Genomic DNA, 255,766 nt, shown 5'->3' with positions numbered 1-255,766 from the left:
GAATTGAATGAAGGTAATTGTTTTCAAATCTATCATATTTTATCAAAACCTTTAAAAATAGTTTTTCTAGGTCTCGCCAAATTTAATGGCGTTTCGCAGCTAACTTCCACGAATAAAGCGCATATGGTTATGCTCCTCCCATACCTTTTTTTTTAGACGTCAAGAAATCATCAAATGACCCCTCCCGCTGTGGGTTAGCAGCGGTGAGGGAGTGTCAGACTCTTACAGACTAAAAACCGTCGTGTTCCGTCGTAGGCCTTTTATGTACCAGGGCCGCGGTAACTCCCGCGAACAATCCCGCAGCCCTGGCAAGCCTTGGCCCCACTGGGCCCCGCTGGGGTTGCTGAATTGTGCTCCTCCCATACCTACCACCTACTGATTCCTATAAATCGTTATTGCGCAATGACTCGAGCAATGCTACGAGCCGCCATTAAGTTTGGCGAGTACTATTCTTATTATTGTAACAAAACGTTTTTATACCTTTGTTGATAAATACTATATTATGTATTTCTTTATTGGCGCGACACTTCATGAGTTTTATTTTATACGCTGTTTAGCTGCGCAGTAAGACACGAACAATGATGTCCTCCTAGCCGATTATCGGCCACGGCGACTGTTCTCATGTAGGAGATTAGCCAACTGCGCAGAACATATTATAGTGCACAAGCATTTGCGCAGACACAAGTGCACTCACTATTCCTTCATTCTCATAGCGCGATGGGACGTCAATCCGACACCACCGGAGAGAGATCAGGCGCAGGACCGACATTTACGTGCTCTCACGGGTGTATCAACCACCAACTTCCAGGCTCCGGGCTGATTTGTGAAAGTCTTCTAAAATACGAACAATATAGTCTACTGCGTAGCTATCTGGCAAATTTTTTTTTTTAGCTCGCAAATCAATTAATATCCCCATATTCTTGCGTCAGAATATTTTCTTTAATCCACTTATACAGGGTTATTGGTAAAACACTAACGACCTTGCAGGACTGTGTTACTAACATCATAAACTACAACTTTTGTTCTATGACTTTTTATAAAACATGATACATTTGCCAAAAACAAACCTACAAGATTTCATTGTTCTATCTAACACATTTCAACTCTATTTTGCTGTAGACATAAAATTTGCTCGCCCCTACCATTTCTTTACCAACTAAAGGCCCGATCGAGACCAGTCGAGCGATTAGTCGACCTTAGAGGAGGCGGACGAGTCGAGATTATCACACATTACAAAAAATTCGTTTGGTGGAGGGTTTGCATTTTTAGAATGAATGCAAATCTACCCACGCCTCCCGCGCACTGTGTGGCGGCTAGCATTGTAACGGCTAGGTGTAGGGATGTTTGGGAATCGTATGGCGCATTGTCATCACATCTAGCAAGCATTCGCACCATTTCCGTGTACTCGACATTTGAATATCGATATGCCATTCTGTAAAGATAATTACGTTCGCACTACCGTATTTCGCTACAAGGACACGTATGACGCGACGCGGGCGCATAAAATCGACTGACGGCAGCTCGTTAATAGGTCAAGTTCAAACGCTCCCCCGCCGCCGCCCGAGCCCCGCTCCCCTCCGCTGTCTTTTGTACTACTGATTACCTAACTAGCGCTTTCTTTTGCTTCGCATAGACTTCGTAAATTTTAGAGCATACAATTGAAATATTTTAATTTTTGTGTGAAAATTTGATGACTCTAAAATCTGAGAATTATTAAAAGTCCTAGAACAAAGTTTTAGTTTATGATATTAGTAATTTGGTGCTGAGAGGTTGTTAGTGTTTTACCAATAACCCTGTATATATGTTTTTTTATCAAAGCATGCAATTTAGTAATAACTTTTAAAAAATGCAAGCAATCATATCCATATCACTCAGGCTATCCGTTTTCCACTAAATATATTACCGCTAAATATTTGGTGACAGATATTTACCGATTTACCGAGATTTTATCTGGGTTGAGGAGGTCAGATAGGCAGTCGCTTCTTGTAAAGCACTGGTACTCAGCTGAATCCGGTTAGACTGGAAGCCGACCCCAACATAGTTGGGAAAAAGGCTCGGAAGATGGAAATGGAGATATTTACCGGTAATATATTTAGTGGAAAATGGTGATAGCTTGCAAAGTTTCATTAATTTAAGTAACAGTTTTAAAATTGAAAATAAGTTTTAAGTAATTAGTTTGTAAGCTTCGCATTTATTTTTGAATTTAGCAGCTTTTGAATTTAGTCAAAAATATTGTTGGTATTTTCTTATTTATTTGATTAGTTGTTATATATTAAATACCAATATAACGTTGTTACCCTTTTAAATAATTGTTATCCAATTTTCAAATGTTTTAACTACACTGTTTTTTTTTTATTTGACGAATAGTCGATTTTTTAACTAAATACATAGGTATTTAATTTCTGAACTAAATAGCTATTTTTACTCTACTGCCTTAGACGAGTATTTTTCGGTATTTCAACCTAAATATTTACAACTGTCATTATCGTTATAATATTAATTTTTAACTGAAAAGTAAAACTGGAAAGAACATTGATTTATTCGACTAATATAGTACAGATGACAGCATTTTAAACCTGTCTCAATCTGTCAAATTTCTTCAATAGAGTTTCAACCTTATCACAATAGTGGAAGGTTGATGTTCGATTGGTAGAAATCATCAGCTCGAATCTTGAGCGCTGGCCTTCACCTGCGCAGAAGTGATTTATTAGCAAATAACCAATCCCGAGTGACGGCTATGACGCGATGCACTGCGGGCCAATCACCGCTTTAGCCCGCCCCCGCGCCTCACTTCATACCACAAAAGGGACCCAATAAATTACTTCTGCGCAGGTGAAGGTCAGCGCTCAAGATTCGTGCCGATGATTATAAAATTTGATTGATTCGGGTAGGTTGACCTACTGACGTTTGTACCAATCGGTACATCAGTATAGAAAATTGCTATTACTGTCTAATTATTAAGAGTAGTCATTTTAGTATTTTGCGTTAATTTTAACCGCTCAGTTTAATACTTAAGATAACATTTTAGAAAATATAAGTTTTAAAGTAGGTATCGATTTTTAATCAGTGTAAATCGTTATGAAAGCTGTGAATTGTGTATCCACGGAGGAAGGAAACATAGCGGAGATGCCATAAGGAAGGTAGGTCAGGCGACTTCTTGTAGCTCAAGCAACGTGCGGTAGACGTGATCAGTTACTAGAACTAACGAGACGTTCGGGTTCCTTGTCAAATCAAAACCAATCTGTCAAAGATTGGTCTTAATTTATTGGTGATTTTATTTTGAAAATAATGAGACGTAAAAGGGCGGAGCTAGTAACGTTCCTCGTCTCTCAAACACCCGCATGTTGTCGCGCTACTTTCTTAAGAGATTTTGCGTTATGATATCTCCGCTAGTCATTTAGTTCTCCATGGGTATATGTCAGAAAAATGACAATTCGATTAAACATCTCGAGAAAAAATCGATGTTTGCATTGCAAACTATATCGTAGATCTTACAACCTAGGTAAAATGTCTTATGAATCCTAGAACATAGTTACATAAATATGTACTAAAATTATTGGATTTGACTGATTTCTCAAGTGAGCTAACAGTTTTAGTACGTAGCTGTTTTTTTCTTAGACTTTTAATTATTTTTTGTGACTTTTTCGATGGGAATAAAAAAGCTAGTTTTATTTATTAAAAAAAGTATGAATTAATGGAATTGCACGAGGAATTTTACAAAAAAATAATAATAAGAAAAAATAATTTTATGTTACTAAGGCTAGGTTACACATTTGTTCCACTAAATATCAAAACTCTCTGTTTGATAAAAATGAGTACTTAAAAAAAATGATGACTCTGATAGAAAAACAGTTGAAGGTATAGTTAGTTCTCGCCAAACTTTATGACGATTCGCTCCTAACTTCAGAGTATTGACAGTTTTCAGAAAATTTTGTGAAAACATCAACAAATATTTTCAACGGAAAAGTCACAAAATAAATACCTATAGTTCGGCCATTCAGAGAATGCGTTCCTGACACGTCGCGATTGAACTGACGACGTAACTTTGCAATGGCGTTGCAGTTACGATAAAAATATTTTTGCTGGTTGTTTACCGTTTTAACAATTGAGGAGCATTAAAACAACATTATTATATCAATAATCAATGAATGTTATAATTTTGTGCCAAACTGAGTGTCAAATAACTTGGTAAACAATATTTTTCTAAATCTATACTGCGCTATTACAAGGTTATGTCAGCGGTTTATATTTTGTAGTGCTGTGCTAAAAATAACAGGCAAGTATCGTAATCTGTTCTTATACAGTTATAATATAAAATAATACGTTTTGATTTTCTTTTTAAGAATTGGAAAATAATGGACTATAAGACTTAATTATAACTTTTATGAAAAATAAAAATAAAACTATGACCAAACCGCATTTTTATACTTAGATTAAAAATGGTAACCCCAAATGGCGTTATGGGCCGCCATTTTGTGACGCTAAAACAGTCGTCCGTTGTCGTTTCGTGCGCATAGACCACGTTTTTCAAGTGTTTTCGATCTGTTTTTATTTGATTACCCGGCTTTTGTTAGACCGAGATATCAGGATTGATTCTGTTATTGATAATAATATAATTATACATGTAGGCGAAGATGATGATGAAGACACCACCTCCTCAAGCAAATCGGAGTCTGATTAATATTCTGTTCGCACATTCAATTCAATGTACTTGTAACAAAGAATAAATAAAACAATTTTATTATATGAATATTACCTTTTTTTGGTTTCCACTTAAATAACTAAAATATAAAACAAATGATTCCGCCAATTTAAAACGAAAATAATCTTAAAATAATGCGGCGGTTCATTTTGAAGGAACGGTAACGAACTCAGTGTTATGTTGTGCCCATCACTAGTCGTGACTAACTGATAGGTGTCAGGAACGCATTCTCTGAACGGCCGAAGTATAATACATTTTTAGCGTAATAATATAGTTTTTAAACTAGGAAGTACTATAGAAAAATGTCACTGTCTTACTATACCTGTGGATATTATTAAAAAATTTAATGTGTCATGTTTTAATTTTAAAGACTATTTTTGACTTGTACAGTCAACTTCAGGTCAGTGGTAACAGTTTTATAGGAAAATCGTACTTATTACTATTGAGTTAAGATGAATGACAGTTACCACTGATGTGCGGTCTACAGTCGCGAACTTCAATGGTGAGCCATTTGTAATGAAATCGGAAAAGTATATTAATACTTTTTTTAAAAGCAATAAACATTAGCAGAAAACATTTTTTTTTTTGCACCCTAAAAGCTGCCATACTACATACATAATTCGAAAAATGATATTTTATATAATTTGTAATTTTTCGAATTTTCCTGCATATAAAACAATGTCCGTGACAGTATAGAATTTGACTTCAATGACATACAATTTTGAATTTTATTTTCGAAGATAGGGGAGATGTTCCTAAAACGGGTAGGCTTTGCCATTCGTATATTATAGGTCTTAGTGTGAACCTGTGAGTGTAGAGCGGTGCACTACCACCCCGCCGATCACGGTCAGTTGGCTCGGGCGCCTAGAACGAGCGTTTTCGAGATTAGATGTAAAAAAAGTTTTTTGCAGAGTTTATTAAAAAAAATCGGATTATGCTAGTGCTGACTACTCAAATATGGTGCAAGATACGGTTTTCGTAGTTTTGTATTATTATTTTGCATGTTATATGCTTATTAATTGTGAATACTTAGTGGTCTCCTTGTTTACTATTTTAAGGTTAAAGTAGTTGAAATTTAAAACGTGCTTTTGGGCAAAACGGGTAGGGGCATAACGGGTGACTACCCGATTTGAAATAAGGGACGACTTCCTCAATTGATCCCACAGAAAGCTAATCGAAGACAAAAGAAGCCACAGAGAGCTGAACAAGTACAGGAACAGCGTGAAAAAGAAATTAAAATATGTTTTCTCTGATTTTTTACAAAATTATCTGCTGGTAGGATTATAATTTCAAATGTAACATTTAATAAAGTAAAAAAGTGATCTAGACTGATCAAAATAAGAAAACTGTTTAACATAATTAAGGAGACTAATTAACGATAAATATTTCCTGGATAACAGGAGGCTAAGATACGTTTTCTAATTCATTTATCACATATATTCATTCATTACCTGCTTTGCCCAAAGGCGCTACCCGTTTTAGGACCCCCCCGAGGGCAAAGCGGGTATTTCGAAGGGGTTTATTTTTTTTGATTTTTTTCTGAATTTTGAAGAAGATTACTAAGACTATCTTATGTTTTCCAAAGTTTATTATATAAATAACCCTATGAGTACAAATACAAGTCGCATGTAATGTTCTTGGTTATTTTATTTAACATCTTCCCTTAGCTTACCCGTTTTGGGAACATCTCCCCTACAAAAGTAAATTTAGCTTACCAAGTTTATACAATGACACGACGTTCCATTACACGGAGTTACGATATCCATAGGTTAGTAAATCAATGATAAAAAATAATTTTATTGATTAATAAAATAAAAATATCTATCTGTGTTGACGGTTGTTCAAGTGTCGGTTCTTAATGGTCGTTTTATAAAAATATTTATTGTGAAATTATCAATTTTTGTTTATTTTCAAAAAAAAATGGCGAATTGAAAGATACTCCAAATATCTCTGTTGCTCTGAAGTTAGATAATGGTGACTACATAACAGTCATAATGTATGCATAAAACATTATTACGCGTGCGCAAGCTTTGCATTAAATGACTGACTTCAGAGTGGCAAAGATATCTTGTGAGAACTGTAGGTACCTACTTCACAGATTTATTGAGAAAAAAATTCTACTGTCGAATTGAGATACTCCTTCTTTTTTGAAGTAGGATAAAAAATAAACAAAAATTGATAATTTTCTTCTTCTTGTAACCTATAGTCAAACATAAAAATGTGTGTTCAAAAAACAATGTTTTTAACAAACGCGTAAGGAATTCTTACAGCCATTTCATATACTAAAACTATTTTACTATGTCCAAATACATACATCTTTAATATTGAATCATATTTCCAATATCTACTATTTATTTCTCCCGCTCAAAATGAGGTTAAATTCAAAATGGCGGTTATGTCAAATTGACAGTGAGAATGGCTTAAGCAATGATTCCGAAATGGTATTCTATGCGATTATAAGTGTCCCATGAAGTATGTATCTATTAAACTATTTAACTTAACAAGGTCGTTTACCATTTTCAAAAAAAAATACAATAACGGGTCAAGTATTAAACTGGCCTATTTGTTTGATTATATGTATACTTGTACTGTCGCCAAACTAAATGGCGAATCGCGACTTCCGAGCATACTTCTACGGCTCGCTCTTGCCAAGGTCATAACATAAACGTCAGTTCTTTTAAAGCAACTGTTCACTATAAATTTTCAAAATAAACAGTTGCTTTGAAAAAAACTCGGGCGGAACAAAAAAAAAACGACGTCAAAAATCAACAAATGACCCCTCCCGCTGTGGGTTAGCAGCGGTGAGGGAGTGTCAGACTCTTACTGACTAAACACCGTCGTGTTCCGTCATAGGCCTTTTATGTACAAGGGCCGCGGTATCTCTTTCGAACAACCCGCAGCCCCGACAGGCAACGCCATTAGGCTTAGCGCGAACTACATATTTTTTGTTGTATTGCTTAGTCAATTCTCACTGTGTATTTTATACTTTTATCCATTGTTATCTCGTTACTGTTCTCTATAGATATCTATTTTGGTTATTGACACCTAAAATATTTATTACCTAACATACCTATGCCTAAGTATATACTGTTAATTGTTTGTCAGTTTTTACTTGTATAGATTTTCTTTTTTTTCTAAACTTGTGTGTGTGTAATGTACATGCAAACCATTGATATACAAAAACCCAAGATGTACAGTCTCGAATAAAAGTAACGCTCGAAAGTGTCCCCGAACACCAATTCTGTCTCTTTCTATAAGGTACAAGCATACGTTATTGCAAGTTCAACTTTACGCAAATTGCTTAAAGTCATTATTACAACGCGCTGTAGTTAAAGCAAAATTTTACGACCGAAGTGGTCGGCTAGGACAAAGAAAATGAGCGCACAATTTTGAGTGTTGCGCTCATTTGGTGAGGACGTTTTGAGACGTTGAGTATGCATCATATATCAATGATGCACACTGTCTATGTGTGCGGGCGCTCGCTCGCGCTCAGTGGTGGTTGGTGGCCGCCGAGTCATACAAACAGAATGTTTACACACGCAAGCATGACTTATCCGCATTCGTCAGATAACACATCTACAATAAGGTGAATACGGTTATCGTTACAAATTGTTACTTGATTTTTTTTCTTCGTATCTATGTCAGTCTCTTTTCTTGAACTATTATATTATTTATTATACTTAATAACTTTTCAGAAACAATTAAATTCCTATTAAGTTGTTATTTGTATTTAATTTATTTTATACTTTTACAATTCAATGACAAATTACCTTTTGGTTACCTAACCGGATTCATCTTCAAACAATTTTTTTGTTAAAAATTAAATCATCTCTGTCCCTCGCGAAATACACTATTTTGTCCAAATATTGTTCTAAAATATACCTATCTATATTATTTATTATATAAATGTTACTTCATAATTGACTGAATAATCTTGTCTGTTTTATAATAATTATGTATAATTGTAAAAAAATACGTAAATAATTTTCACTATAAAAAATGGACGCGGGTCGAAGCGCAGACCATTTTTGTTACCAAAAAGTATTTATTTATGAATTCAATCATGTGTTTAGTGTTGCCATGTGCTGTTATATAAAAATGGGTAAAAAAATATCTTTTATAATATATTTTTCGCAATTTAAACAGCGTTTTTAATATCAGCCGAACTTTTTCGAATAAAACAGCAAAATTCATTTTTATTTGAATTTTCCGCTACCAGTAAGTATTCACCATTGTATAAAGTTTTTTTTTACATCTTGCTTATAGTCGTAGAAAGCTACTGGCGACACTAGATACATAATAAGAGTCTTAACTTCAATAAAAGTTAGACCCGCGTTTCAACCTACCTATGTATGTATGAAAGCCAAATTAAGGCGTCCTTTTATAAAATCGTTACTTAAATCTGTGAATTTTAAAGTTAAAGCTGTCATTTCCACAAAAAAAAAATTTTGACAGTTAAGTCATTCATCTCTCTCTAATCCCTCAAGTTAGAGAGAGATAACAATATTCAAATGACAGCTGAACTTTAGAGTTGCAAGATTTAAAAAATGATTAATAAATTAAAAAAAACTATGACTGTATTATTTTTTAAATTAAATTAATGTTTAAGGTGAGTTGTGCCGCATGGCGATTCAGGATGGAATGTAAATCATTATGTAAATAAATAACTTTGTCGCTACGTCAATACGTCCACGTAATTGATAGTAAAGGTTCTTCATGTTTAATTTTGATGTTTTATTTATTACCAACATCATCTCCCGAGCCATTTCCCAACTATGTTGGGGTCGGCTTCCAGTCTAACCGGATGCAGCTGAGTAGCAGTGTGCTACATGGAGCGACTGCCTATCTGACCTTCTCAACCCAGTTACTCGGGCAATTCAATACCTCTTGATAAGACCAGTGTCAGACTTACTGGCTTCTGACTACCCGTAACGACTGCCAAGGATGTTCAATGACAACCGGGACCTACAGTTTAACGTGCCATCCGAAACACAGTCATTGGTGTCTAAGATATACTTAGAAAGTACAAACTTAGAAAAGTTGCATTGGTACTTGCCTGACCTGGTATCGAACCCGCGCCCTCATACTTGAGAGGTTGGTTCTTTGCCCACTAGGCCACCACGACTTTATTTCTCTCTAGTTATCTACCCAGTTAAAAATAACAACTTTTGAAACTACAAATAGTTGCCAACGACAGCAACTTTAAATCACACAGTTTATGAAAAGCCTAATAATAAAAACTACATGTATTTCATTTAACAATACATGTTCGAATATTAAACGGCTTGTAATACAAAACGGTTGTAGGTAAATCCGTCATTTTGTAGTGCAAAATGAATCGAACATACACCGTTGTTTTGTTATTATTTGTTTATTTTTCTTTTGTTTTAACTAAATATGCTGAAGGTATGTATCTTAATTCTATTTTATAAGTCTTTTGAAATATTTAGGAATAACACGCATTTAAAAATGCTCATAAAAATCATTACAAGACTTTTCTAACAAGTCCAAACACAGCTATGATAAGATATTCTATCATGAAGTTCTAGTTCATATCTTCCAGCTCCATCATCAGATCTGTTCGACAGTACCTCATTATATTGTCAACTGCCTGATTGGTCTAGATGTCGTAAGTGCGGTTGCTGAGCACGAGGTCTCGGGTTCAATTCCCGAGTCGGGCCGAAATCGCTTTGTGGGTTTTAGAAGACTTTCAGAAAGCAGGCCGGAGCCTGGAAGTTGGTGATTGATACACCCGTGCATCGGAGAGCACGTAAATGTCGGTCCTGCGCCTGATCTCTCTCCGGTGGTGTCGGATTGCCGTCCCATCGGGCTATGAGAGTGAAGGAATAGTGAGTGCACCTGTGTCCAAGCAAATGCTCGTGCACTTAATGTCCTGCGCAGTTGGCTGATCTCCTTACATGAGAACTATCATCGGTTTCACCCACTCCCCGAGGGAAATACTATTCGCATCTGAATAAGGAATAAACACTCATATCCACACAATTTCACGTTCATAATATTCGAATTCGAAGCGAATCAATGATCATAACGTTTTCAATAACTTTGAAAACATAAACCTATTACTACGTTATGTTAGAATTGTATTAGGTAGGTAATTTAGGTACCTACAGTTCTAAAACAAAGGAATATTGGAGTTCCGTATCTAAACAAATATTATATAACTGACTGAAGAGTTTGAATATTTCTTAGCTTTTACGCCTGTATCTCAAGAACTACCAGACTGGACTGGTTTGAAAAAATATTTCAGTGTTAGAGTAGGTAATCAAAGAAAATATAGCTTTTTATCAAATTTTGGCAATGGCATGTAGCTTTCACCCAATAGTTATATGATGATTATTTTCAGATACTCCTTGTGAATTACCTGACGGGAGTGAAGGAATCTGCTTCAACTTGGAGCACTGTGTTGAAGGGCCCGCAGGCAAAACTATGAGAAATATTGTATATCCAAAGGTATTCTATTCTAATGTCAATTCAGCTGAGTATCAGTGTGCCACATGGAGCAACTGCCTATCTCACCTCAACGAGTTACCCGGTTATGCACACCACGTTTTTTAAACGCGCCGTCGACGCGCGTTTGTAGTGATACAGACGCGATACGCACGCAAGACAGACGCAGCCTGTAGACCTTTGCACACCTGTATACATACAGAAGCGCGTTTGCATCGATACAAAGGACAACAAACTGCTCTGCAGGATAAAAACACGCCGTCGACGCGCGTTTGTAGCGATGCAGACGCGATGCAAACGCGCGTTTGTATCGATACAGACGCGCCGGTGCCGCACGTTTGTATCGATACAAAGGACAACAAACTGCTCTGCAAACGCGCCGTCGACGCGTTTAAAAAACGTGGTGTGCATAGGCCCTATAAGATGAAATCATTCTCTCCAACCAACTGTGAAAGATCTTCAGATGACAGCCTCGAGGAAACAGCAAGATCATCGTGTGGTCATCTGGTCATTGACCCACGCATTGCATCAAGCGTTGCTTTAGCCATAAGATTGATCGACCCGTGCAGCTATTTGTTAGCTTTTTCAAATATACTCTACTAAACTGATTCAAACGACACAATATAGATTCGATATACTGAAAAAGGACACCTTTATCTGGGTGCGTACGTGTAGTAAACTAATGTTTGTTTTCAAAATTACAGTTTTGCTCAATGGATGTCTTCGTGCCCACATTATGTTGTAAACAATGTAAATCTGTGGATAACTCCAGGTGATATAAATAATAGTAAAATCCAATAGTAATTGGGCTTGTTCTATCGCACTTGACCGTTTTGTTTAACAATTTCCAAACCAAACATAAACATTTTATCTACTATGTATTTATATATGTATGTAACAAGCTTGAAATGATACGACAAGAGTACTAACTTAGAGTCGGCCGACAGTTGACCCGGTTAGCAATGGTTAGCAAATATTTTTTTAAGAAAGTCTTGATTCCAACCAAAGTCTTCACTCTGTCTGATGCCGGCTAAATACCTGATCTTTGTAATGTGCGTAGTACCATTTATCCTCATGCTGATTTATGAACTCAAACAAGCTATCTTGGCTGACTAAAAGTAGGTATGTGTGTATTTTTTTTTATCTTGAAACTTTCTTTTCATTAATTAACAAGTCAGGTGAAGTTTCCAAAATTGATGGGTACTTATTTTATTCTGCAGCGAACCAGAAGCTATTATGCGGGGGGCAGGTTTAGCTGGTGGTAAGACTTCAATTTTGACATCTTCAATAGTTCAGAACTCGTCAACATAGGCACGCGGTCACTCCTGTTTATGATCTCTCCGGTGGTGTCGGATTGTCGTCCCATCGCGCTATGAGAGTGAAGGAATAGTGAGTGCACCTGTGTCCAAGCAAATGTGCGTGCACTATATATGTAGCGAGTTACCCGAGCAACCTTACACCACCTTACACCACTTGGCAAGTCTGGTTGTCAGAATTTCTGCCAAAGATGTTCAAACGACAAAATTAACGTGCCTTCCGAAACACGGAGGAACTCGCCATGACAAGATGGTCATCCAAGGACCGACCTCACCAAACGTTGCTTAATTTTAAGATAGAAGACATGTACGGCTGATACTTAAATTGTTAGAAGGCTGTTAATGTGTTAAAAATAAACCTATTGTTTTAAATAATTTGTGTACGTTTCACAGTAGTCGGCGGTTTCGACTCCGAAGGATATAAATACCGTCACATGGTAAGTTAAAATTTTCAATAAAAATAAATCTGTTTTTTTTTTAACACCCTTATATTAGCTTCACTTGTAATTAACTATGCATGTAAGAAAATCTTGGAATCTCAATGTGACCCACTTCGCGAAATGCACACGCTCTGATTTCTGATGACATGACTAGCGTGTTTTAATTTAGGATAAAGATAGTGCCACTTAACCACGTAGTTGTATATGCTGCCATTTCTTTTCAGCTGTTTCGTCTTTCTTTAGGAAGTTTACTACATTTTGAGGGACCCTACCTACGATAATTTTGCTATTAGCCCCACACTTTGACTTTGCACTTAAAAGCATGGATATGGATCGTCTTGATATTTGTCACTCTTTCGTACAAAAACTACAGATCGGATTTTTATGAAACTTGACAGAAATATAGCTTATACGTCAGAAAGTATTCAGACAAAATTTTATCCACGTGCGGGAAGTAATTTCCTTGAAAATGCGGTAAACAGCCATTGCGCTATCTATATGTATACAGTTGTCACCAATGCCATCTAATTCCTATGTTAATTCCGCCAGGCTCTGCTAGGCTACGGAGATGACCCCAAGAATGTGATGTGGCTATGTGCTGGCTCCATCATCAGTGACTACTATATCCTCACTGCAGCTCACTGCACTTCAAGTCCTATCTCGTAAGTCTTCATCATCTGTCTAACCTTTCCCAACTATATTGGGGTCGGCTTCCAGTCTAACTGGATGCAGCTGAGTACCAGTGTGCCACATGGAGAGACTGCCTGTCTGACCTACTCAACCCAGTTACCTAGGCTACTCTTCAGTTGGGTAAGACAGATTATCAGTTTTTGGCTTCTGGGCTTCTGGCTTCTTCCATAACGACTGCCAAAGAATTTGCGCCTTAGCCGGCTTGAATAAATAGGAAAAACTATGAAGAGACTAATAATCCAATAGTAGGTATTAATCTACCTAGCCTCTTCTAGTTTAACCAGATGCTATCTGATCTCCTCAGTCCAGTTATCCTTTATGTTTTGTCTTTAGGTCACATTATATCGTTTACTGCATTCCATAATGTACATTAGGTAATAAATATAAATGACTAGCTTTCCGCCCGCGGCTTCGCCCGCGTGGAATTCGGTTATATTGCGGTATAAATCACAACTATAAGAAAACTTCTCATTCCCACGGAAAAATCTAAGAAGCGCGATGTGATGTAACGCTGGATACGATTAGTTGTTAAACCAAAACTGAATGGTACACTATATTATACGTTTTCCCTTGTGGAGCAAAACCATGCAGATTTTAGGCACTGGAAACCCCGGAACACGCTACATAGAGCTGACCATGCGAAAAACAATGCAATACAGCCCCGGCTGGCCCTGGCCCTACTGGGCCCCACTGATTTCAAAACACCTTAAGACTAATTCGCGGCGAACCTTAACACCGCGATACAGAAAAGCACAACGCCATCTATCGAGCTATTGGGGAGGGAAGCTCGCGATTGAACAATGAGCTACAGGTTAAAGCGCGAGATATCATTGCACTTCTTACGTATCTTAAAAAAAACAACGTCACCACGTTTTAAAAAGCTATCATTCCACTTCTTACGTATTTTAAAAACAAATCGTTACCACGTTTTAAAAACACCCAGCGCCATCTATCGCATACCTCAAGAACTAAATAACTTAACACTTATACCAATTAGTAATTCGTTGAATTATAGTTATTTCAGGATAAGTTGATGTAAAAAAAACAGTTAAGACGATAAAACAAATTGTACGTCATCCCTCGGGAATTCCTCATTTTCGAGGATTCATTATCGTATCATTTTTTAAACGACACATAGCGCCATCTACAATCCATCCATCAAGCAAACAATATTTTTGTTTTCCCTCGGGAATATCTATTTTTTTCGGGATAAAAAGTACCCTATTATTTAATCCGGACTTCTAACTTTACGTCTGCAAAATTTCAAAGCAATCGGTTCAGTAGTTACGGCGTGAAAGCGGAACAAACAAACAAACAAACAAACTCACTTTCCGATTTATAATATTAGTAAGGATTATCACAATTATGGACCCTGATGGTCACAGCAAGATAGTTAGAAAAGAAGAAGGCGTTTAATGTAAGATAGGATCTATATTATTTACTTGTAGGAGGCGAACATCAGGATAGCACTATTGTCCGACACCAGCTAGGGTAATCGCACAAAGAGATAACTCTAAACTCAAAAACGTTAATTCAAATTACTTAGTCAGAACAAAAGACAGCTCCAAAACGCCCGCCCTTCACCACTTCCTATGTGTTATGGCTGGGGAGAAGAAGTGGTGGAACAAACTCCCTAGCAACACATGTCTGTCTGTTAGGTTAGAAGAACCACAGACGTTACAATAACCTCTACACTTGTAACGTTGTACGTTAATGTCAACGTTTTAAAATACTTGCCTTTTGTTTTTAATCAAAATATTAATATAAGGTGGGTAGAAAAATAAATAAATAAATGTAATGTCTACCTACGGTTGCGTTTAGAAACGCGTACAATTATTTGTTTCGTTAATTAAGTATTATTTATTTCTTTTACTAAACTGATTAACGTATTTTCAAATTCATATTTATTATAACAACTTGGGTCTAGAAATAAAAAATTGTAACTTAGTTAAAACTTAAAAAACAAACAGTACGTAGTCATTATCTGTATCGGTGCAACGGCAAGTTAAACCAAATTGGACTTCACGTCATTGTGATATGGTTTCGATTCTTTTACCTGGACTGCTGTACCAATGCAAATCGGATTCGTTCGCTACTCATTCACGGGCGTGTACCGTGAGGTTGGTTAGCTGCTTTAGCGACTCGACCATTTTTAAAATATCATCACGGAAGACACACGTTCACGCGCTCCTTACAAGCACTCACTTTTGCCAGTCCTTAGTGCGTGACGTTAATCGTGGTCTTAACGGTTTTATTTTATAATTTTTAAAACATATTTTTCAAATTTCGTTTAACTTATTCTCTATATTGTAGAATCAGTGCATCTCCCCGTATTGGGTAAGTGTTGAACAATTCGTGTAATTGCTACCACCCACCTATTGGGTGACCGTTGGCAAATGACTTGCAGATTTCATCTTTTCTTGCTTTGCACATTGTCGCATCATTTTTAGCCTTTTTCATCATCATAAGCAGTCAGGGTTATTCTTTTCATTTGCTTATCCCTGCATCTTATTTTTTATATGTTTTATACATTTTATATAAAAATTACATTTCAGCTGTTCTCTGTAAACTCCGATTCTGACTGTGAATTTGCACACATTCGCCTTAAGCGCACTGAGCTTCTGCTTCCTGCTTCCGCGGCAAACACAGTCAGAGGAGGACAATCAGAAATGGACATTTATTTGAATGGATGTAAATTCCAGGGTCCAAAGTTCGGGTTCAAAGTTCGGCTTAAACTCCGGGCCACGGCTGATCCGTTGGCCGAACGTCGACAGGCACCGAGAGGCACCGTGCACCGATTACCCTCTACCATACTGCATCACCATCTGCGGGTCGTCCACCCTGAAGCGCCTCCTCGGCTGAGCGTCATCACCGGACATCTCTCCACGTGAAGCCAGGACAGTGCTAGCGCGCTTTACCTCCATATAACAAAATTAATTTTGCTGACGGGCATTCGAATCGCGACCTTGGAAATAAATTTTTATGTTCACAATGTGGGGTTTAATTTAAAATCTAAACCGTCCACACGCTAAACGTGACATTGGCGCCCTTTTCGTGGTTTATATTTATATGGTCAGTAATTTTTTTTTTTGTTCTATGGAGGTAGTAGTGCTTTTTGGTGTTTTGTGTGCGTTCTTTATGTTTTTTAGTTTTGTGAAACGTTTTTTTTCTTTTGGTTGCATAGTAACTAAGGTGTACGTCACATTTGTTTTGTAATATTTAACATTTTAAATATTAATCAGTGATTGATATTATCAAAGTGCAGTCACAGTCCTAAACTTGACACACACTAGTATAATTTGCCGTTAATTTTGTTTTTTCAAATTTTTTTTTAACCGTCATTATAGTTATTGTAAATTACCCACTGTTTCTTAAATAAAATTTTGCTTCGAATTTCTTGCATAAAGTACTATCAACGGCATAATTTGGTGGACACTTAATTTTTAATTTTTTTTTTTGGTACTACAGTTAATTTTATTACATCTGCAGTACAGTCGACAGTGTAAATTAATACTTCGTTATTGTTTTTTTTTATATAGTTTTTTTTACACATTTTTTTTTAAATATAAACGGTACAATCATAAATGTATGTATTGCAAATTACAATTACAGTCGGCAACATTATTTGTCGTTTTTATTAAAAATAAATTTGTTTGTGTATTTAATGTGCGTACACATTAGTTACGAAATTTGCTTTGTTTTTTTATTTTTTTGTTGCAATTTTTTTTTTTTGGTTGCAATTTTTTTTTTTTGTTTTGTCACACGCTTATTTTAGTTAACATTCTTCTCCGTGGAAAAACAACCAAGACGTTACTTAGTTAAATTTAAAAATTGTAACAGACGGAGTATTTTTTTTTTTAATTTCTAATTGTTTTTTCACGTTATTGAGTTGTTCAACATTCACCCAATCACTTTTCGCATAATTTTTTTTTTTTTTATTCAATCTTTCTTCGCTATGGCTTATCCAGTTAAGTTTATGTCGCTTCAAAAGGCTGAGCTTGAGTACGAAGTCTCTATTAGGGGTGAATCTCCAGCTACTACAGTGCAGGAGTTGCGCAAACAAATTGCTAAGTGTGGGCCATTGTTTCCTTCGGAAGACATCCTCACTAGTCCGTTCGATTCAGCAGTCGACCTTAAAGGAGTTTTGGATGTTCTTGAAAGGGTTAACAATAAGGACAATGGGCACAAATATATGGGACCTGGTATACCCCACCAATAGGAATGTCATATATACCATTGGATAGGTCTTTTTATGTAGAACAATATTTACTATGACAGCTTTGTTGAAATGTTTGTCCGTTCTGAGATATAGATCAAAAACTGTGCAAAAGTTAGAACTAAATAATCTATTGATAACTCAAGTTTTTAAAGGAAAATCTAAGTACTACCAAGTGTAAGTCTTGTAAGTGCTACCTGCTGTGCCCGTTAGGGTCCATAATTGTTACTATTAGGTATGTAGCATTTCAACCTTTTATAACGGACAAACAATAGAACAAAGCTGTCATTGTAAATATTGTTCCAATTAAAAAGACCTATCCAACGATATATATGACTTTGCTATTGGTGCGGTTTCTCATTACGCCCAAAATCCAGTTGATACAATAAAAGGTTGAAATGCTACATAATAGTAACAATTATGGACCCTAACGGGCACAGCAGGTAGCACTTACAAGACTTACACTTGGTAGTACTTAGATTTTCCTTTAAAAACTTGAGTTATCAATAGATTACTTAGTTCTAACTTTTGCACAGTTTTTGATCTATATCTCAGAACGGACAAACATTTCAGCAAAGCTGTCATAGTAAATGTTGTTCTACATAAAAAGGCCTATCCAATGATATATATGACATTGCTATTGGTGGGGTATACCAATCTGCCCATTGTCCTTTAGAATCTACTTCAATAGATAAAAACACATTGTTACGGAGTCAAAATTTACTTAACCATGTTTATCACCGTCTTAATCGTATTGCATTTGATGACAAATTAGAGGAGACTTACGACCAATGTGTTGGCCTTTTCAAGAGCACTTCTGCAAAGCTTACTTCGCTTAATGATTCTGCTGTGGACCCTCTAGCTACCACTAGTACGGACTGCTCATCCGTTCTTACTGCGACACCTGTTAATGTTTCCGTCACTTGTGAAGGCAACATTAACAAATTTTCGAAGATAAGATATGATGGCAAGTCTTGCGTACGTGCATTTATTCAACGTTGTGAAGAATTGTGTCAGGCTAAAAATATTTCTTATAATAAAATATTATCTAACGCTACAGAGATATTTATCGGCGAAGCATTGCATTGGTACAGAAGTGTCAGGGATACGATTTCGAGTTGGAACGATCTTACACTGGCGTTGAGACGTGATTTCGATGAGTCTGATTATGACTACAGACTGCTTACAGAGATACGGACTCGTACACAGGGTGAGACTGAAAATATCGTCATTTACTTATCTATTATGTCTGGACTCTTTTCGCGACTTTCAAAGAAGGTGTCAGAGGAAGATAAATTGGAGATAATCCTTCACAATATTCGTCCAATCTACGCGAATATCCTTGCATCTGTTTCGGAAATAAATTCCATTGACGTATTGCGAACCCTGTGTCGGAATTATGAAAATATCCAGTCACGATTTTCTCAATTTAAGGAACCCCCTAAACCGTCCTCGAATACCTTAGCTCCTGAATTAGCATATTCAGGACAATCTAATAGTAAGCATTATTCTAAATTTAATAATAACAACACATATGGTAAAAATTTTCACAATAACAATAGGCAAAATAATAATCAAAATATTTATAATAATAACAAAGGTAATAATAATTCTACAGCTAAATATGTTCATGCAGTCGGTACTCCTAATCCTAATTCTAACCCTAATCCTAAACATAATACTAGTTCTAAAATGCGCTACTGCCCACGTTGTCGCAATAACACACATAATCTAAGGCAGTGTACAAGCAAGGATGTGGTAGTATGTTTTTCTTGTGGTCGTGAGGGCGTGAAAGCTCCTGATTGTCCAAACTGCAGCAAGGATGTTAATAAGGAAAAAAACTAATTACAGAGAACCGTGCAAATAATAAATTTGATAACCAAGAGTGGCAGGATTGGTTACAAACAATTAGGTTATTTTTTAAATCGTATAACATCTACACGGTTCTCGAGGATAAAGGAGACTGTGATGATAGGCCTTATGTATCTGTTCTGATTAACGATCTTACCGTCTCGGGTCTTCTAGATTCCGGTTCCGCGGTAACCATTATAGGCAACAGTGCTCATAACATACTTAAAGATTATGGCTTGCCACTTATTGAAAACGATTGCATTACAGTAACGGCAGCAGGAGGTCAAAATTTAAATAGTTTAGGTTATATTAATTTACCAATAAAATTCGAGAATCAATTTCACATTTTGAAGGCACATGTCATTCCCGATATTAAAAGGAACCTGATTTTAGGCATAGATTTTTGGCGTAAATTTAAGATATGTCCAAAATATACTGGTAGCGTTACAATGTTTAATGACATTAATTGCTCATTAGATACTCCTCAACATTCCTTCATACAAGGCTATACTAATCTTGATGAGGCACAAAAGAAACTGGCGGATAGTGTCATCAAACAGTTCGAAGACATTTCTTTTCATCGCAAAGGTTTGGGCGTAACGAGTCTTATCCAGCACCGCATTGAGACGGGTAACGCAGCACCGATTCGTCAACGGTACTACCGACTGTCACCGGAGAAGCAGCGTATTTTGATTGAACAGGTGGATGAAATGCTTTCACTCGACGTAATCGAGCCTTGCGAGAGCGCATGGTCATCTCCTGTTCTGATCGTAAATAAAAAGAACGGCCAGCCTCGGTTTTGCCTTGATAGTCGCAAACTTAATTCAGTGACTAAGCGCGATGCCTATAATCTCCCTTACATATCGGAGATTTTAGACAACTTACGAGACGCGCGCTATTTATCAAGTTTAGACCTATCCAAGGCTTTCTGGCAAATACCTATCGCTGCTGAAGACCGTGAGAAGACAGCGTTTTACGTTCCTGGCAGGGGCACCTTTTGTTTCAAGCGTACTGCTTTTGGCTTGACAAATGCACCGGCTACTCAGCAGAGACTCGTTGACCTTTTGTTTTCCGAGTTTGGCCTAAAAGTCTTCGCTTATTTGGATGACGTCATCATCATTTCTGAAGACTTCAATAGTCACATGACACTACTTTTGCGCGTTTTAGACAAGTTGAAACAGGCTAACTTAACTGTTAACCTCGAAAAGTGCAATTTCTTCAGGTCACAGCTCAAATACCTCGGTTACGTGGTCGATAGCACTGGGCTACGTACAGATCCAGCCAAGGTTGAGGCTATACTCAATTATCCGACGCCTAAAAGTCGGAAGGACCTCAAACGTTTTCTTGGTACTGCCACATGGTACAGACGTTTCGTTCCGAACTTCAGCACTATAGCGGGGCCCTTAAATAAGTTGACTTCCTCCAAAAAGGGCACTCCTCCCTTCAAATGGACTCCAGAAGCTGACTCTGCATTCCAAAAACTTAAGGAGTGTTTAGTTTCTGCCCCCGTACTTTCATGTCCAGATTACTCTAAGCCGTTTGAAGTACATACGGATGCTAGTAGTTACGGTGTCGGCGCAATGCTTACTCAGTCAATAGATGGCAAGGAACATCCAATTGCCTACATGAGTAAGTCATTGACTGCTGCCGAGAAGAACTACAGCATAACCGAGCGCGAAACGTTAGCTGTCATTACCGCTCTTGAGCATTGGCGTTGCTATATTGAAAACGGACAACAGTTTACTGTCTATACCGACCACAGTGCGCTCAAATGGTTCTTGTCATTAAGTAACCCTACTGGTCGACTGGCACGATGGGGCGTACGTTTATCAGCCTTTAACTTTGTTATTAAGCACCGACGTGGTGTAGACAACGTCATTCCCGACGCTTTGTCTAGGAGCGTACCAGTTAGTGCCATTGGTTCTTCCACTTATGTGGACACTAAAGACCCTTGGTACAAAAGTATTTACCACGGTTGCCTAAATGACCCTTCAAAATTTGCAAACTTTATTATTAAAAATAATAAACTGTTCCGGCTTTCTAAAAATAAGCATGAAATGACTTCTGAATTCTCGTGGAAGCAGGTCGTTCCTACTGAATTTCGCGAGCCCATAATTCACGAAAATCATTCCGAGCCTAAAGCAGGACATATGGGCATTTTTAAAACTTACCGCCGTCTTGCGTTACGTTATTACTGGCCAGGGATGTATAAGGACGTTGTTAAATTTGTTAGTACTTGTGATAAGTGCTTAGCCTACAAAGCCCAGAATCATCAGCATTTAGGAGAAATGGGTCGTCCTAAACAATGTTCACGACCATTTCAAATGATCTCTATAGATCTAATGGGACCTCTTCCTACTACAAGAAAGCAGAATAGCTACATATTAGTTATAACTTGTTGTTTTTCAAAATTTTGTTCGATTTTCCCAATTAAAAGAGCAACTGCCGAAATAGTTACAAAAATTTTAGAAGAGTCAGTATTTTTAGTGCACGGCATACCTCAAACTGTATTAATGGATAATGGTACACAGTTTACTGGGAAGGTGACAGATGCCTTATTTAAAAAATATAGAATACCGAACATTTACTTTACACCTAAATACACCCCTCAGGTAAATTTAGTAGAAAGGTATAATAGAACTATTATAACTTGTTTATCCACATACGTAAATGATGACCACAGATCATGGGACTTATTTATTCCCGAAGTACAGTTTGCCATCAACAACTCTGTAAACGAAGCCACAGGTTTTACGCCATCATTTTTAGTTTTCGGCCGTGAACTTGTTTCTTGCGGGTCTCACTATATTGATAATGACCTCGGCAATGAAATACTCTTTTTGCCACGTGATATACATATATGCAGAAAACCTTGGTTGTTTGGCAAGTACCTTTGATACTGTGCAGTCTAGATTATGGCAAGCCCATGTAAAGAATACTTCACATTATAATTTGAGACGCAAGTTTGCCGAATTTAACGTTGGAGACGTAGTCATGAAGCGCGCTTACTTTTTAAGTGATAAAGCAAATCGGTTTTCGAAAAAGTTAGCACCGAAATTTATTAAAGCTAAAATAATTGAAAAGAAGTCTCCCTTAGTTTATGTGCTGCAGGACATGTCAGGTAAAAACTTAGGATCTTGGCACATAAAAGACTTAAAATTATTTGTCGGCAATAGATAATATTTTTTGTTCATCAATTTTAACTATTCAGTATTTTTTTCTTCAAGTTATCTTTTATCTTAATTTATTTATTATTTTAGTTCCCTCTCGCTTACTTTTCCACCTTCACTTGGAACTTCTATTTGTAAAGTGTCAAGTAAATAAGAATACTGGCACTTATAACAGTATGCAATTGTGCGTCAGTTATTTTAATAGATACTAAGAGTAACTGCTGCTGGAGTGTGTTTGAGAGATGTATGAATGAGTGTATTTTGGAAGAATAAACAAATAGTTTAGCAACATAGTTCGAGAACATGCGGATTTTGTCATTTTTTTTAGAGAAATAACAAAATCCTTAACTGTGCGCGGGGGTATTGTAACGTTGTACGTTAATGTCAACGTTTTAAAATACTTGCCTTTTGTTTTTAATCAAAATATTAATATAAGGTGGGTAGAAAAATAAATAAATAAATGTAATGTCTACCTACGGTTGCGTTTAGAAACGCGTACAATTATTTGTTTCGTTAATTAAGTATTATTTATTTCTTTTACTAAACTGATTAACGTATTTTCAAATTCATATTTATTATAACAACTTGGGTCTAGAAATAAAAAATTGTAACTTAGTTAAAACTTAAAAAACAAACAGTACGTAGTCATTATCTGTATCGGTGCAACGGCAAGTTAAACCAAATTGGACTTCACGTCATTGTGATATGGTTTCGATTCTTTTACCTGGACTGCTGTACCAATGCAAATCGGATTCGTTCGCTACTCATTCACGGGCGTGTACCGTGAGGTTGGTTAGCTGCTTTAGCGACTCGACCATTTTTAAAATATCATCACGGAAGACACACGTTCACGCGCTCCTTACAAGCACTCACTTTTGCCAGTCCTTAGTGCGTGACGTTAATCGTGGTCTTAACGGTTTTATTTTATAATTTTGAAAACATATTTTTCAAATTTCGTTTAACTTATTCTCTATATTGTAGAATCAGTGCATCTCCCCGTATTGGGTAAGTGTTGAACAATTCGTGTAATTGCTACCACCCACCTATTGGGTGACCGTTGGCAAATGACTTGCAGATTTCATCTTTTCTTGCTTTGCACATTGTCGCATCATTTTTAGCCTTTTTCATCATCATAAGCAGTCAGGGTTATTCTTTTCATTTGCTTATCCCTGCATCTTATTTTTTATATGTTTTATACATTTTATATAAAAATTACATTTCAGCTGTTCTCTGTAAACTCCGATTCTGACTGTGAATTTGCACACATTCGCCTTAAGCGCACTGAGCTTCTGCTTCCTGCTTCCGCGGCAAACACAGTCAGAGGAGGACAATCAGAAATGGACATTTATTTGAATGGATGTAAATTCCAGGGTCCAAAGTTCGGGTTCAAAGTTCGGCTTAAACTCCGGGCCACGGCTGATCCGTTGGCCGAACGTCGACAGGCACCGAGAGGCACCGTGCACCGATTACCCTCTACCATACTGCATCACCATCTGCGGGTCGTCCACCCTGAAGCGCCTCCTCGGCTGAGCGTCATCACCGGACATCTCTCCACGTGAAGCCAGGACAGTGCTAGCGCGCTTTACCTCCATATAACAAAATTAATTTTGCTGACGGGCATTCGAATCGCGACCTTGGAAATAAATTTTTATGTTCACAATGTGGGGTTTAATTTAAAATCTAAACCGTCCACACGCTAAACGTGACACACTTTACAATATGAATCTACAACGGTACTACAACGCTAGGCAATAACACTAGGTACACTAGACGTGACGTAGGGAAGTTCGAGATGTGTGCAACACGACGACTCAACGAAGACTGAGCTCCGCGGACGCCACGCTGACCACCACGACTCTGCCAAAATGTTGTTTCACCGGAAACGCCATCAGATGGCGCGCTTGCGTCTCGTTTAGTGTCCGTACTAATGACCGTCTCCGACATACTAATAGCTTTCTTTCATAGGTATCTAAAGTAAATAGTGCTTATTTTCAGAGATGTAAAATTCGCAGCGTTGGGCGTACTGAGACGAACGGATGACTTCCACATGTGGCAGATATATGATATCGCGAAAGTTATACCATATCCTGATTATGAACCACCTTCTAAGTATGATGATATCGCGTTACTGGAGACCACGTCTAGGTAAGGTGATAATAGAGCCTGAATTCTTTTTTTAACATATTAGCTTCCCTTATAACTATGTATGTGAGAAAATCTTGGAATCTTAATTTGACCCACTTCCCGATCCTCGATTAGGATGAAATTTTGCACACACTCTGAGTTCTGATGACAATACATCAAATACATGACTAGCGTGTTTTTAGTTTTTAAAACTATTAATTTTTAATAATAACCAACCTACTTACCTGCTCATGCTCTTCGTCAACACCATTTTAATGGTCCTAGTGGCAAGCTGCAGCCTCTTCATATAGCCACGTTAGATAAAAAAAATGATTTTCCCTAGTATTTTTGACCCTTTTCATTCTTCTCTTGGCTATTGTTCACTACATGATCACTATGTACTTAGGTGCTTTGCCTGTGTTCGGTATCATATAAACATTTCAAGCTCCCTGAAAAAGATACCCGCTCCTGTTTCTGCTGTTCTAATTCAGCATAACGGGTTTTTCTCAAAGTCCAGGATGGTGTAAACGGCCCTAGCTCTGGCAAAATTCGCTTCGGATCGCTTCGCATTTGCGTTGGACCCACCCTAACCACAAGCTTCTCTCAGGAGAAAAAATAATATCGGTCATAACATATTAATATAAGACGTAAGACATAGGAACGTACATGTTTCAGAATAAGATACAACGCGGAAGTAGCCCCAGCATGCCTGCATAAGAGTCATGACATACCTGACATCGCCGCGGCCGCCGGCTGGGTAGACCTCGCCAATAAGCAACCCGTGCCTGAACACTTGCAAATCGTGAGTAAAGGACTGGTAGAAAGTTTTCAAAATTACTTTTCTTCCTCCTTCGGCCCTGTTCCTAAGTTATTTGGTGGCACAATGTTTTCCATTTCTCCTCTGCATTCCTTCCCTTTAGGTATTTAGTACCCCTTTATGTACTTTGAATATACTCGTACACTCCCCCATGCAGTCCCATCCAGTTATATATGTACAGACAGCCCATAAACCCACCTCAATCAATCTGTCAAATGTCTTCAATATATTTTCAACCCTATCACAATAGTGGAAGGTTAATGTTCAATTGGTAAGTATTTTACAGATTCGGCTTAGTTGACCTGCTGGCGTAGTTTCAAGCTGTTGATTTGCAAGTGTGCAAAATTCAAGGAGGTTGACATAAAATCCATTAAGCTTGTGAGAGCGCAGCGCGGTTGTAAAGCTAGTAACAGACGCGCCGAGTTTCAATAAGGCTGGATGAAACTGACGGTTTTTCGTAAGTAATAAAAAAAATACGTACCAGTGCAATTGTTGATTTGGGTCGAGAATCAATAGCATAATTGCATCCTTAAATATTGCACGAATGCAAATCAACAGCTTTTATATGAGTATTTATTAAATACTCCCTTTGCTCTCGCTATACAGTCCGTTATTTACTCTTGTACCTATAATGCAAATTTTACTATCACTTCCTTCTTTATCCGTAAGGATCTTTTTATGTATATCTTGTCGATGAACATGCAGCCTCATTAAACCCTTGGATTTCAGGTGTATATGACAAAGTTCTCCGACGAGGAATGCAGAAGACAGTTCCCACGACATGAATATCATCTTCAGAAGGGCTATGACAACGTCACTCAAGCTTGCTACGCGGATATTTATAATTTTGGAGATACTTGTGAGGTAAGACAGAACCGGGGTTTGTCCTTGGGTACGTTTCTATAGTGTATACTCGTAGGGATAATCGTCGGTTTTGTGTCACCATTTCATTAAAGTTGTCTCAAAAGGGCTTCAGCGTGTTGGCTTAGGCCCCACGTTCGCCTCCCAAAAATCCGGGACTCTGTACTCCCGTGGTCTGGAAGGGACTTACTATGTTCCCCCACTGTTTCACTGTAGTTCATAAGGAACATCCCGCACCCGAAAAAAATAAATTACATGCAACAAAAATAAAAAGGGGGCCTTTTTAGGGTTCCGTAGCCAAAATGGCAAAAACGGAACCCTTATAGTTTCGTCATGTCCGTCTGTCCGTCTGTCACAGCCGATTTACTCGGAAACTATAAGTACTACAGTGATGAAATTTGATGGGAATATGTGTTGTATGAACCGCTACAAAAATATGACACTAAATAGTAAAAAAAAGAATTGGGGGTGGGGCCCCCCATACATGTAACTGAGGGATGAAATTTTTTTTTTCGATGTACATACCCGTGTGGGGTATCAATGGAAAGGTCTTTTAAAATGATATAAAGTTTTCTAAAAAACATTTTTCTTAAAGTGAACGGTTTTTGAGATATCAGCTCTCAAAGTCGTAAAAAGTATGTCCCCCCCCCCTCTATTTTTATAACTACGGGGTATAAAATTCTAAAAAAAATAGAGGTGATGCATGCTAATTAACTCTTTCAACGATTTTTGGTTTGATCAAAGTATCTCTTATAGTTTTTGAGATAGGTTGATTTAACTGTAATTTACGGAACCCTTCGTGCACGAGTCCGACTCGCACTTGGCCGGTTTTTTTGTCTTGTTGTCAAAAAATCTTTGTTTTATTTTTTGTTGTTTTACCAATCTTTTTGTTCCCAGGGTGAAAGTGGCGGGCCTCTTCAAGTAAAGACGGAGAACTCCAAGAAGTCAGTTTGTGAACACACTATATTTGGCATCACGTCCTTCGGGAAGACTTGTGGAGCTGGCGTACCAGGGATGTATACCAGGGTCTCACATTACGTGCCCTGGATCGAGAGCCATACTAGGAGGCTTCCTTGAAAGATATAAAAAAAAATCAATTTTGTTGTATTTTTTTACGAATTCCTCAATTTATTTGGATTTCCACAGATCACTTACGTCAAACACAAAATACATTGGAACTGATTGCTGTGTTCCCCATGGGCGTAGTCAGCTTTGGGCTCAGGGTGGGGCAGCAGTCAACCTATCCCCCGGGGGAGGGCAGGGGCCCTCCGATTTTTTGTATCTTGAGCCGTTAATTTCTTAATTTGAGAGGTTTATATTTTCAGGTACAGAAAATTAAATTAAAAATTTAAAAAAACCCCCGACCCAAAAAAAAGTACGCAATAATAATTATGACAAAAGGTTAGCTAAACCCTATAAAAAGCAAAAAATAACTTTTAACACTACGTAAACTAAATTTTGTCGTGTCGGGGGACCGCTCTAATTCATTACTTTAGATACGTGTTTTTTTTTTTAAACGAATGTTGTAATTAGTTAGGTATCATTTGATTTATGTAAGTATTTATGAAGGTAAAAAGCGGTCCCCCGACACGTCAAAATTTAGTTTACGTAGTGTTAAAAGTTATTTTTTGCTTTTTATAGGGTTTAGCGTTTTTAACCTTTTGTCATAATTATTGCGTACTTTTTTTTGGGTCGGGGGGTTTTTTTTTAATTTAATTTTATTTCATGCTTTTTAAAGGAGCTTTTTAGAAACATGAAGAGACAAGTTCAACGAGCCCAAACTCGATGGGTTTACTAAAAGGCAGTTCAGGGTTACGTCTCCTACCTTCGTGCCCTAACAGCAGACCAGCTCAGTGGTTCCAAAAGACATTAGTGTTTCAAATTTCAGATCCCACATATACTTGCAAGTAAACTGAGCGTGTAACATTCCTATCACATCTAGCAAACGAGCTGATGACCTTGAAGACCTGAACCGATTTCCACACACACAGACACGTCAAACTTATAACACCCCGTCGTTTTTGCGTCGGGGGTTAAAAATAAACAATCACACACAGGACAAAAGCCAAAAGCAAGGGCATATAGTTTCTGATTACGCGAGCGAAGCGAGCTTGAAATTGTTATCGGACTTAAACCAAATATTACGTAAAATTTAGCCCAAACGTACTTAACTTTTTGTTTCTTGACAAATACAAAAATAACATAGTTTCTGAAAACGCGAGCGAAGCGAGCGCGAAATTTTAATTATTTTTTAAGACTTATATTTTCAGGTACAGAAAATAAACAATCACACACAGGACAAAAGCCAAAAGTGAGGGCATGTAGGTAGTTTCTGAATACGCGAGCGAAGCGAGCGCGAAATTTTTATCGGACTTAAACCAAAAACTACGTAAAATGTCGCCCAAATATACATTTTCATGAATGGGGGGACTAGGTACGACACACCCAATTTACGTCCATACGAAAACCCCCTGGCTCGAGTTAGTAAAAAAAACATTGTTTAATCAGACACCATAGAGGTCAGAGCCAGGGCCCAGGGTGGGGCAAGTGCCCCAGCTTGCCCCAGTGTGGCTACGCCCATGGTGTTCCCCCAATTACAGGAAACAGCATTTACTTAATAACTACTGACAACAAAAAAGTTTGACAAACATGTCATTTGCAAATCATAAAAAAAAAACTGAAAAATACTTGAAAAACAATCATAGCAGGAAAATAATAAACGACAAACGAATATAATAACAATTTCAGAATCATCTGCATAGTCCCACGTTGGGTGCCATATTTATTGTAAGGTTGTTCTACAGAGCTTTTTCCCAACTACATATGTTGGAGTTGTGTTTCGGATGGCACGTTAAACTGTAGGTCCCGGCTGTCATTGAACATCCTTGACAGTCGTTACGGGTAGTCAGAAGCCAGTAAGTCTGACACCAGTCTAACCAAGGGGTATCGGGTTGCCCGGGTAACTGGGTTGAGGAGGTCAGATAGGCAGTCGCTCCTTGTAAAGCACTGGTACTCAGCTGAATCCGGTTAGACTAGAAGCCGACCCCAACATGATTGGGAAAAAGGCTCGGAGGATGATGATATGTTGGAGTCGGCTTCCAGTCTAACCGGATGCAGTTGAGTACCAGTGCTTTACATGGGGCGACTGCCCTATCTGACCCCCTCAACCCAGTTACCCAGGCAACCTAATATGTCATATGTCTAGGTAAGACTGGTTGTCGGACTTTCTGGCTTCTGACTACCCGTAATGACTGACAAAGATGTTCAAATGACAGCCTGGGCCTACATACATTCTATGTATTCAATGTGCTTTCTTTATTTAATTGTCTGTTAACAATTACATACTTTATCCTTTGAATCATTATTTCAAGCAGTAGTTTAATATGTATTTGTGTAAAAGGTCCTATCAAGATGTTTTACCTACTGCCGGGGCTGCGGGATTGTTCGCGCGAGTTACCGCGGCGCTGGTACATAAAAGGCCTACGACGGAACACGACGGTTTTAGTCAGTAAGAGTCTGACACTCCCTCACCGCTGCTAACCCAAAGCGGGAGGGGTCATTTGATGATTCTGAAATGGAGTATAGGTTAATAATAAAAGAAAGTTTTGGTGTGGTAATAATTAATTTATTATTAAAGATCTTTTAATATAAAACTTATATTAAGTTAATTATAATCTAAGCGGCTACTCCATCTTGAACTTCGTCGTCTGCAAAGAAAAAAATATCATTAATCATCTGCCTAGCCTTTTTGCTTACGGTACAGCATTTTTATCGGAAAACATACATAACTAATAAAAAAATTGGGTTATTTTTTCATGGTCGAATTTTCTAGTGATTTTCATGGAGTTGTATCTTAGAGAAAATTTCTGCAATTTTCAATGTAAGCTCAAATTTGTCTTTTTCTGAATATTTTCTTAGATCTTTAGTTCTGGAACAATCATTCAGAAACCAACCAAAGAAAAATAAACGACTTTTGCTCATTTTGAGGGTTCCGTATCCAAAAGGTAAAACGGGACCCAATTGTTTTCGCTCCTCTGTCCGTCCGTCTGTCACCAGGCTGTATCTCATGAACCGTGATAGTTAGAGAGCTGAAATTTTCACACATGATGTATTTCTGTTGCCGCCATAACAACAAATACTGAAAACTAGAATTAAATAAATATTTTAGGGGCTCCCATACAACAAACGTGATTTTTTTGCTCATTTTTGCTCTGGTACGGAACCCTTCGTGCCCAAGTCCGACTCGCATTTGGCCGGTTTTTTTCTCTATCTCTGAAATTTTAGTACATACTAGCTTCTGCCAGCGGTTTCACCCGCATCCCGTGGGAACTACTTCCCGTACCGGGATAAAAAGTAGCCTATAGCCTTCCTCGATAAATGGGCTATCTAACACTGAAAGAAATTTTCAAATCGGACCAGTAGTTCCTGAGATTAGTGCGTTCAAACAAACAAACCAGCTTTATAATATTAGTATAGATATACCTTTGTCATCAGTATCCATTGGCTCCGGAGTCTCCTGGTATGCAGGTGCCAGGGGAGAGACCACCACTCCGTCCCATACGGTGATCTCAGTACAAACAACCTTGCCAATGTGGGTGAATCGGGGTGAAATAGCTACAAAACATGGGTGAATCCGGGAGACACAGCGAGTACATACCTTGTCATCTGTATCCATTGGCTCCGGAGTCTCCTGGTATGCAGGTGCCAGGGGAGAGACCACCACTCAATCCCATACGGTGATCTCAGTACAAACAACCTTGCCAATGTGGGTGAATCGGGGTGAAATAGCTACAAAACATGGGTGAATCCGGGAGACACAGCGAGTACATACCTTTGTCATCTGTATCCATTGGCTCCGGAGTCTCCTGGTATGCAGGTGCCAGGGGAGAGACCACCACTCCGTCCCATACGGTGATCTCAGTACAAACAACCTTGCCAATGTGGGTGAATCGGGGTGAAATAGCTACAAAACATGGGTGAATCCGGGAGACACAGCGAGTACATACCTTTGTCATCTGTATCCATTGGCTCCGGAGTCTCCTGGTATGCAGGTGCCAGGGGAGAGACCACCACTCAATCCCATACGGTGATCTCAGTACAAACAACCTTGCCAATGTGGGTGAATCGGGGTGAAATAGCTACAAAACATGGGTGAATCCGGGAGACACAGCGAGTACATACCTTTGTCATCTGTATCCATTGGCTCCGGAGTCTCCTGGTATGCAGGTGCCAGGGGAGAGACCACCACTCCGTCCCATACGCTGATCTCAGTACAAACAACCTTGCCAATGTGGGTGAATCGGGGTGAAATAGCTACAAAACATGGGTGAATCCGGGACACACAGCTAGTACATACCTTTGTCATCTGTATCCATGGGCTCAGGAGTCTCCTGGTATGCTGGTGCCAGGGGAGAGACCACCACTCCGTCCCATACGGTGATCTCAGTAGAAATGTCTTTGCCTCCCTCGAAGGCTTGTAGACCGAGCACGTAACGGTGACCACCTCGAGCTACTACGCGGAGTAGACTGTGGAAATAATAGAACAATTATTAATTAATAAATAGTAAAGTCAAAATCAAACTTTTTTATTTCAAATAGGCCTTTACAAGTTCTTGCCAAACGTCAAACTAATTGCACGGTTCCAAAGAGTTGGTCTCATAGAGAAGAACCGGCACGAAACTCTATGAAAAAAGGTCATAAGTCGGTCTTTTAGATAATGCTAAAATAATGGACATGTATTTCTTTTTTTCTCTCACAAAAAAGTAAAAGTATATACAACACTTTTGAGTATTATATTACATAGACGAGACGAGACGTCACGCACGAGCCTGTCACAATATATATTGCATTATATCTTAGAAAATGTTTAAAATTTTGTCAAAGTCCCGGGAGATGTTTCAGAAAAGCAGGGTAATTTCTAAGAATATAAAAGTCCAGCATAACTTTTTTCTTTGTGGGTAATCATCAAATGACCCCTCCTGCTGTGGGTGTAGCGTTATGTTCTAGTGTTGATTGCTGATGAGAATTATAACTTGGCTGAAGTAAAGAGTCGTATGCTACATGACATGATTAGAATATAGCACGCTCATTCATTTTTCCGGATAATGACGTTTACTATTTCGCAAGGGAACGCGATTATAACACAACCAAGTGCCAATGACAGCCTTTATTAAATAGACAGTTCTAAAATTAATGCTACGTAATTAAGTTGTATGATAATTTACGCATCGAGAAAGTTAACTCGCAAAACTCGCACTAGGAACTCTGCTCTCTGTTCGGTGGTGTCGGATTGTCGTCCCATCGGGCTATGAGACTGAAGGAATAGTGAGTGCACGTGTGTCTGCGCAAATGCTCGTGCACTATAACATGTCCTGCGCAGCTGGCTGATCTCCTTGAGGCAGGAACAGCCCCCAGCTGTATGAGGAGTACTCACGTCTGCGCGGTGGCGGCGGCGAGGTCCTGCGCGGCGAGGTCGAGCGCGGTGTGTGCGCGAGCGTGGGCGGCCTCGCACGGGTCCGCCAGACCCGCGCAGCCAGGCAGGAACAGACCTCCCGCTAACAGCGATAGCGCCCGTCTGGAAAAACATAATACAGTTTAGTTCCTAGCTCTTTATTAAATCATGAGGTATTTCGCTGTGAGTGCAGCGTGAGGGAGTATCAGGGTCCGTTCACACAGGCCGGAATCGGCTCCGATCGGCCGCGTGGGATGCAATCGGAGCTAAACGTCTGCAAGACCGAGAAAAAGTACGCGATTGGAGCCAGTCGGCTCCTATTATTATTTTACACCGAGCGCCTTCGAACATTCTTAATGAAAAAAGCAGGGCGCATCTAAACCTTACTACAAATACTAAGTACTCAATTTTCAACGTGTTAAGAATTTGCTTTTCTCTCCGAGCTGGTCTGTCTGAACGGACCCGCAGACTCTTATGGCGCATCCACACATGCCGCCGGGTTTCAGACCGCCTTGCCGCTGAATGCAGACCGCCGGCTTTACCGGCGGTTGCCGACGGCCTACAGATGCGGTTGCAATTTTCGCAGTAGTGTTGTGACTTTCGTCGAAGTTAGTCGTGTGTAGGATTGAAAGATATTGGATGTTATTATTCGTAAAAAGAAACGCATAATCAAACGAAGATATTGGGTCAGACCAAGTCTCATTTTTCTCGAAAATAATGGCTGGATAAATTCTTCAGTTTTCTCTCAATTTCTGATGATGCTATGTTGAACACAGAAGCAATATCCCTAATAGCATCATTTCTTTTGTTGCGATTCTTGAAATCCATATGCCTTGGGTTCCACAATGGTTCATTTTCTTGATACTTTTCTATTAATAAAAGTACTGCACTATCATCCCAGTTAAATTCTGTCATTTCGTTATTTACTTCTATGAAATTATACGACAACACCACCACTCCGTATCGAAGCCGCGAGCAAACTGCCGCCGGCAACCAAAAGCCGCGCGTGCCGCGGCTGAGATGCGGCAAATGCCGGCGGCGCCGGGCATGTGTGGATGCGCCATTACTATCTAAAAATCATCATGATCCTTCTGAAGCCCTTTATGCACCTATAAGTATAGTTTACCTGAAAGCCACATTGATAGGCAGCGCCTGTCTGGCAGGATTGTTCATGATGCAGTGATGGGCTAGCAAGTCGATCATCCACGGGGTCAGGGGTTCGAGTCCCGAGTGGCGAGCGCACATGTCTCGGAGGAGGCGGATTAGTACCTGTTAATGTGACAAATTGATTTGTTATTTATTTTATTTTTTACAGTTCACGGACAACATAAACATTAGTTTTCCTAACCTAAGTGTGTGATGAATTTTCACGTTCAATTTTAGAAGTAAAACAGTTGTTTAGAGAAAAAAACGTTTATTTTGTCAGTGAATATGGCCTTAATTTCGTACGACTCCCGAGGGAACTAGGTCCCGCACCTAGGTAAGCAACTATCCTGTCTCTGTGGAGAGAGACCATTTATTTCTATGCCAAAAGAGATGTTTCAGATCAAGCCTACATGTACATTATGTCCAATACCTCAGAACAGAAAAATCTATTGAATTCGGGAAAAATACAGTCAAATCAAGATAAGATAAAAAAGTCATTCAAAGATAAAAAGTCATTTATTCAAGGTAGGCTGAAAATCAGCACTTTTTGAAGTTAAATTTACAAAAGACAGCCCCCAAAACGCCCGCCCTTCACCACTGCCTGTGTTTTTGATGGGAAAAAGAAGTGGCGCAACAAACTCCCCAGCAACTACAATTGCATACTTTTCTTGTAATAACCAGTATGCACAGAACCATCCCATCATCATCATGATCTTACCTTGATAGAAGAATGATGAGCGTTCTCCTCAAACCAGCGACTGTGACGGATGGCAGCCAGGTGGCTATTTATCACTTTGTAATCTAGATGAACCTGGAACAAAATATACGAAACTTATAAGATACGAAAATATATTTATTCATTAAGCCAGTGGAGCCAGTAAGTCTAACACCAGTCTAACCAAGGGGTATTGGGTTGCCCGGGTAACTGGGTTGAGGAGGTCAGATAGGCAGTCGCTTCTTGTAAAGCACTGGTGCTCAGCTGCATGCGGTTAGACTGGAAGCCGACCCCGACATAGTTGGGAAAAGGCTCGGGAGATTATTATACTTTTTGCACATATCGACTGCAAGCAAGCAATACCTCCTATCTGACATTTTTGTTTCAAAAAACCAAAAAACTTGTATCTACCATAAACTACCTTTAGATTCAAAATAAAAACAAAAAACTTTATTAATCAATACTATGCTTAGAAAAAGAAAACTTGGATTTTCAGTATCTCATTATACCTTCCTCGGAATAAGGATTTTATTAAGTTTTATTGTTCCCCTTTAAAATCCACCCGGAGTCAGATAGGAGGTATTGCTTGCTTGCAGTCGATATGTTAGTACAAAGCAGTATGTGTGTGTGTAAGGTAGACTACAACAACTAAAGTCATATTTAATAGAATAGAAATAGAATAAAATAAGTCTTCATTTGCTAAGAAAGCAGGTGAAAAAAAACTAATATCATAAATGCGAAAGTAACTCTGTCTGTCTGTCTGTTACACTGTCACGCCTAAACCATTTTAGTAAAATTTGGTACAGAGATAGTTGACCTTGAGAAAGAACATAGGATAGTTTTTATCCCGGACTTTTGAAGAGTTCTCTTGGAAACGCGATATAACCGAACTTGACGCGGGCGAAAGCTAATTTGTCTATAAATATTTCGTAAAAAAATTATAAAATAATTTTTTGAGACAATATAAAATAATTTTTCTATAGTTAAATGGCTACTCAAATGTAGTATAGATTAATCTATGCTTTGCTTAGCAGATAGTGGAATATAAGGACTCATACCTCAGGCTCCAACTTCCTCAAGTTCTGATGCAGCGTCGTAATGAGGACACGGACGGCAGCACTGGGACCCGTGACCGTGAAGCCACGTTCATGACAAGCGGTGGTGACTGAAGTGCTGGGTGTCTCCGCTCTCATCAGTTTGTTTAGCTCCTCGTTGACCTGGGAATTGTAGTTCGAGTTAATTTGGAAACTAATTTATGGAGCTTTGTAGCAGTTTAAAAATGTGGGATCTACTTCCTGTACCGGGATTAAAAGTAAATGTTTTTAAGCTATCGCGATTTGTACACATATTTATAAATAATCGGGATATAGTATCGTGTCTTTATAGTTAGTATCGCGTTTAAGTCCCGATTATTTATAAATACGGATAAATAGTAACATCGCACTTTCTTTGGATTCTTTGTAATATTGAAAGAAATTTTTGAAACGAGTCCACTAGTTTGAGAAATTAGCATGTTAAAACTAAAGCTTTAGAACTCAAACTTCGAAATTTAGCTTCATAAAAGGATTTTGATGAGACTTGACAATAAAATAGCTTACATAGATACATTTTTTATTTATTTATAGCCTCTTTTCGGACATGACAGTATTTCTTATTTTTTTTATATTGTTTTTTTGCGTGTCCGTTTGCCAGGTGGCAAAGGCCTCCTCCAATATTCTCCATTCTGGCCTTTCCAAGGCCACTCTACTGCACACTGTTTCCGCAACTTGTCTAATGTCATTGTCTCACCTTTTTTGTGGTCATAGATACATTTAAGCTACTATTAATCCCCGTGCAGGAAGTAGTTTAATCAATATGCAAAACAAACTAGCCAAGGTTTCTAAGGCGTCGTCCTAATTGGCAGCGATCGCGCGATGGCGCGATGCGTTTTTCATCTAAGACGTCGTCCTAATTGACAGCGATTGTACGATGACACGATGCGTTCTCGTCGTTCGATGAGTTCAAACATACAGATTTCATCAGAGTGTCCTATTTGAACCTCGCAAGTGAGATAGTGAGATCGTGAGATGAAAAACGCATCGCGCCATCGTGCGATCGCTGCCAATTAGGACGACGCCTAAGACCTATGCTATGTACCATGTTTTACAAAATAAGATCTTTATTTTACCTTTATTAACTAGTACAAAATGTCTTACCTTATTAGAAAGTCCTTCCACAGCCTCTTTGGTAGGCAATGTCTTCATGATGACCACAATATCAGCCACGTTCTTACCGGCCATCATTGTTCCCTTCTTGTAAGAGCCCACTTGACGGACCTCTTCCAATTGCTGTGGACAACTATATATTATTAATTTACTGGAAAAATACTTGAGTTAGTTAAGGTGTATAGGGTGAGTGCTAGCTAGCATGCTGCGGTTTTATAAATTTAATTTTATATCAATTTATTGCATATTTTATACTGCAATATACCCATTGTATACCAATTTATACATAAAACATTGTTGAAAGGTTCTTCTAACCTACAGACAGACATGTGTTGCAGGGAGTTTGTTGCGCCACTACTTCCCAAAAATAACACATAGGAAGTGGTGAATGGTGGGTGTTTTTAGGGGTTTTCTCATGTAATTTTGAAGTCCTAAAATTAGTGTTTTTACTTTACTTTGAATAAATGCCTCTTATTTTCTTTTATTCATTGTCAGATATATTCAAATTGTCAACTTACACATGCTGCAAAGTCTCCGGGAGCCACGACGAGGTTGTCCAACACAGTTTGCAGTTTGGTGATGAGACTCAGCACAGCAGACTGCTCAGCGGGCGTTGGACATAGCTCTGCATGTCTTTTGAGAAGGGCCTAAAACAATTAGAATATATACATAGATATAGCATGTGGACAAGTATAGACTTAAGACTGTTCCCAATATTCAGGTAATGGACCAAGTTCTGCATGTCTTTTAGGAGGGCCTAATACAATTATAATTTTAATAGATAGATAAAGTATATGGACAATTATAGATTTATGGCTGTAACCAATAACCTATTCTATCGGTTGGAGTGTAGCAAAAGGTGTGCAAGGCTTTTGGGACTTAGAAAATTTTTCATAAAAAATGAAAATTTCTGAAAACGCCTAGTTTTTCATTTCCATCGTACAGAATACCTAAAAATAAGACGAAAACCATCTGGGCACTTTTTGCCTAGGACCAAGGAGCCCCGCGTAGCGAGGCTCCATCGACTATGCATTTGCTCGTATTGATTAGAATCAAATTTAGACCCAGATGGTTTTTGTCTTATTTTTAGGTATTCTATACGATGGAAATAAAAAACTAGGCATTTTCAGAAATTTTCATTTTTTATGAAGAATTTTCTAAGTCCCAAAAGCCTTGCACACCCTTTGCTACACACTAACCGCATAATGAAATAACAAATTGTCTATCTCTGGTAAGCAAATGAACAGATAGAATGCCGCCCCTAAGACGACCCACTGACCGAATGCTGCTTTTTTCATTACTATTTCAAAAACACGGAATCTATACACTCTGTAAATTGTTTAAAACATTGGTTTAAGATAAAACACTACATATTGATTGAATTCATTATCAAATTAATAATTGGGATTTTTATCGCAATCATGATTATATGTAAGACAAGAACATTATTATGAGTAACAGAATGTAATAATGAGGAGGGGAAAAAGCTGTTTTAAGTCTTAATTTACCTGTGTGAGAGCAGAATCATCAGGCGCTGGCTTGCACCTAGGAAATGCCGGTTCAGCCAAAATCAAGTCGAAAGGAGGTCTGAGCATCAATACACGGGGCCTGTTGAATGGGGGACGCCCCATACCACCGCGGCCTGGCATGCCTCGGCCTCCTCTACCAGTGCCACGAACCATAGTACACTTATTCACAATAAAACTTCAATAATTTACGAGACAAAATATTTTGTTAGGTTAACTTGACGTTACACCCAGTCTAAATTATGGAATAAAATATATCTTATATCGTTTCCTAACGATAAATTGCACTTCTAATCTCTTGTTAACGTAAGATTACGTTTTAAATTAGTATTTATTTAGATATTTGCAAAATTACCAACAAAATGGCAGACGACGACGCGCGGTTCTTGCCACTTTTTTTCATTAATCTGTGGAAGTAAAATGCTGGGATACTTGGGTTTTAAGAAAGTTATGTTTTGTTTTATTTATTTTCGAATAATGATTTATCTTATTTATGTTGTAGCGAAAATAACAACATTATCTTTTAGGAAACACATCGTGATTAAATTAACATTTATTTCTAGTATGTCTTTTATTTTAATAGTAAATTACGTTGAGAGCTCGACTCTCAACCAGAATCTTCCGAGTGAGCTATAGGTAAGGGGCATATCTTGCTAAAAGCCCGACGAACCACATCACCACTTGAAATCATGATGTCCGCGACACGACTGATGCCATCATGTCCAGGGAACACCTCTGTGACTCGGCCCAGGCGCCACTTTAAAGGAGGTACCCTGTCCTCCTTAATGAGCACAAGAGTGCCTTTTTCTAATGGCTTTGTGCAGGATCGCCATTTCGTTCGTTGCTGGAGCTCCGACACATATTCCTTACACCATCGTGACCAGAAGTGCTGACGAAGTTGCTCTATACGCTGATATCGGGTTAACTGAGTCAACGATCAGTCCTCGAGGTTTGAAGATGGAAGTGATGTCAGCGGTCGTCCAATTAAAAAATGTCCAGGCATAAGCGGCGACAAGTCGTTAGGGTCCGAAGAGAGTGGTGTGAGTGGGCAAGAGTTCAGTATGGCTTCGATCTGGACTAATACAGTGTTCAACTCCTCATATGTTACATTACAATTGCCCAGTGCTCTTTTCGGCCATTCAGAGAATGCGTTCCTGACACGTCGCGATTGAACTGACGACGTAACTTTGCAATGGCGTTGCAGTTACGATAAAAATATTTTTGCTGGTTGTTTACCGTTTTAACAATTGAGGAGCATTAAAACAACATTATTATATCAATAATCAATGAATGTAGTTACGTCGTCAGTTCAATCGCGACGTGTCAGGAACGCATTCTCTGAATGGCCGAACTATAATGGCCAAGAGAAGTAACTAAACGTAGTAAGCGCGTTCCATTCCCTATCATCAGATCAGGATGTGCGTTACTCTTCGCTTTAATGAAAAATTTTATACGTTGCTCTCTTGCTCATGCTCAAAATTGCAAAAGTACAACTTACACAGCAAATGTGTGAACACTGTCAAAAAAACACGTAAACAAACAGAGGATTTTAGATTTTAGAAATAAACGTGATTTTTATCCAATTTTCATATCAAATCCAATAAGAACATGTCTAAAACCGCTCATGTAGTCGATGGGGAGGCATCAGAATCGGATTCAGAAATAGAAATTGGACGATCTCCGGTGAGTATCAAATAGTTCATAACTAGACACTTTGACTTACTTTTTATGATTTCGCAATATTTTTGACGCTTTTTGCGTTGTAAAAACTTTTATATAACTCTGTATATATTGTTGTTGTCGATGCAGTCCCTTTTCCTCTTGTCTCTTTGAAAATTTAAGTGGCAATGGACAGGTCATACAATAAGAGGCACTGAGAAGTGGAACAAAAGCATAGTGTTCTGGTATCCTCGAGACAGGAAACAGGAAAAGGAAACGAGGCAGACAATTTAGAAGGTGGGACGATGAAATAAAGGCAATAGCAGGAAAAACATGGACGAGGAAAGCGTTAAACAGAAGCGAGTGGAAAGAGATGGAGGAGGCCTTTGCCAAAGCTGGGCAAACAGACGAAGTGTCGGTGTCAAAGACTCAACAGAGTCACTAATTTTTAACATAAATGTATATATTGTAAAACTTAACTGTGTCTGAATAAAGGCTTATATTATATTATTATTATATTATTATATTGTTGTTGTAATTAAAAGATTTTTTCTCAATATTAAATTGTTATTATCTTACACTCCATAATATTGTTGTAAGAATGTAGTTTTCGTTTTTACTTACTTTGTACTTGCAAGATCTGACTATGTAATTGTTATTTCCAGGACTTGGAGATATCTGGCAATGCTAAATCGTTCGTAATTGCTGGAGAGGCGCCAGAGTCAGATGATGGTAATATATATATTTTTTTCAAATTTATAAATGATATTTATTCTACAAATAAGTGAACAATTTTACATGTCTAATCTTCCAAAGCAGGATGAATTTATTTTATTTAATTATCTTAAAATTACACAAACTAAGTGCACCTGAGTATAATGCAGCTTACAGTGTCTTGTATTCCCTGTATGTTTACTATTACACTTTTTAATTTTAAAGTACTTAATCAAAAAGTGTTACCGACTGTTACTGTGAGCAATCAAAAACAAGTGAATTGTTATTCTTATGGAAAACTAGCCGTTTTCCCGCGGTTTCGCCCATGCCCCGTGGGAGCTACTGCCCGCACCGGGATAAAATATAGCATAATTTACTCACAGATAATATAGCTTTCTAATGTTTTCCTCTTTATAATATTAGTATAGATAACGATATTTCAACATTCAATTTGCCTCTTTCGTTATTTGTTCCTCTGCAGGGACAAATCTTGTACATACCTTCTTCTACCAAAATTATATAAGCTCACCCTAACATAGATGGAAAAAAACAAATAAAAATCATAAGTTATAATGAGAACTCAAAACATTTCAGAGACCAAGCTGACCCTGCCTTCAAGCATCCCAGAGCCTGATCTGCCGCTGCACAGCGTCCTGAACCCAGCAGCAACGCCAACAACCACACATGCTAATATTTACAACTCGTTACTGCACCAGAAATTATGTAAGTGGTACTTTTATGCTTAGTTATTATGTGCTCCCCTCATGTACTCACCTTATGTGCTCCCCTCATGTACTCACCTCATGTACTCCCCTCATGTACTCACCTTATGTGCTCCCCTCATGTACTCACCTCATGTACTCCCCTCATGTACTCACCTCATGTGCTCCCCTCATGTACTCACCTTATGTGCTCCCCTCATGTACTCACCTTATGTGCTCCCCTCATGTACTCACCTTATGTACTCCCCTCATGTACTCACCTCATGTACTCCCCTCATGTACTCACCTCATGTGCTCCCCTCATGTACTCACCTTATGTGCTCCCCTCATGTACTCACCTTATGTGCTCCCCTCATGTACTCACCTTATGTACTCCCCTCATGTACTCACCTTATGTACTCCTCTTATATACTCACCTTATGTATTCCTCTTATATACTCACCTTATGTGCTCCCCTTATATACTCACCTTATGTGCTCCCATCATGTACTCACCTTATGTGCTCCCCGCATGTACTCACCTTATGTGCTCCCCTCATGTACTCACCTTATGTGCTCCCCGCATGTACTCACCTTATGTACTCCCCGCATGTACTCCCCTTATGTACTCCTCTTATATACTCACCTTATGTATTCCTCTTATATACTCACCTTATGTGCTCCCCTTATATACTCACCTTATGTGCTCCCATCATGTACTCACCTTATGTGCTCCCCGCATGTACTCACCTTATGTGCTCCCCTCATGTACTCACCTTATGTGCTCCCCGCATGTACTCACCTTATGTACTCCCCGCATGTACTCCCCTTATGTACTCCTCTTATATACTCACCTTATGTATTCCTCTTATATACTCACCTTATGTGCTCCCCTTATATACTCACCTTATGTGCTCCCCGCATGTACTCACCTTATGTGCTCCCCTCATGTACTCACCTTATGTGCTCCCCGCATGTACTCACCTTATGTACTCCCCGCATGTACTCCCCTTATGTACTCCTCTTATATACTCACCTTATGTATTCCTCTTATATACTCACCTTATGTGCTCCCCTTATATACTCACCTTATGTGCTCCCCTTATATACTCACCTTATGTGCTCCCCTTATATACTCACCTTATGTGCTCCCCTTATATACTCACCTTATGTGCTCCCCTTATATACTCACCTTATGTGCTCCCCGCATGTACTCACCTTATGTGCTCCCCTCATGTACTCACCTTATGTGCTCCCCTCATGTACTCACCTTATGTGCTCCCCTCATGTACTCACCTTATGTACTCCTCTTATATACTCACCTTATGTGCTCCCCTTATATACTCCTCTTATATACTCACCTTATGTGCTCCCCTTATACAAGCTGTTGTTTTGCATCCGTGCCATAGTCAAGGACGTAATAATACTAATGATTCTCAACCCAAATTAACAAAAAAATTGGCACGAAAATTTTTGATTTTAATTTTTTTTCGGAAATTCGTCAATGCCACCTACCCGTTTTCAAACTTGGCGCGTGTGTTACTGGCCTCAAAACTGTGCTGCGCCCTCACACAAACGCAAACACAAAGCATTCGCAACGATCACTCATGAATTTCATTCATAAAATTTGATTATTTCTGAAATACTATGACATTACAATGACATAAAAAGCAGCGCATATTAACTATTTCCCGTTAACTGTAATTCCAATCGATTATTTACGTATTTTATGTCCTCCTCCTGAAGTATGGCACAAATGCAAATCAACACCTTGTATACTCACCTTATGTACTCCTCTTATATACTCACCTTATGTGCTCCCCTCATGTACTCACCTCATGTGCTCCCCTTATATACTCACCTTATGTGCTCCCCTCATGTACTCACCTTATGTGCTCCCCGCATGTACTCACCTTATGTGCTCCCCTCATGTACTCACCTCATGTGCTCCCCTCATGTACTCACCTTATATACTCACCTTATGTGCTCCCCTCATGTACTCACCTCATGTGCTCCCCTTATATACTCACCTTATGTGCTCCCCTTATATACTCACCTTATGTGCTCCCCTCATGTACTCACCTTATGTGCTCCCCTCATGTACTCACCTTATATACTCACCTTATGTGCTCCCCTCATGTACTCACCTCATGTGCTCCCCTCATGTACTCACCTTATGTGCTCCCCTCATGTACTCACCTTATATACTCACCTTATGTGCTCCCCTCATGTACTCACCTTATGTGCTCCCCTCATGTACTCACCTTATATACTCACCTTATGTGCTCCCCTCATGTACTCACCTTATATACTCACCTCATGTGCTCCCCTCATGTACTCACCTTATGTGCTCCCCTCATGTACTCACCTTATATACTCACCTTATGTGCTCCCCTCATGTACTCACCTTATATACTCACCTTATGTGCTCCCCTCATGTACTCACCTTATATACTCACCTTATGTGCTCCCCTCATGTACTCACCTCATGTGCTCCCCTCATATACTCACCTTATGTGCTCCCCTCATGTACTCACCTTATATACTCACCTTATGTGCTCCCCTCATGTACTCACCTCATGTGCTCCCCTTATATACTCACCTTATGTGCTCCCCTCATGTACTCACCTCATGTGCTCCCCTTATATACTCACCTTATGTGCTCCCCTTATATACTCACCTTATGTGCTCCCCTTATATACTCACCTTATGTGCTCCCCTCATGTACTCACCTTATGTGCTCCCCTCATGTACTCACCTTATATACTCACCTTATGTGCTCCCCTCATGTACTCACCTTATGTGCTCCCCTCATGTACTCACCTTATGTGCTCCCCTCATGTACTCACCTTATATACTCACCTTATGTGCTCCCCTCATGTACTCACCTTATATACTCACCTTATGTGCTCCCCTCATGTACTCACCTTATATACTCACCTTATGTGCTCCCCTCATGTACTCACCTTATGTACTCCTCTTATATACTCACCTTATGTGCTCCCCTCATGTACTCACCTCATGTGCTCCCCTTATATACTCACCTTATGTGCTCCCCTCATGTACTCACCTTATGTGCTCCCCTCATGTACTCACCTTATGTGCTCCCCTCATGTACTCACCTTATATACTCACCTTATGTGCTCCCCTCATGTACTCACCTTATGTACTCCTCTTATATACTCACCTTATGTGCTCCCCTCATGTACTCACCTTATGTGCTCCCCTCATGTACTCACCTTATGTGCTCCCCTCATGTACTCACCTTATATACTCACCTTATGTGCTCCCCTCATGTACTCACCTTATATACTCACCTTATGTGCTCCCCTCATGTACTCACCTTATATACTCACCTTATGTGCTCCCCTCATGTACTCACCTCATGTGCTCCCCTTATATACTCACCTTATGTGCTCCCCTCATGTACTCAGCTTATGTACTCCTCTTATATACTCACCTTATGTGCTCCCCTCATGTACTCACCTTATGTACTCCTCTTATATACTCACCTTATGTGCTCCCCTCATGTACTCACCTCATGTGCTCCCCTTATATACTCACCTTATGTGCTCCCCTCATGTACTCACCTTATGTGCTCCCCTTATATACTCACCTCATGTGCTCCCCTCATATACTCACCTTATGTGCTCCCCTCATGTACTCACCTTATATACTCACCTTATGTGCTCCCCTCATGTACTCACCTCATGTGCTCCCCTTATATACTCACCTTATGTGCTCCCCTCATGTACTCAGCTTATGTACTCCTCTTATATACTCACCTTATGTGCTCCCCTCATGTACTCACCTTATGTACTCCTCTTATATACTCACCTTATGTGCTCCCCTCATGTACTCGCCTTATGTACTCCTCTTATATACTCACCTTATGTGCTCCCCTCATGTACTCAGCTTATGTACTCCTCTTATATACTCACCTTATGTGCTCCCCTCATGTACTCACCTTATGTACTCCTCTTATATACTCACCTTATGTGCTCCCCTCATGTACTCGCCTTATGTACTCCTCTTATATACTCACCTTATGTGCTCCCCTCATGTACTCAGCTTATGTACTCCTCTTATATACTCACCTTATGTGCTCCCCTCATGTACTCACCTTATGTACTCCTCTTATATACTCACCTTATGTGCTCCCCTCATGTACTCGCCTTATGTACTCCTCTTATATACTCACCTTATGTGCTCCCCTCATGTACTCAGCTTATGTACTCCTCTTATATACTCACCTTATGTGCTCCCCTCATGTACTCACCTTATGTACTCCTCTTATATACTCACCTTATGTGCTCTACCTATCTTCTCTTATCTATAAATATCCTTATGTACTCCCCTTATGAACTTTCTTTTATACTTCCTTATTTACTCTATTATGTACTCCCTTTATGTACTTTCTTATGTTCACCCCATATGAACTTCCTTTTATACTTCCTTATGTACTTCCCGTATATACTCCCTTTATGTACTTTCCTTATGTACACCTCTTATGTACACCTCTTATGTACTCCTCATATGTACTCCTCTTATGTACACCTCTTATGTACTCCTCTTATGTACACCTCTTATGTTGTACTCCTCATATATACTTTATGAATTTTCTTATGTACTCCTCTTATATACTTACCTTATGAACTTATTATGTACTCAGCCTATGTACTTCCTTATACAGAGTGTGTTGTACCTAATCCGATTAAAACCTATCACATGTACTTTATGATATTCTATGGCGAATTGTAAAAAAAATAACGTAATCCATTCAGTGGTTTAACCACAGGAGTCATTTATCGTTTTTATAATTTATAACATCATGTGTAAAGCAGAGATAAAGTTAGGAGTATCAAATGTTTTAACCAGTTAACTCCTCTTATGTACCTACTTACCTTATGAACTTTCTTATGTACTCAGCTTATGTACTTCCTTATACAGGATCTGCGTACCTAATCACATTAAATCCTATCACATATTTATTGATGTGAAATATTAACATTTACAGGGGAATGCAATGTTTCATTCAGAGCGACGTTGGAGGGCTTAATCAGACATACAACAGAAATATCAGTGGAAAAGCTCACCAGATCGGACAAAATGTTACTCAGTGTACAAGTAAGTATAATATCACATTAAACATGTTTATTACTAGATTTTTTCTGCGGTTTCATCCGTGTTCTGTGGAAACTACTGCCCATCCATCTCCCGAGCCTTTTCCCAACTACATATGTTGGGGTCGGCTTCCAGTCTAACCGGATGCAGCTGAGTACCAGTGTGCCACAAGGAGCGACTGCCTATCTGGCCTCCTCAACCCAGACCTACTACCCGCTCCGTACAAAATAAAGCCTAAGTGCAAGAATTTTTCAAAATGGTTCAGAAGTTTAAAATGCAAATAAACAAATAAAATATAGACAAAATCGAGTGCCAGTGTTCTACAAGGAGCAACTGCCTATCTGACCTCCTCAACCCGGTTACCCGGAAAACCTGATATAGTTATCGGCACGAATCTTGAACTCTGACCTACATCTAGTGATTTATTAGCAAAGAACCAATCCCGAGTGACGGCTATGACGCGATGCGCTACGGGCCAATCACCGCTTTAGCCCGCCCCCGCGCCTCACTTCATACCACAAAACGGACCCAATAAATTACTTCTGCGCAGGTGAAGATCAGAGCTCAAGATTCGTGCCGATAACTATACCCTTCGTTAAGACCGCTTATCAGACTTTCAAGCTCCTACCCGTAACAACTGCCAAAGATGTTCAAATGACAGCCAGGACCCATCTTAACGTGCCTTCTGAAACACGGAAAACTCGTCATGACAAGATGGTCACCCATCCTTCACGGTCTTCACCTTGCGGTGCATGTATACGGTGCAAGGAACATGCGCAGGTTACATGCATTTTAAAAACGTGCGGGTCCAGCGACTCGCGCACGTATCAAAGCAAAATACCCACCCGCGTGCTCTTGTCACTTGCGCATGTTAACTTGCTCCAGCCACATGCACCGTGCCCCTTATTTCTTACCAGCCTCCGCCCGCGGCTTCGCCCGCGTAGAGTTCGGTTATATCGCGTTTCCAAGAGAATTCTTCAAAAGTCCGGGATAAAAACTATCCTATGTTCTTCTCAAGGTCAACTCTATTTCTGTACCAAATGTAATTAAAATCAGTTCAGTTGTTTAGACGTGAAAGCGTAACAGACAGACAGAGTTGCTTTCACATTTATAATATTAGTTAGAATTAAAATGTATATTATTGTTTTAGGAAAGTATGCGCTCAACGAATGCCAGCCTGACTCTGGCCAGAGCTAGGCTAAAACAATTACACGGAGAGTTAGAAAAAGCGAATTGCTCAACTGCCTTACCTACTGTCAGAATCAAATAAATTAATTTAAAATTGTTACATCTTTTGTTTTATTTTTGACTAGCTTCCGCCCGCGGCTTCGCCCGCGTAAAGTTCGGTTATATCGCGTTTCCAAGAGAACACTTCAAAAGTCCGGGATAAAAACTATCCTGTTCTTTCTCAAAGTCAACTCTATCTTTGAAACCAAATTTTGTTAAAATCAGTTCAGTTGTTTAGACGTAAAACTAAAGCGTAACAGACGGACAGACAGAGTAACTTTCGCATTTATAATATTAGTAGGGATTGGTTACCTCCTGCTAGCAGTTTCACCCGCTCCCTGAGGACGTTACTTCTTGAAAAAGGATAAAAAGTAGCTTAAATTTTGTCTGATGTATAAGCTATCTTAGTGCCAATTTTCAACAAAATCCATTCATCAGTTTGCTGTGCAATGGTCATCATCATCATCCTCCATCATCCGAGCCTTTTTCCCACATAAAGGTGATCATATAAAGGTGTAGAAAAAAATGTACAAATAAAAAAAAACAATGTAAGTTTTTAAAATATCTTATTTAATGTCAAAATTTGTAAAAAGGACATGACTGTTACATAGTTTAGTAGATAAATATGTTTTGAGCATTTTTACTTAATATTATGTCTAAACAAAACTTTATTTGAAAATGCGTCTAAAATATGTGAAAAAATACAAAAAATATTATAAAATTGGCCCCACGTTGGGCGCCACTACATTTGAGTGGGCACTTAACTGAAGCTAAACAATCTTGATAGGACTTTTTAAACTAATACATATTAAACAAACAAACTACTGCTTAAAATAATAATTCAATTGATTAAGTCATTGGTAGTTCATTTATTTATTTCTCAACATATTATTAACATTTTTTAAATATTAAAAAAAAAAAAAAACATTTAAAAATATTAAAAAATGATGGCCACCGATATCGGGCACAGGGTCCAAGGTACCGGTGGTTAGGGTCCCAGAGACAGAAACCTCACAATACGCGTCGTATCAAGGAGTACTGCCTTCTGAATCAGTCACTTGATTAAGTCATTATTATTATTGTAAATTTTGTCAGCATTTCATTTCTAAACTTAATTTTAAGTAATAAAAAGTCATATCAAGATTATTAATATTTACTTAAATGCCAAGAACGTCTCGGTTATATTTTCTTATAATATAATCTCATGACTCGGCTTACATTATATTATTGTCATTCTTTACCTAACTGCGGATTGATAACCGATCCATCCATTATTTTTCGATTACATATTGAAAGACATAATATTTATATTACGCTAATGTCAAAATTCAGGATGGATCGGTGCGTCTATAGAATTCAAACTTCAAACATTTTTTTTTAAACAGCGTTTAGTGTTTGCTTGTAAATAATACTACTTATTTTAGTCCACATTTGATATCCTGTAAGACGTTGCTTCGAGACCCCACCGGGCCATTTTATCGTCCACCCAGGATCTGAAGAGTGGTACATTGACGTAGACCGCTGGTACATCCTTCTGGCCACAGCCTATACCCCAGGCAACTAGGCCTGTTAATTTGTACCTGTTGTTGCCGATAGGACAGGCTAGGGGGGCGCCACCGTCACCCTGGAATGAAGGTTGTAATTAGTAAAATTGCTGATGAAATTAAACCTAATTTCAACCGAAAATCTGATTGCTATTTAAAGGAAAATATCGTCAGAAAACCTTGACTAAGAAAGTTGTTCTTCAAAAATAATAGTCAGGTAAGTGTGACTTAAGCATACTATTCAATCAATGAGTATATCACCGATAAAGAAACAACCTAAAATTAAATAAAAGCAACATATAAAGAAAAATAACTAACGAAACTAAACTACTAAACGAAGTTATGCTACACAAAAATATACGTAATATTATAATATAAATAAATACTTAAATATTATACTTCATACTACTAACTATTATATAATCTGTGATACTACTATATTACATTAAACGCCTTCCTCTCTTCTAACTATTTTGCTGTGCCCATCAGGGTCCATAATTGTGACTACCTCTATTATTTTATATTTTCCACCAAATGTACATTATGGAATGCAATAAATGATATGATGTGATATGATATGACTATAACATTTAGGTAGGTGCTTAGGAGTATACCTAGATTCAGCAAGGTACAGCATTTATCACGGAGGAAGGAAAGATGGAATTTATCTAGGTATTACATATTGTGCCTACATTTATAGTGTCTTCTTATTTTCGACTTTTGTAGTTTTTATAACTACCTAACATTTCTAAACTGAGAGCAACGAATCGGACTTAGGCCCAAGTTCAGCAATATTTTTTCTGTTTCTACACCTCAATTTGCGTTCAATTTTCAAACAGTTGTTTTACGGAAAACGTTTATATTGAGTGGTACATCTAGCAGTATGTTAATAGATGAATACTGAAGTAGACCGAAATTTCACCGACATTATAACCATCCGTTTTCTCATAAAACAACTGTTTACTTTGTGTAATTTGACTGGTTCGTGACCCACCTGGCAAGTATCTTTCCCCTCCTCTCCCCCAGCGCATACAAAGCTCCTATGAAGCTGGAAGTTGTGTCCCAGCCGGGTCCTCTTCAGCAGAGCGTTACACCTGGTGTTCGGCACCATGTCAACTTCGACCTTCTTGAGGATCACGGCGTAACGGTCGTGGAGTTCTGGAAGTAATGTGAAGGTTTTATTGTTTATATTTTTGAACGACTTCAAAAGAAGGAGGTTTTCAGTTTGACCCGCATGGTAATGTCAAGGTTTAATTGTATCTTCTGTTTTTGAACGACTTCAAAAAAGGGAGGTTCTTTGTTTGACCTGTAAGTGTGTATGTTAGTGCGCGATTATCTCATGTTTGGCTGAACCAACTTTGATGCTATTTTAAGTATAGTATTTGTCAGAATCAGGAGAAGGTTTTTGGTATACCTATTCTTGAAGTCGGTTTATTTTAAGTTAGATATATTTATTTTTATTATATATTTAAATATCTTTATACTAATATTATAAAGAGGAAACATTTTAATTTGTTTGTTTGTCCCTGGCTCCGAAACTACTGACCGATTTTAACTCTTTCATTATTAGAAAGCTATACTCTTCTCGAGTAACATAAGCTATATTTTATCCCGGTACGAGAAGAAGTTCTCCAATGACGCAAGCCACAGATAGAATATAAAAAGGAAGTTCTAATATCTTACCAAAATGACTCTTCCCCCACCCATTAGCCACACAGTTCTTATGACTGTCGAAGACCTCATCTTGTTCAGGCATGCAGATGACGTTGATGTGCTCTGATATTTCTACCGGCGACTCCAACAGTAACAGGGCCACGTCATTCTTCAAACTTTTTGGCATGAAATCTAGAAAGAAAGGAAAAATTAAGGCCTAAGTTAGCCAACATCATAAACGTCAATTTTTACTGCCTTAAGGTGCATGTAGCTGGAGCAAGTTAACATGCGCAAGTGACAAGAGCACGCGGGTGGGTATGTTGCTTTGGTACATGCGCGAGTCGCTGGACCCGCACGTTTTTAAAATGCATATAACCTCAACATGCCACTTGCACCGTGTAGATGAACCCAAATTAAGCAATTATTGTACGAAAAATGAACGTATAGAATTGTTCAGACGACAGCAGGTTAACCCAAATCTGTCAAACTTTACCAATCGAACATTAACCTTTCACTATTGTGATAAGGTTGAAAATCTATTGAAGACATTTGACATATATATTTGAGGTAGGTCCTATCGTGCTTAGGTTGAACTTTTGAAACTTAAACGTGAAAGTTCATAGTTATAAGAAAACTAAGGGGGTTCGGGAATAAATAAGAACCTGTTATAATGGTGAATTAACTCACTTTCATTAATATAGTAGTCTTGTACGGTTCTCTCTTGGAATGGGTATATTTCCTTAGTCGTCTGTGTGTCCCATTCACCAGCTCTGATCTTCAGATTTTGTATCAAATTAGATCCAAACCTAGAAAAAAACAGCGTACCTAGATTATTAAAATGTTAAACCATTTCTGCGCGATATGATGATGATGATGTCCTCCTAACCGATTATTGGCTACGGCGGCTGTTTTCATGTAAGGAGATTAGCCAAGACACAAGTGCACTCACTATTCCTTCACTCTCATAGTCCGATTGCCGTCCCGGCAATCCGATACCGAAGAAGAAAGATGAGACGCAGGACCGACATTTACGTGCTCTTCGATGCACGGGTGTATCAATCACCAACTTCCAGACTCCAGGCTGCTTTGTAAAAGTTTCTAAAACCCACGAAGTGTTTTCAGCCCGACCCGTTAATCGAACCAGAGACAACAGTTGCGCGTGCGACTACTAGACCAACTAGGCTGTCAAAACGGTGAAACTAGCCATAATGCTAGTATAAAGACAAATGACTTACTTGAAAGCAATATGAGCGGCTGTCATCACAACTTGAGGGTGTATCAACACGCCAACACCAGCGTAGGATCCGTTCTGACTCATCACCGCCACCACCCAGGGGAACTCGCCGAATTGGGTCTCACCACCCTGGACAAAAGAATTAACTGGTATAAGAAGAGCCCTTTCACTACTTTTTCCTAACGTCCAATGATGAACAAAGAAATTCCCCTAGTTAAGTTTGCCCCCCACACTCATCCCTGTTCCCAAATTATTTGTGGGCGGAGTAATATCTTCCGCTTCTATTCTTTTCAACATTCTCATCTCTGCTACATGTTCTCTTTTCTCTTTCTCAAAAATCTCTCTAAAATCAAAATCTTTATAATACCCATAATACCTAATAGCTTTTTTTTTCGGTTTTTGCCGCGTTTTGTCGGGAGAACTTCTACCAGTACCAAGACAAAATATAGTTTATTTTACACGGTGGCGGTTGAAAAATTGTTTTCAATTTTCCAAATCCGTTTAATACTTTGGAGCCTTTAGAGTACAAACAAACAAATAAAAAATAAGTAAGAAGTATAGATAGATTAAGGAAATACTCACAGTATTACCAGTAATGGTAATCCCACCCAATCCCTTAGGGTTGCGGTAACCACAGCCCACTGGATGACCAGGTTTAGGCTTGGGGTCTGGTTTGGGGACATCAGCCGGATCCCTGGGAACTGAGCAGCATACCTCCACACTCTCCTGACATTGGCGCTGGTTGTCATCTTCTCCGAACCTGGAAAAACATTCAAGAGTTTCATCAGAGAAAGAAAAGAAATAAAATACAATTATATAATTCACGTGTGAGACACATATACATACAATTTAACAAAAACTTATGATGATGATGTCCTCCTAGCCGATTATCGGCTATGGCGGCTGTTCTCATGTAAGGAGATTAGCCAACTGCACATGACATATTATAGTGCACAAGCATTTGCGCAGACACAGGTGCACTCATAAGGTATTCCTTCACTCTCATAGCCCGATGGGACGGCAATCCGACACGACCGGAAAGAGATCACAAGCACGACCGACATTAACGTGCTCTCCGATGAACGGGTGTATCAATCACCAACTTCCAGGCTCCGGGCTGCTTTGTGAAAGTCTTATATTACCCACAAAGCGATTTCGGCCCGACCCAGGAATCAGACCTCGTGCTCAGCAGCCGCGCTTGCGAGAGCTAGACCAACGAGGCAGTAAATATCTACGAGGCAACTAGGTAAATAGGAAATGATGGCAAATCTTACCTAATGTCCAAAACGCCCCATCCAGTGACACTAGCATTGTTCACATCGACTCCCACGTTGTTCGCGTCACACAAATAGTACGGCACACATTGACAACTTTTGCCGTTCTCATCTACGTGTGTGGTCGGCCCTTCAGTCGGTTTTACTGTTATCTGTAACAAAAATATAACATTAATATGTAAAAAAGGGTATTTCACTTTTTAGAGATTTCAGACTAGATTATTTTGTAGGTTTTTTAAGCGCGACCCATTCCGAACGACAAAATACCTACCTGACGAGCGGTTTCTTGTGTCATCGGTCAAGGCAAAAGCTCATCGACAACAAAAAGGCCATTTTTTTAAACTTGTAAGAGAAAATTCATATTCAACAGTTGTTTTAAGGAAACTGACGTTCAATTTTGTTGATGAACTTGGGTCTTAACCGATTGTTGTCAATTGTGTGCTGTCGCGCGTACGATTCCCTTGGAAAATCAAAAATTGTGAAAGCGCCTGATTGATTCAATAAAAATAATGAGACAATGTAAAATGACCAGCTTTGCGCTCCGCCGTAGTATGATGATGAATCCACCAGCATGCGGCACTTTAACTCATACAAATGTTTCATCTGCTCTGGCAAATATGTAGCAACAAATTACGTAACCTGTCTTCTTCGACGCGGACACATGCTAAGAAAGGACATCGACCCGTTCATATGGAGCTATGCAGTCAGTTTATGGAGGCAAAAAGTTGCTTAAATCCCAAAAAAGATTTCGTTTCGACCCGGGACTTGGATGAAACCCCATGCACAGCAGTCACTTGCCTATCAATAGACCAACGTGGCAGACAAATCAATCAACTAAATGGATACGTGAAGTGCCCATGAATCTGAAATCCCTTCAATTATCGCTGAACATCCAATATTTATCCAATTCATGCTTTCAAATATGCACGTTCCTCCCAAAATTGTCCACAAACCCTGAACTCACGTCTTCGTTACGTTTTGTCCCGGGGCCGAGAGGTGGGGGGGGAGGAGTTCCGAAGATCTCTACCAGAACCGAAGTCTTTAGAGTAGGATGACCATGTGCTTGGGCATTCATCCTGGTCTCTTGATCTACCTGATCACCATATATTGATGTTACTATCACCAGAGCTTTAGAATAAAATAAAGGTATGACGGAGTCCTATCTTCAGAGCCGGTGATGTGCTCCTAGCCGATTATCGGCTACGGCGGCTGTTCTCATGTAAGGAGATTAGCCCACTGCGCAGGACATACTATAGTGCACAAGCATTTGCTTGGAGACAGGTGTACTCACTATTCCTTCACTCTCATAGCGCGATGGGACGGCAATCCGACACCACCGGAGAGCACGTAAATCTCGGTCAGAACCGGTACTGCCACGGTAAATAAATGCATCTGCCTAGCCTTTTCCCAACTATTTTAAGGTCAGCTTAGAGTCTAAACTTACTGGTAGCTTGGATGAAACTTCGTCTTAAAAGGGCTAGCAAATCGAAGTCTCGACTGTGTAGGAAAATAGACCTCACAGAAGCTAAAACTTTTAGAGACCAAGTAGACCTAAAACTCAAAGGGCGGGAAGATACGATTAATACGGTGACAACCACTTGGAATAGTCTGAAATCCTCCATCACAGACACTTTACGAGAGATGACGAGAGCTGGCACCCGTCAACCAAAACGCAAGACCTTTATACAAGACGAAACATGGGAAGCAATAGAGAAGCGTAAAGACCTGAAGACCATAGGCCTTAATAAAGATGATGATGAATATAAACAGCGGGACAGAGAGGTGCAAAAACTTTGTCGTCGAGATAAAAATCGTCATCTAACCAATATATGCCGTGAAATTCAAGCACACGCCGACAGACTTCAACCAGGTGAACTTTTTAAAAAGGTTCGCTACCTCACTCGTAGCTTCAAACCGAAAACCTGGGTAGTAGAAGACGAACACGGGAGTGCTATCTCTGAATTAAATGAGGTAGCAGAGAGATGGCGGCAATATTGTCAAGATCTTTATCAAGACGTAACGACCTCTGTACAAGCCCATAGTCAACCATGTAGTAGCGAACAAGAACCTCCAATACTTTTTGAAGAGCTGGTGCAGGCGATCAAGACCACTAAAGATGGAAAAGCGCCGGGAATAGACCAAATCACTGCCGAAATAATAAAAGCACTGGGAGAAGAAGCTTTGAAATTGCTACATGAGCTCTGCAATAAAATTTGGTCAACGGGAGAGTGGCCAATTGATTGGACGAGATCAGTCATATTGCCGTTGCACAAGAAAGGGTCCACTAAAGTGTGCGACAACTATCGCACAATATCACTGATCCCACATGTCAGTAAAATCCTCCTTCACATACTCAATAAAAGGGTCCGCTACTACCTCGATCCCGAGATACCACAAGAACAAGCGGGCTTCGTGAAGGGGAAAGGAACACGTGAACAAATCCTCAATGTTCGACAAATAATTGAGAGCAGCCACGAGTTCGACAGCCCAGTGATCCTTTGTTTTGTGGACTACAAAAAGGCTTTTGACTGTGTAGTGTGGGAAAAGCTGTGGAAAGTTTTGTCCGAAATGGGAGTTCCTCTTCACTTGACTACACTTGTCAGGAAACTATACGAAGGCAGCAGAGGTTCAGTGCGCATCGAAGAGTGCATGTCTGGTGAGTTTCGTTTCCAGAAAGGTGTGAGACAAGGTTGCATCCTATCGCCTATCCTATTCAACATATACGGGGAATATATCCTAAGGAAAGCTTTAGAAGGATGGGAAGGCGGAGTTAATATAGGCGGTGTTCGTGTAGCAAATCTGAGATATGCAGATGACACTACTTTACTAGCGGAATCAGCCGGCGAGATGGAGGAACTTTTGCGACGGGTAGAAAATATTAGTAGCGATTTAGGGCTGTCAATAAACCGCAGTAAAACCAAAGTTATGGTTGTAGATAGGTTTGGCAAACTCGACCTATCTAACGCGCTTTCCAACTTTGAAAAAGTCCAAGAGTTTAACTATCTGGGTTCGGTTATAACATCAAACGCCTCCAGTGAACAAGAAATCAGACGAAGAATCGCAATGTCGAAGAGCGCTATGACACAGCTAAGGAAGATATGGAAAGACAGCAACATACGGCGGCAAACAAAAGTATCTCTGGTCCGCACTTTGATATTTTCAATCTTTTTATATGGGTCGGAAACATGGACAATTAAAGCTGTGGACATGGACAGAATAAACGCATTCGAGATGTGGTGCTGGCGTCGAATGCTTCAAATTCCCTGGACCGCTTTCCGTACAAACGAATCCATCCTAAAACTACTGCACGTTAAAGAACGCTTATCTACGATAGTCCTAAAGCGATACCTGCGTTATTTCGGACACATAGCGCGGAAACCCCCTGACAATATTGAAAAATCAATATTATTAGGCAAAAGACAGGGGAAGAGACCACGGGGCCGCAGACCAACCCGATGGACGGATTTGCTCAGTAAGACCCTGCAGAAACCATTCCAGGAGGCATACAGGCTGGCACAGGACAGAGAACGCTGGCGACAGCTAATAGTCGGCGTAGGAGATGGGGTCACGATTCTCAACGAGTGAGGGACCGACTAAAGAAGAAGAAGAGTCTAAACAGATGCAGCTGACTACTAGTACCTAAAATGGAGTGATTGCCTATTTGACCTCCTCACCCAGTTACCTGGGCAACACGATACCCCTTGGTAAGATGGTTCTCAAAGATGTTCAAATGATAGACGGAACCCACCAATTTAACGTGACTTCCGAAACACGGAGGAACTCGTCAAGACATGGTCGCTCATCCACGGTTCGACCGCGCCAAGCTTTACGTACCTTACCTTATGGTCAATCAAAGGGCTGCGTGATAAGCCAAGATAATAAGGCCAAAGTTCGCGCCACTAAGGTCACTTTTCTTAAAACAATATCAAGTTCGAAAAACGGAACGAAACGGTTTGTGTTGCCAGTTAACTTAGGCCAACTTAGGCCATGACTTTAGAGTTTAAAAAGTCTAATTGTCAGGAAATATTCAGAAACTGGTTCTAAAGCCTTTTACCAATTAAAAATCTTATAACTTACATCTTCAAGTCTCTGCGTGGTAGAGCCCCCGTAATTGGGGGCCGGTGTTGGGGGTGTTCCGAAGATGCCAGCCAGTACATTCGGGTCAATGGTGGACTGTGCTCTCGCCAGCATCAAGAATGCTGCCGCTATGAGGACACGCATTGTTCCTGAAATTTGAAGAAGGATTTTGTTGAAACACCGTTAGTAGCAGCTTGTTTTCCAATTTTTACATTATTATTATTCTTTATTGTACACAAAATATCTTATAGGGATACACATAATACATAGAAGTCATGTACAAAGGCGAGCTAAACCCAGAGTTGGGTTCTCTGACAGCAAACCTTAGATCGATAGAGAGATGCGATAGGGAAGAGAAAGTTAAAAGTTATTTAATTTTCAGATTTTTGGATTTAATAGGTTAGTACTTCTTCTAACTGCCTCGTTGGTCTAGCTGTCGCATGTGCGGCTGCTGAGCGCGAGGTCTCAGGTTCGATTCCCGAGTCGAGCCGAAATCGTTTTGTGGGTTTTAGAAGACTTTCACAAAGCAGCCCGGAGCCTGGAAGTTGGTGATTGATACACCCGTGCATCGGAGAGCACGTAAATGTCGGTCCTGCGCCTGATCTCTTTCCGGTCGTGTCGGATTGCCGTCCCATCGAGCTATGAGAGTGAAGGAATAGGGAGTGCACTTGTGTCTGCGCAAATGCTCGTGCACTATAATATGTCCCGCGCAGTTGGCTAATCTCCTTAAATGAGAACAGCCGCCGTAGCCGATAATCGGCTAGGAGGACATCATCATCATCATCATCACTTCTTCTATAACCTATACTGATGTTATAAAACTATTTACTTCTATTCAGTATTCAATAGCCCATTCCCATTTATCTCTAAATGCTTCCACCACCAGCGAGCGGTTTACCCCGCGTCTTGTGAATACTTCGGATCGCACCTGGACAAACAGTCGCAAATACACAGACGGACAGACCTAAATAGCGGTCAGAATATAGCTTAGATAGGTATTAAATAACTCGTCAATAACTAATAACTAATGACTAGGAGTCGTGGTGGCCAAGTGGGCAAAGAACCAACCTCTCGAGTCTAAGGGCGCGGGTTCGATTCCAGGTCAGGCAAGTACCAATGCAACTTTTCTAAGTTTGTATGTACTTTCTAAGTATATCTTAGACACCAATGACTGTGTTTCGGATGGCACGTTAAACTGTAGGTCCCGGCTGTCATTGAACATCCTTGGCAGTCGTTACGGGTAGTCAGAAGCCAGTAAGTCTGACACCAGTCTAACCTAGGGGTATTGGGTTGCCCGGGTAACTGGGTTGAGGAGGTCAGATAGGCAGTCGCTTCTTGTAAAGCACTGGTACTCAGCTGAATCCGGTTAGACTGGAAGCCGACCCCAACATAGTTTGGGAAAAAGGCTCGGAGGATGATGAGGTATTAAATAACTTTTTTTTAATGTGTTTTTAGTTGGAAACTAGTAGTAAATAGCCAGTTATAGCAGGATACTAAGACATGTTTCATCGAAAACGACTCAGCTGTTTTAAAACTAAAATTTCTTGTGTATCAGCAAAGGCCTTTGCCCTAAAGAACAATAGTTCAAAAACAAAACGCAATTATAAGAACATCAGGTAAATGCACAATCCCACCGGTTTTAATTTCCAATAAAACATAATAATATGACATCATCATACCTCCTCACACAACGCTGTGAGCTATGGAACTCGTTTTTGAGATAATAACTAATAACTAGATTTGAACATTAAAACAAGTTTTTAATGACCTGTCTATTGATAGTTCGTTTACGTGTCTATGTGGCTTCATGAAAATTGCTCTTTTTAAGGTTCCGTACCCAAAGGGCAAAATGGGACTCTATTGTTTTCGCTCCTCTGTCCGTCCGTCCGTCCGTCTGTCACCAAGCTGTACCTATCTCATGAACCGTGATAGTTAGAGAGTTGAAATTTTCACAGATGATGTATTTCTGTTGCCTCTATAACAACAAATACTGAAAACTAGAATCAAATAAATATTTTGGGGAGCTTCCATACAACAAACGTGAATTTTTTGCTCATTTTACAAATAATGGTACGGAACCCTTCGTCCGCGAGTCCGAGTCACACTTGGCCGGTTTTTTAATTCACACCCACAAATGTTGCGGCGAGATTTCACCAAAATTGTTCATCATATCATCAGCCTTTGTATCGTCCCACTGCTGGGCTGCGGCCTCCTCTCACATAGAGAAGGATTGAGCGTTAATCACCACGCTTGCTCAATTTGCTTGGACACAAATTGGCATTTGTTCGCCCACAAAGGTTGCAGTTTTGCGATGCGCAGGCAATTGTTTATTTTAATGTTTAAGATGACAGATTGACAGACAGACTTTTGCATTTATAAAAGGTATTGGTTATTTATAATTGGTGTTCATATAAGCATTTCAAAATAAAGTTATTCCCCGGAACCACAGAGTAAGAAAAAATACATTGTTATTTGCGTTGTACTGGAAAAAAACCTAACATTTATATACGACCACAAGCAATTTACTATTACCCGAAAATACGTAGAAACTGGTTTTTCTAATATTCATTAATGTTATTTAGTTGTTTCACCCGGTTTTACCCGTAATGTCTCTAAACCTACTACATTTTGTTAAGCATTTAACTAAAAGTTAAACAATGTTGATAGGACTTTCACACAAATAGTATTAAATAAATAAGCCACTACTTAAATTAATGATTCAATTGAATAAGTCATTGTTATGATTGCAGGTAGGTACCTACTTACATTCATTATAAGCTGCATTTCATTTTTGATCTGAGTTTTTACTTAAAAAGTCGTCAAGATTGTTTACATTAATTATTCAATAGTACCTTTTGTCGATTCAAATATTTATCACTATGTAGTTATAACTAGTTACAATAATGATTGAATGATGAAATAAAGGTAAAATAAGACCTGTGATGACACTGAAAGTATATTTAAAATCCGACCTAAGATTAGCGCATACAAGCAAAACAAACAATTCTTTATATTCCCCACGGTTTTACCCGTTCAAACAAACAAATAAATTCGATAAGTCTTACAAAACATTGGTCTCATGCATCAAGTTATTTTTCAAGATAAAAAAGCTAATTTGGTAATATTTTTATTTAATCCATGACTCGGACCTTGGGTCGCGTTGTTTTGATCAGCAGGTCACGGCCAATGACCAAATGACATACGATTAAGATATCTTTTTATGCATCTTTTGGGAGGTAAAATTACTTTAAAACATAAAGGTATTGAAGTCAAAATGATTTGTTTAAAATTGACTGCAAAAGAACACTTTTTGAATGTCAATATTTACGAAAGAGATCACCCAAAACGCACGCCCTTTACCCCTTCCTATGTTTATTGGCACACATGTACTTGCTTGGGCCAGCGGTTTCACCCGTGTCACGTGGAAATTACTTATTTTACTCATCCTGATAAAGTGTAACCAATAGGTAAGGGTGATTCTTTGAAACCGAGTGTTTTTGACTCATTGATCTGGCTCAATTTTTTTTTGCTCTTAGACCTGAATTGACGGCATAGTTTGACCCAGTGCCTTATGTGCAATATCATATATCGAAGGCATCGATTTGCATCACGTAGATTAGGATTTAAAAGGTGCTGATTAATTGCTGGGCCAGATTAATTGTGACAGAGGCAGATGAATGTGATTTCGCACCATATTAATTAGAGGTATACAGATTAATGATACTTCCTTTATTTTTCCAATGATCTTTATTATAAAACTAGCCGTTTTCCCTCGATTTCACCCGCGTCCCGTGGGAGCTACTGCCCGCACCGGAATAAAATATTACCTATGTTACTCGCAGATAATATAGCTTTCTAATGGTGAAAGAATACCTATTTAAAATCGGTCCAGTAGTTTTTGAGTTTATCCATTACAACCAAACAAACAAAGTTTTCTTCTTTATAATATTAGTATAAATTTTACCAAATATTGAAATAATTACTCCTATGACTACTTAATTATTTATTTATTTATTTATTATTAGGTTCACCCACAGCATATACATACACATACACAATACATACATAGAAGCATAAGTATTATTCTAATATATATGCCAATTAAGGGTAAACACAACATTTACATTAAATACGCCACATTACACACTACGGGTAAACTATCAGTTTAATTATGAATTAAGTAAACAGTCACACTCTCCTTCAAATTAATCATTTATTAAATCTCTTACGGTTGTTAAATCACACTAGCTTCAACGTTATAATAATTATATAAAATGGTAAACTTATCTTAATAAGACCTCTTAACTTAATAACACAAAACAAAAACGAATCTTAGCTTAAAATAAAAATAAACTTCACCGAAAACAAACTCTTAATTAGAATGAAATAAAACTTACTAATCAAAATCAGACTTAATTTTTCAGTACGATAGGAACTCTAAGCTTGAGATAGTAGAAAACTAATTAATATCTTGCCTGAATTACTAAAAAATATTAAATTTTTCATCATCAGAGTCTATTAAGTATGGATTTATATATTTCCTAAATCGACACTAAAATGTTTACTTCCATCTCTTGAAAAAGTATCTCTTAATCGAAAATCAGGTTAGATCTCCCAAACTTGCAGAACGCTGAATAATTAAATTTGAGTTTTTCAGGAACCTTTTATGAAAATGAAAATTCTCCTATCAGTAGTTGTTTGTTTTCTACTTTCCTGCGTATATAGTTTTGTCTATTCTTTTCTTGTTTTTCTTTCCATAATTCTTCATTATAGTTTATTCTGTCATATCTTTTCTTATCCGCTAGTCTTTTTTTCTTAGTATTTCTTTTGTTTGCAATTGTCGTTATGCCATTTTGAAAATGTGGATCTAAAAAAATATAAAGCTATTCTAGCAACGATAAAAAACCCCAAAACCTCTAGCACAGAAATTGAACTTCGGAATAAAAACCAACAGGCCATTTGCTTTAATTTTTTGTATTACTTACTTAAGTAATCTTATTGAAATAAAAAATAAGTAATACTAATAAAGATCTATGTCCAGAGGAAAATAATTATTTCCACGGTATTTGAACAAAAAAATGCACTAGAAGCCAACAAAAATTAACAGATATACAAACTACAATAAAGAAATGTCATCAGACATACCTGTAACATATGCCCGAATTTGAATGAAATCTAATTCATATGTCCCGCTCAAATTCATCTGGCTTTAAGAGCCAGATGAATCCAGACTAATGGGGGCCAGAAAAATTAGGAATTCGCAGATTATCAAATCCTGCTCCTTTATTTATAAACGTAAAGCATCAAACATGCAATTAATGTTAGCAAAACCATCTCATAAGACACTTTGCCTTGGTAACAAAACGATAGCAGATACACACTATCAGTTAATTAAGACAGATTGATATGACTACTTGCCTTACAAACACCAGATGACAACTTGCAATCGTATTTTTTTTGGAAAAATACGTCCGCTCACGAGCACTCACTGTCACCGTTCGGTGCTGACCGGCGCGATCACTTACAAGTATACATTACTCTTTCAAATATTTTTCATTTACGTATAGATATTGATTGAACAAATCGAGCCAGCTTAATGATGAATTTAGTCGGGGACAATTTTTAAATTTATGTAATTATGAAAATACACCATTTTCTTTTATTTTAATGTTAAAATATTAAGAAACACATATTTAAAGATCATTTGGATTCATTAGTTTTATTGTAACGCGACCGTAGCTCGCAGAAAATTAAATAATGCAGCAAAAACCGTCGTTGGGACACACCAGATTAATTAGGTTTTACTGTTTTCTGCTAACTTAATTATAGTTTTTTTTTATAAATTCTAATTAGTTAAATGAGGCGTCGATAGACCTTTACCTTTTACATAAAACCTGAAACTTTCATTAAAATCGAATGATATTTTCATGTGTTCTTCGGTCAAAAACACGTAAAAACTGTGTTTCGAAGAATCACCCGTAAGTCTTCCGACATTCATGGGCTATCTAACACTGAAATAATTTTTACAAATCAATATTTCCCGAGATCCGCAAGTTCAAGCAAACAAATAAACTCGTCAACTTTATAATATTAAATTGTTGAATATTTAAATGGTCATCCGATGACATTCGTTATGGATATCATAAGTATTTCTATACTAAACGTGATTTAAATTGGTTTTATCTTAATAACCAAGTAAATTATAAATATAGATAAACTAACAAAACTTAACCTACCTTTTTGAAAAATAACACAACACTAAAAAACACAATTTAACTTCAAAAATCGAAGGTCATTTAGTTAAAAATAAAAAAATAATTTAACAAAAACTATGTTGGAAGGCGTCTTGCGGTCACTCAGACATCTTCCAGTGAACTGAGCTGATCCGAACTAGAGATATAATATTAAAATACACAATGGACATATTAAGCTTACGTCACTAAGAGGAAAACTGGTCAGGCAAGGTCACCGACATCGGAGGGTCAGCTTTGTGACCGCGGCAATCTTATTTGATAAGTTCAGCGGAGGTATTATCTTCACCTCTATGTAAATGCAAAAAAGTGCAAATTAATGCGTGTCTTCAGCTATTTTGATGTTGGAAACTGCCGCTTGGATAGATCGATTTATATGGTTAAACAACGCTTGGCTGGTCTGCAACTGGGTGACTATATTGTCATAGCAAGTTTCTCAGTGTTTTGGTGTCATGTTAAAATGGGACCCGGCTATCTTTGAACATCTTTGACAGTCGTTACGGGTAGTCAGAAGACAGGGTCTGACAACCAGTCTTACCTACTGGTATCGGGTTGTCCAGGTCATCATTTGCCTTGCCTTTTCCTAACTTGTTGTGTGTTAGCCGGGTAACTTGGTTGAATATGTCAGAAACATACTCAATCCGTCATCAGCTTCGTTAGTTAGACTGGAAGCCGACCATAAAATTGTTGGTGAAAATGCTGAACTTTGCCTCGTAGCCAATTTAGGACAATCAATGTTATTCTAAAAGAACTTGTAAGCAGCTCATCTGCCTAGGCTCTTCCCAACTATGTTCGGTGCAGCTAAGTACCAGTGTTTTAAATGAAGCAACTGCCTATCTGAATCCTCAAGCCAGTTAACCGGGTAACCCCTTTACCCCTTGGTAAGACTGGTTGTCAGACTTACTGGCTTCTGGCTACCCGTAACGACTGCCAAACATGTTCAATGACCTGCTGGTTAGTTTATAAATACGTAAATTCGGAACCGCTGCCGATGACGTCACGCTCTGTAGCGTAACGTAACTATGTGTTGCTAATTACCTCACGCCATTAAACAAACAGTCGATCTGTGGTTTTCCTTATACACAATATACAACGTAATTATCTTGTATTGTGTGATCTTTGAGATTTTGTTGTAGAATAATAAACAGGATTTTTGTTAGAGGGTAGAACGAAACTTATTCAGATATGCTTTGGGAACGTACCTATTTCGTTACTGCCATTTATAGCCGACTTCAAAAGGAGTAATGTTCTCGATTGTGGCTCTATTCTTTTGGGTATCTAACGGTATGTCTAATTATAAAGGTCAAAATCTATTCAGTCTTTTTAACTTCTAGTGGCAAGATTCCAACGGTGGGCAATGTAACTCACACAAATGTATTTTCTGTTCTACTCGCTTCAGCAAACAGTAGCAAATTGTGTGCGATCATGTCTTAAATATCTGTGAAATTGCTTTTTGCACGAAGTAAATCTAGAATCAGAATCAGAAATAGCTATAGGTATTGGGTAAATATAATAGGTATAGCTAGCTGTGGACAAAAAACCACTGGTACTCAGCTGCATCTGGTTAGACTGGGAGCCGACCCCAACATAATTGGGAAAAGGCTCGGGAGATGACATATCATCTGGACTCTTCGGCGCCAATCATACAAACTGGACTCTTCGGCGCCAATCCACAGTATGCTGTCCAGTCCAGTTTTTGGTGCAATCTCGCCATCGAAATATCACCCTTCTGTGGGTCAAATGGGAGTGTCAGACTCTTCTGACTACAACCCACCATGTTCCTTCTAAACTCCAGACTGGGGCCTTTTCTGTTACACGGTCACTTTTCCGAAAAATCCCATTGGTTACTTTAAAATCTGCACAACTGGTTTTCAATACATGGTCGATGCGAATTTAATATGCAGCTAGCCTCCGGAGGTCATCTTATTTTATAGGATTTACATAATACTTTGTAGGCACTTATAGGATCCATTTAATCTTGACCTAGACACCGTTAATTTATCAGCCTTTTCCCAATTATGTTGGTGTCGGCTTCCAGTCTAACAGGATGCAGCTGAGTACTTTACAAGGAACGTCTGCCCATGGGCGTAGCCAGCTTTGGGCTCAGGGTGGGGCAGCAGTCAACCTATCAACCGGGGGAGGGCGGGGGCCCTCCGATTTTTTGTATCTTGAGCCGTTAATCTCAAACTTGTTAATCTCTTAATTTGAGAGGTTTATATTTTCAGGTACAGAAAAAAAAACAATGACACACAGGACAAAAGCCAAAAGCAAGGGCATATAGTTTCTGAATACGCGAGCGAAGCGAGCCCGAAATTTTTATCGGACTTAAACGAAATATTACGTAAAATTTTGCCCAAACGTACTTAACTTTTTGTTTGTTGACAAATGCAAAAATAAGGGCATACAGTTTCTGAATACGCGAGCGAAGCGAGCGCGAAATTTTTATCGGACTTAAACCAAATATTACGTAAAATGTTGCCCAAACGTACTTAACTTTTTGTTTGCTGACAAATGCAAAAATAGGGGCATATAGTTTCTGAATACGCGAGCGAAGCGAGCGTGAAATTTTTATCGGACTTAACCAAATATTACGTACAATTTAGCCCAAACGTACTTAACTTTTTGTTTCTTGACAAATACAAACACACAATAGTTTCTGAATACGCGAGCGAAGCGAGCGCGAAATTTTTATTATTTTTTAAGACTCAAACCAAAAACTATGTAAAATGTCGCCCAAATATAAATTTTCATGAATGAGGGGACTAGGTACGACACACCCGATTTACGTCCCTACGAAAACCCTCGCTTGCATAGATAAGTTGATAAAAATAAAGTTAGATAACGTATAGCAACGTCGCGCAGCTAAGCTTCGCGGACCACTCGGAATGCCTCCAGGGACCAACAGTGGTCCGCGGACCACCGGTTAAGAACCACTGTGCTAAACGATCGTTCTATTGTACAGGTCGTACATGGCTGGGCAAGCAAAATAGCGAGCGCGGTTTTTACACTAGGATAAAATTGCATTTCCGAAATTTTGATCACATCTACCAGTTCCATCTCCTTCAATGCATTATTTTTTGGATTAGATGGACGGCTCGGCTCGCTACGCCACATAGCAACTATTCTTTTAGGGAATACGGCTCGCTTTCAAATGACGCGCGCACCGCGCACGTTCCGGAACTCGAGCGTGCATTTTGTTTTGATCGCGCTCTTTTCAAAGTCGACAATTTTTTTGTGCAATAACTTACGTATAGTACCTACATATGTTGTTGATGTTGTTAGTTAGAGTTAGTAAAAAAAACATTGTTTAATCAGACACCTTATAGGTCAGAGCCAGGGCCCAGGGTGGGGCAAGTGCCCCAGCTTGCCCCAGTGTGGCTACGCCCATGCTCTGCCTATCTGACCTCCTCAACCCAATACCCCTTGGTTAGACTGGTGTCAGACTATTAGCTTCTGACTACCCGTAACGACTGCCGAAGATGTTTAATGACCTTGATTTAAGAGCTGCATTTTATTTTTAAATGAGTTTTTTTTTATATAAAAGTCATGTCAACATAGTTTATCTTTAGTAAAATACCTAGCCAAATGGTGTATAAGTAGTTAGGATGAGCAAATGTGCGATACCGACCGGTTTGACTTGTTATAACCTAGACCATTGTTTCTAAGCTAGAATTAGGATTATACTTAGATATGCAACTATTAAGTAAAAACCCGCCATGGTGAATTATGTATGAGAGTTGTCGCGTCGTGAGTTTTCGTCAAAGTCAAAGGTATTTAACCAATTTCCCAAAAAGGAGGAGGTTCTAGAGAGAAATATTTTATGTTATTCTAAATTGACCTACTTTAACCCTAGGTGAAACAGAATTTTGTAAATCAAATAAATAATTCAGTTAGTAAAGAGATTACCCGCGGTTTCCTAAGTCTTGGGCGGGGTGAACTACTATGACTTTGTATCAGAATTTTGTAATTCAAATAAATAATGAAGTTAGGTAATTTCCCGCGGTTTCTCTAAGTCCTAGGAGAACTACTTCTAAGACCCTATAGGGTAAACAGTTCCGTCCTTTGCTCAGATTGCAAGCTAGTGAAATCAAGTTTCATTTAAATTGATTCAGTACTTTTCCCGCGACAGATAAACATAGGTACTTTCGCATTAATCATATAGTACGGAAGTAAGGATGGTATCTAAGTGTGAGTTGGCTTTTCCCGGCGGCAATCTGGAGTCTGGATTTACCTACTTATATTGAGTGTTGATAATAACTGATGTTATTGTGGGCTTAACCAGTCCGTGGCTAAGTTATAGACGCAAAGGTCGATCGCTCATAAGGCACTGCTTGGCGCGGTCGGTCTGTGGATGGGTGATCCTTTTCATGACGAATTTCGGAAGGCACGTTAAATTGGTGGATCTCGGCCATTTGAACATGTTTGGCAGTCGTTACGGGTAGTCGGAAGCTAATAAGAAATTAATAAAGGAAAGGTAGCAGAAGGAGTCTGTCTGAAAACCAAAGAGTATCGGGTTGCTCGGGTAACTGGCTCGAGGAGGTCAGATATCATATCATCATATCATATCATATCATTTATTGCATTCCATAATGTACAGTTGGTGGAAAATATAAAATGATAGAGGTAGTCACAATTATGGACCCTGATGGGCACAGCAAAATAGTTAGAAGAGAGGAAGGCGTTTAATGTAATATCACAGATTATATAATAGTTAGTAGTATGAAGTATAATATTTAATTATCTATTCTTAGAGGTCAGATCAGAAGTGGTACTTGAAAATGAATAACACACGTCTATAAACATGTAACCTGGTAAGGTTTATTTCTTACAAAGGATCTAGCAGAAGGTAACTTTGAATAGCAAATACAATATCGATAATTAATTATAAGATCACGATGTGACATCTTCAACGTCCGTCATCCTTCTGACCGTCATAACTTCTTCTTCTATACCAGCCTGGTCAGTCCAGGTTGGTAGCAAGGAGGATTCATATCTAACACGGCCGTTCCTGACCCTGCGGCGTCCTCGCCAGCAGTATTATTCGACTCTTCAGCATCAGATCAACTACCCATAAGCTGATCACCGAGATGTTGCTCATGATCTGAAACATGTTAAGCAAGGTATAAGTAATTTACTCGTAGTAGTCGTTTTTGTGTAGGTATAAGTCTGCAGCAGGAGAAAAGGAAGGGTAACAAAAAAAAATGTTGCATGTCATTTCACGCATTCATAGCATAGGCACGCATTTAGGCTATAGGTTGCATACTATGACGACGTGAAACAGAGACCCATGCCGTTGTATGTTCTCGGTGACAGAGGCTCCCAGTTTGCTTGTCATTACACACGCTCATAGCATAGGCACGCATTTAAGCTATAGGTAGCATACTATGAAGACGTGGAACAGAGACCCATACCGTCGTATGTTCTCTCAAAGTGGTCTAGACAACTAGCACCATCAGTATGTCAAAGTCAAAATCAAGGAAAAGACCATTTCCAAGCTAAAATTACAGTCAAGGTCAAAATCAGTCATTGAAAGTAGGTCAATTAGATCAACACATCAATATTCATGCACCCTTTCATGGCACGCACACAAAGACTCATGTACATTCGAACGTCCTCAAAGTCCTTGTCATGGTCAAATTGCCTTGCAGCTCTCAAAGAAAGCCAAGGAGGTCACATTTCGCTCGGCCACTGCTGACCATTCATTTGAAGGATCTAAGTTTCCAAAGAAATAAATCCATGACTTAATTATAACTTTGACATCATCATCATCATCATTGGCCACATAGCATCTTGGTCAGACGATTGTGGCAGTGCTTGTCTATGCGGTTATTAGTGCCGCAATCACTTTCTTTTATGGCTAAATAAGCCAATAGCTGCACGACACACATAACTTTGACACATAAAATCAAAATAGTAATCCAAAATATCATCATTACTCATATCAAGTGCCAACAAACATAAGTGATCAACGGTTAAAATTGACACGTATGCAGTTTTAATCATCTTTTATAAAATAATGGTAAAAGGTCATGATGGGATACATAAGAACTGGATTGATCTCACCAGGCATTATCACTCCATGCTTCTTGTAATATCTCTGCAAACAGCGCTAGGCCTTTGCGCTTTATGATAACAGCAGGGAATCACATTATGTGACACCACAGCGAGACAGGAGTAGAGGTTCCTTCCACACGAAACGCACGAGCGACCTCGCGATATGTTGATGAGCTGCTCCACTCGACAGACAGGATACATGTTCCCAGCTCACGTATTAGATACATTCATTATAATCTAAACATCGGATAGATGGTCATAAATGTGTAACTTGTGACTTCAACATGGCTTTTCAGGGCCACTTTCTTCGAGCTTCAGTGCTTTACACATCTTACAGTTGACGTGTAATTTCATGAACAAAATAAATAATTATTGGATTCAGATGGCAAAGGGTAAAGAACGCGTGGCGATCCCACTTCTGATCTTAGAGGTCAGATCAGAAGTGGTAAGTACTTGAAAATGAATAACACACGTCTATAAACATGTAACCTGGTAAGGTTTATTTCTTACAAAGGATCTAGCAGAAGGTAACTTTGAATAGCAAATACAATATCGATAATTATATAATTATAAGATCACGATGTGACATCTTCAACGTCCGTCATCCTTCTGACCGTCATAACTTCTTCTTCTATACCAGCCTGGTCAGTCCAGGTTGGTAGCAAGGAGGATTCATATCTAACACTATACATATAATAAATCTGAAGAAAAGTAATTTTTGTACATTGAAGAAATTGACAAAAAAAATAGCCAGCATGTTAAAGGATAACTAACAGAACCCATTTCCATCATTTTTGTAATTTTTGTCTGTTTTTCTGTTTATCTGTTTGTTTGTTCGGGATTCACGTAAAATCTACGAATTAAATGCAGACAATGCATATATACAAAAATTCTACGTAACTTGGGGTATTACTTAGTTTTTGCTTCATTGAAATCGATTCACTCTATCAAAAGATATGATTAATTTTGTGAATTCAAGATGTAAAATATTACGACACGCAATCTATTTGTCAAAACTGTACATTTGAATGTTGTACTTATATTAGTTGATCGGCCTATTATTAATCTTTACACAGAAAATCACACCTTTATAAGTAACTTCGGAAGAAAAAAAAATTAAAATTTTGTTTAGCCAAGGTTAAAGTAGCTCCATCTGTGGTAAATAAAATACATCATCAATTTGTCAAAGGAGCGAGGTGGTAAATGACAATATTACCATACATTCTTTATAGAGGATTATTATTTCAACAGATGGAGTTGTGTATTTTCCGTAATTCACCATATTTTAACACGAAGTGTAATTTTTCGATAGACATTTCAATTGTGTTTGTCAGTTTGCCGTGCCACATCAAAATCCAACTATAATTATTACCTTGATGAAAGGAAAATTAATAGTTCTCGGCCAAATTTAAAACGGTGCCATCTAAATTATTTTTTGAACATTATGTCAAAAATGATGACTTTAGTGGAACAATTACTTATCATTTAAAGTTACAGATGGAGTTCATATCAGGATTTTTTCAAAACATAGTTTAGCTTATCTTCGACTAATATATGGTGGCCTTAAAACAAATTACTTTGAGTGAGTAGTATTAAGTAGACCTTAATTATTTTTTCTGATGCAAAATATGTAAAATTAATCCTAGAAGAAATGAGGATCTATCTCTCGCAGGCGCTGCTAAGCGTGAGGTAGGTAATGTAGGATTCTGTAGCTTTAAAAACAAGCCCAGATACAAAGTGCAGATAAGAAATGGGAGCTTTCTCGATTTAATACCATACACACGTAAAATGCTTTATGCGTCTGAAAACGTACAAATTACGCGCCGCATACCAGAGACAAGTTTACTTTCAACTTCTGATCGCAAATACACTGTTCACGATTACGAACAGTCTCAGTAAGGCCCGAGCCAAGTGTAAAAAAACACCTTTTATATAAAACTACGTTTGATGTCATTTAATCACAAAGACAGAATTGTTCTCTGTTGCAAATCCTATCCACCTATATCCTATCCTAATCCAGAATGCATTGCAGGTGTGCATTGCACAAAAACCAATGGTATCCTATTCGAGAAGTCAAAAGACTTGACCTGCTAACGTCAGCTTCTGCGCTAAGCAAGTGTTCTTAATAGTACCATCAGAATTACATTCATCGTTGAATGAGGTGATTAAATTTTCAGAAACCACAATAACAGTAGGAGCCAAAGCGTATGATCGCTTCATAGAGCTCTGATTGGCCCCAGGTGACCAAGTCAGGTCTGATTTGTTTGTTCATCAGATCTTTGACAGTGTTTCGGTGGATACTTACTGTCGTCCTGTTTACGTGTGACACAAAATATGGTATATAAACGTCCTCCGCAATAGCGAAATTTTCCCGGTGTGCGGTAGTGACGCACAGTATACAACACTTGTTTCTTTTGATTTGCTGGCTCCACCAAGAAATGGCAAATTGCGAGCGTACATTTTGAAAATCTTGGCAAAACTGCAGGTTTCAAGTACGAACACATGAAGTGGACTCGCACAGATACGTACATTTTGCCTATTCGTGAACTAATGCAAACATTTCGGTGGAGTCCCGGCTTAGGCCACCACATTAGGCGTGCGTGAGTAGCGCGGGCGCCGCGCGTGCGTCGCGAGCGCGTTGCGTGAGCGTCGCGTTTTGCTGCCCTGCGGCATTTGCAGCGCGCCTCGCGCCGCGCGCACGCGCCGCTCTCCTTGACGTTTAACTGCTAAGGCGTTTAGCGGGCGGCGGGGATAGCGGGTGAAGGGGTAAGAACGCAACTCGAGCGCCGCGTGCTCGCCGCGAGCGCGTCGCTTGCACTCTTCACACATGCCGCAGGGCAGCAAAACGCGACGTTCACGCAGCGCGCTCGCGACGCCCGCGCTACTCACACGCCCGAGGATCACGCACGCCTAATGTGGGGTCAGCCTTACCATAGTGAGTAAGTGCACAGAAAATCCCCGTCATACAAGTGTTTCTCCCCAGTAGTGAAACTATCCTACCCTATGCGCCTGCTGATGATGATGACTCATTTTATCATCCATCCAGCTATTCCCCAACTATGTTGGTGTTGGCTTCCAGTCACCGAATCTGTTTGAGTACCAATATTTTGCTTGGAGCGACTACCTATCTACCTATCTTCAATCCAGTCAACTACACAAGACGATATCCATGGTAAGACTGACAGACTTTCGGCTTCTGATTAGTCGCAGCAGCTGCAGAAAATGTACAAATGACAGCTTTGTCAGACTCAAAGCATATAGACATAGATTATAGCTGTTTCCTGTGAAAATTACTTACGCACCATACGTAATAATTTTCCAAATTGGCTGACTAGATCCAGAGATATTCACAACGTCACAAACTTTACTTCTTTTGTTTAGATAAATGGTCACATCCACAACACAACCTTGATCAATGAATCTATGCGACTGCTAAGTGCTAATCCTAATTATACTGTCACGTGAAAGAACGCACCTACGGGATAAGTAGTAATTTGACTATTCTATATTGCCCACGCAGACGAAGATGCGGGCAACAGCTAGTATTATAATATTACGTATATTTTTGTGTAGCATAACTTCGTTTTATAGTTATTTTTATTTATACGTTGCTTTTATTTAATTTTAGGTTATTTTTTTATCGGTGATATACTCGTTGATTGAATAGTATGCTTTTTTTATTAAAATTTGTTTTAGTATGTTCGTGAACTTTGTGTCACTTGTTTCATCCTTAATTTTGTTGGGCAATTTATTATATATTTTGATGCACATCACGTAGGGGCTGTTGGAGTGTAGTGTCATGTTGGAGGTAGGTAGCATCAGCATATTTTTGTGTCTCAGTGATCTATTGGTGTGTTTGTCTCCGCGTTTGGTAAAGAACTTTGAGTATCTCCTAACGAATTTACATATTTCTAATATATAGATAGGCACTCCCTCAGTCAGCTGCATCCAGTTAGACGGGAAGCTGAGCCCAACATACTTTTGGAAAAAGGATAGGCAGATGATGTTGTTATAGCGGCAACGGAAAACATTATTTGTTAAAACAACTGTCTTACAGTTCCAGCGATACTGCCTGGGGCCCGATTCTCCTAATTTTACTTAAGCGACATACGATTGACGTTCGACTCGATTCGACTGAGATCCGATCCCGACTCGATTACGATTGAAGCGTATGTGGCATTCCGCTATTTTTTCTTTGAAATAAACGTTTTTATCCTTTTCTGTCATTCAACAATGAATCATTTTGTCTGCAAATTATTTACGATTGCAAAATGATTGTACAGCAAACTACCGTATAGACCAAAATTACCAAAATAGCAGACCAATCGCACACCAATCAAATGTCAATCGAATACGATTGGTCTTTTATTAGTAGCAGAATGCCCGATATGGTTAAAACTGCTATTGCGATTCGATTTCTATTCGATTTTGACATTATTAACTTAGGAGAATCGGGCCCCTGGTGAAAAGTCGTGGTGGCCTAGTGGCCAAAGAACCAACCTCTCGAGTATGAGGGCGCGGGTTCGATTCCAGGTCAGGCAAGTACCAATGCAACTTTTCTAAGTTTGTATGTACTTTCTAAGTATATCTTAGACACCAATGACTGTGTTTCGGATGGCACGTTAAACTGTAGGTCCCGGCTGTCATTGAACATCGTTGGCAGTCGTTACGGGTAGTCAGAAGCCAGTAAGTCTGATACCAGTCTAACCAAGGGGTATCGGGTTGCCCGGGTAACTGGGTTGAGGAGGTCAGATAGGCAGTCGCTTCTTGTAAAGCACTGGTACTCAGCTGAATCCGGTTAGACTGGAAGCCGACCCCAACATAGTTTGGGAAAAAGGCTCGGAGGATGAATCGGGCCCCTGGTGACAGATGGATAGCTAAGGCTAAAAGGGTCCCGTTTAACCTTTCCAGTGCAGCCAGGAATCTTGAAAAGTAAACATGATTGACACAGATATTACTAGTAGGTACATATTTAAGTAAGTAAATGATGCACAATGTCTTTATCATTCCAATAATATACGAACGATAAAATAAAAGTAGGCAAGAGAAATTAATCGCTCAACCTTCATAGCGTAACCTCTTGAACTTGAGATAAGATAGAAATGACGGCCTCTCTTATTTTCCTACATTTGTGTAAAATTAAATAAATGCATGCAATCAATGCCTGTTTAAGGCACATTGATGCATTGCTGGTTTAGTTGTCGCAAGCGACTGCAGTGCACGACTACGAGGTCTCGGATTCTATTCCCGGCTTTGTGGATTTCAGTAACTTTCACAAAGCAGCCTGTAGTTTGGAAGTAGGTGACTGATAAACCTGTACATCGTTAATGTCGGTCGTGCTTGTGATCTCTCTCCGATCGTGTTGGATTGTCGTCCCTTCGAACTATGAGAGTGAAGGAATAGAGTGCACCTGTGTCCAAGCAAATGCTCGTGCACTATAAAATGTCCTGCTCAGTTGGCTGATCTCCTTACATGAGAACAGCCGACGTAGCCGATAATCGGCTAGTAGTATCATCGTAAGTGATGTCAAATTCCTATCTTTAGTAAGCAGCAGAATGGAAAGATAGAATATTGAGACCGTTAAACTAAAAATAGATAATGTTCCGAACCGTCCATAAGTTTAGCACTTTATGTATAAGATAAAAAAATATTATGCATACATAATCTTACCCAATTGATAAAATTATCCGCCATACCCTCAGCTCCATTCTCAATGTGGCCCTGGACGACCGAGCCTGGCAACAAGCCACATTGCCCATCCGGATGGGAGGTCTCGGCGTCCGCAAAATTACCAGTATTAGTTTACCGGCATTCATATCCTCGGTTCACGGCACTGAGAAATTAGCCAGGAATATTCTTACTCCAACACTGGCTGATTTCGAGGTGCCGTATTTAGCCGAGGCTATGGAGGCATGGAAAATTACTTGCCCGAACGAAAATTTACCCAGCAACCCGTCTTCCCAAAGACAGTGGGATGAGCCGCTCTGCAGAGTAACCCGGAATAGTTTAATAGAAACGTCAATTACTCCTGCTGAGCGAGCGCGCCTACTAGCTGTGGGTAGATGGGAGTCGGGGCTTTGGCTTCAGGCTCTACCGTCGTCAAACATTGGCACCATGTTTGACGATACAACTTTCCGCCTCGCTACCTGTTTACGTATAGGAGCACCGTGCTGCTCCCCTCATCGCTGCCACTGTGTTGAGGCTGTCACCAGCCTCGGACACCACGGCCTGTCGTGCAGCCGTAATGCGGGCCGTATTGCGCGGCATGCATTCATCAATGACATCATACGTCGGGCTCTTGTTGCCGTCGGGGTACCAGCTGTATTAGAACCAAACGGCTTGGCACGCGACGACGGTAGGAGACCAGCCGGAATGTCGTTATTCCCTTGGAAGATGGGTAGGCCTTTAGTATGGGACGCAACCTGTGTCGATACTCTTGCGCCATCACACCTTCCAAGTTCTGCGTGCTGTGCTGCTGCGCCGCTGCGGCTGCGGAGAACCTCAAGCGGCGGAAATATAGTGGCCTTGTCAGAAACTATATTTTCGAACCGTTTGGGGTTGAAACCCTCGGGTCGTGGGGTTCGAATGCCCACAATCTATTTAAAGATCTCTCTCGGCGGCTGGTTGACGCTTCGCGTGACCAGAAGGCTGGCTATTACCTCGGACAAAGAATCAGCATGGCGATCCAACGAGGTAATGCTGCCAGCCTCTTGGGCACGCTCCCAGTTGACAGCGATGGGGACGAATTTTTTGACGCTTTTTAGTTGTTTGTTTTACTAGGATAGTTTTTGATATTTATTGTAAATATGTATTGTAAATATCTATGTAAATAAAAACTATAAATCTTTTATTTAATTTTGTTCAGTGTAAATTCCCAGTAACAAAACACGAATGGAATATCAAAAACATTCTTGAGATGAATTAGTTCGGCCATTCAGAGAATGCGTTCCTGACACGTCGCGATTGAACTGACGACGTAACTTTGCAATGGCGTTGCAGTTACGATAAAAATATTTTTGCTGGTTGTTTACCGTTTTAACAATTGAGGAGCATTAAAACAACATTATTATATCAATAATCAATGAATGTTATTACGTCGTCAGTTCAATCGCGACGTGTCAGGAACGCATTCTCTGAATGGCCGAACTATATGACTAAATATATGCGGGGAGATGATAACGCAATCTCTTATATATAAAATAACTGGAATTGATCTTAATATCGGAATTCCCGTACAAATACTTTGAAAATTAATTACTTAGGTAATGCATTTGGTTGTGCCTAATCATATGCCTAGGCTTTTCTCAACTATGTTGGGGTCGGCTTCCAGTCTAACTGGACGCAGCTGAGTACTAGAGTGCCACAAGGAGCGACTGCCCTATCTGAGCTCCTCAACCCAGTTACCCGGGCAACCCAATACCTGTAAGCAAGACTGGCTGTCAGACGTACTGGCTTGTGACTACCCGTAACAACTGCTAAAGATGTTCAAATGACAGCCGGGACCTACAGTTTAACGTGTCAAGATATACTGAGAAAGTACATACAAACTTGGAAAAGTTGCATTGGTACTTGCCTGATATGGAATCGAATTTACACCCTTACTTGAGAGGTTGGTTCTTTACCCACTAGGCCACCACGACTTTATTCTCTTCATTTGGTCGTACCTTACAAGTTATTTTTAACCGACGTTCTAAAAAGAAGGTTCTCAATTCGCCCGGGTACCTATACTTTATCTAACGGAGGCGGGTGAAACATACTTGTGTCTATATTTCTATAAGTACATGTAAAAAGACTATTAAAGAGATTGATTATAATATTTAATTGATTATTTCCGCTTCTCAGTAATATTGTATTGTTGTTTTCAAGAATTTCTTACGTAATCGCTTTAATTTTATATAGCTGAGAAACTTAAAATTAAACTGGCAAATTCGTAAGGGTACGACTTCACGGTGCATGTAGCTGGAGCAAGTTAACATGCACAAGTAAGGAGTGACAGGACGAATCTACATGGTTTAGGTAGCTGGCGCATATTGGGGCACATACACACGCGTTGAGGGACGCAACTGTCATTAGCGACGTTACAAAGGGTTGTTTTCAGTGCTTCCAAATGTCCCAATTTGTTCCAGATAGAAACATTGTACAAAGATCTGAATATACATATTCTGAATTCGGGTTATTCCCGCTCGGTAACACCCTTTCGTCAACACTGTTGACGATCGGGAAAAAAAGTTTCGTTCGTTCACAGTGTTGACGAACGCTGGATTTTATTTTTAAAATATGGAAAGACTTGTCATGGATTTTTAAAATATTTTAATAGATTATGTTAGATCTTTTGAAACACAATTAACTAGAAAATAAAAGTGGCCTTATCATGTGCATAATAACCATTTTACACTAAAATAATAAGTAGCGTTCGTCAGCACTGTGAACGAACGAAACTTTTTTTTCCCGATCGTCAACAGTGTTGATGAAGGGGTGTTACCGAGCGGGAATAACCCCTGAATTCAAGCATGAAACCATCGATCATAAAGTTAAGTAACGCTTTGAGCGGTCGGTTCGTGAATGGGTAACCAAATTCTTATGACTTCTTATTCTTTGGTATGTCCCGGCTGTCATTGAACAGCCTTGCCAGTCGTTACGGGTAGTCAGAAGCCAGTAAGTCTGACACCATTCTAACGAAGGGGTATTGGGTTGCCCGGGTAACTGGGTTGAGATCAGATAGGCAGTCGCTCCTTGTGGCACACTGGTGCTCAGCTGCATCCGGTCAGACTGGAAGACGACCCCAACATACGTAGTTGGGAAAAGGCTAGGCAAATGATGATTCTGACTTGAGGACACAAAAAAAAAAAAAACAAAACACAAAAATTGGATTTTTAAAAACATATATTTTTATTAATATTAAAAAATATTTACATTTTGTAATACATTTTCTAACACAGTATCTATCTAATATAATTAAATCTATCCATCTCGCGTCTCTTTCTAGCGAATTCAATTTAACAGATGTGCGAGTGAGACAGGCTTTAACATTTTTATATTATTATGTCCGTAGTCCGTTTGTTTGCGACTAACTCAAAAACTACTGCACGGACTTTCATGCAATTTTCACCGATAGATAGACTGATTCATAAGGAAGAATTTAGTTTCTTATCCATGCGAAGCAGGGACGGATCGCTATTATTTTATATCCTGAATTAAATCATTATTTATATCCTATCCTATCTTCTTAAAGCCAATCTCACTCGCACAGCACCGTCAATCCATTCGTAACAATTTCATCGAAATCGGTCCAGTTGTTTACGAGAATGTACAAGATTAACATAATTATTTAACACTAGTTTAATATTTTTACAAGTAAATGTTTGTATGGGGGTGCTTTGAACGGCGCGGTATGTAAATGGATGGGTGGCAGTATCAAAAAAAATTTTTTAATTTTATTTATTTCCTTTATTTAATGAGACAAAAATTACAAAAAAGTGCATCTTTTTTTGAAATACAAAAAGATATGGTTAAAAGAAATCTGACTTCCAAAGCCGTATAGATAAGTTAAGCCTTGATTCTACCAAAGTGTAGTGAAGTTTTTCTCACTCCACATTAGTGAAATCGGGCCCTTTTCTTGTCAAATAACTTTGCTTGTTTCAATATTGGCTCAATATGTAGTGACTATTACAATGGTCAAAAACACAAAATGATTGCATTGATAAGGCAACTTTAAAGCAACTATCGCGCAACAGTGGCGCAACTTCTTTTCCAATAAATATAAAAAAAAAATATTGTAGATTGTTTTATTATATTGTAATTGCATTGAAAATTAACTTTTAACCACTTAGTTACATGAAAAAAAATTCTGAAAGCTGTGAATTTGATAAAGATGTAGTTATAATACTTTTTTTATTGATAGCGTGGCAACTGCGTGGCCACTGCGTCCCAACTGCGGCGTAACTTTTAATGTTTTTCTTTCTCTTGCATATTGGTAAGATGTTTTATCTCATGAAAGCGTGAGAGTCTTACCTATGTGTGTATATTTACACACACTAGTGTAGCTTACCCGCTTTCGTGAAAAACATCTATAGTAAGTTATATTCACGGAGGAAGGAAAGAGCGGAGATGCCATAAGGAAGGTAGGTCAGGCGCCTTCTTGTAGCTCAAGCAACGTACGGTAGACGTGATCAGTTACTAGAACTAACGAGACGTTCGGGGTTCCTTGTCAAATCAAAACCAATCTGTCAAAGATGGGTGATTTTATATTGAAAATAATGTGCGGTTTAGAGCGGAGCTAGTAACGTTCCTCGTCCTCCGAACACCAGTATTTTGTCACGCTACATTCTTAGGAGATTTTGCGTTATGACATCTCTCACTTTTATTTTATGGGAAGCCATCAAATGACAGCTCCCGTCGTGTGTGCAGCGCTCGGGAGTGTCAGACTCTTACTGACTAAAACCCATCATGTTCCTTCTCAAGCCTAACTCGCGCGAACAATCCCGCAGCCCCGGTAGGCACGTTATGACATCTCCGTTATTTATTTTATTCTCCGTGTTAATATTATATTTCCCATACAGTCGTGTATAAGGTTTTATAGATTTTCGTGTAAGAAGTGTAGTAGGGTAGCTTCGTAATGTTTGGCGGCGTGCATCGCTCTGAGAGAGTGCCTTTCTCCCGGGTACACCTGCAAGAAAAATGTTATATTTAGATTAAGTGGGTAAGTTATCGGCACGAATCTTGAGCTCTGACCTACATCTGCACAGAAGTGATTTATTAGCAAAGAACCAATCCCGAGTGACGGCTATGACGCGATGCACTGCGGGCCAATCACCGCTTTAGCCCGCCCCCGCGCCTCACTTCATACCACAAAAGGGACCCACTGCGCAGGTGAAGGTTAGAGCTCAAGATTCGTGCCGAAGCCTTTAAGTAATAAATAGGTTTTGGTAGTAATTATTCTGTGCTAATACTATTAACCTGAAAAATTTGCTTGTTTGTTCTCACTAATCTCAGGGACCATTGGTCATAAAAGAAAAATACTTTCAGTGTTAGATAGCGTATTTATCGAGGAATAATCTACTATTACTGCCCAGCTGACTACTTCGCGTCAGAAAACCGCTGTATCATACATGATTTACTTATTATTTATTATTGAAATTCTTAATATATGTATTTTAAATACTCCAAGTCAATCGGTTATTGTAAGAAAAGATGGATGGATTGCCTGAAAGATGATATGAATAGGAAGGGAGTGAGTGTCAGTATGACGAGTGACAGGGGAAAATGGAAGAAAATGACATATTGCGCCGACCCCAAGTAATATTTGGGAACAGGGCAGGAGAAAGAAGAATTGGTTATTGTAGTAATCCACAGTTAGCCGACATTTTAAATCAGTTGTAGTTAACTCGAACCAGTAGTGCTCGGCAGTTATTTGCGGAACGACATAAAGTTTGACGAGAAGCATACCTGCACTCGATGCGGTTTCCCGAGACGGACGAGTTCGGCCGTGAGCGCGGCCGTGTGACAGAAGTGGACGTTCTCGTCCGCCAAGCCGTGGATGATCAGCAGACGACCTTCCCTGGAAGATGAGGTATACAAGTTATACTCTGATGTCCTCCTAGCTGATTATCGGCCACGGCGGCTGTTCTCATGTAAGGAGATCAGCCAGCTGTGCAGGACATATTATAGTGCACGAGCATTTGCGCAGACACAGGTGCACTCACTATTCCTTCACTGTCGGAATGAATGCGGGGCCCGCGTAGGGGCCCATGTGTGATCGCTAGTATATAAAAATGTTCAAATACTTTATGTGCAGGAATGGAAGACATGGTGCCAATATCGAGACGCGGGTAGACTTGTTCGGGGCCCGCGCGGGAGCCCATGTGTACACAACAAGTAGACACTACTCACTGGTCAGGGAAGAAGGGCGCGTGTGCGAGCACGGAGGCGCGGGTGTAGACTGGTGCGGTGACATGTGTACACAACAAGTAGACACTACTCACTGGTCAGGGAAGAAGGGCGCGTGTGCGAGCACGGAGGCGCGGGTGTAGACTGGTGCGGTGACATGTGTACACAACAAGTAGACACTACTCACTGGTCAGGGAAGAAGGGCGCGTGTGCGAGCACGGAGGCGCGGGTGTAGACTGGTGCGGTGACATGTGTACACAACAAGTAGACACTACTCACTGGTCAGGGAAGAAGGGCGCGTGTGCGAGCACGCAGGCGCGGGTGTAGACTGGTGCGGTGACATGTGTACACAACAAGTAGACACTACTCACTGGTCAGGGAAGAAGGGCGCGTGTGCGAGCACGGAGGCGCGGGTGTAGACTGGTGCGGTGACATGTGTACACAACAAGTAGACACTACTCACTGGTCAGGGAAGAAGGGCGCGTGTGCGAGCACGGAGGCGCGGGTGTAGACTGGTGCGGTGACATGTGTACACAACAAGTAGACACTACTCACTGGTCAGGGAAGAAGGGCGCGTGTGCGAGCACGCAGGCGCGGGTGTAGACTGGTGCGGTGACATGTGTACACAACAAGTAGACACTACTCACTGGTCAGGGAAGAAGGGCGCGTGTGCGAGCACGGAGGCGCGGGTGTAGACTGGTGCGGTGACATGTGTACACAACAAGTAGACACTACTCACTGGTCAGGGAAGAAGGGCGCGTGTGCGAGCACGGAGGCGCGGGTGTAGACTGGTGCGGTGACATGTGTACACAACAAGTAGACACTACTCACTGGTCAGGGAAGAAGGGCGCGTGTGCGAGCACGGAGGCGCGGGTGTAGACTGGTGCGGTGACATGTGTACACAACAAGTAGACACTACTCACTGGTCAGGGAAGAAGGGCGCGTGTGCGAGCACGGAGGCGCGGGTGTAGACTGGTGCGGTGACATGTGTACACAACAAGTAGACACTACTCACTGGTCAGGGAAGAAGGGCGCGTGTGCGAGCACGGAGGCGCGGGTGTATGCGTGCGGGGCGCGCGCGGGGGGGCCCATGTATCGCTCGGTGTAGGCGGTGTCGTACAGCCGCCAGCACGTCACCGGGGCCCCCGCCACGCACACGCGGAACACCGCCGGCCGCGTCGCTAGTGCCAGCAGGGATAGGTAGCCGCCTGTAGGGGGGTAAATATTGAAAATTGAAAAAAAAATCGGTTATACAGCCTGGATGACAGAAGCACAAACAGAAAGTCTCAGGGCGCTTTCAACTTATGCGGCACACGCACGGTGCGGCAACAATCCTGTTGTCGAGCGTTCGACGTACCGGCGCCGCACTATCGCCGCTCCGTGCTTTTTGTATGAAAAAAGACGATCGTTCTACGTCGTACGTCTAACGCACCGCTTTGGCACCGCAGCCGGCCGTCAAGAAACGCACAAGTTGAAAGCGCCCTTAGTAATAAGATCCCATTTTATTACACTTCTTGATATGAAACCTTAAGGCCTCGGCCTCGAATTTTGCGGGCAGCGGGGCGGCAGCGGCGGCGGCGCGGGAGCGGCAGGATCTTACGCGTATAATCAAATGGACCGGCCCTCGAATACAGCGGCGCGGGCACGGGCAACGAGCGGTGCACTCGGTGACCGCCCGCGTCGCCGCCGCTGCCGCCCCGCTGCCCGCAAAATTCGAGGCCGAGGCCTAAGACCATCCACGTCCGCTAAATCGGCACGGTAAAGATATGGACAGTATGGAAACTAAGCCTGTTTGCGGACATAACTACCTACGCTCCGTTGAAGCAATAGGGTTGTCACTTTTAACGATATTGGTGTTGATTCTTTTTTTAGGGTTCCGTACCCAAAGAGTAAAATGGGACCCTATTGTTTTCGCTCCTCTGTCCGTCCGTCCGTCCGTCTGTCACCAGACTGTATCTCATGAACCGTGATAGTTAGAGAGTTGAAATTTTCACAGATGATGTGTTTCTGTTGCCGCTATAACAACAAATACTGAAAACTAGAATAAAATAAATATTTCGGGGGGCTCCCATACAACAAACGTGATTTTTTTTGCTCATTTTTGCTCGATATCCATAAATATATATGTATAGAATATTAGTTTGGATGGTACGGAACCCTAAGTGCGCGAGTCCGACTCGCACTTGGCCGGTTTTTTTTACTTTTTTGTTCTGTAGTGATCAATCATCGAATTTAAATAACTACCTAACTAGCTTACCATACAGTTTAAATAGGTAATTTCATGGCTGCGGTTAATCTCAGCAAAAAACGATAGTTTGAACACGAAAAACATATACCGTCTTACCACAAAAACTTTTTAACGTCAGTTTAAGACTTGTCTAAAAAAATGTCAAATTATGACGTTGACATATGGTTCATTTTGGAGCCACATTTTTTTTAGACAAGTGTAAAACAGTGTTTAAAGTTTTTGTAGTAAGGCCAATAATATTTCACACAACAACTTGTTATTACTATATTATAGCTACAGATCTGTAACTTTTATAATTACGGTGGCGTAACCTTTGCGAGTTTTGGCGGCAGTGAGCGAGCCGAGGTAGGACGAAAATGTTTCGGACGTTAACAAATACGTAAGCTACTGCTTAAAATAATCTTCCAATTGATTAAATAATTGTTGTTTTTGTATTTACATTTATTTTTAGCTGTTCTTTATTTATAAACTGACAGCCTTACTTATAAAAATCAACTAATCATCTTCTAATCATTGTTTTAACTAATTACTACTTAAAGCTCTAAGTAGTGATTAAATTATTTTGACCTATAAACGTTGCTTAAGCATGCTTAAGTAATGAACAGATAATGACATAAAAATATACTAATTTCTCAACACTACCGGAATGTTGGTAGCTTAAAAAAATATTTGTCATGAAAACGTTGTGTAATGGCAACAATGGCATCCGTAAAATATAAAATTAAAAAGTTGAGCTGTCAATAAACCGGAAATGAAAAATCAGCTGGTAAGAATCCAGCCATTTTGCTAATTAGCGGGTTAAACAAGGGTGTGAGGCTACTTAATTTGACAGCTCATTTAAGACATTGCTAAGAAAATGATTTAGTTAAGCCACGTTTATAAGTAAGATTTTTTCTTAAACACCCCTTAAGTATAACTTATTATTTAATTCACGTTTATAAGTAAGACTGTGAGTTTTTAAATTGAAAGTCTTTAGTTACCTACATAAACAGCAGGAGTAGGTATAGTAATTAAAACCCATTAGGTACATTAAAAAGGGAACAAATATAATGACCACCATAAAATGCTTTGATACCCTTAGTTTTGCAACCAGAAAAATCTACTGAACACCAGAAAAATAAAGTCTAAAAATGTAATAGTACCAGCTATTTTAGTCACGACTTCACTTTAAATTGTATTCGACCACCAAATTTAGTAAATGATCACCAACTCTTGACGACCAAATTAATGTATTATTTTTGCCTAAATAAGTCACTGTGATTGCCATAAAATGTAGGCTTATTATCAAATAAAGTATTATGATGCCATATTAAGTTATGTGTCCGGCTTGCAATGCATGCGTGAGTGTCAGTATGACGAGTGACAGGGGAAAATGGAAGAAAATGACATATTGCGCCGACCCCAAGTAAAATTGGGAACAGGGCAGGAGAAAGAAGAAGAAGAATGTGTTTCTCAATACACTCCCTCGAAAACACACTCTTATCGCACTGTTTAGAGGCATGCAATAGACAATTTTCCACCCTAGTGCAGGAAAAGGGTCCCCATAATGTAATTACATTTATTGTATCAGGCCGAACTTATTTTTTTGGAGTCAGTTTACTTAAACAGGATAGCAAGATGTAAAAACTTTGATTATCATTTTATATTAAAACGCTGGTATAATTTTGATGATCATTCACTACTTTTGGTGATCATTTACTACTTTTGGGATAACAATGATTTATTTGGACTCATTTTGCTTAAATAGGATAGCAGAATGTAAAAACTTTGGTTATCATTTTACTTTAAAATGGTGGTTTAATTTTGGTGATCATTTACTATTTTTGGCTTGCGCATGATTTATTTTGGAGTAATTTCACTTAAATGGGATAGCAAAGTGTTAAAACTTTGGTTATCATTTTACATTAAAATGCGAGTTTCATTTTGGTGATCATTTACTATTTTTGTCTGCTATTTGTTACTATTTCTGGTGATCAGTTAAACATAAGCCCATTAAAAATATCTACAAATTATTTACAGAAAAATATTTTCGTCTCCTACGACACGTTCGAAATTCTTTGTTTATTTATTATTAAATTTTGACTGCACTATCGTTTTAAGCACCCTCAAATACCATGAAAATGACACCCATGACGAAAAAAAATGATACCTGTTGCAGCCGCCATCTTGGATTCACGTTTTGACTGCACTATCGTTTTAAGCATCCTCAAATACAATGAATATGACACCCATGACGAAAAAAATTATACCTGTTGCAGCCGCCATCTTGGATTCACGTTTTGACTGCACTATCGTTTTAAGCACCCTCAAATACCATGAAAATGACACCCACGACGAAAAAAAATTATACCTGTTGCAGCCGCCATCTTGGCTTCACGTTTTGACTGCACTATCGTTTTAAGCACCCTCAAATACCATGAAAATGACACCCATGACGAAAAAAATGATACCTGTTGCAGCCGCCATCTTGGATTCACGTTTTGACTGCACTATCGTTTTAAGCACCCTCAAATACCATGAAAATGACACCCACGACGAAAAAAAATTATACCTGTTGCAGCCGCCATCTTGGCTTCACGTTTTGACTGCACTATCGTTTTAAGCACCCTCAAATACCATGAAAATGACACCCATGACGAAAAAAATGATACCTGTTGCAGCCGCCATCTTGGATTCACGTTTTGACTGCACTATCGTTTTAAGCACCCTCAAATACCATGAAAAAGACACCCATGACGAAAAAAAATATACCTGTTACAGCCGCCATCTTGGATTTACGTTTTGACTGCACTATCGTTTTGAGCACCCTCGAATATCTTGAAAATGGGTGATGGGTCTTATGACGAAAAAAATTATACGTATTTCGGCCGCCATCTTTGATTTACATTTTCTACAACTACTTCATTACACTATCGGCTTTAAATGTCCTCATAACCGCCGCATCACAGTTAAAATATAATATAGATTACACACATCACAGTTAAAATATAATATAGATTACACACATCACAGTTAAAATATAATATAGTTGCACATTTGCCCTACCCCATCAAATCACTCTTTCACTCTAAGGTTGGCTGTAAGAGAACCCAACACTGGGTTAAGCTCGCCGTTGTACATAATGTCTCCGTTTTCAGTGTGTCAAATGTATTTATGTGTGCAATAAAGAATAATAAATAGATTTATAAGTATTTATAAGATCACGAATTCATTATGATTGCGGCCTTAAATCGAATAATAACGATGATAAGTATAACAATAACAATAAATAAATCGTTTGCTCGTGGCATTTTCGGAGAAAAAATAAAATTAAACGCGACCACTCTTGTTCTTGTCTTGACACGCGTTACTGAGAGCACCGCGAGAACCCCTTCGGAGCCTCGTCGGTGTGCATATTTGTGTGAGTGAGCCGTTTCGAACGTTTGTTCGTAGTTTCCGAACTGCTCTACATATATTTAAACTGTGAAATCGGAGACCGATGTTTTGTAAGTGAAAAATAGAACACAATAATAACAATAGTGCACGTCACACAAACACACGCCATTTAAAAAAGTCGGTCAGAAAATGCTAGTTAGAACATCCTACAAAAATCGCCTACAAAAATTCTGACAGTCTTAACCATCTTCCAAGGATCGTAGCGTCATGAAAATTGTCAGCTGTATCTAGTTCTGATGACAATACCTACAATAATATGGTACTGTCGAACTGATCTGATGATGGAACCGGTAGATATGAACTGGAACTTAAAGACGGGACATCGTATCGTAGTTGTGTTTGAACTTTTTACGCACATTTATAAAAGTGTTTTTCTAGTGTAAAATCTATAATTTATTTAACAGTGCAAAATCATGTATTTGGTAGATGTTTTATTGAGCAAAAACTGAATATATCTTACCGTAACTCCATCCGTGGATGGCGACTCTCTCCATATCTATACAGCCGGTCTCTTTAGCCAGCCATTGTAACACTTCCACCTATAACAAACATGAATTACACTGATGTAGTTCTAGCCGATTGTCGGCCACGGCGGCTGTTCTCATATAAGTAGATCAGCCAGCTGCGCAGGACTAATACTGCTTGTGATCTCTCTCCGGTGGTGTCGGCTTGTCGTCGCATCGCGCCATGAGAGTGAAGGAATAGTGAGTGCACCGCAGTCCAAGCAAATGCTCGTGCACTATAATATGTCCTGCGCGGCTAGCTGATCTCCTTACATGAAAACAGCCGCCTTAGCCCATAATCGGCTAGGGAGACATCATCATCATCATTTGGCAGATTTAATGTACATTATTGAAGTCGGTTTCCTTTTTTTGTCAAACCTGTATAGTTATCGGCACGAATCTTGAGCGCTGACCTACATCTGCGCAGAAGTGATTTATTAGCAAAGAACCAATCCCGAGTGACGGCTATGACGCGATGCACTGCGAGCCAATCACCGCTTTAGCCCGCCCCCGCGCCTCACTTCATACCACAAAAGGGACCCAATAAATTACTTCTGCGCAGGTGAAGTTTTCGAAGATTCGTGCCGATGATTATATAAATAATATAAAATCATATCAAAGGTACATAAAGAAGTATATGGGGAGAGTACGTAAGGGTCTAGGCACATACCTGATCATCCAACTCGATCTGGCCTAACTTCCCTTTGATAGCCGCCTCCCAGGCCCGGCCGCGGTGCTTGGACCCTCTCGAGTCTACGGCCACCACGTTGAACCCTCGCGCAGCCAGCATATGCATGCGAAGCTGTCTGATACCCTGGGGTGAGGAGTAGGATATTAATAGGCATGATGACTGGTGGAAGTTGTCGTGGCCTAGTGGGTAAAGAACCAACCTCTCAAGTATGAGAGCGTGGGATCGATTCCAGGTCAGGCAAGTACCAATGCAACTTTTCTAAAGTTTGTATGTACTTTCTAAGTATATCTTGGACACCAATGACTATGTTTCAGATGGCACGTTAAACTGTAGGTCCCGGCTGTCATTGAACATCCTTGGCAGTCGTTACGGGTAGTCAGAAGCCAGTTAGTCTGACACCAGTCTAACCAAGGGGTATCGGGTTGCCCGGGTAACTAATTGGGTTGAGGAAGTCAGATAGGCAGTCGCTCCTTGTAAAGCGCTGGTACTCAGCTGAATCCGGTTAGACTGGAAGCCGACCCCGACATAGTAGGGAAAAGGCTCGGAGGATGATGATGATAGCTTGATAGGTAATTAAACCTGCAGCTGACTCGATAAGAACCACATTTATAATAGAATCCTAAGCCTTACCTTATAACTATTAGTGACAGTCTGCACCTCGGGGCCTCCGTACACGTGCAGCACGGTAGGGCTCCGCCCCGGGCGGCCGCAGCGCCACAGGGTACAGTACGCGGTGGCGCCGCAAGACAGACGCGTCTCGTATATTGTGGGCGCCGGGATCTCTGATATGCTGAGTGAACGTTCTAGAAAGAAATATAGTAGTTTTGTAGTAACTTGTGAAAAAGTATATTTTTACAACTTCTAGTTAAGTACATTCTGATACTAGGGCTTGTTAGGTGATTAGATCTGCAGCTCATTCTATAAGAAGTCTCGATATCGATATCGAGTAGATTATAATGCTACTATAAAGTACGGCATCAAAATCATCGATAACTTCTCCGTCAAAAGCAAAATACTTTTACTACTCATATTTATATGGTAAAACAGTATAAAATATTGTGACTTCCATTTATCGTTTTGATGGGAAAATTGATATTTTTTTTTATTCATAACTCGCTTTCACTAGCGGTGTCCCGAGGAAACGACTTTTTGCACATAAGTTATTCTGATGCTTAAACTGTCACCATTAACGGCCAAGTTTCGGTAAAATGTCTTCGATAGGTTTTTTATTCGTTAAGATCAAAAACGGTTCGTTTTAGCGTGAAAGAGGAACAAACATAAATGCAAATTTTTGCGTTTAATTTGTAGGATTATCATGAGAGTGAAGGAATAGTGAGTGCACCTGTGTCCAAGCAAATGCTTGTGCACTATAATATGTCCTGCACAGCTGGCTGATCTCTTTAGAACAGCCGCCGTGGCCGACAATCAGCCGGGATTAACATACCTCTAATTAACGATCCGGTTTCGCTATCCGTGTCGTCTCCGTCGCCGGACCGGCTGTCCCATGAACCGTTGAAACTTCGGATCTCCAGAGATTCTGCTGTTTAATTATATTATTTTGATTAATACTAGAGTTTAGTTTGTGCTTGGATAATAATGAAGAATAAATTTCTACCATTTGTTTTTCTTAAGTAAATTTTGCCCTGAATAATACACAGGAGATATTGTCGTTTATTTCATTGGAAAAACCAATTCTACCATTTTCTACCAAACAGATTTGCCTGTTTCATATATTGAGCACTAATTAATATTTACTGTCATAACTTCAACTAATTTCAGCAATAAAATAATTCTACCAAACACTAATTTGCCAATATTCCTCAAATTTTACACTAACTGACATATTTTACAAGAATTTTCAACAATTTCAGCATTACAAAAATTCTACCATTTTCATCCAAAATTGTAGTTTTCAACAACATCATTTCCTCCCTATATACATCAGTTTGGTGTTATTTTCTTACCTGAAGGAGGTCTATCAGTGATGGTGCCTTGCACCAGTAAGCGCGGTGGTGACGTGGTGATCCTGTATACTCTCGTTACGGGCACACTGCTAATGTTCGAAGATGTTATCACTGCCATTGTGCAGTCCTGTGGACGAAAAGGGGTAATATACCATCAAGTTTTATTTTAACTTGGTTAAAAATATTTCAAAATAAACTATTTCTGTTTAGATTTCTCGCTTTCTAGCTCGTGGAGTCGAGGTGGCCTAGTGGGCAAAGAACCAGCCTCTCGAGTGTGAGGGCGCGGGTTCGATTCCACGTCAGGCAAGCAAGTACCAATGCAACTTTTCTAAGTTTGTATGTACTTTCTAAGTATATTTTAGACACCAATTTCTGTGTTTCAGATGGCACGTTAAACTGTAGGTCCCGGCTGTCATTGTACATTGACAGTCGTTACGGGTAGTCAGAAGTCAGTAAGTCTGACACCAGTCTAACCAAGGGGTATTGGGTTACCCGGGTAACCGGGTTGAGGAGGTCAGAGGTCAGTCGCTCCTTGTAAAACATTGGTACTCAGCTACATCTGGTTATTAAAACACGTTTGTTTTCCGCAATAGACTAACTTTATTTTTTTAATTCACATAGAGAATGAGACACACGTAGATGGCGCCACTAACCTAGGAACCACAGATACTTAACGCATAGGAACTTATTTTGTTACACATACAAACTTATTTTAACACCCCTACTTAACAAAATAAATGTAATTCTAAACAGATTACAAAGTTTTTTTATTTAGCTTTAATTCCCAGCATGTGCATGAACTTATAATGTTTAGTTGACATGAGACCCTTTGTTAACAAGTCAGCAGGCATTTCTTGAGTAGAAATATATTCAATATTAATTAATTTATTTTCAACTGCATCTCTAACATAATGGAAACGAACATCAATATGTTTAGATCGAGTATGTGACTGATGACTTGTTGCTAATTTTAATGCACTTTGATTATCACACTTCAATTTAATTACACATTTTTGACCAGTAAGCTCATACATAAGATTACCTAAGTATACAGCTTCTCTAGACGCCTCTGAAAGGGCAACATATTCTGCCTCAGTACTGGACAAGGAGACAGTCTTTTGTTTTTTACTTTGCCAGGAAATTACAGAGCCACTCATTACAAAACAAAATCCAGTATAAGATTTACGATCTAGACTATCACTAGCCCAGTCTGCATCAACAAAACCAGTCAGCTCTACATTATCCTTATGATACATTAGACAATAATGTTTAGTTTTTTGTAAATATTTCAATATTCGTTTTGCATAATTGAAATGAGTCTCATTATAGCAGTTATTGAACTGGCTGAGGTAACTAAGAGAATATGACAAGTCTGGTCTAGTTAAAACTGCCAGGTACATAAGGCTTCCAATAAGCTTTTGATATGGAATGTTTGCTACAATATTTTCAGCCTTTTCTATGTTTAACTTACTCTCTATGGGTGTATCTACAGTTTTACAATTTGACATATTAAATTTTAACAACAATTGTTCTATATATTCCTGTTGATCTACAGTTATAGTTTTACATTCTTTGTTCACATGAATTCTCATACCTAAATAGCGTCTGACAGGACCTAAATCTTTCAGCTTAAATTCAGAACTTAATACCTTTTTTAATTTATCAGTTTCTGACACACTATTAGAAAAAATCAAAAAATCATCAACATATACAGCAACAATAACTTTAACATTCCCATAAAAATATGTAAACAAGCATGGTTCAAATTTACTTATTTTAAAACCAAAATTTAACAAACAATCTTTCACCTTCTCATACCATATTAAAGAGGATTGTTTCAGCCCATATATGGCTCTTTTTAATTTCAATACCTTTCCAACCTGCTTATTTACAAAACCTTCTGGAATACACATGTAAATATTTTTTTTCAAATGACCATTTAAGAAAGCTGTTGTGACATCTAGATGTGATATATCCATATCCCACTGTACACTCAAAGCAAATAACAGTCTCAATGTGGAATGTTTTACAACAGGGGAAAAAGTGTTCTCATAATCTATACCACGCCGTTGGGTAAAACCTTTAGCCACGAGTCTGGCACGATACCGCACTTTATCACTCACATCTAGTTTTTTATTTAGCACCCACTTGTTTTGCACTATTGATCCACTGCTTGGCATATCAACAATTTCCCACGCATTGTTGTCCTTGAACGACTGTAGCTCCTCCCGCATGGCCTCTCTCCACTGCTCAGCCTCTGGTCCATTCATTGCTTCTGAGAAGTCTACTTGTTCAACATCTGGGCTAGAATTAGAAATACAGATATTACCAAACCCATAACGTTCTGGAGGTCTTCGAGTTCTCTTACTTTGTTCTGATTCTGGAACTGGTTGTAACTCATTTGTTGAGATATCTGCCTCCGTGCTTGTGGTGGTTGTATCATCATTGTTAACACTAGATGGATCAGTGTACATGGATGTATCTGAATCTGAGTCATGGAGAGATTCATTCACTGAAGACTCCCCTACTGAATCTCTGCCATCTTCATTTGTTGCCGGAGATTCCTGCTCTTCAACAACATCCTGAATCCATTCTCCTAAGTCATCCTTAACAATTTCCGGTGATACTGTTTTTTCTTCCATTACTATAATATCTCTCTTTATAGTTACAATATTTTTAATTGGATCATATACACGATATCCCTTTACTGTCTCTGAAAAACCTACTAAAATGTGCATGGTAGCCTTCTTGTCCCATTTCAATCTTCTTTCCTTGGGAACGTGTACCATTACAGGGCTCCCAAACAGACGTATATGACTGAGATCTGGTTTCTTATTATACCACGCTTCATAGGGTGTTTTATTTCCTAAACTTGAAGTTACAGATCTATTTTTTAAATATACCGCTGTATGAGCCGCTTCAGCCCAAAACTTCTTTTCTAAATTGGCATCAAATAGTAAACATCGTGCTTTCTCTACAATGGTTCGGTTGGCCCGTTCACAGACCCCATTTTGTTCTGGCGTGTACGCGTTTGTCTTTTGGTGGATGATACCTTCTTTCAGTAAGTAATTCTCCATCTCACCACTACAAAACTCACCACCATTATCAGTACGCAATGTCTTTATCTTCTTTTTCTGTTGATTCTCAACCATTGCTTTAAAGTCCCTGAATATCTTGAAAACTTCATTCTTATGCTTGTGGAAGTATATGAAAGTCATACGACTGTGATCATCTATGAATAAGACAAAATATTGAGCACCACCTATGGATTTTGTTTCCATTGGACCACATACGTCAGCATGTATTATCTGTAGGGTTTCTGTGCTTATTTGTCCAACATGAGTAAATGGTAGCCTTTTCTGTTTACCTTCGCAACAGGTCACACATTTAGACATTGTCATATCACTAGTATCCGGGTAAGACAATCCATCCACAATACCGTGCTTCATTTTATTTAAATCAGTGCTGTTAATATGTGCTAACCGCCTGTGCCAGAGCTCTGCACTTGCAACAGCTGGTGCAGCCACTGCTGCCAGCATACAATCTGCTATTGTAATGTCTAGCTTGTACACACCATTTGTTGACATTGCTGTAGCCACCAATACATTCTTATTGTTGCGAATATAGCATTTATTTTCTTCAAAAACAACTTTGTTTCCGTTTTTGATTAACTCACTCACTGATAAGAGGTTCGTTGTTAAGCTTGGCACGCATAACACATCTTTAACCATGATGTCGTAGTTATAATTTGTTGTTATCTGTACGTCTCCCGAACATAATACTGGCACTTTCATATTATTAGCAACAGTTATCTCAGATAAATACGGTGTAAAATTCGCATTCTTTATCCACTCTTTGTTGACCGTCATATGAGCACTAGCGCCGCTGTCCACGTACCATTCGTTTGAACTATATTTTCCATTCAAAAATACAACACTAAATGCATTTGATTGTTTCTGTTTTTGTAATAATGGACACTGGTTTCTGTAATGACCCGTTTGTTTGCACTTATAGCAAGTAATGGTCTTGTCACCTGTCACTGTCACTTTAGAGTTTGTCGATGACGAATTCCCGCCATTTTTCTGCTTGTAATGATGCTTTTTGTTTGCAGCGAATGCGGCGCCGGTGTTATCCACATCATTCTTAGAAACCTCCATATCAATCAATTTCGATTTTATTGCATCTGTTGTTATCTGCATACCAGAATGCTCTATAGCCATAATCATGGGCGAGAATCTTTCAGGCAAACCGGCTAATAACAAAGATCCGACCCACTCTTCTGTGATTGTAAATCCTGTGCCTTTTAATCTTTGAGCAGTTTCGACCAATTGCGTTACGTATGAAGTCATTGACTCGCAATTATCTAGTCGTAACGAGATTAAATGTCTTATTAGGGTTATTTTACGGGAAAAACCTGAGTCATCAAACATAGCCCTCAGTTTCGTCCATAACTCCAAAGATGTTTTTGTTTCTTTAATATGCACGTACAATCCCGGGTCAATTGTTAGCACTAACTTCGCCTTGGCTTTTGCGTCATCTGATGTTTTTTTCTCGAAACCGGCATCTGGCTCCGTTTTGATGTAATTCACGAGATTGTCCAGCACCAACAGATTTTCGACGGCAAAACACCACTCATCGTAATTTTCTCGTCCCTTCAATTTTGGAATGCTTTGAATATAGTTCACAGCCATATTTCCACGAAAAACAACTACTTTCGACTGTTTTATACTAAAACTCAGTAAAAAACCGAAAAATTATGGATATTTGCCCATAACCTATTAAAACACGTTTGTTTTCCGCAATAGACTAACTTTATTTTTTTAATTCACATAGAGAATGAGACACACGTAGATGGCGCCACTAACCTAGGAACCACAGATACTTAACGCATAGGAACTTATTTTGTTACACATACAAACTTATTTTAACACTGGTGACTGGAAGCCGACCCCAACATAGTTGGGAAATGGCTCAGAAGATGATGATGCCATTTGTAAAAATTTCAACTGTCTTACTATTTCAGTGCATGAGATGCCACCTGACAAAGGCAGACAACGAAGTCCAAATTTTACACTCACTATTCCTTCACTCTCATAGCACCATGGGACGACAATCCGACACTACCAGTAAGAAACTATTGGAATTTGAATTTGACCCACTTCCCGGTCTTCGATTAAGATGTTTTTTTTTGTCTCGTCACAAGATCTTCCTTCATCATCAGCCTATCGCAGTCCACTGTTGGACATAGGCCTCTCCAAGTGCACGCCACTGAGATCGATTTTCGGCTTCTCGCATCCAGCTCCTGCCAGCCGCCTTGCGCAAGTCATCACTCCACCGTGCCTGAGGACGTCCTACACTACGTTTGCCGAGGCGTGGTCTCCACTCTAGAACTCGTTTACCTCGTCAATATCGACAGCACAGGAATGGCCGACGCTGGTGAGCAGCGTGACGGCGTGCGGGCGCGGCGGCGCGAGCGGCGCGGCGTACAGGTGTCGCTCCAGCGGCGTCTCGCGCAGACCCACGAAGTACACCAGCTGCCGACCCACGTCTACCTGCACAGAATGTCATGTAGAGACATTTGCACCACTACATCATCATCAGGCTTTTAACGAGAGGCAGTCAAGCGGTATTGAGAAAAATCTGGCACCATAAGAAAAACAATGCACAAGCATGTGCTCGATGCACGACACTCAGTACCGACAGCACCGATAACGCTGGTAAAAGCTCGTCGATGCACATGCATGTGTGAAATTTTTACGAACCGTTAATAGGTAGCTTCACAACTGTTTACAAGAGAATATATCTAACTGTGGTTTTAAAACGCCTGACCCGATTTGAAAAATTATTTGGTTGGAGAGCTACTCTTTCCCCGGGTAACATAAGCTATATTTTGTAGCGGACAGTAGTTTCCATTTCGGAGCACAGCAAGTAAAAAAAATCCATCTTAAAAGTTTAAAAAGGCGATTTTAAATTTTAACAAATATCGGGGTATCTTGTTGCCCGGGTAACTGGGTTGAGGAGATCAGATAGAGCAGTCGCTCCATGCGGCACACTGGTACTCAGCTACATCCGACTAGACTGGGAGCCAACACCAACATAGTTGGGAAAAGGCTCGAGAGATGACTAGCTAGAAGATGATGTTGGTTTCGGTTTCCATTGTAACCGCATGCAGCCGAGTACCAGTATAGTTGGGAAAAGGCTAGCCAGATGATATAAACTCACCCATATCTTTCTGGCCATTACTTCCCACTCGCCGGCCGTGATTGGCTCTTTGCTGATCATGTTCGGTCCTACGGCGTTACTCTCATCCTCCGTTATCATTTCTATGACGGCTGGAAGATAAAAAAGTCATTTAGAGATGGTAGACTTTTTCTACCATTTTCGACCAAATGGTAGAATTTTGAAAAAGCTACTTTTTAAAACTTTAGATCATAACTTTATATTGGTATTGCGAAAAATCGCCCATGTTTAGTGAAAATCTAAATCTACCATTTTCTACCAATCCAAAAATTTACTTAATCCTTCAATTGCTGCAACCGAATAACTCAAAATCACATCCTCAAATAAAACTACCACAAAACAAAAATTTCTACCATTTTCTACCAAAGTTTTCTCTTTTGTACTTACATCTATTCTGCGCAGTACTCTTCTGTATTAGAGCACAAGTGACTAAATACAAGTGTAAATGTCCGCTCTCTTCGCTCGCCCAAATAAAGTTCATTTCTAAGCCATTCGATGGTAGAAAATATAGAATATCGTGGACGTTGATCCAAGCGTCTGGAGCCGTTTCTGATACTAAGATCTGGATGTCTTGGATTGCCTGAAAAAATAATTAAAATACATTGCTTTTTTTTCTTACTCTCCTAATAGTCCTCAGTAGTACATAAAGGGAGCACATACGGAAGGGTAAGAAGGCTGTACATAGGGAAAGTACATAAAAGAGGAAAAAAGGGAGCGCATAGGGGTAGTACAGGATGTAGATAAAGGAGTATATAAAGTAGTAGGTACTCAAGTGGAGTACATAAGGAAGTAAATATTAGTAGGAAAACAAAAGCTTAGCTTAGCTAGAGTACAAAATTATCATCATCCTCTGAGCCTTTTCCCAATCATGTTGGGGTGTTATAGGCCACAGCAACACAGTTAACCGTAAACAATGAAAAACAACAATTATATCCCAGTTACTGATAGTCTCTGGTAACCTATCAAAAATAATTATCTGACAAAAACTAAACTTAACTTTTAATTTACAGGTTGGGTTGGCAATATCTGACAGACATTATAAGCAGTCCTTATATGGCGGATCGCAGTAACTATCGGTTAAATAACTGACACTATCGGTAATTCATCATTTCCCGAGCCTTTTCCCAACTTTGTTGGGGTCGACTTCCAGTCTAACTGGATGCAGCTGAGTACCAGTGTTCTATAAGCGACCGCCTATCTGACCTCCTCAACCCAGTTACCCGGGCAACCCGATACCCCTTGGATAGACTGGTGTCAGACTTACTGGCTTCTGACTACCCGTAACGACTGCCAAGGATGTTCAATGACAGCCGGGACCTACAGTTTGTGCCATCCGAAACACAGTCTAAGATATACTTAGAAAGTACATACAAACTTAGAAAAGTTGCATTGCTATTTGTCTGACCTGGAATCGAACTCGCATACTCACACTTTAGAGGTTGGTCTTTTATCTAATAGTCTTATAATATACATAAATTAAATAATATAACAGTTACCTGATCGCTTATCATCGGTTCATGCCGCACAGTAGGCGCATCATCTGTGTCATATCGGGACGGAGTACAGAACTGTGACAGCGGTATTAAGACCAGCTCCAATCGCTGTTGCTTACGGTCTAGGAGTTGCACCCAGACACTGGAAAATAAATAAAAAAAAGGTTAAAAACCTTTTTACAAACAAATATACCTTAAACTTTCTCCTAAGTTGAAAAAGACTACGGTGAAATCGGATCAGCCAAATGTGAGAAAATCGCGCACAAACATACATACAGGTATAACTGAGACATTACTTCTTTGAAATCAGTTAAATGCCAAATCGGACTCGCGGGTGAAGGGTTCCCTACCAATTTCTATTAAAGCTGTTTGCAGAGTTTTCACCCGCGTCCCGTGGGAACTACTGCCCGTACCGGGATAAAATATAGCCTATAGATGTTACTCGAGAAGATTGTAGCTTTCCAACAGTGAAAGATTTTTTCAAACAGTTCAGTAGTTTCAGAGTATTTAAACAAAAATATGTTTCCTATTTATTATATTTGGATAGTTAGATATATCAGTATAACAGGCTTTTTAGGGTTCCGTAGCCAAAATGGCAAAAACGGAACCCTTATAGTTTCGTCATGTCCGTCTGTCCGTCTGTCCGTCTGTCCGTCTGTCACAGCCGATTTACTCGGAAACTATAAGTACTACAGTGATGAAATTTGATGGGAATATGTGTTGTATGAACCGCTACAAAAATATGACACTAAATAGTAAAAAAAAGAATTGGGGGTGGGGCCCCCCATACATGTAACTGAGGGATGAAATTTTTTTTTTCGATGTACATACCCGTGTGGGGTATCAATGGAAAGGTCTTTTAAAATGATATAAAGTTTTCTAAAAAACATTTTTCTTAAAGTGAACGGTTTTTGAGATATCAGCTCTCAAAGTCGTAAAAAGTATGTCCCCCCCCCCTCTATTTTTATAACTACGGGGTATAAAATTCTAAAAAAAATAGAGGTGATGCATGCTAATTAACTCTTTCAACGATTTTTGGTTTGATCAAAGTATCTCTTATAGTTTTTGAGATAGGTTGATTTAACTGTAATTTACGGAACCCTTCGTGCACGAGTCCGACTCGCACTTGGCCGGTTTTTATCTCTGCCACAGGACGCGATAGAAACAGTGGACCTTAGATGAAACAAATATTTTTTCAGGTAGTAAAATAAAGACTACTCACTACTGTCCGCAAGGAGTCCAGCCGACCCTGGCCAGGTATTCGAACCAGGGGAAGGTCTCCTTCAGCGGCTGACGTAATTCATACCACCGGATATCTGTCACCTCCATGCAGCCATTTGTTGATTCACCAGCTGAAATAGGCGTAATGACAGGGTTAGTAAATATAATTTTTTTGTTAATTTATTTCTTTGTCTCTCCTACTATAGTAATATGTATGTATATTATGTTTATGTATTATATATCCTCCGAGCCTTTTCCCAACTATGTTGGGGTCGGCTTCCAGTCTAACCAAATTCAGCTGTGTACCAGCGCTTTACAAGGAGCGACTGCCTATCTGACCTCCTCAACCTAGATACCCGGGCAACCCAATACCCCTTGGTTAGACTGGTGTCAGATTTACTTGTAAAACACTGGTATTCAGCCGCACCCGGCTAAACTGGAAGCCGACCCCAACATAGTTGGGAAAAGGCTAGGCAGCTGATATAGCACCTCTTAGGCACAAGAGAATACACTCACAGTGTTCGGCAGCCCCTTCCTGATAATAGTCCAGCACTGTGGTGGGAGCCGCCTTCTGCAGTCTGAACGTGACCATCTTCAGCGAGGACTTGGCGTTGGGGGTACCGGCGCGAGGGAATCTGGGAATAAAACATTGTGTTAATGTAATTTTTTTTTAGTTCAAATAGGCCTATAAAAGCTTTTTCGAAACGTCAAACTAGTTCTCATGGAAAAGAACGGGCAAGAAACTCCATGGACACTCTTTTAAAAAGAAAATAAAATTAATTAGAATAGTTTTCTATCTATTCCTGACAGCGTTATACAATGCAAATTGAGATATCTACAGTTATTATTAAAAAGTTGAAGTTTCTTTGATTTCAAGAACTTTTTGAAAAATCATTTGAGTCATCATGATCCTCCGAGCCTTTACCAACTATGTTGGGGTCGGCTTCCAGTCTAAGAGCCCCCGCAGACCACAGACTTTTTATCGGCCGATAGTTTGGTCGGGCTCTTAATCAGTACGCAGATGTAAGCAAGTGCGCACACTATGGCGATTTGGTATCGGCCGATAAGAGCCCTCGCACATTACGGCCACCAGTCGCCGCCACTAAACGCGACCACCAGTAGTTCGGCTAGACCACTACACGCCGCCACCAGTGGCAGCCACTAGTGGCCGCATCAAGCCACCAGTGGCTGCCACTTGCGTCAGACACTAGCTGCAAGTATCTCGACAGAGGTAGACGTGTGTTGCCCAAGAATGGACGCACTCTTGATTTCGCTATTGTTGCTTATTATTCTAAAACGTAGAAAACGGCGCCGAATTCAGAACCATCGACGACCAATTCATCGGCGTCACTGGGTACATCCAATTCTGACATCACGCAATAAAAATGGACAGCACAAATTGCTGTTCGAAGAGTTAAAATGTTATCCAGATAAGTTCTTCAAGTATTTTAGAATGAGCGTGAACTCATTCAATGAATAACTTAGCGTTTTGCACGATGACCTCAAACATCAAGATACACGCATGAGAAAAAGCATCTCTCCAACAGAAAGGCTGGCTATAACTTTAAGGTAAGTATCATTCATTCGTATCATTTTGCTTCTATTAGTTTGCGACTCACGTGGATTCTAGAACGTAAAACAAACAATTAAAAAAGCCAAATTGAAATAGAAATTATTTATTAATGAGAATTGAAAAATCGCAAACTAAATCAAGTTACATATCGCAGATATACAGTTTTTATAACAAATACACATTTACTTTTACATAGTCAGTTGTCAAAAAGATGTTCATTTATATCATCTGACAAAACAGAATTCATAGTATTATCAGATGCAGATGGCGAGCTAACGGAAAAGTCATGCTCAAAATTTGATTGATATCCCATAGAAGGTGGACGCGAAGCCGATTGATATCCCAAAGCAGATGGACGCGGAGTCGGTTGATAACCCGAAGTAGATGGTTGCATAGTATGGTATGAGCGTGGTTCCTGAAATGATGATGTGAAATATCCATGTTGTTGATTCTGTGATGTTCGCATATACTGTTTATATTTTTTTAGTACCATCAATACATCGGTTTGAGCATCCAATTTAAATTCATTGGGTATTTGTTTAAAGTGCGGGACCAAGGACAAAGCAAAGTTATGGTCAGCGTCTTCTTCATGCTTGTTAGAATGACGAGATTGTAATTGTTCTGAAATACTAACAAGTATATCAGTTTCTGCTTGAATGTCTTCATTATTTGTCTTGTTCTTTTTTGGCCTTTTTCTCTCAGTCGCATCGTGTACCTCGTTCGGTAATGGGCTGGGATCACGTCGTGTGTCAGCCAAGTTTTTTAAAAAAGATAGTTGTTGATAATATATATACGGCTTGCGACTCGATGATGCAGATCCACTTTTAACGCTCATTTGTTTAGAGTGTTCTCTTTTGAAACAGTCACGAAGGCTTTTCCATTTTCGCTGCAACTGGGATGCTGAAACATAAAAATAACATAATCAAAGGTTTCTAATCTGTTCTTTTTGTTGCAGGTACCTTGCTACTGGTTGTTCATTTGGTGATTTTGAATTAGTATATCGATGTGGTGCGTCAACTGCGAGATTGATTGTAAAAGAAACATGTAAATTGATCTATGCATCACTTCAAGATATCTGCGTACCACAACCAACTGAAGAGATGTGGAGTAAAATAGCTAAGGGGTTTGAAGAATATGCTAACTTTCCAAATTGCTGTGGTGCAATTGATGGAAAACATATAAGGATTATTAAGCCTCAAGATAGCGGATCCTTATATTATAATTATAAACACTATTTTTCCATCGTACTTCTAGCTATCTGTGACGTGAATTATAAGTTCACATTTATTGATGTCGGCTCTTATGGGAAAGCTTCAGATTCGACTATCTACAAAGAATCGAAATTATTCAAAAAATTGGAAGACCAATCCCTGAATTTACCTGCACCAAAAGCAATTTCTAGTAGTTCTGGTCCTGTAAACTACTGTTTTGTTGGTGATGAAGCTTTTGGTCTTGCAGAACACATGTTGAGACCTTATTCAGGAAAACACTTGAATATTGAAAAAAGAATTTTCAACTATAGGCTTTCTCGAGCCAGGCGTCATATCGAGTGTGCCTTTGGGATATTAGTGAATAAGTGGAGAATACTACATCGACCATTGAATGTGTCAATAGATTTCGCCGAAGACATCGTGAAGGCCTGTTGTATACTACACAACTTTGTTCGTCAGAGAGATGGATTTAATTTCCATCATACATTGACTGTACCAGGACTTCACGATATCGATAACGCCCACGTGCAATCTCGTCGTATATTGAAAGATTATTTTATTAGCAACGAGGGAGCTGTACCTTGGCAAAATAATAAAATATAATAAATATATAATAATAATGTAAAATAAAATTGTCCAAAAACTTACCTGCTTTGTTTTTTTCCGCTACATTTTTTTCACTAAAATTTGGAATAAATTTTAGGCACAATTCCTCCCAAGCTTCAGTTTTCTTACCCCTGTCGCTATACAAATCTGACTTTAAATCCCAAATAGCGGGTCGCTCTTCGACATCGGAAATAAAAGCGTCTACATCAAAATGAGGAATCGGATCCGTGGACATCATGCACGTGCATTCAGTACGCAGCTTACAACAAGACTAGACCCGGGAGACGGGATTGGGGAGCGGCGCGCAGGGGTGGGAAGAAGCCGGCAACTGTGGCCGTGTATGCGCACGAGTCGAACGACAAAACGCAGCCACAAGTAGCGAGCGCGCTCGACTCTCGCAGCTTGTGGCTCGGACGCGGCCACTCAAGCGCTCAGTGTGCGCCGATTCTATATAAAATGTATGAAGAAACGCGTCCGCAGGTTGTGGCGGCCACTAGTGGCTGAAGCGTGGCCGCCACTAAGTGGCCAGTGTGCGGGGGCTCTAAACAAGTTTGATGGGCTTCCCGATTCAATTCAAACTAAACTGTCGGCAAACTATCGGCCGACCGTATAATCAGTATTGGCTCCCTACCACACGCGCACACATAACGATTTTTTAGTCGACCGACTAAGCCGATAGTTCAGTTCGCTCCGAGCTTTGACAGTGAATGGTCGGTCGCGCGTGTTTTGTAAAATGGCGTCGCCCAATTCTCAGTCACTTATTTCGGAATCTTCGATCGTAACTTTGATCGAGGAAGTCGAAAAACGCCCTGCACTTTAATAATCGAGTAATTTGGAATGCATAGTGTAAAATTTTCCATTTAATAATCTATCACTAAAGATATAATGCACCCAATACTCTCGGGCTCTCTTTTTAATTTTCCTTCTCTGGTGTATGAGAGCAATAATAACATTTCTATGCAATGTTTTATTAATTTTCATTGTGCGGTGCGACCACTCTTTTCACCAGTTGGTTAGAAACTAGCAAATAGTCGGCAGACTGTTGGATAGTTTGCGCACTCATCACCGACTAAACTGTTTAGTTGGCTCGGTGTGCGTACTAGCAGGCCAACCCGACTAAACTATAGGCCGATAAAAAGTCTGTGGTCTGCGGGGGCTCTAACCGGATGAAAAATCATTTGAGTATCAGCCCATTTATTGAGGAAGATTATTAGGGTACTTTCTAGCTTAGCGCGTAGAGTAGTTCCTACTGGATTTTTGGTCAAGTCCAAGAGGTTGCTTTCTTTGCACATTCTATGTAAATGTTTTTGATAAAACGATAAATGAAAGTTACATTATTTCAATATATTTTATATGAGAACAGCCGATGTGGCCGACAATTGGCTAGGACGCCATCATATAAAAGCATTTTGACCTAGTCAATACATGGTGAAGTATACCTGAACTCCTCAACTTCTCCGCTGGTGGTCTGCGATGATGGGAAGCTGTAGATCTTGACTTCGCTCTCGTCTACCTCCTCGTACACTATCCTGAACACATCATCTGAAATACATAATTACTTATATGCTTATATATATATATACAACTTAAAACTAATACAGTGCATCAAAAAATTGCTCCTCATCGCTGTCACTGGGTAATGTACCCAAAAGACTGGCAGCATTGCCACGTTGGATGGCAATGCTCAACCTCTGTGCGAAATAAAAGCCAGCCTTTGGGTTCCGGGAAGTGTCAACCAGGCGCTGGGAAATATCCCTGGCAAGAAGGTGCGCCCTCGGACCCCACGGCCCTAGAGTTTCAACCCCAAACGGCTCAAACATGTAATTGCCTATGAGGTTACTATATTTACTATATTTAAGTTGTATATATATATATATAAGTTTATTTTATTTTATTTTCAATTAATGTAAATATATTGTGAATAAATAAATTAGCTTATATGCTTCTGTAGTCTATATTAATAATAGATTAAAAAAAAAAAAATATTTTTTATTTTTGAATTTATTTAAAAATGTAAAAAATAAATAAATGAACTACCATAAAGAGAAAACATTTTTTTATCTGTTTGTACCCTGAAGGCACCGAAACTACCGAGCCAATTTGAAAAATCTTTTCACACGAGTAACATAGGCTATGTTTTATCGTAAAGCTGAATCGTAAAGCTGTATGTATATATAATATAATTATATTTTTTTTATTATTTGTATGTTAAATATGTATAAGTATGTGTATTTAGTATCCAATTTTGTTATTCTTTATTTGTCCTAGACCATGTCTTTTTAAGTAATTAATGCACCTGCCATGTTATCTCTGCATCACCCTAAGGTTGACTAGTGAGAATGCCTATGGCATTAAGTCCGCCTTTGTAATTTTAGGATTGCATAAAGTTAAATAAATAAATAAATAAATAAATAAATAAACAGTTTGTTTGAAGGCGCTACTATCTCAGGAACTACTAAACTGATTTGAAAAATTCTTTCAGTGCTATAGCTGCCATAGCCGGGGAAGGTTTTATTTAGGCTACTTTTTATCTGAGTGATCGGAACCTACGCCAGTTTCCGCTGGATGAAGTTAGTAATTATTGGACAAATACCATTAAAACAGCGGGATATTTTTGTTATATTTTGTCATTTAGATTTCATCAGACTTGCAAAGGTCTCGCGAACTGTATCATTATTTCGCAAGTCTAGAAATGGCCCAAATGATTTGTGGACGAAGGCTTCAGTACTGTATTATATAAAAAATCACATTCACTGTATTGGCCTTTAAAATATTTATATTATTAAAATTTTCAGTATCTGTTGTTATAGCGGCAACAATCTATAATTTAAAAATGAATCGCAAAATGTGTTGGTAAGCGCATAACTCAACAACGCCTGGGTCAATTTGGCTTATTCTTTTTTTGTTGTGTTTGTTATTGTCAGGAGAAGGTTCTTATGAAAAAAAAATAGGGTAAAGTAGAGAAGTCAGTTGACGGGAGCGAAGCCGCGGTAGTAATACATAAAAAAAATTCAACTAACTGTCGTGGTTCTTGAGATATAGCAATGGTGAGAAACGAACGGTCGACGAAGTCTTAGTAAAACCCTTAAATAGTCCTCACCTTCAGCTTGTGGTTGCCACCAGAAACCCGTGTATCTTGAAAACTCCTCCTGGGTAACGTAGCATGGCACTCCGGCCTGCCGGGGATCGTCTGCTAACCTGGATAAACAAAAATCCAAAAATGATAACCTACTTCTGGTATAAAATAAATTTTTGAAAAGTGTCCTTCGAATTTTTTCCCGGTTCTTCTCCATGAGACCAACTTTTTGGAATCCTGCAACTTATGTGACGTTTCAAGAGCTTGTAGAGGCCTATTTGAAATAAAAACTTTTGACATAGGAAAAAATGCAAATTGTCTTGCAAAAATTCCAACATTGATAATATTGGACATTACCATACAAGTTTTCTCTATCTAACAAGAATTATTGAGGAATTAGCAAAAATCTATCTTTAAAATAAATAACTCAATAAGAATCCTTTATTTGTAAACATAACCCCCGCACTCAGAGACATTTAAGAGGACGAATTGGAATTTTTGGCGCCAAGGATCTCAATTTTTCTCAGTAAATACAAAACGGATCAAAATACAACTTGGTTACCTGAAAGTTCATGATATAAGCCTTATTTTGTTAGACGTAGAAACATGATTAGGTAACTTTTATAACAGAGAAAAATATATCAAACATACCTCTTTTTAAAAAGAGATTCACATATTATGGGCAAACGGGACCGATTTAAGCCTCTTAACTTTTTAAGTAGTTGAGTATATACATACTCTTTAAAATTGTAGAAGGAATTTTTATCAAATTATCATTTCTAAATAATAAAATTACAAAACCATTCTGTCGCTTACGACTTAGTTATAAGCTAGCGCGCGTATTGTTATCCTCGCCCCGCTTAGACGCTCCGACCCCTTTTGGCGCCTTAGATGCGCGTGCCGGTTATGGAATTATTGTTGACCAATTCGTCGCCTTAATGATTACTTAAGTCATTCTCATAGAAATTCTGCACTAAGGAACGACTTAAGTAACCATTAAATGACTCTGAGTGTGTCCATAAGTCAGTTTACAGCAATGTGAGATGTTACAATAAGGCAGATCCTGCATACTTTGCCCAGAGGTGTACAAATATTAAACGAATTAGAAAGCGGTAAATAACAGTTTTTTGAAGGCTCTTTCCAATGTAAATTTTCATTAGTATAATTTCAATAACTTTCACACTTACCGATCAGGTTCATGACCCTTACAAGCGTATGTAAGTCTAGTAGGACGCCTCAACTGCCCCCCAGCGAGCCAGATATCACCCCTAGCCGCGTGAGCCACCAGGTCGGGGGCTCGGGGACACATCGCCGGGGTTAGGGGAGCTCCCCCACCCGTGTTGAGGGAACGGGGAACTAGGGGGGGTGACTGGAAATAAGGTTAATGTTTGTTAGTGTCTTTATTTAATAGTTTATGTGTGAAAAAATTGATACAAAGTATAGTTATCTGCACGGATATTGAGCTCTCGGCGGAAGAGTGGGGATCGCTTTGCGCACTGTACACATAAGGCAATAAACCAATAAATCACTTCTGCGCAGGTGAAGGTCAGGGCTCAATATCCTTGCCGATGATTATATATAGGCACAGCTAAAGTTAATGTTAAAGTAAATGTAAAGTTAAAGTTAATGTTGTAAAGTGTCTTCTTTAGGATTTTTTATTTGATTAAGAAATTAAGCTATAGTGCTTTGATTTTAAAATTAAGAGATTTTTTTTTTTTTTTTTTTTTTTTTTTTTAAATAATGTCGGGACACCTTTTCACACACGGTCAGTTAGCCCCATGGTAAGTTATTAATTAACTTGTGTTATGGGTGCTAACACAACTGATAAACTACACATAGCTACATATATACAAGACCACGGCCAACAAGCATGCTCATCACACAAATGTCGACCGAACCGGGAATCGAACCCGGGACCTCAGGTTCGGCAGTCCGGCATGGTGACCATTGCGCCATCGAGGTCGTCGTACTGATTTCATTCTGATACTTATGGTTTGTAATTATGTATATACGAGCTTCCGCCCGCGTAACTCTACGCGGTTATATCGCGTTTCCAAGAGAATTCTTCTAAAGTCCAGGATAAAAACTATCCTATGTTCTTTCTCGAGGTCAACTCTATCTCTGTATCAAATTGTATTAAAATCAGTTCAGTGGTTTAGACGTGAAACCGTAACAGACAGACAGAGTTACTTTCGCATTTATAATATTAGTAGGGATTCATCGCATACACATGGGCATATTTCTTTAACTTAAAAACAAAATACTTAAAGGAGTTTCTAGTAAAAAAAGTTCTAGTTCTTTATAAAAGTAATAATTAATGTAAATATATACATAAATACAAAATAAATAAAATAATAATATATATGTATTACATCTCTGATAGTATGATAATATCAATTTGTACACCAATATCAGTCTATTGATTGAACACTATTATATGACGACACAATTAAAAACTGCTTAGTAATGATACACTTGCAACATTGAAATTAAAATTTAGAATATATTAAGGTGTGAATACTAAAATAAAAAAAAAACTAAAATTTAGAATATATTAAGGTGTGAATACTAAAATAAAAAAAAAAACTAAGGCGTGAGGATAAATAATAAGTAGAATATACATTATCAGCTGCCTAGCCTTTTACCCAACTATGTTGGGGTCAGCTTCCAGTCTAACCGGATGCAGCTGAATACCAGCGTGCCATATGGAGCGTCTGCCTATCTGATTTCAACCCAGTTATAGTAAGTTCAACTCAGTCTTGCGCGCGGCCTTATGTGTGGGTAACCCTTGTACATATACAGTGACTTTGTGTGCGTGACAAGAGGTACAGTCGGGTACAAATACAGTTATTTAGGGGTTACGGCTGTTTAAAGAAAACAGTTATTACGTAATTTAATGTTTATTTATTTATAATGATTCTGAATCGCTCCTTGAAAAATCAAATGATGAATTTTGCATTTTTAGTCCACACTTTTATTTATTGTCCTCGTACCCCGTATTTAATTCATCTTAGATATTTCACCTCATTTATTTCTTAGGTACTGTCAATGTCAATTTGAAAAAACGTATGAGAAAATAATGAAAAACTGTAAAATGTAATAATAAAAAGCTTTGAATGTTGTTTCATTTTTTGAAACGCTACCTGACTCCTTAAACATTTTCTCCGTGAAGAACTAGACATTTTTGTAAACGACTGTACCCATAAGAAAAAGCGATAAGAACACGTCATGCTCGGACGACGTCACTGTCACACGAACGAAAGTTGTATATTTACAAGCCGACGCACACATAGGGCCGCGCGCAAATCTGAGTTGAACTATCTATACCCAAGTAACCCTTGTTAAGCTTGATTTGTAACTGGGTTAAGGAGGTCAGATATTCCACGTGGCACACCGGTACTCAGCTGCATCGGGTTAGACTGGAAGCCAATCAACATAGTTATGAAAAGGCTCGGCAAGTGATGGATTTTTGTTCCTCTCTCATGCTAAAACTGGTTGTTTTTTTTTTATGAAACTCAGCAGTAATATAACTTATAAGCTACTTTTCATCAGTAGTTACCTCAAACCACAAACAGAAGCTATATTATCATTTCACAAAAAAAAAAATACTTTTTATACTCCTTACCTGACTAAGTCCCTCATCAGCCACAAACAGCGAGGAAGCACATGGAAACATGATCCGTCCCGTGGCCTGATGCAGTTCATAGGAGGCTATGCCCCATGCAGCCACCCGCTGGCGTTCCCATAGAAGCTGTTCCTCTCGGGACCACTTGCCTGAGGTTACTCCGAGAGCCACGTTCGACTCTATTAGTGGTTTCCAGTCTAATCTGTAACATGAGTAGAAAATTGTGAACATGTATACTAATATTATTTAGAGATGGTTTGTTTGCAAGTCCTGATCAGGAAGGAATGGTCCAATTTGAAAAAAAAATCATCTGACACATATTTGTTGCCAATTTATCAAGGAAGGAGAAGAAATCATAATCTTTTTTCCAGGTGTGCGAAGATGTTCCAACGCATATATGTTAGAGGATCTATTTTCCCATTGCCAGTGGCACACTATATTTTTACTGTTAATTTTTTTTCTGTATAGGAAATATTTTAATTTATGTAGAATAAATTAATCACAGAACTATTACATCATTATGAAACAAAACATATGACTTTGGAAAATGGGTTACTTGCATTAGATAGTAGGATTCTGACTCAATATATTTTATCAGTGTTTATAAACACAATATCTATGTCATTACAAAATACTAGAGCACAAGACTAAGAAATAAAATTAAAAAGTATGTTTGTTGTTTTAGAAATAATTCAATCCTGATATTGTGACCATCTAGCCATAAATGAATAGATAAATTAAAAAAACCGTTGACATGGTAACAAAGGTTATTAAATATGTGAAGAAAAAACACAGAGCTTTGGCATATTTTGAAAATAACCAGTTTGAAGGCACAATCAATTTACAAACTGGTATTCAAACATCTTTGGTAATTGTTACAGGAATTGTCTTACATGGGTATAAGGATGCCTAGGTACTGGGCAGAGGTAAGGCAGATGGGCAGCCATTAAAAAACTGGTATACAGCACACAGTATTGGGAAAAAGCTCTGCACATGGTAATAGAAATCATAGGCTACATATTATCTTAGTATGGGAAATAACTCAAAATCAAAATATTTATTCACTCATTAGAGTATGTTCGGGTGAGGTATATATGTAAATTAATCTTACAAAGCCATATATGGACACCAAAAATAGTTTGTTCTTTCAGTTTAATAAAAAAAAAATCCTGAAAGAAAATCAAAAAATTAGCGTCCATATATGGCTTTGTATGTGGTAATGGGTTAAGATGTGGTTGATACTGGGTATCACCGGGTTAAACCAGGGAAAATAGGTATTACATAACAAAAAACAGACAAAGACAGGTTATCAAGTAATATATATTATGAAATAACTAATTAACTTAAATACCTTTGTGATAATACACAGATAAGTATTGACGGAGAAAGTTTAATGTTTTTGTAAACATTCTGTTATTTATAACTATTCGGTAATTATTATTAAAGTGCGAGATTAGAATGCCCCTTTGTCTATTATTTGAATACATGTAGGTTGAAATCAGTTTGTATTTGTTGTATATGCCTTTTATTGAGTTATTGTTTCATCTGTGGCCAGCTATTTAATTACTATTATTATAAATGAAACAGTAACCATCTGCTGTCAGGTTTTCAGCTGCATCCAGTTATACTGGAAGCCGACCCCAACATAGTTGGGAAAAGGCTAGGCAGATGATGAACCATTGCCTGAATTCATGCCGTAAGTGACTGAGCTATATAAGGTCTTTATTAATTAGTATTTACATATTTTTGTATGCTGACATATTCGTACAATTCTCATTTATGTTAGTGTAATTGTTTTAACATTCTCTATATACATATTTTTGGACGAAAAACAGCCTTGTTGTCACCTTTCCTTCAATTTCAATGCTATTATAAAACCTGTATTTATTAATTGTGCAACAGTCACATAATTAATTTATTTATTCACACACAATACTGAGGAAACAAAGGAATTTTAAATATGAAACAAAAGCAACAATTTTCTCACAGAAAAAAGCTAATAACTACTATAAACTTAATGTTCTTGGATCTTTATTTTTTTTTAAACTAAGGCAATTGAAAACAACAAGGATGATGAGATGACAAAAATAACGTACCTTGAGTTATTTGGCTGTTGTGAAGGCAAAACATCAGTATACAGCAAGGTGATCTCCCAACCATTCTGTGGGTTCCTCAAAAAATATATCCTGGTCTTCCCATTGCCTAATTTACGAAAACTTATAGCAATCGGGACCATAGTCGATAGGCATGATAGTTCCTTTCTTAAATCGTGTACGGCCTGTCTTACTTCAGCCCAGGAGTATCGTTTCGAAGGAGGTCGGACATACTCCACGGCCGCAGCCCCGTCTCCAGCCCCTCTCACCTCCATAATATCAGTTTCCATCAATTTTTACCGTAAAGAAAATCAATTCTCTTCCCTCGATAAACTTTTATTCATGATGTAACAAAGAACAACAGATATGTGCACTCAGACACGTAATTCGTCTAGTTAAATGAATATTTAAATGGCGATCTCATTATAATATTGAAATTACGTTGATTTGATTTTTGTTTCACTAAAAATAGGGCCAACACACTCGTTTTTGACTTTTAGTTGTCTTGCCAAATGGTCGCTGACCGATCGCGGTTCTACCACCGGTTTCGTATAGTCGAACTCACTCGCCAACACGTACACTTCATAACTTTCTCGAACTTATTAGATAACAAATATAGCCCGTCTCTTTCGTAATCGGTTGGATAGACAGAGAAAAAAGGCAGCCTTTCTACTCGATATCAATTTTAGTGAAATTTCGGTGAGTTTTGCGTGAGTACGTAATTAAATTTCGTTCGGATACTCCCTGCATTGAATTTATCTCGAATTTATTTCGGAACAGAAATGGAAGAATTTTATGAAATCTATAAAAGTACAAATTATTTACACCTCAGCGGTTCGTTTCATTAGGTAATATTGTGCATTCTTACAACACTATTCCCTCAGAAATGTTGGCAAAGTGAAAATGCTTAAAAATAACTTACTAGATGTGTATCCGAATTTATTTTTCAGTTCTACCAACATGCCAAAAACTACCTAGTTTCGTTCGGAAATCGTAAAATATTTTTCCTCATTGAAAATTAACATAACTGTTTGTAATTATTTAAATACAGTTCAATTATAGTACCGTCTAAATTAATATGAAATACTTGAAAAATAAACATTTAAGTGTAGCTTGTAAATAAAAATTAATATAAACAGGATATGACAACAGTTTTTGGATTACTGCAGTTCCGGCAACAATTGCCCGCCGAACTGTCAAACGGAAACATGTCGCTGTAGCCGTCGACGCGATACGAACCCTTGTTTTCTTTACAATTTTGCACTCGCAAAAATGTCGCAAGTGATGAATTTGGTGCGGACTTGTGGTTTACTAATATACTTATTTTTTAATGTGCACGCCTCCAACAATAGTGTGTCTGAACCACGGATAATATCGTTGAAATTGGACAACAAAAAATGTGATACTGTAAATTGTAAATATTTACTAAATATCAAGGGTGGTGAATTTCTCGGGCATTTTTCGTGGAGATTAACCCCAGTGGAAGGTTCAAGGGGTGGTGAATGTGACGTCATATACCCCAATTACGAGTTAAAAGAGGTTTTTACCACGCAGTGGCTAACACAATTAGAAATTATTTTGCCTGTGTCGAATACTAAATTGTATTTTTGTGTGTACGAAAATCATGTGAAAAACAGTCCGTTTGGAGGAAAATGGGTGCACCAGGGCGCTGAATTCTACTTGGATGTGAAAAGCGATAATTCGTGAGTTTTAATTTAGAAATATATATTCGATTTTCGTTTTTTGCGATGTTAGCAAAAAGGGTTTATTTTTACTGCCTGCTATTGAATTTGAAAATAAATTGACTTCATGAAATGCAGGTTTAACTTGGTGTTTGCATATTTTTAGTCTTTATTTTTATCTTTTTAGTGTTTTAATATAGGTACTAAAACCAGTGGGCTTCTTTATATTATTAAATAATCAGTACTTATAAAGACATTTGGTTGGACTATAAGAAACCGGATGATAGCAAAATGGGGCAAAACAGATAGTCCAAAAAAATCTCTATATCTTTATAGCATGTATGACTGTCCTCTACTAAATAAGAACCTAAGTAAAACAATAACAGATTTTTTAAGACATTGTATCTTGAACTTTTTCATACAAAATTGCTACAGATGTTGAATTTTAGGACACATGCACATTGCATTTGTATTGCTCTTCGGTGGCTAGTAGTGGCTGAGTCACACAAAAACATGTACTTATATCCACACTAGTTTGAGTCACCCACTTTGTGGAAAAAGAAGACATGTTTACCTAGAACACAATTTAATTTATTTATTTAATCGGACAACTAAAAGATCCATAGTATTAGTAACAATATATTTTACCTAATGTTAGTATACACATTACCATAATTTAAAAATAAGTTGTATTTTGCATATTTAATTACTAGGTCATAATCGCCTTTAAATGCCCCCTTTAAATAAAGGGAGAATACACTTTCTCTACTACAGCATATAAATATTGGACCTAATATTAATAAATAAAAATAGAATTAAACTAGCCAGGTGCTCTGTATTTATTTATTTATTTTATTTATTTATTTATTCTTAGAGAAGGCTTATGGACTAATCACAATATTATAAGTAACATATTATAAAACTATAAATTGCCAACAACAAGCCTCCACAGATAATTCCAACCTATCTATATTTACAACTTTAACATAGTGTTTACAGAACAGAACATTTTTTAACATAATGTTACAGTCTTTATACCCTAGATACCTTCAGTTTGAGTACAATTGCTAGCCAGTTACATTATTTATAATTTTAGTTAAAATCATTCGCAAAAGAACAGTTTTGCCAAACGTCGCCTTACTACGTTAGACTTTGTGCAAAAAAGGTCTATGTCGAGATCCCGCGGTAGTGAATTAAACTACGTGCACTACGTGAGAAGAACGCGTTACGTCTATACTTCGTGGAGGCAAAAGGTACGTGAAGCAGCGGTCGCTGTCGGAAACCAATGTGATTGGTACGCTGTTGTACTTTTCCTAGTAGTTCAGGACAGTCGACCGCTCCATTCGCGATATTTATCAAGAAACATACGTCATTGATTTCACGTCTTTTTTCCAGGGGTAAAAAGTGGTACCTCTTACAACGATGAACATAATCATCCGACCATTGCTGTGCCTTGTAATCTAAATATCTTAGAAATTTACGCTGAACCCCTTCAATGCATGTCTTATATATATTGCATATTGTGGGTTCCAAACCTGGGACGCATACTCCAAGTGACTGCGTACGAATGAGCAGTATAATATCTTAAGCAGTAAATAATCACCTTTATTTTGATCAGTTATGTCTAGCCTACTTTGTAAAGATGGTCAGTCACACTGTTGTAACACAATAGTGATAATTAACACGAATTATTAATATAATTAAACTTTATTTAGCACTAGCTGTTCCCTGCGGTTTCACCCATGTTCTGAAGGAACTACTATCCGTATCTGGACAAAATATAGCCTATGTTACTTGGGAACAGCTGTAACTTCTCTACAGTGAAATCTGAAATCGGTCCAGTAATTTCAGAGCCTTTAGGGTACAACAATAAAAGAATGATTTCTTTTTAGGAAATTATAAGTGTAGCCGCAAATTTATTTATTGGACACATGATTAAACTTCTAATTTTATAACTAAACAACGGGGAAATGACATAGCCTCTAATAAACTAATTCGTCTTTTTTACAACGCCAACTAAATATTCTATAGAAAGCTTCAAGTAAAGATCATCAATTATTGTGACTTGTCCTTCTTATTTATACATTGTCATCTAATTTACTAACTCAGCCTCGTTTTTAGTATATTGCCATTTATAACCTTCAATTAAAAAACATTGTATTAAAAATTGAAGTTGGTGACGAAAACGAATCGCTGCAAAACCGACTCCACGTAGTCTTGTCTGCCCTACCCCTAGAGTGCAATTCAAAACCGCGTAGGCGCGGAGGGGCGAGGCGGCCTGCGAGCTGAGGCGCAGGTAGTTTCAGAGCTCGCCGACGCGGCTGAGGCGCAAGCCGAAGCTGCGGTGGTGAGCGTGAAAACCATCTGCGACGATAAGCTCGCATGGGACCACCGGAGCCCCGCAGCACCGGAGCCCAGCAGCACCGGAGCCGTGACAGAAGCGATGCTTGCTGCATGTTGCTTGCTTACATTTTAAACGTACTGAGTTAAAAAATTAGAAGCTAATTAAATATATTTTATGATGTCATTTAATAGTATTTTAGAAGTTTACTGTTAGAATGCATGCTACAAAGGATGATGGGTAAAATTGGCCGGTATATCCAATAAAAACCATTTGCATATCAAATGATAGCTTAGACCCTAAGCTTCATTTTTTGTTATGGGCACAACCTTGTAAACCACCGGAGAACGAAGATATGACACTTGATAGCATAGGACAGCCCATGGCTTTGAACCACTTCAGTGCGTATGGGAGGGATGTTTAAGTGCATTATTATTGTCAATCATTGTCAGAACGAGTCACAGAAGGTGTCTGTGCCCATATTTTCCAAGTTTATTGAAAAAAAAAAGATTATTTAGCAGGTAGTATTTACAACTTATGGTGTACGTATTTCGCCGTTCTGGTAAGTCTAACCGACATAACCAATGAAAATCAATTGCATATCAAATGATAGCTTATACCCTAAGCTTCATTTTTTGTTATGGGCACAACCTTGTAAACCACCGGAGAACGAAGATATGACACTTGATAGCATAGGACAGCCTAAGAACTTGAACCACTTCATTCTGTATGGGAGCGATGTTTAAGTGCATTATATTATTGTCCATATTAGTCAGAACATATCACACAAGGTGTCTGTGCCCATATTTTCCGAGTTTATTGAAAAAAAAAAGATTATTTAGCAGGTAGTACTTACAACGTATGGTTTACGTATTCCACCGTTCCGGCGAGTCTAACCCTTATATCCAATAAAAACCATTCGCATATCAAATGATAGCTTATACCCTAAGCTTCATTTTTTGTTATGGGCACAACCTTGTTAACCACCGGAGAACGAAGATATGACACTTGATAGCATAGGACAGCCCATGGCCTTGAACCACTTCATTTTGTATGGGAGGGCTGTTAAGTGCTTTATATTATTGTCAATATCAGTCAAAAAAGTATAAAAAAAGAAAACAGTTGGTGTAACTATTCCGCTGTTCCAGTGACTTTAACCGGCATAGCCAATAATATCCATTTGCACATGAAATGATAGCTTATACCCTAAAATTCAATTTTTGTTATGGGTGGAACATTGTTAACCACTGGGGAAAAAAGATATCAGTCCTGTAAGCCTACGACTGCCTAGTGAATTAAACTACATTGGCAGGGATATAAGGAAAACCTATCTTTTTATTACAAATAACGTAGCTTTTCCACCACTGAAAGATTTTTCAAATCAGTTCAGTCAAGTTCAGAGCCCATTTAATGCAAATACTTGTCGTGAGTACTTGCACAGACATCATCTAATGGCCAGGATAATATATCTTGCTTTGAAATATAATCCTGTGGAATTAGAGATGTGCTGGCATCAATCTATCATCATCAATGACTGTCGACTGTCCTGGCTAACAAGCCTGATGTGCCATATGATGAGAACTCTGTGAAATCTGACAAACAACTTAAATAACTTTATTCTACTGATTAAACCGGACTTGACCACCCGTTTGGTTACTATTTGTGCATCACTACATAGTATAAGACAAAGTCGCTTTTTCAGTCCTTTTATCCCTACGTCCCTATGAAAGCTTAACTCTTCCAAACTACGCAACAGATTTTGATGCAGTTTTTTAATATATTATTCTATTCAAAGATAGAGTGATTGAAGAGGAAGGTTTGTATGTGTAATAACATTCGTTAAATAGTGAGTAAATACTGTTTTCCCGTGCGAAGCTGGGGTGGGTCGCTACTTTTGTAATAATTCGACAACCCAGGGCCGACTATCCTGGTGCCGCAGAACGAGGATATGTTATCTCCAATAATGGAAATAGTATACGGTGGTAGAAGTAAAAGTTTTTATGTTTTGTTTTGCTATTAAAACAATTATGCCTAGTTAAGACCGATTTTAATTGATAGTCTACCCTAGGCTTATTTAAATAAGTGATGAGTTGACGAAAATACATCATACAATGATTTTTCCTACTATGGATCTTATTTTAACATAAAAAAAACGGTGCAAAAAGTATAAATCTTTTGTGCCCGACTGTACTTATTTCCGGTAGATTCTTGACATGAACTGTTTTATTTCAGTAACTGTAGGGTATAAGCAATAATCTAATATACATTAGAACTTTATTGGTTATCAGGCCAGGGTTCATACAAAATTGCCCATCATCCTTTAGATCCTAAAAAATAACCATCATGCTGAGTTGTATTTAGAGTGGTTTACTTAGAAGATAACTAGTGGCTAAGATAGTATTATTTAGATGCTCGTTAATTGTGGCTGACTTAGCAATTTAGAAGGCAACATACATTTTTGGGGGCGAATAATGATATTAAAAAGAAGCCTGTTTAATTAGCACCCTTTCTTTTTATTCATAATGAGAGCTAAGTAAGAGCAAGGGTCAATTATATGGTTAAGCAATACTCGGGGCGGTACATCCATGGATGGGTGTCAATCTATTCTAGTCAGTTTTTATTAGACTAAATAAATTTTAAAATTATAGTATCGATTTTTTGGTGCATTCGGCTCCGATAGATGGACATTCACCATTAAGGTACGTTTTGAATGCTATCGCTATGCGGCATAATGAAGATAATTGATATCCAAGGGCGACTGCACGTACTGCTGTCTCTTCGATCCAAAACGGTCCCATGTAGATACATAGAAACCAGTAGTGCAGCTGCGGCCGACTTCATGCAGTCGCGGCAGGTGCGGTCGGCAGTCTCAGTCGGCAGTTGGCATTCAAAACGTAACTTCAGTTAGAATGAAAAAAAAAAAAACAAATGACAAGCAAAAAAGAACCGCCAAAGAAACAGTAATTTCTAAAATATTTATTTATTTAGTTTATTTAGTTTAGTTATCAAAAACACAGCTAATTTAATCTTTACAGGCACTTAGCCTAATACGACAAAATTAGTTACATTATATAAAATTTAAAAATTCAAAATTACATTATACATACGAAACTAAATATAATATCACAAAAATAATACCACTACTAAAGTTTTAAATACTATATAACAATACTATAGGTGGCCCTTGTGAACTCATTCAGCGAACAAGTAAACAAATCGACTCTACTCGACACTGCGTTGAGCGTGCGCAAGGCGCGCGTCAGTGGCGCTCGCTGCAGCAGGTTCAAGGTTTCAGTTATTTACAAAAGCAAACGTTTTACTCGGTTTGTTTGCCTTTTGTTTGCTGAAAGAAACCTTAAAATTGTGAACTTTTTGCTTCTATTGTCAGATGTTAAACGTTTCTTAAAAAAAGTTACGTAACCTTGTTTTGTAAACTAGCCTAGGTTTTTGGAGTGCACTGTGCTGCGAATAACCGTCTAAGGCCATCTACATCGCAGTGGGGCCCATCAGGGCCAAGGCCTACCGGGGCTGCGGGATTGTTCGCGCGAGTTACCGCCGCCCTGGTACATAAAAGGCCCACGACGGAACACGACGGTTTTTAGTCAGTAAGTCTGACACTCCCTCACCGCCACCTCTTCTTATCCACAAAATAGTATCCCTGAGCGGAAAAAATCTATTGGTTGCTTAAATACTTCTCCGCTCTACTTAGGTAGAGTCAGAGCTATATCCGAAAAAAATCAGGTCAGACCAGTCTGTCGTTACTTCGAAATGTCGAAATTGAACCTTTTTTGCGTGAACACATGCTAGATGTGGACTCGAGCCGACGCGTACATATATTGGTGGATTCTCGCTATTATCAAGCAGTAAAATAGTCATCATCTCCCGAGCCTTTTCCCAACTATGTTGGGGTCGGCTTCCAGTCTAACCGGATGTAGCTGAGTACCAGTGTTCCACATGGAGCGACTGCTTATCTGACCTCCTCAACCCAGGTACCCGGGCAACCTAGTAACCCTAAGTAAAACTGTTTGTCAGACTTACTGGCTTCTGACTACCCGTAACGACTGCCAAGTTCAGGACCTACAGTTTATCGTGCCTTCCGAAACATGCAGTAATATAGTGCCATTGTATAATATCTAGATTCTCTTGTAGTCGACGACATTTAGGCAAAGTTCAAAGACCAGAGGGGACTCCATAATATTTGGCAAACACCATAGCTTCTCAATTAACATAGTTTTTATGATATTGTCTGGCAGTGAGGACGATGAACTGTCCTGGTATCACAGAAAAAATGTTGAGGACTTTGTCTGTCTGTTCGTTAGTGAAAATTCAAACGCCATGGAACCTTTTTCTAATGTACTAATATTATTAAAAATTACAGTTTCTTTGTTTGAACGCGATAATCTCAGGAACCACTCTGTACCGATTTGAATCGATTTAAGTGTTATGTAGCTGATTAATTGAGGAATGATTCTTATAAAAATTCATGTGCTAGCATTATAATTAATCTTAATAATGGCATGCCAAATAAAGGCAGAATACAACATGAAGTTTTAACCACAATTAAATCTCGCACCCCCTGTGCTCTACGCAAAAAAACGTTTCTTTCTTTCCAACTCGAGTAAAGTCGCAGGAAACAGCAACTATACCGACATCCGACATAATCTGACTTACCAAGGGGGTGAACTTTACCTCCCTCAACCCCCCCCCGTGACCTTTATATCACGCATAAGTGCGACCCGGATATTTTAGTCTAGTTGACAAACTATGGCCTACAAGGTTATTACGTAACTGACTAAGCCTAGAACTAGCATTGCGAAAATAATGAGAAAAGGTTGTGTTCCGAGCCGGAATATAGGATGGCAAAAACTGTGTAATACTTTAAATATTGCAATTATCTGCAGGTCCACCGTTGGAGTCACTTTCCACTGTAATTGGATGCAGCTGAGTATTAGTGAACCACATGGAGCGACTGCTTGTCTAACCTCCTTAACTCAGATATCTCTATATCATTATCTGATACCCCTAGCGACTGGATGTCAGATTTTCTGGCTTCTATACCCGTAACGACTGCCGAAGATATTCAAATGACAGCCGGCGGACCCACCAATTTTTTTTATTTTGTTTGATAGGAATAACATAGCAAAAGTCGTGGTGGCCTAGTGGGTAAAGGACCAATCTCTCAAGTATGAGGGCGCGGGTTCGTTCCCAGGTCAGGCAAGTACCAATGCAACTTTTCTAAGTCTGTATGTACTTTCTAAGTATATCTTAGACACCATTGGCTGTGTTTCGGATGGCACGTTAAACTGTAGGTCCCGGCTGTCATTGAACATCCTTGGCAGTCGTTACGGGTAGTCAGAAGCCAGTAAGTCTGACACCAGTCTAACCAAGGGGTATCGGGTTGCCCGGGTAACTGGGTTGAGGAGGTCAGATAGGCAGTCGCTTCTTGTAAAGCACTGGTACTCAGCTGAATCCGGTTAGACTGGAAGCCGACCCCAACATGATTGGGAAAAAGGCTCGGAGGATGATGATGAGGAATAACATAGCAGTATATTACAAAGTAGGCACCCAATATAGAGCTTATAATATAAGTAATCATTAAACGTGCCTTCCGAGACCTAAAAAACTCGTTAGTCATGTCAAGATGGTCACCTATCTACGGAGCATTTCACGTCAGAGGCCGTCAGATGGATTTGAGAAAATTCTGACACAAGGACTTGTTAGGTGATTAAACCTGCAGCTCACTCGATAAGAAGATCTACGGACCGCGCCAAGCTTTGCTTAACCCAGTAACCAATCATCTCCCAAACCTATTCCAAGCTATGTTGGGGTCGGCTTCCAGTCCTACCTGATGTAGCTGAGTACCGGTGTGCCACAAGGAGCGACTGTCCTACCTGACCTCCTCAACCCAGTTACCCGGGCAACCCAACACCCCTTCTTTAACCCTGGAACTAAGCTACAAAGAAGTACACAAAAGACCCGACACTAATTTCCGTGACAAACCTAAACAGCTGACAGACAAACAAACAAACGACACGTGAATGCACTCCACAAATACACAACAGCACATGTGTTGTGTCAGACACATGTGTGTCATGTGTTGTGTGTCACTAACACGTGCCCTTTCATAAGCAATATTGGCGATATGCCAGTCCTATGATTGGAGTAGAATTTGGTCATTAGGGAACGGACGTTGACGGTTAAAATTGTTGTTAAAAAGTACCTAGAAAAATCGCCCAAGTTCCAGTCAGTCAGAACGAGCAAAAAATATATTTTCCGCATATGGATAAACAGTCGCTCCTTGTAAAGCACAGGTACTCAGCTGAATCCAGTTAGACTGGAAGCCGACCCCAACATAGTTGGGAAAAGGCTCAGAGGATGAGGATGATGGATGGATAAACAGTAGCCTATGTGTTATTCTGTCACTGTCAAGTTTTATACGCATCCATTTAGTGCATTTTGCGTGAAACAGAAAATACTTAATAGTTAAGATTCTAAAGCTGAAGAGTTTGTTTCATTGCACGTACTAATCTCAGGAACCTGTAGACCGATTAAAAAAAATCTGTATCAGATAGCCCTGTATCGTGGTAGCCTATACCTAAGATTTTTATCCGGTTGCACAGTGTAGTTCCCACTGAAAACGGGGGAAACCGCTGTTAGAAGCTAGTATTGAATAACCGAATTTAGTTGAAGTACAAAATTAAGCTTTCAATACGCAATCAAACCACTATTTTATGAATATGGATTCCGAAGGTCAAAACCATTTGCGTCAGCAGAAAAATAAGATTGGAAAACTATAAAGAGTGTTTCAGAAACTTTTTATTACCGTCTTGTTTTGTTAGATAATTCAGATGGAGTCGTAAATGTATATTCAGTGGCTTCGATTCGCTTTTGTTTCATCATCCATCATCATCTCGGTCATAGGTCCTCTGCTGAACATAGGGCTTCCAAATGATTTCTAAAAAGACCGATTGGGTTCGGCCTGGGGCCCGATTCTCCTAATTTTACTTAAGCAACATACGATTCATATTCGACTGCGATCCAATCACGACTCGAAACGATTGAAGCGTATATGGCATTCCGCAATTTTTTCTTTGAAATAAACGTTTTTATCCTTTTCTTATTGTTATTCAAAATTATTGATTATTGATATTCAATAATAAATCATTTTGTCTGCAAATGATTTACGATTGCAATATGATTGTAGAGCAAACTGCCGCATAGACCAAAATCACCAACGAAAGTCGTTGGAATACGATTGGTATTATATTAGTTGCAGAATGCCCGATATGGTTAAAACTACTATTGCGATCATATTGCGATTCGATTTCTATTCAATTTTGACATTATTAACTTAGGAGAATCGGGCCCCTGCTCGTTTAAATATTCATAAACCCCTGTACCTACTGGTGAAAACCACATGAAAATTCGTTTCGTAGTTTTTGAGTCAATCGCTATAAGATGGCGGAAAGTAAGCAATATCCTCATTAAAGTGGTGGCTGTAAGACTAGTATCATATATCCATCTCCAGATGGTTTTAACAGCTCCATTCAACGTATAAATCATTTGACTCTGTCATCATCATCCTCCTGCCCTTATCCCAACTATTATTTGGGGTCGGCACAGCATGTTTTCTTCTTCCATACTCTTCTATTTGACGTCATCTCACAAGTAACTTTCTTTCTAGTCATGTTGACTTTCACACAATCCATCCATCGCCTCTTTTGTCGGTCCCTTCCACTATATCTAGCCAGACATCATGCTCATTTCCTTCCCTACAACAAGATCCCTATTCCTCCCCATCACATGCCTTTTCTGTTCTACACAAGCCGTTTCGTTCACAAGAGTCAACTGAAAAAATACTTTCAATTTCAACCACTGAAACCAAACCAAGCCATTCAGACTAGCTATTCGAATCATTCATAGCGTTTCATAATGAAGACTGCATATTTCAGTCTGAAATTTTAATTGTGTAAGCGCACGAAATAGGCGTAGAATACGGTTTTCACTCGGCTGGTGAGTTGGAAAGTAAATCTTGCTAGGGTACATGGCCATTAAATTGTAACATTAGATACTCATTCCAGTACGTTAAACTGTAGGTCCCGGCTGTCATTAAACATCTTTGGCAGTCGTTACGGGTAGTCAGAAGTCAGTCAGTCTGACACCAGTCTAACCAAAGGGTATCGAGTTGCCCGGGTAACTGGGTTGAGGAGGTCAGATAGGCATCTGGTTAGACTGGAAGCCGACCCCAACATAGTTGGGAAAAGGCTCCTGAGATTATAATTCATTCCGGTTTTCGTCAAATAACTTTGGCCCTCTGAAATAAGCCATTTAAAACTTAGGATATGTGGTTTTGTCTGTTCGTACATTTTGACCATTGTGAAGTCAGTGTAAATTAGCAAATTCGGATGGTTAGGAATCAGGGATGATTACATGCATGTGTGGGACGGACGGTTATGAAGAAGTTATTAGTTGAATTTTAAAGACCAGTTGTCAGACTTACTGGCTTATGACTCTTAATGACCACCAAAGATGTTCAAATAACAGGCGGGACCCACCAATTTATCGTGCCTTCTGAAACACGAAGGATCTATTTAAGACAAGATGGTGACCCATCCACGGTCTGCTTCAACCTTTTGATCAATCGACCCTTTCGGCTGTTAGTAAGTATAAATTGGCAAGCATATGTTTATTTACTATACAACAATATAAATAGACTATCGTCGTGTCCATGGAGAACAAAATAACTACCGAAGGTGCCATAACGAAAAATCTAAGAAAGTGGCGCGCCAAAATGCGGGTGAGAGGGGGACGAGGAACGTTACTGTTTTCGCCGTTACACACATTCTTTGGACCCTAGAATTTTTTGTTATGCCTAAAATCGTTGACAGATGTCTCAAAGAACCCTAATTCCTCGTTAGTTCACTTGTATGGCGAATTTGGCATAGAAGAAGGCGCCTGACCTACCTGCATTGTGGCGTCTCCGCTTATGTTTCCTTACCTCGTGGTCGTGTCGCACACCAGTGTGTCGTACCTACGCTCACGTCACGCGATGTTCACGTCATAGTGAATGAGAAACGTATTTTTAAAGCCATTAGCAGATTAAGGTAACATAGCCATTGATATTCTGACGTATGTTCTAACATCTCGAACTTGATGCTCAAGATCGGAAGGGCTTTTGCAAGCCTTATGTCCTTAATGAGGAATGATGAAATGTCATCATCATGTTCTACAGTTATTTTGGTATTGGTCATTTGAACATCTTTCTTTCGTAGTCAGAAGACAAAAAGGCTGACAACCAGTCTATGTGAGAGTGGTTTATCAGGTCAGTGTAAATCACTGGTACTCAGCTGCTAGAGGTTAGACTGGAAGCCGAGCCCAACATAGTTAGAACAACACTATACAGATGATGATCACTACAAACAAAAAAAACCTTTTTATATGATAGATACCTACTAATTCAAGAAATGTAGGTATGTATTATTTACTAAATAAACAAAGTACCAAGCCTAGGCATTTGGCAGTACTCCAAGTCACCCGGAATCTGAACAATGGTCTAGTGAGCTATATTGAAAGCTAGACATGTAGACGCCTCGAGTTCATTCAGCGGTTCAATGGCTGTCTGACTGTCTATGACAAACAAACTTTGGTATTTCGAACCTTTGCATAAATAACTGTTTCCCCGTGGTTTCGACTTCGAGAACTTCATTCCGGACCCGGATAAAATACGGCTTTAAAAAATATGTTATTCGGGAGTAGTGTGAATTTTAAATAGTGAAAGAATGTTTCAAATCGGCTCAGTAGTTTCTGAGCTTTTCGGCATAGATGACTTAATAGTTTTTGGGTACAAAAAACAAAACAGTAAAAAAAGTGTTTCTTTATCATTTTTCTTTTGAAATAGTATCGATTTGAAGTCTCTCTGTCAGCCGCTATAGTATTCTTTACTCTCTTCGTATTTGTCATCTTTCAGGCAATCTTTCATTGATTGTTGATAAACCTTTGCTTCCCCATCTATCCACATTCACACTCAATACTTTCTTCGCAGCATGCGTTTGCGTTATTTTTTCACCATATCGGAAGGTTGTTTTAACCACTTCACAGTCCACAATGCAGACACAATACTTAAACAATCGGTGTGTATCACATATGACTCATGGGACAGGGCAGTTATTAGGATCTTTATTTGCGTAAGTTTTTCACCATATCGAAAAGTTGCTTTACGATTTTTTTCCCATATGTACCCAAAGGGCAAAACGGGACCCTATTTCTAAGACTTCGCTATCCGTCTGTCAACTGGCTGTATCTTATGGACCACTAACTGACCGTCAGTTGCACAAAGGTCCATTAAAATTAAAGCTTCATTAAATCTATTGCTAACACTTTATCTAGTTGACAAAGAAGAGACAGCAATAGATTTAAATAAGCTTTAACTTTAATGGACCTTTGTGCAACTGTCGGATAGTCAGTTTCTTCAGTTACATAAACTTTCAGTTGTAAAGGGCGAGTGCCCTTTTTCTATTTTTACGCCGGCCTCCTTCTCTGCACCTACCTATATGCAAAGAACTATAAAATTAGATCGAGGCACGCAACGCTTTTAACTGGTCATGCTAAAATATGAGTTTACGACTGTATTCCAAAAATTTTAGAATATGACCACACACTACTTAATAAAACTTTTAAATAGTCTTACTTCATATGCAGATGAATGAATTTAATTACTCCTCTCAGAAAATTCAAGGATATTTTTTATGGCAGATTTTCTTGTAACTTTCAATAAGCTATATCTGCGAGAAAAATTATCGTACAACAAGAGAAAACCAGCAAATTGCATCTAGGCTTTTTCTAGTTCAGACCTGCCTACGAATGTTTTCTTATATATTTAGTTCTGGAATAACTATAAAGATACCTACAGACAGACATGTGTTGCTGGGGAGTTTGTTGCGCCACTTCTTCTTCCCAACAATAACACATAGGAAGTGGTGAAGGGTGGGCGTTTTGGGGACTGTCTTTTGTAAATTTTTGACGTTCGAAAAATGCTGCTTTGCAGCCAAGGTTGAATAAACGAATTTTGATTTTGAAAGATAAAAAAGATTTTGTTCATCTTTAGAAAGGTACAATTTTGTTTTTTTTTTGGTTTTATGCGCTTTCATTAGATAGACCATATCAATAAAATAAAACTACATAAATAAAAGGTTTTTGAGTTAAATCATGCCTCCACAACCCTTCTCAATCCGTATTCCAAATTCCCTGAAAAGTACTAATAAACTTATTTTTGTCCACAGACACGAACCAAACACAGGCCCAACTTTACAAACAGACCTACAATCGAACACAGAATGGTCAGACCTAACCCACGACATAGATATAAACCATCTAGAGAAGACACCAACACTAACGCGAGAAGAGAGAGAAGACATAGAAGTATTGTCCAACGAGAAATATGTGCCTTTAAATGATATACAACATGATAAAACTATTACCGACTTCAATGTTGATACAAATGAGAATTCTATTGAAAGACTCAAAAGAGATATCTCAAGTGTAGTACCAACAGAAAATTCCAGAAATATTGAAGCTATGGAAGCTTTAAGAAAACCAAGGGATGTAACAGTACCTGAAACGGAATTTTTCAGCGTAAAAGCTGATACTTTTATTGTTAATATTGAAGGTTTAAGGATAGAGAATTCGGATAAGGAGCCGAAAATTATTGATGAAAGTATACCCAGTGTGTTGGCTGATTCTAGAGTTACTTTGAGGTAAGTTGCAGTAACAAATAGACAAGTACGAAATATAGTCACTATGTCTACTATGACCTGTTTTCAATTTAATTTTTATGTTGGCATATGTTCTGCGCTTGAATTCCTTTGTCAGCCGTCTTACTAAAATTCACTCCCTTCTTATTCATCGTATCGCATTCACAATCCATCCATCGTTTCAATTCAAACTTTCTACTCTTCTTTAACCTCCGGCACGTATTCCTATTCCTCTTCATAGCATGCATACCATGATAACCGCTCGCCTCCCATCTTTTACCTGAAGTGTGATAACCAAGTGTGCATCATAATCATTATCTTCATCCTCCTGCCCTTATTCCAATTTTATTTCGGTTTAAAGAAGTTTATTTTCTTATAAAACACTGTACAGTTTTGTACGGTGCAACCGCACATTCCGCACATCAGCATTTTACGCCACTTACATTTTAATTCATAATATATGTTCAGTTCGCGTTGAGCTACCAAGTTGGTCAAGCGTTCTCGTTACAGCCAACAAGGGCTGCGTCACTCATTTCATTCACTCATAGTCCATTAAGCTCATCTTTACCTTTAGTACGTTTCGGTTAATACAGTAGTGTTCAGTACTTAACAATCTTTTATTCCTTTCCACCATCATCTAAAGTATTGTAGGGTCCAGCAAGGGATCATACATATTTATGGTCCTTCGGTTGTGAACATTGCACGCTGCATAGTCCATATCGCGCGCGTGGACAGTGCAGCGGTTAGCTAACCAGTGACTCAAAACTTGTGTGAATTGTGTTGAGTGACTACAAAACTTTGGGACTAACAAGTGACCCAGGGTCATCAAGGACCCGCGAACTATAAGGAGTTCAGTGCAACAGACTCGAGACTAACAGGTGTCTCAAGAAGCGCTTCATCATCAAAATCTGAGGCTAACAGGTGTCTCAGCGGATCACCAAGGATTCGTAAGCAGTTATCAAAAACAGTCAAGTAAGATCTTTCCATTTATTTCTTACTATAATTAAATCCTCGTCATGGAGGCCTTACATGCAAATCAGGACGAACTTTACACAGCCATCCTAAAGTTGGCTACAAATATCAAAAAAGACTCAGCGGATCGTAAGACTGCTGACTATTTCAAGCGACGTTTAGATACTTTAAATCAATATTGGTCTGATTACCAGTACCATCACGAACGTCTTCTCATGGAAGAAAGTAAGACTCATCCCTATTTCATTGGCCGTAAATACGAAAAAACAAAAGAGCTATATATCTCGACTAAGGAACTTATCAATCAACAATATCAAGTTTTGTTGATGAAGATGAAAGAAACTCAACAAGGAGATTCTACACAGGAAGAACAGGGTCCTGCATGGTCTGAGCAAGAAGATCCGGTGGGACAACAATCGCCGCCTGTCGAGACATGCTCCAGAGGTTCATCTAGCAAGCTTGATGAACTATTGAAGAAACAAGCAAGCAACTTCAGGGCGCTGCAGCGCACTGTGGCAGGGATAAATTTGGATTTTATGTCCGAAAAGTGGGAGTTGAAAGATGCCTTGCGTATTCTACAGTCTCGATGGTCTATTATAGATTCCTTACATTGGGAACTAGACAGCGAATTAGAGGGTACGAATCAAGAATATGAGGTGTCTTATACGAAGCAAGAAACTATTTACAATGAATTAAAAAATGCAATTAATAGAAAACTAGGGTCAGTAGTTCACAAAGAGAATTGGACGCCAAAAATCGACATCCCGTTCTTCAGTGGCAATTATCAAAATTGGGTGTCTTTCAAGGACTTGTTTACTGAAGCTATCCACAGTAACATCTCCTTATCAAACGCCCACAAGATGCAGTTTCTTAAAAGCAAGGTGCGAGGAGAAGCTGAACGTTTGATACAGCATTTACAAATCAGTTCTGACAATTACAATGTCTGCTGGGAGATATTGAACAATAGGTACAACAACAAATGGTTGATTTTTACATCTCATCTAGATCTCGTACTGAATCTTCCAGTAGTTCAACAAGCAAATGTTTTTCAGATCAAGAAAATTCACGATACCACTCTAGAGTGTTTAAACTCAATAAGGAACCTAGGCGTTAACATAGACAGCTGGGATCCATTCATCGTGCGTATTTTATTGCTGAAATTGGATGCGGACACGCATGATCATTATTTGGAATCTCTGAAGAAACCCAGAGATCTACCAAAATTGACGGAGTTTCTAAGCTTCTTAGAGAGCAGATTCACCGCATTGGAATCTTCACGCAAGAAAAACGAAAATTCCAAACCATCAACAAGCAAGCAAAATAAAACATCGTCATCATTCTTCAAGAATAAATATTCAGCAAGTAAGACTTCGGTAAATAATATCGAATTAACATGTCCATTATGCAAAGAGTCACATGGAATATACTATTGTAATAAGTTTTTAACTATGACGCCAAGTTCGAAGCGACAAGCTATAACACGATTACGTCTGTGCAAAAATTGTCTTTATTCGCATGGGGATAAGGAATGTACGTCCGAAAAACGGTGCCGCGAATGTAGCGGTAGACATAATACACTTTTACATGAAGCGTTCAACAATAAGTCTTCATGTAACACAATTACTGAGAATAAAACACCAGTGGTCCTTGCAACGCAAAATCAAGAATCTCAAGAAAATCACGTTGCGCAACAAGGCAATAACATGATCGAAACATTATTAGCAACCGCAATGATCAAAGTTCAAGCAAGTGACGGATCATACCACAAAATGCGTGCGCTAATAGATCAAGGCTCTCAAGCCTCTCTTATCACAGCGAGAGCGACACAACAGCTAGCTTTATCAAGAAAGTATTGCAAGGCCGTCATCTGCGGGATAGGAGAAAAGGAGAGCAGTAGCAAGGGCGTTACGAACATAACATGTTGTTCGCATTTCAATGACTTTACATTTAAAACAGATGTAGTAATCATGGACACGCTGATTAATCAGTTACCAAGATGTACATTTACCAAGCCAACATGGGCACATCTAGCTGGCGTGCAACTAGCCGATCCAGAATACAATGTCAGCCGTCCTATCGACATCTTATTGGGAGCCGATGTGTATTCCCATATCATTTTAGAGGGCATTATCAGGGTGGATCTATCATTACCGGTCGCGCAACAGACACGACTGGGATGGATCTTATGCGGAAACTTAAACACTTTTCATTGTAGCGTAGTCCTGAATCAAGTGGACGAAGTACAAAGATTTTGGGAGATTGAAGACATCTCGGAATCATCCAATTTATCTGCAGAAGATCTACAATGCATTGAGTATTACAAGAAAACCACAAGAAGGCATGATAATGGCATGTATGAAGTAAGATTGCCTTTTCAAGAAAACTTTGAGGTACAGTTGGGATTGTCTAAAAATAAAGCAATGGCGCAATTTCAACAGTTGGAAAGGAAATTTCACAATAATGAAGAATTAGCAAAACAATATAAATTATTTATTCAAGAATATAAAACGTTAGGACATATGATACCGGCGTCCGGTAACATGCAACCGGATTATTATTTACCGCACCATTGTGTATTGCGAAACGATTCCACTACGACAGCACTTCGCGTAGTTTTCAACGCTTCATCAAAAACAACAACAGGAACTAGCTTAAATGACGTCATGTTAAAAGGCCCAAATCTACAGCAAGATCTCCAATCTTTACTATTAAGGTGGAGACAATATCGCGTTGCTTTTACGGCAGATATCGAAAAAATGTTCCGTTTTATTTGGCTAAATGAACAGGATCAAAAATTCCAAAAAATCATATGGAGGGATACTACTGACATGCGTCATCAGGTATACCAACTATGCACGGTTACATACGGCACCAAGGCCGCACCATTTTTAGCTATGATGACTTTAAAACAACTGGCTGAAGATGAGAGACAAAATTTCGACAGTGTTGCAATCAAGGCCTTGGAGCAGTCATTCTACATGGATGACGTCCTTCATGGGTCGCATTCTGTCGAGTTAGCAGTAAAACTAAAGCAAGATTTAATCACATTGCTAAAATCAGGGGGGTTTAATTTAAGAAAGTGGTCGTCCAACGTATCAGTCTTACAAGACGATGCAATCAGTGCGAATAGAGAGCAAGAAAATTTCGATTTTAAGGAAATGGAGACATCAAAAACATTGGGATTACGTTGGAATTCAAAACAAGACTTATTTACATTTCAATCAAAAATGGAACCATCAAACAAAACACCAACTAAAAGATCCATGTTATCAGACATATCAAAGTTGTTTGACCCTCTTGGTTGGCTGTCACCGTTATCAACAAAGCTAAAACTACTATTTCAGCAAGTTTGGATGTCAAGTAGTCAATGGGATGACAAGTTACCCGATCAAATTAGCAAAGAATGGCTAAACATTAAAGATGACATGCACAAAATCAATCAATTCAAGTTGGAGCGTTGGCTGGGTACAGGAGAAAACAACACGCTAGAATTACATGGATTCTGCGATTCGTCTAATAAAGCCTACGCATGCGTTGTTTATTGCAAGACTGAAAACAACGGAGTAACAAAGATTTCTTTGGTGGCAGGAAAAGCAAGATTAGCTCCAGTAAACAAATCAATATCATTACCAAAATTAGAGTTGAGTGGTGCTTTATTATTGTCAAAATTGTTGGCTAAAATTAAACAATGCTTTATCAGTCATAATATCAAGATATATACTTGGACAGACTCAATGGTAGTCCTAGCCTGGTTACAAAAAGAGCCAGGACGTTGGAAGCCTTTTGTCGCCAACAGGGTGCGACAAATATCAAGCATAATACCGATAGATTGCTGGCGTTACGTCAAGTCAGCAGAAAATCCAGCGGACTGTGCAAGCCGCGGATTGAGTATCGATCAATTGAAAAATCATTCGCTGTGGTGGGAAGGACCGTCGTGGCTCCGAAAATACGACCCTGACCATGAAACTGAGCAAGCAGTGTTTACCACAGACGAAGAAGCACGAAAAGCCAAGAAACTTATTAATCACATATCGCAGCAAGAAAGCGATAATATTTTGGATGAATTATTAGTAAGATATAGTACACTCGCTAAACTAACAAGAGTTTTAGCATGGATATTAAGATTTATCAAGCAAGCGAGATACAAGAAAAATCGCATGCAAACTTATTTAACATTACATGAATTAAAAAATGCTAAGCATAAAATAATATTACATGTACAGCAGAGAGAATTTGCTCAGGAAGTACATTATTTAAAAGAAAATAAGCCGCTATCAGCAAAAAACAAGTTATTGCAATTAAATCCATTCCTTGACAACGAGGGACTTCTCAGAGTCAAAGGAAGACTAAGCAAGGCCAATATCAATCAAGACATGATGCATCCGATTATCATAGCTCACGAAGGACATTTAACAAACTTAATTATAGATCAAGCACATGAACTTACCTTCCATGGAGGAGCACGGGTGACATCAGCATTCATTCGCAAGAATTATTGGATCATAGGCGGTAATCGAGCCGTCAAAAAACGTATACGTACCTGCGTTACCTGTCGTAAACACAATCCAAGCAAGATGACACAGTTGATGGGTGATTTACCTACGCAGAGATGTAACATTGCAAAGCCTTTTGAACATACAGGCGTCGATTTTACCGGACACGTGCTCATAAAGGCCAACAAGGGCCGAGGAATTAAGACTACAAAGGGCTACGTAGTGGTATTTGTCTGTATGGCAACCAAGCTTGTTCATCTAGATTTAGTCTCGGACCTCACATCATCAGCATTCCTAGCTGCATTGCGACGAATGGCTGGAAGAAAAGGCTCGCCGAAACACTTGTATAGCGACAATGGTACAAACTTTGTTGGTGCTAACAAAATTTTACAGGAAGAATTGGAACAAATACAAAAAACATTTGATCAAGATTTCATCAAAGAAATTACTAGCCTGGAGATTGAATGGCATTTTAACGCACCCTCATGGCCCACAGCAGGAGGGCTGTGGGAGGCTGCAGTTAAAAGTTTAAAATATCATTTAAGAAGAGTCGTTGGAGAGCAAAAGCTCACTTTTGAAGAGTTCAGCACAGTTCTGGCCCAGTTAGAAGCAGTACTTAACTCAAGGCCATTGTGTCCTCTTACTGAAGACCCCAACGATCTAGATTTCCTCTCTCCGTCAAGCTTTATCAATCTAAATCAAGATATGACTATATTAGAAACAGAAACTGATATGCGGACAAGATGGCATTTAACTCAAAAAATAGTACAAGATATTTGGAAACGTTGGCATGCAGAATATCTCACACAGCTGTCAGCAAGAAGCAAGTGGAGACATTCTCAACCAGACATTCAACTAAATGACATCGTCACAATTAACGATGCAAACTTACCTCCTGGGAAATGGGCAGTTGGTCGAGTCGTCCAGCTGCATCCCGGGGCCGATGGCCACATCAGGGTGGTCACATTGAAAACAAAGAATGGGCTGATCAAGAGGCCTATTATCAAACTGTCTATTCTCCCTGTGAACGATAGAATCAACAAACAAGAGTTGCGTTCCAAGGAAGTAAAGGATGGCAAGCCATATCAAATCAAAAGAGTAAACTACAGCTTTTTTTCGCTGGTAATGTTACTCTTGTCTTTCATGAGCATTTTGACCACAGCATACGGTTCATACAATGTAACACAATTAAAAGACAATCAAGGTTTTTATTTGGACAAAATTGCAAACATGCAACTAATCAGAGATGAATGGAAGATAGTCACATACTATGACATGAATTCACTTTGGCAAGGTACCGAAGCATGCAGTAAATACCTCGGCTACTTAGAACAGCTATGCAATAAGTTTAAAGAAACATCACATTGTGACGTAATTCAAGTTCAACTAAAGCATGAATTCTCAGAACTCGAGTACTATAACCACCTGCTGCTGAGTCAGCATACCGGCACGCGCCGCGCACGAGACCTGCGCCGCCGCAAGCGAGGCCTTATCAACGGTGTAGGGTATCTTGCAAACAATTTATTCGGTGTACTTGATGAGAGATTCGCAGAACAATATAAACAAGATATTCAATCCATACGTGACAATGAAGATCATTTAATCTCGCTGTTGAAACAACAAACAACGGTAATTGAAGCAGAATACAACATTTTGAAAAGAAACGGGCAAGCAATTAATAAGCAACACAAGATGCTTAATACATTATCAATCAAGCTAGATAGAATAGAAAACGTTTTATTGAACGAATCAGAGAGAAATCGAATCATGAACGATTTCAGTACGGGAGCAATCGCTACAAGCAATGTTCTCAGACAGCTAAAAACAATCCAAACAAGTTTATTAGATACCGTAACAGATGTTTACCACGGAAGACTCAATATTCATTTATTGTCACCAGAACAACTGAAGAACACGCTGAATACAATATCGAGTCATCTTTCAAAAGATCTTACGTTACCGATCAATAACTTACAAATCAACTTTAAAAACATTTATCATTTATTGACAGTCAAAGCAAGAATGACTGAAGAGTTTTTAATCTTCGAATTGAAAGTACCTCTGGTGTCTAGAGATACATTTTCCATCATGAAAATTATCCCAATACCTCAATCTGTAGGTAATTCAAGGATGGCTACATTAACTCCGATTGCTGAACATGTTGCAATCAATTTAAAGAAGGACTCGTATTTACCAATGTCCATATCCGACGTTCAGGTATGTCTAAGTGACAATGTGGACAATTATCTATGTCATATAGAGAAGCCAATTTATCATCTCAAGAATAATGAAAAATTTTGTGAACTAGAACCAGACTCAAGCAAATGCAAGATCAGCATTACGACTTGTTCGAACCAATGGACAGCTCTTAGCAAAATAAACAATTACGCATTTTTCTGCTGTAGTCAGTGTGAAATAAGAGTTCTATGCGGCGATAATGTGTCGCCGGGGCAGATAATAAAAGCAGGCATATTGGGAGTCGAACACGACTGTCTAATTAAAACTGAAAGTTTTACCGTTTACTCACGCAATGAAGCTTTTAGCACTTTAAACATAAAACCATCGTTAAAGCTACCTGAGATAGAACCAATTAATCATATCATAAACGCAGGCATCTCGACACCACTGATACAAAACAATACACTACTCTCGAGTAACGAGGAGTTCGACGAAATCAAGAAACAACTCCGCATACTTAAAGCAAGTGAAAAGTTACCAAATCAACTTTCCTATCACGATATCCATCACTACACAGCATTTTATGTGATGATCGGAGTTGTGTTGGTGGTTGGAGCAGGCTTCATGGTACGGCGTCGGCTGCACAACAGGCGGACCGCTTCTCTCGAGGTGGCAAGGGCCGCATTGGCAAGTCTACAGGCAACGCAACACGTGACCCCGGCACGGGCAGAGGCTGGGGCCTCTCTGTCATCATCCACTGTGGAATATAGTGCTAGTGCGCGTAATCAGTGTGAAATTCCGTGTGTGTCAGATTACAGAGAAATTCCAAAGGTGCATAAGTTAGACAAGTGTACAGTGCCTATATCACGTAAAACGGAGTTCAAGTAGAGACTCTAAGCATTAAATAAGGACCAATTGGAATCACCTTGTTAATCATCAAGTATAAGGACCAATTGGCATCACCTTGTTACTCATCTTATCATGTTCATCTCATACTCATCTTCCCGCTCGGGAGCATGTACGGTGCAACCGCACATTCCGCACATCAGCATTTTACGCCACTTACATTTTAATTCATAATATATGTTCAGTTCGCGTTGAGCTACCAAGTTGGTCAAGCGTTCTCGTTACAGCCAACAAGGGCTGCGTCACTCATTTCATTCACTCATAGTCCATTAAGCTCATCTTTACCTTTAGTACGTTTCGGTTAATACAGTAGTGTTCAGTACTTAACAATCTTTTATTCCTTTCCACCATCATCTAAAGTATTGTAGGGTCCAGCAAGGGATCATACAAGTTTATTTAAAATAAGATGTGCATAACATTTGTGGTCGACACAGCATGTTTTCCCCTTCCATACTCTTCAATCTGCCGTCATCTCACGAGTAACATTCACAATGGTACAGAAATTATTAATATTCTTTCCTGTCCTAGAAAATTACAGACACCCTTAGGCCCAAGTTCACCGACAAGATAAACGGTTCTTAAAATAATTGGTTTTCTATGAATTTTCATATTCAATTTTTTAAATAAACAGTCGCTTCTTTATTATGTTGTCGGTCAAAATGGGCCTTAGACACATATTTTGGTGTATATGTCATATGGATTCTTACAAGATAGATTTATAACATTTCCCACCTTAATTCTTAAGAGGACGAATTGGAAACTTTGGCGCCAAGGATCTCAATTTTTTTTCAGTAAATACAAAACGGATCTAAATACAACTTGGTTACCTGAAAGTCCATGATATAAACCTTACTTTGTTAGACGTAGAAACATGATTAGGTAACTTTTATAACAGAGAAAAATATATCAAACATACCTCTTTTTAAAAAGAGATTCACATATTGTGGGCAAACGGGACCGAGTATATACATACTCTTTAAAATTGTGGAAGGAATTTTTATCAAATTATCATTTCTAAATAATAAAATTACAAAACCATTTTGTCGCTTACGACTTAGTTATAAGCTAGCGCGCGTATTGTTATCCTCGCCCCGCTCAGACGCTCCGTCCCCTTTTGGCGCCTTAGATGCTCGTGCCGGTTATGGAATTATTGTTTACCAATTCGTCGCCTTAAGTAACAAGGTTGTTTTTCCTCCGCACTATAAGACTGATGTTTCAGATTGTTCGGCGACGGTCTCACCTCACGGACGGTGATAGCGTTCACTCATGAAGTCCAGCAGTACGGACAGCCGTGCAAGTTTCTGCTCAAAGGAGAATATATGGTAAGTTAAGTCATCATCATCTATCGAACCTTTTCCCAACTATGTTGCGGTCGGCTTGCAGTATAACCGGATGCGGCTGAGTTATGTATTTTACAAGGAGCGACTGCCTATCTGACCTCCTCAACCTGGAAAACCCCTTGATTAGACTGGTGTTAGATTCACTTTCTTCTGTCTACCAGTAACGACTTCCAAGGATGTTCAATGGCAGCCGTGACCTATAGCTTAACGTGCCATTGGTCACCGTCATTGCTGTCCAAGACATACTTAAAAAGTGCATACAAACTTAAAAAGATCCATTGGTACTAGCCTTACCTGGAATCGAACTCACGCACTCGTACTGGAGTGGTAGGATCTTTACCCACTAGGACACCACGACTTTTCCACCACGGCAAGTCGTATATACAGGCCATATGGGCCAGGGGCGTATTCACATAGAAACCAACCTACAATTTGCAAGATTAGTTCCATCACATTTACGAACAGTCCCACACATCCATTTTGGTTATTAGTTCCCCGAGCGGTATTTAGACGCGCCCTTAAATTACATAGGCTGACAATTTTAGAATGTTTTACAAACATTTTGTGGAGACAGTCAAATACAATAAAGTAATGTATTGGGTTGCCCGGGTAACTGGGTTGAGGAGGCCAGATAGGCAGTCGCTCCTTGTGGCACACTGGTATACAAAAAGGTCTTTTATGTTTTGACACTTTCAATTATTTTTAGACAAAGTGAATTATACAGGTTGGGTTACTGTATTGTACTTTTACAGCCTTTTTATCGTCTCACTGCTGTGCTGCGGCCTCCTCTTACACGGAGGAGGATTGAGCGTTAATCACCACGCTTGCTCAATGCGGGTTGGTGATTTCAGACTTATATATCCAGGTTTCCTCAAGATGTTTTCCTTCACCTTTTTATCAGCCACTGACCTGGAATCGAACCAACACCCTCATACTTGAGAGGTTGGTTCTTTACCCACTAGTGTCTTTCTCCCGTCTATTTATGACTAGTTTTGGCGCAATAAATGATTTTTCTTTCTTTCTTTTCTGTTCGCAGGCAAAGGAAGGATCAGTGAGGCCCAAGACAGCTTTATTTGATGTGGTCGCACCAGCCCCTATATCGGACTCCAATCTTTACATTTGTGCCAAAAACCTGAAGTTAGGCGTCGATGATCCTTTTAAAGATGAAGAGAAATATCTTCATCAAGGTAAGTCTAGTTATTATATCGGGTGTATCGTCCACAATCATTCAGATTTAATTAAGCTATGTTACTTACTGCCAAGTTTCATCAAATTCCATTCAGTAATTTGAAAGTTCTTACAATTTAAATGTAACTCAATAAACTTGTTAATATAAAATACAATAGTATTTCGGCTTGCATTTGAATTGTAAAAATACTTTCAGAGTTAAACCAAGATATTATTTAATTACTTTGAGGTATGTTACTACCGCGAATTTAAGATTACGCCTCATGTCTACTTTTAATTAAGATAAAACATCTAGGAAGATTTTTTTAATGCCCCCCTCTTTCTCTCAGGTACGGAAGCCTACAAGATGTTCGCGTCCCACAACAAAATGTTACCGCTGTGGGTCACTCTGACACTCATCATGACGTGTCTGACCTTCTCGGCGCTGTTCTCAGGACTCAACCTGGGTCTCATGTCTTTGGATAGAACGGAACTGAAGATTATATCTAATACTGGTAAGTGTACAGTCAACTTCAGGTCAGTGGTAACAGTTTTATAGGAAAATTGTACTTATTGCCATTGAATTAAGGTGCATGACAGTTACCACTGATGTGCTGTCTACTGTACTAGAATTATGGTGATTTTTAGTTAATTTGACTAGCTATTGTGAGTGGTTTCACCCGTATTCTATGGGAACCGCTCCATGCACTAGGAAAAAGAGAAGCCTATGCTTACGTTAAGCCTTTCTTGATAAATAGGCTATTTGAAACTGATTTTTTTTTATCGGTTGAGTAGTACTGAGATAGGTTCCAAACAAAACTCTCCAGCTTTATATTGTCAGCACAGATTCAACATATCCGTTATTTATTTATTTACATACACAAGTAAACATTTGTTGCAGTTTTAAACACAAAAAAACTTAATATATTTATGTCCTTAATAATAATGATGTCCTTGTTTAACTCAGAAACATACAATAAGAATGCAATCTGAAATATCTATATATGTATTTCGTATTAATTTATCGGATTTCCTTATTTCAACCCCTTTGGCAGATAAAAAACAACATCAAAAATTACTTTGAGTCCTATTATTACCCCGAATGATATACGTACTTTTTACCTAAGAAAAACATTAAAAAAAAGCCATTCAACCAGCCATCAGTAGACTTATTCATCATCATCATCATCATCATCTCAGCCATAGGACGTCCACTGCTAAACATAGGCCTTCCCCTTAGATCTCCACAGACTTATATAATATTTTCCCTTACAGGCACAGAACAAGAACGCAAATACGCCCGCGCCATAATGCCCGTCCGAGACCACGGCAACTACCTCCTCTGCAGCATACTCCTAGGAAACGTAGCCGTGAACTCCACTTTCACCATACTCCTGGATGAGCTGACTTCTGGACTGTTCGCTGTCATATTCTCGACGTTAGCTATTGTTCTGTTGGGAGAGATAACTCCTCAGGCTATTTGTTCGAGACATGGCCTCATGGTTGGAGCTAAGAGTATTATGATAACTAAGGTATGTTTGGTTAAGATTTTTTTTGTCTATACAATTTTTTTATTTTTTTTGTTTGTTGGTTTGTACCTCTACACTAAGGACTTCAAATTTTTTTACTGTTGGGAAGATAAAATATGTCCGATTAACTTATGTATATCTATTTTATCCGGGTATTGAAATAAGGTCCCCCGTGTAACATTATACAAGGTGTTGATTTGCATTTGTGCCATAGTTCAGGAGGAGGACATAAAATACGTAAATAATCGATTGAAATTACAGTAGATGGGAAATAACTAATATGCACTGCTTTTTTTGTCATTGTAATGTCGTGGTATTTCCGAAGTAATTTAATTTTATGAATGAAATTTATGAGTGATCGTTGCGTATGCCTTGTGTTTGCGTTTGCGTGAGGGTGCAGCACAGTTTTAACGCCAGTAACACACGCGCCAAGTTTAAACAAGGCTAGATGACATTTACGGAATTCCGAAAAAAAAATAAAGAAAAAAAACTACGTACCAATTTTTTTATTGATTTGGGTCGAGAATCATTAGCATAATTACCTCCTTGAATATGGCACGGATGCAAATCAACAGCTTGTATAAATTACTAGCTGTTTTCCTGTGGATTCACTTGCGTTCCGTGGAAATTAGTTCCCGTACCCGCATTAAATATAGCCCTTGTTTCTCAGGAATAATATAAAAAAAAAAATATTTTGAAAATTCCTATAGCTGTATTATATCAATAACGAATTTAAATCTATAAAAAGAAATATTTACAAACGTCACGTTCACTAAATAGCCATAAAAATGTTCACTTTGATTACGCCATTTTACCATGAAACTATATCATACATGGTCAGATAAAATCTCAGATACATATAGGTAATATAACATGCAGTTTAAAATTAACCGTGTTTCGAACAGCAGAATAAATGTAGGTCCCGGCTGTCATTTGGCAGTCGTTACGGGTAGTCAGAAGCCAGTAAGTCTGGCACCAGTCATATCAAGAGGTATTGATTTGCCCGGGTAACTGGGTTGAGATCAGATAGGACAGTCGCTCCTTGTGGCACACTGGTACTCAGCTGCATCCGATTAGACTGGAAGCCGACCCCAACATAGTTGGGAAAAGGCTACACAGATGAGATGATTTTGAAATTAACCAAATCTTTGTTTAAAATAAACATACGTTGTATCAAAGGAAAACAGTTTGAACATAAAATAAAACAGAACATCAGTCAATTGTAAACAACATAAAAAAACTAAATGTTACGTAATTACAGAAATAGATTGTTTTGGTCGTCCTATTGCTGAGAAATACAATCATCTCCCGAGCCTTTTCCCAACTATGTTGGGGTCGGCTTCCAGTCTACTCGGATGCAGCTGTATACCAGTATTTTACACTGACCTGCTAAACCACTCTTAGCAAGACTGGTTCTCAGTCTTCCTGGCTTCTGGCCACATACAACATAGCCCATGTTCAGCACAGAGAAGATTTTTTCAAGTCGGTTTCGGTAGTTTCGGAGCCTTAACCAAACAAATATTTTTTCCCTCTTTATTGTATAGTCAAGAATAAAAGCGAAAAAAGAAACAAAGGTTATAGATATAAACATACAGGCAGACATGTGTTGCTGGGGAGTTTGTTGCGCCACTTATTCTTCCCAGCTAAAACACATAGGAAGTGGTGAAGGGTGGGCGTTTTGGGGCTGCTTAGCGTTATTTCTGAAAATGTGCTATCTTCGTCAATCCCACAGGCAGTAATGGCCCTAACAGCGCCGCTCGCGTTCCCAGTAAGCAAGCTCCTCGACTACTTCCTAGGCGAGGAGATAGGCAGCGTCTACAACCGCGAGAGGCTGAAGGAACTAGTGAAGGTGAGAGAGACCTTGTCTCTTTTTGCGTTCCGTACAAAGAGTGTGAGACAGGTATGTATAGTACAAGACGGTTGTTAGTGAATGGTAGTGTAGGTGTATTTAGTCAAGATTGTGGTAGAAGGTGTGCAGTGAAATTTTTTGGGGTGAAGTCTTGCTGGGGAACTGAATTTTCTTGTAATTGTGGAATTAAAATGGCTCTCAGTTTAAAAGATTGCTCAAATGACTCAATTACATTATATCTCTGTAACAATTGTTGTGTTATCTGTGACAGAATCATTATTAAGTGGAAGTTAAAATTGAAAACTTTTGAGTATTTTGGGGTAAACCTAATCAAAACATTCTTGGAACCAAATGAAATCATAATTTGTAAAAAAAAAAGGTTAACAGACTGTTGAAGCATGTTTAAAACATTCAAATATTTAAGAAAAATGTGAATGTTTTTATTAAAAAAAAGAATGATATTGAAGCAGATTTTCATGAAATTATTGTCAATAATCAATTATTCCATATTAAAACGACAATAAAAGGATAAAAATTAATTTCACGACGCACCACACACATAATTTACCTTATTTTCTGTACCCACAGAAAATGCTAGGTTGACCCCTAAGGTCCTTTACTTCCAGAGCTGACTCCTATAGCTTTAGTGCCTTGCTCCTTATAACCTTACCATTATAATTTTATTCTTATTTTTACAGGAATTTTCAACCTACCTAAGACGGTTTAGACTGAAAAAATCTTGTTGAAACATTGGCGTAATATTCAAAATTAATAAAGTTTTCAATTACAGATATATCTTCGTCAGAGATCTTTTAAGATTTTTTAATAATGTTTACCTACCTATTTTATTTAAAACGTATAATTTTCCAAATCAATATGAAGACAATGTAAAATAATCCAGTATTTTAAGTTCATGTAAAAAACTGCATAATACCATCTTTAAATACTGACTATTCAAAAATCTACAATATTTATACCTATGTAAAATTGAGCCTTAATTTTGCCAGTAAATGCATGTTCTGCATAGAAAATAGACCCTTATATCCAATAGAATAGTAATCTCTTCGTATGGGTTCGATTCCTGCACGAAACCATTTGTTTGACCTATAAATAGCCATTTCTAAACCGCCCCTAAGTATTATGATTAAATAAATGATGTATTTTCAATGAAGTATTAAAATTAAGGTGGACCATATATACTACCCAGTGGTACACCTAAATATGTTCCACTAAAAATGCATGCAACCATTTCAAATTAAATTAAACATTAAAAAATTTGATGAAAATTAAAAGCTAAAAATCACACATTTTCAACTCAAAAAAAAAAAAAAACTTTATACCACACAACATGATAAAGTCTATCAAAGGCTTGACCGAAAAACTTTTTTCCAAAATTTTCCCTTCTAATAAAGATCTTGCTCAATAGGTGACGACAGACGTTAATGATTTAGACAAGGATGAAGTTAATATAATTTCTGGAGCCCTAGAGCTTCGCAAGAAGACGGTATCTGATGTGATGACGAAACTGGAAGATGTCTTCATGCTGCCTATCAGTTCTGTGCTGGACTTCGAGACTATGTCGGAGATTGTTAAGTCTGGTAAGTGGACTTGTAAACTATATTTTCGAAACGTGTTGAGAAATAGGGTCCAAAAGACATTATTTAAAGTTAAGTTACCAAAACGACTGGTAGTGGCTTTGCATGACCAAAAGGCTGGCTTACTACTCGTACCTTGGACAAAAAGTATTGCCATCCAGCGTGGCAATGCTGTAAGACTCTTGGGTAAGCAGCTTCCAGTCGATAGCGATGGGAAGGAATTTTCTGACGCTTTTTAGTACCTAGTTACTTTCGAGTTTTGTTGTAAATACTTAAATACTTATTATATAAAATCCTAAATAAATAGGCAAATGTATTATTATAATCATCATCATCAGCCTTTTCACCTCCCACTACTGGGCAAAGACCTCTAACACTAAGAAGGATTGAGTGTTTAAACGTATGTAGGTAAAATAAAAAAAAGATGGGTAAAATAAGGGTCAATAACAGACTATATGAAAAACTGCGAAATTTATGTAGAGTAATCCTTCAAATATTTCATAACACTCTAAAGATGGCGTTTATGTTTACCGTAAGCTGTCGCGTTGGATGATCGCCAACTGACGAGTTATGATGATATTGTGTAATTTTAACTACGTGCTTCGTTTTGCCAGATGCGGTAAAAGTTTCCATAATGTGTTCTTATTATGGACATCTAACCCCGCGTCCCGAGGGAACATCTTCCCGCAATCAGATAAAAAGTAGCCTATGTCCTTTCTCAGGCGCTTAGACTGGATGTACCAAGTTCTGTGGTTTTGTCGTAGAAGTCCGACAGACAGACAGATTTACTTCTGCATTTTTAATATTAGTAAGAACGATTCTTCTTACGTAATCCGACAGATGAGCCCCTCACTTCACAAATTTAAAGGTACATAGAAAAAAGAATCCCTATATCCCTTATTCACGCCATCACGCGTGAACGGCTGGATTGATTAAGATGAAAATTAGAGGGAGGTAGGGCTGCCATCCGTCCGGGTTTCCCCGGATTTGTCCTCGTTTGGAGGGCGTCCGGGGGCCGTCCGGGCGGGGTTTCAAGAAATGTCCGGGGAAAACCCGGACACTTTTCATGTAAGGAAGCACCTCATTAAATTTAAGTATATGTTAATAGTAAATGGATTACAAATTAGATATTATTTTGTTTAAAAAAAATCGTACTCGTTCGGGGAAAAAATGAGATTTGCGCCAAATGTCCGGGTTTTTTAAATGATTGTCCGGGTTTGGCGAAATTCGAGATGGCAGCCCTAGAGGGAGGTAACTTAGACCAGGAAAAAGAACATAGTTTTTGTCACCATCCAGCTATGGAAAGTCTCGGGACGCGAGTGAAACCACGGGCGGAAGCTAGTACTTAATAAAGATTTTATGTTAGCTGTACTTAACGATTGTGTAGCAACAAGCGTAACCAATCGCAAAATATTACAAATGACAACACCGTGAAAATAAATATTGTTACAAAGTAACACAAGACGAATAGTTCTTGTATTTTAATAATATAGATGACTTGTGAATAGTTGTGAACAAAGACTCATTAGCTTGTCAAAATAATTATAGCAGTTGCACGTGAAAAATAAATGCCATGATCAGCCTTTTTATTGTATCAGGGGAAGAAATGAGCTTTATTGGAGTTGATTTCTTACTTTGTAAGGCCAAAACTCTGTGAAAGCTGATATGTTTATTCCTTCTACATATATTTTTTAAAAGAGTGTCTATGTACTTTCTTGCCGGCTCTTCTTCATGATGAGACCCAACTTTTTGGCGCCGTGCAACTAGTGTGATGTTTAATAGGAGCCTGCAAAGGACTATTTGAAATAAAAACATTTTCATCATCATCATCAGCCTATCGTAGTCCACTGCTGGACATAGGCCTCTCCAAGTGCACGCCACTGAGATCTATTTTCGGCTTCTCGCATCCAGCTCCTGCCAGCCGTCTTGCGCAAGTCATCACTCCACCGTGCCTGAGGACGTCCTACACTACGTTTACACTACAAAAACATTTTAATTGACTTATATTGTTTGCCTTGTATTGTGTCCATATTTTTTTCTTTCTTCTCATTCGTTCTTTGTATGAAAACAGGTTGCAATAAAAAGTCTGATAATGATGTATGATGACATAAAATGTTTGTTCCATCCCTACTAATATTATAAATGCGGAAGTAACTCTGTCTGTCTGTCTGTCTGTCTGTCTGTCTGTCTGTCTGTCTGTCTGTTACGCTTTCACGTCTAATCCACTGAACTGATTGTAATAAAAATTGGTACAGAGATAGAGTTGACCTTGAGAAAGAACATATAATAGTTTTTATCCCGGATTTTTGAAGAGTTCTCTTGGAAACGCGATATAACCGAATTGGACACGGGCGAAGCCGCGGGCGGAAGCTAGTTTCTGATATTCAAAAGGTGCTTGTTTTGTAGCCAAGTTTGAATGAACTATTTTTGATTTAAGTGCTGAAAGGTGTGTGTTTTTAGGATCAGTCTTTTGCAAAATTGACCTTGAAAATGTTTTTCAGCCTTTTATGACTGTTTATCTTTAGAAGACGTCCATCTGCAGTGGGTGATCAAAAATCTGATGATGATAATATTCCTCCAGGTTACTCCCGCATCCCAGTCTACGAAGGTGGTCGCGGCAACATAGTGACGGTGCTCTTCATCAAAGACCTGGCGTTCGTGGACCCTGACGACAACACGCCGCTGCGCACGCTGTGCCAGTACTATCAGAACCCCTGCAACTTTGTCTTCGAAGATGTTACCTTGGATGTCATGTTTAAGCAGTTTAAGGAAGGTAGGTTGCAGATTTCGCTGAAAATCAGCGCTGAGGCTTTTGTCCCGTATAGGGTCTCAGCATTATGCTGAGCGAGGGCCGTTCCACGCGGGTGTGACACATATTTCCCGTTATGTACCTTTTTATCGTGTCGTAATTCGTATTTTTTTATTTATTTATGTCTATTTTTATTTTTGTTGTTTTTTGTATTTTTCTCTTGTTTTTGTCCTTGTGTCACTCGCGTGAATAAAATGTTTTTCTTTCTTTCTTTCTCTATTTTTTTTGGTGAGGAGTATTTGAGAAGAATATGTGAGGAACGTCTATTTTTACAATGAAACTACGATGAGATAGAAGGCCTGCTTAAAGAGATTTCTTAAGAAATAATCAGTATTTTTTTCTAGTTCCATCAACTGTGTACAAAAACTTTGAAATTAATCAGAGCCTCACACTTTTTCTTCAAATTGCCTATGTTAATGGGACTTTTCGAGTCTGGTTATATGAAATTTGTTTCTAGTTTTTTTTTTAATTATTTATTTAAATATTCTTTATCTCAGGCAACTAGGTACTGGCCCATAGATTTTTTTGTATGTTCCTCCGCATGTACATAATTGGGCTCATAGACGAACAATTTAATTTTGAGATTTTTTTGTTTTTTTGAATTTGTATCCATATTTAGCTATATCCCAATTTATAATGACTCAACCTTTCATCCCAAGGTCACAAAGGTCACATGGCGTTCGTGCACCGCATCAACAACGAGGGTGAGGGCGACCCCTTCTACGAGACCATGGGGCTGGTGACCTTGGAAGATGTTATAGAGGAGATGATACAGGCAGAGATCGTTGATGAGACCGATGTCTTCTGTGAGTATACTTTACTGTCAAGGTCACATACCTCAAGATCAAGGTCACATGTTTGGTCACTGGAAAATAGTCAGAAAACATTAGACATATGTTCTGTAGGTAACCCTACGCCAAATTGCGGTCAGGGTCCTATGTATCTCAAGGTCAAGGTCATGTTGTTCAACTAGGTACTGAAAAAATATAAGGGTTGATACATGCCGAAGTTATTGTTAACACTATTGTCTCCTGGGAAATGTCATGGAGAAGATGGTACAAGCAAATCCAGGATCGTAAGTCCTTATAAGATTATAGGTGAAAATGACTACCTGACTTATTTTATGTATCTTTTCAAGTTACAATTTTAACTTATTATAAACATGCAAATAATAACTTATTTTGTCCAACAGTGGACAACCGATCGAAACGTCGTCGCAACAAGCCGACGAACAAACTGCAGGACTTCGCCGCTTTCGCCGAACGACACGAAAACCAGCGCATACACATATCTCCTCAGCTTACGCTCGCCACCTTCCAGTTTCTCAGCACCAGTGAGTTACTACACTACAATGAATTTATAATTTTTTTGGGCTGTAGATTATGTGCTCCCAGCCGATTTCGTCACGGCGGCTGTTCTCATGTAAGGTGATCAGCCAACTGCGCAGGACATATTATAGTGCACGAGCATTTGCGCAGACACAGGCGCACTCACTATTCCTTCACTCTCATAGCGCGATGGGACGACAATCCGACACCACCGGAGAGAGATCAGGCGCAGGACCGACATTTACGTGTTCACTACTAACTATACTACAATTGAAATACATTTTTTTTAACACGCCTATAAGCTTCTCTTGTATGTACGTAATAAGATCTTGGAATCTTAATGTGACCCACTTCCCGGTCTTCGATTACGATGAAATTTTGCACACGCTCTGAGTTCTGATGACAATTCTTGACTGGATAAGAAACGTCATTAAATATCTAATATGGCGGCCTCTCCAAGATGGCGGGCTGGCTGTTAGAAATGCACACCCATGATATGGGTATCAAATTAAGGGTTTGCTGTCAGGAATACGAAAAAAAGTATATATTAAAAATAAAGAAAGCGTGAAGCGTATTATGTAATCTTTTTGGACAAATTATATTGTCCTAATTATTTTGTATTTTTTTAAAGCGTGTTTGTTTATTTTCTTCAAACTATTATTTTTATTTAAATACAACTACTCTCACAGGTGTCGACGCATTCCGTCCGGACACGGTGTCCGAGACGGTGCTGCGGCGGCTGCTGAAGCAAGACGTGATACACCACATTAAGCTGAAAGGCAAGACTAAGAAGGATCCCAGCACTTATGTGTTTCAGCAGGGGAAGCCGGTGAGTTTTGTGTAGCTATTTACGTATTAAAGTAGTATTTAGAGAGTACTTCTAGATGAAGTTGCAAGCTTCTACTGTTAGCGAGAAATTCAAGTGAAAAATGATATTTTTTCCGTATATTTTACCTAGGCTAACAGGAAGTAATTTTGTCATTTGCAGTTATAATATACTAGCTTCTGCCCGCGATTTCACCCACCTCCCTTATGGTAACAAAAACTCCTATGTCCTTCTTCCGGTTCTAAGCTATCTCTCCTCTAATTTTCAGCTAAATAATAATTTTTATTTATTTATTTATTTAAATCAGGCATCAAGGCCCATAGAAAACACTATACATAAATATTATAACATTAAATCATATGCTAATACATATTTTCAATAAACTACTTAAAACTAATGCACACTAAGTGTCGGCGTCGTGTTAATAATAAATAATCAAGTCGTTTATTACTTCACTTTGTAATTTTTTTTTACAATACTTTTGCTTAATTCTAAATAAGTGCTGATGCATGATTTCAAATGAAATCCGAATAATGATGTAATGCATTTAAAAAAATGTATGTATAGATGTTTGTTTCTCTATCACGCAAAAACTATTGGAAAGATTTTGATAAAACTTAGCAGTAACAAACATCAGAATAACATAAAGGCTACTTTTAGTCCGGATGTCAGAAGTAGTTCTCAGAATGCTGGCAAAACGGCCGGCAGAAACTAGGTATAAAAACATTAAAAACTTATTCATTTCTATCCCGGATACAATAATTGTTACTTGTGAGATGACGGCAAATAGTAGGAAAGGAGAAATTGTTTTCTTCATAAGATCCGCTCTTTGCAGTCGTGTACCTAAATATTACAGTCAACTTGAGGTCAGTGGTAACAGTTTCATAGGAAAATCGTACTTATTACTATTGAGTTAAGGTGCATGACAGTTACCACTGATGTGCAGTCTACCGTACAACTTTGTTTCGTAAAAACCTGTAATACTTCTATATGAAATAAAAACCTTTGTCTTTGAGGATGATGATGATCTATTTCTGTTTATCCCCAGGTGGACTACTTCGTGCTGATCCTGGAAGGTCGCGTGGAGGTGACGGTGGGGCGCGAGAACCTCGTGTTCGAGGCCGGACCCTTCACATACTTCGGCGTACAGGCGCTGACGCAGAACGTGGGGCTGGGTAAGACATACACTCATCATCATAATTGTCAATATTATCATCATTGTCAATATCATCATCGTCATTGTCATCATCATAGTCGTCATCATTGTATTTGCATGCCAACAAGGCAGAATGTACACGGATCTTTTTATGTTAACTACCATCCTATTTTGTATGTACCTGTATTCTAAGCAAATAAATACCTATTCTATTCTATCATCACAGTGATCATCATCATCATCAACGTCATCATTTGCCGAGCTATTACACTATTTGACTCCTCAATTCAGGGTTCCTTTCCCAAAGGGTAAAATAAGACCCCATTACTAAGTTACAAATCCTATATATCTTCCGAGCCTTTTTCTCAACTATGTTGGGGTCGGCTTCCAATCTAACCGGATGCAGCTAAGTTGGGGTCGGCCATCTTAAATAAGCTACTCTAAACATGATATTCTTCCCATAGCGGAGTCCCCGACGCCATCAGCGATGGGTTCTCTGCAGAACATCAATATGGACTCCATGCTGCGTCACACTTTCGTGCCGGACTACTCCGTCAGGGCTATCACTGAGCTCTTCTATTTGACTGTTAAACGGTGAGTTTTATTATTTAGCGATAAATATTATGACTAACACTGAAAAATTTTTTCAAAACAAAGCGCAAGTTCACTGTCAATATAAACGTCGTATTAGAAGTCGAGATTCAAAATTCATGGTAAACATTTGTCAAAAATAAAATATTGTTGATTCCAAGTAGACTGAAAAATAGCACTTTTTGAACGTCAGAGTTACATGAGACAGCCCCATAAATCCCCACCCTTCACCACTTCCTATGTGTTTTTGCTGGGAAGAAGTGGCGCAACAAACTCCTCAGCAACACATGTCTGTTTTAAAAAAACTGTAAATTTGTCGGTGAACTTCAGCCTTAGTAGTTTTGCTACAATTTGGATTTAAATATAAAACAAATACATAATAATATAATATACTTATATATTTCAGATCTCTCTACCTAGCAGCTAAACGCGCTACTCTTATGGAGAAGGGCGCATTATCAAAAGGAGCAACGAACGAACAATTCGATACAGAAGTCGATAAGGTAAACTATTTACAAAAATTGTATTATTAACCAACTTCAAAAAAGAAGGTTTTCAGTTTGACCTGTATGTATGTATGTGCGGGGTAGTCAGAAGCCAGTAAGTCTGACGCCAGTCTAACCAAGGGGTATTAGGTTGCCCGGGTAACTGGGTTGAGGAGGTCAGATAGGCAGTCGCTCCTTGTGACACACTGGTACTCAGCTGCATCCGGTTAGACTGGAAGCCGACCCCAACATAGTTGGGAAAAGGCTCGGGAGATGATGTATGTGTTTGCGCGATTATCTCACTTTTATCTGGACATATTTCGATGTGGTTTCCAGCAAAGTATTTGGCTTACTTAGGTAAAGGTTTTAGGTATGTTATTGAAGTCGGTTTTTATGACGGTCAGAATCGCTGTCACTCCTCACCGATCGCCTCAAATACATATAAAAAGTTGCTACCTAATTGCTACCAGCTACAATTAGTTGCTGCCAATAACTGCCCTCGTGGTTTTGAAGATAATCAGCATCTAAAGGTGATAGCCATTCTGATATCAGAATTATCAGAAGTAACGGGTTTTATTAAAAAGTTAATAGTATTAATATAGGTTCTTATGATTGCATCGTCTCTTTTATTTGATTACAACTTTGGCAGTCGTTACGGGTAGTCAGAAGCCAGTAAGTCTGACAACCAGTCTTACTAAGCAGTATTGGGTTGCCCGGGTAACTGGGTTGAGGAGGTCAGATAGTCCCTAAAATAGGAAAAGAGCTAAACAAACGATGATAAAACTTAGGTATCTTTATCTAGACTATCTCCGTCTCCACAAAAACTTTTAAACGTTTGTTGAACACTTGTCTAAAAAATTCAGATTATGACGTTGAAATAAGGTCCGTTTTGCAGCCACACTTTTTAGGGTTCCATACCCTGATAGTTAGAGAGTTGAAATTTTCACAGGTGATGTATTTATGTTGCCGCTAAAACAACAAATACTAAAAACTAGAATCAAATAAATGTTTTAGGGGGCTCCCATACAACAAACGTGATTTTTTGCTCATTTTAAATAATGGTACGAAACGGGCCCTTCTTGCGCGAGTCCGACTCGCACTTGGCCGTTGTTTTTAGACAAGTGTTCAACAGATGTTTAAGTTTTTGTAGTAACGCTGTCTATCCTATTCCAGAACTTATGTAACTCAAGTAAATCGAGTGGAAATATTCCAATTTCGTTAATATCTAAGAAATTACTTGGCAAGTCTACTAGCACGGCGTCTACTAGAAACACAGATGATTTAGGATCTACGTCCACTATTAATAAGGTTCAATTTTAACTGTAATTTCGTTGTGTAGAGTATTTTTTTGAACGACTGGTTGGAAGAGGTATGTCTCTTCTTATATAGAGAAGGTATGAGCGTGTAGTAGAATCAAAAAATCATGGTTGCTTATCTATACTTATATTATAAAGAGGAAAACTTTGTTTGTTTGTTTGGTTGTAATGGATAAACTCAAAAACTACTGGACCGATTTTAAATATTCTTTCACCGTTAGAAAGCTATATTATCTGTGAGTAACATAGGCTATATTTTATCCCGGTGCGGGCAGTAGCTCCCACGGGACGCGGGTGAAACCGCGGGAAAGCGGCTAATATTTTATACAGTAATATTTAGTTTTGTAGTCTAAAATTTCAAAATATTTGATCATTTATTTACACTGACTCATTTTTTCCATCAAGTGTAGGATGACAAAAATCATGTGTTTTTTAAACATTAAATAATTCTAGTGCTTTTCTTATCTTGCCCAGTTTGTTTTTTGCAATCGAATCAATCCGATTTAAGTAATTTTCAGTAGTATTAACACATTAACAGCTTCTTCCTCAAAAGTTAAAGCCAAAGTAAAAGTCAAAGTAATGTCTAAAGTAAAAGTAACGGTCAAATTCAATTTTTCTATTAGTTTTGCTGTCACTTTAGCCTTGAAAAAACGTATTTGACCGTTACTTTTACTTTAGACATTACTTTAACTTTAACTTTTGATGAAGAAACTGGCCGTAAGTTAGCCGATTTTTTGTATATTACCCATAGTTTTTTGCAATCAACTGTGAATCAAAAACTACAAATTTTCCAGTTCCCCCAAAGAGTGAACATAATAGAACTGATGCAAATCCCACAAACGTACAAATCTTCCGAAAGGTTGGACGTAAACTCCGACAAATATTTGTCCAAACCCAACCAATATTGGTCACACTCCGACACCTCGAAAGCTAAAATGGGCGTGACCACGAAATCTTACAACGAATTAACAAAAACCGGGCCTTCGAAATCTTACGCAAATGCTTGCGACACCGCAAAATATTGGGCCAATTATGATAAGTTTGCCAAATTGAACATAGATTTGCCCAAACATTTGACCAAAGATTTGGACGCGAGTAACTGCGCTGAATGTGTAGAAAATAACTTCTGGTTCAAGAAAAGTGTTTTGAATAAAAATACTGATGAGAAGGCTAATGGTTAGTCTATTTTTTTTTTATCATTATCACATCTCAATATACAATCGAATCATATCGATTATACATCGATTCAGCACGAAATCGAGTCTAATGATCGACATTTAAAGTACATAAGCTCTGTTTCACTGGTTACCAATGAAGTGTCAGTTAGTTATCTGATAGTTCATGCTATCTGCCAGATAACGTCTGCTTGCCAGATATTACTAACTTACTATTAAATCAAAAGTTGTAGTTTAACTGTCAAATAAGTTGTTAAAAATCTATCAGAGATTTTATCCGTTTTAATCTAAATAATTTTTAGTTATCTGATAGTTAATGATATCTGCCAGATAAAGACTTCTTATAGTTTCTGCTAGATATTACTACCCGACACCGAAACCAAAAGTTTATAGTTACCGATAAAGTATCGGTTAGCTATCTCATAATTAATGGCATCTGCCCGATAATGGCTGGTTAAATTTGCCAGAAATTGCTTAAAAACACAAAACAGAACAAGCAAATATACATAAAACATAGTCCCTGATAGTCTATCAGAGACTTTATCAGTAACTCTCTAAACGATCTTGTAGAAGCAGAGCACTGCAAGAAAAAGAAAGCCACGTTCCACTGCGACTCGTCGCTGCTATCCTTCCACAAGCTATCCCCCGAGAGCGCAGACCCGCCCCGGCCGCGTCCGCAGCTCGATATACAACACAACCATATCGATTACACATCGATTCAGCACGAAATCGAGTCGAATCATATCGATTATACAGCGAATCATATCGATATACAAACGAATCATATCGATTACAAGTCGAACGATATTGATTATATATCGAATAATATCGATTACACATCGATTCATATCGATTTTACCTCGAATCATATCGATATACATCGAATGATATCGATTATAAATCGAATGATATCGATTACAATTTGAATGATATCGATAGTTAGTAGTAGAGATAGTAGTAGTTAAAATGAAAACAATCTTGTAGAAGCAGAGCACTGCAAGAAAAAGAAAGCCACGTTCCACTGCGACTCGTCGCTGCTATCCTTCCACAAGCTATCCCCCGAGAGCGCAGACCCGCCCCGGCCGCGTCCGCAGCTCGATATACAACACAACCATATCGATTACACATCGATTCAGCACGAAATCGAGTCGAATCATATCGATTATACAGCGAATCATATCGATATACAAACGAATCATATCGATTACAAGTCGAACGATATTGATTATATATCGAATAATAACGATTACACATCGATTCATATCGATTTTACCTCGAATCATATCGATATACATCTAATGATATCGATTATAAATCGAATGATATCGATTACAATTTGAATGATATCGATAGTTAGTAGTAGAGTAGGGCTTCCAATCCCGCAATACCGAGATCTCGGTATTCCGGGATCCCGCATCATTTTTTAGTCCCGAGCGCTGCGGGATTACGTGTGCGGGATCCCGCTCGATTTGCGGGACTGTAAAGAAACATGCGCACGACCATTCACGACCGCGAACGCTGTTTTCTTCGCAAACATTTCCAATTGAATGATAAAAAAATATATATAAAAAAACTAAATAATTATTTATCATTCAGCTGCAACTGTTTTTTTCTATTGAACTTGATTGTATTTTTATATTTGATCTCAGTAATTGAAGTGTAATTTGATTGATCTCTTTTAACGTTAATTAAAGTGAAATAACGTTGATTTAATTTGATTAATTTATTGTTTTATTTGCCTCACATAATATTTTTCATAATTATATGCGGGATCCCGCCAATACCGGGATCCCGCGGGATTTGAATACCAACTCCCGCCAATACCGGGATCGAGCATGGGATGCGGGATTGGAAGCCCTATAGTAGAGATAGTAGTAGTTAAAATGAAAATAATCTTGAAGAAGCAGAGCACTGCAAGAAAAAGAAAGCCACGTTCCACTGCGACTCGTCGCTGCTATCCTTCCACAAGCTATCCCCCGAGAGCGCAGACCCGCCCCGGCCGCGTCCGCAGCTCGATATACAACACAACCATATCGATTACACATCGATTCAGCACGAAATCGAGTCGAGAGATATCGATATACAGCGATTCATATCGATATACAAACGAATCATATCGATTACAAGTCGAACGATATTGATTATATATCGAATAATATCGATTACACATCGATTCATATCGATTTTACCTCGAATCATATCGATATACATCGAATGATATCGATTATAAATCGAATGATATCGATTACAATTTGAATGATATCGATAGTTAGTAGTAGAGATAGTAGTAGTTAAAATGAAAACAATCTTGTAGAAGCAGAGCACTGCAAGAAAAAGAAAGCCACGTTCCACTGCGACTCGTCGCTGCTATCCTTCCACAAGCTATCCCCCGAGAGCGCAGACCCGCCCCGGCCGCGTCCGCAGCTCGATATACAACACAACCATATCGATTACACATCGATTCAGCACGAAATCGAGTCGAATGATCGCCAACTCGAATACTTAGACCGCTATGAGAGATTTCTAGAGTTTGAAAGAGACTCCATAGAAGATAGGGGATGGAGAGAAGAGAGATTGGAGTTGGAAAAGAGAAGGATGGAAACTGAACAGCTGATGTTGGTACAGCTGTCCAAGATCATTAAAATGTTGGAGAGGAATCAGAATTGAGGTTTCTTTTTGTTACAGAGTATTTTTTAATTTATTGTAGGTAATTTTTGATGCGTATACTACTGGTAAACTTCTGTAAGCGTAAACTAACTAACTGCTGGTAACGGTAAACGTAAACTACTGGTAAAATTCGTAAAATATAATCTTATGCTCGTAATGGAAGAAGTAGATCAAGATTAACGTAATTCGTAATGTCGTAATTCTAAAAGGTATCTATGCGTTGGTTTGCGATTTCAATGAATGTCTTTCAATCTTTAATCGCAAAAAAAAAACGGTTAGATAAAACAAAACGTTTTGGTACCCTGTCCAACAGTGTTGATTATAAGTATCAGTAGAATGTGTAATGTTCATAAATCATCAACGTAGTTGTAGTTCTTAAATCCAACTGTATCGAATAAAAGCTGGTAAAATAACTGGTCGTGTGTTGTATTATTAACATCCACTATATTAGCATCAGTCTTATCATTGAGGTTTATAAGTCTGGAGACCAAACGACCTTGGAACAAAATGAGTGACTGAAAATTTACTTTTATTTTTTATTTTTATTTATTCACAAACACAGCTATCATTACAGGAATATCCCAAGTCGGTAGCATGGTAACATAACTCCTCTATCATCTATTAATATGTATAACACAGTACATACAATGTAGTTTTTGTGAACTCATTCAAAGAACACGAAAATAAGTCAATCCTCTCAGCAATGTCATTCAGTGTACGCAAGGCGCGCGTCACTGGCGCTTTATCGAGTAATTCGCAGATGATGTTAACTTAGTACATATTACGAGTCAGGCTTGCTCCTCAAGAGGTACTGAGATATAGATGACATACTTATTTCTACGTCGTCGGTTCAATTTTTATCGTAACTCGGATTGGACAGGTCATTGATTCAAGCCCCATAGTTTTTATTATTTTTCATGTAAATGCCTTTCTAATGATATATCATACGTTATTGTTGGAGCGGGTACCAAATCCCATACAACTTGCCCATTGTCTTTTGCAGTAATCACCGACTTCAACAAACTTATTTTTGTGATATTTTGTTTGTTTTTTGCAGTTGTTACAATCTGTGGATGAAGATATAAGTATCAGCGGTGAACATAAGACGCCTTCGAGACAGGTGAGTAAATATGTAAACTAATATTATAAAGCTGAAGAGTTGCTTGCTTTCTCACGATTTTTTTATGAAGAATTTAGGCTTTAGAATTTAGGAAGCTACAGACATCGATATAATATAGCCGAAAATCGATCTCAGTGGCGTGCACTTGGAGAGGACTATGTCCAGCAGTGGACTGCGATAGGCTGATGATGATGATGATGATGATGATGAAGCTACAGACTAATTTTTACCCAGGTGCATAGAGTCGTTTCCACGACACTGACGGTAGCTACTATTAATTCGGATCAATATACATATTTGTGCAACTTACAAATTTATTCTTGAGATAAAACGTATAGAGTTCATCAAATAACTTTGCTTCTCTGCTTACAGTGCAAATATAACCCAATACTTATTAATGCAAAATATATATTTCGGATTACATTTGAATTCTTATTATTTATTATTTCTTATTATTATTATTTAAATAAAATCATCAGAAATTACTCTCTCGTATGCATTATTTTAAAGTTGTCATACATAAAATATGTATTTTTTTGGGCCTTTTATGTCTGAGAAAAATAAACTAAATAAATCTGTATTATTATCTCCAGGTATCTCCTCACCCCCTCCCAGTCTCAGCCTCCCCCCACACCCGTTCATCATTCGCGTCCCGAACCTCACCAGAGACCCGCAACGGAGACGTTTTCGCCAGACCTGATGAGCAGGAGAAACTCTTGAAATAACAACAGGTTCTACTCGCACCACCCACAGTCAGGTGATGCCCGTAGTATAAAATAAAGGATTGAATTTTAAAAGGTGCACAAGAAAATAAATGAAAAGTGGTTCAGAATTATTAACAGAACATATCTGCATCAGTATTTTTTTTATATAAAATTACTGTTACAGCCTTTTTATCGTCTCACTGCTGGGCTGCGGCCTCCTCTCACACGGAGAAGGATTGAGCATTAATCACCACGCTTGCTCAATGCGGGTTGGTGATTTCAGACGTTATAGTCCAGGTTTCCTCAATATGTTTTCCTTCACCTTTTTTATCAGCCATTGGTGTCCAAGATATACTTACAAAGTACATACAAAATAAAATAAATACAGGGTGGCCCATCCATAGGCGTCCAAAAGAAAAATTTAGAAGCTCTATGCTATGGGGTATCCGAATCACCCCCATGTATGTTCAGCGATTTTTTGTACTTTAGGAGCTAGAATTATTTTTAATTTTTTCCATAATTTTCATTTCAACATTGTTTTTTCTATTTTATCTTTTTTTTCCTAACGTTTACAGATGTTTTTTTTGGTGTAATTAATCATCATGATAGTAGCTAACACCTGAAAAAAGCAGTTTGGCTAAACATTCTAGAACTTACATAAAATTTTATCTGAAGTTCAAAATTACTGTTGGAGTTCAGTAGCCAAAAATGTTAAGGGCTTAAAAAAAATTATAAGGGGTGCCAGAGGTTTCTAAGCATTCTTAAAAGCTACTAAGAACCTGTGACAATAAATATCATTCATAAAAATCAGACCCTAATAGTGGTTTTTCTCCTGTTTAAAAATAATTTTAGCTCCTAAATTACAAAAAATCGCTGAACATACATGGGGGTGATTCGGATACCCCACAGCATAGAGCTTCTAAATTTTTCTTTTGGACGCCTATAGATGGGCCACCCTATATATGAAACTATCCACCGTAAAACCAGCAAAATATGGACACGTCACTATTACTGTCTGTGACCATACAAACGGTTACAAAATAAACATCTTTCACTATCAATAACTATTTTTTTTTTGTAATGAAACAACAAAATAAAAATATATACGTATCTTTAAAACTTATTTAACTATAAGTTGTCAACATTTGCGCACTGGATAAAATTCATTCCTGTATAGTGTCCATTGTACCATTTGAGAGAAGCTTAAAATTATCATCTCCCGAGCCTTTTTCCAACTATGTTGGGGTCGACTTCCAGTCTAACCGCATGCAGCTGAGTACCAGTGTGCCACATGAAACGACTGCCTATCTGACCTCCTCAACCTGGAGAACCCAATATCCCTAGGTAACACTAGTTTCTGACTTCTAACTACCCGGCGGTCATTTACATCTTTGGCAGTCGTTACGGGTCAGAAACCAGTAAGTCTGACACCAGTCTTAAAGGGTATTGTGTTGCCCGGGTAACTGGGTTGAGGAGGTCAGATAGGCAGTCGCTCCTTGTGGCACACTGGTACTCAGCTGCATGCGGTTAGACTGGAAGCCGACACCAACATTATTGGGAAAAGGCTAGACAGTTGATATTATCAACATTTTGTTCAGCTTTTCCGTAAGTTTTGAAATGGACAATACATACATACAATATGATCAGTGATTCCCAAACCAGTAGTTTGTACTTAAATAGACTGCAGTATCTTTATAGTAGATATTTAACAGTTACAATATAATGTATAAATAATATTTAGCATTTACAGTGTATTTCTATAACCTACCTATCCTTAGTTTTGCTATTATAGATAGAATTGATATTAGCCCTATATCTATACTAATCTATAATATAAAAATGAATCGCAAAATGTGTTGGTAAGCGCATAACTCAACAACGCCTGGACCAATTTGGCAAATTCTTTTTTTGTTGTGTTTGTTATTGTCAGGAGAAAGTTCTGATTTGAAAAATTATTTCACTGTTGGAAAGCTACACTCTTCCCGAGTAACATAGGCTATATTTTATCCCAGTACGGGCAGTAGTTCCTACGGGACGCGAGTGATTACTAAATTATGTCTTCAATCTCTAATGGTAAAACTGTGGATAGATACGTTATAGAAATCCGTTAGTTGGTTTATAGTCAGATTGAAAGGTGTCAGTAATTTATTGTATGTGTGAGCCTTAAGTTAATACTAAAGGTCGGAATTAAGTAGTTTTGTATGAAGTACATATAAAAAATATATATAATCTACCGGGGCTGCGGGATTGTTCGCGCGAGTTACCGCGGCGCTGGTACATGGCAGGCTTCAGAAGGAACATGATGCGCTGCACACAGTCATTTAATGATTTCCCACCAAAGAAATAAAATGGCTGTTAAATTAATGTCTCATATTTTTCCAAAAGTGTTAAGTACATAAATAACTTATAACCACCTAATTCCGACCTCTGGTTGTTACTATACCGAATTAAGAATCCAACTTAAAATAAATACCTATCTTAAAAACACTTAAGAATCTCAAAAAAAGTACATAACTTGTAAAAAAATATTTTATTTCTAACTAAACATACCTACTTAGAAACTGTGCCGTTTTATAAATTACATTTTCCATTATAAAATCCAGTGTTTTTCATACTTTAAGGTTGAAATCAATATAATTTATTTGCCTTAAGTGTTCAGTGGCAATTTCCTACGCATAGTTGCTAGGAAAACTATTTCAGTAAAAATACTTTTTTCAATACACGTGTAACTCGATAATGTAAAATATAATAATATTGCTAGGTGCATTTTAATTGTAAGAACGAGTTAAACAAAGACATCAAAAATTACTTTGAAACATACTATTACCGCGAATTATAAGATCACGCCTCATATGTAATGTTTATTTAGGTAAAACATATATTATCTCACAAACAGTTGATGTGTGCACCTCAAAGGGTTCACGAAAGGAAAAAGTTTGAAAAACACTGGTATAGTCAAAACTTACTAAATAAACTGACAAATCGACTATTTTATGCTCCATTTGAGTAGGCTACTCAAATAGAGTATAGTTGCATATTTAACATTATAGAAGCTAGTTATTTGTAATAAGTCATTATTTACAATTAATTGCCTAAACTTAACATAGTCGATTATAGTCAGTTTCAATTTACTCCTTAATTCATAACATACAATAATAAAAATAATCTTCTACTTCTTATCGCGATAATCTCGAAAAATACTGAACAGATTTTCATACGGTTTTTACCTAATAGGGCTCTAATTCTATTATATAGTACTTAAATATGAATGGTGAAATGTAGATGTAAAAATATTAACAAAATTGAATGCACTATTTAGTTTAGATACTAACACTGTCCAGTATTATAGAAATTATATATTTATATCTACATAAGTATGTTTACAAATATTATAAAATAAAGAAATATGTAGTATGTTTGTTTGAACGCGCTAATCTTAGAAACTACTGATCTGATTAACATACTGAAATAATATAAAAGCTACTCAAAAATTACTATAATCATCGGCACGAATCTTGAGCGCTGACTTTCACCTGCGCAGAAGTAATTTATTGGGTCCCTTTTGTGGTATGAAGTGAGGCGCGGGGGCGGGCTAAAGCGGTGATTGGCCCGCAGTGCATCGCGTCATAGCCGTCACTCGGGATTGGTTTTTTGCTAATAAATCACTTCTGCGCAGATTTAGGTCAGCGCTCAAGATTCGTGCCGATGATTATAACTTACACCTCGGTACAAAAAAAAGGAATTATACAATTTTATTTCTACTAACAATGTATTACAATACTTAATTACTAAAAGAAAGAATTTACCAATTGGCTAGTCAATATGTACCAAAATTACTTTATTACCTAACTTATTTGTCATTTTATGATCTGAGCAAAAGTACTAGTCGTATTTTTTTTTACTTCATCTGTACTTACTATGTATAATAATGTTTAAACTGTTTGTTTGTTTGTTTGAATGCGCTAATCTCAGGAATTACTGTTACAGAAATGACGGTTTTTTTTTTTTTCATTTTCAAAAACCCTATTGTCAAATATTATAAGGCCTATTTGTACTTAATAGAAATTAGAATTATTGTATGTTACACTCAGATAATAATTTAGGATTTACCACAAATAGCTATAATATTAGATTTTAGAAAATTTCATCTGTTTTAACTAGTCTGTAAAAAAAAACTGTTGTAAAAACCTCGAGTAATTTTAATTTAAAATTGAGAAACATTTAATAATTACAAATACGTATACCTTATTATTTTAAAAGTACCCACATCGATTTTAATTTAATTTGTAATAGAAATAATATTTAAAATACATGAATCGCCCATAATATTTAGAAGTACAACTTAAAAATAGTATTTAATCTATTATGAATTATTAATAATAAATTAATCTACTTTTCTACTTTGACTAGTCATCAAAATAACATAGGCAGGCGATTTGTAGTATTTAAAAAAAATCATGTCTTTCCTATAGGTCTGAATCGAGAATCTCTTTTTTACAACCTTACTTAGATCTTTTATTAAATTAATGTATATATTTTGATTTGTCCACGTTAAAAAAGTGGTAATTTTGTTTCCAAAAGTATTCTGTTCTTTAAAAAAAAAACCGGCGAAGCGCGAGTCGGACTCGCGCACGAAGGGTTCCGTACCATATATTTAAAATGAGTAAAAAAACGTTTGTTGTATGGGAGCCCCCCAAAATGTTTATTTTATTTTAGTTTTCAGTATTTGTTGTTATGGCGGCAACAGAAATACATCATCTGTGAAAATTTCAACTCTCTAACTATCACGGTTCATGAGATACAGCCTGGTAACAGACGGACGGACGGACAGAGGAGCGAAAACAATAGGGTCCCGTTTTACCCTTTGGGTACGGAACCCTAAAAACATTTTGTAATCTATCAATCAATAACATGTCTTGAATAAGTTTGTTCCTATAAATATGTAAAAACATTTTTCTCCTTCTATTCATTGTCATTATGTTATAACGATAAAAATATAAAAGGACGATGGGCGTTTTGGTACCCTGTCCAACAGTGTTGATTCTAGTACCATTGCGTAGGTCTTGGCAAGCCAAAAAACGTTTACTATAACGACTAGTCCCAATTCCTTGTCCATTTCGCGTGACATCGACTAATAGAATGTGTAATGTTCATAAATCATCAACGTAGATGTAGTTCTTAAATCCAACTGTATTGAATAAAAACTGGTAAAGTAACAAAAAAACAAGAATTTGGCCTTCTTAGAATGTTTGCCTGCCCACTGCTTTAAAAAAAGTCTGTGTGCAAACCTTTGCAGTTCACGCAGAATATAGCTTATGTATTTGATGAAAGTCTTTCAGTATTTACAATCAATTAATGTTTAATGATTATCGTGTTTTAATAACAGGTTTTTTTTTATTTCATATAATGTGTAGGTACATGGAAGCCAGTATGTTTAAAGATAGTATGTAACTAAAATGATTAGTTGTGTTTTCAGAAATGTTTTGAACTTTTGTCAAATCAGATGACGATTGTGTTTCCGTAGTATAACTCCATAGACTATTACAACCTTTAGATTATAATAGTGTGTATCTCAAACAATTTAAGATGTCTATTAACTGAGTTTAAAATTATTATACTGACGACATATGCCTCTTAATGAATTTGCATATATGGATGACATACTTGTTTCTATGTCGATTTAATTTTTATCGTTACTTGGATCGGACAGCTAATTGAGGCAAGCCCCATAGTTTTTATTATTCTTCACGTAAATATCTTTCTAATGATATATCATACGTTACTGTTGGAGCGGGTACCAAATCCCATACAAAGTGCCCATTGTCCTTTGTCATGGAAAATAAAATGACTAGCGGAGATGTCATAACGCAAAATCTCCTAAGAAAGTAGCGCGACAACATGCGGGTGCGAGGGGGACGAGGAACGTTACTAGCCCTTAAACGCATTATATCGGGTGTGTCGTTCACAATCACATTAAATGAAATGCATTAATATACTGGTTAATATATGTCGATTAACACAAAGAAAAAAGAAAAATACGTAAAAATAAAATAAAAAATGAATTTTTCAAACAAATAAAAAAAAATATCTCTGCTTTACGCGTGATGTTGTAATTTATAAAAACGAAAAATGACTCCTGTGGCTAAACCACTGAATGGATTAGGTTATTTTTTTACAATTCGCCATAGAATATCATAAAGTATATGCGATAGAATTTAATGTGATTGTGAACGACACTCTGTATAGAACCCGCCTTCTTTTTTCAAAACAAAATCACAATTCTTTGACAGATTGGTTTTGATTTGACAAGGAACCCCGAACGCCTCGTTAGTTCTAGTAACTGATCACGTCTACCGTACGTTGCTTGAGCTACAAGAAGGCGTCTGACCTACCTTCCTTATGGCATCTCCGCTATCTTTACTTCCTCCGTGGTATTTGTACATATAATATGTGATATAAAGAATCTAATACGTAGTTAAGTCGTTAATGCGACAATATAATGCGATTAGTCGCAACGATTAGTATTTAAAGCATTTATTTATATCTTGTGTTGTTTCACCCGGGTTCAACGACTGGCGATTAGATAACAACGAAAATGCGACGTTTTTGTCGTGTCGCAAAATCGCAGTCGTGTAAGAATCCTTAGATTGTAATGTATTTAAATGTTGAATGTTTTTAATGAAGAATAAGAATAATGTTTCTATTCAGTTATAATAAAAGCGCTTAGCATACAATGTTTTTGTTTTATTTTAAATCCATACTTTTTCACATCTTTTCATCAGATTCCATTACACATAGAAAGGCTATTTTTTATCCGGGTGCGGGAAGTAGGTAATACCCCCTTAAAGCATGTGAAACCAGTTTACTTACCTTAATCATTGGAGGGTAACAAAGATACACTCGGTAAGTATACCTAAACTAAAAAAGTTACATATGTGCAAGCATGACCCGGAATCGAACCCGCACTCTCGTACTTGAGAGACTGACCGTCTTACCACAAAAACTTTTAAACGTCAGTTTATGCCTTGTCTAAAAAAATGTCAAATTATGACGTTGACATATGGTTCATTTTGCAGCCAAAATTTTATTAGACAAGTGTAAAACAGGGTTTAAAGTTTTTGTAGTAAGGCCCTGATGATTTAATTATGTCTACGCCCAGAATTTCTTAGTTAAATCAGTGTTGTCTATATTCGGGTTTGACGTTTGAAAAATGTCAATGTGGAATTTTTCCCACCAATTTTTTACCCATCTCTAACCATCATGTCTGCATTGTGTAACTTAGTAAGATAAAACTGGAATTATACGGAATATAAAACAATTCAGAGGCTTTCACTAAAGAAGACCCATTTCTTGAGCGTAAACAAATTACCTTGGCCTTAAGGGATATCAACAACCAGAATGACAAGTTCAAAGTCTGACATTTTCAAACTGCATTGATGAAGTCCAGACCAGTTATTATAATAATACACAGGTACTAGGTAGGTCCTACTTTATCACACGGATCATCATCCTCCGAGCCTTTTTCCCAACTATGTTGGGGTCGGCTTCCAGTCTAACAAGATGTGGCTGAGTACCCACCAGTGCTTTACAAGGAGCGACTGCCCTATATGACCCCCTCAACCTAGTTACCCTGGCAACCCAATACCCCTGTTAGACTGTTGTCAGACTTACTGGCTTCTGATTACCCGTAACGACTGCCAAAGATGTTCAATGACAGCCGGGACCTTACAGTTCACCACACGGATAAAGTAGTATAAATAGCCTATATCTTTTCTACGGCTCTACGCTGTCTGTGTAAATTTAATTTAAATCTGTTTAATAGATCGACAGACAAAACTTAAAACCATTTACCTATTCTTTGCCTGCAAATCAGCATATTTTGAATGTCAAAATTTTCAGAAACGTTCACCCTTCACCACTTCCTATGTGTTTTTGCTGGGAAGAAGAAGTGGCGCAACAAACTCCCCAGCAACATGTCTGTCTGTAGGTTTTACAGACATATTTTCCATTTAATATATAACTATAAGGATCATCCTTAGGATTTAGGTTAACCTAAACATGTGATTTTTCCTAAGACATTTTAAATGACAGACAGGTTAAAATCCCACAGGGATTTTCCAAATTATATTTTGGTATATTGTGAGGCACAGGACATATGCGACCAACAGTGCTTAGGCCAGACGTACAGTTTCTGACTAGAAATCGAACCCAAATAGTTCGGATTGGCTAATTACAACCACGATACAGTCCAGAAATAGTTAAGAAAAACAAAAAAAAACAGCAGTTCCCGCCTACCCAGTAGCAAGCAGAAATAAACAATATAAAAACGAGTTTTATAAAATTACAAGCAGGGGCTCGATTCTGCTAACTTTACTTAAGCGACATACGATTCACATCCGACTGAGATCCAATCACGACTCAATTACGATTGAAGCGTATGTGGCATTCCGCTATTTTTTCTTTGAAATAAACGTTTTTATAATTTTCTGTGATTCAATAATCTATACTAATATTATAAAGCTGAAGAGTTTGTTTGTTTGTTTGTTTGAACGCGCTAATCTCAGGAACTACTGGTCCGATTTGAAAATTTCTTTCAGTGTTAGATAGCCCATTTATCGAGGAAGGCTATAGGCTACTTTTTATCCCGGTACGGGAAGTAGTTCCTACGGGATGCGGGTGAAACCGCTGGCAGAAGCTAGTTAATCATATTGTCTGCAAATGATTTACGATTGCAATATGATTGTAGAGCAAATTATCGTATAGACCAAATGGCAGACCAATCGAATGTCGTTGGAATACGATTGGTGTTATATTAGTAGCAGAATGCCCGATATGGTTAAAACTGCTATTGCGATTCAATTTCTATTCAATTTTGACATTATTAACTTAGCAGAATCGGGCTCCAGTTTTGTAACTTTATCTTTTACATATAATACAGTACGATGTCGTTGTTCACGTTGAACACATGAGTTTAGAATTTATTATTTATTCAGTGTAAAATTATTGTAGCTATAATGTTTTGTAAAAGTGTAATTTCTATATTGGTGTATGTTTCACTGGTGGTGTGTACGTTCGATAATATTGAAGGTTAGTGTAAATTCTTATTTTTATAACCATCATCTCATCATGTTGGTATCGCCTTCCTGTCTAGTCGGATGCAGCTGAGTACCAGTGCTTTATAAGGAGCGACTGTCTTTCTGACTTTCTCAACTCAGTTACCCTTGCAACCAAATACCACAAGGTAAGACTGGTGATCAGACTGGCTTCTGGCTATCCGCAACGACTGACAAAGATGTTCAAATATAATTTGTCACTCTAAGGAAAATAATTTGGTTACCTATATGTATTGACTCACTTATAAAGAAACAGGTTGTTTACCTGTTTCAACTTACCTGTTTCTTTATAATTGAGTGAATAGGATTGTATTGAAATATTAAACCTGCACTGTTCGGTACCTACCCGTACAGGTTTGTCTGTACCGGAAACCTGTTTCTTTATGTAAGCACCCTTATGTCCGAATCTGGTTAGACTGGAAGCCGACCCCAACATGATTGGGAAAAAGGCTGGGAGGGATATGTAATAACTTATGTAACTATTTAAGTACCTGGTAGATCCAGCTGTCGCAAATGCGGCTGCTGTTCACGAGGTCTCGGGTTCGACCCCCGGGTTGGGCCGAAATAGTTTCAATTAAGAGTTTTAGAAACTTTCACGGAGCAGCTCTCACACGGAGCACGGCGGAAGTTGGTGATTGATACACCCGTGCATCGGAGAGCACGTTAATATCGGTCCTACGCCTGATCTCTCTCCGGTAGTGTCGGATTGCCGTCACATCGCGCTTTGAGAGTGAAGGAATAGTGAGTGCTCCTGTGTCCAAGCAAATGCTTGTACATAATATGTCCTACGCAGCTGGCTGATCTCTTTATATGAATTCTGCATCATCATCTGCGTTTCATCACATTCCATGCAGCAGTTTTTGCGTGAAAAAAACTTTTCCGTGTATAATTTTTAACCGACTTCCCAAAAAGGAGGAGGTTCTCAATTCGGCCGGTATGTTTTTTTTTTTTTCTATGTATGTACATCGATTACTCCGAGGTTTATAGACCGATTTACGTGATTCTTTTTTTGTTCGACGCGGAATAGCTGCCAGTTGGTCCCGTAGTCATCAATTCAGGATCTGATGATGGAAACCCTGAGAAATCGAGGGCAACCTTCGAAAGTTGTAGGCATTCATAGGGTAAAAACTTGACACTCAGGTGTATGCCTGAAAGCACTATTCAACAGTGAAGGTTTGGAGCTGACCTGATGATGGAGACCAAAGAGGGTCGAGGGAACTCGACAACTGAATATGTAAACTACCTCGTGTTTGGGCTTGTATTATTTGTATTGACGAGACCTTTGCAACAGTGAAGGTTTGGAGCTGACCTGATATGAAGACCAGAGCAGGTCGAGGGAACTCGGCAACTGAATATGTAAAATACATCGTATTTTGGCTTATATTTTTTGTATTGATGAGAACTTTCCACTTATATGGATAGTGACAACTATTCGTATCACTAAAAAGTTGTAAATAATAAAAAAAATTTACAAAAAAATTAAAACGACTTCCAAAAACACTAAAAAGCAAAAAAAAAAAAACTAATTTTAGGTGCTTCGGCCTAAAAGTCGGTGGCAAAATTAACTTAGTAACATCCATTAGACACCGACTTCTAGGCCGATGCACCTAAAATTAGTTTATTTTTTTTTATTTTTAGTGTTTTTGGAAGTCGTTTTAATTTTTTTGGATCGGATATCGTTCACAAAGTACCTATTTTTTTTTACGACAATTCGTGTACAATTTCAGGGGAGCCATGTTACACGGAGAAGGGAGTTGGCAAATGTGTTAGCATCTACAAGTGCCTATCTACAGTTATAGATATTAAAAATAAACAATATCCAAAGGTAAACTTAACCAAAATACTTTTATATCAACACACAATTTTATATCAACCAGAGCCGGTGGATAAGGAGGCTTGTGGCTAAACATAGCCGCACGGGTCAGTCGATTATAAGGTTAAGCATCTAGCAAGTCTGTTATTGTATGGTATGTGTGACAATCTTGTCATAACTAGTTCCTATGTGTTTCTCAAGGCATGTAAAGTTGGTGAGTCGTTGTGATTTGAATATCTTTGGCAACCAGTAGACTTACCAAGGGGAATCGGGTTGCCCGCCAAGCGTTTTCTAATCTTATGATCGATCCACAAGTGCGGCTGACACTTAGCTGCTAAATCTGTTGGGACCAAGAGCCATAACAATTACTTATATATTTATTGTTTGGTCTGTCATTGAGGCATTAGATAGAGCCCTTCTGATATGTTCACAGATATGTTCATTCAAAGGAAAGGAACCAGTTGTCTGTTGTATGGATTGTAAGCTAGTCAATGACACCAGGTAACTATTTAACTAGCTTATTATATAACCACTGACTATCATCATCATCAGCCTTCGTTTGTATCGTCCCACTGCTGGGCTGCAGCCTCCTCTCACACGGAGAAGGATTGAGCGTTAATTACCACGTGCAAGAGATACGGGTCTGATTTCAGACTATATAGTCCATGTGTCCTCGAGATGTTTTCCTTCACCTATTTATTTATTTATTTATTTAGGCACACCAACAACTTATTTACAAATACTTTCACATATATAAGTTTACAATTGTAATAAGTCCTGCGTAAATATGTTAATTACAGGTGCGCACAACGTTCAAATTAAAAATAACTTAAATTAAACTAAACCAAACTATGCATAATAAAAATAATAATAAAAAAAAAGAAGAAGAATCGATAGAGGTAAATGACAAGGTACTATTCAAATTGGTCAATTTTGTGCAAAATTTAATTTATATGAGGCATTTACATTGCGCTTAAATTTATTATAGAGATCATGGAAAATGTCAAATGTCACCTATTATCAGTCATTAGTGTCCAAGATATACTTACCTAGGTAGGTACTGTTGTTCTTTAGAAGTTATAATACTCTGCACCGCCTAAACCAGACAGCCATGTTATTACCTATAAAAGTTTAATTTTTAAAGTTAAAAACAAATTGGGTACAATCTTCGTTACTTCTTTATTAATCCTTTTTTGTATGATCTTATTTCATGTGTTTCTAATTCTAGAAATGCCATAGTTGATAATCAAGGAGGAATTTTCTTCAAGACTGGTCAAAAGGCAAGAGATAGTAAGTTGCTAATCTTTTCATAATCAAAATCATGGAAATATCTTCATTTATCAAAAACGCTGAATACTGCAGACTAAACTGTATCGTTCGTTACCTAAACCATGACTAACTACTGTACTTGACTAATAGTTAAATACTAACAGCCTTACTTAAAAACGTGAATTAAATAATAAGTAATACTTAAGGGCTATTTAAGAAAATTCTTACTTATAAACGTTGCATGTCTTAACTAATATTTAATCACTACTTATAAGACTTTGTATTTTGCTTAAAAGATGATTTAAGACTTTTATAAGTATGGCTGTAAAAGTTTGCAATATTTGATTCAACTTCCAAGCATAGACCTTTGGTTTTTGAGGTATGGCCGAGCACCTAAAAATTGTCGTCTCCCTGCCGTTAACTGTGCCACAAAATGCACTAATCATCTCTTATCTTACTTTCATCAGATCCTCAAAAACCAAAAATTTTTAAAATTTCCAGAATGTCTAGAGTACCTGACAAAATTACCGTATTCATGTGAAACCAGAGGTCTGGAGCGGTTCTGGGACACGCAGGGAAACTGCTACTTCTTCGAGACAAGGTCCCACACTGTTGCCATTGCGGGGAACAATGTTGAAATGTACCGGTACCCTCATATGGTAAGCCTTATTTACCTCGCCTAAATCCCTACTAATATTATAAATGCGAAAGTAACTTTGTCTGTCTGTCTGTTACGCTTTCACGTCTAAACCACTGAACTGATTTTAATAAAATTTGGTATAGAGATAGAGTTGCCCTTGAGAAAGAACATAGGATAGTTTTTATTCCGGTCTTTTGAAGAGTTCTCTTGGAAACGCGATATAACCGAAATTGACGCGGGCGAAGCCGCGGGCGTAAGCTAGTTGGTAAATAAAACATTGTTTGAGAGGTTCTTCTAACCTACAGACAGACATGTGTTGCTGGGGATTTTGTTGCGCCACTTCTTCTTCCCAGCAAAAACACATAGGAAGTGGTGAAGGGTGGGCGTTTTGGGGGCTGTCTTTTGTAAATTTCTGACGTTCAAAAAGTGCTGTTTTGCAGCCTAGTTTGAATAAACGATTTTTGACGGTATTAATGATTTCCAGGCGTTGCTAGGGTTCGGAGAAGATGCAGGGTCAGCGCTGTGGCTGTGTGGAGGCTCCCTCATCAGTGAGACCTTCATACTGACTGCAGCGCATTGCATATCGTCAGACTATCTGTAAGTCTTGTATTTTAAACGATTTGAAAATACGATATTTTTGAAAATTAGATAATTTATTTATTTATTTATTTATTTAGTTTTAAGGCACATCAACATCATAAACACAATCATTTATAAGAGACACGAACCAGAGACATATAGCAAGTGTTTACGACAATTACAGACGTGCACAACATTCAAAACAAAGTAGAAGAAAAATACAGTAGGTATTCACGTTACAAAATAGATTAACAAAAATATAAAGAAACACAAAAACAACTACAATTTACACAATATTTATGGCACTTAATTTCCTTAATTATATTATACTAGCTGGTGCCCGCGACTTCGTCTGCGCAGGTTTAGTATTTCGATCAATATGTTTACAAATTGTAGCCTATGTGTTATTCTGATGTATAAGCTATATTATTGTAAAGTTTAATTAAAATCCATTCAGTAGTTTTTGCGTGAAAGAGTAACAAACATCCATACATCCATACATACAAACTTTCGCGTTTATAATATTAGTAGGATTAACTAGTGACCTACACATTGACCCCTACATTGGCTTGTACTACCGCTTCTGTTTTTCCTTCGTTTATGATCTTTGATCTAAAACGTGAAGGATGGTCGTGAAAGATATCCAAGTCATAAAGTTTGCACCATTTATTGTATGTTGACGTTAATCTTGCTATGGGAGAACTCATGCCCAAATTTGTTCTACATCGAGGGACTTTGAAAAATGACAAGTTTTTCCTCCGAGCATTAAGTTTAGGTAGGTTTATTTCAATGCGCTCAAGTAATCCATCAGCTTTGAAGGCACCGCTGACAATGCTCTGCAAGCACATCAAGTCTATCATGCGTCGGCGTAGGCGCAAGCTTGATATACGGAAGAAACGGAGTCTTTCGTCATAGGAGCACGGAGCACCTTGAGCTGATGCCAGTAGCAAAAAAAGCAAGTTGACGCGTAAAAGAAATAAAAATAAAAATATTTTAGAAAAGAATGTGCTGAGGTTTTGTCGGCTTTAAAAAAAGCGATTTTCACTTTGAACCGCACGTATCTTTTGTTCATGATTATCACACCTTGCTATGTAGGTAATGTCAAACCGTATATTTAGTTCTATTGGATTTCAGACCGAGGAATAGAACGGCAATAAAAGAAAATAGGACCATATACATATTTAATCACTTTTGTAACTGAACTAACTACACCCTGCCTAAATAAATGGGCTATCACTGAAATAATTTTGCAAAACGGTCTTCTAGTTCTTCCTGAAAGTAGCGCATCCAAGCAAACAAGACTTCAGCTTTATAATATGAGTATTACTAGATATATTTAACTTTTTCAGAGGTCCAATCCGCTTCGCAGCCCTGGGCCTACTGAAGAGGTCTGACCCTCCGGAGCGGTGGCAGGTATTCAACATCAGCCGGGTCATACCACACCCAGACTTTGCGCCGCCATCAAAATACCACGACATAGCATTATTGGAGATTTCTAAACCGTGAGGAAAAATTGAGCTTATTTATTCAATCAATAGTAAATTCATGGAAAATAATCCCTTTTGGGATCTGCTTTATCTAGCTCTAGCCTTTCCTAATATGTTGGGGTCTAATTGGATGTAGCTGAGTAGGTATCAATGTGCCCCATGGAACGACATTGGAAGCCTATCTGTCCCCTTCAATCCAGTTACTCGGGCAACCCCCAATACCTACCCATTGGCAAGACTGGTCGTCAATCTTACTAGCTTCTGACTACCCGTAACCACTGCCAAAGATGTTCAAATGACAGCCGGGACCCGCAGTTTAGTGCCATCCGATATAGTCATTGGTGTCAAATAAACACTTGGAAACAAACTTAGAAAAGTTGCATTGGTCCACTTGCCTGCCCTGGAATCGAATCCACACACTAATGCAAAACAAATACCTAAATTTAGGGACCCCTAAAAGCATTTTCGGAACACTAAATAAGATTTTGAATTTAGGTGGGCGTCCAAATTGGAAGACCCTTTCTTCTAAGTGGCACTTAGATAGAGAAACGATAAGAAATTGGTGCTGAAAACGGGCATAATATTTGAGAGGTTGGTTCTTTACCCACTAGGCCACCAGGACTTCTGGCTTCGACTGTTTTAAAATGCAATGATATACTGTTTTCTCAGAGTAACATTCAGTAAGGAAGTGTTCCCGGCGTGTCTGGACGTCGGTGGGCAGCAGCAGTCACGCGCCTCCGCTACCGGGTGGGGCAAGCTCGGCAAGAACAGACCCTTGGCTGATAACTTGCAAGAGGTGAGCTATAGACTTCATTAGAATGATCATCTGCCTAGTCTTTTTCCCAACTATGTTGGACTCGACTTCCAGTCTAACCGAATTCAGCTCAGTACCAATGTTTCACAAGGAGCGACTGCCCTATCTGATCTCCTCAACCCAGCTACCCGGGCAACCCAATACCCCTTGATTAGACTGGCGTCAGACTTACTGGCTTCTGACTACCCGTAACGACTGCCATGGATGTTCAAGGACAGCCGGGACCTACAGTTTAACGTGCCATCGTAATTTCAGGTGAATCTATACGAGTTTTCAGCGGCGGAGTGCTCTCACAACTTCCCTCCGCATCGGCTGCTGAAGCGAGGGTACATGCACAACATACAGATGTGCTACGGAGGCGACACCACGACTGAGGCCAGGGACACTTGTGAGGTAAGGAGATGTTAGACTGTTACTGTATGGTGTGTGTATGGTTTTCAAGGTCTGAAGGAATGGTTTGTTAACCCAACTGACGAAGACTAACGGGGATAAATCGGCTCCGCAGTAGGTTTAGTACAATTTTGTACCTAATTAATAAATTCACGATGCACGGGAGAATCAATCACCAACTTCCAGACTACGGGCTGCTTTATGAAAGTTTCTAAAACCCACAAAGTGATTTCGGCCCGACCCGGGAATCCGAGACCACGTGCTCAGCAGCCGCGCTTGCAACAGCTAGACCAACGAGGCAGTTAATAAATAAAACTATTGTACCCCCAGGGCGACAGCGGCAGCATAGTACCCAAAAAAAGCTACAGATGGCGTTGTAAGTGAGTGTACCTTTGCCAAGTGAAAAAAAACAGCACCGGGCCTTTTGAGCCTAGAGCCAAGAAATTCAGATTTCTGGACAGCTTGTTTTCAAAATCACGTCTCAAGTGAACTTCTCCCGCACCCTGTTATAATGTAGCTTATTTTATCATCCCCAGGGTGACAGCGGCGGTCCCCTGCAGGTGACGTCGCGCATATCAGCGTGCCTGCGCACGATCATCGGCGTGACGTCGCACGGGCGCGGCTGCGGGCTCGCGGGCTCCGCCGGCGTGTACACGCGCGTCACGCGCTACGTGCCCTGGATACAGCATGTAGTGTGGCGTAGTTATACATAATAAACACGACTTTACCCTATGGAGGTTTTATTTCTACTTCATCATCATGTCCCGAGCCTTTTTTCAAGTATGTTAGGGTCGGCTTCCAGTCTAACTGGATGCGGCTGAGTACCAGTGTGTCACAAGGAGCGACTGCGTATCTGACCTCCTCAATCCAGATTAGACTAGTGTAAGATTTACTGGCGTCTACTACCCGTAACGACAGCCAAGGATGTTAAATGACAGTCGGGACCTACAGTTTAATGTGCCCTCCGAATCACAGTTATTAGTGTCATCATCCTTTGAGCCTTTTTTCCCAACTATGTTGAGGTCGGCTTCCAGTCTAACCGGATTCAGCTGAGTACCAGTGCTTTACAAGAAGCGACTGCCTATCTGACCTCCTCAACCCAGTTACCCGGGCAACCCAATACCCCTTGGTTAGACTGGTGTCTGACTTAGTGGCTTCTGACTACCCGTAACGACTGCCAAGGATGTTCAATGACAGCCGGAACCTACAGTTTAACGTGCCCTCCGGAAGACAGTCTTTGGTGTCCAAGATATATTAAGAAAGAAAGTACATATTTGTGCAATTTACATAAAGTACATAATACTTAAGATTCAACAGTGAAAAATGCTCTCAGTTTACAAAATAAAACGCCTGTAGACACTCGAATTACAATTTATTTAAATATTTTTTAATTGTTTTACATTTCTAGATCAAATCATTCTCAAACCTTAATTTAATACGTACCTACTTACTATATGTACAACGAAATTATACCCGGGATATGAAAGCAAGTTTTTAATAGTGTAACAATATATTATTGTGATTCTGAGGCATATGCGATTACATTTGTCTGAATTTAGTGACTGAATCATTTAGAGTCAGACGACTGAATTTAGTCAAGTGTAATAAGCCCTTAAAGTCGAAGCATTCACGTTAATTACATAAATAACATACTTAAGCTGAAATAAAAAAAAAATGAATTGTACCTAATAACCTATCAACTGAATTTATTTATTTAAAATCCCGGGGTATAATCTGTAGTGCGTTTCAATAATTTATCCTATTTACAAAGTTATAAATGATCTAGTAGGTAACCGTGCTTTAACGATAACCGAACCATTATTAGGGGCTAGCTAGATTCTGCTAATTTTGCTTAAGCGACATACTATTGATATCCAACTGAGATCCAATCACGACTTAATTACGATTGAAGCGTATGTGGCATTCCGAAATTTTTTCGTTTAAATAAACGTTTTTATCCTTTTCTGTGATTCAATAATGAATTATATTGTCCGCAAATGATTTACGATTGCAATATCATTGTTGAAATGTCTACCTTATAGACCAAATGAAATGTCATTGAAATACGATTGGTTTTATATCAGTAGCAGAATGCCCGCTACGGTTAAACTTGCTATTGAGACTCTATTGATATCCAATTGACACATTAAATTAACAGAATTGAGCCCCAGTTGTCAAATCGCCGATGTGAGCAATGCGCGGCAAGTATACGGCTGGTTATGGCTTGGTTATCGTCATAGTTAAATGGTGCAACTGGATTTTAATAAACAAAAATATATTTGTGTTATCTATGTGTATATTTATATCTAGTTATTTACTACTTGTAATTAATATACAAACTGGTATTCTGTACAGTAAGGGTAACAAAAATATTCAAAATTATTTAGTACTGGCTAGCAAAACCAGGCAAAATTTTATGCCCTTTCTCAGGCTCTAGAAGAAGTTGTAGTGACCTACTTATATGTATTTGTGTATTTATTCTATATATTCTAATTTGTCAAATTTGTTCACTCAATTTAAATTCTTTGCCTATGTTTACTTTTATTATTTAATTATTTTTATGTTATATAAATTCAGCGAACATGCGGACAAACGCATTTGATTTTATTAGTAGCGACCAGCGATCGACCGGCCGGTTCGACAGCTACGTCACAGCGGCGCGAGATCGAGACCGCACTAGGCGGCGTTGCACTCGCGCACGCGGGACAAGGCCTGTTGCACGAGTCGGCTTTCGTTCGCTGCGCTAACGCCCACATTTTTAAATTGTCAAACCGTTGTGCTTTTCTGCTTTGATCTGCCTAGATCTAGGCTAAACTGTATGTGCTATACTGTATTCTGTGCTTGTGACTCTCTGTGCTTTTCTCCTTCTGACTTTCTCTTCTGTTTGTGTATAAACTGTACGTGTACTTTCTTGTGCTGTGCAAATAAACTTTTCTCTGTATTGTGCACCCTGGACTGTGTTATTCTTCCCTGCTACACGTCACCCTACACACCTACAAAGTATTTGTGTACCAAATTTCATTCAAATCGCTGCAGTAGTTTTGGCGCGAAAGCATGATAGACAAAGTAATTTTCGGATTTACAATATTAGCTATGAAGTAAGAATTTGCAATTAATCCACCAATCTACTTTACTACTTACATACTCTATTACATACTATTTTTGACTAAGTATTGTATTATATTAAAATAATTTGTCACTCTTTCCCCATTGGGTCAGGCAGAGTTGCACCTTTTCCCATTTCCACCGCCGACATAAGCGTCAGTTTTCTTAAAACAACTGTTTAAAGTCCATTTCACGAAAGAATTCCCGCAGAAAATTGTGGAACTATATATTTTTGTCCGTATTTACTGACCTGAGGAGGGATGATACGCATGCAACAAAGTGTGTGCTAAGTATGAATGTAGATGGATGGAGAGGAAGAGGAAGACCTAAGAAAAGATGGATGGATTGCCTGAAAGATGACATGAATAGGAAGGGAGTGAGTGTCAGTATGACGAGTGACAGGGGAAAATCGAAGAGAATGACATATTGCGCCGACCGAAAATAAAATTGGGAACAGGGCAGGGGGGAGAAGATTTACTGAGCTATCGCATAGACACTAGCGCTGCGTCTGCGGGACTTCTTTCGTGAAATGGACTTTACATTGAAAATTGAACGTGAAAAAACATAGTAAACTATTGTTTAAAGAAAACTGACTTTTGTAGTGTTTTTATTATATTCTCTTTTCTTAGTATATTTTTATTTTATATTTTTGTTTACAATATTTTCCTACATACGAGTCTATATCATCTTGGTAATGAAATGTGTTAATATTATAGTGTAAAGTCGGTTGCAAGTCTGGTAAAAAAATACTATTCGATGTGTTAAGCTCTTTCACACTAGCAGATTTTGGCGCGCGGTTTCAGCTGTCATCGTGTGAATCAATAGCTGTAGCTTTGTAATTGGGCGAGGCCCAGACTCCACAAAAGTTTTGTTCGCGCACATCTGTTCGCGAACAAACTAGTGTGCACGAATATGTTTTTTACTGTGACGCGAGTCCACAGCTATCATGTGTTCGCGCGCACAAAGGTAGCTATTTCGCGGACATTTTGACACACAATTACACCAGAAGATACATTTGTGTGCGTCACAGCGCTACACACTGGTGGAATCTCGCCTGAATATTGAAACTGAAGACATTATTGTCAACATTTAAAGACATAGCTAGATTCTAAAACAAGGAGATCAAACATATTATGATGTTCTTATGGTAATGCAACCAACCTTTTGTGTAAATGTATGTAAAATATCTCTCCTATATGTAATACAGTATTTTGCAATGTTAAAGTTAATTTTACATATATATACAGGACGTCAATTTAGTTACTAAAAAGCATCTTTTTTAAGTAAACTAAAATGTAATAATGGGATAAGAAGGTGGGCAAAAAAAACATATATTTTCAGTTAGGTACACACACATAAGAAGAATGGAAATATAGCAAAATATTGTGTTATTTTGTAAAAGTTCGATGAAATATCAACCGTTCTTGGCAGTGGGGTAAAAAAAAACCATTTAAATCAACACCCTGAATACATATTTGAGCATTGTATACACCTAGAGAATGGATCGAGCAGTCTTTTGTTTATTTTTACTGCATCTACAAAAAATGGTACATTGGCAGACTTAATGCCACAAGACATTCTCTACCAGTCAACCATCCAGCTTTGACTTTTCATATAGAATATTAGCTTAAGTCAAACATTAAAAAAAACATCTTGAATTGCACGTTATCTGTCAAAGTCATCATCATCAAGATCTGTCTAGCCTTTCCCCAACTATGTTGGGGTCGGCTTCCAGTCTAACCAGATGTAGCTGAGTACCAGTGATTGAAGAGCCTCTGCCTATCTGACCTCCTCAACCCAGTTACCCGGGTAAACCAATGGCAAGACTGAGAGAGACTTACTGGCTTCTGACTACCCGTAACGAATGCCAAGGATGTGCAATGACAGCCGGGACCTAGTGTTTTACCTTAAAAGACTGTACTTAGTCATCCATTCTCTAGACATATACTCAATAGTGTGTGTAATACATGTGTGTGTCTGTGTGTATGACTGTATGCGTGTCCGGCGCGGACGCTGCCGGGAGGGGGTTGCGCTATGGCGGGGTCATGCTGCCGCCATACTCAGGGGACGCTCCACGACCTGAGAAAGAAATAAATTATAGAAATACTCCACGACCTAAGAAACAATGAAATTGAAAATGAGGTTAAAAAGTAGTCTGTAGGTATACTCTGATGTATAAACTATACTACTGCCAAGCTTCATCGACATGCATTCAGTGGTGTTTGGAAGAAAGTTTCGAATGAATAATTGTGGGAAGTCTTTCAAGAAAAGAAATTTAAGTTCTCAATTCGAATCTTTTTAGTGGCAGAAAAATTTTGAAGAGCAATTTACACTTAATAAGTTATTAAAATCATAAATTTTGACAATAATTTTGGTATGCAAAAAGTATATGATTTTTTTAAGATGCTTACAGCATGCAATACCTATATGTATATTTTCATGTATTGTCCAAATTAATAGATAAGATGGCTTAAAATACCGTTACGGTTCCTGTCAACTTAACACATTAGTGTTCAATTTAAAAAATCCTAATTTTGAAGAATAATATGGAATAGTTACCTCGGCCTCTGCCGCGGCCTCTGCCCCTGCCCCTCCCGCGGCCGCGTCACCTCCGCCCGTCGCCCAGACCCACCATATCTATAATAACATTATTATTTTTAAACGATTCCCTAGAAATATAATAATAATGGCGTCCACGGCGGCTGTTCTCATGCAAGGAGATCAGCCCGCTGCGCAGGACATATAATTATAGTGCACGAGCTATTCCTTCACTCTCATGACCCGATGGGAATAAGCCAGCTGGAATGCTCGATTCTCGCGCTTTCACCTGCGTCCCAAGGGAACTTCATCCCGTAGAATATACATCCTATTTTAGTTATTTGGGGATAGTGTAGCTTCTCTTCAGTGAAAGAATACCTACTTCACATCTGACCAGTAGTTTCAGAGACTTTAGGGTATAAACAAAAAATGTTTCCTCTTTAAGGCCTCTTCAAACCTGAGCGATATTCGCTGCCGCTGTGGGTAGAGGTACATACCGCGCGGGTTTCGCTCAGGTATTTAGTATCAAGTACCGCGGCTAGAGCGACCTGAGCGATATTCACTGCCGTTGTGGGTAGAAGTACATACCGCGCGGGAGCAGCGGCATGCATCCCGAACATGAACAGTAATATTATCGCATACCCACTGGGTTTTCTCTGCCGCAGGTGGTAGCGAATACCGCTTAGGTCTGAACAGTAATATTACCGCATACCCACAGGGTTTTCTCTGCCGCAGAGCTAGCGAATACCGCTCAGGTCTGAATAGGCCTTTACTTTACTGTACTAGTATAGATAAAAAAAAATGTATAGGCTTTATTTCTGAACTACACAAATGTAAGTACGGTAGACTGCACATCAGTGGTAACTGTCATGCACCTTAACTCAATAGTAATAAGTACGATTTTCCTATAAAACTGTTACCACTGACCTGAAGTTGACTGTACATTGTGGACAACGCATCTAAGGAAACAGTAACATTTTTACTAGAAATGTTCGCGAACAAATACATACTTTACCATATTTATTTGGCAAAACATTGTAAAATGGTCAATCTCATTTAAGATAGGTACATATTCATTTTCATAAATATAGAGTTTGATATGAATTATCTGTTCTGTTATTCCCATATACAAATAATAGAAAGAAAGCATATAAAGTTTTTGACAATTCAATAAAAGTGTTGAATTTGACTCGTTGTCATCATCATCATCCTAGCGTTGTCCCGGTTGCCCTTCCGGGCCCGAGGTCCGCTTTCCTGCTTCTTCTCCTCCACTTCGTTCGGTCTTCGGCATCCCTGGTGGTTAGTCCATTGGCACGCATGTCATCCCTTACGACGTCAAGCCAGCATTTCCTGGGTCTACCCAGTCTGCCCCGGCCGGGCGGAGGCGCCATGGCTAGACATTTGTTCCCCACGTAAGTGGCCGGTTTCCGTAAAACGTGTCCGTACCAGCGTAAGCGACACTCTTGCAGTTTGTCTGCAATGTCACGGACATGAAGGCTGCCGCGGATGCGCGAGTTCCTAACGCGGTCTTTCCGCGTAACTCCACACATCCAGCGCAGCATTTTCATCTCCGTGACCCGCAGCTCCTGCTTGTGCCGCTCAAGCACAGGCCACGCTTCACTGCCATACAAAAGGACAGACCTAATGATGGATTTATAGACCTATCCCTTCAGCTTGACCGGCATTTTAGGGTCACAAATGACACCAGACACCTCACGCCACTTGGCCCATGCCGCCGAAATTCGTGCCCTGACGTCGCAATCGATGCCACCAGACGCGTGAAGGACAGATCCCAAGTACCTGACCTGGTCCGTCTGCTCAACCATATTACCGTCTATGCAGACGGAGGTGGGATCTGTCGAGTTGCAGGCCACGTACTCAGTCTTCCCCACATTCAGCTGCAAACCGCCGTTCTCGAGTGACTCCTTCCACATGTTAACACGCTGCACCAACCGTCCCTTGTCCGCGTCTGCCAGCGCGATGTCGTCAGCATACATGAGCAACCACGGGGGCTGCTCATGCGCATCTCGGATGCTTTCGGACAATGAGTCCAGTATCACGCTGAACAGAAACGGACTAAGGACGGAGCCCTGGTGTACTCCAACGGTAACAGGGAAGGGTGTAGTGTCACCAACAGCGGTCCGAACCACTGAATCGGAATCCCGGTACATGTCTCGGATAATGTCAACATAGACTTCTGGCACCCCTTTGGACCGCAGCGCCCACGGGATCATCATGCGAGGAACACAGTCGAAGGCCTTCTGCATGTCCAGAAAAAGGAAATGCAGAGGTGTGTTCTTCGCCCTGTATTTCTCCATCACGATCCTTAGGGCGAAAACAGGGTCCATGGTTCCATGACCAGGGCGGAAGCCATACTGACAATCCGAAACAATGCACTCCTGCCGGAGCCGAGAGTCGACGATCCGCTCAAAGAGCTTCATGGTGTGGGACATGACCTTTATACCGCGATAGTTTCCACACTCCTGCACAGACCCCTTGCCCTTAAAGACTGGAGTGATGATACTCCGTCTCCATTGGTTCGGGATCCGGCCGGTGTCCCATACGCGGTTAAATAGGTTAGTTAGGATGCCCACCCCACGAGGCCCCATAGCTTTCCATACTTCGATGGGGACTCCATCGGTTCCGACAGCTTTCCGATTTTTCATGCGGCGAAGAGCCAACTGGACTTCGTCAGGCGTTATCGGTGGCACCAGTCCTTGATTCGTCGAATTTGACTCGTTGTCAACTATCTTATAAAACACAATAATATAATACAGCAATATACGTACATCAAAGATGATGAAATAAATAAAGCTTACCTATATTAGTAGCAGTCTTCTCCAGATAGGCCAGGGGCCCCTGCAGTGGTGTCCCGGCGTAGGCACCCCGGCCTCCAGCCAGGAACATACCTTGAGCCAAACTGTTCTGCATCTAATAGAAATTAAATGTGTTATAGGACCAACAAAATTGTAAAAGTGGTAACTAGAGTAAGCTTGTGACAAAATAAAATATATTTGTCTAAATTTTAAGTAAACAGAAATAAATAATAACATTTTTTTTTTGTAAAAATATAAGCAGAAATATATTTTCATATTATATTTTTTATGTGAGGGTTTTTTTTATAAATAACAAAATAAAAATATCTTGCCATGCTGTTTTGAGAATGCGAAAGCAAAAAATAATAATAAAACACTACATACCTTAAAAGTGTTGCCATGTACAATTCTAAAGCAGTGTGGGAAGGTAAAAAAATAAATAAAACAAAAAAATAATATTAAAAAATCAAAATATATTTTAAAGAAAATCAAAGTTGCATCTATCTACTAAACAAAAGAAAAAAACTGCTTAAATACCTACTTTTAGAATTACTTAATAATACAATTTACATTTGCTCAAAACTTGTCTGTTTTGAAATCACCTATCACTTGACTGACAGTGACTTAAAAAAATCACCAGCACAAATACTTTAATGGTGAAAGCACAGCTGTCAGGCCTCGGCCTCGGAATTTTGCGGGCAGCGGGGCGGCAGCGGCGGCGGCGCGGGCGGTCACCGCTTGACTGGAGTGCACCGCTCGTTGCCCGCGCCCGCGCCGCTGTATTCGAGGGCCGGTCCATTTGATTATACGCGTAAGATCCTGCCGCTCCCGCGCCGCCGCCGCTGCCGCCCCGCTGCCCGCAAAATTCGAGGCCGAGGCCTCAGACTCGACCACGACTGCGGCGGCAAAGGTTACATTACATTTGACAGGATAGGCATAATGACAGGGTAAAAAAAATAGTAATCCTAATTAGTCCGCATTTTGGATCGGCATTTTTCGCAAAACATTAAATATTTATTAAGATATACCTAAAGTGACAAACATTGAGAGTACTTGTGACGTCACGTCTTTTTTTTTTTTAACGACGTCAAAAATCATCAAATGACCCCTCCCGCTGTGGGTTAGCAGCGGTGAGGGAGTGTCAGACTCTTACTGACTAAAAACCGTCGTGTTCCGTCATAGGCCTTTTGTGTACCAGGGCCGCGGTATCTCTTTCGAACAACCCGCAGCCCCGGCAGGCCTTGGCCCTGCTGGGCCCCGCTGGGGTGTGACGTCACGTCTGTGTAAAATTTGTACTTAGAAGTGACGTAACACAAACATTTTATCGTATTACCTATATCCTGTTTTTGAGAGAAAACAAATAATAGATATTATGTGTCCTTCATTTCAGGGTTATCTAAAAGGCGGACTAATTATTTTTCTCAGTCATCATGCTTATTCGATTGATTCGCCGTGGTCGAATCTGACAGGTATGCGTTCAGATCAGATCGAGTTTCACTTCGAGTCAGACTACCGTCGCTGCACGTTCGCGGGATACGCGGGCGGGTGCGGGGGGCGAGGTACCTGCTGTTGCTGCAACGCTGCCTGTTGTTGCAACGCGGCTTGTTGTGCTGCCGCGGCTGCTGCCATTTGTTGTGCCTGGAGAATGTTAGGTTATCATCATTTGTCTTGTAGGGTGTTACCTCACCAATCGAGCGATCGGCGATCGATGCCATCCATCGACGGAAGAATGGATTGTTCGAGGTCAACCGGTAATCGATCGATTGGTTAGTCAGCCGGTATCCGTCGACCGATGCCATCGACCGTCGCTCAATTAAAGTTACCACACCAATCGATCAACGTGGACCAGTGTCTATCGATGGCATCGCTCGTCTATCGATCGATTGGTGTGGTAACGCCCTAAGGGTTTCGTACAAAGAGTAAACGGGACCTTATTACTAAAACTACCCTGTCCTCTGTCAAAAGGCTTTATTTTATAACCCTGATAGTAAGATAATTGTTATCTTCCTGTTACCGCTGTAAGGCAGTTCCAGACAATGAAAATATTGTACTAATTAAAATTGCTGTCGTTGAGTTGTTAGCACAATATCCAATATCGTAATATTGCACAATTTAATTGACCCTCTGGGGAGGGAGTGTCTAACTATTAATACTGAAAACTAGAAGAGATATATCTTGCGCGAAGCCAACTTACACTATTAACGTTTCCTTAAATAAAGAAAAAGCTTCGCGAATAAGACGTCGCTATAGATCGTGTGAACAGACAATGTATGATTTAAGTGAAGTAAATATTGACAAACTGTCCCACATGGTAACTCAATCATAATATCATTAGTTACATAGTAAACAGGTAATCTTGAGCAGAGCTGTGCCAAAATATTAGTGTTACTACATACAAACTGAAACAACTACTTGATTGACTAGGGATTGATAAAGTTCACTAAAATTATTATCTAAATAAATAGCCGCGTACTGAATAAGCGAGCGGCGTCGCGAGGCAGCATCGGCTCAAACTTAAGGCATTACCGTCTTGAGTGAGCGCGGCAAATGTCCTGAGGCGCCTTTAAGCATCGACAAAAACCGACAACGCTCGGCTCGGGCCGCGGCACGCTCGAGCGAGGCAGCGCGTGCCTTTGCCTCGGGCGAGGCACCTCTTGACTGACCGAGGATTTGCCTCGCGAGGCTGCTCGCTTAATCAGTAAGGGGTTAATAACATGTAACAGCCAACGCAACATACCTGCACGCTCTGCTGCACCACATGTTGGGGCGCAGGCGCCTGTTGCACAGCGGGCGGCGCCTGAGCAGTCTGTTGCTGGCACTTGTTGTACACCGTGTGGCCCTGCGCAGAAATGTTCTACGGTCAGAGAACAAGAGGAATCAAAAATACACACTTATAATATGTACCTAATATAAATCCTTTTTTAGCCAATTTCTACAGACATCATCTGCCTGAATATGTCGGGGTCGGCTTCCAGTCTAACCGGATGTAGCTAAGTACCAGTGTTTTACAAGGAGCGACTGCCCTATCTGACCTCCTCAACCCAGTTACCCGGGCAACCCAATACCATTGGGTAAGACTGGTTGTCAAACTTACTGGCTTCTGACTACCAAAGATGTTCAATGACATACAAGGAACACATTTTTATTACAGTCGGTATGTGTGCAGTTATTTTTTTCAGGTTTTTACTCTCGCATTGCTGGGCACAGGCCTCTTCTCTCTCATACAAAGGATAAATCACCACGTATTATGAGACAGGTGGATTGGAAATTTCAGACTTTAAAAATGTACCAACGCGTAAGCTCCCTCGAGCTCAGTAGTGGTCATGTCGCCGAGTCATACAAACTCAATGGCATGAATAACATTTTTAACCTTATCACAATAGTGGAAGGCTTAATATTCGTTAGGTAAAATTTTAAAAATTCAAGGTTGCTGGCGTCCATTAAAGGGTCATCTACACGGTGCAAGTAGTTTGAGCATGTTGAGACACATGCGCAGGTTACATGCATTTTAAAAACGTGCGGGTCCAGCGACTCGTGCATGTATCAAAGCAGGATACCCACCCGCGTGCTCTTGTCACGCGGCGCATGTTAACTTGCTCCAGCTACATGCACCGTGTAGACGCAGTCTAAGGGTCCGTTCAAACAGACCGGGTCGGAGAGCATCGGCGTGCATTTTTCTTTTCACACAGACCGGAGCCAATCGGCTGCGCGAGCATTAAAGAGCATGCAATCGGAGCCAAACGTCAAGAAAAAATACACGATCGGAGCCGGTCGGCTCCTCTTATTATTTCACACCGAGCGCATTCGAGCATTCTTAATGACAAAAGCAGTGCGCATGCAAAAATAAACCTTACTACAAATACTAAGTACTCAATTTTCAACGTGTTAAGAATTTGCTCTGCTCTCCGAGCCGGTCTGTCTGAACGGACCCTAACACACACAAGTATGGCTCACCCGCTTTCGTTACATATCAGACTAACCTGTAAGTCAGCTAACAAGTTCTGCCACTGGCTGATCTTGTCGTAATGTCTTCTGAGTAACTCCTCCTTTCTTTGGAGTTCACATTTCAGTTCATTGTTATCTTCTTTCACTAGTAACTCCGGCCTCATTGCGGATAACAGGAATCTAGAAGTTTAAAAATTGTATTATACAAACGGCTAGTTTGCCACCCACCCGCCCTCTTTCACCCACGTCTATAATATAGCCTGTTACTCGGGGAGAGTGTAGGTTACTTACTATCAGAGAAGAATTTTTCTATTCGGTTCAGTAGTTTCGGGGTATAAACAAACAAAAAAATGAGTCCTCTTTAGGATATTTTTTATTATTATTTATTCTTGCACATATTTATTACATTTTTAAATATTAAATATAAAAATAAAAAACATTTAAAAATATAAAAAATAGGTTGCCACCGATATCGGGCACAGGGTCCAAGGTACCGGTGGTTAGGGTCCCAGAGACAGAAACCTCCTCACAATACGTGCCGTATCAAGGAGTACTGCCTTCTGAATCAGTCCCTTGATCCAGCCGCCCAACGAGAGCCTCCTGAGGTGTTCGTCGAGGCTCTTGGCTATTAAACCATTGGCCGTAACGACAATCGGCACAATAACAGCCGTGTCGACACTCCACATGGCGACAACCTCGTGCGCTAAGTCGAGATACTTTATTTGTTTCTCTTTCTCAGCTTTCACAAGGTTCTCGTCATGCGGAACGGCGACATCGATTATCATCGCGCGGCGCGCTAATCGATCTATCACCACAATATCAGGCTTATGGGCTACAATAGTCCTGTCAGTGATGATAGATCGATCCCAGTACAACGTGATATGGTCCTTTTCGAGAACTGGGTCGGGCGCATACTTGTAGTACGGTACCTCAAGGTCTACAAGGTTGTATTGCAGAGCAAGCTGCTGGTGGATGATCTTGGCCACTTGGTTATGTCTGTGCAAATATTCACCATTAGCCAAACGAGAACAACCAGATATAATATGTCTGATAGACTCACCCGGATGGTGACATGCCCGACATATGTCAACCGTCCCGTCTTTCACGATATATCTCCGGTAGTTATTCGTAAGGATAACTTCGTCCATAATTGCACATACAAACCCTTCGGTTTCTCCAAACAAGTCACCGAAGCGTAGCCAAGATACGGACGCTTTGAAGTCTACATCGGGGCCATGAAGAGCCCCGAAGAAGCGTCCGTGTAGCTGTTTGCTCTGCCATACCTCCTTGCGATCGTGGGTAGTTAGTACGACAGGTTTGCGCCAGTTCTCATTTGCCAACGACAGCGGGGTGAGTCCTCTGTCCACTGCCACCATATCACGGTGCATACCCACGTCGCTTTTGAGAAAATATTCTCTGAGGCTGCACACCTCATGGTTGTGGAGCGTCTTTGCATTTAAAAAGCCTCGTCCTCCACATTTCCGTGGGATGTAGTCTCATCACTGACGATCGTGGGTGATGCATTCGTTCTGCGGTCAGCAGTGTGCGGCCTCTCCTATCCAGGGCGTCCAATTCAGTTTGAGTCCATTTGAGTATGCCGAAAGAGTACATCAGGACTGGCATGACCCAACCATTAAAGGCGCGAACCTTGTTGCCTCCCGATAAGGAACTTTTTAGAACCTTATTCAGGCGGCCAAAGAAACGCTCCCGTAATGACTGTTTCATGACAGCCACATTGATGCCTAACCCCTCCGCCATACCCAGGTATTTATATGAATCGTTTGCGGAGAGTGATCTCAGGTTTATAGAATCTGAGAGTTGTACTCCCTCAGATTCCACAATTCCCCCTCGCTTTACATGCATGACTGCACATTTGTCCACACCAAATCCCATCCTGATGCAACTACTGAAAGTTTCAGTGACCTTCAGTAGCTTCATCAGCTGCAATTCTGTGGTGGCAAACAGTTTCAGATCGTCCATTTAAAGCAAATGGGATATAACCTGACCCCCTCTCCGCAAAGGATAGCCCAACCCCGAGCCCTCTAGCAATGTGCTCAGAGGGTTCAAGGCCAGGCAAAACCAAAGTGGACTCAAACTGTCACCCTGGAAAATTCCCCGCTCGATCTTAATAGGATCGCCGGTCCCTTCAATTTCTCGACATCCTGGATAGTGAAGAACCGTTCTCCATTGCTCCATACATGACGCAAGAAAGGCGCGTAGAGTTGAGTTTATTTTATACAACTCCAACACCCTCTTAAGCCATGTATGGGGGACCGAGTCGTAGGCCTTCTTATAGTCTATCCAACATGTCGACAAATTCTTTCGGGATCGCCGAACCTGCTGGCTGATGACCATATCAGTGAGGAGCAGCTCCTTAGTAGCACGGGACCCCTTCTTACATCCATTTTGAGAAGTTGACATAATTGAATATTTTTCAATATGTTGATTTATTTTTAATCTCAAAACCGACTTCCCAAAACACTAAAAAGCAAAAAAAAAACTATTTTTAGGTGCATCGGCCTAGAATTCGGTGTCTAATGGATGTTAGTAAGTTAATTTTGCCACCGACTTCTAGGCCGATGCACCTAAAAATAGTTTTTTTTTTGCTTTTTAGTGTTTTGGGAAGTCGGTTTAATTTTTTTGTAAAAAAGTTTTTTATTTAAAGCTTTTCAGTGATACGTATAGTTGTCACTATCCATACAAGTGGGAAGTTCTCATCAATATAAAGAATATAAGTCCAAATACGAGGTATTTTACATATTCAGTTGTCGAGTTCCCTCGACTTTCTCTGGTCTCCATCATCAGGTCAGCTTCAAACCTTCACTGTTGCAAAGGTCTTGTCAATACAAATAATTTAAGCCCAAACACGAGGTAGTTTACATATTCAGTTGTCGAGTTCCCTCGACCCTCTCTGGTTTCCATCATCAGATCAGCTCCAAATCTTCACTGTTGAATAGTGCTTTTAGGCGTACACCTGAGTATCAAGTTTTTACCCTATGTATGCCTACAACTTTCGAAGGTTGCCCTCGATTTCTCAGGGTTTCCATCATCAGATCCTGACCTGATGACTATGGGACCAACTGGCAGCTATTCCGAGTCGAACAAAAAAAGAATCACGTAAATCGGTCTATAAACCTCGGAGTAATCGATGTACATACATAGAAAAAAAAAAAAAAAAAAAAAAACATACCGGCCGAATTGATAACCTCCTCCTTTTTGGGAAGTCGGTTAAAAATAGATGTAAGAAGTTTATAGACCGTCGGTAAACAAGTGATCGGTCTATAATTTTTGGGTTCCGCAGTACTACCTGATTTATGGAGCAGGTAAAGGAGTGGGTAATCCCTGTTGTTAGAAACTGTGGGAGCGACCCGGCTTCTAAGGATGACTGAAACTGTGATGCTAAACAGGGGTGCGAACTTTGCAGCCACTTTAACCAGAAATTGTGCAGTCCGTCCGGCCCTGGTGATTTCCAATTCTGCATCGGACGGACTGCATAGGCTACGTCGGAGGAGGTAATATTAACCTCTTCCATTTCTGGTATTTTTTCACACTCTCGCTCAACATCACGTGTCCAGTCACCCTCCTCGTGATAGACGGGCGTCGACCAGAGGTTGCGCCAAAACATGTTTGTGCTGCTCCCAAGTTTTAGGATATTTTTATTAGTAAAGAAAAAGTATATAATATTCTAAAATGTATGGCTGCTTTTTATTATACAACTTTGAGCAATAGTGGATTAAGCAAGCTCGGAGCCCATGTCAAAATTATTTTACCGACTTAAAAAGGAAGATTTTAGTTTGACCTGTATGTATGCATGTGCCTTGTGCGCGTTTACTAGCGTTTGGCGGAACTGATTTTGATGCTGTACCCATTTGTCAGGCTTAGTTTACTTTTTTAAGTTCTTAAAAAAATGATTTTAGGATACCTAAATCTATTCACTTCCGCTAATTTTAGGACGTTGACAACTAATTTGATGGAATTTATATTGTTTACTTTAGACTGCTATCTTTTATTTTCAAAACAGATTAGGCCCCGTACAAATAAGATAAAGATTTGACTACGTGCCGTGTGTAATGATAGCCAATTTTATCTTATCTTAACTAGGTTCATTACGGCGATTTTGCTGGGGAGTTTATTGCGCCACTTCTTCTTCCCAGCAAAAACACATAGGCAGTGGTGAAGGGTGGGCGTTTTGGGGGCTGTCTTATGTAAATTTTTTTTTTTGACGTTCGAAAAGTGCTGTTTTGCAGCCAAGTTTGAATAAATGAGTTTTAATTTTGATTTTGACATTATTTCAAGATTATAATTATTTATTTACGGAAGATATTATCTATTATTTCCTAGGTCTTACCTACTACATACATAGAATCATGAAGAAATTAAAAGTCACCCTATAAACGACCAGCTACCTATTTCCCGCGGTTTCATCTGCGCCACGTGGCGCTACTGCCAGTACCGGGATAAAATATAGCCTATGTTACTCGAGAATAGTCTAGTTTCCCAACGGTATAAGAATTTAACAAATCCGTTCAGTAGTTTCGGGTACGAACCAACAATAAAATCCTCTATTTCATATTTATTAGTACTAGACAGATTAATATACCTACCTACATGGATAATTTTAATTACATATTTCCATAAACACTAATCCCCTCTCTTTAACCATAAACTAAAAGACAGATTAACAAACCTCTTTTGTAAGAAGAAAGCCTCCATCTGCCTGGCGAGGTCGATGAACCTTTCGACTTCGACTTTCACCTCCTCCTTCTCCACGCAAGGAGATGCTTCCTGCTTCGTCAGCACGTTCAGACATGCCTGCAAAACCCTGGATGATGATCTGACTTCTGATTTGACGTCTGATGAAATACCTTGGACTTTTCCTATAGAACTAGCCGTTTTCCGGCGGTTTACGAGCGTCCCGTGTGAACTACTGCCCGTAAAGGGATAAAATATAGCCTATGTTACTCGGGAAGAGTGCAGCTTTCTAATGGTGCAAGTTTTTTTTAATCGGTCCAGTAGTTTTCGAGATTACCCATTACACACAAAGTTTTCCTCTTTATATTCAAAACTAGCCGTTTTCCCGCGGTTTCACCCGCGTCCCGTGGGAGCTACTGCCCGCACCGGGATAAAATATAGCCTATGTTACTCGCAGATAATATAGCTTTCTAATGGTGAAAGAATATTTAAAATCGGTCCAGTAGTTTTTGAGTTTATCCATTACAACCAAACAAACAAACAAAGTTTTCCTCTTTATAATATTAGTATAGATATTCATTATGTCAAAATATTTTCTGTATTTTTAACAGCTGGGAAAAATTAATGGGAATGGGATGGGATTAAATTATTGTAAATGGGAATGTTTGTGTAAATGACTGACACATCAGAATAACATGTAGTCCACTTTATACAGGGTTACTGGTAAGTAGACCGCATCCTTTCAGGAGGTGATAGTATAGGTCAATACGGACAAATTTGACCATGGGATACACTGGGCAAAAGTTAACCCGTTTGAAGATAATCGAATTTCAAGATCTTTTCTTAACAAGTCGTCTAGGTACACGTATAAATTTTTATTATTAGTTAAAAGTCTCGTTTTTTTTGTGTATTTTGTGCCTTTTTGGATAGCTAGATAAATGTAGATGTTTTTAAGTATTCTGCACAAAAGAATGAAGAGTAATATTTTTGAGAAAATAGCTACTAAAAAGTAATTGCTGTTCGCTATAATTTCCTCTGTGATTTGTACAGTTTTATGGTTTGTTATTATGAAGTGATTCATATTCTATCCAAAAACACACAAAAATCCACAGAAACGAGACTTTTGACTAATAATGAAAATTTATACGACTGATCTTGAAACGGGTTAACTTTTGTCCAGTGTATGCCATGATCAAATTTGTCCGTATTGACCTATACTATCACCTACTGAAAGGATGCGGTCTACTTTCCAGTAACCCTGTATAAAAGCAAGGCTTTCTTTCAATCAAAATTTTACGATTATCGTTTCAGAATATTGTATGTTCTCTTCTTCTAGCTACGGACGGCCCGATATGGCTCTGTGGGTTTTAGAAACATTCACAAAGCAGCCGGAGTCTGGAAGTTGTCGGTGTTTCACCCCCGTGCCTGGGAGGGCACGTGTCGCCGGCGTCCCCGAATGCTACTCAGTAGCAGTCGTTGTTACAATTCCACGTCAGAGGCCGTCAATCGAATTTGAGAAAACTGACACTAGGGCTTGTTAGGTGATTAAACCTGCAGGTCACTCGATAAGCAGGCCAAATTAAGTTATAGGAGTCTATAAAATCTTGTTTTCAACCTATTATAAGCAAAAAGGATTGTAAATAAAATGCCGAAGTGCTCATCATTATTTTTATTGAAAGAACTTCATTTTTGAAACAGCATTTTAATTTATACGCTATCATTACAATTCTACTGTGAACAGGTAGACTTGAGGTTAACAGTCACTCAAAAAACTATGTCCTGCTCAAGGGATTTAAAAAATAACTTTAATGACGCAGTAAATAATAATAATTAACTAAATTTTGATTCTGTTTTACATGTGATAGCATTATCATATAGATATGGTTCATATAATTCTTACTAGTAAAACATTCCGTTTAACGAAAAAGTCATGTTAATAAAACAATCCTAGTTATGAAATACTAGCTTCCGCCAGCGGCTTCGCCCGCGTGGTGTGTTGATAAAAAGTAGCCTATGTGTTAATCCAGGGTATCACCTATCTACATACCGAATTTAAATCAAATCGGTCCGGCCGTTTTTGCGTGATTGAATAACAAACATACATCCATACATTCTCACAAACTTTCACATTTATAATATAAATAAGTAAGATATCAAGTTATATTTACAAGCGATTTTTACGTCAGATGGCAAGAAAAGTCCTATATTACAGTCGTCCAAGAAAGTCAAAAGTGAAATTCAAAAGTGTATGTATTCTTGCAAAGTCTAAATCAATCAGTAACAGAATAACTAAATCGGAGAATAAAATAAAAACCGTTTGGAAAATAATAAATGCGGAAACGGGTCAAATTAAAGTCCGGGATACTGAACTATCGTTAACGATTAATGACACAACTGTGTCGGATAATGTGCAGGTTGCTAACGCGTTTGACAATTTTTTTTCTAATGTACCAGTAGAGGTTACTAAATCACTTAACTCGTCCTCTACACTTGCAGAGTCATTACTAAAACAAAATTTTACTAAAGAAGTACCGGATTTCGGATTCCAACACATAACTTTTAATACAGTAAAAAAAGCTTTCAAAAACCTAAATTTAAAAAAAACGGAAGATTTATGGGGCATCTCTGTTAAAGCCCTGAGCTCCGTGATTGACAATATTGCACCAATACTCAGTCAAATCTTTAACTCATGTATAGATGAAGGCACCTTTACTGATTTGATGAAACATAGTAAGGTCATTCCAATATTTAAGTCAGGTTGTAAGAAAAATCCGTCAAACTACAGACCCATTTCTATTCTCCCGGCTCTAAGTAAAATATTCGAAAGGATCATGCTTGATCAGATGTTAAACCATTTCAACTTAAATGATATACTGCACGACCGTCAATTCGGCTTTACAAAGGGTAGGTCCACTACGGACGCAAGTGCGCGGTTAGTTACTCAAATTTTGGAAGCCTGGGAGAGTTCGCAGGATGCCGTCGGTATATTCTGTGATCTCTCCAAGGCGTTTGATTGTGTGCACCACGATACACTCATTTCTAAGCTGAGACACTACGGTATTCGTGGAAAATCTCTTGAACTTGTCCGGTCTTATTTATCCAACAGACAGCAAAAAGTGGATGTCTGCGGCTCAACATCTTCGGGGACAGTTGTAAAAATGGGCGTGCCTCAAGGCTCTATACTGGGTCCATTTCTGTTCCTAGCTTATATAAATGACCTTCCATTTGTGTTGTCTGATATTTCGGATGTTATTTTGTTTGCGGATGACACTTCCCTTGTTTTTAAAGTTAAGCGTAAGAACCCCAATGTTAGTCACATTAATGAAAGCCTAGAAATTCTCTCCAAATGGTTCGCAGCCAACAATTTATTATTAAACGCTTCCAAGACTAAATGTCTTAAGTTCTGTTTGCCTAACGTCACCGCGGTTGAAACTAATATAATGCTCGAAAAGAGCAAATTAGACTTAATTAACAGTACAGTATTTCTGGGCATTACCATTGACAGTAAATTGCAATGGGGTCCCCATATATCCTCCCTATCAGGGCGACTTGGTTCTGCTGCCTTTGCAGTCAGAAAAATAAGACAACTGACCGATATAGCTACGGCCAGGCTTGTATACTTCGCCTATTTCCATTGCGTGATGTCATATGGCATAGGTATTGCTATGGGGGGCAGCGGCTGATGTCCAATCAATTTTTGTTCTGCAAAAAAGGGCGATCCGAGCGATCTACGGCATGGGCTCTCGCGAATCTCTAAGAGAATTCTTTAAGGAAATTAATATTCTCACATTACCTTCCTTGTATATTTTTGAAAATATTATGTTTGTTCGTAAAAACCTCCATAATTTCACAGTTAAAAGCGACATTCACCAGATAAATACACGTAACAAACATAAATTAGTGGTTCCCAAGTTTAGGCTAACAAAAACAAATAAGTCGTTCTTAGGGAATTGTGTACGTTTTTATAACAAGCTACCTAAATGTATCCTTGATCTCACTGATAAAAAGTTTAAGAATGTAGTTAAAAACATTTTGATTATAAAGGCGTATTATAAAATCCAGGATTACATTAATGACAGTGATGCCTGGCGTTAAATTAATATTGTTTTTTCTTTTTCTCTGCACATGTGGCTTCCCCGGCGACCACGGGCACGGGACTGCCGCCGCCCTGACCAGCCAAAAGGACCACTAATTGAAGTATCTGTTTGAAAACTTGTTTACCTAGTATACATATCTTTTCTTGGAATTGTATAAATTATTTTTCTAGTAAAAATTGCACTAAAATTATTTTGTATAATTTATTAGTACATTTTTAGCTCAATTTGTATTGTATAACATTCTCAGGACTAGATAGAAAACTGTATGTTTGAAATTATTTTTATTTCTTTTAAAAAGAGTGTCCATGGAGTTTCTTGCCGGTTCTTCTCCATGAGACCAACTCTTTGGAACCGTGCACCTAACTTTGACGTTTCGAAAGAGCTTTAATAGGCCTATTTGAAATAAAAAAATTTGAGTTTGAGTTTGAGTTTGAAAGCTATCTATCACTTTTCTAAATAGGTAAGGGAAATCAAGTTTGCTGTTTCGTGAAGTTCAAATGAATGTTACCTACCAGTTCAGTGGTAGACCACATTTTTGTTTGACTGTACTTTACATAAACATTATTAATATGCATTTTGTTGAACATGAAAAACATTGCACAGTCCAGATAAACTACAATTCAAAATACAATTCTTTACTAACAAGAGCAGGACATATTTTTTATAACGCAGACAAAGTGACCTCAAGTCCAAATATACTTTAGTATTTATATGACTATCATTATATACAGTACAAATATCTCACGGTTTCCTAACACAGTGTTTGCGAGCTCAGATATTGTAGAAAAGTTGCCTTGGATTAAATTAAAAATACCTTAAGAAGGTACAGATGTTTTATCTCAAGAAAGCGGGTGAGCTACACTTGTGTGTGTAAAATGTACATCATACACATTGCACATACATAGAAAATGTTAAATCTTCAGCGCAGCGTCCCCAAATGCTACTCAGTAGCAGTCGTTGTTACAATTCCACGTCAGAGACCGTCAGGCGGATTTGGGAAAACCCTGACACTAGGGCTTGCTAGGTGATTAAACCTGCAGCTAACTATAAGAAGTAGTTTTAGTAATAAATAGATTCTCTAAATACCTACAATTATTTGAGCTCGCAAAACAATGTGCAGAGCATTATATTAATTTATTAATTAAATTTTAAAATAAAACAGCTTCACAAAAGCGTATATTGCAATCTTTTGAGTAACCAAACTTATTACCATATATTTTTTTAAATAACCACGGGGACATTTTTTCAGTTTTCAGTTTATCGATTCAGATTGACATACCACACTATTAAGTGTAAATATACCCCTCTAGATTAACATTTCTAAAACATATTTACAGTAAGTGCGCTCATTTTTGCTACACACAAAATTCAAATTCAAAATTAAAATCGACTTAGCTATACATTCAAGCATTAATTGAGGTAAAATCCAAAACTTCTGAATCAATATTGATAAAACTCCGATAAGACAGATTGTGATAGCTAAAGCTCAGGTTAAAAACAAATATTTCACTTCAATATTTACGATAGGATAAAAAATAAAACTAATTTCTTATTCATTATAATTACATTAATTAAGTCTAAAATAAAGCTGTAATAAGCAGGTTGAATGTCAAAATTTTTACTGTATTACCAGATAAATAACTGCCTGAATTTCAGGACAATCTTAAAATATTACACTTGACTAGCTTTTTGAAAATTTTGGTGCTTAAAAAACCAAATTTAAAAATCCCTATCTTGATGTTGGTGGACTGTCATTCATCTGATTAGCATTTTCCCAAATATACCCAATACTCCCTAAGACTGGTTATCAGAGTTTCAGGCTTCTGACTACCCATAACGACCGCCAAAAGTATTTAAAAGACAGCCTCTGTCATTCTAGATAGAATTTCCATATTTGACATACAACCCGCCGGGCTAAAACTAGGTGCTTACATCCATTCTAATTTTACACCCAATGTTCAATGAGTAAATGGAAGAACAGAAGTTCTATCGAGCACACTTATGAAGGTGATTTAGGCATGTTTTTGTTAAGTCTTTATGCACAAACGTCTGAAATAATTGTGATGGAACTTGGCAGTAATACAGCTTATTTATAAGAATAACATATAGGTGGGCAACTTTTTATCTGGTTGCTGGAAACAGTTCCCACAAAACACATTAATGGTTGTCAACTCACTATAAAAAAATGTAGCATTTTTTTATAAAGCATTTTTATTTAAAAGACAATTTAGACTAGAATAATACTTTTTTAACATTACTTTCTCTCTCATTAGCAAACGTTTCTTTTTATTAATTTATATTTTACTTATTTATACACAAGAATTTCTTCCCCACCAATTTTACCTGAATTTGCATTTACTGACCTACCTCACATTGGGTGTAAATTAGACTACCGCAAGTAGGAAACCCTAAGACATATTTTACAAACTTAAAAAAACTCATATGATCTTAAATAAACCGCTTTTAATCAGTCGTAGTAAATGGCTAATGAAATTTACAAGAACGGTGTATTTCACTCTATAATGATTTTTTTTACTTTAAAAGATAAATAAATTATTCTAGAAGTATTTAAATTAGAAGTTCTACTTTGAGGCAAATATATATATGTTTTAATCAAATACAATAATCAACACAGCAAAACATAAATTGCGAACATATGTTAAAATTTTACCAAACTGCATTTGACACGCGTTCCATGGGAACCGCTACAGTAAAAGTTAAACTTTAGGATATAAACCAACGAAAATACGTTTCCTCTTTATGATAATATTAGGATAGACTTATTTCTCCCCAAAATAGAACTTCCAATATAAGTATTAAGTGAAGTCCCCTATATGCAGTGTTTAGAATTCTATTTAATTTATTGCTGCCGTCAAATAGCTATTTATTCATTAATATATACTTTTCTGTACATATGTTATGTAAATTAATATATACTTATATATTGTTTTGCAAACATAGTATATCTTGTATTATTTAAACCAGATTTCAAAACATTGCATACGAGAGACAAATTCGTGGACATTGCCTAAAATCTAAATTTAAAATACTGTTTATTTCTGGTAGCCATATTGCCATGGTGACTGATACGGGCTTCTGTAGTAATTATTTGTCATTTGTGAGTACATGGGAGGCATAGGGTTGTTGTGCATAGGATTAGGTTGGTAGTACTCCGGTCTCCACTGACTTCTCTCCATAGGTGGGGGCTGATGCCTCTGGTTGTTCGAGTACGTCCTATAATCTAAGGGAGTGTTAAGGAATATGGAGTCATTATACTGCCCAATAGGCATTGACCAGTCTTCCCTCTGCTGAGGAGTATGTTGAGGTGGTTGCTCAATACTCTCAACCACAACTTTCCCGGTCTGCGCCTGTATGGTCGGTGATGTTTTTCGAGGAGTTGGAACCTGTTGCGGTGATGGTTCTTTCTTCTTACTCATAAACCGGTGGAATTCATCTTCAAATGCACTAGGGTTCTTGTTTATCGGTGGTACAACTTTTGGTACTCTCAAACTTGGGTCTAAAAGTATTGCAGAGTATGTTTTCACAGGTTTCGGTGGCGTAGTGGATTTTTGGTCTGTTTTTTGCATTGAGAAGGATGTTGATGTTGACGTTGTGGGTATGGGGATATCGGCAAGTTTGTAGGACAGTTTAGTCATTGTAGATGGCTGGTACGTCTGTGACGGTTTTGCCATAACAGGTGCTACAGGTGAACTGTACTCATAAGTACTCTTCTTAGGAGTCCTAGGTTTTCTAGGCTTCTTCTCTTTGACAACTCCATCAAGAGGTTTAGGCTTAGGTTCCTTCTTAACTCTCTCTTTCTTAGGCTTTTCAACTTTCTCCCCATCTGCTTTTGTTGATTTCCGTTTCTTTGTTTCCTTTTTGACTGCAGGGACTTTGGTTATTGGTTGTGTTGGTTCTTCAGGGGTTGTTGCAACAGTGGATTGCCCTGTAGTTAGTGGATCATTAGTAACAGGTGCCGCTTTGAAGATTGGTATCTCCTCTTCCACATGAGGTGGAGATTCCCAGTTGGAGACAAGAGCAGCCATTGTCTGGACTTCTTCATTTGATAGTTTCTTGGTCTTAGTCTTCTTACCTCTCTTTTGTGGTGTGGCTTTCTTTTTCTCAACTACTTCTTTATCTTTCTCAGTTTCTTTATCTTCTGTGCCTTCCTTAGGTTTGCTATCTTTGTTATCTTCATCTTTAACTTCTTTCTCTTTCAATGCCTTTGTTTTACCTTCCTTTTTGATGCTGTCCTTTCGCTTTTTCCTAGTTTTGGAACTTTTCTTATTCTTTGGAGCCCCATAGTCAGAATCTCTGTCTGAATCCATGTATCCTACATCTGGTTGCTGCGCTTCAGATGGATCCATCTCATCTCCTTTCAGCCAAATATCTTCTAATGCATCGAGTTGGTTTTCATCTGGCTGTAGCGGCATCATTGGTCTTTTCATTGAAGTCATCATGTCTAAGTCACCTTCTGCCATTGTCATTTCATCGTCATCCATAACATCATGGCCTAAGATGGAAACCGCTATGGCACCTTCAGATATACTCTTGCTGGCCATCGCTCTTTTCAAATGAAGCGGATGCCTCTTCTTCTTTCTAAGACCTTCTTCCTCAGCTTCTATAAATGATTCCGGGAGCTCTGTGTTGTTTTTGTTGCATAGAATATCTTGGCCTGATGGATGAGGTGCTGGTACCATTTTTTCAGGCTGTTCTGGGTGGCACCCTATGTCCTGGCCTTTTAACCAGAGCTCATAACGGTCAGGCTGGAAACGCTTAACAAAGGTGTCCATAGAAATCTTCACCATATCATTACTGCAGGTACATTGTGTAGCTCTCTTCCCGTACTCCACCCATCTCGGAGCAGCAAAGTTAGTGGACTCAGCACAGTTAAACCCATGGTTAAAACCTGCATGGTATCCGTATGGGAATGTAATCATAATCTCACCGGCTTCCTGAGTAATCTTATTAACAGGAACTGAATATTGTTTGAGTATTTGTGGAGATATTAGCGTCATTTTGTGTCTCAAAAACGCTTGGCATGTTTTGGCTGACGTCGGAAAGAATCCTGAAGCTATTCTTTCAAACCTTTTGCCATGTTCGGGCGGGATTGAGTACCATGTCTTAGGGTCGCCGAAGTGGAGATAGTTTATAGAATAAAGATCCATGTCCTCGGTATGCCAAGCAAAGGTAGTCTTCCACATACCGAAGTACAGGTACGCGGTGTTGACTCCATCGATTTCTATGCCGTAGTCTGAGTTTACGAAGTCGAGGATAGTTCCCAGGCTGTTGATATTCCATTCTTTAACATCAGGGTCTGTGATGCTACCATTAACATCAGCTCCGTAAATAGGAGCGACGTACGTGACATTCTTCCAATATTTCCGCTCTAGATCTTCGTAGCTCGTGTGTCGCGGGGTGCAGTACTTAGCAGAGTTTGCCATCACAGCGAATTGCTTTACGGTCATAGCTTTTTTCTGGATATTAATTTGTTGAAACAAACCTTGCTTGCCAGTCACTACCTGGCATATAGGCGACGGGATTGTCACGTTCAGCTGCTCGAGGTCGTAGCCCGACTTGCGAGGGACCCACTCCGGCGGAGGAATCACTTTCGCGAGGCCTGCCTTATGAGCCCCTTTAGATTCCATGTACTGAATGTACTTGTTGAAATCCTTGAATTCCTCCCATGTTGGGCGGAACACTTGTATCGTCATCCCGTTGGAAGACACCCCAACATCATCCCCAGGCACCGACATGGTCTTTTTTATGATCACAAACACCAAAAATCAATCAACAAAGTTTCATCACACGAGACAACGTTACACCATGTTTCGCAAAGTATACAGGATTTTATTGATGAATTACACGACACAACATATTATTATACAGTCCTCAGTTTGTTAATTGAATTAATAAACACACGATAAACCTTTCGTAACGATGTGAAAACATTATCAGTAAAATGGCCGACTTGATCGAGATGCGCTTGCAACAAAATCCCTTCACGATAGTCGCGAGTTGATAGAAGCTTCATAAGCGAATATGGGTCACGTACACACGAAACTTGTTCGAGTTTTACCCAGAAACGATTTTTTTCACCATACGGAGCTTCGACTTAATAGCAACACCGGCCACGATTAGATTAGATTTGCTAGGTTGGTAAAACGGCATCGTAGTTTTGACATTTGTGAATAAACCTATTTTGTGGAGGTTATGAATGAAATGCAATTTTTGACCGAAAATAGTGAAAATATGAATTGTTATGAGTAAATCGGACTCACCTGAAAAGATTCTTCGAATTCTTCCACTAAATTACCACTACCGTTTGACGGGGCCGCCATTTTCCCGGCACATTTAACACAACACTGTTTGTTTATATGCCTCCGTGACAGAAGTGAACTTAGAGTGGACCTTATTTTGTAGGTAATGCGTGATCACGCACATCACTACTACATTCACAGCTGTCTGACATCTCTTTCGCACTCTCTTTAACTAAATAAGGCTTTCTCTACTGAGGGATCAATAAATTAGGGCTGGTGCGAAATTCAGATGTTTTTTACACGCTTTTTATTAGCTTCACCTGTATGTTTGTATGTTTGTAACCGACTTCTTTGGGCGCGATTTTGACCCACTTTAAACGGCCAGATTTCGTTCAAACTTTGTAGATTTATTAAGGACCGATGACAATACACTAATTTGATAAAATTATTCCATTTTTAACCGACTTCCCAAAAAGGAGGAGGTTACACATACACATCGATTACTCCGAGGTTTATAGACCGATCTACGTGATTCTTTTTTTGTTCGACTCGGAATAGCTGCCAGTTGGTCCCATAGTCATCAGGTCAGGATCTGATGATGGAAACCCTGAGAAATCGAGGGCAACCTTCGAAAGTTGTAGGCATATATAGGGTAAAAACTTGACACTCAGGTGTACGCCTAAAAGCACTATTCAACTGTGAAGATTTGGAGCTGACTTGATGATGGAGACCAGAGAGGGTCCAGGGAACTCGACAACTGAATATGTAAACTACCTCGTGTTTGGGCTTAAATTATTTGTATTGACAAGACCTTTGCAACAGTGAAGGTTTGGAGCTGACCTGATGATGGAGACCAGAGAAAGTCGAGGGAACTCGACAACTGAATATGTAAACCTCGTGTTTGGGCTTAAATTATTTGTATTGACAAAACCTATGCAACAGTGAAGGTTGGGAGCTGACCTGATGATGGAGACCAGAGAAAGTCGAGGGAACTCGACAACTGAGTAAATAAACAAATAAACTGAATATGTAAAATACCTCGTTTGGACTTATATTCTTTGTATTGATGAGAACTTCCCACTTGTATGGATAGTGACAACTATTCGTAATATCACCCGTGTCGTCACGTCACGCACCAAATCCTCAACCATCAAGAGACCAACATCCAAAATATGTTTTTGTAAGATTTTAATATACCAGCTTAGAACAGTGCACAGATGAGGTTTTATTTATCATCACCCCATCTTGTGTACTAGTAGGTCAGCAGATCACCTAGTAGCTTAGCTAGGAAACAACAGTCGATAAGGCAGGACTCGTTGTTAATTTTTATTTCCAATAATTATCTTTAGCCGTTTTCTCTAATATTGTCAAATTTTTGTATACTAAAGAGAATTTTAATTCTACAAAACAAATAATAGTTTTAAAAAAACTAAATCTACTTTAAAAAAAAAAACACACTAAAAAACAGAAAATGCAAAATATCTTGATTCCTTTAACTAACAAGGCTATAATACTAAAAATAGTTGCCAAAATAAGGCGAAAAATTTTTTTCGATCGTAAAGCACTCTCTGATGCTTCGCATCACGAGTCGTGCAATAGTTTAAAATTAAAAAGCTATTATAAATAATCCAAACTAAAAAGTAGAAAATAAATAATAGTTTAAAAAAAACTAAAAAACACGCTTTTTATAGAAAACCGAACTAAAAAATAGCAAATAAATTTTAATGAATTTAAATTAAGAAAATAGTGTTCAAAATTTCAATGAATATAAATTAATAATAGTGTGAATACAAAAAAAATATTTAAAAAAGCGTGGGGTGCATGGTGTCAATAGTTATAAATATTTTATTGACAGATATGAGTAGAGTGATTTTCATTTCGATATGACCTTAAAAGGATTCTCGCCACAGAGTGTTTCTGGTTAGCACGTGTGTCTAGAATTTTTGTTTATTTTGAGTGATTTAGTGCCTTTTTGTGACTTGTTTTTGTTTTTGTGTGTTGTCCTTGTGTGTGTTTCTGTGTGTGAACGTTTTTTTTTCCGCCAATTTAAGTAAGTCTTACTAATATGGACCGCAATAAACCGCCTGACCCTGATCCGCCTGACATCTCTCTTGCGCCGCCATCCCCTAACTATCCACTTTCCCAATTCGCAGATGTTGTTTGCAGCATCGCGGATTCCCAAATCCCGTCCCATTCCGATTCCCAATCCTCATCTCACCAGAACGGTAGGAAACGTTCTGGAGATGAAAACAATGCGCCGAATCACATTCCGTCTAAGCAGCAGAGAAACCAAATAGGTCGCAATAGATACTCTGCCACCGATAAAGCTCCGTTCATCGTACATGTCTCACGCTTGGAGTCCCAGCCTAATGCAGGTACCACATTACACCCTGTAACTTTTGGCATGTTCTTGGTGAACAACAGAATTGGTAACATAGTTCGTGATGGCGTCAAGAAAGTAGGTAGGAACAGAGTTTCTGTCGAATTTTCATCCCCTCAGGATGCTAATTCATTTCTAATAAATGGAATTCTTTCAAAAAATAGTTATGTTGCCATGATTCCCACATTTAACATAACCCGCATGGGTGTGGTTACTGGTGTGCCTACCGACCTCACAGAAGAAGAAGCAATGAATTACCTCACTGTGCCCTCTGGATGTGGACAAATTCTTAAGGTTCGTCGTATTAGCAGGAAAATCTTTAGAGATGGTATAGCTGAATTTAAGCCTACCGAAACTTGTGTCATTACTTTTGATGGCCAAGTCCTACCAACAAGGATATACTGTTGTTATACTTCTCTTCCAGTTTCCCAATATGTCTACCCCACCATCCAGTGCCGCAAGTGCTGCAGGTTCGGTCACGTGGAGTCTATTTGTCGCTCGAAACCACGCTGCAGTAAATGTGGCCACGATCACCCTGGTGATGGTTGCAACATTTCTGAGGGCGAGGCCTTCTGTGTACTATGTTCTGGAAATCACTATGCGAATAGCAAGTCATGCCCGGAGCTTGGTAGACAGAAAGCTATAAAGAATATCATGGCTGAGAAATCACTTTCATATGCTGAGGTCAGCAAAACAATCCCACCTGTTTCTCGCAATTATGCAAATGCTGCAAAATCATCATCTCAGTCATACCGCAAAACAGTTTTCTTAAAGCCGAAGACCCACGCTCCCCTCTCACCTTCTTACGACAAAGTTGCTCATCAGAACATTATAAATTCTCCTCCACCTTCACAGCCTAATGGCTGCGCCCTAAATAACCCCTTCGCTGGTTCCAATCATTTATCTCCTATTATTGAAATTCTTAGTAAAGTACTTACAACTATTCTTTCAAATAATTCTGAAATACCGTCCAACGTCGCCCATCAACTTGTTACTCTCCTACTAAATATTAAGAATGGCGCCTCGCCAGGTATTCCTACAGTGGAATGTGAGGAGCGTGTTTCATAAGAAGCATGACCTCATATTCCTTCTCAATAAATACAAGCCCTTGGCTTGTTCCATCGCTGAGACTTGGCTTACCCCGAGCCTTAGCTTTCGCATGCCACACTTTAATATTTTGAGATGTGATAGGTCTGATGGATATGGAGGGTCGGCTCTCCTCATTAACAATAGAGTACCACTCTCGACCCTCTCCCTTCCGGTTCTGGATGGTGAGTTGAACATTGTTGCAGCTAAATTCGAGGGCATAACAGTAATGTCTATTTATATCTCCCACCCCCGTCAAAATTTTTTAGCCTCACTAAGAAACGTGTTCAATAATGTAGATGGGCCTATGTTAGTTATGGGAGATTTCAACTGCCACCACTTTAGGTGGGGCTCCAACCGTTGTGATGCGTTTGGGGAAGGTTTAGTAGAAATCCTCGATGACCTAAACCTGTGCATCTTAAATGATGGTTGTCCTACCCGTAGATCCCTTCCTGGGCAACAAAAGAGTTGTGTAGATCTCACATTCTGTTCTGTAGAGTTGGCGGCATCGTTCCATTGGGAATGTACTGCTCTTACGCATGGTAGCGACCACTACCCCATTGTTGTTACTTTATTAAATAAAACTTATCTAGAGAAAAGTTCTCCTCCACTTCTGAAGTACAACCTATCTAAACCGGATTGGTCAAGGTTTGCTTCTCTATTGGAGGAGAAAATTAGTCTTCTTCCAAATTTAACTTCTGCTTTCCCTCATTCTTCTGGTCACCACCATGCTAAGAGCTGTTATGAGGCATTCGTGTCAGCTATAACCTCCAGTGCTGATTCCACATTCCCCCTGCGTAACGGTGCCAAAAGCATAATTCCATCACCTCCGTGGTGGGATCCAGATTGCACAGCCACGATTCGAGAACGTAAAGAAGCCGAAAAACGGTACAATGGAGCGATGAACAACGAAAACTTACTACAGTACAGACGAGTCTATGCCCGATCCCAACGGCTTCTTCGTAAGAAGAAACGTCGTGGTTGGGTTAAGTTTTGCACCTCTCTTTCTCCCTCCACTCCAGTGTCCGCAGTATGGAAGAGCATAAACCGCTTCAGACGTGGGTGCTCTCCATCAATATCCTCCCCCATTACTAGACAAACCGCTGAATCCTTTTTTAATAAAATTGCTCCAGCCTACGTCCCTTTGCCTACAGAATTTGATCACCCGCCTGTGGGTGTAGTGGATGACCCTCTGGACGAACCATTTACAATGGATGAATTGAATGCGGTGCTTCGTCATGTTCGGGACTCTGCCCCGGGCATTGATGGCGTTCCGTATTCATTTATAGTTCATGCTAGTTCAAACGCAAAATCATACTTTTTAAACATTATAAATTACTGTTACTCTTCTGGTTGGGTTCCTGATCAATGGAAAATTCAAATCATTATTCCTCTTCTGAAACCCGGCAAAAATGTTGATGATCCGAATGGCCTTAGACCAATTGCATTGTCCTCGGTCTTGGTCAAATTATTTGAACATCTGATTAAAAATAGACTTGAGTGGTTGGTCGAATCTAGAGACTTACTGCCGAGCCATCAATTTGGCTTTAGGAAGGGTCTTGGCACAATGGACAGCGTGGCAACATTAGTTACTGATGTTCGTACAGCCTTTTCCAAAAATGAATCGGTTGTAGCCGCCTTCCTAGATATTTCCTCCGCATATGACAGTGTCCTTCTTCCCATTCTCAGGCAGAAACTGCAAGAGCTGAGTCTCCCGGTCAAGATGATACAAGCCATATGCGGACTTCTTATGTCGCGGTCGTTGGTGCTGAGGGTGCAGGGTGAGGTATTTGAGGAAAGATACGTATGGAAGGGTCTTCCCCAAGGCTCTGTACTTAGCCCATTACTGTACAACCTGTACACAATTGACATTGGTTCCTGTTTAAACAGAGACTGCTGCATTTTGCAATACGCCGACGATCTGGCGCTCTATGTAACCAATGCTTCAATTGTGGACGCTGCTTCATCACTCTGCCTTTCTCTGGACTCTCTGCACCAGTGGCTTCTAGATCGTGGTCTAACACTATCTGCTCCAAAAAGCTCGGTTGTAATCTTCTCTCGGAAGCGTCTGATCCCTCGGGTCTCTATAAAAATCCAAGGTCAGGGCGTTCCTGTTGCTAAGAAGGCTAAATTTTTAGGGGTCTACCTTGATTCTAAATTGACTGGTACTGAGCACTTAACTTACCTGGTGAAAAGGTGCGAAAGGGTCATATCTATATTAAAAGTCCTTTCTGGTGTATGGTGGGGGGCTCACCCTTACACCATGAAATTGATATACAACGCGTTAGTCCGCAGCATTTTAGATAATGGCTCATTTGTATTGATCCCTTGCAACAGGGGTGCTCTGGCAGTATTAGATAGGCTCCAGTCTCAATGCCTTCGAATCATCTCAGGTTGCATGAAATCCTCTCCCGTCAACGCCTTGCAGGTAGAATGCGCCGAACCTCCTTTAGCCCTGAGGAGGCAATATCTAGCTTCCCGATTTCTATGCCGTGTGTATCCCAAAAGTTTCCATCCCCTCATCCCTAAACTTAAAGAGTTAGATTCTCTGTGCAGATCTTCCAAGTACTGGGAACACAAAGAAATACCACTCATCTTGAAAACGTTTCGCCATTTGCAAAATTTGAATTGCCCCATATCCCAATACCCCAGATTACCTCTCTTCAACTTTTCTTATGAAGTCCTCTGTTTTACTCCCAAAATATATTATAATGTCGGTATTTCCAAAAAGTCCCCTTCGGCTAATTCTGCCTTCAATGCGGTGGTGGAAGAACGATGGCTTGGGTTTCAGAGGTTTTTTACTGATGCTTCCAAATTAACATCAAGCAGTAACACAGGTGCTGCGGTTTACTATCAAAATTCTAAAATTATTTTAAAATTTAAATGTCCAAAGGAGTCCTCTGTATTTACAGGCGAGTGTGTGGCATTATTGGAAGCTTGCCTGTTCATTGAATCCCACGATATCAGCTCAGGGGTTATCTTTTCAGATTCCTTGAGCTGCCTACAAGCCCTTTCCCAAAATCCATTTAAAAGTAAACTCCAAAGCCCAATAATCCTTAGCATTAAAAAGTCCCTATTATCTTGTAGCATCCAACAAAAAGAGGTCCATTTAGTATGGATACCTAGCCACTGTGGTATCAAGGGTAACGAATGTGTGGACGCCCTGGCTAAAGATGCTTGCACATCAGTTACAGCCGATCCTGCGCACTTCTCCCTTCAAGGGTATGACCTGCTGAACCTTCCAAAAGCGCATCTTGAGACTGCATGGCAAGAGTATTGGAACGTTTCCAGCAATAAAAAGGGTAAATACTTTTTTAATATACAACCCTTAATTCAAAGTAAGCCCTGGTATTACCATTTTAAAAAGTTCCCTAAGCACGTGATATCGGTTTTTAGCAGAATCCGTTTAGGACATTGCTGCACACCTGTTTTTCTGCGCAAAATTCGTGTACAGGACTCGTCTCTCTGTGAGTGTGGATTGGATGAAGGTAGCTTGGAGCACATATTTTTCAGCTGCCCTATAAACTCCTCATCCTTCGACCTATATAACCGCCTCATTAAATTAAAGATTCCTGTACCAATCAACTTCCCTTCCCTTTTAACATTTTCCTCTCCAGAACTGATCCATATCCTATTGATCTTTATCCTCCAAAATAACATTAAATTGTAGACTTTGGTCAATTTAGGCCACTGTCTATGTGGTTGTGGTATTTTTATTTTTTATTTCTGTGTATATATATGTTTTGTTTTATACTTCTATGTACTAACAATATATCAAGTTTATTTATGTGTTTGTTTCAGTGCCGTCTTACTAACGCAACAAGTTCTACAATAAGTGCAAAGTTTTCTCCTTTCAGTTTTTAAAATTGTTATCGTACCTACTTGCTTCTCATATCACTTGTCAGTGGCAGAATCGTCGACATCAACATCGACGGCAGAGATTGCCAGAAACAAAAATAGAATAGAATAGAATAGAATAGACCTTAAAAAGCACCCCACGCTTTTTTAAATATTTTTTTTGTATTCACACTATTATTAATTTATATTCATTGAAATTTTGAACACTATTTTCTTAATTTAAATTCATTAAAATTTATTTGCTATTTTTTAGTTCGGTTTTCTATAAAAAGCGTGTTTTTTAGTTTTTTTTAAACTATTATTTATTTGCTATGATTTTCTTGGAAAAGTAGGTATTTTTATAAATATCAATCCCGTAAAAAATCAAAGAATTGGGTTCCCACGTCGTTCTACTGAGATTTCTAACGTATTGCCTGGAAGCACGAACCACAACTTGATACACATAATTGCTTGATAATGTCGTTAAAAATTTAAATTCACTCTTAAAAATGCTACATAATGATTACAGTTTACGTAAATAATCTCTAAATAGAGAGAAATTACAATAAATAATGTATAAACATAGAAATAAGGGTGTATGTTAGAGCAAGCAGTGCTGACAACTCGTAGACATTATAATAATGTCTGCCGCTGCGATCGCTTTTCGTCCATGCAAGTTACGTTCTCCGATTTCGCCGTTTCATGTGCGAGCGCATGGCAGTGTTTACATCACGTGACTCATGTTTGTAAACTTTGCAGCGTGAGTCTGACATTTTATTAATAGAAAGAAAGACTTTCCAATGATTTCTCACGAGAGTCTTGTAAGAGATAAAACTGGATTATAGGCACATATATACACATTATAGGCAATTATAGGCACATAAGTAATGTTTTAATAGAAAGATGGAAGGTTGAAATGAATCGCTTTATCGTATGTGTGGCCATTGAGTGTAAGGTCCTAGATTTGATTCCCGTGTCGTGTAAACTGATTTTTATATGACTAACAGTTTCGAAATGCGAAATTTTAGCCTTCAGATCGGATTCGGACATTGTTTTTTTCTCAATAATCTGTTTATCCGACAACTGAATTTGTTTTCACCGCGGTTTCTGATTCGTGGTTTTCATTATGAATGATGACCATAAATTACCACCAGAGCACGGGAATATAAAGTCCCGGATTTTTGGAGGGTGTATTTAGGGCCACAGCCAAATGAAATGGTGACACAAAGAAATATTATCACTTATTTATGTTTTTTGGATTTTTTTATAAACACACACACTGCAATTAGCAAATGTTTCCTACATAATTTGACAAAGATGTTTGTAACTTTACATGTTTGATTGACACAAGGCGAATTTGCAAAGGATACATTCGATTGCGGTCATCAACTTGGAGCAATGACCGCTTCGTGCGACCTTGGGGCTTGGGATGCTGATGTATTCGTGATATTATCACAAATTCGTTCAGCCTATTGTAAAGGTAAATATGAGACATAAATAAAAACATTATGACATTTTTAAAAATGTTTTATCATAAGTATAAGATTTTTTTACCTATAACATTTAAACATATTCTGTTAATTAATAATTCAGTAAATGTGTGGTGTATGTTTTATAAGTGCACTGGCTTCGTGTGAATCAGCTGGTCAGCTGTAGTAACCTTTTTAGATAATCGGGCTGCGTTAGCTTACATCATAGCCTACGTCGATTTGTGATATAAAAAAATATACACAACGTACCAACATAACAAAACAATAGCTCGATGTACTACGTAGTACTACTATGAGAACTCACTGAAACTCGCTTGAATTCACGACAGTTTATCGTCTGTAAAAAGCCTTGTGTTTGGATGAAAAAAAAGCCAACGGTCGCTGTAGTCTGTTGGTATTATTTATCTGTTTTTAAAATGGCGACGGCGGCATAACCTAACAAAATAGCATAGAATTTTGTTTTGTCGTGTTATCATTTTAGAATTAGCGAAATAAAATACCAAAAGTGATTAAACGATAGTGAATTGTGTTTAAAGTTATAAATCCGACATGGCGGATGCGGCTGCGAGGCAGTTGCAATATGAATACAAGGCCGTAAGTTGATATTTTTGTTACAAACAATTTTGGTTAGATTATTGCTTGTTATTGTGCAATTTTTTCACGTTTTTCTTTTCAATACCTAATATTACACGCACAAATCGTAGTAAAAAACCAACTCCTTTGATTATTTTCCCAGAAAAACTACTATATTTGAATTAAGAACATTGGTAAGATTTGCGTACAATTTTTCACAGAACTCAAATTTGGTCTTACAAGCCGATGTGAGGCTTATTGAGCGCCGTGGTCGCGATGAGGCCACTGGCGAGGTCCTGTCCCTCTCGGGAAAGCTCACCGGGACGCGGATGGGCGACCGAGCACAGCGTACCAAGCCTGACAAGACTGAAGAGAGAAAAGTCAAGTAAGTTTATTTCTTAGCACTTTTTTACCTCAAAAACTGTTAATTTGTAACTTTTGACCACTATTAAACGTGTTTAACACTACTTTATAGGCGTCAGAAACGCGATGAAGCGTCATACGAGCTCTCAAAATCAAAAACATCACGGGTAGCCTGGGCTGATGACACCCCGGGAGTTCTATACCGGCCACGAGCGCAACACACGAGGCACGCCTATGAAATGCTGCTCACATTCATGCAGAGTGCCCTTGGAGACCAGCCCAGGGATATCCTGTGTGGAGCCTGCGATGAGGTCCTCGTGGTGTTGAAGAATGATAAGTTAAAAGATCCGGAAAAGAAGAAGGAAATTGAGATGCTTTTGGGGCCTGTTGCTGATGAGAGATTTGCTCTGCTCGTTAATTTAGGTAAGATTTATTTGTAGACTGTATGTTTAGTAATGTCTAACCTGTATTCTATTATTTTCTTTTTGCTTTTGTGCATCAACCATTGGGCTGGTGTCAAGCGTAAAGAATTATTTAAGTGTGCAATCACTGCATAGTATAGAACAAAGTCGTTTTCTGTGTTTTTTTTTTTAATAGATAGAGTGATTAAAGATAAAGATAATTTGTTTAAAAACATAAAGAGTAATATAATGTAAAGTATAATAACATACATTAAATAGCGGGGAAATACTGTTATCCCGTGCGAAACCGGATCTCAGTCACTAGTTTGCAATAAAATATAAAATCTGTCCAAAGGTAAAAAGATCACAGACTTCAACATAAGCTCTTCAGCTGAGGGTAATACAGAAATTGATGAGACATATGGCATCAATGTGCAGTTCGAGGAGTCTTCAGAGGAAGATGATGAGGACGCTTATGGAGAGGTGAGGAACTGTCTATTATGTTTTGGGGAATTAGGATTCAATGACATTATTGATTTTGACTGAAAAAGAGGCATTCAAAATAAATGTTTTGTTTAATGATTTAAGATTACTTTTATGTGATGAATGTCAAAATTCTATCTATAGTAAGCAAATTAACAGATAGATAGAGTATTGGGAAGGGCCTAAGTCAGTTAACATGATTGATTTAATTTAAAAATTAAAAGTGTACTTCTATACTATTATGATAAAGAGGAAACAATTTCTTTGTTTGTACCGTGAAGTTCCCCTGTAATGTAGGTGAAACTCTGGGAAACAGCTAATAGTACTTAAAAATATTTCCTGCTCATTATAAATGTAACTCGAACTTTAACATTTGTGCCTGCAGGTCCGTGAAGAAGATAAGGAAGATGGAGAAGGTTCGGAGAATGAGAAAGAGAAAGACAGCAGTGCTGACGAGGACAGTGACGGAGAAGGCAAGAGAAATGCCATACATACCAATGTGAGTACTACAGCTTAGTTAAACCTCAGACTCTATCACAACAGAGAAGCTTTTAAATAACCAAGAGCATAGCATGCTCAGAAATACTACTGAGTGAGTGGAGATATGAATGACAAAATTCTATTAATTTTTTACGAACTTTCTGCTCTAATCCACTTTGGAGGAGTCAGGGCCTTAAGCATGTTATGTCAGACATTTGCAAAAACATACATTTCATGTCAAAAACGAGTTTTTTTTCTGCTTTACATGTGTCTTTGTTTAGATCCATATAAACATTATTGGCCTTACTACAAAAACTTTAACCACTGTTTTACACTTGTCTAAAAAAAAATGTGGCTCCAAAATGAACCGTATGTCAACGTCATAATTTGACATTTTTTTAGACAAGGCATAAACTGACGTTAAAAAGTTTTTGTGGTAAGACGGTATTTATTTAGCTTGTGGCTCAATATGCTCTAAAACTCTAAACTACTCTAAAGGTACTCAAAAGATGGTGTTTATTTATGCATGCACAGAATTAAGTCCTTTTCACATGCAAACGGTCATGGCACGGCTGCTGTCGTAATTTAAACTTGATGTTTAAGCAGTTTCCCATTACAAAAGCTATTTCGCTAACAACATTGACGTTATTTTTTCTTAAACCAACTGTTAATTTTGAAAAATCATTGTTAAGAAAAAGTGGAGTTTTTTTTTTAAGTAAATTTAAAAGGAAATTCTAAACAAATCTAACACCACAATTATCTTCTAGCTTTCAGAAGAGCAATCACAGAAGCGACGGGACGCCACCTTGCATCCCATGGATATTGACGCCTACTGGCTCCAGCGTCGTCTCTCCCGGCACTTTCCCGATGCCATGCTGTCTCAGGTACCGAAATGGATTAAGTAGCTATCCTTGAATAGGTTTAAATTAAAATTCAAAGATATATATGGCCTTACTACAAAAACTTTAACCACTGTTTTACACTTGTCTAAAAAAAATGTGGCTCCAAAATGAACCGTATGTCAACGTCATAATTTGTCATTTTTTTAGACAAGTCTTAAACTGACGTTAAAAAGTTTTTGTGGTAAGACGGATAGTGTTAAAACAGTTTAATAGTTAATATACAAAGTGTGTCGTACCTAATCACATTAAATTAAACACGTTAATATACTGGTTAGTCAAGTAAGTCGATTAGCACAAGGAAAAAAGAATAAAAAGGTGCGAGAATTAGAACACCATATAAGAGTCAGTCATTACAACTGGTCAAAACATTTGATACTCCTAACTTTATCTCTGCTTTACACATGATGTTGTAAATTATGAAAACGTTATGTTTTTTTACAATTTGCCATAGAATATCATAAAGTATATGCGATAGGATTTAATGTGATTGTGAACGACAAACCCTGAATAACATACCTGTGTTTTCACAAAATAAATTATCTCCTTTTCAGGCCAAGTCTTCTGAAGTCCTGACAGCATTAGCCGAGGCAGCCGATGACAGAGATCTGGAAAACAGGCTCGTATTGCTACTGGGTTACGATTGCTTCGAGTTTGTCAAGCTGTTGAATAAATATAGATATACAGGTGAGTTTACATAATAATAATTCATCATCCTCCGAGCCTTTTCCCAATCATGTTGGGGTCGGCTTCCAGTCTAACCGGATTCAGCTGAGTACCAGTGCTTTACAAGAAGCGACTGCCTATCTGACCTCCTCAACCCAGTTGCCCGGGCAACCCGATACCCCTTAGTTAGACTGGTGTCAGACTTACTGGCTTCTGACTACCCGTAACGACTGCCAAGGATGTTCTATGACAGCCGGGACCTACAGTTTAACGTGCCATCCGAAACACAGGCAATGGTGTCTAAGACACAGGCAATGGTGTCTAAGCAACATTTAATTATTACATAATAATAATTAAATGTTACAAAACGAAGGTGAGGAGGTTTAAGTAACAGTCGCTTTTAGCAGTCTGGATGGGTGACCATCTTGTCATGGCAAGTTCTTCCGTGTTTCGGAAGGCGCGTCAAAGTGTTGGGTTCTGGCTGTCTTCTGATCGCCTTTGGCAGTTATTAAGGGTAGTCAGAACCCAGAATCTGACAGCCATTCTTACCAATTTGTATTGGGTTGCCTGTGTAACAGGATTGAGGAGGTCAGATAGGCAGTCGCTCCATGTGGCACACTGGTACTCAATTGCACACAGCTAGACTGGGAGCTGACCCCAAGACCCCAATATAGTTGAAAAAGGCCAGGCCTGGAATTAATGTTTACAAAATTACGAAAATCTCAACATGCCACTCATTAAAAGCGTTTTCGTACTTATATTTATCTTGTACTTATTGTTTGTCTATATTACAACTAAATAATAATTGAATATTTACCTTCTCCACAGTACTCTACTGCACGAAGTTGGCGTCCTCACAGTCGGAGAGCGAGCGAGCCTCCATCAGGGAGGAGATGTCAAAGCAGCCACATTTGCAGAAGATCCTCGCTCAATTGGAGACAGGGAAGGGTGATGATGAGGTAAGAACAGGATTTTACTTTAAACTATCAACCTTGTGACATTAAACTGTAAAACAAGTAAGAGTGGAGATGAAAAGTCAAAGTCAAGTCATTTAGGCCTTTACAAGCACTTGTGAACGTCAAAAAATGTAAATAAGTTTGATTCTAGTTGCCCATTCCAAAAGTAGCTTCCTATGGAAAAGAATGGGCAAGAAACTCCATGGTTACTCCTTTAAAATTACTTAAGTTAAGTATTCCAGTTTGTATGTACAAAAAACAAAACGAAAAGAAAGAAAACACACTCTTTTTCTCCTTTGAACTAAAAGTAGAAATATACATTATATGCTTGATAAAATCAATGGATCAATCATAAGAACATGAATAATTATTTTGTTTTCTCTTTCACAGTAGTAGTTAAATGTAATTTTCAGTTTTTTTTTACTAGTCTAGTGCCTTGAATAATCTGTTTTATCTTTAACAGTAGTTAAATCTGTGTTTCGGATGACATGTTAAACCAGTGTTTCCCAAAGTGGGCGATAACGCCCCCTTGTGGGCGCTGCAGGTCTCAAGGGGGGAGGTAAGAGACCCAGAAAGAAAATGGGGGTGTTGCGTAGAGGCCTGGGGGGTTATTTGTAATTTTATTTAGCTAGGAGGCCTCTTCGGCAACGACTGCATGAGCTCTCGACTCTCATTAACAACTTGTGAACATCAACTAATATGAATTAAAATATTGCTCAAACTCGGTTCTATATTTCTCTCCGCGTAATTCATATATCTGTCCTATTTTATTGAATACAGAAAAAAATAAAATCATGTCAATGTCAATCGGTCGCTCCGTTTCGTAATTAAAGTAGACACAAACAAATAAAAAGGCAACAGACACACTTTCGAAGAAGTTATAGTGGTAAATAGGTGGTTTAAATAGGTGAAAAACCGGCCAAGTGCGAGTCGGACTCGCGCACGAAGGGTTCCGTACCAGAGTAAAAATGAGCAAAAAAATGATGTTTGTTGTATGGGAGCCCCCCAAAATATTTATTTTATTCTAGTTTTCAGTATTTTTTGTTATAGCGGCAACAGAAATACATCATTTGTGAAAAATTCAATTCTCTAACTATCACTGTTCATGAGATACAGCCTGGTGACAAACGAACGGACGACGGAGGGACAGAGGAGCGAAAACAATAGGGCCCCGTTTTACCCTTTGGGTACGGAACCCTAAAAAATGGGGGCGCTAAAAAATATTTATTCTCAAAGTGGGCAGTAGACAAAATAAGTTTGGGAACCACTGCGTTAAACTGTAGATCCCGGCTGTCATTGAACATCCTTGGCAGTCGTTACGGGTAATCAGACAGGCCAGTAAGTCGGACACCAGTCTAGAGGTATTGGGTTGCCCGGGTAACTGGGTTGAGGAGGTCAGATAGGCAGTCGGTCCTTGTGGCACACTGGTACTCAGCTGAATCCGGTTAGACTGGAAGCCAACCCCAACATAATTGGGAAAAGGCTCGGAATTTTATTTTTCAGAACTAGATGATGATGATCAATATAAGTTCTAACTTCTCTTCCAGACAGCCCAACAATCATCCGAAGCGCCACGCAAACGCCACAAGACGGAAGCGGAAGCCACATCAGGCACGGGCCAGGTGACAGGCAACAGGAAGGTGCTTCAGCTCGAGGAGTTGATGTTCGCAGCCGGCGCACACTTCATGGCGAACAAGCGCTGCCAGCTGCCGCCAGGATCCTTCAGGAAGCAGAGGAAAGGTAGTTCACTGTAGTCCATTGTAGTCCCAAGTAGTTAATTGTAGGTAATAGTGTCCGGTGCCGGCTCCTTCAGGAGAAAGGTAGTTCACTGTAGTCCTAAGCATTTCGCCCTTCTAGGTTTCGGTGTCGTAAAGGTGGGATCTTGATTTAGATGCAGTATTTCCGTGTAGTCCCAAATAGTTATAAGAAGTTCAATGTAGTCTGTACATGTCTACATTGGTCTCAAGTAGTCCTCTGTAGTCCCAATTTGTCCTTAGTAGCCTCCCTAAGTTGTAATCAGCGGTGCTCGGTAATCCACTGTGGTCCCAAATAGTCCTAGGTAGTTCACCTTAGTTTCAAGAAGGTTTATATATTACCCTCCTACGTTACCATCCTACCTGAAACCGTCTAGAGTTCTACACCAATCATCTAGTTTCTTATGTATTTCTCAATAATCTATAATTTTTATTTTTATTTTTTTATCACATTAGAAAGTTACTTTGCTTTTACAGATAACTTAATCTAATTCGACATAATACTTTCTTCTCCTCACCACAACAAAATATGGTCTCCATCATCAGGTTACGAGGAAGTTCACGTGCCGGCGCTGAAGCCCAAGCCCTTCGATGAGGGAGAGACCTTGGTGCCGGTGGAGAAACTGCCCAAATACGTGCAGCCGGCCTTCGAGGGGTTCAAGACTTTGAATAGGATACAGGTATTAATAGTCTATATTTCTATATTTACATATTGAAGAGGATTTTTTTTTCTCGTATGAAAAAAAGAAAATTACTCTGAAACTACTGAACGGATTAAATAAATAATTCCATAAAAGGCTTAATGGTAGCGATTGACGATACGCGAATAAAACCAAAATCCAAATGGAGTGAACTTTTGGCAAAATAGTTTCGTGAATGGACGTTCTAACTTTGGTTTTATAAACGGACATGCCTTATGAGAGCTGTAAATATGGGAATTTGTTCCGTTAATACATGTGTTAGCCATACAAGATCCATGCAGGATTTCAATCTCCTTTTACCTTAAAAATAATGAATAAATTATTTTTTTTTTATATAATAAAACAAATTAAGTGAAAATTAATAAATCTTGTTGCTTTTTTTTGTTATCTACATTTCTGTGTGTAGTAATATCATTAGGAGGGAATATTTATTGTTTGTACCCTAAAAAGGCTGCGAAAATTACACTTACCGTCAGTTACACAAAGCTTCATTAAAGTTAAAGCTTCATTAAAGTTAAAGCTTCATTAAATCTTTTGCTGTCACTTTTTATCTTGTTGACAAAGAAAGAGTAGCTTTGTGCAGGGGGGAAACGTAGACTATATTTCATACTGGTCTGGAGAAGGTAGTAGTTTTCATAAAATGCGAGTGAAAACAGCTATAGTTAGTTAAAGTCTTTATGTATCCCCTGTGCGTTTGTGCAAAAATAAATGAGATGTTTTAGCTTTCAAACTGAAAAATTGTTGGGACGAAACATACAACGTAAGCATGTATTTATATTGTTTTTATTTATTTATTCCACAGAGTCGCATATCAAAAGCAGCGCTAGAATCTGACGAGAACCTCCTGGTCTGCGCTCCTACAGGGGCGGGTAAGACCAACGTCGCCCTGCTCTGTATACTGCGGGAAGTCGGCAAGCACGTCAACGACGACGGCACTGTTAACGTCAACGACTTCAAAATGATTTATGTCGCTCCTATGCGCTCGCTTGTGCAGGAAATGGTTAGTATCTTCTTCTTATTACTTCTAAAAGTTATGGTATTGTTAAAGTCAACGACTTCCAAATGAAAGTCGCTCCTATTCGCTGGTTTGTGCAGGAGATGGTGAGTTTTTGTCTTCTTATTGTTCGGTGTAACAAAGGTATTGATCAAGTCAGCGACTTCGAGATGAAAGTTGCGCCTTTGCTAATAAAAGAGATGGTGAAGATTTTTTCTATTTACTTCTTTTAAAAGGTCGATATCCAAAGATCATGTCTGTGGGATTGTTCGCGCTCATTACCGCGGCGCTGGTACACACGCGGTCTACGACGCAACACGACGGTGTTTAGTCAGTAAGAGTCTGACACTCCCTCACCGCGCGTAACCCACAGCGGGAGGGGGCATTTGATGATTATTGACGTCGCAAAAAAAAATTTTTGCTTCTTAGACAGCATTGTTGTTTACGTGGCCACATATTTTTCTTTCTAACTTCAAAGTAATAATCAATACCTTCTCCCTTAGGTGGGCAACTTCAGCAAGCGTCTATCAGCGTACAACATGAAAGTATCGGAGCTGACGGGAGATCATCAGCTCACGAGAGAGCAGATTGAAGCCACACAGCTCATCGTGTGTACGCCAGAGAAGTGGGATATTATTACTAGGAAAGGTAAGATTTTTGTTATAATACTAATGTTATAAGGATTTTTTGGACGTACGTAGGAACTATGGGTCTGATTTTAATTAAAAAAAAAAAAACTGTTAAATAGTGTATGAGCTGCGGGATTGTTAACGCGAGTTACCACGGCGCTGGTACATAAACCGTCAATTGCACAAAGAACCGTTATAATTAAATCTATTGCTAACACTTTTGACAAAGAAAGAGTTAGTAATAGATTTAAAAAAGAAGCTTTCAACTTTAATGGACGGTTCTGCAACCGAAGGAAAGGGCTTTAGAAGGAACATGATTGGTTTAGTCAGTAAGAGTCTGACACTCTCTCACTCTGCTAACCCACACCACAGCGGGAGAAGATTTGATGATTTTCCATAAAAGAAAAAACAAATGAACGAAGAAGGAAGTAAAATGTTTATCTAGTTTACACAGAGTAGTTAAAGACTCGAGTGAAACTGCTAGCAGAAGCTTACCGTCTTACCACAAAAACTTTTAAACGTCAGTTTATGCCTTGTCTAAAAAAATGTCAAATTATGACGTTGACATATGGTTCATTTTGCAGCCAAAATTTTATTAGACAAGGGTAAAACAGGGTTTAAAGTTTTTGTAGTAAGGCCCTTATAGTCATTTATATTACTCAGATTTGCAAAAATTAGGGTGTTTGACTTCCGTGATTGAGGTGGTTTTGGTCAATAATATTTCTTACTGTTATCTTACACTGATCAAATAATAATTGTCCTTAGGTGGCGAGCGTTCATTCACGAACCTGGTGCGTCTGATCATCATTGATGAAGTGCACCTGCTACACGACGAGAGAGGACCTGTCCTCGAGGCACTGGTCGCCAGAACCCTCAGGACTGTGGAGCAAACGCAGGAAGAGGTAAGATTCAGCAGCTTCTAGAATATGGAGTCAATTTTTATTCAGAACTAGTTGATCCCGCGAACTTCGTATAATTTAAACCTCTACAAACATTTTAAAACAAAAAAAGCCAAATCGGTCCAGCCATTCTCGAGTTTTAGTCAGAATAGCAAACAGAAATTCATTTTTATATGTAAAATTATCAACAATCGGCACTTAAACGCGGTAGTAAGAAAGGTACGATACCTTTTTCTTTTACAATTTTATTAATCTCGGGATCCCGGGATAGTCCCGGGGTTCTAAATATGAGATTAATTAATTGTTGTTTCTGTTGACTTATTTAAAAAAAAAAACTATCAATCCCGAAAATTCCGGAATAGATTAATTTTTGTCCCGAAAATTTCCAGCACTAAAATATAACCGGGATTCTGAGATCCGGGATTGAATCCTTTATGGCTACTGGATTCCAAACTCTGAAAAACAAAAGCGAAGTCACTTTTTACAGACTAGAAGCCGACCCCAACATAATTGGGAAAAGGTTCGGGAGATGGACGCAGCGTCCAACAAGCCTATTTTGAAAAGAAAAAATATTGAAAGCAGTAAGACTAATTGGATCAGAACTTTTCCTCGGCAATTATTCCCGTTCATTCATCATCAGATTTTTCAAATATTAAATAAAAAAATAAAAAACATTTAAAATATAATATGAATGTTCTATTCTAGTGTTATAAGTGTGAAGTATGACAAATATAAAATACTGTGTGTTTAAATTTTTTTGTGTGTTGTTTTTTCTTAATTATATTATCAGGTATCGAGCACAAGCGCTGCATCAGGTTAGACTAACCCTAACATAGTCGGGAAAAAGCTAGGCAGATGATAATTTATGACTATATTTCATATTTTGTTCTAGGTTCGTCTAGTAGGTCTATCTGCTACGTTACCCAATTACACAGATGTGGCTGCGTTCCTGAGGGTTAAGCCTGAACATGGACTGTTTTATTTCGACAATTCTTTCAGGTATGTTTATCTTATTTAATCATGTTTTGAACTCCGGTTTAGAGGCTGTATTCCATTCGAATAGGCACTTGTACTATAGATGATATGACTTTTGGTTTCAAAATAAAATGCGGCTATAAATCAATACAAATACTTGAAATAACAGTTACTTTATCAATTGAAACATAATTTTAAATAGTAGCTTAATACATATTAAACATTTGTTTAATATTATACTTTAGTACCTCAGATGGAGTGCATGCCCTTCCCCTGCTCCCTACTAATTTACTAGACGCTTGCTTTAATGCAAGTAAGTTTACAGTTTATTTCGTAAAGTAAGCCATTTGACGCCTCGCGGATATGCAGCAGTACTTACTGTTGTCAATTTCAGACCGGCACAGTTATTTGACCCAAGTTTTAATTATGTTCAGTTTAAATAAAATCTACATTTGTCCACAGACCGGTAGCCTTAGAACAACAGTACATTGGTGTGACAGAGAAGAAAGCGCTCAAAAGGTTCCAGGTTATGAACGATATTGTCTATGAGAAGACTATGGAACATGCTGGCAGGAATCAGGTAAGAAACATAGAATTATTTACTATAACTAAATATCATATAAACTTTGCACCTACCAAATCTGCTATTTCTCCACCACCCAAAGTCCGCCCTTGTACAGAACGTGCAGAAGTATAAATTAAATAAATATTTGCCTGTCTATTTCATTGTAGTGTGAAGTTAGTTATTTCTTGAAGAGCCATGGATCATACAAATATTTTAAATGCTTATAAATTTGTATGTATGTATCTTTGTGCCTCTTTCGTTTTAAAATTATTATGCACTAGCTTCCGCCAGCGGCTTCGCCCGCGTGGTGTGTTGCTAAAAAGTAGCCTATATGTTAATCCAGGGTATGATCTATCTACGTACCAAATTTCAATCAAATCGGTCCAGCCGTTTTTGCGTGATTGAATAACAAACATACATCCATACATTCTCACAAACTTTCACATTTATAATATAAGTAGGATTTTTATATAACAACGCAGCAATATCTTAACTTTCTATCTATCTATTTAACTATCTATACGGAACACTAAAGAGGGAACATGTTTTTGGTTGTTTGTACCTCAGAGACTTCAAAGTTGCTGGACGCATTTGAAAAATTCTTTCAATGTTGGGAAGATACACTCTTCCAGAAAAACATAGCTTATATTTTATCCCGTTGGCCAACAGTTCTCACAGGACGCGGGTCAAACCGCGGGAAAACGAGTAGTTGTAATCAAATGTGACAATTTAATTATCTGATGATAAAACAAGCATCCAAATGTTGCACCCATTAATTTACATTAACCGACTTCTCAAGAAAGGAGGAGGTTACTAATTCGAGCATTTTTTATCGATGGAAAAAATCATCAAGTGACCCCTCCCGCTGTGGGTTAGCAGCGGTGAGGGAGTGTCAGACTGTCACTGACTAAACACCGTCGTGTTCCGTCGTAGGCCGCGTACGTACCAGCGCCGCGGTAACTCGCGCGAACAATCCCGCTGCCCCTTGTAATTCGGGCCTGAAATATGTTTTTTGTTTCAGATTCTAGTATTCGTTCACTCTCGTAAAGAGACCGGTAAGACTGCGCGAGCGATCCGCGATATGTGCTTAGAAAAGGATACTTTAGGACAATTTCTAAGGTAAGTTTGTAATTTTTTTGCTATAGTTTTTCCTACTTTTCCTTTTTTTCCACAAGTTTGGATTTGTCTTCAAATTATTTGGATTTCTTCTGTACTCTTGACTACATTAAAATGTTTGAAATGGTATATTTACTATGGCTATTTTCTTACCAAAATAACATAGATTATGATGAACATTGCCTATAAACTTCTTAATCCAGTTACTCGGGTAAACCGATACCCCTTGGTTAGACTGGTGTCAGACTCTGGCTTCTGACTACCCGTAACGACTGCCATAGATGTTCAAATGACTGCTAGAACCCTCCAGTTTAACGTGAGTACTCGTACATATAAAGGTAATAATACAAATTTATTTCCACAGGGAAGGCTCAGCCAGTATGGAGGTACTCCGTACTGAAGCGGAACAGGTCAAGAACCCGGAACTTCGCGAGCTGCTGCCGTACGGGTTCGCCATCCACCACGCCGGCATGAGCCGCGTCGACAGGACGCTCGTCGAGGACCTGTTCGCAGATAGGCATATACAGGTAAACACGCAGTTTTAACTAAAAATTCTTTTTAGTAACAAAAAAAAATGGCATAAAAGTACTAACATGCAAAGGTACCATAGGAAAAAAGTATCATGGGACAAAAGTACCAACGCCAAAATAATCAAGGGAAAAGGTACTTTAAGACAAAAGTACCGCTGGACAAAAGTACCAATGGACAATAATACCATGTTACAAAAGTAATAAGGGGAAAAAGTACCATGAGACAAATGTACCAAGGGACAAAAGTACCACCTAACGAAAGTACCACATGTCAAAAGTACCAACGCCAAAAGGTACCGTGGAACATAAGTATCAACATACAAAAGTGCCATAGGGGCAAAAGTATCAACATACAAAAGTACCAGTGTCCATTCCACCATAGTACAAAGCTACCAAGCTACCAGGTACAAGGTAGTTGCCGTTCGGGTTCGCGATCTACCACAAAGGTATGAAGGTACAAAAGTGCTACGGAACAAAAGTGTCAAAGTACCAAGATGCAAAGCTACATAGGTCCAAAGGTACCAAGGTACGAAGGTACCTAGGTCCAAAGGTACAACGGTACCAACGCATTGTAAATTGAAGAAGGTGCCTAACCTATCTGCATTATGGCGTCTCCGTTCATCTTCTCTTCCTCCGTGGTCCTGCTTGTGATTTCTCTTTGATCTCCGGTCTCGGATTGTCGTCTCATCGCGCTATGAGAGTGAAGGAATAGTGAGTGCACCGCAGTCCATGGAAATACTTGTGCATATAGCATGTCCTGCGCAGCTGGCTGATCTCCTTTTATGTGAACAGACGTCGTGGTCGAAATCGGCTTTGGATGTCCTTTATTAACATCGTCAGCCTTTTCATCGTTCCACGGCTGTGCTTCGTGTATGTGGATTGAGCTTCAATCACCTGCATTAATGTCGATGATTCCAAGCTTTCTTTTCTGTGTTAGCGACGGCTTATGATGATGATTTCAGACTGACTATTCTTGGTTTCCTCGAGATATTTTCCTTTACATTAAATCAGTGATGGATGTCCACCAACAAGGTGGACAGACGACTTTATAAAGGTCGTCGTCGACGCTGGATGCAGGTCGCCTCCAACAGGCATCTGTGGAGATCTAAGGGGGAGGCCTATGCTCAGCAGTGGACGTCCTATGCCTGAGATGATGACGATGACTTGCTGCATGCACGATAAAGTTGACTTCATTGTTCCGTTACGTTCGATGTCCCGTTCCGCAAGCGAAAGCGTGGCACGAACGAGAGAGAGGCATGATCGGCTCGAGTGGTCGGCTCATATGATGATGTACTCCTAGCCTATTATCGATTAGCCAACTGCGCAGGATATATTATAGTACACAAGCATTTGCTTGGACACAGGTGCACTCACTATTCCTTCACTCTTATAACCCGATGGGACGGCAATCCGACACCACCGGAGAGAGATCAGGCGCAGGACCGACATTTACGTGCTCAATACGGGCTCATATACTACTGTCACGTCAAACTACCGTCCATAAACCGACTTTACAGTTTTTTTTACAATTTTTTTTTTGTGCAGGTCCTGGTATCAACAGCGACCCTAGCTTGGGGCGTGAACCTGCCGGCCCACACAGTGATAGTGAAGGGCACGCAGGTGTACTCTGCGGAGCGCGGGCGCTGGGCGGAGCTGGGCGCGCTGGACGTGCTGCAGATGCTCGGCCGCGCCGGCCGCCCGCAGTACGACACTAAGGGAGAGGGTATACAGAACATTTAGCAAAAACTAAACTATATACAAAATTTCAGCTCGATTGGTTGAAGATGTCGTCTTCAAAATTGAGTTGCATTATTTCTTCCACACATATCTCATGATATGTCAAACCTTTTCCCAGTGTTATAAAGTGTGTCACAAGGAGCGACTGCCAATCTGATCCCCTCAACCCAGTTACTCCAGCAGCCCGATAGCCCGGGATAACCGCAACCCACTAATATAACGTCGTGCCATCCGAAACACAGTCATTGGTGTCCAAGATACACTTAGAAAGTACATACAAACTTAGAAAAGTTGCGTTGGAATCGAACACACTCATACTTGAGAAGTTGGTTCTTTACACACTAGGCCACCACGACTTTTATAGATAAAACATATATAACGATACACACTCATACTTGAGAGGTCGGTTCTTTACCCACCACCATGATCTTACAAATAAAAAAAATATGCATATTACAATAGTATATTTTCTCCCACAGGAATCCTAATAACCAACCACTCGGAGCTGCAATACTACTTGTCGCTATTAAACCAGCAGTTACCGATAGAATCTCAGTTGGTCAGCAAACTGCCCGATATGTTGAACGCTGAGATCGTTTTGGGATCTGTGCAGAGCGTCAGGGATGCTGTCACTTGGCTCGGTAAGATTTATTTTATTTATTAATCTACACCTTGAGGACCCCTGGAATATATAGTCTGAAATCAGCAACCCGCATTGAGCAAGCGTGGTGATTAATGCTCAATCCTTCTCCGTGTAGCCTGTAACATTTACCTACACAGTTGATGAGACTAGAAAAAACAGAAGAATAATCACGTACAAAGGCACTGCTTATTTTCTTAAGAAATCTCTTATGGGAGAGTTAGAATAAAACAGAGATTTTATTGTTTAGTTGTTATTTACATTTGAAATATGATGTCCTCCTAGCCGATTATCGGCTACGGCGGCTGTTCTCATGTAAGGAGATCAGCCAGCCGCGCAGGACATATTATAGTGCACGCACATTTGCTTGGACTGCGGTGCACTCACTATTCCTTCACTTTCATGGCGCGATGCGACGACGATCCGACACCACCGGAGAGAGATCACAAGCACGACCGACATTTACGTGCTCTCCGATGCACGGGTGTACCAATCACCAACTTCCAGGCTTCGGGCTGCTTTGTGAAAGTCTTCTAAAACCCACAAAGCGATTTCGGCCCGACTCGGGAATCGAACCCGAGACCTCGTGCTCAGCAGCCGCGCTTGCGACAACTAGACCAACGAGGAAGTTTGAAATATAAATAGTGTACAAACTTATTTACGGGGTTAAAATACAAATTTAAGTCAAGCTTATATATAAGAATTAATGGTAATATGCTAATGAAATAAATAAATAAATCAATTTATAGTTTTGAGAAAACTGATGTTTAAGTTGTCGGTGAATTTGGGTCTAAATGTTAGCCAAGTATTTTAAAAGGAGTATAGTATTTGGTAGTCAAAACATTTTTTAGTTTCATAACTTATAACTTTCTTAACCAATAAAAATGTTCTTTAGGCTACACCTACCTATATATTCGGATGCTTCGTCAGCCGGCCCTATACGGCATATCTCAGGAAAAGTTCCAAGAAGACTCGCTGTTGGAACTGCATAGAGCTGATCTCGTGCACACTGCTGCCAGTCTACTTGACAAGTAAGTATACTTCATCATCAGAATTTTCAAGGTTCCTAAGAGGAAGGAAATATGAGCAGAGATGCCACAAGGCTAGGTAGGTAAGACGCCTTCTTGTAGGTCAAACATGTATGGTTGGCGTGACTAAAACGATCAGTTACGAGTGAACTAACGAGGCTTTTGGGTTTCTTGGATTTTTGGTTGTACAAAAAAATGGGCGTGTTCCAAAAACGGCGTATGAGGGCGGAGCTAACAACGATCCTCGTCCCCCTAATAGCCGCATTTTGGCTCGTTACTTTCTTAGGAGATTTTGCGTTATGACATCTCAGCTAGTCATTTTGTTCTCCATGGTAAAACGGGATTACTAAGACTTTGCTATCCATCCGTTACCAGGATGTATTTCTTAGCTGCATCCAGTTAGACTGGAAGCTGACCCCAACATAGATGGGAAAAAGCTCGGTACTTTTTGATGAATACATGCGATTTTGATGTCAAAAACTTGGCATTTAAATTTTAAAAAGTTAAAAATAATTTAAACACATCTTTTTTGAAAAGAGTGTCTACGATGTTTCTTGCCAGTTCCTCTCCATAAGACCCACTTTTTGGAACCGTGCAACTAGCTCGACGTTTCTTAAGCACCTATAATAGGTCTATATGAAATAAAAAACTTTCACCATTTATTAATATTTTTATTTTCTCCCCAGGGCCGGCCTAATAAGATACGAGAGGAAATCGGGCCACTTTCAGCCGACCGAACTGGGCCGAATCGCTTCTCATTTCTACTGTACATACGAAACGATGCAGTGTTACGCTCAACTGCTGAAGCCGACTCTAGGCGAAATCGAATTGTTCAGGGTTTTCTCGTTGTCGGCTGAATTTAAGCATATTGCTGTTAGGGAGGAGGAGAAATTGGAGCTGTGTAAACTTATGGAGAGGGTGAGTTAAATAGATGTTAATTTTGTGGTTAAATAGGAAAAAAATATATATATACCTTCAGTTACAGAAGGACCATTAAAGTTAAAGTTTCTTTAAATCTATTGTTGACTCTTTCTTTGTCAATAGGATAAAAAGTGTTAGCAATAGATTTATTTTATTTATTTATTTGGGAAAACAAACAGTAGTATATTAAGTACACAGACAGTAATAGTGTAGTCCAAAGCTGATTTAAAATAAGTTTTTAATGAATCTTTCTGCATTAAAACAATGAAGGATAGAATATTGAAACAATGCCCCTTTCATTTGAAATCTTTTATTTAATCTGCAATATATGTATGCAAAATGTTAGCGTGAAATCTTGCAAATCTTTAAATTGATTGAGCTAAAATATGGTTTATACGATAAATCATGATTAACTATGTCACGCCATTCTTAATAAGTACAACAAGGCGACATATTCAAGATGGACGGCCAATTGTTATTAATGCATTCCTGCAATATGGGTATGAAATGAAAGTGCTTGCTGAAATGAAATGAATAATTGGACTAACTAAAAAGTACATCGAAGATACAAACATGTACTTTTATTTAAAGCGTTAAAAAGAAAAAAAGAAAACTTACTGTTTTTCATCGTCTATTATATATTTGACACAACTTATATGATACATGTATCTTTTGCAAGCGAAGAAGTGCCTCAAATAGAGCATTAAATATTTTCAATAAACCAGTGATTTCGATAGTAATGTTTACTTTGTAAGGCGGGTTATTGAAGAGATAAACGATACGACGAAGGATGGAATAATACTGCCTATATTTCAATAAATATACGGGTTAAAATAGAGTACAATAAGCATGTCTATGTGCTAACTTTCATACTACATTTTTTTTTTCCAGGTACCAATCCCCATAAAAGAGAGCATCGAGGAACCATCAGCCAAGATCAACGTCCTCCTGCAGGCGTACATATCGCAGCTGAAGCTGGAGGGCTTCGCGCTGATGGCGGACATGGTGTACGTGACGCAGTCCGCGTGCAGGCTGCTCAGGGCCATCTTCGAGATTGTGCTGCACAGAGGTCAGGACACGTCCAACACCTCCACTAGTGGCGCTTTCATACTGCCCACTGGCGTTTAGATAGGTCTAGTAGGTTTGCTGTGAAAGACAGACAGACTAGCAAACAGACAGACAGATAGACAGTCGCTCCATATGGAACACTGGTAGTCAGGCTCCTAGGCTAAACAAATGTTGTTTATTAGATTAGATTAGATTAGATTATTCTTTATTGTACACCAAAAAAGAATTGACAACACAGAACATCACAACACACAAAGTACAGTACAAATGGCGGTCTTATCGCTAAATAGCGATTTCTTCCAGACAACCTTTGGATGGAGTTTATCTGTAGAACACAATGAAAAAACGGGCAGTTTAGGGTGTACATACATAATATAGATTATATATAAGTGATAAGTACCAAAGATATAAAAAATAAATAAAAATAAATATTCAATAAACGGAAAATAAAGATAGAAGAACAAAGATAATAAAAGAAAAAAATAATAACAATACAGCGATAGTATAGTCAAAGAGCCAAGTAGTGATCCTTGACCATTTTTTTAAAAACTGCAATCGACTGCGCATATAGATTCATATAGATTTATATAGGTTCGGTAGGTTTGGTTTGAAATCCAGAAAGACAGACAGGCAAGCAAACAGGCAATTAAACAAACAACCATGCGCTGCGCGGCAATTTAACATTTTCTTTGTATATTCGCATATAAAAGCAATGTGTACGTACATTTCTCTTCCGTGAGATAAAATATATATACCTTTTTAAGGTATTTTTTATTTAATGCAAGGCAAATTGTCATTGAGCAAGCGTGGTGATTATTGCTCAATCCTTCTCCATATGAGAGGAGGCCGCAGCCCAGCAGTGGGACGATAAAAAGGCTGTAACAGTAACAGTATCAAATTGTCTACAATATCTGAGCTCGCAAACACTTGTGTTAGGAAACCGTGAGATATTTGTACTGTATATAATGATAGTCATATAAATACTATTTATTCGATGTTACAATATCTATTTTCTTATTTTTCTAGGTTGGGCTCAACTGGTGGACAAAACTCTAGCACTGTGCAAAATGGTCGACAGACGCATGTGGCAGTCCATGTCGCCGCTCAGACAATTCAGGAAAATGCCTGAAGAGGTAAGATATCAGAATATCAAAAACATTAAAATTTTTGGCGTTTTAGGTTAATGTTAATTTTTATTTCACTCAAGTACTATTAGTAGTAAATTATAATTTTATATTATTTTGTAATGTGAAAAATAATTTATCATTTAAAATATTACAAAATAATTTAAATGCAAGATTTGGTGTCAGATGCACTTTAACTATAATGATAACGCGACGTATACTTGTCGCCCATTAGTTAAATCGGCGATTTGACAATTGAAAATGGCTCGATTATAATTATCGTTATAGTTAAATGGTGCATCTGAACCAAAAATTTCATAAATTAATAAAATAAACATATATAGTTCCTATTGCACTTTTCTTTGTGCGTTGTGATTTCCAGGGTTGTTAATTTATTTCTTGTTGTACAATAGAGAATAATGTTATCTATCTCTATATTTTTTCAACAGGTAATAAAAAAACTCGAAAAGAAAAACTTCCCCTGGGAGAAACTCTACGAGTTGGGGCCCAACGAGATTGGAGAGTTAGTCAGAGCCCCCAAATTGGGGAAGATGATACACAAGTACGTTCATCAGTTCCCCAAGTTGGAGTTGGCTACTCATATACAGCCGATCACTAGGTCTACCTTGAGGGTTGAGCTGACTATTACACCGGATTTCCATTGGGATGAGAAGGTGAGATTTTTTTACTACTTTGTATAAAAAAGCCGACTTCAATAATAATAATGTACCTAAAACTGTCTCCTAAGTCTGACAAATACTATGCTGAAAACCGTATCTAAATCGGTTAGAATGAACGTAAGATATGTAATTGCGTACAAACATACATGCGTGTCAAACTGAGAACTTCTTTTTTAAGCCTGTCTGAAAGGAGTCTGTAGCGAAATAAACGACAATTACCTTTAGACACTGACTTCTAGATGTGAAAAAAGTGTTTTGGTTTTGAATTTTCAGAGTTTTTTTGCAGTCGGTTTTATTTTTTTATGTAAAACTAGCTTTTGCCCGCGGCTTCGCTCCCGTCAACTGACTTCTCTACTTTACCCTATTTTTTTTTTCATAAGAACCTTCTCCTGACAATAACCAACACAACAAAAAAAGAATTAGCCAAATTGGTCCAGGCGTTGTTGAGTAAAGCTAAGCGTCCACTTGTCGGTATCGTACGCAACGGACGCAACGCACGCAACGGATCGTAGTATTATTTATATAGAAACTCAAACAAGATGTGCGATGCGTACGATGCGGACGATACGCACTTGTTTGAGTTTCTATATAAATAATACTACGATCCGTTGCGTGCGATACGTCCGTTGCGTACGATACCGACAAGTGGACGCTTAGCTTTATGCGCTTACCAACACATTTTGCGATTGATTTTTATATTATAGATGTATTTTTTATGTTAACAATTTTAAATAATATTTTTAATATTTGTATACGGTTCTTCAAACCATACAGACAGACATGTGTTGCTGGGGAGTTTGTTCCACCACTCCTTCGTCCCAGCAATAACACATAGGAAGTGGTGAAGGGTGGGCGTTTTGGGGACTCTCTCTCTTTCCTGCTATGCATCCCACATGGTGGTGGGGTCGGCTTTTCTTATTTTTCTTCTCCACTTCGCTCTATCCGTGATGTCGCTCTCGGACACCTGGCACTCTTTCAAGTCTTTCGACACTACGTCCCGCCATCTGGTCTTGGGGCGATAAGGACTGTCTTTTGTAAATTTGACCTTCAAAAAGTGCTGATTTTCAGCCTACTTTGAATAAATGACTTTTGAATTTGTATCTGTTGGCCTTCTTTCTAATCCTTAATTATCTTTTAACATACATATTTCACTAATTTATTTCTTTCTCCCTCAGATCCACGGCCAATCAGAAGCCTTCTGGATCCTAGTCGAAGACGTTGACTCGGAGGCAGTTCTTCATCACGAATACTTCCTTCTGAAGCACAAGTACTGTCGCGACGAGCACCACGTCAAGTTGTTCGTGCCGGTGTTCGAGCCGCTGCCGCCGCAGTATTTCCTGAGGGTCGTGTCTGACAGGTGAGGGGGGGGGGGTGCCTAGGCAGGTCCTTAGCATGTTTGGGTCCGGGTTAGTCTTCCAGTATACATGGTGTTGAGTACCAGTGTGCCCTCATGTAAGGAGATCAGCCAGCCGCGCAGGACATATTATAGTGCACGCACATTTGCTTGGACTGCGGTGCACTCACTATTCCTTCACTCTCATGGCGCGATGCGACGACAAGCCGACACCACCGGAGAGAGATCACAAGCACGACCGACATTAATGTGCTCGCCGATGCACGGGTGAATCAATCACCAATTTCCAGGCTCCACTTCGCAATACTTTGTGAAAGTTTCTAAAACCCACAAAGCGATTTTGGCCCGACCTGAAAATCGAACCCGAGACCACTTGCACAGTAGTCGAGCGTTCGACCAGTCTAACCGCATGCATCTAAGTACCAGTGTTTAACAAGGAGTGACTGCCATATCTGACCTCCTCAACCCAGTTACCCTTGGACCCCAATACCTCTTGGTTAGACTCTTCAGACTTACTGGCTTCTGATTACCCGCAACAACTGCCGAAGATATTCATACTGACAGCCTGCAATCTCGTAATTCTAGAATATTAATACTAAATTCTTCGACAGATGGATAGCAGCCGAGACTCAGCTGCCCGTTTCCTTCCGTCACCTCATCTTGCCGGAGAAGAATCTGCCTCCTACTGAACTGCTAGACTTGCAGCCGCTGCCTATATCTGCTCTCAGGAACCCGAAGTACGAGGAGTTGTATAACGAGACCTTCCCACAGTTTAATCCGGTGCAGACTCAGGTATGTTGATGAGTAAATTAAAATACTTTTGAGGTTGAATGTGGTATGGAGTGCGAAAGGAGTGTGTGTCGTTTTAAAGCAAAAAAAGTCATTTCATTTATTGACTGTGCAAGTCCACAATGTATCTATATTTAAAAAATGCATATATAGATAAAGTAAAACAAAAGATTCCGAGGAATTGAGAATTTAAATAAATAAATAAGCCCCCTTCCATTTTGTGACGTCCGGTAGGCTTAATTACAGTTCACAGGAAATCTAAAAAAAAGTCCAAGTGCGGGAAGTGGGTGAAACTCTTATATGCTACAAGGGTTTGGCCATCAAAATCTGCCTGGTCCAAGCTAAGTACCAATTACTTAGTGTTTTTGTGAATACTAGCTTCCACCCGTGTATAAAAAGTAGCCTATATATGTGATTTTTTATAACCTATACGTATTGCCGTCAAGTTTCGTCAAAATCTGTTGATGCGTTTGTGCGTGAAGTAGAAGAACACACATTCCTCACACAGCTTATAGATGTGATGATGTGACGTACAGTCAACTTCAGGTCAGTGGTAACAGTTTCATAGGAAAATCGTACTTATTACTATTGAGTTAAGGTGCATGACAGTTACCACTGATGTGCGGTCTGCCGTACATACGTTTTTCTATTCAACCCGCAGGTTCCCAGTTTATATCTAACTCTATTTTTCTACCCGTCAGGTGTTCAACGCCGTCTACAATTCAGACGACAACGTATTCGTCGGAGCCCCATCCGGTTCCGGCAAGTCGGTCATAGCGGAGCTAGCACTCCTGCGCATGCTGTCGAGCGGCGGCGGCCGCGCCGTGTACGTGCTGCCCAAGGACGCGCTCGCAGACATCGTGTTCGCCGACTGCTACCACAAGTTCAACGTCAAGTTCAATGTCAAGGTCAGAATTTTTAAAAGTCAAGATCATTTTCCAAGGTCAAGGTCAGTTTGTCAAGGTCTTTTTTCTAGGTCAAGGTTGGTTGAGGTTACTTTGGGCTCGAGGTCAAGGGTGGTGCTGTGGAAGTACAAGGTACGGGTTATCCAAGGACGATGCCGCTAAAGAAATGTTCCTGAAGCGATTATCGAAGTAGTATTTTCTGTACAATCATATGCGTGAACTGAACATCAACTCAAGAACAATGCTGATGTCAAGGACACTTGTTAGAAAAATACCAGTTTTTTTTGTCATCATTGATAATGATTTTGCTTTAGTGCTTGTGCCAATATTTTTGATAGTTATCTATTGCATTTTTTTTGTATGCAGGTAGTTCAACTGACGGGTGAAACGGCTACTGATCACAAGCTGCTGAACAAAGGTCAGATCATCGTCACTACAGCTGATAAATGGGATATACTTTCTAGAAGGTAAGATATAAGTCATTAATTCAAACGTGGCTGAAAATCTGCTCTTGAAGCCTTTGAAGGTCAAGTTTACAAAAGACAGCCTCCCAAAAACCCTCGCTTTTCACCACTTCCTATGTAAATAAATAAAGATAAAAAGATAAAAAGTCATTTACTCAAAGAAGATTGAAAACCAGCTCTTTTTGAAGGTTAAGTTTACACCGACACCATTAAATTTGCTGTGTTTAGGTTTACGGTGAACTCCCGGGTAACTGGGTTGAGGGGGTCAGATAGGCAGTCGCTCCTTGTAAAACACTGGTACTCAGCTACATGCTTTTAGACTAGAAGCCGACCCCGACATAGTTGGTAAAAGGCTCGGGAGATGATGACAAAATTCAGTAAATTCTAAATTTCTATAATTACAGTCTATTGTGAAGGCCTTGAGTTCCCTTATGGGTAAAAACCTATCTGTATATGAATATTGAGTTCACCCGTGTCTGTGCAAAGGACCATGGGCAAAAATGTATGAAGCATGGGCTCAACCAGCAACAGAGATGAGACCACTTTGAATATACTTGTAAAGCACTAAATATAAAGATTTAAACTCATTTTTGCGAAGAATCCATGGGGTTATTTTGCTATAAATATTTTTCTCCGACCATAAATAAACTAATATTCTGCAAAAAGTAGTGCTGTTATGGCAGTGTAGGTTTTGTTATTGAACACCTTTAACTAGTTTTAATTCCAGGTTTAATGTATACATAAAAAATAAAACAGCTGCTAACAGTTAAAATTATTTTTGTTAACATTTCAATCAATATCAATAATAATGTCGTCTAAATATCCTGCCGGTGGATTAAATTGTGAGTGCCTGCCTCACCCTAGATACCATATTATTGAATAATTGCATATTAGGTGCATATCTTTTTTTTGCCATGGAATTGAAGGTAGTGCCGTGCCCGTAGTAACAATTTTAGTACAATCAAAAACCTTCACAACGGCATATGCTATAACTCTGTTGGACAATGAGCCCAATTTGACTCATGGTCCTTTAATGTGCCTGCACTTAAAATATGTCTATGCACTATAGTATGGCTGATTTCAATTTGATTGACAATCTGCCGTTTTGCCATTATTATTACAAAAACAAGATATTTTCTTCTTTGACCTAAAATATTTGTCATTCTACCCACAGATGGAAAGTCCGCAAAAGCGTCCAAAGCGTGACTCTGTTCATAGTGGACGCTTTACAACTGTTGGGCGGCGAAGAGGGACCCGTGTTAGAAGTCGTCTGTTCGCGTATGAGATACATCTCCTCGCAGATCGGTGAGTGTGTCACTGAGTGTGGTATTGAGTGTGCTACTGAGTCTGTTACTGAGTGTGACTGGGAGTTCTGCCAAGTGTTCGACCGAGTGTGCTACTGCGTGCACTAATTAGTGTGTCAATGAGTGTACAAATGAGCGCCATTGATTGCGCTATTGTGTGTACCACAGAGTTTGCAAATGAGTGAACTATAGAGCGCACTAGTGATGTTCTACCGAGTGTGCTATTGAATGTAATATTAGGTGCACTATTGAGTGTGTTGGAGGCTGCTATTGAGTGTATCACTGAGTATGCTTCAGAGTGTGCCACTTAGTGTAAAAATGAGTGTACTAATGAATGCATCACTGAGTGAATCGCGTACTATTAAATGTATAAATGATTATTTATTTATAATTTAAGACATCACATCACATAGTTACTTTGCGCTTACAAATAACTTAATCTAATACAATATAGTACTTACAAATAGGTATGTTTTGTGCCATATGCCATATAGTGTACTGCTGTCTTTCACTGAGTGTGCCACTGACAATATGGGGTGTTATAATATTTCATTTTTCATATGTCCCAGGTCGTCAAATTCGCATAGTAGCCCTATCACTTCCCCTAGCTGACGCTCGCGACGTGTCACAATGGCTGGGCTGCAGCGCCAACTGCTCGTTCAACTTCCATCCCAGCGTGAGGCCGCTGCCTCTGCAGCTGCATATACAGGTATATTTATTTATTTGTAACAATATGAATGTCTATAACAGTGTTTCCCGCGTCCCAGAGGAACTTTTCCCGTACCAAGACAAAATAGTATAGCCTAATTGTTTCACTTATGAGGAAGGGACACGGCGAAACATGTGAAACACTTATACCTACCTGCTATAACATTTTGTCATACCATACCATGTTTCCAGCAAATAAAATTTTTTATTCTTCTTAAAAAAAGATTTTTTGAAATCAGTTCAGTTGTACAAATAAAAAATACATACTTATTCGAATTGCATTATATATTACATTAACTATAGAAGTTATTTTCTTAATATGTATTGGTAAATAAATAATGAAATGAAATTGCTCCGGGTTTTTATTGCACGCGAACACGGATTATATCACGGGAAACAGCTAGTATAATTTACACATTGTCAGAATAAAAAATGATATATCTACTACTCTTTATCCATGTTCAGGAATCATTGTGAAGTACACAGAATAAAACCGCAGGCAGTTCTTTAATACCTTCTTTTCTTACTACACAGGGCTTCAACATATCCCACGCGGCCTCCCGTCTAGCGGCAATGACGAAACCTATATACAACGCAGTCATTAGGTACGCGGGCAACAAGCCCTGCGCCGTCTTCGTGCCGTCACGACGACACTCACGCCTGTTAGCCGCTGACCTACTGGCCCTGGCCGCTGCCCACGCCTCGCCCACTAGGTTCCTGAGGGCCAGGCCTGATATGCTGCAGCCGTTCTTGAAGAGGGTGCATGATAAGGTCAGTAGTTCCATTTGACCTGGCACTTTGGACGTTAACGTCGCGTTAGATACTCTACTATTTTGATCAGATACTACGGACAATAACTTGACGAGGCACTTTATTAACTTAACCAGATAAGATACTTGGGATATTTACTTGACCAGACACCCCACTTACTTGACTAGATATTTCAGACACTGACTTGACAAGATACTCATATTTTTTTGACCACCTCTTTAGATTTTCACCTTGTCAATGTGTTTACACAATTCTAAATATCAAACTGTGTAGAAGTCGGTGTAGAAGTAAACATAGTTGCATCTTCTAGACAACGACTTTCAGACTGACGCACCTGAAAGTTTGTTTTATTTTTAGTGTGTTTAGAAGTCGTTTTTTCCACTTCCAGATGTTACGCGAAACCCTAGCCGCTGGGGTAGCATACCTCCACGAGGGCGTGGAAGCCGGTGACAGACGGCTCGTGCAGCAGCTCCTGGAGTCCGGCGCCATACAGCTGTGCGTGGTGGCCGCTGAGCTGGCGTGGGCGCTGGCTGCACACGTCCACACTGTTATAGTTGCTGACACACACGTGTGAGTATCTGCCTAGCCGCCGCTGTACGTCCACGAGGCGTGGAAGCCGGTGACAGCTGACAGCTTCTTCACGGTTTAATATGGCGTCAAATTTTGACGTCACTAATATTTCGGACCGAACACGTCAGCCGAATGCATGCGGAGAGATGGGCCACTATTATCACCCAGTGGACACCTCAGGATGAACACCGCAGGCGGGGTAGGCCCCGGAAGAGATGGCGCGACGATCTAGATGCCTATAGTCTGGACTGGTTATCACCGTCGAAAGATCGAGAAGGGTAGAAGCGAGATGGGGAGGCCTTTGCCCAGCAGTGGGATACAACAGGCTAGAAATAATAAATAATATTTCGGAACTAATCGACAGTACTGCGGTGATTCGTGACACATAAGCTGTCCCATTTATTATTCCAAACACAACTTCATATCTTTAGAACTGCGAAACATTTAAATAGTAAAGCTGCGTTTTGAAAGCTAGCAACTATCGACTACATGAAACCGTTGATACCTGAGAGCGACTGCACGCGTTTTTGCTTCTATCCAAAACGGTTTCACTTCATGCAGTCGGGTTATGTGCGGTCGACAGTTAGTATTCAAAATTCACCTAAATCTTTTGGTTGATGATAAATATTATTATTTTACCTTCCAGTTACAACGGCAAACTCCACGCATACGAACAATACCCCATCAGCACGGTACTTCAGATGGTGGGCCGAGCCTGCAGACCTCTGGAAGACCAGCAAGCAGTTGCAGTCCTCATGTGTGTGCAGCACCACAAGACCTTCTTCACCAAGCTGCTGAACGACTGCCTGCCGCTAGAGGTGAGTGTGTTCATCATCATCAGCATCATCATCATCATCATCACCGTCATCATCGTCATCATCATCATCATCTAGTTCTAGAGGACCTATTATTGTAGGAGGCAAAAGTTTGAAGTCCATGTCCTCGCAGACAGATCATCATCTCCCGAGCTTTTCCCAACTATGTTGGGGTCGGCTTCCAGTCTAACCGGATGCAGTTGAGTACCAGTGTGCCACAAGGAGCAACAGCTCTATCTGACTGATCTCTTCAACACAGTTACCCGGGCAACCCAATAGCCCTTTTTTAGACTGGTGTCAGACTGGTGTCAGACTCACTGGCTTCTGACTACCCGTAACGACTGCCAAAGATGTTCAATGACAGCCGGGACCTACAGTTTAACGTGCCATCCGAAACACAGTCATTGATGTCCAAGATATACTTAGAAAGTACATACGAACTTAGAAAAGTTGCATTGGTACTTGCCTGACCTGGAATGAGTGCATGGGTTCGATTCCTGTGTGTATAATAATACTATAATTATTTTCAATATTCTCTATTCCCAGAGCCACTTGGACCACAGACTACACGACCACATGAACGCGGAGATCGTCACTAAAACCATAGAGAACAAACAGGATGCTGTAGACTATCTCACTTGGACCTTCCTGTATCGACGGTTGACGCAGAACCCTAATTATTATAATTTGCAAGGCGTTACTCATAGGTAAGAATTTTATGTAATCATTTTAAATTGATTTTTTTTGTGTACTTCTTTGTACCCGCAAACCTCAGAAATGATTGAGCCAATTTGAGAAATTCTTTTACCGTTGGGAAGCTACAATCTTCAAAGTTACTCTTTAAAGTTGTAATTAAGCTTATGTAAATAAATGGCTGTTTTCCCCGGTTTCACTCGCGTCCCGTGGGAACTATTGCCCGTACCGGGATAAAATACAGACTATGTTACTCGGGAAGAGTGTAGCTTTCCAGCAGTGAAAGAATTTACCAAATCGGTTCAGTAGTTTCGGAGCCTTTGGGTACAAACAAACAAAATAATATTTTCTCTTCATTATCAATATTAGTATAGAAAAGTTGTTTTTAAGTTAATTTTAAACTCCTATTAAATTGGATAAAATAAATAAATTGTCAAAATTTGTAAATTAATCATAGACCGTCTTACCACAAAAACTTTTTAACGTCAGTTTAAGACTTGTCTAAAAAAATGACGAATTATGACGTTGACATACGGTTCATTTTGGAGCCACATTTTTTTTAGACAAGTGTAAAACAGTGGTTAAAGTTTTTATAGTAAGGCCATTATGCTTTCATTTACAACAAAAATATACGACTGTTTACAGAAAAAAAATATATGTAACCTTAAAAAAGATAACCTTAAATAAATAATATTTTTTTCCACAGACATCTCTCAGACCACCTCTCAGAGTTGGTAGAGACGACCTTAACCGACTTGGAGCAATCAAAGTGTATAGCCATCGAAGACGACATGGACGTTCAACCTCTCAACTTGGGCATGATTGCTTCCTACTACTATATCAATTATACTACTATCGGTAAGACATTTTCAAAATCAAAAATTATTAATTGAAATCATTTTAAAATCTATCTTCACAGGACTTATCCTAATACAACAGCTAAGAACTTAACACTATTTTAAAACTACATAAGAATGAAGAAAAGGAGTTTTAGAATTTTATCATGGGTAGTATTTAAACGCAAATCAAAAAATATCCTTTTTCTATGCAATAAGATTCCGAATTCCCATCAAAATTACTGATTGCACAGCAAAATATTCAACTCAAAATATCACTAAACACACTACAATTTATTTTCGCAGCGTACAGCGATTTTTCCTAAAGCAAAAGCTTTTTCATCAATGCACAGCTAATAATCTTAATGCACATTATACATGTTAACTCTTTTTCTTTTAAATATAGCTTCTATTTTTATATTATTTACAGCAGTTTTTCAGAATGAAACAGCATTTTATTTGTCTCAGTCATCTTATTATTTATTAATTACGGCATAATGAGACCAGCAAAAAAATATAAAATTAAATACAAAATTGTAATTTATTGAATTATTAAAGCGCGTCTTGCTTTCGCGGGGCGTACACGTTTCCTTTTTTGCCCTAATAATAATAGGCAACATTTTTAGCTTCTGCAGCTGGCGCCACGTACTTGAGTCGGATCGCAAGTCCGATGATATGCTTGCATATACATACTATAGTTCTTTAAAAAAATAGGGCTGGTGCATTGTCAGTCATTGTCAGTATTTCCTTTTGGCATACATTTCATATAAGTAGTCATTAAAAGGCTACTACTATAATATCATATTTCAGAATGTTTATAGTCAGAATCATCTTTTGGCATAGTTTTGGAATTTTTATTTTCCTGTAAGAAGCATGCAAACAAGCCTGAAGCATGAAAGCAGGCATGCAGCATGTAACCAGGCATGCAACATGGAAGTAAGCATGCAACATGCAGCAAGCATCACTTCTGTCACGGCTCCGGCGCTTCGTGGCTCCGGCGGTCAAATGCGAGCTTATCGTCGCAGATGATTTTCACGCTCACCACCGCAGCTTCGGCTTACTGGCCGGCCGAGCCGGCCAGCCTCAACCGCGTTGGCGAGCGTTAAAATTACCTGCTCCTCAGCTCGCAGGCCGCCTCGCCCCTCCGCGCCTACGCGGTTTTGAATTGCACTCTAGGGGTAGGGCAGACAAGACTACGTGGAGTCGGTTTTGCAGCGATTTGTTTTCGTTACTAGCTTCAATTTTTAATACAATATTTTTTAATTGAACTCTATCTTACTCACTCGCGCCACTCTGCACTCCAGTGACGAAAAAGCGCGCGAAGCCGCGAACCTTTTTCAGTTAATTTGTTCTGTTTTTAGAAATAATGCAATGTGACAGGATTTTTTTGTTATAATAATCATTTAATTTGTCGAGCATGGCTTCTTGAAAATTAAGACAAATATGATGAACAGGTTTTGTTGTACTTACTGGTTAATATGCGACTGGGATAGTTATTTTGCTATGAAATATGGAAAATTTGCTGTGCAGTCAGTATTAATGCTATGTATGTAGTATTTTTGTACAAGAATAAATTTAAGTGTATTGCATTATAATAAAAAAAGCAATGTCATATTGATGTATAATTTCGAATTATCTGCAGTTTGAGTGTTGTTAAACATTTAGTTTATTTGTAGTGAACTAAGTTATTTGATGTAAAAAAGAATATAAATGATGAGTATTAATTGATAGGCGATTATTTATTTGATATGCAATTTATAATATCCCTTTTATCATTTGCCTAGCCTTTTTACCTAATAGTCGCCATTTACAAGTTACCAAATAAGGCTTCTAGAGTCCAGATCCCAACTTAGCATAATCGTTTCATACTATACCTGTGAGACCAAAGGTTATATTTCATCTGTTATATAAGTTCCTCATAGGTTATCAGAGAGTTTATCAGTAACTGGTTAAACTAGCCAGAGGGCTCAAGTTTAGTGACAACACAAACGTCCGTTCTTATAAAAGCAATCGTTTATAGGGGTTTCCAAAATTTTTGTAAAGTTGACAGTGCTGTCCCTTGAAAATTGACAGCTAACGACTGCACAAAGAAACGGTCAGACCATACTTTGAATTTTCACGTTCAATTTTCAGAGTAAACAGTAGTTTTAAGAAAAAGGGAAGTTTATTATTGTCAATGAACTTGAGCCTAACACTCCTATTTAAACATTATTTATACATACAATTATGTATATTTTTTCACAGAATTATTCAGCTTATCTCTAACGAACAAGACTAAGATCCGTGGGTTGCTGGAGATCATATCCTCAGCTGCGGAGTACTCCGAGCTTTGCATCAGGCATCGGGAGGAGAACATCATTAAGGCTTTGGCTGCCAAGTGAGTTATACGTAAAAGCTTATTAATGTTAAAAAAAAGCATCTATTTTTAAAAGGTCGGTTTACGTACTTGCCATCCTTTTGATTGATAACAGTATAGTTCAAACTCAATACTATTGAACTCTTACGTTCTATGCAATTTGTTTAATTTTATCTATTTGTTGTCTTACTTACTTGACCTAAGGTAAGACCTTGACTTGAGGTAGGAATTTGACATTATTTGTATGGAACTTATGTCAAAATTATATTGTATGTTAGCAAAACAATAGAGAGATATATTTTGGGAAAGGCCGTGTTCAGTTAATAGTGCTTCTTGTTTTTAATAGGGAAATAATAAGTGTAGCCACAAAATTATTTATTGGACACATCATTAAACTTCTAATTTTATAACTAAGCAACGGGGAAATGACATAGCCTCTAATAAACTAATTCGTCTTTTTTACAACGCCATCTACTAGAAAGCTTCAATAAAAGATCATCAATTATTGTAATTTGTCCTTCTTATTTATACATTGTCATCTAATTTACTAACTCGGCCTCATTTTGACATTTGATGGTAGAATTTAATTTGGATTCATTTTATTTAGCATATTGCCATTTATAACCTTCAATTAAAAAACATTGTATTAAAAATTGAAGTTGGTGACGAAAACGAATCGCTGCAAAACCGACTCCACGTAGTCTTGTCTGCCCTACCCCTAGAGTGCAATTCAAAACCGCGTAGGCGCGGAGGGGCGAGGCGGCCTGCGAGCTGAGGCGCAGGTAGTTTCAGCGCTCGCCGCCGCGGCTGAGGCGCAAGCCGAAGCTGCGGTGGTGAGCGTGAAAACCATCTGCGACGATAAGCTCGCATGGGACCGCCGGAGCCCCGCAGCGCCGGAGCCGTGACAGAAGCGATGCTTGCTGCATGTTACATTTACATTTTAAACGTACTGAGTTAAAAAATTAGAAGCTAATTAAATATATTTTATGATGTCATTTAATAGTAACAAATTTAGATCCTAAAAAATAACCATCATGCTGAGTTGTATTTAGAGTGGAAGATAACTCGTGGCTAAGATAGTATTATTTAGATGCTCGACGCTTTATTAATTGTGGCTGACTTAGTAATTTAGAAGGCAACATACATTTTTGGGGGCGAATAATGATATTAAAAAGAAGCCTGGTGAATTAGCACCCTTTTTAATATACCTTCATATAAATTTTCACATAAAATCCTAACTTGATCTTTCCAAAACTATAAATATTGTGTAGCGCTGATAGGTGTGTGTAGTGTATGCAGGTACATGTGCATCATTGTATAGGTTATGTCATTATTATGACGCCTCGTGCGCATACGTCACTCGGTTATAAATACCGGATCGAGCGGTGGGGAGTCAGTCGTTGTCAGACTGTCGACCTGTGTGGTGGTGCGTTGGCGAGTCGATTAACATAATAAAATGAGCGTACAATACATTGGCGACGAGGATAAAACCGTGAGTGTTTGGACCAACAGTTACCTATTATCTAATTTTTATAATTTTGAACTACCTATTAGTTCTGTGATCCAGAAAAATATTTGATATACAAGGTTATACTAAATAATTTGTCCTATTCATGCCTATACCAAATTAATGTATGCTAAATAAGCTTTGATAACAAGTAACCTCTGACCGATGTTAATATTCAATCATATTAAAAAGTGCAAAAGGAAAGAAGGAAGGGAAGAGAGTAGAATGACAAAGTATACATAACTTTTATGTTCATGTATGTATCACCCGAATTGCAAACAAATTTTAACCTTTTTACGTAATTCTTTGTTTAAGTTTACCTTGCTACAATTCTAATGGAAGTAGCAATATTTATTGCAGGTGTTAATATTTATCAAATGAGTAATTTATAATACAAAATCATTACTTGGTGATCAGTTTACTCATTCTTAAACCTGCATCAAAGTTTATTCAATAATAGGCATTTATTGGAAGCAATATAAAGTTGCTGGTTGTTGAATTGTCGTCAAGACGATTTTAGCAGTGGTGGGATTTCCTAGAGGATATAATACAATAACCTATTTGCCTTATAATCAATTGTGTTTAATAATTGTTGTGCTTGCATGCCAACAAGGCGGAATGTACACGGATCTTATTATGTTGTTTACAATCCTATTTTGTAAGTGCCTGCATTCTAAGCAAATAAAGACCTATTCTATTCCAAAAATCTGCTGGTCATTAAATTGACAGCTTGACGGTTAGCAGTAGTGTATATCTACTGGTCATTAGATTGACAGCTTGGCAGTTGGCAGTAGCGTGTATCTACTGGTCATTAGATTGACAGCTTGACAGTTGGCAGTAGTGTGTATCTACTGGTCATTAAATTGACAGCCTGATTGTTGGCAGTAGTCTATATCTACTGGTCATTGAATTAACAGCTTGATGGTTGGCAGTACCGTGTGTATCTACTGGTCATTAAGTTGACAGCCTGATTGTTGGCAGTAGTCTATATCTACTGGTCATTGAATTGACAGCTTGATGGTTGGCAGTAGTGTATATCTACTGGTCATTAAATTGACAGCTTGGCAGTTGGCAGTAGTCTATATCTACTGGTCATTAGATTGACAGCTTGACAGTTGGCAGTAGTGTGTATCTACTGGTCATTAAATTGACAGCCTGATTGTTGGCAGTAGTCTATATCTACTGGTCATTGAATTGACAGCTTGATGGTTGGCAGTAGTGTGTATCTACTGGTCATTAAATTGACAGCCTGATTGTTGGCAGTAGTCTATATCTACTGGTCATTGAATTGACAGCTTGATGGTTGGCAGTAGTGTATATCTACTGGTCATTAAATTGACAGCTTGGCAGTTGGCAGTAGTCTATATCTACTGGTCATTAAATTGACAGCTTGACAGTTGGCAGTAGTCTATATCTACTGGTCATTAAATTGACAGCTTGACAGTTAACGGTAGTGAACGTCTACTGGTCATTCAATTGACTGTACACGCATAAATTATCTGGCGATAGTTGTCAACTACTGCAACAACTAAATAGTAAATCTTGATAATTTTTATATTTTCTGTGCCCGGTGATTTGGATCATAAAAAGCTTCCAAACTTAACTTCTCAGAGTCTAGTCAACAACTTATACCTGCTATATTGTTCTGGTACTTAACTAACTTAATTCAAGTGCTTGCAATATAGAGGATATTACAAGAACAAACTGGTGGGTTATATACTCAACGGTTCTACAAATGACAAACATGTGCTAGGTATCTAGTTTAACAAACAGCACATTGAGGGACCGTAGTAGGTTGGCCATGTATGTTGAAGAACTCGCCCAGCTATACTGGTATGTATTCACCTATGCACAACATCCAAGTCCACCAACACCTCTAGTGGGTTGCCTACCCATAATAGTGTTAATTATAACAGTTGCTCAGTCACCCTAGGTATAATTTCAATACTTTTACTTTATTTTGCTGTATTAAAGAGGTTGTTATACAACAGAGATATTCCAGAAGATACAGAACAGTAGAACAGCATACAAGCAGCAATACTAGCTGGAAAATGTGGATCAAAATTTTGGTATCCAATAGATAGAATCTTTGGTAAACATGCTAGCTCACAATTGTAATTTCAGTACTTTAGGTTGATATAAAACTCTTAGATCAAAAGAATATGGAACTAAGCATTGGAGCAATCTGTGATTTATTTGACAATGCTACTTTATCTACCCAACTGCCTCGTTGGTCTAGCTGTCGCAAGCGCGGCTGCTGAGCACGAGGTCTCGGGTTCGATTCCCGGGTCGGGCCTGGAAGTTGGTGATTGATACACCCGTGCATCGGAAAGCACGTAAATGTCGGTCCTGCGCCTGATCTCTTTCCGGTCGTGTCGGATTGCCGTCCCATCGGGTTATGAGAGTGAAGGAACAGTGAGTGCACTTGTGTCTGCGCAAATGCTTGTGCACTATAATATGTCCTGCGCAGTTGGCTAATCCCCTTACGTGAGTACAGCCGCCGTAGCCGATAATCGGCTAGGAGGACATCATCATCATTTACCCAACTGGGCCTTCTCATCTGTGACAAAAAATCTTTTAAGGATGATACCTGGAAGGAGTTCCAATGTAGATATTTACTCTGGGAACTGTCTAATGATGATTAGCTCATGGATGATTGTTGCAATCAAGTTCTCAAAAGTTGATGATTGCGTGTGCTTTTAAAACCTTCAAGATTCAGGCTTGAATGAATTTTAATTGGTATCTTAGCCTCTTTTTTATTGATTTACATTGGTGTTTACAAATAGTTTAACAAAGTGGCCCTCATTATAATATTGTTATTTGCAAATTATGTTTTACAGTATTGCAGTACCAATAAGCAGTATAAGTACATTGAGAGTTGTGGAAGAATATGCTTCCATAGGGGCGAATAACATAACCATATATGAACATATATGAAATAGAATCCATTTATTGATCTCAAGTTAATAAATCATCACATTAATATATTCTTGAAGTGCACACCTACTTGTAATATAAAGTTGTGTAATTTCCTCAACCCATCCCATAAGATAAGATCCATATGGGTGGTGGGATGGATATCTATTAACAAAATAATGTCTTGTGTCCATAGCGTTAGGGTTAATAATAATTGATCTTAGAACACCAATCTTAGGTTACCGTAAGACAATTGGACTCGCACGAGAGGTAAAGAACTTTATCACTATTTACATTTATCGACATTTATTACTCTTTTGTGCTAATTAAACTACACAGTTGCGTCGACATTTGGTTAATAATAACTAAAATATTAGAAGGCAGTACTCCTTGATACGGCACGTATTGTGAGGAGGTTTCTGTCTCTGGGACCCTAACCACCGGTACCTTGGACCCTGTGCCCGATATCGGTGGTAACCTATTTTTTTTATATTTTTAAATGTTTTTATTTTTATATTTAATATTTAAAAATGTAAATTATATGTTCTAAATAAATGACCACTAAAATATTATTAAGTTCCTAAGTCCTACTGCAAAATATAATCTGAGTAAGTGTTCCTTAAAGTATAGGAAGTAAAATTGCCCTTAGTCACCAAATCGTTTAAAAATTTACTGGGGTGCTGTCCCTATAAAAGATAATAATATTTTTATATTCTGGTTGTCTAACTGAAACAACGTAGATAAAGTCAGCTGCAATAAAGGGTAAGCGCTTTTGAACGAAACTATAAACATACTTATGCAGCCAACTATACTTACATAAAAAAAAAAAAATATATTACGTTACCTATACGCGGTCATGAAATTGGAAAAGCGTAAAATATTAAAAATGGAAGCAGCACAAAGCTGATCATCAAATTGATGAGGTCAAGTATGACATGAGAGCAGCATAGCTGCTCATGAAATTGAGATATAGAATTAGAATCCCACATTTATCTATGTGTAGACAGATGTTTTAGAAAGGTTAGCGGTTGTTTTGCAAAAGGAAAATTGCATCGACTAGAAAACTGTTTGTGAGCTGCTGTCACCTTGTTGAAAGGAAGAAGAGCATGAGTTGAGGGTCAGGGACTCTTCTATTTTATGGTGATGCAGAATGTCACAGCTTCAAAATATATAGTGCAAAGTTAGTGACACCTGTTAAAGTGCGTTCGTTGCATAATATGGTTCTAATTAGTTAAAATCTGATTCGTAATGTTACTTTACACCTTCGTTATAATCAATATGTAACCATGATACTAAAAAGCTTACCATCAAAGCATAATAATTCTTTGACTACTTAAATTTTTGAAAACCACATTAGGAAAAGCAAACAAACATTACAGAACGCAATGTCCGGTGATAATAGTGTTCTTGGATGCCTAACCGAAATATAAGTATTCCTATCGCACTATTATATGCAGTAAGGTATTCATATGTTGGGTGTTGAATGCTAAGAAGCTTACAGTTTCTTGACTAGATATTGGACATACATTGATGTAGGGTATTTAAAGCCTATATCAGAATTTCAGCGAGTGTACTAGCAGAAACGTGCAAAGTACCAGCGCTGATCAATAGGGTTGAAGACCAGATTGTTTGTTACATTGCTGAGATAATGATAGGCTTTGATATTCCACTCTCAAATTAAAAACTACATATTACCAAAATTAGTTGAGTTAGCATTCTCTTGCTTACAAGGCACACAAAGTACTTAACTCGTACATATAACTACAATTTAAACCATTAAATTGGTGACAAAATATGTGATCGCCATTAAATTGGAGACAAAGTATGTGGTCACCATTAAATGGGTGACAAAGTATGGAGTCACCATTAAATTGGAGACAAAGTATGTGGTCACCATTAAATGGGTGACAAAGTATGGAGTCACCATTAAATTGGAGACAAAGTATGTGGTCACCATTAAATGGGTGACAAAGTATATGGTCATCATCAAATTGGAAACAGTCCATCTAGGTCACCATTCAATTGGGACGATCTTATGTGATTACTTTCCTCGTACGGCTCGTACGGTTTTGAATGAGTGAAAAGCATTGATGAGGTACCCTAATGCCGATCTTTTACCTTGGAACAATGCATTCTGTATCAGTTTTAAGTGAAGTCGAACCAAGCAAGATGAGTGCTCATTATCTGAAGGTACAGCAATATTTGAGACTTGCTTGATTTCACATGGACTGATTGGCGGGATGTCTGCCAAATGGACGGATCATCTCTAGTGTAGATATAATACAGGGCCGGAACAGCGGCTACAAAACCTGAAGTTAAACTTGCCGGCCTGATATCACTGCTACGAATTTGTCTTGTTGAGCCTGAAGCAGATGCTGGTATGTTACCGTCTGCAAAGGGACGGATTTTTATTTTTGTTTATTTCACAAGGGAAGGGATGTAGTGTCCTGCAGTATCACCGATATCTGTCGTCTCCTTAAATGGAAAGGGAAATGAAATGGAAACGGAACAAAGTAAATCAGTTTGATGGCAGTGTGATCGGGATCTGATAGCGTGGTTTTGTTGTGCTGCAGGTGTTTGATAGATCTTTAAGAAATTACCAAAATATTTATGAGTTTGATTGTTGGACTTTTTGAAACAAGGTTAAAATCAAAACAACAAGGGAGAGATGTAGTGTATGCAGGTACATGTGCATCATTGTATAGGTTATGTCATTATTATGACGCCTCGTGCGCATACGTCACTCGGTTATAAATACCGGATCGAGCGGTGGGGAGTCAGTCGTTGTCAGACTGTCGACCTGTGTGGTGGTGCGTTGGCGAGTCGATTAACATAATAAAATGAGCGTACAATACAGTGTGTATAAAATAAAACTGCTGAGTCGTAGAATGGTAAAAATGGTATATAAAAACTAAAATGTGTGCATACAACTTTACAGGGGTAGTGTGTAGTGCGAATCTATTCACAATCAATAACAAGCAATGAGAGGCGCGAGCGCGACGTACAAGCGCGAGGCTTGACGTGCAGCGCCCGCCGTCGCGGCGTGCCTATTCTGCGTATTTCCGAATTTCTTGCAATACAATTATATTTGTTTGTCCCCAGAGTGCCACACAAACCGACAGCACCGGCCGGTAACACAGTGAAATACAACGATCCCCACGTGAAAGCTCATGTATTGCTCCAAGCTCATCTGTCCCGCATGCAGCTACCCGCAGAGCTACAGGCTGACACTGCGCTGGTGCTCGCTAAGGTACGTCGCCATCCGGCTAGGCGGTTCCTTATATCTTATATGTCGTACCTAATCACATATAATGGTAATAATAATGGCGTCCACGGTCGATTTCGGCCACGGCGGCTGTTCTCATTTAAGGAGACCAGCCAACTGCGCAGGACATATTATAGTGCACGAGCATTTGTGCAGACACAGGAGCACTCACTATTCCTTCACTCTCATGGGGCGAAAGGACGACAATCCGACACCACCGGAGAGAGATCACAAGCAGGACCGACATTAACGTGCTCTCCGATGCACGGGTGTATCAATCACCAACTTCCAGACTACGGGCTGCTTTGTGAAAGTTTAAGAAAACCCACAAAGCGATTTCGGCCCGACCCGGGAATCGAACCCGAGACTTCGAGCACAGCAGCCGCGCTTGCGACCCCTAGACCAACGAGGCATTCAGTTCCTTATATATAGGGTGTGTCGTACCTAATCACATTAAATCCTACCACATATACTTTATGATATTCTATGGCGAATTGAAAAAAAAAAAACCTAATCCATTCAATGGTTTAGCCACAGGAGTCATTTTTCGTTTTTATAATTTACAACATCATGTGTAAAGCAGAGATAAAGTTAGGAGTATCGAATGTTTTGACCAGTCGACAGCTGTCGCACATTTTTATTCTATTTATTTTGTTTGAAAATATGTTTAATTTTTTTATCATATTAACGTATTTAATTTAATGTGATTGAGTACGACACACCCGATATAAAATACTATACATTAGTCATGATTTTTTTGAAAATAATTTAAATTTCACTTTTCCAGGCCATCCGCCTCATCCAAGCCTGCGTGGATGTAGTATCCAGCAGTGGATGGCTATCCCCCGCAGTGGCCGCTATGGAGTTAGCGCAAATGGTGACGCAGGCCATGTGGGCCAAGGACTCGTACCTCAGGCAGCTGCCACACTTCACCACCGAGCTCGTGCAGAGGTGCTCTGAGAAGGTAAGTGGTTGCGCAGTTTTGCGCAAACGTTTTTATGTGTTGCGCAAAAGTTTGTATGTATTGCGCAAAGTTTTATTTGTGTTGCGCAAAGGTTTGTATATGTTGCGCAAATGATCGTATGGGTTGCGCAAAGGTTTATAGATGTTGCGCAAACGTTTGTAGCTGTTGCGCAAGATTGCGCAGTGATGCTCAAATGCAAAGATTTGCGCAAAGGTTTTAAATGTTCGACGTACGTAGCGCAGTGTTGCGCAAAAGTTAAATGCAGTTGCGCAAAAGATTAAATCATCTTTTATGCTAATTCCAGGGCGTAGAAACAGTGTTCGACGTGATGGAACTAGAAGACAACGCTCGTGCCAAACTGCTGCAACTTTCGCCAACGGAAATGGCGGATGTCGCCCGTTTCTGTAACCGGTATCCCAACGTTGAACTGACATACGAGGTAACTATCGGCCTAGCCGCTTCCTTATTTACTAACCAAGTATCAGCCTAGCCACAATATAATTTAACTACATACTTGTACATTGTCCCATCATCATCTCCCGAGTTTTTTCCGTACTATGTTGGGGTCGGCTTCCAGTCTGTTTTTTTATTTTATTTTTATTTATTTTTTATTTATTTATTTAAATCAGGCATCAAGGCCCATAGAAAACACTATACATAAATATTATAACATTAAATCATATACTAATACATATTTTATATAAACTACTTAAAACTAATGCACACGAAGTGTCGGCGTCGTGCTACGCTGCGAGGTGTCGCGTAGCCATCCTCGGAACCTCCGATATACGACACCCTTCGGCCAAAACTCTTCCTTGAGGAATGTCTCGACGTGATGAGTTGGAACTCGCACCATGAACGAATTGAAGTTCGTATTGTGGCGCGACTCCAACTTCGCCACCCTCAAGGTCCAGTTGGTTTTGGATCGGACATACTCCACGATCTGCTCCACCGTCGTGGTGTGATGTAGACGGGACACGTACAACTGCGTCGTAGGTACTGCAGGACGCAGCAGGATGTTGGGTCCAGTTTGTGCGGTGCCGCACTGATTCCTACAAGGTGGCCTCTTTTTTCTCCTTTCTACCTTTATGAAGCCATCCTTGTCGCACGTGACCTTCTTAGGACCAGTCTGTGGCTGTGATGTGCCACGGGTTTGTTTACTCCCTTTTGCTTTGGCCCGCTTTGTTTGCGTCACAGCGGGCTTGTTGGTGGCTGCTACTGCCGCGTAGGCGCGTTTAGGGGTCGATGTTCCTACGCGAGGTTCGGCCGCAGGTGTTGACACGGCAACAACGGCGGCGGCGGGGCGGGGTGCATCGTCAGCGACATCGGCGACCGGTAACGCACTCGAATTCGCCGACTCAAAACTGATGACGGACGCATTTTGCGCCCCGCGACGAGTGTTCACATTCAATACATCCAATGACCCACTTATAGAAACAGCGTTGCGCAACAACGCTACTTCACCACGCAGGTCATTGATAGTAACCTGTGACGCTTCCATCTTGGACTTCATATCCTCCAGGCTTGCCTTAAGACACGTTATGTCTTTCAACAGCCTGGTGACGTCGACGTGATCGAACGTGACGGGAGGCAGCTTATGTAAGTCCTTCGCCACGAATTCAGGCACGTCATCAGGATCCGTCCTCTTCAGCAGGGAGATGATGTCCTGCAGGCTCTTGTCGCCACCGTCCCTTCGGCGGGATGGCATCTGCTCGAGTTGTCCGAGCGACTTGAAGAGCAGCAGCTTTGCACTGCAAACCTCCTCCTCTTTGTAGGCTGATCTGCAGATCTGCATGATGCTGACCTCATCCATATAATCGATGGCATGATTAATGAATGCCAAAACTTCGTTGGCGATGAGCGGTTTAGAATTCATCGCGACTAAGACGGGCAGCGGCTAATGCCGCGCAAAACGCGAATAAAATATTCGTACTGTGCAGCGAAAACGCGACCGTTCTCGAGCGCGCATCGCACTGCACTGTATGTATTTAAATATCTTTTCAGGTGAAAAACGAGAGGCATCTGCGTGCCGGCAAGCCTATTGTAGTAGAAGTGTCGCTGGAGAGAGAAGACGATATCGTTGGCCCGGTCATAGCACCCTTCTTCCCGCAGGTGAGTAATATTGTCTATTTCAACAGTGCCGGTTTTAACTCTACCAGCGCCCTGGGCAAGATGCCTACGGCGCCCTCCAACTGCAATTCAAACTCATACGAAAACAGAGACGTATGTTACCGATTGCGCGAGCGAAGCGAGCGCGAATTTTTTTTTATACTTAACAAGTTAAAGCAAAAATTACGTAAAATGTAGCCCAATCGTACATAAGTTATTGCTGGTTGGTGAATGCAAAAACACGGGAACATGGATTCTGATTGCGCGAGCGAAGCGAGCGCGCAATTTTTTGTTACATTTTAGAACTCAAAACAAAAATTACTTAAAATGTAGCCCAAACATACATAACTCTTTGTTGGTGTTGGCGCCTATGAATTAAAATTTTGGGACTTAAAAGTAGTACCCTAAATAAGAAAGTTCATATGGAAACTAGAAGTTACTTTCTTATTCATAAAAGAACTTAAAAACGACGCTACCTTTTTGCTACGGTTGACTAAAAAATGTTGAAAAATAAAATCAACTGTAAAGTGAAGCAAGCCCGAAAATTTTTACCCTAAAACCGCTACTGTCTATTTGATTGTTGTTTTCCTGGTTTCATGCGCTTTCTGAAGAAACGTCTTCCCACACTTATAAGGTATATTCAGAGATGGCTTTTTGACTGAACCGATTACTAAAAAATAGAAGGATGTCTACAAGGCTGTTTTTATGTGTAGGTAATAATAAAGGCCAGAAATAATAAATAGATTTCGATTATATTTAAGTTTTAGCAGAACGATCGAATAGCCTTGAAACGGGTATAAACATCCGTACACACAAACTTTCGCGTTTTAATATTTTTAGGATTATCTTGTTTTTATACTAATATAATAAAGAGGAAACATTTTTTTGTTTGTTTGTACCCTTAAAGCTCCGAAAGCACTGAATAGATTTGAAAAATTCTTTCACTTTTGAAAAGCTACACTCTTCCCGAATAAAATACAATATATTTTATCCCGGTACGGGCATATTATACTTATCGCTCGTTTTTATTTATTTCAGTTACAGTGAAAATATTGTCTCGTTTCAGAAACGCGAGGAAGGCTGGTGGGTGGTGATCGGTGATCCTAAGAGCAATACCCTACTTTCCATCAAGAGAGTTTCTTTAGCTAGGAGTGCTAAGGTAACATTTTTATATTCTTTAAGATATGTCTATAAATCTATCTTCACTCCGTTTTAGCAGGAACTTAATTACAGTTTATCATACTGATTTTGGGCTCCCACAAAAAACAGTCAAAGTCAACGATGCGACGCCGCATCGCATCGACTTGACTTCGCTATGAGAGTGAAGGAATAGTGAGTGCACCTGTGTCTGCGCAAATGCTCGTGCACTATAATATGTCCTGCGCAGCTGGCTGATCTCCTTACATGAGAACATCTAAGGCCGACAATCGCCTAGGGCGCTATTATAAAGTGTAGCCAGCAATCAAAAATATTATTTTATACCCACAGGTGCGTCTCGACTTCGTATGCGGCAGTTCCGGTCGTCACACATACACTCTTTACTTCATGTCGGACGCTTACCTCGGAGCCGATCAAGAGTACAAGTTCACCGCCGACGTGGCCGAAGCCGCCTCCGATTCCAGCGACTCCGAGTAGACACCGACTTCCGCGACTTCCATTTTGTGGGGACACCGACTTCCATTATGTGGGGACACCGACTTCCACTAAGTGTGGACACCGACTTCTACTTGGCCAAGTCACGGACTTTCACATTGTAGACACCGACTTCCAATTTACGTGGACACCGACTTCCACGTTAGAATTGTTTATATTTTACAAAGACTTGATTCACAAATCCATTTTTCAATGTTTTCAAATGAGTTTTATTCCAATTTGGGATGTGAATTTAGTCGTGCCCTGAAAATATTTCAGGCTACAGAAAAGTTAGTCTATAAAATGTAATATGTGAAGTTTATAGTATAAGATAATTAAGGAAAATAAAAGAATTTGGAATTTAAGCATTTTTGGTTTTATTTCAATTCACTATGTTGGGGTCGGCTTCCAGTCTAACCGGATGCAGCTGAGTACCAGTGTTTTACAAGGAGCGACTGCCTATCTGACCTCCTCAACCCAGTTACCCGGGCAACTCAATACCTCTTGGTTAGACTGGCGTCAGGCTTGCTGGCTTCTGACTACCCATAATGACTGCCAAAGATGTTCAAATGACAGCCCTCCCGAAACGCGGAAGAACTCGTTATGTCAAAATGTTCATCCATCAAATGATAGCCAACCAAATATACTGTCTTGTCAGTCAAATTGAAGCGAGAACTATATTTTGTTAAGTTTTTTTTATAAGGAAAATCTACTCTTTATTTCAAGAATTGTTATCATACAAATAAATAAAAAATAATGGCGTCCACGGCCGATTTCGGGCACGGCGGCTGTTCTCATTTAAGGAGATCAGCCAGCTGCGCAGGACATATTATAGTGCACGAGCACTTGCTTGGACACAGGAGCACTCGCTATTCCTTCACTCTCTGCGTGCGATGGGGCGGCAATCCGACACCACCGGAAAGAGATCAGGTAAAATTTACGTCATTCGTCATCGTCATCGACATTGCGGCTTAAAGGTATAGTTACCCTCCAGGGTGCTATATTTGAGCCGTTTGAGGTTCTCTGCAGCCGCAGCAGCGGCTCGGCTCGGCTCGGCGCGGTGTGCTGGTTACACCGCGCCGAGCTAGGAAGGTGAGATGGTGCAAGAGTATCGACACAGGTCGCGTCCCATACTAAAGACCTACCCATCTTCCATGGGAATAATGACATGCCTGAGAATAATGGAGCTCGATTCTGCTAATTTTACTTAAGCGACAAACGAT

The 255,766-nt window shown here is 39.0% G+C and overlaps 11 protein-coding genes across 15 annotated transcripts; 5 read left to right on the top strand and 6 right to left on the bottom strand.

Annotated features, from left to right (window-relative positions):
- Positions 1–24,900: 24,900 nt before the first annotated feature.
- LOC124643924 (granzyme C-like) lies at positions 24,901–27,732 on the top strand. The gene is made up of 4 exons (XM_047183050.1): positions 24,901–24,998; positions 25,653–25,779; positions 26,524–26,658; positions 27,553–27,732. The coding sequence occupies exons 1-4, from the start codon at positions 24,901–24,903 to the stop codon at positions 27,730–27,732; spliced, it is 540 nt and encodes a 179-aa protein (XP_047039006.1).
- Positions 27,733–30,258: 2,526 nt separating this feature from the next.
- On the bottom strand, positions 30,259–39,115 carry LOC124644264 (interleukin enhancer-binding factor 2 homolog). Its single transcript, XM_047183521.1, has 9 exons — positions 38,680–39,115; positions 37,690–37,818; positions 37,163–37,294; positions 36,026–36,184; positions 34,971–35,063; positions 34,233–34,375; positions 33,089–33,229; positions 32,012–32,181; positions 30,259–30,362 (listed from the first exon to the last, which is right to left on the bottom strand). Exons 1-9 carry the CDS (start codon positions 38,851–38,853, stop codon positions 30,331–30,333), a joined length of 1,173 nt encoding a protein of 390 aa, XP_047039477.1. The 5' UTR covers positions 38,854–39,115; the 3' UTR covers positions 30,259–30,330.
- Positions 39,116–40,187: 1,072 nt separating this feature from the next.
- LOC124644137 lies at positions 40,188–48,182 on the top strand. Its single transcript, XM_047183368.1, has 5 exons — positions 40,188–40,380; positions 41,022–41,088; positions 41,665–41,793; positions 46,788–46,897; positions 48,045–48,182. Exons 1-5 carry the CDS (start codon positions 40,306–40,308, stop codon positions 48,162–48,164), a joined length of 501 nt encoding a protein of 166 aa, XP_047039324.1. The 5' UTR covers positions 40,188–40,305; the 3' UTR covers positions 48,165–48,182.
- A 488-nt stretch (positions 48,183–48,670) lies between these two features.
- Positions 48,671–64,295, bottom strand: LOC124644136 (phenoloxidase-activating factor 2-like). The gene is made up of 9 exons (XM_047183367.1): positions 64,140–64,295; positions 57,904–58,052; positions 53,827–53,978; positions 53,135–53,312; positions 52,554–52,681; positions 52,006–52,124; positions 51,349–51,510; positions 50,660–50,823; positions 48,671–49,745 (listed from the first exon to the last, which is right to left on the bottom strand). The coding sequence occupies exons 2-9, from the start codon at positions 58,045–58,047 to the stop codon at positions 49,542–49,544; spliced, it is 1,251 nt and encodes a 416-aa protein (XP_047039323.1). The 5' UTR covers positions 58,048–58,052; positions 64,140–64,295; the 3' UTR covers positions 48,671–49,541.
- Positions 64,296–79,073: 14,778 nt separating this feature from the next.
- LOC124643976 (dipeptidyl peptidase 9) lies at positions 79,074–112,627 on the bottom strand. Of its 2 annotated transcripts, none has more exons than XM_047183121.1 (19): positions 112,077–112,627; positions 109,981–110,182; positions 107,543–107,724; positions 106,380–106,477; positions 104,719–104,821; positions 100,406–100,524; positions 99,891–100,020; positions 98,672–98,810; positions 97,563–97,755; positions 97,158–97,267; positions 96,335–96,487; positions 90,936–91,062; positions 90,416–90,508; positions 89,602–89,774; positions 88,951–89,094; positions 88,238–88,316; positions 83,110–83,302; positions 81,654–81,765; positions 79,074–80,874 (listed from the first exon to the last, which is right to left on the bottom strand). In XM_047183121.1, the coding sequence occupies exons 1-19, from the start codon at positions 112,361–112,363 to the stop codon at positions 80,782–80,784; spliced, it is 2,730 nt and encodes a 909-aa protein (XP_047039077.1). In that variant the 5' UTR covers positions 112,364–112,627; the 3' UTR covers positions 79,074–80,781. The 2 variants fall into 2 exon arrangements, with proteins under 2 accessions (XP_047039077.1, XP_047039076.1); XM_047183120.1 differs by having other exon boundaries at positions 90,416–90,511; positions 112,077–112,626.
- On the bottom strand, positions 101,550–103,829 carry LOC124643977. Its single transcript, XM_047183122.1, has 2 exons — positions 103,322–103,829; positions 101,550–102,362 (listed from the first exon to the last, which is right to left on the bottom strand). The coding sequence occupies exons 1-2, from the start codon at positions 103,515–103,517 to the stop codon at positions 101,659–101,661; spliced, it is 900 nt and encodes a 299-aa protein (XP_047039078.1). The 5' UTR covers positions 103,518–103,829; the 3' UTR covers positions 101,550–101,658.
- A 654-nt stretch (positions 112,628–113,281) lies between the features above and the next one.
- On the top strand, positions 113,282–158,250 carry LOC124644106 (unextended protein-like). The gene is made up of 17 exons (XM_047183322.1): positions 113,282–113,776; positions 127,376–127,849; positions 137,615–137,717; positions 138,772–138,922; positions 139,253–139,417; positions 140,178–140,434; positions 142,164–142,280; positions 143,707–143,878; positions 146,457–146,648; positions 147,344–147,490; positions 147,877–148,017; positions 148,702–148,841; positions 149,887–150,013; positions 150,459–150,588; positions 150,992–151,088; positions 157,286–157,348; positions 157,942–158,250. The coding sequence occupies exons 1-17, from the start codon at positions 113,346–113,348 to the stop codon at positions 158,071–158,073; spliced, it is 3,039 nt and encodes a 1,012-aa protein (XP_047039278.1). The 5' UTR covers positions 113,282–113,345; the 3' UTR covers positions 158,074–158,250.
- An 8,663-nt stretch (positions 158,251–166,913) lies between these two features.
- On the top strand, positions 166,914–174,889 carry LOC124644109 (venom serine protease Bi-VSP-like). Of its 2 annotated transcripts, XM_047183326.1 has the most exons (10): positions 166,914–167,139; positions 168,893–168,990; positions 169,412–169,479; positions 170,207–170,268; positions 170,749–170,906; positions 171,372–171,484; positions 172,816–172,968; positions 173,623–173,749; positions 174,023–174,160; positions 174,694–174,889. In XM_047183326.1, the coding sequence occupies exons 1-10, from the start codon at positions 167,067–167,069 to the stop codon at positions 174,868–174,870; spliced, it is 1,167 nt and encodes a 388-aa protein (XP_047039282.1). In that variant the 5' UTR covers positions 166,914–167,066; the 3' UTR covers positions 174,871–174,889. The 2 variants fall into 2 exon arrangements, with proteins under 2 accessions (XP_047039282.1, XP_047039283.1); XM_047183327.1 differs by lacking the exon at positions 168,893–168,990.
- An 8,180-nt stretch (positions 174,890–183,069) lies between these two features.
- Positions 183,070–201,787, bottom strand: LOC124643993 (mediator of RNA polymerase II transcription subunit 28). 3 transcript variants are annotated; one of them, XR_006985994.1, is made up of 6 exons: positions 201,632–201,783; positions 191,249–191,373; positions 186,597–186,741; positions 185,354–185,455; positions 183,508–184,254; positions 183,070–183,299 (listed from the first exon to the last, which is right to left on the bottom strand). XR_006985994.1 is itself a non-coding variant. In XM_047183146.1 (5 exons), the coding sequence occupies exons 1-5, from the start codon at positions 201,689–201,691 to the stop codon at positions 184,126–184,128; spliced, it is 561 nt and encodes a 186-aa protein (XP_047039102.1). In that variant the 5' UTR covers positions 201,692–201,783; the 3' UTR covers positions 183,070–184,125. The 3 variants fall into 3 exon arrangements, 2 of the variants coding, with proteins under 2 accessions (XP_047039102.1, XP_047039101.1); XM_047183146.1 differs by having other exon boundaries at positions 183,070–184,254; XM_047183145.1 differs by lacking the exon at positions 183,070–183,299 and having other exon boundaries at positions 183,788–184,254; positions 185,354–185,470; positions 201,632–201,787.
- Positions 195,833–201,354, bottom strand: LOC124643992 (probable lysine-specific demethylase 4B). Its single transcript, XM_047183144.1, has one exon. It carries the CDS (start codon positions 201,104–201,106, stop codon positions 198,404–198,406), a length of 2,703 nt encoding a protein of 900 aa, XP_047039100.1. The 5' UTR covers positions 201,107–201,354; the 3' UTR covers positions 195,833–198,403.
- A 9,030-nt stretch (positions 201,788–210,817) lies between the features above and the next one.
- On the top strand, positions 210,818–254,908 carry LOC124644065 (putative U5 small nuclear ribonucleoprotein 200 kDa helicase). The gene is made up of 42 exons (XM_047183268.1): positions 210,818–210,997; positions 211,198–211,361; positions 211,452–211,762; positions 212,096–212,223; positions 212,609–212,722; positions 213,471–213,587; positions 214,157–214,289; positions 215,097–215,227; positions 216,772–216,964; positions 217,525–217,658; positions 218,482–218,679; positions 219,177–219,321; positions 220,068–220,204; positions 221,094–221,200; positions 221,639–221,756; positions 222,763–222,860; positions 223,222–223,384; positions 224,933–225,110; positions 225,604–225,765; positions 226,660–226,795; positions 227,479–227,710; positions 228,605–228,782; positions 229,808–229,914; positions 230,355–230,579; positions 231,761–231,942; positions 232,551–232,731; positions 233,430–233,636; positions 234,000–234,100; positions 235,272–235,402; positions 235,971–236,110; positions 236,644–236,880; positions 237,269–237,450; positions 238,097–238,268; positions 238,812–238,972; positions 239,665–239,816; positions 242,039–242,171; positions 249,676–249,823; positions 250,626–250,802; positions 251,107–251,241; positions 252,807–252,914; positions 253,978–254,070; positions 254,400–254,908. Exons 1-42 carry the CDS (start codon positions 210,953–210,955, stop codon positions 254,544–254,546), a joined length of 6,441 nt encoding a protein of 2,146 aa, XP_047039224.1. The 5' UTR covers positions 210,818–210,952; the 3' UTR covers positions 254,547–254,908.
- Positions 254,909–255,766: the final 858 nt, after the last annotated feature.

The sequence above is a fragment of the Helicoverpa zea genome, chromosome 29 (assembly GCF_022581195.2).
Source record: "Helicoverpa zea isolate HzStark_Cry1AcR chromosome 29, ilHelZeax1.1, whole genome shotgun sequence".
Classification (NCBI taxonomy): domain Eukaryota; kingdom Metazoa; phylum Arthropoda; class Insecta; order Lepidoptera; family Noctuidae; genus Helicoverpa; species Helicoverpa zea.
Note: the sequence above shows the minus strand (reverse complement) of the source record. Positions and strands in the feature narration are given on the sequence as shown.

Coding starts and splice junctions, on each gene's coding strand:
- LOC124643924 (XM_047183050.1), top strand. CDS start 24,901: ATGTGGCAGATATATGATATCGCGAAAGTTATACCATATCCTGATTAT. Junction 25,780..26,523: donor TGCCTGAACACTTGCAAATC/GTGAGTAAAGGA, acceptor CTTGGATTTCAG/GTGTATATGACAAAGTTCTC. Junction 26,659..27,552: donor ATTTTGGAGATACTTGTGAG/GTAAGACAGAAC, acceptor TTTTGTTCCCAG/GGTGAAAGTGGCGGGCCTCT.
- LOC124644264 (XM_047183521.1), bottom strand. CDS start 38,853: ATGGTTCGTGGCACTGGTAGAGGAGGCCGAGGCATGCCAGGCCGCGGT. Junction 36,185..37,162: donor TGGAAGGACTTTCTAATAAG/GTAAGACATTTT, acceptor TACAATTCCCAG/GTCAACGAGGAGCTAAACAA. Junction 32,182..33,088: donor GCCGCCGCCACCGCGCAGAC/GTGAGTACTCCT, acceptor TTATTTCCACAG/TCTACTCCGCGTAGTAGCTC.
- LOC124644137 (XM_047183368.1), top strand. CDS start 40,306: ATGTCTAAAACCGCTCATGTAGTCGATGGGGAGGCATCAGAATCGGAT. Junction 41,089..41,664: donor GGCGCCAGAGTCAGATGATG/GTAATATATATA, acceptor AAAACATTTCAG/AGACCAAGCTGACCCTGCCT. Junction 46,898..48,044: donor AAATGTTACTCAGTGTACAA/GTAAGTATAATA, acceptor TTATTGTTTTAG/GAAAGTATGCGCTCAACGAA.
- LOC124644136 (XM_047183367.1), bottom strand. CDS start 58,047: ATGCGTGTCCTCATAGCGGCAGCATTCTTGATGCTGGCGAGAGCACAG. Junction 53,313..53,826: donor TGGGGCGTTTTGGACATTAG/GTAAGATTTGCC, acceptor ATGTTTTTCCAG/GTTCGGAGAAGATGACAACC. Junction 50,824..51,348: donor GTGGGGGAAGAGTCATTTTG/GTAAGATATTAG, acceptor CATTACTTCCAG/AACTCCACGACCGTTACGCC.
- LOC124643977 (XM_047183122.1), bottom strand. CDS start 103,517: ATGATGTCCACGGATCCGATTCCTCATTTTGATGTAGACGCTTTTATT. Junction 102,363..103,321: donor AGCGGAAAAAAACAAAGCAG/GTAAGTTTTTGG, acceptor TTTATGTTTCAG/CATCCCAGTTGCAGCGAAAA.
- LOC124643976 (XM_047183120.1), bottom strand. CDS start 112,363: ATGGAAACTGATATTATGGAGGTGAGAGGGGCTGGAGACGGGGCTGCG. Junction 97,268..97,562: donor GAGTACTGCGCAGAATAGAT/GTAAGTACAAAA, acceptor TTTATCTTCCAG/CCGTCATAGAAATGATAACG. Junction 89,775..90,415: donor AACCGGATCGTTAATTAGAG/GTATGTTAATCC, acceptor ATTTCTTTCTAG/AACGTTCACTCAGCATATCA.
- LOC124644106 (XM_047183322.1), top strand. CDS start 113,346: ATGTCGCAAGTGATGAATTTGGTGCGGACTTGTGGTTTACTAATATAC. Junction 113,777..127,375: donor GATGTGAAAAGCGATAATTC/GTGAGTTTTAAT, acceptor TTTTGTCCACAG/ACACGAACCAAACACAGGCC. Junction 127,850..137,614: donor GATTCTAGAGTTACTTTGAG/GTAAGTTGCAGT, acceptor CTGATGTTTCAG/ATTGTTCGGCGACGGTCTCA.
- LOC124644109 (XM_047183326.1), top strand. CDS start 167,067: ATGTTTTGTAAAAGTGTAATTTCTATATTGGTGTATGTTTCACTGGTG. Junction 168,991..169,411: donor AAAATAAACAATATCCAAAG/GTAAACTTAACC, acceptor ATATGTTCACAG/ATATGTTCATTCAAAGGAAA. Junction 172,969..173,622: donor TTATTGGAGATTTCTAAACC/GTGAGGAAAAAT, acceptor CTGTTTTCTCAG/AGTAACATTCAGTAAGGAAG.
- LOC124643992 (XM_047183144.1), bottom strand. CDS start 201,106: ATGTCGGTGCCTGGGGATGATGTTGGGGTGTCTTCCAACGGGATGACG.
- LOC124643993 (XM_047183145.1), bottom strand. CDS start 201,691: ATGGCGGCCCCGTCAAACGGTAGTGGTAATTTAGTGGAAGAATTCGAA. Junction 186,742..191,248: donor GCTTTCTTCTTACAAAAGAG/GTTTGTTAATCT, acceptor TTAAACTTCTAG/ATTCCTGTTATCCGCAATGA. Junction 185,471..186,596: donor ACTTGTTAGCTGACTTACAG/GTTAGTCTGATA, acceptor CTCTGACCGTAG/AACATTTCTGCGCAGGGCCA.
- LOC124644065 (XM_047183268.1), top strand. CDS start 210,953: ATGGCGGATGCGGCTGCGAGGCAGTTGCAATATGAATACAAGGCC. Junction 210,998..211,197: donor TGCAATATGAATACAAGGCC/GTAAGTTGATAT, acceptor AATTTTTCACAG/AACTCAAATTTGGTCTTACA. Junction 211,763..212,095: donor TGCTCTGCTCGTTAATTTAG/GTAAGATTTATT, acceptor ATCTGTCCAAAG/GTAAAAAGATCACAGACTTC.